Raw genomic sequence first — 268,043 nt, 5'->3', positions numbered from 1 at the left:
CTGATTGGTTTTATTACACTTCATTCAAGATGTCAAGCTTCTATTTTTTTTTTATATGATGAATGACGAGTTTGCTTTTATTGCATATATTTAACTTTTTATTTTTTATGTTTTAGAGTTTGGTTTTATACAATCATAATTTATAAGGTTTTTTTTTTATAGGACTTCACAATTGTACGATTTCATTATTCATTTGATTAATGTCAGAATCACATTGATTTTCGAATTACATTAAAAATCTCATGTTTTTATTTATTTATATTTTATTTGTGTATATACACGATTTGGTCAACATCGTTCAAAGGTTTAAATTTCGTGATGTATTTTCAATAATCCGGATTACATTTTTTCGATTAGTTTGATTGAATATCTCAACTATAACTCTTTATTAAATTTATATTCTATATCGACAAACCTAACATTAGACTTTATGTCATGATTATGACATTTGCTTGTATATGGAAATTAGGAAACATGTTATGAAAAAAATGCATTATTTTTCAATGGTATATGTTTATCACCGACATATCCATTATAAAAATCTTTAGATTATAAATATAAATATTCTTTCCAAGAAAAAAATATATATATAAGAAAAAAACAAATAGAATTTTTGTGAGATAAAATAGTAGAGGATAGAATGAAGGTTGGGCACAACAAGACACAAAGACACGTGTCATTTTCAGTTACGTAGATTTTCATGCATGAGGAGAAATGAATCGAATGTCATGTGTCTATTTGTTCACATCTGATACGCAATCCCAACCATTCATTCTAAAAATGGACCGTTTTTCTTTTTCTTTTTCTTTTTCAACTTCCTAATTTAATGTTCACGTGTGGAGGAGGGTGAGGTCTTCACCAGAAATTGACTTATTATTTAAAAATAATTATTTTAATTACAAAGAGTAGGTTTGGATGTAACAAGTATGACTTTAATGTTTTTTTAATTAATATTTCTGTTATACTTTAATTAAATTCAAGTACATGTGGGTTGAGTTGAGTAAGAAACCCTATTTATGATTAAAATTATATATTTACATTTATTAATTTCTTAATTTTGGTCTTTTTTTTGTTTTTAAAAGTTTTTTATAGAGAACAATGATCAAATAATGTTAAAATTTTTAAAAATAGTTTTTTATTTATTTTTAAAACGAAAAAATATTTTTAAATCACTCGATGAAATAAATTCTAAATTTCTAAAAACAGATTTTCATTTTTATAGAAATTTAAAATATGATATAAACTAAAATTTAAGGGTGGGTTTGATAATTATTTTTTATAATAATTGATGAAGTGATGACTTCGATATATATATATATATATATATATATAAAATGAAAATAATTTAACATAACTAAATTAAAATTTTTTGTGGTGATTGGCTCACTTTTCAATAGTTATAGATTCGGAAATGGGGCTGGACCTTATCATTTTCTAACATTAAGTGACTGGAAATTAATTATGAATCAATTTTCAATTAATGGGCAGCAGGGCATGAGGGGGGGCATTAAGGTACTTTTGACAAATAAGCAGACGATTTTTTGCCGACTTATTAAACAGCGATGAGAAAATATACGGAGTAGATTATTATCAGATGGACAAGAACTGAACAGAGAGAATGCTTTGCAGCTGTTGGATTGACAGTTTTCCCACATATCTGTGGCAGATTTCATCTGTTTTTCAACTCGCATCACAAGAATCTCTGATCTGACGGCTGCAAATGCAGTCCACCCACTCCTTATCAAGAGACTGGCCACTTCTTATCACTTCTCTCCGACAACATCATGGGTGGTGCATGTTTTTATTGCACCAAAAGCCCTGCAAATATGGGATCATGCAAATCCTATCATCACACTTTCTCTCTCTAAAACCTCCAGTATTTTTCTCTCTCTAAATTCTTAAATCTAACCCATCTTCATTTTAAAAAGAAATTTCTTAAAAAATAAAATTTTATTTATAAAACCAAATATAAAAAATATTTTTGACATAAAATTATGTAAAATTGCTTTGGATATTATTAAGTGTGTAGAAGCTAGAAAAGAAAAAGAAAAAGAAGGCCAAGAAAATTTCAATTATTGAAACACTTTTTTAATAACCCTCCAAAAGGGCTTAATTAATGAGGGATTAAGTCAAAATTTGTTGAAGCACTTTCTCTCAGGAGTGAGTTATGAGACTTTTCTCTGAAGATTCTTTTTTTCTTAAATGTAAAAGCAGGACAAGTTGAATTAAGGCATTAACAAGGGATTAAGTCAAAATTTGTGGAAACACTTTCTCACTCTATGACTTTCTTTCTCTCTCTACAAGGGGACTCTAATAAAGGGAGGTGTTTGGGGTTGTGTGCTGAAACATAGCCTAGGGGAGTCATAGAGCCTAGAGTCAGAGAGAGAAGAGAGAGAGAGAGAGTATCTTGCTTTAGAGAGCTTGGCACGCTTTGCTTCCTGAATATAACAACGACATTGTTGGGAGGGCTGTGGTTGCGTGTGTTGAACTCTCATTCCGTTCCTGTTTTGGGTGTTTGAGTGAGGGAATCTCTCTGCTACTGTTATCCCCCTTGGTCTTCTCTTTCTCTTTCCTTTTTCTTTTCTTTGCCTCTCATCTTTGTATTATTGTATATTCACTGCTTCGACCCTATAGAAGAAACGAAGAGAGCGTGCAAAAACACGGGAGAAAAGGCTGGATATCAATCTTTTTTCTTTCCCTTGAAGGCTGTTTTCTGTTTTCCATTTTGGATTTCCATCTCTAGGTGGGGTTTCTCTCGGGGGATGTTATATCTTATATGGTGTTCAAGTTTCAGTCTTGGGGTGTTTGCTTGATGGGTTGAGGCTTTTCTCTATCTGGGTGTTTGATTTTTGGGCCAAAGGAGGTGGTTTTCTGGTGATTTAAGCTTTGTTGAGGTCTTGAGGTATGTGACCTTTTTGGGTTTCGATTTCATTTGTTTTCTCTGTTGATATGTATTGTTTTTTGGGTTTGGTTTTGGTTGATATTGGGTTGTTTTCATTTTCCAGTTGAAGTTTCCCTATTTTCCTGCTCAGTTTCTGTGTGAAAGTAGAAAGAAAAAGCCAGAACTTCGCTACCTTTTCATCTGGGTTGCTTCCAATACCATGGAGGGGTGTTCAAGGAAAGATGAGGTATGTCCACAGCTGCTAGATTTGATCTCCAAAGACAGAGAATGGGTTCTGAAGAGTGGTGAAGGGAGAAGCCATGGCTCTCCAGAGGAGAAAAAGCTTGAGCTGAGGCTTGGTCCTCCAGGTGAGGACTGGACCATCAAAGATAACACCAATAACTGCAGAGAAAGGGACGAATCCCTTCGGTATCTCAGGTACTTATCTTCCATGGCCTCCATGGCCCACAACTGCAGCAGCAACAACAACAACAGTAATATCATCAACAATACCACCACTTCTTGTGGAAAGAGAGGTTTCCTAGAGACAGTTGAGAGGAACACAGGAGAGGAAGGTTGGATCATGAATAGCAATGGAAACCAAAACCAGAAACAAGCTGCTAATAATACCAATAATAATGGTGTGTTGCCCTCGCCCTGGTCTTCTTCAGGTTACCAGGTTAAGACCCAACAGCAGCAACAGCAGACAAAAGCTTCGTTTCTTCAGTTCCAATCAAGCCCTCCTGTTATTACAAAGGAATCCTCACAGCCCTGTTGCACTAAAGTAGTAGACTTGCAGAATACAGAAAAGAAGGCATTTTCACCAGCTTCTGCAAATACAGCTGTGCCCAACAGCTCTCAGAAAAGGTACCCCAGCTTTTCTCATTATTATTATTTTTTAAATTTTCTTGACAGAGGATATTCACCCACACAGTCACATTGTTTCATTTACATGTAGTGGTCCATGCATAATAGCTCCTTTCTGTGCCTCTACTATTAAAATTTAATTTCAATATCTTTCCTATTTTTATCTTCTGGCTCTTGTTTCTATTTTTTTTTTCTCTGTGGAAACCCCTTTTTTCTCTCTCTCTCTCTCCTGTTACTTCTTTTGCTTGCTGGGTTTTTGGATCATTTATGATTGATTTTTAACTTGTTTTGGCAATTAAAGCCTTAATCCATTATCATACCTCTTCTGTGTAAGCCCAGCTGTTATCATATCTATTTGTAATGAGACTGTATGCATTATCTCTATATTTACAGGGTTCTGGGTTGTGATTTTCTATCAGAATTTTCATGGCTGTGGAAAATTTTCTGACTGCAAGTTTTTTTTTTTATGATTGTCTTCTTTGTATGTACACTTATTTGCTTGTAGTGATTAGGATTTGATCTCTCTTTGTGAATTGGTGCTTTGATTCTCTACAGACCTCTAACTTCATCACCTTTTGTGTCTCATGTGTACCAAAAAAAACAAAAGATCTGCGCCTACTGCAGTTGTGGGGTGGCCTCCAATTCGATCATTTAGGAAGAATCTTGCAAGTAGTAGCTCTTCGAAACCGGCTAACGAGTCCCAAGATGTGGTCCCAAACAAGATTGCGAGTGAAAAACCGGTCGAAGTTGGCAAAAAGGGTCTTTTTGTGAAGATCAATATGGATGGAGTTCCAATTGGGAGGAAGGTGGACCTTACAGCATATGACAGCTATGAAAAACTTTCATCTGCTGTTGATGAGCTATTCAGGGGCCTTCTAGCAGGTTACTTCACATCATTCCGATTTTCAAAGCATCCGGTTTAATTATGTTTTGGAATGATAACATCTCATTATGTTTGTCTCATTGTTTTTTGTGTTTTAGCTCAAAGAGATTCCTCTGCCGGTGGAATCCAGACCAAGCAAGAGGAAGAGAAAACTATTACTGGTTTGCTCGATGGGAGTGGCGAATATACGCTTGTTTACGAGGATAACGAAGGAGACAGAGTCCTTGTTGGGGATGTCCCATGGCAGTAAGCATCTAACCACTGTGGATCTGATGCATTTCAATTATTCAAATCCCATTTAGTATGCAAATATGTACCTCTTTTGTTCTGTAGTTAGAGTTTGTCCTCCTCTCTGCAATAATTTGGATTTCTTTAATCACATGTTTGTCATTCGTCATTCCAAAGCAAGCTCAAGGCTCGACGCAATGGCATGTCGTTTTTTGGATGAAAGAATATAGACATGTTCCCTGCCCAGCTCTCAAACTCCATATATTAAATCCAAGCATTTACTTGCAACACTATTATTTTGAATACTTTGCAGTAGTTGGACATGAATTAGTTTATAATTCGGTTTGTGAACATGTGATGTGTCACATGCAGCATGTTCGTGAACACGGTGAAGAGGTTGCGCGTGTTGAAGAGCTCTGAACTTTCTGCTCTATGCCGTGAGTTTTTCGATCCTCATTCTCTTGTCCCACAAGTAAATTTGTCTACTACCCTGAGATCTATATTGAAATTTTTGTGTTTGTTGTTTTCAGTTGGTAGCAGCAAGCAAGAAAAGGCACCACTTGACTCTGCATTGAAATGAAGAAGGGGATTTTTCTATGAAGTATGAAGGGGATTTTGCTTAGTGTATTTTCTATGGTTAAGGGGAAAGAAGAAAGGAGATTTGTATGTTACAATTCCAAGTAGTAGTATTAGTTCTGAAAGTTTCTCTTTTTCAATCCCTCTTGGCTCTTGTAGAAAGAAAAGAAAAGCCAGGCAGATGATTGGCATGTGTTCTAATGAAAGCTATTACATAAGAAGCTTTTGCTGATAATTTTGACTCTGATGCTTTAGGCATTTTAATGCATTTTGGGATGATTTCTGTGAGATTTTTGGCCTAAATGGGGGTCCTATTCAAAGGCCAAAGTGGGCAGATTTTAGTCTTGAAATTCTGCACATTCAGCATTGCAATCTTGGAAAGCCATGTTCATCTGCAAAACTAGTCAAGAATCAAAAGCATGATGGGCTGTAAAGCTCATGCACTTTTATTCTTTGATTCCATTGAAGCCACTGCTTCTAAGTACACACACTGCTAATAGGGGGTCCTTTTTGGCTTTGAATGGAGAGAAAGTGAGAAAAAGTAAGCACACCCACTTTGTTCAAAAGGGGTCTCTATACAAATCCAATCCCCTCCCAAACGGACCCTTTGACAGTGATGCTGCTCCCATCTCATATCCCCTTTCTGGTCCCACTAACCGGTCTCCTCCCCCCATTGGCCCTTTGATCCTTTTCTCCTTTCCACCAAAGCAAAGTCACTACCCTTTTCTGATCAACCAGTGAGTCACCACCATCGAGCTTGCTTGGCTGCTGGACACTTGGGTGGGGGGGATTGGGGGTATCATGCTTAATGGGAATGGTTAAAAGTTGGATGGAACATAAAAGAGATTTGAGAATGAAGGGTCATTTTCATTGAGAGGTGCCACTTAAGGGCAATTGGTCTTTACCCAAAGGCCATTCTGTTTGAGCTATACCCAAAGTTTATGCTCTTTTTCACTGTCTCATATATATGATTTCATCTGGGTATTGAATAAAATTACAAAAAATAAAATTTAAATACAAATAAATTAAAAACCTATGTGGTGGGGTCCCCTTAATTTGAATGGTATTTAAAAATGACTTTTTGATGCCATAGGGAAAAAAAAATGAAGGGACAGGCCACAGAGATGATTTTGGACCAGAGTAACTTTGAATCTGTGAAGAGACCCAAGATTCATGTCCCACACAAGGCAAAGTAAAGAAATCAATAATAACAATAACGAAGCTGTCTCAAGATTCAAGTCTAAAATGACTGGGTTCCAAGTGGAAGAAGGATGGTAGTTCCCAACAAATTATTACATGGAGATTTGTGGGGCTTCTGGTATGAAAAAGGGCCGAAAGTTGACAGTAGAAATTCTGTATCCTAATCTTATCTTCATATTCTGTCAGCCAAACATAACCTAACATGTGTGAGGATTTATTTATAAATTAATATATTAATTTTTATTTTTATTTTTATTTTTTTAATAATTTTTCTCTATTTAGTTTAGACAAAATAAGTGAAAATATGACTTAGAAATTAAAAAAAGAAAAAAAAAGAAAAAAGGGTCTAAGATATCTAGGTCATGGGGTCAAACGGTTATTGTGGGCTGTTGACTTCGGCCCACAGCCTGATATTTGGGAAAGTCCTGGATTGGGGTTGAAATCATTAAGCTGGGATGACTCATGCTGAATTTCAATCCATGGGCTGACTTGATTCATTAACTCATAATTTGGATTTTCTAGAGTGGAAATAATTGTGGGCCATGGCGGCTGAAAGATGGACTTTTGGAGATGGGCTCTCCTTCGCCCACATCCATCTCTTTATAGTTTATTAACAACTCAATAGAATTCCTGAAGCTCCTACAATTATAAATGGTTTGACCCAACTACAGGGATGGTATCAGATTAACTAATTCTATCTTGTAACTTCATCATTATTTATTAGTAATGTCTTGTTGAGAAAGAGGATTTGAAATTGAAGTTGATGGAAAATGATGCAACGGAGAAAATTGAGGTGTGTGGGTGAAAACAATGGTCCTTCCGTGTTCCCCACGTCACGCACTGTCATTTATTTCATTAGTAAATTGTTTTGGAAGAAAATATTATACTTTATACAAAATTTAAATGCTAGCATGATATTTCGTCTCGATTGGAGGAGGAAGAAATTCCTAACATCGTGCATATCATGAATTTATTTTAATTATATAAACATGCTTTAAAGTTGTGAGAACTCGTTAAACTCAAAGTGGATGATATCTGCACGGGATGAAGTTGAGTGTCTATTTAACCTTATATTCTCATGGTAAATAATAAGGACGTTCTATTTATAAAAAAAAATAAATGTGGCATCCCACTTTAGTTGGAGATGATTTTTGCCACTATACATTTTGTAGACTCCTTTCAACCTCGTAAATTTGCATTAAAAATTTAAAACCGTGAAAACTTATAAGACTTAAATGGATATTACCCGAGACACACTATACATAAAAATAGTTTTGTACTTCTATTGTGTGATAATTTTGAACTCTTATTAGCCCTCTACCATAAATTTTTTACTAGATAAGATATATAATACATATTATGCAATATAATGCATGTTTTACCATACTCATATTTGACTTGCACAATGAATAAAAAAATATGGTACATTTTAATGTTATTAAAAGAAATAGAGAATCTTTGTCATATTAGGCATGATTAGAAAGTATTTTATAATTTATAATTTAGTAAGTAATTATTTATTTATTAATAATATTCAATGATTAAAACATTTAAAATTTATAAAAAAAATAACATTATACTTAACCTATAAAAATATTTTGTATAAATATTAAATATTAGACTAATAATATTTTATATTAACATTTTTTTAGGATGTTAATATAATAATATTAGATATTAGACTAATATTTTGTAAAATATAATTCTTTTTTTCATGATATCAAAATATAAAAATATTATGTTTTTTTTGGCGATTTTCTATTCCTTTTCTTCTTCATAAGAAAGTAAATATTTTTCTCACTATTTTTTTTTCATTTTATTTTTTCTGTGTAAACTATTACCAAAATTTTAAATTAAAAGCAATCAAATATTACTGATATTTGATTTACTAGCCTCCTCCAAAAGCCATGGGTTACTAAATGATGATGGTCAAATGCTATAAAAGTTTTGATCCACCTGCATAAATAATGTCTTTCTATTAAAACAAATAAATAAATAACGCTAAACCTTAATATCTAAACATTCAATCGGTGTATCATATCTTAAATAGAGAAAAACTTGCGAAATCTAAGAGACTGTAATATCTACCATTGATCAACAAGACATTTTGAGCATGATCTTTGATGATACAACAATATATGAGGTATGAACTTTGTCTTAAAAGAGAAGTTACTCCCCATTATAGTCTAGTAAAAGAAATCTAAAAAATATGTTAATGACTAAAAGGGAGAAAAAAGCTTTGATCTCTTCAAGAATATTCAAGAGACTTGAACAAATATTTGAGAATCTCACCATAAAACTTTTCAATTCATTCATGACTTACGTTGGAAAATGTCTCAAATTTCTAATTAATAAAGATTTTTTTGTAAAGAATAATGTATAAAATATTTCTTAAGTTGATATATTATTATAATATTAAATTTTTTTATTGAATAAAGAAAATTATTAAAAATGTTTCTATAAATATTCTAGATCATAAATGAAAAAAATCATGAGATGAAACATACAGGAGATACCAATGAAGCAAAATTAATGTTTGTGGTTCTGGGTGTGAATACAAGGAATGGAAAAACAGAGTGGGATGTTTTCAAAAAAATTTCTAATTAATAAAGATTTTTTTGTAAAGAATATTGTATAAAATATTTCTTAAGTTGATATATTATTGTAATATTAGATTTTTTTATTGAATAGAGAAAGTTATTAAAAATAATTCTATAAATATTTTAGATCATAAATGAAAAAATCATGAGATGAAACATACGAGAGATACTAATGGAGCAAAATCAATGATTTATGGTTCAAGGTGTGGATACAAAGAACGGAGAGATGGAGTGGGATGTTTTGAAAACTTAATAATTGTATCTTCAAAGTCGGATGTTTGGAAACTTAATAATTGTATCTTCTCAGTAATATTCTTTATAATACAATAGAAAAACTCTTTCTCATATGAGGATACGATAAAATCTCGTAAAAGTTATATGTTTTATCTTTTTATTCCTAATCTAATATTGTTTAGATTAAAGTTTTTGTTTACACAACAACTACGATAAAAGGTATGAACTTTTTTTTTTTTTTCTTTTTTATGATTACTAAACCACCATTTAATAATTTTTTGAGAACAGGAGCAATTACTTTCAACCCAAAAGTCAAAGGACTCCATTCAAGGGGCAGAGATGCAAGATGGACGGAATCAAGCACATAATAGAAGAGTGTTGTCACAGATCAAGAACAATTAAATATTAATAATAATAATTTTTTTTAATTTTTAAAAATAATATTCACTTTTCTTAATTTTCATTATTTCTATCGTGCATTCTGCTTTATTACCAAACTATCAAACTTTTCAAGATAAACATACTTCAAAGCATTTTCTTATTTGAATTTTCTGAGATTTCTCGAATAAATTTATGTCATCAAAGTATGAAGTTCTTCTTTAGCAACTTCAATTTCCAAGAAGAGAAAAAAAAAATGTCAATTTTTCTGAGGAAATCTTCTTCGCTCAAACTCTTCTCCATGATTCAATAAACCAAAATAAAAGTAGCCAAAATGGGGAAAGATTTTCCATGATTCGATAAACCAAAATTTGCATCCAATTCAAGAGACTATAATCAAAACCCTAAATAATATCATCAGCTAAATTCTAAATCACGAAATCGTACAACAAAACGCAGAAAATTAAACCGAAAAGCTTTTAGTATCGATGCGTACAATCAAATATCGAAACAAAAAACACAGATACATACTTTCAGGAAGCAAAGAAAACATAATTCAAATTTTTGTTCCATGTTAACTCCAAAAATACGTACAAATGCAGTGTTTTCTGTGTTATTTATTTGCCTGGCTTGACCTGTCTGCCGTATATATACAGCGCATACCAGAAGTGGAGAAATACAGCCCTTGGAAGCTGAGCGCGCCACCGTATGCTCCGCCTAGTCTTAGTGGTGACTCCGCCAGGCTTGGTGGCCACTCCGCCCATTATGGCGGAGTTTTAGGGAGAGAAGGTTATGGAAAGGCATTGGAATGTGATTTAGTTTCTCTCCCTAAATTTTGTGTTTCCCGCTCTCATTTGAGGAGACGAGCGTTTGGAAATTTGGGGCTTCTTTTGGATCTAATTACAGAAATGACATTCAATATAAGTACATGAATAAATATAGATATTTCACTCCATCACAATACAAAAGAAGAAAATATTTTCCACAATCAAATTATCAAATGATTTTTTAAAAAAATTACTTATAAAATTAATGTGATATATTAAGGGGTGAAAAGAGTTGATGATTATGATAAAAATTTAACATGAAGTTTCGACAATAGAATCATTCTAATCATATATCCTTAATTGATGCAACCTCAAATGCTTCAAATGTTGATAGAAAAAACAATAAACCTAGAAATCACTCACGTGAAAATGAAAACTTTATTATAAATTACCAAAAATAGTTGTAATAACGAACACCAATCTTAATAATGACTTTTGAAACAACTAATTACTAAAATTTAAAGGGAGTCGATGTAAAAATATACTTATTACATTCTCGTAGAAATCGTCATCTTTAAACCATTCTCACGACTTGAAAATGTTGGTTGAACCCATTATATATATACTGTCACGATTTTTATTTATTTTTCCTATTCGATACAAGATATTACCGTTAAAAACATAGAAATTGATGAAGTTATCATTCAAGCTAGAAATGTATTCATCAATATCTTGTTGGGGAAAAGGTGGGAAGTCCACCAAAAGGGCTGAAGAAGGAGGACACTACATGTAAATACGTGGTACTCAAAGGGGTATATACTTCAATTGACTCACATAGCATCACTAAGAATTTTAGTGTCGTTCTCCATCTGCAGTTGCAGCAAGTGGGATGACAAGGAAGGCCTTGCTCCCAAAAATTTCAACAAGGCATTCATTCCATAGAGAAAGCAACAATTTGGGCATCTCCACTTCTACATAATACACTAATGGGCACACCCTTTTCCTGGTCAAATAACCCATCAAATATAACAACCCTATATCCCTATGTATCTGTCTTTTTGTACTTAGAATATAATATATATGGTGCTTATATTGTGAAGAACAATATAGCAAGGCCCCATTTCTGCAGCCAACCACCGGATGATACAATAGATCTTGGAGCAGTATTTGCATTTGTTTTCAAATTGGTATCATTTCGAGGTTGCTTCAATTGGATATTTGTCGGATCCCCTTCCATAATTCTCCAATCTGTCTCTATCAAGTCGGTATGCGAATACAAATGCTTAACAGAAAGCACTACACTTCATACTCATCCTAATACGTGCATTCTGTTTATACATAGATCAACATTAGAGGATCGTTTAAAAATGGAAAGTATGGTGTTTTCATATGACAGTTTTTATAATTACAAATGCAAAATACTTATTTTCTATTTTTTAAAAATAATTTTTATATGTAATGCTTTATTTTGAATCATTATCCATATTTTTATAATTATTTTCTAAAACAATTATGAGAAAACAAATGAAAACAACTAAAATATGTTTTATATTTTTAAGAATAGAAAAATGTTTTTTGTTTTTTTTTTTATGTCAAACATATTTTTTTATTTTGAAGAATGGAAAACTGTCTTAAAAAACAGTTGTTAGATAGGATATTAGTTATATTAGAAGATGTTGATTGAATTTACATTGTAATGCACGTGTTCCCTATCATGTAGATATTATCATTTTTGAGCCAATGGGTCCTCATAAGTAAAAAAAATCATTTATACGGGTAAGAGGAGTTCACTACACATACCTAATTCGATGAACATGTTCCCCTATGTGACTGGGTATCACAATAACTCCTTGCCATTATGTCCCATAAGATTACAAGATCACTCAAACATAGACACCCCTCAGTGGGCAAGGGGGTCACAGAGACAAAAGTCCCACAATGAGATGTTGGACCGACTCTAATACCTTTTTGTAATGATCCACTAGGCCTTCACGGCTTTAAAAATACGTCAACAAAGTTTAAAAGAAACCCATTACATAGATAGTATCAAAAACTTATGACCCTTTTTTATGTGGGATATTACATGTACAGTAAATATGACATGACCGGCAAAACGTAACCATAGAAGAATTGTTCCCCCTACAGATGAGTTTCATGAATTCACAATCACCTGGCTTTGAAATAGTGCTTGCTAAAAATTGCATGAACTACAATACTGACCTTGTTCTTGTATGCTCAACACTTGCAAGCATTCTTTCTCCAGGTTAATGTCCCAGTGAAGGCAACATTGTGCTCTGATTGTGAATATGCTTTCGATCCAACTTTCAGAACCGAACTTTCCATCTGAAACTTACGACTTAATCCTAGCTGCGCATATCCATGAACCACAGCAAGCTAATTCCAAGTGAGAAAGCTACACAAAAATTGTATGATTGAAAGAACAAAATCTAGAGGACTAAGATAGAGAAAGGTGATCTGCAGACAGTCTGTATTGAAGAAAAATTTAAATTCCCCATCTTATTAATCAATGTCAGAATTGGTAGCCATAATCTGGCAGGAAGAACAAAATCAAGGGGAAAATGGCAGGCTAGAACAGAAGAGCATAGCAGCCCCCAGGTCCTGCTTTTATACATTTAATCCACTTCTGTTACATATTCTGTGGAACCATAGATTAAGGATTTGTTAGAAAAATCACCTGAAGTATAGAAATAAATGAGGGAAAATGTGAAGAAGGAAAAGGTTTGAGAAATGAAGAGAGATTGCAGGAAAAGGTGAAACTTTCTTCAGAAAAAAGCTTAATGTTGCCAACCATTTTCAGGACTCTTCTACCCCAATGTACTGGGAATGAGAGGCAGCAAGAAGGGCAGCTCCAATGCCTGAGCCATCATTGGCATGCTCAATGAAGAGGCTCTCCGAAACTTGCTCTCCAACCAATTCTCTCAGTGTGTTTTCCAAGCACTTACTGTATTCACTGTAGTGCTCAAACAATCCACCATCCATGGCGATGACAGTCTTCTGTTTCTCTCCAGGCCTGACTGTATCTCTGCCCATTTTCTTCAGAACTCCGAAGATAGCAGCAGCTGCAAGGCGAGCCCCACGTGTGGCTACAATGTTGCAGAGTTGAACAACAATTTTTCTCATCTTCAGGGGGGTGTCAGATATCTGCAAAAACAAAAATAAAGCAAATGAAAACATAGAATGTTGCTGCAACAGTTGAACAGAGAGTACTCACAAATTTCATGTTCAATCCCTGAAGCAGTTTTCAAGAAAAGGATAAAGAAAAAATTCTGTCCATTTGATCCTTTTTCTAGCATGAAAAAGTACTTGGGAATGGACAAATCAACCCCTACATGTTGCATTGTGCTGTTCAAGAACAAGAATATGGACAAATTCCGACTGTTTAATTCTTTATCCCATGCAAAAGGCGCTACTGCAAATCAAATTGAACATGCGACATTTGAAAGTGACATCTAAGATCCATTTCCTATCGCTGTTCACTGAATGCAGTTTGAGGGTGAGAAGGAAGTGAGAATGGCTAAATTTGAGTTCAGCCCCAAGATTATGGTGCAGAGCAGAAAAACCCAAGAATGAAGTTGCATAAATCTCATAAAAGATAATTCCCACAGTACCATGAAAACACGAAGCACTGGAGAAAGAAATATGAAAAGCAAATAAAAGTTATTATAGCAACTCCTTATGAGATTGTGAGGCAAGAAAAGGTCATACCCCTAAAATCTCCTTCATTTTGATCCCAACCACTTTGAGATTGACTGATGTGTCATGATGCATGGATGACATGTCAGGTGTCCTGCAGATTGCACAGTGTAGAATGTTACTACATATTTTGCCTATTCTATTCTTCATACTGAATATAAGCGCAAAAGAGAATCTAAGCAAACAAAATAAATTTCAGAAGCTCTGTTAATGTCTCTGTTAGCTTCATATTTGCAGTATTCTCATTTATATTAAGAGTCTTAAGTAATGCAAATCATGGCATTCTAATACCTTCCGCAAGGAGCTCTCCCTTTTCCAGTCATTTCAAAAATACAATTTCAGGCTCATTTCATCTTCATAATCTTTACATCGAGTTAATCCTATTCTTCTAAATTAACCCAAAGTTTTATTAAAATGGGATTGTGCACACAGACAAAGTCGAAGGAAAGTTTCAATAAAATCTGCTGAATGGAGGAGAGTATCAAAGTTCATTCACATCATGAAATTATGTATATGAAAACCCCTTGAAATAGGGGAGCTCATTAAAACACTTGAGGGACTCTCTTTATAGTTTTTGCCTTGGGTGATAGGTGTTCTATAACATCTGACATGACTGAAACATTTTTAAACAAATATAGGTAACTGGAAGTAAAGAGCAAATGCAGACAGTGCATATCAGTTTTTTTTTTTTTTTGGGACCCATAACAGACATCGCATGCAAATTGCAAGAAAGAAATGAAACACATTAGTTGCAGAAAAACACGAGGTACAAGGATATAGCCCATAAATTTGAGGAAATACCTCAATATGAATGGAATTTTAAGTTTTGGTGGAACAGTGGCACCAAAAAAGGCAGCTTCTTCAGCCATCCTGAGTAGGACTCTACGCAAAATTTCGCCCAAATACATGCCAGAAACTAGCTTCTCAAAAATCTGTGGAAAAGCATTAAAAATCTTAGAATATGTGTAGCATCATGACAAACACAGAAGCAAAGCAAAGACTTAGGAACTACAAAAATTTAAATATATACAATCACCTGTTCACCAGGGTTTAAACTATCAATATCCATTGCACGGTCATACTCTGTTAATGGTAGATGTGATGACCTAAAGTTGCCCCACTCCATGTTGATAACCTACAGCAAAATATCAGAGGTGCTTCAATTATACATCTCAATCATAAATTTCATTTCAAACCCTACTAACATTTTACTTACATATCACAATCATGAAGAAGAAAGAAAGATAGCATCTGACCATCAGAATCAAATAAGTAAACAATAGAAACTAAAGAATTGCTAACCATATCTCCTGATTTAGGTAGAAGACCCTGCCATTTTGGTATGGCTTGTGCACGTTCCACATATGCTGCATTAGATCCAGTGCCCAAAATCACAGCAACAACAACATCATCGTTGAAGTATCTACCTCCAGCTAGTGTTCCAATTGTATCATTGACCTAGAGTCAACACTGTACATCAAAAACTTCCAAATTGAAAGATAATAACTTGGAGAAGTATCCTACGACACAAAGATGTCTGAAATAAAGAATAACAAGTGCCAGAAAAAGATTAATGATCATTCGCATGAACCAACATAATAGAGGTCCTGCTAGTGTTCTTAATGGGAAGCAACCAACTTTAACTTACAAGAGCTGACACACGCATATCAACGCCTTTTCTTTCTATGGCCTTTGTTAATTCTGCCACCACGTCTCGGCCAATCTATTCACCCAGAAATTAAAAGAAGCTGAGTAAGAAAATAACATTCATGAAAACAATACTGTCTTCAGTTACGGCCAATCTATCCTTCAAAGTGGAACAATATCATCCTTTCAACTGTCAAATATACCAGGTTTCCATGTTTACTTCAAAACTTCTTGGTGCAGATACTAATTCAATAACTGCTAATTTAACAGAAAAGTAAACTTCTGATGAATGTTATTTGCCAATGATGCAATTTGGTTTATAGAATCTACAGACTAGATAGGGGTGAGGCAGCGACTATACAGAAAGTAGAGAGGAATTATTGTTGGACTTCAAGGATGATAAACCTAGAATAAATTTAAACATTATATGACCTTAGTCTAAGGTCACATGCTTCAAACAATGGTGAACATAGCAACAAACCAAATTATACAGTGTGCGGCTTCTACAATGATATGCATAAAAGTATAATTCTAACTAACAATTGTTGGCCCACCAAAGTGACCATCCAATTTATCTGAGAAATTGATCATCCATGACAAGAAAAGCAATTGGAGATACTGGATACGTTTTGCAAAACATAAAAGGGGAAAAGTAGATATGTGCTTGAGTTAGGAAAAACCAACCTTAAGTGATGTCTTGATCATAAATTGCATCAAAAATAATTTCCAGTAACCATTCCACTTCCATACTGATTCTTTGAACTAATATATCATAATAACAAGTTCTGCTACCATTTGCACTTTGACATAAAAAATTAGAAGTGAATATTTTACCATGTTAACATTGAGAGAATGGACTATGAAAGTCAAACAGTACCCGTTTCCTGGGTCATGGAAATAAGAGAGGCCACTCAACATTAAATGAATCACAAGGATTATTAACTAGGATCATGAAAATATGGTTGAGGAGAAATTACAGTTCACATATAGAAAAACTAATTTCATATGATGAAGACATGCATAAATTTCATGCCGAGTTCCAAAAAGAGTTACATCTATTTCTTTGATAAAAAACAAAAGAAGTTATGCATGTTGAATCACACAAAAAAAGTCGTTTTTCGTGTCCTCTCTACCTATTGGTGCCCTTTGTATACCCCCTTGTGTACTAGGGATACATCCTTGGTTTATTGGACACTTTTATAAATCTTTCTTTGCCTATAAAAAAGGGGCACAAGAAATCAGGATTTACCGTATCATCTATGGAGAACCCTTTGGTCCACTTAATAAGATTCCCAGAGTTGATTGATGTTTGCATCACAGGGAAGGAGAAGGTAAAACCTAGTTCCCTCTGCCTACCAGGTGGAAGATGAAAACCTGGGCCTTCTTTAGCAACAAATTTTGCAAGTTCAGTTGCAATATAGTCAAACAGTGCCTGAAACCACAATCATTTTTTGAGACTTTAAGATATATGTACCAAACTAGTGAGGATGGCAACACTCTGGACTAGGACAAATACTTACATCTGTACTCTTAACCATCAAATTTGGGGGAATCGACACCTCAACAAATTCCTGATTAACAATGCGCCCATCCTTTCCTCCCAATTGTACCCGCAACACACGGAAGTTTGTTCCACCAAGGTCCAATGCATAAAACAATCCTTTCTCATCCCTGAAATAGGAAGAATGAAACAATCACACATATCCAACTAAAATCTCATTTAGACCATCTATTTAACATATTGAGGAATGTCCACTAAACTAAAATTAGTTTCACACAATCTGACATAATTGTTATTCATTGTATCCATGTACAGAATTTATTCATTGCTCACGGCTTGACCTGGAAGTTGCAAGTTATGACATCAAGCTTCCAATACCATACATGATCTCAATATTAAAAGACATGAATATGATAAGGCCAAGTTCCATATGTCGGTTTGCAGCGTATACATGAATCCAATGGCTGCTTATTAATATATCCTAATGTCAGAAACAATCGATTCTGCCTATTCAATTTTGTTGGCTCACCCCATTTGGAATGTGAGTGACAATCTGTTGAACAGATAAAATAATTATACGGTGGACTGTAAATTTTCAACAATCAATAAATCAAAAATTGTCAAACTAATCAAAAACCGGGCATAAAGAACACCCACACTGTACCTGAAACAAAGCCATAATACTTACTAGATGGGCAATCAAATCATTATAAGAGTGAATCACATTGAATCATAACAAAAATGATCATATAAATCAAATCATTATACCAATTTGGAATATCATCAAATAATCACAAAACTGGCTCGCATTTGAATCAAATAAAGATAATAATCAAGGAGATAAACAGACCCCAATACTCATTGGGTAGATCATGAAAATCGCCATAGAACTAATCCCATCTGATCAAACAAAGAAGAGAATCATTCAGGTCAAAAAATCCACTCTACCGGTTATGTAGATCATCAAATTACCGTAAAAATGAGCCACATTGGATTCGAACAAACACAAGAACAAAAAGAAGAAGGGAAAAGCAACCCCATTTGGCAGATTGTCCACATGGCTGAATCACATCAGATCAAACAAATCATAAAATTCACCAAATCAACAAAATCATGATACCCATTACGAGATCGTCGAATTATCATAAAAAAGACCTACATTGGATCAAACAACCAAAAGAAAACAATTACCCAGTTGGGAGATTATCCACATAGCTGATCAGCATCTTGAGCTTGCTTCCACCTTCGGAAGCAAGGCCCGCGTGCATCTCCACAGTCATAGCATCGGCCACATGCTTCAGCTTCGAATACGAGGTTGCACAATCCTCCTCGAAGTCCTTCACAATCTCCATTGCCTTTACCCTGCCGTTCGCGCACCGCATGCGGCGGCGGACGATGTAAGCCGTGACGGCCACCACCGCGGCCGCCCCTATCACTGCTGCTCCCACCGCAACTTTTCCCATGACCTCAAATCTACAAAAGACGTCCAAAGAGAAAAAGAAAAAACAGAGAAAACAAAAACTCGAAACCCCTCTCTTGGGAAAATTTCCTAGGACGAGAAAATTACGTCGGATGATACGAAAGAAAAAAGTGAGCCCAACACTAGAAGGAAGGATGTTCCATGGAGGGAAATTTTCTCGGCCACTGTTTCTTTGGGTACTCGCTACATGCGGATGCCACGTGTATTTTCCCTTATTTACAATTCTGACCTTATTTTTCCTGTCCTAATTTTGAAGGGTCAAATTTGTGATGAATGAAAGTCAACTTTATTTGAGAGATAAGAAGTTTAGTTATTGAAGCAATATAATCATAAACTATGAAAGAATAATTAATGGATAAAGACTAATATAGACATTAGTCAAACCAAAGTGGAAATTTTGGGAGTTAAAAGAGAAGGGCAAAATAGAGAATGAGAGAGATGGGGATCCCAAAAAGTAAGCTTTGACTCTGATATTTTCCAACACTACGTGGTTGGTTGGCCTAAGAAATTGGAATCTTCTTCTTCTAAGAAACAGGACGATGCCCACATTGGAGGGCTTTTGTAAGACATCCAAAGGCACAAACAAATCCCAACTTTTTGAGGGGGAAGTGTGTTTCTTTGTTCTATTGATGGTTGTGTAATATGTATATGTTTTATGCATAGGTTCATTTGGTTTAAACTTGTTTCAAAGTTTGTGGTTAGGAATGACAATGGGGCAGGTTTGAAACGGGTTGCATCCATCCCAATCCGTCCCGTTTAACTTTTTTTTTAAATTACTTTTAAAATTTTTAATTATATTAAAATAAATATATTTTATAAATAATAAAATTATTATATTTTTTATAACTTATTTTATTAAATTTTATTATTATTATCTATATATTAAAAATAATAAAATAAAATTTTAAATTAAATTAATTTTAAAATTAAAATTAAAATTAATTTTATATATAATCGGAGTGGGGCGGGATGAGGCAATACCCAAACCCGCCCCGGGTTTAAAAAAAAAATCTCATACCCGTCCCAAACCCGTTTATTAAAATTAAATCACGTCTCATTAGGGGCGGGGCAGGTACCAGAAAAAACTTGCCCCATTGCCATCCTTATTTGTGGATTTTACTTATGAAATAGTTAATGGGGGTGAATAAGGTTTCGGTTATTTTTAAGATTAATTTCATTGAGGCTTGATGAAATTTAGTATAAATATATTTAGTCATTATAGATTTCGAATTTCATGAGTTGGTATTCCTATAAATGATTTTATTTTTTAAAAAAATAAATTTTAATTTTTAGAAATTTGTTAAGCACTTTTATTAAAAACAGTTTACTTAAATTGAAAAGATTTTTCTTTCAAAATTTTTAATTAATTTTTTTTTCTAAATTTCTTGAAAGATTTGAAAATGTTTTCCTTTTTAAAATTCATTTTCAAAATAATTTTATTATTTGAAAAAATTTTCCTTTCTAAATCCTTAATTTAAAATTCCTTTACAATGTAATATTCTGAATTTCCATAAATTCCTCAACCAAGATGGAATAAAAATGTTAAACAAGAAAAGATATTTGACAATTGAAAAAGAGAAATCAGACTATGGTTCTTAAAAACAAAAACTAAAATATTTTAAAAAAATTCATCATCTAGTTGTTTTGAATTAGTTGTACTCATTTTTTTCTTAGATAGTTTTAAAACATAATTATACACAAAGATAAAAATATCGGTAATTACGGATATATAGATACTTGGATTTTATAGATATATCGAATATATCGGCGGATATTTTGACACAAAATATCACTAAATCAAGAATTTATCAAAACTTATGAAAATATAAGAGAAAACTCTTAAAAATGAAATTAGAAGTTTAATAGACATTTTAAAGTTGTTTTGTTGAATAAACTAATATATGTATGATATGATTTGCGATATTAAATTTAATTATATAGTTTCTGCCGATAAGAAATGTGAATTTTGTAAGTGTAGATATACTAATTATGTGATTTAAATATATTACTATTAAGTTAATTTACTTACCTCCATTGAAAATATATTAATTAATTATAAAATGTACTAATTTAAATTCAATGTTATACAAATTTAAAAATGTACTAGGTTAATTTATTCTTAATATACTATTATTACACTTGAATATCAAAATAAAATAAAATTATAAATTAAAAACTAAATTGTTGCAGATGTACTAATTATGTTATTTAAATATATTTATGATTTTTATTTAAAAATATTGGTACATTTTGATACAAAATATTTTTATTTAAAAATATTGATAATTTTATTTATGATTTTATATTTGTTTTATATTTAATTAGTATACAAAATAAATTATAAGATAATTAAAATTAACTTATTTATAATAATTTAATTTTTCAAAATATTTTTCACTTATATCCAATATATCTCTAAAATTTTAGTGATTTTTTCCCATTTAAGGTCGATATTTTGCTTATATCACCAAGATATCCGCGATTACCGATATGTCGCTAATATTTACGTATATGGAAAATGATTGAAAGTAGACACTAATAAAAGTTATTTCTAAATATTAAATATAATTTAATAACATTTGAAGTTCTCAAATAAAATTTTATTTTACAAAATGTCCAAAAAAAAAGTTTTTTTTTTTTTAATTTCGAAAGTTTCTTGTTTGGTGGAATTTTTAAAAACAATTTTTAAAAATTTATAACATTGTTTGATTATTGTTCTTTGTTTGTAGTTTTATAAAACAAAGTGAAATAAAAAATAATTATTAGAGAATAAGAGAACGTTTGACAGTGATTTTAAAAAGTGTTTTTGATCTTTCTAATACTGGAAATAAAAAAATTTCCCATAGTAAGAAATACTATAAACACTTCTTAAAACACATTTTAAGTAAAAGTTGTTTTCACTCATTTTTAAAAATAATAAAGAAAGACACCCACTATATTATTTTTTTTTTACATAGAGTCATTATTTTTCGATATTTTTTTATTAGACAAATTGATTTCAAATTAAACAAAACTTAATATGTTAGATTTATTAATAAATGTATTAATTTTTAAAAATAATTTAAAACTTAAATAATAAACTCATTAAGACAAAAAATTTATGAATAAAAATTGATTTAAAACAATTATATTGTTTCTCTTTTATATAAAATTATTATTTCATTTTTTTTGCTAGGCAAGTGAACTTTAAATTAAATAAAACTTAATGTATTTGATTCATTAACAAGTCTACTAATTTTTAAAAATAATTTAAAACTCAAATAATAAACTTATTAATACCATAAAATTTATGGATAAAAATTTGGTTTATTATGACTATTATTTCTTTTGGTGTATAATGACTCTATTATTTTTTTTTAACACATAATTATGCTTTTATAAAATTTTCCACTAGAAAAATGAACTTCAAATCAAGTGACTTTTTATTGAATTTATTAATGAATTTAATAAATTTAAAAATAATTTAGAACTCAAAAATAAATCTAATCATTGAAAAAAAATAATAGAGGAAAATTGATATATCATGAGTAATTATCCCATACAAACAACTATATTTAAAAAAAAAAAATTATCACTAGGTAAATAAATTATAAATTAAATAAGATATAATTAATAATTAAAATTCTTTAATAAATTCTTTAATTTTTAAGAATAATTTGCATTAAAAAAACTAATTCAATTAATTTTAAACTAAATCAAAATATTTTAAAATATTATGTTCAAAATTGAGTACTAAATGCGAGCATATGTAATAAAAAACTTAGGCTCATTTATATATTAAAAAGTAAAACTTTATTCATTATTCATTTTAAATAAAATAGCATTGATAATTAGTATTATTCATTTTTAACAAAAATAAAAAAATAAATTTTTTATATTATTATAAATTAAATTTACAAACTTTTTATAAAATAAAAGTAAGACATTGTTTTAAACAATACAAATTCTTTTATCTAAACAAACTTTTTTGTTTTTAATATTGAAAAACTATTTTTTTAAATATCTTTTCAAACACTTTTATTTATAAAAAAAATTAAAAACTGTATTTTGAAACGGGCCCTTATTTTTTCCAAAACACTATGGAATGAGCCTTTAAAACTGATTGACATGGTTGATCCGACTCTCAGCAGTATTGTAAAGAAATGGCCCTAGGGAGAGGAAAAGCAGATACAGATTTCAGCATTCCGGCAATTTGGGTATTCGGAGAGCCCAACGGGTATAGGGTGCCCTATCCGTAGCACACCAAATACAAAACAGCATTCATCTCCAAGGCAAAGGAAGGTCCACCCCCTTCTGACAACTCTTCATTCCCAACCAGGAAGGTCGGTGAATACATGGTTGTGGTTGCGTCGCCCAATCAAAACTCAAAATATCAAGCTAGTGGCCAAAATAAAGTATAATACAATAAAATACTTGAGTACACAGAGAACGAAGAGGGTTGATATATATTAAGTAAAGGTGTTGATTACAAAGGCATCAATCGAGTGTACTGAAATGTGAGAGGGCAGGCACACCCCCAATAACCACACCTCCCTTCGCATTCTCCCCCTCTCTTTTAGAGTCTGTAACCTTAACATAAACATTATCCCAACCATTTTCACAAAGAAGGCACACTTGGACACTTTCCCACACACCCGCATAGAAAGCGAAAATAACTACAACCCTAGTTGCTGCCTGCTAAACATGATGAGCATCAACCACATTACCCCCTTTTCATGAGCCATGTGGGAGCTCAATCTCTTATGCAGCACAGCTTGATTCATAAACTAAAACTGTACAGGAAAGTAGCAAAGCTGCACCCTCTGCTCTTCAGATCAATATTGTTTGTTGTTTTTCTTTGTTTGGTTCCCAAAAACCGCAAATATAGCATTCGAGAGCCTGCCTGAAAAAAAAGAAAGAAATGAAAGCCAGCAATTAACATGTCACTTACCAGAACTGCTGGCTTTCTGTCTCTCTTCTGAGCCATCTCGGTGTTTCTCGGTTCCAGTTGAATTCTGGTCTTTCACGCTGTTGATGTTAGACTCAACCTGCTATAGAGAGAAACGAAACCACCAAAAAAGGAGCAGTATAAAGACAAAACATAGTACTAGAAAACAAGAGAATACTATTTAGAATTTCAAAAAACTTGCCTCAACACTGATTTTGGCACAGGTTCCGAGTCAACTCCACCTCTAGATTTCAACACAATCCCAAGGGCAGCATTTGGCTTCACAACACAAAGGCAAGAAAGGCCAAAATTAAAAGATTAGGCGTTTCATAAAAATTTAAGCAACATCAGAAGATCATGAAATTGGTTGATTTTGTATTTCATATCTCGGATAATGAATAGGTGTTCCAATTCTCTACTGTCCAACTTTCGAGAGTGCAGAGAAGAGGTGGAGGAAAATGATATAGTTGAAATCAGAACATCTGGAATCCATTTCCCTGCTCTTCTGCACCCATTATATTGACAAACTATGAGTTGGACTGAAGGGGAATGAGAAATCACCTTTTGGAATCGTGTAAAATATTAAAACAGAAATCGGAAAAGAAATCAAGGCAGAAAGCAAAAGCAAAACAAGAAAAAATAAAGGGACAATGAACTTAAATCCAAAACCTCTAACTCTTCATGTAATCCATCTTGAAATCCTTCCTTGGCATTCAGGCAACCATTCTCCAGAAGCAATTCAGAATCTGCCTCACATGAATCACCCTGTGAAATACCAAGGATATTGCTCCCTTCAACACTGCCAGTGTTCCCATCACTACTGCCTCCTACTGATTCAAATCCAACATCCCCAGAAGAACTGACCTCACTTGTAATGCTAGTGACAGCACTAGAATTAGAGACACTTCCAGCCTCGGCATTTCCTGTGCAAGGTATCGGCTTGTCTGATTTATCTGGCTCTATATTGCCCTTCTCATCAGCCTTCATCCACCTCATCCCTCTCCCAATGGCTCCCATCTCGATATTCTCTACATTAGTTGACACCAAATCTTCCAGTTTGCCCATACCCACCTGGCATTTTCTGTCCCCTTCAACAATCTCTTTTGCTTTTGCAGAACCTGACGCTGAACATTCCTGTGATGAACTGCTGAACCTGTGACTAATAATTTCAGGAGAAACCGAGTCCTGCCTCTGTGGACTAATGGTTAGCCGTTTTGCTGCTTTATCTTGCTCCACATCTACTTCCTCAGGATCTTTCTTCCTCTTCATATGTTTCTCACTGGATCCAGTCCTACATGCTTCATCACCCTGCTGCTGGTTAACAGGCCTTTGTGGGCGGGATCTTTTGTAACCTTCTGGGAATACATAAGATGGAATCTGCTTTCTACGAACATGTGAAACATAGATCTCCATTCCCGGTTTCCAAAACATGTACATATTAATAGAGTGTCTGAATTCATCAACTGTTCCCCGTATATCAAACTGCTGACCTTCCTGGATTATTTCCCCCTGTTTTCTTTGCAAACCCATAAAAAAGGCACAATGGGAACACTGTTTGGATGTATCAACGTACTCATGTGGATAAGGATGGCACTGTAACTTTCCAAAGGTGTCCCTCTCTATCTGTGCATTTGAATTGATAAGCACTTGTAAGAAAATTTTCTTATTAAAGATAAAAAATAGAAATAAAAAACCTAAAGTATAAATATAGTTTTAAATTGAAGTTGACCAAAGTCTTCTCTGCTCCATAAATAGGCCAAAAGCAAAGATATTACCATCAGAGTCAACTGCCTCAGCCTGGATTCCACCCAACCCTTCCAAGCACGCAAGTCATCAATGTCAACTGCAACTATGTCAACTTGCAGATAGTTCTTGTAGCTTTCAAAGAACAGGTAAGGCTCAAACAGAGCACCCCACTGAGCTTTACTCAGCTCTATCTCCTGAAGGGAGGAGACATGGAGTAGGTCATCAGTAGTGCATTGTACAGGGCTCAAAGAAATTAAACACTCCAATTTCTTACCTCACAGATCTTATTCCCATATTGAAATTGCTCCATCATAACCCGAAGTGTACTTATTGACACATTATAACTCGAGTTCATGCAAGGATAAGCAGGTGTTATGATTGGCATGTGATGAGTTCGATCTCGAGGATTTTTGCGGGGATCCCAGACAGAGAAACCAAGTTCATCTTCTTCTATTGCACATAGCATCACGGGGTTCGGCCAGCGCCACTGAGTGTAAACCCTGAAGAATCTGGAAACCAGCATACTAGGTACCGCATTAGGATAAAGCTGGCACACCCGAGCCACAAGAAGAGCCCAGTTCACACCACCAAGAAATCCAGTAACCTGAACATGTCATACAGAAGTTAAAGAGAATATTCACAATAATTCAATGAAATACCAATTCTGAGACAAAAATCACACTGATTAAAGAGCCCACTTACATTGGAATAAACACCACGCCTTTTAGCCCAAAATTTTAAACATCGCAGTGTTGCGCGAAAATGCTACAATTTGCAAGAGGGCTTAGATGATAAGTAGGGACCAAAAATGAATCATGTACTATAATTAGACACACGATAATGAAAAGACACATGAAATTACTTCAAAATGGCACATCAACTGTCAGAATGCATTTCAAGCAGTTACCTCAACATTTGGAACGAGCTTAAGAATTTGATCTGCAACTCTGCAGCCATTAAGACTTCGAACAGTCGGCTCATCAATATTGTATAGTACAGACAAATCAGAGATGTCCAAGTCCTGTTAATAAATTGAATAAAAATGATATTAAAATGTTGACCACATTGCAACACTAAAGAAACTATAAAATGGCAGTTGAGTAATCATGGCTTATTACTTAATACCAAAATGGTGACCTTTACAAGAGCTACATTCCTATAAGCAGATCTAGGACAACTGCCACAAAATCATATCGGTTTGTAGAAGAGCAGTCATGGCACATGCCACAGAACAATTTAATACGTTGACAACATAATACTAAATGCCAAATTAAAAAAAATATATATATATATTTGCCAGGAAGTGCAGAAGTCCTCTAATATCATACAATTAAGATTCCAGTGAACCATGAGAATGTCAGAAATGGGACACACATGCAGAAAGAAGACAATGTAATACATAGCAAAATATACTTGATCAAAATACTATTCATAACTGATAAAATTTATTAGTAACAAGCAGTATTTTACTTCAAAATTCCAAGGGAGTAGTAAAACCAAAATCTACAATATGGAAGGCATTGCAAACTTGAGAATTTTTTCCTTCTTTCGGGGAGTTGGGGTGTGTGTGTGTGTGTGTGAGAGAGAGAGAGAGAGAGAGAGTTCTGGCATGCTCAACCGTTTTGCGAATCATCAATAAACTTAAATGGGAAGAAGCTTACTGGGAAACAAACACCAACATAGCACAGAGCAGCAAAATTGTGTACACTTAATCAAGACACAGGGCAGAAAAATTATGTAACACATGCGTATAGGCAAGGATATCCTTCTCTACTAAGGCTTACTTCTGGCACAACCAAAAGAGAGATACTCGCATAAAGAAGATCAATTGATATTCCATCAAACTTAAATTTCATCACTGGAACGTGTGCATCTGGAACTGGCTGTAGTTCTGTAACTTCTTCCATGTCTGCCAGGATGTTATGCAATATAAAGAAGAAATCCTCCTGATAGGGAGGCCAGTATTAGACAAAGATAGATCAAATGTTCTGAAGTTCACAATACCAATTCACATAAATTAATTACATACCTCCCGACTCACATATGATGGCCCAATACATAAAGTGTCTATGTCAGTCCCAGGACCATGCACCTAAAAATAATAATAATAATAATAAGGTTCAAGTTAAACTTCCTAATACCGCATGAGGAGGACATCAAAGTACAAATAAGAGCATCAAAATAATGATAAACATCAAACAACATGAAATATGCATAAGAAAAGTAATGCTAGAAAGGAAATACTGTTCTGAAAAATTTGCTTGACTACTGGGGTACTATTTTATTATGGTCAATTCTAGATCAAAGAATATCCTAATCAGAGATTGTTCCTAATGGGTGGTCATCATGGACTTCTTGGAAAAAATTTTGAATATTTTATTTACTTGGTCACAACCTAGGAAAGCATATTAGAGCTGTAGATTCCAGATCACAACATTTGATTAACTTAAAATAGAAATACTTAGACAACATATGAAATGTTACAGCAGTCTCCGACCAAAGTTCTCCAGTGGCCTAGTCTTAACTGATCCATCACGAAAACTTGCACTCCTTAGTTTCAGAACCAACCCGACCATTCAAAATAATAGGTCAAAACATAATCTTCAGCCAGACTTCTGGCACTCTGAGAGAGAGGTGAACCTATGAGCAACTCTTCAAAAGCAAAGCATGTTAACCCCTTGTTTCCTCTTGAAGTAATCCAAAATGATGAGTAGACAGAAGCTTAAATGCAGTCCTTGAACACATTAAGTTCATACAAACAAAAGATAAGAAAGCATCAACCACAGAAGAATTATAAACATTATGATCTTTTCAATTGCATCAACAGAATCATCAACAGAATCATCGACAGAAACCAAACTTAACTCACCCCAAGCCGATAGGAACCAAAAGTAAATAACACAGCATTTGCATCCTCCACCATCTGGTCTGTGTACCCTCTCAAGCGTGTCAGCTGCTTCACCCAATCTTTTACAATCTAACACAAAGGATATGGCAACAAAAAAATTGGCTTAAAAAAGTAAACAATTGCCAGAATCAACAGGCAGTGACTAATGCACATCATAAATAACCTAAACTGCAAGCATTGGGAATGACAACTTCATTGTGAACGATAGACAACACAGAAGGCATTATATGTTCAAAGATCAAATAAAAAAATCAAGAAAATGAAAACAATGGAAACACTTAACATTCACTTTAAAGTCCTAATTTCAGGTGATTTCAAACTATAAATTGCAGTCATTTGGCTTATTACAGAATAGCAAATGCATATACAGAAGAAAATATGGGAATTTTTGTCATGAGACAAGTTATAGCTCACCCAAATTCATAGTTTTAAAACGTGTCAGATATACACTTAAGGCACAAATGTCTCCTAGAGTGCAAGGTGCGCCTTATCAAAATAAGACTTAGTTTATGCCGCATATGCATTTTTTTTTTGGTAGGTAACATGAGAGAGTATTATAAAAAGGGAAACACCAACAGAAAGGCGCATATGCAATTTTATAAAATATTGTAAATTTGAACATGCAAAAATTTGTCATGGGTAAATATATCACAAAAGATTATCCAGAATTCCAATTAAATCATAGTCCCGAATATTTAAAAGTAACAGCCAACAAGAAAATGCAACATTATAGAAGGTTGAATATATGGTCAGAAAATTTAAAAAAAGAAGAGTAGAGAAACAAAATAAGTTTTGATGTCTAACTATTAGGCAGCTGAGGAACTTAGACACCAAAGGAAAATATAAGTATTGTTTGGCTGTCAACATCATCTTCCCTTCCCTGGATCAATTTAAATGAAGGACCAAAATGACATCCTTTTGCCTTGAGACAAGGTGCACCTCATCAACAAATCACACATGTTGGCAGAGAAGGTAGCAAAGCTATGGAGTCGTTGCAACTTAGAACTAAGGTATGCATTTAACAACTATATCATAAATTCAATGACTACCCATGAATTTTATTAAGCTAAAATAATTTACACAATCATTACCCCAAGGATTTATACGTAAAATCTATTAGCAAACAACTAAATAGACCCATGAAGCTGTTTACTATTCTTTGTTCATTGTTTCTTGGCATTGTCAGATGACAAGATTAGTGGGAACTAGGAGATATTGAGAGATTATCATTGAATCCTTGCCTGTCAACTAAGTCTCACAAACAAGCACCCCAAAGGCAGCTCAACTGATTGGTGCCCTTTCATAGGAAAGGGAGACATCAGGTTCAAGTCCCAAGCTTATCTTAATAAGCAACCGCAAGGGGAGGGATAGTATATTTGTGCCTTTCCTCAATCATGTCAAGGGGAGTAGTGCATTTCTTTGTCATCATCATATGATAGAATCAAATCCTTCTCCATCTCATTCCATCTATTGCACATTCACAACAAATTCTCCATGAAATTTGAGGGTCTAAAGACTAGGGCTTTGACTCTGTGATTCTAACAAGAAGAGACGTTTCCCCCCTTTCCCACTCAAATTTAGCCTTATTCAAAAAGCATGTCAATTCACATCAATCAGCCCATCTATGAGAGAGGCAACTATTAGTTTCAGGTTAATGTGACTTCTTTCCAGGTTTAATGTGAATTCTTTTGGTTCCCCCATCACTCAAATTTGATTCTACTGTATTTTCTTTCATTTTCTTGAAAAGATGGTCACCACTGTGTTACCACTATGTCATTGATAAATAAAAAAATTTAAAAAAAAAAATTATAAACGTAAATATTTATTGATTAATAGCACCTAATAAAAGAGCATGCTGAAGTATACATGGTTTATACAAAGGCACCACATGGCCATACCAAGTAGAATGCTCACTTCATTTGTCATACAAACAATGAATTCTAACCTCATTAATTCATATGCCACAGTGTTTTTCTCTTTTAACATTATCAAAACTAGCTTCGACTAGGCATTGTGCAGATATTGGTGTGCCTCCTTCTAGGCACTTTCAATATATTTTCTCATTTGCCTATGTTTTTTTTTCTAAAAAAAAAACACACACACACACACACATCATCCAGACTAGCTTTAACAACATTTCCCAAACAATTAAGCTATTTGCCGCCGAATGGAAAAATATATATAGCATACACCACAACTCTCTGATACCAAATGTGCAATTACAATCCACAGAAACAGTTATTATTCAGTGGCGCGGACTACCTACGATGATATGATTATCTGATTCCAAAATTCCAACGGGAAAAGCTATATTACAAGTCACCAAACATATAGATTACCTGCCCAAGCCGATCAAGAACCTCTGCTCTCTTAATTGCTTCTTCCTTGCTCTCATAAAGCCCGGCATCCACCAAAAACTTACATACAGAGCAAAAAGAAACAAATTTCAAGACAAAATCTCACGAAAAACAAAGAAAAGGCCTATTATTCAAAGCAAAGCACTCAAACCTTCTCCAACTCCAAGCTCCTCTGAATATCCACCTCAGTCGGCCCCGCAACAGATATCGGCTTCGTCACGCCATACTGCTTCACCGATTGCCGAGGCGGCGAATCCCCCAACCCCTTTGAACTCACCATACCGACACAAAACAAAACCCCAAAAAACTAAAAAAAATAAAAATAAAAATGAAATAAAATCAAACCCTACACCTATATCCGAATCCAAACCCCAAAAAACACCAAAATCAACCCAATTTCCACCCCGAACCCTAGAATCCAAGAAACCAAGATCGGAGGCGCCGCCGTAAAAAACCGAACCCTTCACCGCAAGAATCAACGAAAATTGACGAACGAAACCCTAAATCGCCACGACCAAACATCGAAACGAAAAACCAAGAATATCAAACCGAATTGATAAAAATGGAAACCCTACAGCGTAGAGAGCACAGATCTGAGAGCAGACAGAGGCACCGCCCTCTCGATAGAGAAAGCAAAAGGTCTAGAAACAAAAGAGAGGAAAGAGAGAGACGAAACCCTAGAGGAAGGTGAGTTCAGAGGGATGAGAAAAAGAGAGAGAGAACGAGCGAGAGCGGTGGGAAAGCGCGGACGTCGATCTGAATTAGGGCAGAGTGGTGATTTTCTTTCTCATGTTTTTAGGATATTTTATTCGGTGGGCGTTTCGGGGATCCGAGTTTCGGTGATTTTTATTTTAATATCTGGTGGTGGCCTCCGGGTCAGAGAATATTGGTAACGTCACCCACAAGGAAACTCTGTCTTTCCTTTTTTCCCCATTGACGCGTGGAAAATAGGGTTTTATATATACCCTTTGAATTTTCTCTTTATTTTTATTTTGGAGTTGGAAATAAATTCACAATATTATTTCAATTTTGATAAATTTATAAATAAAATTTACATTTTTTAAAATAAATTCTACAAAAAAAAAAAATTTGACACGTTTTTCTTTTTTCTAGTATTTTCTTTTTTTTTTTTTCTTTTTTTTTTTTTTTGGGCAATTTTCTAGTATTTTCTTCACTTCTCTTTACTACTACATTTATTTATTATAATATTATGCTATCATATGGTAGACTAATTTGGTTTCTCCCAAGGTGGGTCATTGTATTTTTTTTATTTGTTTTTATATTCCTAAAACTTCTAATTGCCACCTAAGCAAAAACGGTGCCAGCCCCTTTGGATCTAGAAACTTCTTTTATAATCTTGGGAATTTGGGATAACCTTTTATGATAATACCACCTATATGATTAGGAGGGATCCGAATTAATACTTTCTAAAAATGTTAATATTAAGTTTAAGATAAATAAAAAAATTTGACATATCGATAGATTGAAGGGTTAAACGATAAATACCCGCTCAAACTAACTTCATTACGAGATAAGGATTAACTTTTATACCATTTTGTCTGTAATAATCTATTATATATTATCTGATACTAGATTTGAGAAATTTATTTTGTATAAAATGTGAATCTGAAAAAAATATATATTATAAATCGTGTAAATATTATTCGTTTTGATATCATATTTGTAAAATTTATTTTAGATAAAATATGGATTTAAAAAAAATATAAAAAAATATATGTTTTTATACTCATTTTTTTACTTAAAAATGTAATATTTTCTTTTAAAATACAAATATAAATAATGAAAATATTGAAAGGTATTTATGATAAAAATGGGTTACTTTTCAAATTTAAAAATTGGGGAGGTTAGTTTTATAAATTCAGGATGCTTTCATTATTTTTAATCAATTAATCCTAATATTAATTGGTCAAATTGAAATAAATTTTTCATATCATTTAATTTTATGGATTTTAGATATGACGTGCCAAGATTCATTCAAGATTGAATCTATCTTTGGAGGGTACCGACAGCTGTTTCACGTGCCGCCAACCAAGCCGGTTCGGGCCGGAGAACAAGACAACCAATTGAAATAAACCGGCCTGGGTGCTTTTTTTAAAGTCGGCAGAGTGTTGAGTGATCGACACGTGTCCAACGACCTATACTGACTTGCCAGCTATGTTTGTACTGTGTGGACGCGTGGCATTCTACCATTGGGAGTTACAACGTGGCCGCCCTGGCCGGTTACCAAAATCAACCGCTTCGAAGTCCAAAATGAAAATTCTCATTTAAATAATTTCATATTCATATTTAAAGTTTTGAAATAGAAGGTTATTAAAGGAAAATGTATTTAAAAATCTAGAATGAGACAGACGAAGCAAATAGTGAGATCAAAACTTTAATGTTAGGATTTAATATATTTTTTATTATTATTTTTAAAATGCAATAGAAATAAAATTAATATATATATATATATATATATATATATATATATATATATATAAAAGATCATTTTCTTATATATACAACTAAAAAATCAAATACAAATACAACTAAAAATTGTTATAAGTTTTGTATTTTTAAATTATTAATTTTTATATAAAGTAAAAAATAAATTAAAAATATTTTATTGTTTTTTCATTTTTTTTTTTTAATATTTTCTCTCTTTCTTCTTTTTTTTTTATGAAATTTTAAGCAAATAGACTGCTAGAGGTTAAAAAAAAAAATTAACTTAATGAATACAAATAACAATAATGAAGAACGATGGATAATTTAAATAGATTATCAAGTAAATAGAGAAAATGATAAAGATATACAAATTTTAATATTTAGAATGGTTTTATCAAATCCCAACATGTATTTACTCTCCTCGTACTTCAATCTTAAATTAAGGGCTCCACAAACCTACCAAGGTTTCAATCCCACCTTAAACTTCTTTATACTTAAATTATGGTTTTAAATGACACTCTATAATGCTCCTCGTGTAGTACTTTATAATTGAAAGAAAATTATTAGCAATTCTTAATTTGCAACTTTAAGCTCAATAAATAATGCATTTGATAACGAATTTTGGAAGTGTTTTTGGTCTTTTTAATATTTAAAAAATAAAAAATTTCAAATATTAGAAAAACCAAAAACAATTTCTAGAATCATTACCGAATGCATTCGAATATCTATGATTGAAGATGGTGCATTAAAAGATCGTAAAATGTTTTTGATCTTTCTAATATTTAAAAAATAAAAAAATTAAAATATTAGAAATACCAAAAACAATTTATAGAATCAATACCAAATGCATTCGAATATAATAATCAACTATGATTGAAGATAGTGTATTAAAAGATCTTAAAGTGTTTTTGGTCTTTCTAATACTTAAAAAATAAAAAATTTCAAATATTAGAAAGACCAAAAACAATTTATATAATCATTACCAAATGCATTCGAATATAATAATCAACAATGATTGAAGATGGTGCATTAAAATATCGTAAATTGGGTTGAAATGCACTCAAATAAAGTCTTAAAAACTTTATTATTATTATTATTATTAATTAACAATAAAATCACAAAACTTCTTTAGTAATGAAAACTCAAATGAAGTACTATACAAAATATGGAAATGGACACTTTCAATGGTTTAATCAATAGAAATTTTATTTTCTAGTTTTGTTTGCATTTTTTTTCTTGAATAAACTTTTTCTTTCTCATTTTTTAATAAAAAATTTTACCATCATTTTAAAATTTTATTTTTATTAGTATTTTATTTATCTTGGTGTTTATAGTTAATATTTATTGTTGATAATTTGATATTGATCTTATTTTAATTAGTATTCCTTTAAATATTAAAAATTTTAGGGCTTTATTGTGTCATAGTTTTGTAATTTCTATATTTTTATTTATTTTATTATTTGAAAATGATTTTGTTTAATTTCTCCTTTATGAACAATTAGACATAAATGACCATAGGATTTGAAACCTTAACCTTAGATATTGAAAATTTTTACACAATATACATTCCAAAACAAAAATTATTTTGATTGTATTTTTTTTAAAATAATATGTATAAAAATATAAAAGATTATAATTTTACAATTTAATAATATAAGTATGATCAAGGGTCCAACACTCATAATTCTAAATATTAAAATACACTAAATTTTTTTTACTACAATAAGGCCTTTTCTTGAAGTTTCGTCTCTATCTTGTGCTTTTCTTTTTTAATCCCTTTGAATCGAGAGCATCTTGAACTTGATTCAAAGACAACATGTGATGGCCATGCAACATGGTGTCCACTAAGTTGTCATGTGATTCCTATAGAGAATTCAACAAAATAATACTTCATTCTTCACTTTCACCCTTGCTTTGAATATTCTCAAGATCAAGATAATCTTGTTTTTGCTTTCTCATAGAAAGAAATTGTTGAATTATTCTCTCCTCTCAAAGCATCTTGAAGAAGTTATTGTGCCAATTGGCCTCTCGTCTTGTTGGAAAGTGTTATAAATTTCTATTTAGTATAAATTTATTTTTGTAAGTTGATATATTATTGTAATATTATATTTTATTATAAAATAAGAAAACTTATTAAAAATATCTTTATAAACATTCTAGGTCATGAAAAAAAAGGAAGATAAGTTTATAGAAACTATAAAAGTTTGATAAAGATATAAGAGAGAATGAGAAATACCCGATAAAGCGAGGAAACTTGTGGTAGGATATGGATATGAGTGTGGAAACATGAGATATTTCGGGAATCCAATAGTTGTATCTTATTATTTATTTTGTAATGTTAAAAATATTATCTCTCATCTATAGATATGTGCATAATTGGTCGAACCACATTAAAACTTCATTTATTGTTTATGTGATTACTTTATTTCTATGTTTTTAAAGTAATATTGTTTGCTTGAAAGCTTTCGTTCGCACGACAAATCGTTATCAAAGCTTTCGTTGGAATAACACATCTCAATCTTCCGTAATCTAACATTATTTTTTCTAATAAAACTTTTTAACGTCTGTCTGTTGATATTTAACACAAAAATTAACACACAATATTCCAGATCATTGAATTCAACCCATCTCCGAAAATAAAATAAAAATAAAATAGATTACATACCGTTTGAAGAACACGTAGCCATGTTAAATCGAGAGATTCCCTTCAATTTATAGATCTTAAATCCTTGATATCTTCTTCTCCTTATCAAACTTTAATACACAGAATTATTTTCTGTAATTGATGGAAGAGAGCATTCGCCGCACATGAAGGGGTTTTTGTACATATATCTTATTGATAGAAGAAGAGGGCCAAGAATACACGTTCAAAACCGTTTTGAACGTGTTATTCGAATAACTGTTTTTATTCCAAATAATAATAATATTATTATTATAATTTACCCACTCCATCAAAGGGTAAATATCTTTATAACAGTTTAAATATTTTGGGCATTCTTTTAATTGGCTAAACACTAGGTTAGTGGGCCACCCACTTAATTTTAACGTGGAAATAACATTCTCCCACTTGCCCCACTAAACCGATTATGAAAACTATAATATATTTAGTTTTATATATAAAATATATATTGGAAAATAAATTTGACACGTGATCACGATTTCAATAAACTTAGCCAATATGTCCAAAATCATATACCATAATACTGAATCAGTTCAGATCATAAATGCGAGTCATGGCGGTCACATAACCATAATGTCATGTTTCCTTCCATGCACCACACATCAATAACCCTTACTAACCCAGTCCTTAATGCCAAACAGCCCCTGTAATTTGTCTTGTCAGGACAATTCTTGTTTATCAAACAATAAAACGTGCACCCATAAAAGAATAAACAGAAACAATTTTGATGCGCAAGTTGTCAATTACATAACCACCATTCATTATCATACATATTATGGATTACTCAAAAGGCCCATCCTCATAACATGTTCCAAATATGCCTTTGGAGGTAATCCTTTAGTTAATGGATCAGCAACCATAAGTGTGGTCCTAATATTTTCAATTGACACTTGTTGTTGTTGTTTCTGGACTCTTTCTTTAACAACTAAATACTTTAAATCCATGTGTTTCGATCCACTAGAAAATTTGTCATTCTTAGAGAAGAAAACAGCTGCGGTGTTATCACAATATATTCTCAAAGGTTTAGCAATAGAGTCAACAACACAAACCCTGAGATAAAATTCTGTAACCATAAAACATGACTTGAAGCTTCAAAACAAGCAACAAACTCGGCCTCCATCGTAGATGAAGCAGTAATTGATTGTTTTTCACTCTTCCACGAGATTGTCCCATTTGCTAGCATAAAGACAAATCCTGAAGTTGACTTTAAGCTATCGAGACAACCACCATAATCAGAATTCGAGTAACCGACAACCTCTAATTGTTATGATCTTTTATATGTGAGCATATAATCCTTTGTCCCTTGTAAGTACCTCATCACCTTCTTTGCAGCTTTCCAGTGTTCGAATCCTGGATCACTTTGGTATCTTCCTAACATGCCTACAGCAAAGTTGATATCCAGTCTTGTACATGTTTGAGCGTACATCAAACTCCCTACAGCTGATGCATAAGGAATTTTCTTCATTTGCTCCATTTCCATGTTATTCCTTAGGCACTGCATTTTACTTAATTTGTCACCTTTCAATATAGGTGCAATACCCGATGAACATGACTGCATATTAAATCTCTCTAAAACTCGATCAATATATCCTTTATGAGATAAACCTAGCACTCCTCGAGATCGATCCCTAAAGATCTCGATGTCAATAACATAGTTTGCCTCACCCATATCAACCATATGAAAGTTTTTAAAGAGATGTTCCTTGGTTTCACGTAATAAACCAAGATCACTGCTAGCAAGCAAAATATCATCCACATGCAGTATCAGAAATATAAACTTGCTCCCACTAACTTTCAGATATATACACTGATCAACAATGTTCTCTTTAAATCCGAAAGATGTAATGATATTATTGAACTTAATATACCATTGTCTGGAAGCTTGTTTAAGACCGTAAATGGATTTCTTTAATTTGCAAACTAGGTGTTCATTTCTTTTCTTTGCGAACCCTTCAGGTTGTTCCATATAGATATCTTCATCCAAATTCCCATTTAAGAATGCAATTTTCACATCTATTTGATGTAACTCTAAATCAAAATGAGCTACAAGTGCTATGATGATTCTAAGTGAATCTTTCTTGGAAACTGGAGAGAAGGTATCTCTGTAATCGATACCTTCCTTTTGAGTGAAACCTTTGGCCACAAGTCTGGTCTTAAATTGTTCGATATTGCTTTTAGCGTCGCGCTTTGTCTTAAAGACCCATTTACAGCCGATGGGTTTACAACTATTAGGCAATTCGATGAGATCCCAGACACCGTTATGGGCCATAGATTTCAACTCTTCATTCATAGCTTCCATCCATTTACTAGAATCATCACTTTCCATGGCTTGTGAAAACGAAACCGGATCCTTCCTTATCCCAATATCAAAATTAGATTCCTGTAGATACACCACATAATCATCTGTAATGACAGGTCTCCTTTCTCTTTGAGATCTCCTCAAAGGTGCCGGTTGTGGTGGCTCTATAGCATTTTCAATGGCAATATTTTCTAGTGGTAATGAACCATCTCTATTATGTTGCTTATTTTCCTCAACTTGTTGAACAGGTTGAGGGACAATAATTTCTTGAGGTAAAAAAGGTGGTGGGATATCCACTCTTATCTCCTCAATATCTACCTTTCTTGGTTCATTACTCCCACTGATTTCACCATTCTCTAAGAATCTGGCATTACCGGTTTCAACTATTCTCACACTGTGGTTAAGACAGTAAAATTTGTACCCTTTCGATTTATCCGGATAGCCAATGAAATATCTAGATATCATTCTTGAATCAAGCTTTTTCTCATGTGGGTTATAGATTCTTGCCTCCGCTGGACAACCCTATATATGTATATGTCTCAAGCTAGGTTTCCTACCAGTCCATAACTCGAAAGGAGTTTTTGGAACTGCCTTACTAGGAACTCTGTTCAAGATATACATTACGGTTTTTAAGGCTTCACCCCACAATGAAATAGGTACAGAAGAGTAACTCATCATACTCCTAACCATTTCCATTAATGTGCGATTACGCCTTTCAGCAACACCATTCTACTGTGGCGTACCAGGCATTGTGTACTAAGCACGAATGCCACGCTTTTCAAGGAATTTGGAAAAAGGACCAGGATTTTGTCCTGATTTATCATATCTGCCATAATATTCACCACCTCGATCTGATCTCACAATTTTAATCTTTTTATCTAATTGTCTCTCGACCTCTATTATGAACATCTCGAAGATGTCAATGGCCTGAGACTTTTCATGCATTAGATAAATATAACCATAACGAGATAGATCATCTATAAAGGTGATAAAATATTTTACAGGAACAGAGAGTGGTCCACAATATCTGTATGAATTATCTTAAGAAGCTCATTACTTCTTGTGGCACCTTTCTTTGTATGTTTAGTTTGCTTTCCCTTTATGCAATCCACGCATACATGAAAATCATTGAAGTCAAGATTTTGTAAAATTCCTTCCTTCACTAATCTCTCAATTCTTTCCCTAGAGATGTGCCCTAGTCTTCTGTGCCACAAGATTGAAGAATTTTCATTAATTAAGCCACGTTTTGAACCAACATTTGAATGCAGGGTTATCAAAGCTTGTGCAAATTCATGATTCAAGGAAATTTTATATAAACCATCACATAAAATATCAGAACCAACTGTAACAGAATTTGACAACAAACTTAATTGTCTAGAACTGAATAAAACAGAATATCCAGTAGCATCTAATTTGGACAAGGAAACTAAATTCCTAGAGATAGAAGGTACATAAAAAGTGTTTAAAAGATCCATCCGATGACCCGTCTTTAATAGTAAGCGATAGGTACCAACAGCTACCACTTCAACCTTGAGACAGTTTCCCATATAGAGAAACTTTTCACTTTCCTTTGGTTTCCTGGTTGTAAGGAATCCCTGCATTAAATTAGTCACATGAGTTATGGCTCCAGAATCAATCCACCAAGTATTTGAAGGAACTTTAGCAAGATTGGATTCATAACATACAAAAGAAAAATTTATACCTCTCTTTTCGAACCAAACCTTGCGCTTGTTACAGTCCTTCTTCACATGCCCTTTCTTGCCACAAAAGTAGCAACTTACCAAGAATTTTCCATCATGACTTTGGCTACCTTCCCCAGGTCCGCTTTTCTTAGGTGGAAACTTCTTTCATTTTTTGAATTTTCCTTTCTTCTTCGTGACTCCATGAGTTACAGCAAGGGCAAGATTATGTCCTTCTTGTCTTAATCTCACTTCCTCTTGTATGCATTTACTGGTGAGCTCATTCAAGTTCCACTGATCACTGTTAGTATTATAGTGGATTTTGAATGGAGCAAATTGTGATGGAAGTGAGTTAAGGACAAACTGTACTAAGAAGGACTCATCCATACCCATACCTAGTGCCTTAAGCTTTGCAGCCTTTTCAGTCATGTTTAAAATATGTTGTTGAATACCTTTCTGACCATCATATTTCATGGTGGTCAATTCAGCCATCAATGTGCCTGCAAGGGACTTATCAGCGCGTTTGAAGCGCTCCTCAACAAATTTAAGAAATTCTGAGGCAAACTCGATTTGAGGGAGAGAGGTCTTGATATTATTGGCAATAGTCATTCTCATAAACATCAGATTGAGTCAATTTGATTTTGCCCAGGCTTTTGATTGTTCCACCTGCTCTGGAGTACTGTCATCCGTAGCTTCAAGAGGTTTATCATTTATTAAAGCCAGGTCAAGATCCAATACGCCCAGTGAGAATTGAACCCTTTCATACCATTCAGAAAAGTTCGACCCATCAAAAACAATCATTCCAAATGCAAGAGAGTGTAATGAGGTGGGAACGGTACAAAATAGAACAATGCTCACAATAAGGCCTCAAGTATAAAATAAATAGCAATGAACTATTGATATCATTAAAATTCTCCTTTGAGTAAATTTTAACATATCCAGTGTTCACTTGGAGGGAGCTTAAAATACTTTACTATTTTGTGTCATTTATATGTTACCTTTGGGTATCCATTTTACCTTTCTAAGCAACACAAAATAAAAACATTAATTAATAATTAGCAGAAATTGACTCTCCTTTGGGTTAGTCTCATTCTCCTAATTATAAAGAGAATTATTAAGAATTTTACAAGTCTCCCTTTATTCTTTTATGCAATTTAATAAATACAAGGCTCACTAATTTAGGTTACTTTGGCAACTATCTAAACTAGTTAACCTTACATTTATAAATTGTCTTTAGATAAAATATTCACAAGATGAAATTAATTCTTTTATTTGAATTAAAAAAAAAAAATCCAGTTATAACATCAAGGAAAGGCTTGTGTTGTTTGTATTGGTTCAGAATTCAGATCATTTGAAGATTCACAAAATCAAGAGAAAATTACCACCAAAGTTGGAATAGTCATCCATAGGATAAAAAATCAAGGAAATAGTATCTTTAATAATCATCTGATTCAATAATCAATCACAATAAAATCAAAGAAATCTGCATTCATTGAATATACTAAAGCTAATACTTGCATTCCTTAGATATAATAATAATTTCACAAAGGTTCAGATTCAACGACAACAATCAAACAAAAAATTCAAATCAAATAATAAATCAATTAAGATCTTTGTATTAGCGCCTGAAATGGCACTTTTGGAGAGCCTGAAAAGTGGCGCCTGAAGCCAGCTTGAAACGGTGCTGCAAACGGCAAGGAAACGGCGCCTGCAAATAGCGCCTGAGAAACGGCGCCTGCAACCAGCGCCTCTAATGGCGCCTGAGAAACGGCGCTTGAAGCTTGGAGATGGCGCCTGAAAACGGCGCCTTCAATGGCGCCTGGACTGCCGCCTAAAAGCTGGAGAAACGACGCCTTCAATGGCGCTTGGACTGGCACCTAAAAGCTGGAGATGGTGCCTGAAAATGGCGCATTCAATGGCGCTTGGACTGGCGCTGCTATTGCGTGCCTAGAAACGGCGCTGCTTTTGCGCGCCTAGAAACGGCGTTGCTTTTGCGCGCCTACTTCCGACCACCGGACTGATGCCAAACCAGCGCCCCTTACCGGCATCGCTCCAGTCGGCGTTGCAAGGAAGGCACTGTGTCTTCCTTCTACGCGTTGAGGCTGGTCTTTATTTTGTTTAATTTTTTTTTTATTCGTTTTGGTGAGGTGAATTAATCGAGGATAAATCTCAAAATTTAATTTTTTATAAAACAATGATTCTGAATATTTGAATTCAATCTTGCTTTGATACCAATTGTTGATATTTAACACGGAAATTAACACACAATATTCCAGATCATTGAATTCAACCCATCTCAGAAAATAAAATAAAATAAAAATAAAATAGATTACATATCGTTTGAAGAACATGCATCCATGTTAAATCGAGAGATTCCCTTCAATTTATAGATCTTAAATCCTTGATCTCTTCTTCTCCTTACCAAACTTTAATACACAAAATTATTTTCTGTAATTGATGGAAGAGAGCATTCGCCGCACATGAAGGGGTTTCTGTATATATATCTTATTGATGGGAGAAGAGGGTCAAGAATACACGTTCAAAACCGTTCTGAATGTGTTATTCAAATAACTGTTTTTATTCCAAATAATAATATTATTATTATTATAATTTACCCACGCCATCAAAGGGTAAATATCTTTATAACATTTTAAATATTTTGGGCATTCTTTTAATTGGCTAAACACTAGGTTAGTGGGCCACTCACTTAATTTTAACTTGGAAATAACACTCTCTTCGCAAATTCTAACCTAACTCTAATACCAATTCGTTATTTGAAGAATTTACCAAAGCCTACACAATTATAGAAGCAATTGATTAAGAAAGTATTAAAGTCGTAGCTAGAAAACAATCACTCCAAACATGGGTAGTTAGAGAATTAATACTACAGGGTGTAAACAAGAAATTAACAAAACAATTTTCCCTCACTTTCTCACAGCTCAAACAAGAATTATTCTCTCAAAGCTTACCCCATCTTTAGTTTTCCATGTATTCATATAAAGTCATTAGGTTTATAACCAACCAACAAATTGATCAACAACTTTAATTCCTTCATTGCCACTTCAAGTTTGTTCAACCACCATGTTATTGTCTTTGGCTCCAAAGGACATAAAATTTGAATTATTTCTCATTTTCCCAAAAATTAAATAAAAAATAAAAAATTACACAAATTTGAAATTTGGTCAGCATGTCTACTTACCGAACCGAGACAAAAAAAGTCCAAAAATCTTGACATCAGTAGATTCCGGTGGGAATATTAAGAATCACTCACGGAAGTGACCAGGCATTGACCTTATTGCAAACCAAAGAGGAAAAGCAATTTAAAAAAATAAAAATAAAAATAAAATACCAATTTTTGACTCAATATATAATTTTTGTTTGGGATTCATTAATTGAATGACATGATGTTCAATAAAGTAGGTGTCCAGATGAGGATACCCTCATCATGAACTCACTAGTCACTACTTAATCTTTATTAATGGAACTGTGTTGAACAAAGTTGTGTGACTTCATACCATTTCAAGAGGGAACAAGATCAAGTCTTTAGCGAGGGTCCCCCTTTACTGGCCTCTGGACAAGCCATGATGCTTGTTTTGTAACAGTGGTGTGGTTGTTTTATCCTTTATGTGCTATACTGCTGCATACTTCACATCTGTTATAAGAAGAAAGCTAGTATTGATGATTGATCATGGTGGGGGAAGCTAGCCAGCTTTACATTTCGTCTCCTCGCATTTAGAACTTAACACCCCAATCCCCAAATTTATTAAAATGCAACACTTTGCCCCCTAACTTATTAATAGTTCAATAAATAGTTTAAGTAAAAAAGCAATGTAAAATACAAAGAAAAATGACTGAAATGTAAAAACAAACATTTATTACCTAAATTCGAAGTCGTAATGGTTTGCAGCTGCATGCGAAAATCACGAACAATGAACATCTATTTAAAATAAAAAAATCAAATTTGTTATCTACTATGTTTTAAAGGCATTTGAGAAATCTCGTTTCAAAGTTAGTTTTATTCAATTTCATACTTAATATTTCAACCAAAGTATGAAAAGATTAATCTTTTTTATAATTTTATGAAAAGTTTGTAACTGATAATATATTGATATTTAATAAGTTTAAAAGATAAAATGTCGGGTTTTGAATGTGAGGGGACAAAGTGTAAAAGGCACCAAATATTGAGAATATAAAATGTATTTAACTTGAGAGTTTTAAAAATAATTCTAAATTTTGTTTCAGAAAAAAAATGATTTTAAAACTCAAACATAATTAATAGTATTTTTTTTTTACTTATTCTTCATGAAAACATTATACATTTATATAATATTAAAAATTTTAAAATATTTTTTATATTTTCATTTTTTACTTGAAATATTGAAAAACAACTTAAAACATTTAAATTTATTTTAAAAAATAACATATTTTCAAAAAATAAAATAAAATCTATCACACATGTTTTCCAAGTTCACAAATTATTTTATATTTTAAAAATCAATTACCAAACGAGCTTGGAATGTTTGAGGAGTCTGACCTTTGGAATGGGCACCCAAAGATGATACTGCCACAAAGGTGGGGAATTCAGCTTTCCACATTTGTAATCTTACAAGTGGGATTAGGATTGCTTAACCTTTTTCCAAAAGTATGATATGGGTAATGGGTTTGGGATTAGGGTTTTTCTACACCATCAAAACAAATGTTGTACGTGTAACTGAGACTTGTCTACTTCTATGTGAATGATAGAATTTAAACTGGGACCATTTTTTGTCTTAAGAATGGTGGGTTGCTGCTCAAGAATGTTATAAATCTTAGGTTGTTTGGTACACAAGAATAAGAAATAGAAATTTTCATTTATTTTATTCTTTATTTCCATAGTTGGATAAATTTTATGAAGGGATAAATGAAATAAAAAATATTTCGATGGAAATCAAATCTAAGTTATAAGTGGATTTTTAATTTATCACATAGAGGTATTATTTTGATTAATTCTATTAGACAATATAAAATAACAAGTAAATATTTAGTGGGCTTGAGAAAACTCGAACTAGTAACCAAAACAAATCTAAGATTGGACCAATTGAACCACATTTTAGGGTTAAAATTACCATTTTATCATTAGATTTCATTTATCAAACTCGATACCTTTGTCTTTTTTGTAAAGTTAGAGACTCGTTCATCGAATCATTCTAGAACAATAGATGAGTCTTTCAATCTTTTACTAGTAATTTCAAATTTTGAATTAGTCAAAATTTATCATTTTAAAATATAAAGGTATTATTATCCATTTATTCCTTTTTTATTTTTATTTCTATTATTATCAAATATCAAGAAAATAATCAATCATTCCAAACTTAAATTCATAAATTTATTTAAACACTAAAAATTGAATCACCTTTCATTTCCAATAAAAACAAAATATCATTCTCATTCCTTATTTTTACGTACAAACACCTCCCCTAAGTAAATATGTTGCCATGGCAAAGAGAGCAATCGTGAGAGAAGTAATCTTTGAAGAATCAAATGAAAAAATATGAAGATCTGACTAAAGATTTTTTTTTTTTTTGGGCATTAAGTAACGGTTCAATTTTATGATATTTCTAATGGGAAGATTTGAAATCAAAATTTAAAAATCAGGTAATAGAAAGGGAGTGCCATTTTTCACGGTGATGATAACTTTGGCATCCCCAAGAAGTAGGAAAGTTGAAAACCCAACAGTCATCCATCAGGCAAAGGCCATCGCCTTAATGAGTCTTGTCCTTATCTTCCAAAAAAAAAAGACACAACCGCTCACATCTGCTCAATAAATACACACATTTGCCCAAAATTTCTTTTTCCACCAATATGATTCAGAGATTTTGTGCAGAAATGATGCTCCACGAATCATCAAAAGGATCAGTGAAAATTTTCTGAGGGGTTTGCAGTAAGATACGGAAAAAAACCCAACTGAAGATCTCCCCTCTTACCCAAAAAAGAAGAAAGGAAGTTTCACCAGCCTTTTTGGCTTGTTATTTGGGACAAAAAGAAGCTAGAAAAATCCCCTTTTTAGTGGGTAGGCCTTTAATGGCTGCTCAGTAGAGAGAGAGAGTCTCAAGGTGGCTTTGGTTGTTTGGCTTTAAAGGGTTGAGAGAGGGTGTAGAGTAGCAGAAGATAGTAACAGATAAAGCTTCATTTCTGTGTTTGGAAGGAGAGAGAACGAGAGAGAAAATGGGGGGTTTTCAGAAGTGGGTTTGAGAGAAAAAAACCTTTTTTAAAAAAAGAAAGGAAAATGAAGGGCTTCACGGGATTATCAGCCGCTGATTTGCTGTATTAGAGGGATGGCCTGGGAGTGGGGTTGTTCATTTTGAGTACACGTTGCTCCAGAAAGTCAGAGGGAGAAAGGGAGAAAAAGAGAGATTTGTTGGGAGAGAGAGAAAAAAAGAAGCTTTTTTACTTTAGTTTTTAGATTGGGTTTTCAGTTTTCTATTGGCTGCTTTTGGTTTGTTTTGGGTGGTTTTTTCCCTTCTTTTTTGGTTCAAACTCATTGACAAAACATAGTTGGGACTAGAGAGAGAAAACCAGGGTTATAGGCTGTAGAGAGACACACATCTAGAGAGAGAAAGTAAGAGAGAAAGAGGGAGGGAGGGAGCAGGGGAAGTGCCTTTTGTAGGTTCATTCACTGAATTTGTCATTGGAGGAAGTGGGGGAATTCGGCGCTTTTTCGAATTTGAGAAGGTGGTTTTGTGCTTGTGCCCTGTTTTCTCTCTCCTTTTCTCACACAGATTTGTGATTACTAGTCCTTGTTTTTCATTCTGTTGGGGTCTGTAAATCTCAAATATTTTTAATCTCTGTATCTTTCTGTGACATCTTTTTGTCTTGTAATGCAGTTCTTCACGAGGTGCTGTCAGAAATTTCTTTTCAAAAGAGTATACCCAATCTTTATCCCTTTTTTTAAGGTTGTGATGCCCCTTTTGTTAATCTTTTCTTCCACAACCTGTTCTCATCACTTCTCTGCTTGCTACATGTAAAGATTCTGTAGATCTTTCAGAGCATTTTTTCTTCCCAATACTCCACACTTGTATCTTTGCATTCACATCTCTCAATCTCTCTCTCTCTCTCTCTCTCTCTCTCTCTCTCTCTGTAGTCTCTCATTCGACATTCCAGAGGGACATAGGTTTCTGGTCTCTCCCTCCCAATAAACCCCAACTTGGGTTTTGGATTCAGTACTTGGTATTCTCTCTCTAGTTCCCTACTCGTTGCCTTGTTTGTCTCTTAAGAATTTTTGGGTGTCTCATATCATTCTCTCTATTTTCCAACTCTAAATTGTGAGGAAAAAAGGGGGGGTTTTTGGATTCAGCACTGAGCATTGTCTTTTTCTTTCTAGGGGTTTTTGTTTTCACACCCAATTCTTTGTGGGAGAAAATGGGAAGAGCTACAAGGTGGTTGAGAGGCTTGTTGGGGATGAAGAAAGACAAGGAACAGGTGGAGAATTCCACCGCTGGTGACCGGAAGGAGAAGAAAAGGTGGAGTTTTGCCAAGCCAGGGAGGGATACTTCTGGTGTGGGTCAGAACCCAGTCAACTTTCCGGCCAACATTCCGGTTGATTCCGCTTGGTTGAGATCTTACATTTCTGAGACAGAGAAAGAGCAGAACAAGCACGCAATTGCTGTGGCTGCAGCCACCGCAGCCGCTGCGGATGCTGCTGTGGCCGCAGCACAGGCTGCAGTGGCTGTGGTGAGGCTCACAAGCCATGGCAGAGGAACCCTCTTTAGTGGAGGCAGAGACAGGTGGGCTGCAACCAAGATTCAGACTGTTTTTAGGGGATATTTGGTAAGTGGGTTTTCGTTTTTGATTCATTTCCTTGGATCTCTGAAGCGTCAAATTCATCTTACAAATTATTTATCAAAAAAAAAAAAAATTCATCTTACAAATTGGTTCTCACTTGGGGTGTTCTCATTTCCCCTGTTTCTGCTTTGTTTTTAGCTATCACAAACTGTTGCTCTGAATGCTTTTAGATATGTTATGTATCATTCTCATTCAGTTTGTAGTGTTCCAAACATTTGAAGTACATTTCATGCTTTTTTAACTATGATCTCATTCAGTATACTATATACTTTCTAATGTTAATCAAACAGTACTTATGCCTTCTGTCTCTTGATTTTGTCATTTAGAATGTTTCTCTTCATCTCTTATTCCTTTTGGTACTCTGTCCTGAATCAGAAATTTTGAAATTTGAAATTTTGTATTTTGAATTTTACATTGATTGGTTTCCCTGTTCTTTTGGGTTTGATTAATACTACTGTTTCTATTACCGTTTCTTCTGTGTTGGTATTTTGGTTCTTTATGTAAACCTCTTTTGGATTTTTCTACCAGAGGACTGCCATACTTTTGAGTGTCTTCTGCAGGTTTATGGCTCAATTTCTGTGAATATTTTCATTCTTAGTTAGTTTCATTGTTAAACCTCTTCCATTTTTTGTCCCAAGCTCAGGCCCGAAAGGCGCATAGAGCTTTGAGAGGATTGGTAAAGTTGCAGGCTCTTGTTAGGGGTTATTTTGTTCGAAAGCGGGCTGCCGCAACCCTTCATAGTATGCAAGCTCTTATAAGGGCTCAGGCTGCTGTTCGATCCCAAAGAACTCTCCGTGCCCGCAACAAAGAAAACAGATTTCCACCAGAAATGAGGCCTAGAAGATCCATTGTGAGAACTGGATTCACTGCTTTCTGTGGAATGTGATAGTCTCTGAGTTTATAATTTTGTTGTAATGGATTTGGTTTTTTTTTTTACAGGAAAGGTTTGAGGAAACCAGAAGTGAATTCCACAGTAAGAGGATGTCAACATCTTTTGAGACTTCAGTTAATGCATTTGATGAAAGCCCAAAGATCGTCGAAATCGATACATTCAAGCCCAAGTCAAGATCCCGCAGAATGATGAATACTTCAACCTCAGATTCTGGCGAAGACCCGCCATACCAAACACTCTCATCACCTCTTCCATGTCCAGTTCCAGCCCGACTCTCCATACCCGATTGCAGAAACTTTCAAGACTTCGAATGGTGCTTCACTGGCGACGAATGTAGGTTCTCCACTGCCCAAAGCACTCCTCGGCTTGCAAACACTAGCCGAGCAGTGGCCCCAGTTACACCAGCCAAGAGCGTATGCGGGGACAGCTTCTTCCGGCCTTACTCCAACTTCCCCAACTATATGGCCAACACTCAATCATTCAAGGCCAAACTGAGGTCTCACAGTGCCCCAAAGCAAAGACCTGAGCCTGGCCCCAAAAGGCGGTTTTCCCTCAATGAAATAATGGCATCAAGGACTAGTCTAAGCGGGGTTCGAATGCAGAGATCATGTTCCCAAGTTCAAGAAGCTTTGAATTTTTAAAAACCCAATACCGAACCGATCTAGTTGATTGATGACTTCGCTAAGCTTTGTTTCCAATAGGATAGAACACAGGGTGCCTTTGTAAATTCTTAAAGCATGGCTTTGATTGAATCTTTTGCATTTTGTCAATGAAATCAGATTGCCTTTTAATGTTTTTTTTTTCCAAGTTGATGAACTTTGGTGGGTGGTTTGTGTTTTGGTAAGTGTTTGAATCCCAAATTTGAATGATGGCAATGGAGGGAACACCACATTTAAAAAATAGTATCAATGGCCATGTTTCTCTTCGGCTGACAGTTAGCATTGAGCTTCAAAATTATGATGCCTTTGACTGAGGGCCTATGTCACTCACTGGAAAACCCACATTTCAAATTTGGTCAAATGCAGCCATACCTAACCTTCCTTCAACATTTTCTGCAACATATTGTATTGAAGAGGGTATCTCATGTCCCTTTCCTCCCAACCGAGAGATTGAATTAGTATGGTAGGATTTTCAATTTCCGGGTTTGAAAAACGAGATCAATCATAATATGTCATGTATATAATTTGATATCGTTGTTTTGTATCCATGTATTTGGATCTCGTATATTTGTACTCTTATTCTAATATTTTTCGGGTTTTTTCTATTAAGTTAAAATAAAGATTATAAATGTTTGGATTAAGAAAGAGGTCCAAACTATGAATTTACCCAATGAGAAGTACAAAAACAGAGCTAAAATATTGTGTAGAACAGATGGAGCAGTGGAGAGGTAAAGAGAATATTCCCCTGGAGTAGCAAAAACCAGAGTGGTGAAAACAATCATCCTCTTTGAAAAATGAAATTCCAGGCTGGAGCTTAAAATATAGACTGTTGGTCCAGCGAATCCCAAGTGAATATTTCACAAAACACCATACAATAAGGCAAGAAAATTGCAGTTGTGGCCAGTTGAAAAAGGAACTATCCCATCCCACTGCCTCTAAAATGAGAAACCCCATGCCATCTGGTTTCTATTTCCCTTGACACTCACTCTTATTTCTATTGAAAAAGGAAAAAAAAAAAACCCAATAATAGGATCATACCCATTTCTATTTACAAGGATTTTATTTTAATTTTTTCATTTTATAATTTTTTTTTATATTTATGTGGTTTTTCCTATTCAATAAAAAACACAAACACCATCGGGATACAAAAAATAGATACAATATTAACAAGAAAATTTGTTGCCAACCACTTATGTAAAAAAAAAAAAATTAAAAGAAGAATGATTTATTATGAAAATTATAAAATAAGTTAAATATAATTAAAATTAGTAAAAAATTATATAAAAATAATTTATTAATATTAAATTTATTTTTTTATTTTTTTATTTTCTATGCCTCATATATTCCCTCAAGTTTTTTTGGATGAAATCTCTTACACCAAACATCATCATATTTTATAACAAATGTACCATAGAGAACAAAAGACAATAAACACATTTCTGGCCATTAGTCCCCCTAAATTTCCAACCAACCAAACAATAAATGGCTGAAATTCCCCTAGAGAGGTCCACACAAATTTGAGAAAAAATATCCATAACCCAAAATGTGGTACGTTAGCCAAAAAGAAAATATGATTCCAAATCTCATGGGGACCGATTACAATCCATAGACTTGGAAATGAAAATGAGAGAGAGAGAGAGAGAGAAAGAGAGAGAGAGAGAGAGAGATTCCAAATCTCATGGAGACCTATTACAATAGACCTGAGAAAATGATATTATATAATATGATTCCAAATCTCAGAGAGGGAGAGAGAGAGAGAGAGACTATAGCCCTGGCACAATCATTTGTTTTGGCCCTTAAGTTGTAGGGGCACTTGGGTTACACGTGGGGGTGGGGTCCTAAAAATGGAGGGAAGGGTACTAGGGTACCCTATTTTTGATCTTAAATTTCATATCAGTAATGATTAGAGGGGGTTTGGTGTGGTTGATTTGATGGGAGGTTGAAGGCTGTGATCTCTCTTGAAATTTGTGGGCCTGCTTGCATCATCTTCTCTGTAAAACAACATAAAACTTAGGGACATTTTGGGAATTTGTGTTTTCTTTGACCGAATCATTATCCTTTTTCCCATACATCATCATCTGCACTTCGTGCACCGTGTCGATAAGGTCCTCACCAGTTCTCGCCTTCTCTGTGTTTTTTATTCCCGTTTTGCCCTCCTTTTCCCTCTTAATTACGGATTACCCTCAAATGATCCTTTTGGACCTCATTGGAATATTCCAATGAAGAATAGATAAATAATAAAATATTTTTTTGGAAAAAGATTTCAAATAAATATAAATTTATGTCAAATGGATTAATTACTTGGAGTTGAGGTTGCCACGTGGACTCTCTTCAAATTTTGGAATTTCAAATCACATCTTTAATGACAAATATGGCCTCAGTAATCAACAATAATTACAAGAATAACCTCCCCATAGTTTGAACACAGGAAGGAGACGTTGAAAAACAACTCAACAAGATTAAGGCGGCCTTCCCCCTAATTAACTTCCATGTCCCTTCGGATTCAAACGTTAAAGAGGAAAGCACCAATATTTTATGAAAAACAGTTTTGTTTTTGTTTTTGATTTTTTATTTTTAAAAAGCTCTTTTTCCAAGAACAAGGAAAGCGCGAGGCAGTTGCTTTCGTCATCCCCACCCATCTTTCCAAAAAACAATAAAGTAAAAACTAGATTTGAAAAACACTTTCTGGAAGCACTTATTTATTGTTAACCAATTCAAAAACCCAGGTTCGAGATGGGTTGCTTTGAAAACCTGGGAAATTTGAAAGTAACGGCTGGATGGACGATGAGTCAAAATTTGCATTAATCACAGTACGAATTTCAATTTCATTTGTGTGTTTGGATCATGAAATTGAGAGGAAAGAGAGTGGAAAGTCCCGGTTTGACCATATGGGAAAGTGGATTTTGACATTGAGAGGAGGGACATTATCGGAATTTGGTTGGAGGAGGGTTAAGGGGAAAAGTGGTGTGATTATGGGGGGATTAGAATATGATTTGTAGGTGTTGAGATGGGTTGTCACGTGCATGGCACTGTTGCAAGATGATTAAATATGATTTTTTTTAATTTTAATTTTAATTCAATTTATTTATTATTTGTCGTGGGTGTGATATGGTTGTTTGTTTTGGTCGAAGGTTTAGGGTTGGAATGGAATCCAATTGGGTGAATGTGGACCCAATACCTTTATGTAAAAATGTGAAAGGAAAAAGAGTCGCAAAGATCGGAAATGTCTCGAAAAGTAAGGTTTAAAATATTTAGATATATCATATCGATACAAAATTTGGAAAAATATATATTTTTTATATAATCTATATGTTTATTATATTTAATAAATATAAATATTAAAATATTATACATGTATTTTTATTTATTTGATATGATTGAACATATTTAAATTAAAATGAATTATAATTTTAATATTAAATATATTTTAAAATTAGATATATTATCATAATAATATTGTAAAATAATCTATAATGCAACTTAATAATAAATGTACACTTATAAAATTTATATTTTTTATTGATGTAGAAGATATTATATATATATATATATATATTAGTTTTCTAAAAAATAACTTAAAAACATATATATTTACTTTTTTAGAGTTTTTCTTAATATTTTCATAATTTTCATTAATCTTATATCATCGATATTTTGTGTTAAAATATTGGTTAATATATCTCTAATATGTTTATAAAATCGAAGTACTGATATATCTGTAATTACTGATATTTTTATCATTGGTGGAAAGAGGGTTAAAACTATTTTTTACTACTTTTTAAACAATATGATGAATTTATGGAGATTGTTGAAGGTTTCGGGAAAAATAATTATTATAAAAATAAGTATTACACGTTTTTCGCAGATTTGGATAGAATCCAATTATGGGTTAAATTTGTGTGCACTCATTTCCAATCTATATAAAATAAATTTGATTCTTAGGTAACTATTTGATAATTAGGTTGATTGAGTCAATAGTAGTGATAATATTTATAACTTTTTTGACTTATTTAAATTTTAATTTTGAATAATTAGAAGATGAGGCCATAGATATATCATGTTATAAATAAGACTTAACAGGACTTAATTAATAAATGACTTATATGATGTATTAATTGTTTGATAATTAAATTGTGTTTGGGTTGATGAGGAGTTGAATTGTTTGTTGTTTAAATTATATAAAGTTATAATTATGGCCTGTTAGCTCAGGCTTGAAACCGGCATGGGCCATAATTTTTTACTTTTTGGGCTGAGGCTGTGGATTTTTGGTCATAATACACTCTAAATTGGGCCCTTAATTACTCGATAAGTTGTAATAATAATATTTTTTGAACAGATATGGCCTATTAGCTCAGTTGGTTAGAGCGTCGTGCTAATAACGCGAAGGTCGCAGGTTCGAGACCTGCATGGGCCATAGCATTTTCATTTTTTACCTAGGTGTTTTCCAAACAGAGCTCGAGAAACCTCCAAGAACCAATTTTTTTTATGACAAAAGACATGGCCTATTAGCTCAGTTGGTTAGAGCGTCGTGCTAATAACGCGAAGGTCGCAGGTTCGAGACCTGCATGGGCCATTTTTTTCCCCTTTGTGGATTGCATTTTAGGCTGAGCCTGTGGGTTCAAATTTCATTGGACTCCAACCTGTTTGGTCATAACCTACTCTCCATTCGGCCCCATAATGCCTGCATAGGCCACATGGGACTGAGCCTGTATGGCCATGTAGTGGGCCAGTAGTGCATTTATACAAATTATCAAAGCAAACTAATCCACATGATAGTCCACTTGGTTAACCAGTTTGGGCTTTCTAATTTCTTGTTCAACCACTTTACCTCTTTCACTTTCTAGATCTTTAAACTCAACCCAAGGTGTGTACTTTGAGTCCATATTGTTTTCTTAGCCTATAAATAAGTTAATAAAAATAGGACTTTTATATTAAACTCAAAACAAAAAATAAATAAATTTTTTTCCCGAAGATAATTTGAGTATAAAAAAATAAAAATACTATAATATTTATAAGAGGATCCTACTTTTGTATCAAAATTTGATACATTTTTTCGATAACTATTGATCAAGTGGTATCGTAGGTAAGGTTTTACGATTTTGTACCCAAATCCCATTAATTTGTATATTTGTATCTTAATCTTATTTGTTAATTTGTACTATCATAAAATAATTTAGATTTTATTTCAAATATTCGATGGTTAGATATCAATGGATTCCTTTGAAAAAGGACTAATTTAAAAAAATTTTAATTTAATTTCTCTAAGTATGCCCACACCAAATTTCAGGAGTTACCTTATATTACGTGATAAAGCAATTGGTTTATGGGTTGTAAATATTTGTCAAAAAGTTTTGTACACGTGTTAGGTGTCCATTCGTGCATCAAACTATCCTATTGAATCGACTACAGGGGAACACTGCCCTCCCCTCACATGGGCCAAGGGCATGTGAATGGTGGATCGTTGGCGGTACTGGGCTCTTAGGTGCCGTTGTGAAATGGCAGCACAACGGTAAAAAAATCCTAGAAAATTTAAATTTCAAAACTCCAACGGTCATCTCCACTTCATCTCTTTCATCCCAAACAGTTACATTTTCTCTCCCCCCAAATCTGCAAGTAAGAGAGAGGAAATATTTCTTCTTCTGTGCCCCAAAGGATAACTGCCAATTGAAGAAAAGTCAAAAGACATGGACGGTTTTGATAGGGGTTTCTCATCATCAATGCATAGTAAACCTTCTTCAATTCTCAAAATCTCAGAATCCGGTAATCTCTATCCCTCTCTCTTGTTTTTATTCTGTGATTTTTAGCTGTTCTATTTTTGTTTGGTTGCTGGGAAAAAGGTAGGAAAATGAAAAGAAGTTGAAATGTTTAGTCATGTATCGTTCATTTAGATGTGATCTCAGAAAGTAAAAAATTTCCATTCAACTGTGCTTAATGAATTATTTGAAGCGTGATTTTGTTTAATTTTCCAAAGTTTTCCGAGTAACCAAACAGAGGGGTACTGTTTTCTTGAAATTTTCTTTGGTTTTAAAGATATTGTACTGAGAAAGTTGATTTTTTTTTCAAAAGATGCAGTTGGGCTTAATGAGAACAATCCAAACCGTAGTTTTCAGAACCCAAAGAAATCAACTACGAAGAACTTCATGTCACCAACGATTTCTGCAGCTTCCAAGGCTACTCTTCCAAGAAAGAAAATCTTGGCAGAGAGGAATGAAGCTTCCGGATCAATTTTATCAGATGCCCATTTCTCAAAAACCCCACAAGACGCTAAATCACCTGCTGATGTGGGTATCAATGGCTCCGATGGCCCTTTGTGTCGTACCACTCCGTTGTCATATCGGGCTTCTGAATCCGAAGGCGATGATCAGAATTCTGTGCCCGATTCGTCCTCGAGGCCTTATGACCCCTTAACGAATTACCTCTCCCCGAGGCCAAAGTTTCTCAGGTACAATCCCAACAGGCGAAGAGAAATTTTCCTTCTCAAGGAAAATGAAATTGAAGACGGAAATGATCGATTGAGTATCGGCAGAAGTGTTTCTTTTGAATCTCAGAATGCCGGTGATGAGGATGGTGCTCGTGATACTTCTTCTCAGGGAGGCTCTGTACAGCCAGAAGATGAGGAAATTGTTGAAGATGAGGAAGACATTGAGGAGGTAGAGGAGCAGAGAGGTTGGAGTTTGAAAGGGGTATTGAATACTCTGTTTGTATTTGTTCTTTTGGTCCTCTCCACATCATATATATCTTCAATGAACTCTCCCTCTCCCACACCTTCCCCTGCCATGGAAGCTATAGAGGGTATCAAAGATGGGTACTTGAAAATTCAGAGCCATATATTTGGAGCTGCCTCTGTGAAAGGTCTTGAAGATGGACTCTCACAAGCTATAGAGGGTGTTCAAAATGGGTATTTGAAGTTTCAGAGCCATATGTTTGGAGCTACCTCTGTGAAGAATTCTGAAAGCGGAAGTGAATTCATGGAGCAACAAGAAGATAGGAAAATGGGTTTGATTGAAGCAAATCAGGGAGCTGTTGATGGAGAGGTGGCTGGAGATGAAAATGGGGGAGTAGCAGAAGAAACTGATGAACTGGGTCAAGTGGTAGAGTTGCAGCAAGGGGAAGAAAATGAAGATCTTTGTGGCCAGGAAATGGGGAAAACACTGGACATTTCTGATCGGATGGCTGAAAATTTGGAGTTTCAAGAGAAAACTGCAGAGAAGTTGGAAGCTTTTCAAGATGATCCGATACAGACTCCTGAACCAGTTGTTCCAGGTATTGCAGAAAAAGATGTGATGAATACTGATTCCATTTTCAAAGAGGAACAAGTAGAAGATGATTCAGATGTGGGGGGAGCTGGTAATGAAGAAATGGTTGCAGATGAAATTGAGGGAGTAGAAGACCTTACTAACAAGGAAAATACAAACGTTGGGGTTGCCAATCTTGAACCAGAGGTGAATTTGAAGGAGGGGGTTACTGAACCTGTGGAAACTGATTCAATTCCCAAAGTTGTCATTTGGGCTTCTATATTTGCCATCATTGTGGCACCTTTGGTGTTGGGATTTCGTCTCAAGCGGGAAAAAACTCTGCAAAAGGATTCACCCATGACAGTGAATCAGTGTTCTGAGTCTCTGGTAGCAGAGAAAAGCTCAGTAGTAGTGGTACCACCCAATGAGGGTGAGGACCACATTGAGAAAGTTGAGTCCTATGCAGACCCTTCAGTGGAGGAAGCTTCCCAAGAGTTCTCTCAAAGCCGAGCGCCAACAGTGGAGCTACTTGGAGAATATGTGGTTGGGGAGGTCTGTAGTACTCCTAAGATATACAGCATGAAAAGTAGGATGATGATGGAAGGTGAAGAAAGCAACCATTATTCAGTTTCTCAAGAGAAAGGGGGGACTCATTCGATTCCTATTCGCACACAAGCGACTCTCTCAGCTCTTTCCACCATGGATTCCCCTTCATATGGTAGCTTCACTGCTGAGAAATCAATCAGGAAAAAAGAGGTGAGCAAAGGCTTCTATTGAACTCTTTAGTTTTGATCACAATTGATCACAAACCTTTATTATGTACTTAAAATCATGAATTTTTTATTGTTTTGTTGTAAACACAGGACGGCAGAGATGGAGAAGTGAAGAAGGTAGTGACAACCCCAGTGAGGCGATCGAGCCGAATCCGCACCCGTGCAATCATGTCTCCATGAGCCACATCTTATCATCTTCAAAATTATTAGCCTGCGCTGTGTACTGTACCATTTGGAAACAGCATCCTCTGTTGTTTCATTTTTCAACCCCCCCCTAGGAAAATTATGGGAGAGTGTAGGCTCCTTGACAATTCTTAGTTGTAGAACTAATCTAATGGGTTGTTGTATTGTAGGAACTGAATTTTTTTATTTCAATTGAAGCAAATTCTGATTAGGTTTGTGCCCCCACCACTATGACTTGTCTATGTTTCTTTTCATTTTTCTCTTTGAAAGTATCTTCCTTCCTTTTGATCAAATCGAAGATTGGTCTTCAACCTACCCTCAAAATGGAGACATTTTAGATGTTGCAAATATTGAAGTATGGTGTTGAGGGTATGAAGCGACTGATTCCTCTTTCAAGTATTAGATTTGAAATTATAACATGACAGAAAGGTCCGTGGTGGATTGATGGAAAAATAGTTGAAAGAATGATCTTTGATCTTTCCTACCATTGCGTGCAGGCCTATTTAGAACACAACCCTTCCCACTTTGTGATTGTTGTTGAGTAAGAGCACCCATAGCCCTAGGTTTTGCTCTTCATGAGAAGCCAGCTTCAAAGTGGGAACAGAAAACAGAAGGCAATAGGAAACTGATTACAGGATAATAGGCTTTTCTACAAATATGGAGCAATACTGCACTGATCCATCATAATAGGCTTTTTATAGCAACTTTTGCACCTCCAAATAATGGATGTTTATAAAACAATCAAACATCAGATGGAAATGATTAAAGTCTAAAACCCACAAAAATTTTCGAAGAACAATCTCTCCCTCTCTCTCTCTCTCTCATCCAAAATGAGGAGGTATTTCACAAAAGATCTTAGAACTAAAACATGGATCATGGTCTATCAACTCAAGAGTATAAAATGAAGCTACCTTCACAGAAATTGTTTTGAACCATAACTTACAATATTGACAAGTCAATCACAAATTCTTCTGCACAGGAATCATAGGAGGCCTACAACTATTCACAAAACTGCCTCGTCTACTTAGCAAAGATAGAGATGCAGCAGAACCCCTCTTCTTTGATATAATCGCCCTAGGAAGAGTATATGCCTTGTGGGTATCCAACCCACCTCCATAGCTTTTACATACCTTCATTTTTCTTCTGTAAGGACTCTCTTTCTTTGCTAGATCTTCTATGCTCCTCACACTTGACAGAGATGTAAAAGACTGCGACTTGCCTTCATAATACTTGGAAAGTCCTCTCCTGCATAAATAAGAAAACAATTTCCTTAGCCCACAAATCTAGATTCAGTTCTTGGACATGTGATAACATGCAAATAATCTATTCAATCCAAACAATGATCAGAAAATTAATAACCCCCCAAAAATGCCCATTTCCAAATAATTTTCCCAGTACCCATTCATTAATCAAGCTACTTACTTGATGGGCAGCTGTGCCATGAGCTCTGATAATTCATACAAGGGCCCACTGGAATGGGAAGGAGATACAGATGAATATGAAGTACTTGATGAAGAAGCATCATCTACCAAGTCTGAAGAAGATGCTGATGATCCATGGGAAGTGATTGAATCTTCAAGGGAGGAAGATGATGATCTAGGGTTGTAGTTACTATCATCATCTTCACCATCAGCTTCCATGATAACCCAATTATCATCTCTTTGCTTTGCACCCTTCTCATGATCATATATCATAATTGAACATGGACTCCCAAACACTTGGATGTGGTCACTTTTTTCCATGAGAGCTCAGAACCAACCTTAAGAAGAAAAAGGAAGAAGAAGATGAAGAATAAGAAGAAACTGCAGGTTATAGATTTTGGCAAAGAAACTCTCTTTTATATCTTATACCCAAAAGCTTGGGGGCACATGGAGGGAGCATACATATTCACATGTGATGATAAACTATGAAGGGTACGTGGTATTGGATTAGATGCTTTTACAAAAATGCATTCATGACAGCCCTAAACATGGAGTTTTTGTGATTTCTCCCTAAAATAATGACACGTGTCACATGGGTTTCGAGAACCTTCCCATGGGTTAGCAATGAAATATTGGTTAATTTAGAAATATTTATACTAAGATAAGATAATCCTCACATTCAAATGTGATCCAATGCAATTAATATACTAATCTTATAAATATAACTTTATTTTCACATTTTCATTTTCATATTTTCCTTTTATGAAAAATCCCTAACAAAAATAAAAGTAAAAAAATAGTTATCGACGTTTTTTTTTTATCTTCATATCATTTGACATATTTAATAAATGGAGATTATGTTTTAAAATATAGAGATTATATTATCCATTTTGACATAAATATTTTTGAAAGCAAAATAATGGAAAATATTTATTTTTTAGAAAACAAATATTATACTTGATGTTTTCATCATTCATGGATTTTATAAGTTGATTTTTTTAATTTATAAAATAATATAATATAATTTTGAGAGGCAATGGGAGTATGGAGAACCCATGTGGTGGGGTGTAGTTGTAGTAAAGAAAAGGGTCTTCCTCACTCAAATAGAGTTTTTTGTTTTCAATTTTAATTCAAAATAGAAAAAGAGTTCAATGCCTTATCTTGAGATTCCACATTATCTTCTCCTACATATGGTTTGAATTCCATGACTTTGACAATGTACAATGGAGCAAGTGGATAAGCTCTATGGCCTTGAAGCCATCCACTATGAGTCACCATCTCTTCCCACACACCAAACATTTTCATTATTTTAGTTGTGAGAATCCTTTGTCAAGATTTGTGTCAACCCAAAAAAGTTGTTCTAGATTGTAGATATCCAACAAATAGGATAAGTTTAGAGGCTTTGAATATTTGAGAAAATTTTTAGGACTTTTTTATTTTATTTTTTTAATATTTATTTTTAAAAGCTCTCACATCACCAACCTTATAAGAAGCATAGATTATTTTTGTCTCTATACTCACCAACCAGATAACAAAAACAATGAAGACATCAATAAAATATGGTAATTTTTCAAAGGGGTGGCTTCAATTCTATGGGCAGAATATAAAACACTTGTTTTGGGTTTCTTTGTGTCATTGTGGGAAGCATATAAAAATGGTGTGCAAATCAAATTTGGACCCATGTTCTACTTTGTAGATAGGATAACTCAAGGGTGTTATTTTTTATTTTATTTTTACACATTTTATAAGATGATATGGATGGAGGGATATGGGTATGAATTTGGTTGAAAAATTTGCCACGTGTCATGTCTCATTACATTCATTGGATTGATGGGTGTAGTGTGAGAAATGATAACTTATCTGAATTAATTTTCTCAAACCAAATGGTACATGGACCTCTTTGGTAGCAATAGTTAAAAAGGAAAAACATAAATAATAATTTTTTTTTTTTAATTCCCAATTTTGTTTTTACTTTTACACATTTTTTAATAGATTCATATACTAGAAAAAAAAAGTGTCTTCTTCGTTTATGTGGAGAGAAATGGTTCAATTCGAGACCTTCTATTAAACCAATCTGATATCAAGTTAAAGTATCAATTTTCTTAAAAAATTACAGAATTTAGATTTGACTTTTACTCTTTATCAAACTTACTTTATATTTTATTTTCCTACTTTTTGTTTTTTAAGAGTATTTTAAGTTTAAATATATTACCCTTTCCTAAATGATAAAATCACAAAATAATCCTTTCCATTTCATCCAAATAAAAAATGTGCATGTCTTTTTATTGGTTGTTTGTTCTTAAAATCAAATAAAACATTTATTTAAAAAGAAACATATTTTAATTATTTTTTAAAAAATATTATAAAAGCAAAAATAATTATAAATAAATCAGTAAAAATAATAAAAAAATTATTCCTAAAAATATTTAAAAACATTAAAAAGATATTTCAAATGCTCTAAAAACTTTATGCTCCAAACATGACCCAAAAAATGAGAAGGAAAAATATCAATCATTGTTTTACTTGCAATAAACTTAAAAAATATTATTTTATACCCACGACCAAAAATGGGTTGTGTTCCAAATGTGAAGAGGCCACCACATTCTCTGACAAGGAAGAAAAAAAGGGAGTGGATGTGTATCTGTTTTCTCAACTTGTATGAAATGAATTCCACGTTTAGTAATTTAATAATCTGTGTTTGAAAATGGGAATACACCCAAAGAACAAAGCAACATGATATATGCAGCAGAAGAAACTGGCGTGAGGAACACTTCTCATAAAAGCCCTAAAAGTTCAAACCAGTACAGGGATGGGGGAACATCATGAGCCAGCTTGTAGGTCCCAGAGATGGAGGTGTCCAGAAATGGGTGCAAAGAGATAAAGGAAGTTGACTTCTTATTATTGTGAGGATGCCTGCAGGGGGAAGGGGGATGAAGATAGAGGCTGGAGCCTGGAGGAGCCTTGGAGGGGTTGCTAACCCTCCACCACACAATCTTATGTATATATCTCTCATGGATTAGGTGATTGGGGTAGGCCTCACCTTCCAATCTTATCTATCATTCTACGTGCCCACTCAAAACCTTCAACATCCCTATCCCATTGAGCCCCATTAAACCCATCAAGCCATCACTGTTCTTTTCTACAAAAAGGGTTCTTTATAGGTCCCACAACTTTACTTTATTGGTAATTAAAAAAATTTGATACAATTCGTCGAACATCACTATTTTCGCAAGTTTAAATAAAATACAATTATTTATAATTGTGTATGAATTATCTATGACATACATCAGGTATCGTGATTTATGTTGTCCAACCCTCAATTAAGCATATTACCTTAGAAAAACATGTCAATCGGACAACATCACGTCTCATCATCCTGGGAGCTCATTCATACCTTCCGATCGACGTTACCTATTGAATGACATGCGACTTATTTAGTTTAAAATATTAATTAAATTAATTATAATTTTTTATTATTAAATGAGTTAAAAAGTTATAATATACTTATTTTGTTTAATAATTATATCATATTTAATTTGATATTTGGGTTGACTTATTTAGTAAAATTTTTAAACTTTAACACCACCCACCAATAAGAATTATCACTCCTAAATACTAAATTTTCCCATTCACTTTTTTAATGATAAAAATTACAAGTTGGATATGCGACTTAATAATATCCTAAGATTTTCCTCATTATAATGCCTTGTTGTTGATTAGGTCAAACTACCTTTATTAAGCATTAATTACGAGCCACGTCTTTGTGTTTGGGGTGCGCCGAACACTTGGGACCGACCCACATTCCTCATCCGCCACCTTTAATTGACCGACCATGCAATATTTACATGTATTTTGAATGGTATATGGCGTGAGACTTGTTAATTCTATACGAAACCCAGCTAGTATTGATGCTAATTCAACTTCTTTCCTTTCCCTAGTTTTCTCAGTCACCAAACAGAGGGCGGAATTGTTTAATTCAAATATTTGGGACGACTTGTTGGCCTACTTCCGTAACTTCCCTGTTGACCTTAGCTAGCCTGGAGGATGAGGATGACCTTCCTCTGTTCTAGAAGAACTCTTCATGCCGCCGACACTTGGGAAGAAGATAGAATTCATCACATTTGAGCAGTTAAGAACTAGCAGTGTGACGAGAGTATTTTAAGGAGAATTACTGTATTTTTTCAAATAATATTTTAAGTGATTATTCAAGTTTTTGAAAATATTTTCTAAATTTTATTAAATACCTTATTAGTTCGTTTCATAATATTTTAAAAGACATTTTTAGTTTTAAAATTATTTTTAAAAATATTAGGAATCTGTTTAGTCATTTTTTTAAATTTATTTTTTTATTTTTTAACTTTAAAACTGTTTTTAAAAACAAAGTTTCAAAATACCAGCAAATAGGTTCATGTTTTTTTTTTAAAAAAAAAAATTGATTAATACTTATTTTCTAAATATTATTCTCTATTTCATTCAATATTTGAAAATTTTAAAAATAATTCTTTTTTAAAATAAAAAAATATTTTTAAATCACCTTATCAAATAGATTTTAAATTTTTTTTAAAAACATTTTTAAAAACTTGAAAAATTATTTATGGGTAAAAAATTATTTGTAATTTTTCGAAAAAAGTATTCCCACTAAAAATACTTGGGAATCTAGAATCTACTTGTGCATGGCCATATGAGTTGCTTAAACTTCAAGCGGGATCAGCCCAGATCGAGTATGAACTCAGCAAAAATTCACTTCTCGCTTTTTCCCAAGCAGCACTTTGAATCTTGTGTCACATCTACTTTCTCCTTCTTTTGGAGTTTGTTGCCTGTAAGTTTCTGCAGAGGCAGAAGAAATAAGATTCTACCACCCTCACCATAAATGTCACATTCTTGGTCCCTAGCCTAAATTAACTTACAGGACCCCAGCAACTCACCACCCATTCCCATGTTTTGTTGTTTCACAAATCCCTGAAATCACCAAGTCATCTAGGCCATGTAAGATCATGTAAAATTAGGTTACCGATATATCCATTATTAGAACTAATATTCTCATTCTTATGTTTAATATATAAAAGTTATTTTTATATATTAAATAATATAATATAATTTTTTAGAGTTTAAATATTTTAATAATGAATAATAATAATAAATAAATAAATAAATAAATAATTATTTATGAAGTTTAAACATTTTAAACAATTTTCAAATAATATTAGACATGAAAAAGATTTCACATTTTTTTAATAATAAATATTTGAATGTAATATAATTTTTATTTTAAGCAAATATCAAAGATTAAAAAATAATATTTTTTATTTTATTTTTATTTATTTATTTTATTAATAACTCAATAAATCATTTCGGTATTAATATTTAAAGATATTATATCTCGATCAAAATAATATCTTAATATATCCATATGCTTAATATATCCTAGTGAAATATGATATCTTAAGTACATGGATGACAATTTGTGTTGTTGGGTCAAATTTTGCTAAATAAATTAATCGAAACATACTATAAATAATAATAGGATAATTGTATTTAAAAGGTATATGAATGTGATAATTTTTTTTTTTTCAGTTTACTTTTGATATTAAATAATTAAAAACATGCTATAATTATTTTTTTATAGGGTTTAAATATTTTAATAATGAATATTAATAATAAATAAATAAATAATTATTTATGAAGTTTAAAATTTTTAAATAATTTTTAAATAATATTAGACATGAAAAAGATTTCACATTTTTTAATAATAAATATTTGAGTGTAATATAATTTTTATTTTAAGTAAATATCAAACATTAAAAAATAATATTTTTTATTTTATTTTTATTTATTTATTTTATTAATTACCCAATAAATCATATCGGTATTAATATTTAAAGATATTATATCCCAATCAAAATAATATCTTAATATATCTATATGTTTAATATATCATAGTAAAATATGATATCTTAGGTTTATGGATGACAATTTGTGTTGGTGGGTCAAATTCTACTAAATAAATTAACCGAAACATGCTATAAATAATAATAGGATAATTGTATTTAAAAGGTATGTGAATGTGATAATTATTTTTTTTTTCAGTTTACTTTAGATATTAAATAATGGGACAATTGTGTTTTGGAATTAGTTGAGCCCAAAAATTAAGCTTTGGTCCATATTGACTATGAAAAAAAAAGAGAGTAGGAAAACATTAATATAAATTTTATTCCTTTTGTAAACCTCAATAAATTTTATTTTAATTTAGTGATTTGGAAAAAAATACACCCTTTTACAAAAAAAAAAAATATTATTATTATTATTATTATTTAAAAATCAAACATCTTGGAAAAAAAAATATATATTTAAATTATGTATGTAAAAAATAACTAAAAATATGTCAAAATTATTTTTTTTAAATGATATTTTTTAAAATATATATTTTTAAAAAAAATTAGTTTTCTAAAAATAATAAATTTTCAGAATAATTATTAAAAAAATTAAAAAAAAAGTTTGTCAAACATTATGATAGAAAATACTCAAAATAGTTTTGAAGGGTATATTGGTCTCTTCACATTTTATATTCTTTCCATCAATTATGCAACTTTCATAGACCAAATCTTAATTTTTGGGTCCAACTAGGTCCAAAACACAATTCTCCCTTAAATAATTAAAAACATTGTTTACATATGTATGAATGCCAATTATTATTATTATTATTAATTATTGAACAATTAATGAAAAATAAATTAAGATAATAGGGACAACTTGAAAAAGAAAATAAAAACGAAATAAAAACTATATGAATATCATATGGACTTTGAGAAATATTTTATTTATTATTTTTAAAATTTTTTTTGAAATCTTAATATACTAATCATCAAGTTGTAGACTTATCACATCCATCATCCAATTGCATAATAAACTTCTATGTTTTGGAGTTTTGGGTCAAAATGACCCTTATATATACCAAAAAAAAAAATCAGGTCTAACCGCTTTATAAAACTTATTCAAATTGGTATCTTTGGTGCCACAACCATGTCATAGAAATATATATTTTTTTTCAAAATTTTAGTTAGAGCCTTAATTGGCAAATGAGGCTTAAAAATGGCCCATATATATAAATAAATAAAAATTAGGTCTAACCACTTTATGAAACTTATGTTCAAATTGACCTTTTTGGTATCACGTAAAACCATGTCATATAAATATATATCTATTTTTTTCAAAATTTTAGTTAAAACCTCAATTGCCAACTGAGATTTCAGTTATTTATTTATTTATTTTACTTTAAAATTTAATTAAAAACTATTAAATTATAATTTATTACTGAAATTAAAAATATATATTTTAATAATAAATTATTTATATTCAAGCTTAAGATACTTCAACAAACATAAATTAATAAATAGAAGATATTATAAATGAATATTTTATTTATTAATAAACTAATAATATTAAAATAATAAATTTATATAATATATAAATAAGATATAAAATTGTATAATTTATTAATTTAAGATATCTAATTTGTTATTTTTTTAATATATTAATTTATTTGTATTATGTCAAATTTATCCATAGGTTTTCTCTTTGTGGAGGCATATCGGATTATATATGTTTTTTTTTTCCAATATATAAATGTTTAGTGGGTATTTTTTGTCACTTTGATGAAACTACTAAAAATTATATTTTATAGTAAACTTTTTCTAATTAATTACTTAATGGTATACTATTATTTTGATAAAGATAAATTTGTCATAATAAAGATAAATTAATATCTTAAAAAACAACAAATTAAATATCTTAAATTAATAACTTATAAAATTTTATATCTTATTTGTATGTCATATAATTTTATTATTTTAAGATTATTAATTTATTGATAAATAAAATATTCATTTATTGTATTATATTTATCAATTTATGTTTATTAAAGTAATACTAGTATATATTTTTAATAATAAGTTGTATTTTAATAGTTTTTAATTAAATTTAAAAGTAAAAAAAAAAAAAACATATTAATTGTCTCAGTTGACAACTACAACTTAAGAGTATACTATTATTTTGATAAAGATAAATTTGTCATAATACAAATAAATTAATATCTTAAAAAACAACAAATTAAATATCTTAAATTAATAAATTATATAATTTTATATCTTATTTATATGTTATATAAATTTATTCTTTTAAGATTATTAATTTATTAATAAATAAAATATTCATTTATAATAACTTCTATTCATCAATTTATATTTGTTGAAATAATACTAGATTGTTAATCTTAAATATAAATAATTTATTATTAAAGTAAATATTTTTAATTTCAATAATAAATTATAATTTAATAGTTTTTAATTAAATTTTAAAGTAAAAGAAAAAAATTAATGGAAACCTCAATTGACAATTGAAGTTTTAGTTAAAAAATGCACCCTTGATTGACAATTACAACTCTAGTTCAAAAATTGATCGAGGCAATTGCGACTTTAGTTCAAAAACTGAAGCCTCTACAACTTCGGTCGAGGCTTTAACTAAAATTTGCTCCTACGTGGCACCAAAAAAAGGTTAATTTGAACATAAGCTTCATACATCTAATATTTTTTTTATATATATATAAAATAGGCCAACTATGTATTTTATTACTTCATTCTAACCCTTGTAGGTTTGACAAAGTTAAAAATAATTTTGGCTTTGACCGTGTTGACTAGCGTGTGGGAGTGCTTTGACTACATGGACTGACAAAAAATATCGGGAAACCAACGAAATTTCAATATTGATATAGTATCGGTCTAGGTTGTTTTAAAAAATAATTATATAAATAAAAAATGATTAAAAATGAAATTCTATGTATAAAAAAACCACTTTTAAAAAATATTTAAAACTATGGAAAACTAATAAGTTAAGAATATTTCAAGTTTTTAAATAGATTTTTGTTTTGCAAGACCAAATAAAAATTTCAAAAAATTATTTCTTATAATCGTTTTCAAAAAGATTTCTTAAACAGAGTTCACATTTTTTATTTGTATTTTTAAAGAAAGATAAAGTTGTCATTCGAATTGAAAAGAAGTTTGAATATCACTAAGGGATTGATAAGAGTTCTCCTGGTTGAGGATGCAAAAGAGAGTGCAAAAATATAATTAAGAATAAGCAATCTTTTAGGCAGAGTTTACATATCAAATTTAAGAAACTCCATCCAGCCTTTAGATTTAATGACCCCAAATAAACTTGTAGTTCTATTAAAAAAAAAAAAAAACAGTTGATTTTTTGAAGAAGTTATTGTATATATTTGGTATTGTGCATTTGATCCCTAAGACAACATTTCGAATATTTCAATGCAGAAACTCAAGCAAAGAATGGTCAAAATTTAAAGATAAAGCACATTGAGGCAACAGAAATATATATAACTGATCACCATATGAAATGATATAACACATACATACAAAAGGTTCTTTCTTTTCAACAGTTATTTATGCTATTCTTGCTATGCATTCCCAGCACCAAATCACTCACCACCAAACGTTCTTCTAAAACTTGTCCTACAAAAACAATCATCCCATTTGCCTATCATGAGAATCTCGCCTCTTTGACAATTCTTTGTTGCATTAAAACATCTCTCATAACATAAAACAAATAGAAGTAAAAACAAAAAATGTACCTGGGAGAGGAAGACCAATGGATTTCTCACAAAACAGGGAGGAAATTAAAGGAATTGAAGGAAACCTAACAATTCCTACAAACCTCCATAACATATAACTCTACAACCATCTCCTCCTTTCAATCACCATCTTTTGAAATACGGCGTGAAAGTGCGCTTGAGGTTGTCATCCTCCCACTCCAACTGCTCCCACCAGCTTGTAAAGCCAATAATTTCTTTTAAATTGTTGTTGGTGGCACTACTGGAATTCAATGGCAATTTCCTTAGATTTGGACAATGACGTACAACGATCTTTTTGAGGGAATGAAATGGCAAGGCCCACCTGTAGATACTCTTTAGATTCGGAGATCATACAACTGTAACACCACAAGTCTTGAGAATATGCTGAGATTTTGTTGGTCAATTTCTGAGTCTCCACACTCATCACTCCCTATAATTTCTTTCATTTCACGACTACTGCGAACCAACAGGGACTCAAGGCTTGGAGCATAAATAAGCCAGGTCAGGTTCAAGAATCGACACTTAAAAATAGTCACATTAACAAGGTTGTGGAAGTTTGAGTTTGAGATATGACCTCGAGACAGTCCCATATTTATTTCAACACGTTCCAAATCATTACAATTTTCAAATTCAAGCTCAGTGAGTGTTTGCAAAGTCGAAAGTGGCAGCTCCACCTCCTTCAAACCTGGGCACTCCATGTGTAGATCTCGTATGCACTTCTGCAGCATCAAGGAGGTGAGATATTTGTTAACAGCAGGGACTGTAACTAAGCTGATTGTTATCCAACTCAGGTATTGCAAGCACTCCAGCTCCTGCAACACTCCAACTTGATCATATTCCCCAATAGACTGGAAAAGGTGGCTTTGGTGCATACTAAACATCTGCAAATTTGGAAGGCAAGATATCACATTTGATGGAATTACTTCAAGCCTGACTAAAAAGTCTAATAGCAAACACCTCAGTTTGGTCAAATTCTTTAGTTCTATAGGCATCCTTTTTATACCTGTGTATGATAGATTCAGATATTCCAAACTCTCTAATCTGCAAATCTCCAAAGGTAACTCCGCTAATCCTCCATTACCTGACAAATCCAAAACTCTTATGGCAGGCATGGATCGGAATAATCCAATTGGAAGTGAATGCATGCTACTATTTCTCAAAATCAAAGTTCGGAGATTGAGGAAACAGGGTGATAGAGAGAGTCCTTCATTGATATTAGAATCCCATAGTGAAATCCGTTGAGCTTCTTCCCATTTCACAATTTCATATGCTTCAATCAACTCAACATCTTCTACTACCAAACTTTTGTGCTTTTCTTTCCCAGATTCACATGATAACCAAAGAGCCATGTCACGGATCACATCATGCATCTTACAAGTGTCTTCCGATACATCACCTTCCAAGAGACATGCAAGTTTTAAGCTTCTAATAATCTCATCTCCTTGATTGTGTGCTTTATGTATATCAGCAAATTTGTCCAGAAACCCCTCCCCGATCCAAAGATCTATGAGTTCTTTATTCCTAATTTCATGGTCTTCAGGGAATATAGAACAATATAGGAAACATGATTTGATGGTATCATTGTCCAAGTGATCGTAACTGAATTTCAAAATTGGAAATACTTGATCTCCCATACCTGAAAACTCTGCTGGGTAACTCTTCAGATCTTGAATTGCTTGCTCCCATTGTCGAGGAGTTTTCCTGCTAGCCATTGATCGCCCAATGACGATGAGGGCAAGTGGCAGTCCTTTACATTCTTCAACAACAATCTTTGCAAGCCTTTTTATTTCCGGATGTGAATTCAAGATATTCTCACCAACCTTGTCACGGAACAGAGAAAATGCTTCACCCGGTGTCAAACACTCTACCCTCATCCTCTTCTGAACTTCCATTTCATCGCATACTCGTTCAGATCGCGTAGTGATTACTACTCTGGACTTCGTTTGATCACTCAAATGAGGGATCCCCACCTCCAAGAGATCGAGTCGCTCCCACATATCATCAAGCAATATCACAAAGTTTTTGGCTTTCAACAACTTGAAAATTTCTGCAGTCTTCTCCTCCTTGCTTCTACTCTTCCAGTTGTGCTCTGGGGTCGATAATTTCTTCAGAATCACTTCTTGAATTTTTTCTATGCTGATTGGTTTCGACACCACTACCCATATCACCACATCAAAATCGTTACTTCTACCAAAATACTCATTATTGATTTTCATCAAGAGGGTCGTTTTTCCAACACCCCCAATTCCATACAACCCAATACTTCTTACTTGCTCATCTTCCAGGCATCTCCGAACCTTCTCGAACATCAAGTCTAAGCCCACAGTCTTCCCCATCGGCCACTCATCCACCGGAGCACGAGGCAACCTATCAGTCACAACATCAAAATGCCGCCCTTTGTCCGTTAATTCAGTCACAGCATTAATCTTTTCAGTCACAGTCTTCCCCAGCCTGTATCTTGACCTACAATTCTTGGGACAGGTTCCGAGACATTTCTGTTGGATTTCTTGACGCCCATTTTGCAATATTTCTTCCACTTCTTCTTCCATGGCTTGTACAGCGCTGAGCCAACGACCCACTTCATTCTTACGCCTACGCTGTGGTACCTCCTCCTCCTCCTCACGCTCAACTTTATCCATCACATCCGTTCTTAAGTTGCTCAGTTCCTTCGTCAAGCGCTCCAGAGAGTTGAGATTTTTTTCAAGCTCACGAATATAAACTACACGCTTGGCGGTGCAATCCCACAAGCGGGTGGCGACGTCCAAGATTGGGCTCACACAATCCATTGCTTGAGGGGATGACAGAAAAAAGATGAGTTGAAAAACAAGTGAAGAACTGAAAAGAGAAGAGATGATGAGTTGACGAACAACAGTCGTTTTAACAGGACACCAAAAAGAGAAGAAGGAAAAAAAGGAAAAACAAAAGGTGAGGGCGACTTGAAAGACTTTTTTTTGTAACATTTGGTAATGGTGGCCGACAGCCTGTAATATCAGGGGTCCTACAGTTTGCTTTCATTGCTACTTGCAATTCTTATCCTCAGAAGTGTCGGCATGGCCTGTTGCAATCTCGTTCTGATCCAATTAACTATTCCAAGCTTGGTTTGAACCTAACCCGAGTTTGGATTGAAAAAATTTAACACAAACTCAATCGGAATAATGAGAATATCTACCCAAACCCGGGATTGGGTTGAGGATGGGTTGGGCGTTAAGGTTGGGTCGGACCAATGTGTTACACCCCTAATTATTTCTGTTTATAATCCCTCTACCCTTATATGCAATTTAAAAAACCATAAAGGAAAACTTTAAAGATGAACCACTCCTTTTCCCAAAGGAATGTGCAAAACAAATTTTTATTTATTTTATTTAATTTTTTTTTTGCAATATCAAATTCATAAACCTAAATAAATTATTATTAAGACTTGCTTGGATACATTTTTTTTTATTTTTTATTTAAAATAAAACTTAATCTAGAAACTTTTATATGAAAAATATAATCTTATTTTGCACCCTTTAAAATTGTTTTAAAAAATTCTAAAATTTAAAATAGTGAAATTTTTTTAATATCCCAACATTTTAAATCAATTTTTTAACTCCAATTAAAAGCCAAAAAACAGGGAATATATATCCAAAAAGGACACTAAATTTCGCTTCCCATCGCCAAAAAAGGTAGTAAAAGAAAAGAAACGATTGACAAATTTTCAAATTTAAATGTCAATTTAGGATCATGGAGTTTAACTAAAGGAGATTTTGGACCATCTTTGAAAGGCAATACACATTACTTGTGTTCATAGAATGTTATGATGGATCTCATAATACATGAAGGACCACCAAATGGTACATGTACCTGTTTAGTAGCAATAGTTAAAAAAGAAAAGCATAAATAAATATTTTTCTTTTAAATTTCCAATTTTATTATAACTGTTAAAATATTTTATTTAAGATTTAATTTCTAAAATTTTAGTACAAATTTATGATGACAATTTTTTACATCATTATTATTATGAATTAACAAACAAACAACCTAAACTTAATCCAAATTAATCTCTAAATATACCTAATTCAAATCTAATTCAATATCATTTTTCTAAATTTGAATTGATTAAGTTAAAATCGGATTGATTGGACTAAATTTGATTATTGATCGGATTGCATTATTCAAAATTCATTCATAATGTCTATTAATTTTTTTTATATATTTATTTCAAAATTTAAATAATAAATAAGATAAAATTTCAAGATAACGTGAAAAAAGTAAAAATAAACTCATATATATATATATATATATATATATATATATATATATTACAAAATGAAAAAATATATGATATAATTATAAATGATATTTTTAACTATTCTAAGCTTGGTTTAAACCTAACCCAAATTAAGTTTAGATTGAAAATTTTTAACACAAACTTAATTAGAATAATAGGAGAATATTTGCCCAAACCCATTCAAACATGGGATTGGGTTGAGAGGATGGGTTGGGATTTAAGGTTGGGTCGGGCCAATGTGTTACACCCCTAATTATTTCTATTTATAATCCCTCTACCCTATATGCAATTAAAAAAACCAAAAATGAAAACTTTAAAGATGAACAACTCCTTTTCCCAAAGGAAGATGCAAAACAAATTTTTATTTATTTTATTTAAATTTTTTTGCAATATCAAATTCATAAACCTAAATAAATTATTATTAAGACTTGATTGGATACATTTTAAATCATCTAATCAAACAGATTTTAGATTTTTGATAAAATTTTGAAAATATTTTTAAAATTCTGAAAAATTATTTATAGGATTAAAAAATTACTTATAATGTTTTTGAAAAAGTATTCCTACTAAAAGGTTTTTGAAAATATTTATTTTTTATTATTTAACTTTAAAACTGTTTTTAAAAACAAGTTTCAAAATACCAACAAACATGCTCATACTTTTCTTTTATTTTTTAAAATCGATAAAAATAATTTTTACTTATTTTCTAAAAATTATTGTCTATTTCATTCAATATTTAAAATTTTAAAAATATTTTTTTATTTTTATTTTTATTTTTAAAAATTATTTTTAAATTACCTGATCAAACAGATTTTAGATTTTTGATAAAATTTTGAAAAATTATTTATAGGATGTTTTTGAAAAAGTATTCCCACTAAAAATACTTGGGAATCTAGAATCTACTTGTGCATGGCCATATGAGTTGCTTAAACTTTAAGCGGGATCATCTTGTGTCACATCTACTTTCTCCTTCTTTTGGAGTTTGTTGCCTGTAAGTTTCTGCGAAGGCAGAAGAAATAAGATTCTACTACCCTCACCATAAATGTCACATTCTTGGTCCCTAGCCTAAAATAACTTACAGGACCCAGCAACTCACCACCCATTCCCATGTTTTATTGTTTCACAAATCCCTGAAATCACAAAATCATTTAGGCCATGTAATATCATGTTGAGATTTTATCCGTAAAATCAGGTTACCGATATATCTAGTAGAACTAATAGTCATTCTTATGTTTAATATATAAAAGTTATTTCTATATATTAAATAATATAATATAAATTTTTGTATAGAGTTTAAATATTTTAATAATGAATATTAATAATAAATAAATAATTAATTATTTATGAAGTTTTAAAATTTTAAACAATTTTCAAATAATATTAGACATGAAAAAGTTTTCATATTTTTTAATAATAAATATTAGAAAGTAATATAATTTTTATTTTAAGCAAATATCAAATATTAAAAAAATAATATTATTTATTTATTTATTTATTTATTTTATTAATAACTTAGTAAATCATATCGGTATTAATATTTAAAGATATTATATCCCAATCAAAATAATATCTTAATATATCCATATGCTTAACATATCCTAGTGAAATATGATATCTTAGGTACATGGATGACAATTTGTGTTGGTCCATCAAATTCTACTAAATAAACTAATCAAAACATGCTATAAATAATAATAGGATAATTGTATTTAAAAGGTATATGAATGTGATAATTATTATTATTTTTTTTTCAGTTTACTTGTGATATTAAATAATTAAAAACATTGTTTACATATGCATGAATACCAATTATTATTATTATTATTTTATTTTTTATATTTTGATATAATAATAATAATAATAATATAATTATTATTATATATTATTATTATTATTGAACAATTAATGAAAAATAGATTAAGATAATAGTGACAACTTGAAAAGAAAATAAAAACAAAATAAAAACTATATGAATATCATATGGACTTTGAGAAATATTTTATTTATTATTTTTAAAAATTTTCTTGAAATCTTAATATATTAATCACCAAGTTTTAGACTTATCACATCCATCATCGAATTGCATAATAAACTTCTATCTTTTGGAGTTTTGGGTCAAAATGACCCATACATAAAATAAAAAAATAAAAAAAATAAAAAAATAAAAAAATTAGGTCTAACCATTTTATGAAACTTATGTTCAAATTGACTTCTTTGGTGCCACGTAAAAGCCATGTCATAGAAATGTAATTTTTTTCAAAATTTTAGTTAAATTCTCAATTGGCAATTTGAGCTTCATTTTTTTAATTGAAATTACAATTGCCAACTAAGGCTTAGTTTTTTTAACCAAAGCCGTACTTTATTTTTTAACTGAAACCTCAATTGACAACCGAGACTTCATTTTTGAACTAAAGATTTAATTACCAATTGAGGTTTTAGTTATTTATTATTTATTTTACTTTAAAATTTAATTAAAGACTGTTAAATTATAATTTATTATTGAAATTAAAAATATATTTAATAATAAATTATTTATATTCAAGCTTTAGAATCTAGTATTACATCAACAAACATAAATTGATAAATAGAAGATATTATAAATGAATATTTTATTTATTAATAAATTAATAATTTAAAAATAAATTTATATAACATATAAATAAAATATAACATTGTATAATTTATTAATTTAATATATTTAATTTTTTAATATATTAATTTATTTGTATTATATAATTATTTTATTATTATTATTATTATATTATTATTATTGAACAATTAATGAAAAATAGATTAAGATAATAGTGACAACTTGAAAAAGAAAATAAAAACAAAATAAAAACTATATGAATATCATATGGACTTTGAGAAATATTTTATTTATTATTTTTAAAAATTTTCTTGAAATCTTAATATATTAATCACCAAGTTTAGACTTATCACATCCATCATCGAATTGCATAATAAACTTCTATCTTTTGGAGTTTTGGGTCAAAATGACCCATATATGAAAAAAAAATAATATAATAATAATAATAATAAAAAAAATAAAAAAAATTAGGTCTAACCATTTTATGAAACTTATGTTCAAATTGACTTCTTTGGTGCCACGTAAAAGCCATGTCATAGAAATATAATTTTTTTTTCAAAATTTTAGTTAAATTCTCAATTGGCAATTTGAGCTTCATTTTTTTTAATTGAAATTACAATTGCCAACTAAGGCTTTAGTTTTTTTAACCAAAGCCGCACTTTATTTTTTAACTGAAACCTCAATTGACAACCGAGACTTCATTTTTGAAGTAAAGATTTAATTGCCAATTGAGGTTTTAGTTATTTATTTATTTATTTTACTTTAAAATTTAATTAAAGACTGTTAAATTATAATTTATTATTGAAATTAAAAATATATGTTTTAATAATAAATTATTTATATTCAAGCTTTAGAACTAGTATTACATCAACAAACATAAATTGATAAATAGAATATATATAAATGAATATTTTATTTATTAATAAAATTAATAATTTTAAAATAATAAAATTATATAACATATAAATAAAATATAACATTGTATAATTTATTAATTTAATATATTTAATTTTTTAATATATAATTTATTTTTATATATATGAAATTTATCCATAGATTCTCTCATCGTAGTATATGAGATTATATACGTTTTTTTCCCAATATATAATATTTAGTGAGTATTTTTTGTGACTTTGATGAAAAAACTAAAAATTATATTTTGGTTGTAGACTTTTTCTAATTAATTACTTAATAGTATACTATTATTTCGATAAAAATAAATATGTCATAATACAAATAAATAATATTTTAAAAAATAACAATTAAATATCTTAAATTAATAAATTCTAAATTTATATCTTATTTGTATGTCATATAATTTTATTATTTTAAGATTATTAATTTATTGATAAATAAAATATTCATTTATTTATTATATTATCAATTTATGTTTATTGAAAAATACTAATATATATTTTAATTTCAATAATAATAAGTTGTAATTTAAATAATAAATTATATAATTTTTATATCTTATTTATATGTTATATAAATATATATTTTAAGATTATTAATTTATTAATAATATAAATAATTAATTTATAATATCTTTTATTCATCAATTGTTGAATAATACTAAATTGTTAACCTTAAATATAAATAATTTATTATAAAGTATACATTTAATTTCAATAATAAATTATAAATTTATAGTTTTAATTAAATTTAAAGTAAAAGAAAAAAATAACTAAAGTCTCAATTGACAATTGAAGCTTTAATTAAAAAATGAAGTCTTGATTGACAATTACAACTCTAGTTCAAAAACTGGTTGAGGCAACCACGACTTTAGTCCAAAAACTAAAGCCTCTACGACTTTAGTCGAGGCTTTAACTAAAATTTGCTCCTACGTGACACAAAAAAAAAAATGTTAATTTGAATATAAGTTTCATATATCTAATTGTAGACCCCATTTGGGCTCATCCTTTTTGTAGGTTATTTTACCAGATGTCACAATCCTGGAGAGTCACGTGTCAATTCCCAATTTATCCTTATGGAATCACATTAGTGCTTAGGAGAGACAATCAGAAAGTGACACCTGTAAAAGAAGATTCCAGAAGGAGCGTGTTGGTTATGAAAAGTTGCAGGCTGTTAAGAGAAATGTGGTGCTTTTGCTACCGTTGGGAGGAAAAGCAAGCTGTGAGAGGAGGTTTTTAACTTGGAGAGCAAGCTGTGAGAGGAGTGTGGTGATTTTGTTGCTGATTTTTCAGAGGAGGAGCGTATAGGGTTTGGTACTGAGAGAGAGATATTTTTGGAGGCTGTTTTGGCTTGAGGAGCAAGCTGCCAGAGTGAGGGTTTGGGTGGTGGCTCTACAGAGACATTTTTTTGAAAGAGAAAAACAGAGAAAGGAGAGATCTTTAGCTTGGAGAGCAAGCCAGAGAGGGAGGAAGGAGAGGGTAGCCATTTTTGACTGAGGTGAGAGATTGAGGGGTCCTTTAGCTTGAGGGACAAGTTTGAGTTCGGAGGGGAAACGAAGGAAAGGAGAGGATATTTTTCTGGGTTGATCAAAGGAGGAAGAAGGAGAAGCAAAGGAAGGTTGTGCTGTGGATCATTAGGTAAGATCACCGCGACCTCGATACGTTTTCGTTTCTTAATGTCCAACTTCATTCTTTGCTACTCTATCAATATCGTTTTGTGGTTTGCTGTGGACATCAAGGGCCACAGGGTTGTTTTGGTTGAATACGATTATCTGCCTATACTTGCTCTGTTCTGTTTTTCTCTTATACTCTTGATCTTTTCCTCTATAATGGCGGGATTCTTTTTTTGTGTTTGGGTTTGGGTTTGATGTTTAAAAATTGAATTGAAGACTTCCCATTTGTCCCACCAGTTTTGAGCTTATTCATCATTCATGAAACGTGGCTTTGCTTGAATATTCCTTGGATCTTATCATTTTTACTTTGTTTTTAAGCAAGTTCATCCTTCACACCTATCTGCTCCCATTTAACTAGTTGTGGAGTGTCTTGGTTCACATATCACCACCTGAGAGCTCCCACTTACAGAGTGTAAATTGTGTTTACAAAGTCCTTGCCTCAAACAATGCATTGAGGAATACCTTGAGCGGTTGGCTGTTCTCTGGGAGAGATAACCTATCTGGAGAGGGGTTTGGCATACAAGTCAATTTCCAAAGACAGATTGATCAAGTATCATGCGCGGACTGAGCCACATAGGGCAGTAATCATTCCACACCAGAATTCAATTATTGGGTAAGTTGTAGTGAATATTGGCTGTCACACGGGCATTCTTTCCACATCTCGTGCTCACATTGGTGCAGAAGGAGCACAGGCTGAGATGCAACTAAAATGGTGATTTAGAGTGAATGGTTACATACTGTCATGAGAGAGCATGTCGGAAAGTGTCATTGCTGCTCACGACTACTAGCTAAAATCTGGAGGTTTTATTCATTCTTTAAGTATAAAGTTGTACATGGCATGAGACGTGTATGCTGGCAGCCACAGGGACAACCTCGATTTTGGGCACAGTGTATATAGAATTGACGAATCTGCCACGCCGGCCTTGGCAAAAATGGCGTGTGTTAGAAGGGTCGTCTACAGGGGCAGTATCAGGTGAAAAAGTATCAACAAGGCCACATACCTCAAGTGCCAAACCGGATGTTATTTCTGCTATCCAGCTTGTTGCTTCTCAGAGGAGATGGGTTTCTAAAGCCAGGACCCCAGAAGATGATAGCCAAATTAACATTGAACTGTGGAGAGAGGAAGAAAGGGAGGAAGATGAAAAAGATCCTAAGATTGTTTACCATGGGCCCATCCATCTACAGTGAGGAAGCTTTTGCAACATGAAAATAGAAAGCATTTGGACGAAGAGGATGATTGGTTTGTTGCATCCTCTGCTGCAGCATCTGTATGAACAATTTATCTCTAACAATAGTTGGAACAATCCCCACATTTAGATGCACTGAATGTGTAGAGAAATGAAAGGTGTTTTATTTAGAGTTAGAGGAAATTGCATCTGAAATCAACGTTTTGTATCTCAAAGGTTATCAATCACTTTGTAACGGTCTGCAAGATATGAATGGGAGTGGCTCTTTTCATCACTCTCAAACTGCAGAAGGTATTCGAAATGGTAATTCCAGGCAAGGATAGCATCTCAAAGTTGAGGGAAGCTCTAAATTACTCATTGGATTTGTTAGCAGCTAAGTTTCCAAAACAGTTGTCAGAGATACAGCCTTGGAACCATAATGATGCAAGATCCCTCTCACAGAACATTGGCTCATTTGAAACTGGAAAAGAATACAGTAAAGATAAAGGGTGCTTAGAGAGAAAGAATGGAGGTAGCTTGTATAAGAGTGGCTCTATATTGGGGCTATCTCCGTCACATGTTTATGGAGGGTGCCCCTTCATTCAAGCTTGGTGGTTTAGCTTGGCTGTTCCTTGGGGTGGCCGATACATGCAGTTTTCTCTATGACGATGAGCTCACTAAGTGTCTTAAGGATTATCCAAATCAGTTTAGACATGACAAGGCTCTTGGCAAAGAACAAAAGAGCAGAAAACGGGAAGGTTATAGAGGAGGATAAAAGTTTGAGGAAGAAGATTAGTGAGGAGCTTGAGCTTGAGAGAGCCATTGCCTGGGAAGAAATTCTGCAATTTCCGATACTGTCGGAGGCATGGACGGAGTTCCCATCGAAAATGGTTTTCCGACGGTGAAGTTCATTAACCAAGGCTATTCCTATACTTATAATGACGTCATCTTCCATCAAGGTTATATTGACTTCATTGCCAATGCTGTCCAGCTGGGTACTAAACTCAATCACAACATCCATCTCTCAATGCTCTGTCGTGGCGTCGTCGATGGGCACCATCACCGAATCTGCCATGACCGTGGCCTTGGCCACTGTTGACGCCAAGAAAGAGGCCGCCACATTTGAAAAGCAGCGCCGCTGCCAAGAAGCAGCCTCTGCCGCCTCTGCTTCTGTTGCCGGGATTTCTATAGACGACATTCCCGACCCCCTCACTTCCAACTACGGCGATGTCCCTCTCCTTGATTTTCAGTCCAAAGAGATCACCGGTCTCAAATGGACAGACATTGGGGCTTTAATCGAGGATCTCAAGGACCAGAAGGTGTTGACCCAAAGGCGAGCCTAGACCATTCGAGCCGTCGGCAAGAATATTGCCTTCTTGGTCGTCAGACAGATGGGTTTCAAACTCTTCCATTTTCATCCTTAAAGCATTTTTTCTTAGGTTCCAAAAATCCATTTTCTTCGACATGCAATTTCATGATTTTTTAAATGTTTTAAAATAAGCATAAATTCAATTTTGTAGTTCCAAGTGATGGAATTTATGGAATTAATTCGTGCAAAAATAAATGGGCTTTGATGGGGGCCTAACATTATTGGATATTTTCTTGAAATCAATTTGATTGAATCATGATATATGATGATTTTGTACTCGATTTAGTGGCATGTGAGTTATGTTTTATGTCTATTATTGTGCACTAACCTCCTTTTTTGATAGCGCATGGTGGCTCGTTGTCCAGGTACACACTCACTCTCACCTTGGTCATTCTTTATTGAGTGTTTTGATTCTCACATGTGCATGATTGTTCTGAATATTCATTGATTTCCTTATCAATTGTCACGTCAACTTCATTTTATTAGTAGAGACCCGACTTTAGAAACTTAGAGGGGTGCTACGGTCTTTTTTGTACCTTCCCGATAGGTAACTTAACCCCCGAACCCGATCTGGTTTTTCACATACCACCTTTTCCAAAATAAGGAGTCACACTTAGGATTTTCTTTTTTATTTTGTTTACCCTTTTAAAAATAAAACAAAAATAAGTGGCGACTCCAAGTCATTTTCTAATAAATAAAATTATTTTTCGAATAAAAATCGAGCTCGCCATCGAATGAAAGCGCATGAGCCGAAATACGGGGTCCACACTAATATATATATATATATATAAATGGGTCATTTTGACCCAAAACTCTATCTTTTGAGCCCAACTATGCATTTTATTACTTCATACTAACCTTTTAAACGTAGGTTTGATAAAGTTAAAAATAATTTTGGCTTTGACCATGTTGACTAGTGCGTGGGAGTGCTTTGACCACATGGATTGGCATAAAATATCGGGAAACCAAGGAAATTTTGATAGTCATATCGTATCGGCCTAGGTTGATAAACAAAATATTGACAATATTTAGTTGATAGTTTTCGAAATTTCAAACCCTCGTTGGAACCTTGAAATTCAAATCATTGAAGATTAAAAGTTTGTTCTATTTTTTAGAACCAAAAAAAAGGAAAATATGTTTGATAGTTAGAAAACATAGTTTTTTACATATATATATAAATAAAAACTATGGAGATTTTTTATAACATTTTTTTAATTGTTTTCAGTTTTTATTTATTTATTTATGTTTTTCTAGAGTTGTTTTAAAAAATAATTATATAAATGAAAAATGATTAAACATAAAGTACTATGTATAAAAAAACACTTTTAAAAAATATTTAAAACTATAAAAAACAAATAAGTTAAGAATATTTCAAGTTTTTAAATAGATTTTTGTTTTGCAAGACCAAATAACAATTTCAAAAAATTATTTCCTATAATCGTTTTAAAAAAGATTTTCAAATAGAGTTCACGTTTTTTATTTGTATTTTTAAAGAAAGATAAAGTTGTCATTCAAATTCCATGAATTGAAAAGGAGTCTGAATATCACTAAGGGATTGATAAGAGTTCTCCTTGTTGAGGATGCAAAAGAGAGTGCAAATATAATTAAGAATAAGCGATTTTTAGGCAGAGTTTACATATCAAATTTAACAAACTCCATCCAGCCTTTAGATTTAATGACCCCAAATAAACTTGTAGTTCTATTAAAAAAGAAAAAAAAGTTGATTTTTTGAATAAGTTATTGTATATATTTGGTATTGTACATTTGATCCCTAAGACAACATTTGAAATATTTCAATGCAGAAACTCAAGCAAAGAATGGTCAAATTTTACAGATAAAGCACATTGAGGCATAAGAAATATATAAAACGGATCACCATATGAAATGATATAACACATACATACAAATGGTTCTTTCTTTTCAACAATTATTTATGCTACTCTTGCTATGCATTCCGAGCACCCAATCACTCACCACCAAACGTTCTTCAAAAACTTGTCCTACAAAAACAATCATTCATTTGCCTATCATGAGAATCTCACCTCTTTGACAATTCTTCGTTGCATTAAAACATCTCTCATAACATAAAACAAATGGAAGCAAAAACGAAAAATGTACCTAGGAGAGGAAGACCAATGGGTTTGTCAGAAAACAGAGAGGAAATTAAAGGAAATGAAGGAAACCCAACCATGACATAGAACTCTACAACCATCTCCTCCTTTCAATCACCATGTTTTGAAATACGGAGTGAAAGTGCGCTTGAGGTTGTCATCCTCCCACTTCAAGTTCTCCCACCAGCTTGATTCCCCCTCAATTATTTTTAGGGTGTTGTTGGCACTATTGGAATTCAATGGCAATTTCCTTAGATTTGGACAATGATACACATGGATCTTTTTTAGGGAATGAAATGGCAAGGCCCGCCTGTAGATACTCTTTAGATTTGGGAGATCATGCAACCATAACACCACAAGTCTTGAGAATATGTTGAGATTTTGTTGGTCAATTTTTGAGTCTTCACACTCATCATTCCCTATAATTTCTTCCATGTCACGACTAGTGCGAACCAACAGGAACTCAAGGCTTGGAGCATAAATAAGCCAGGTCAGGTCCAAGAATCGACACCCAGAAATATTCACACGAACAAGGTTGTGGAAGTTAGAGTTTGAGATATGACCTTGAGACAGTCCCATATTTATTTTAACACGTTCCAAATCATTACAATGATCAAATCCAAGCATAGTGAGTGTTTGCAAAGTCGAAAGTGGCAGCTCCACCACCTTAAACCTGGGCACGTCCTCATATTTAGATCTCGTATGCGCTTCTGCAGCATCAAGGAGGTGAGATATTTTTTAACAACTGGGGCTGTAAGTAAGCTGATACTTATCCAACTCAGGTATTGCAAGCACTCCAACTCCTGCAACACTCCAACTTCATCATATTCCACAATATCCAGGGAAACGCGGTACACCATTCTAAACATCTGCAAATTTGGAAGGCAAGATATCACATTTGATGGAATTACTTCAAGCCACTTTACACGGTCCAATATCAAACACCTCAATTTTGTCAAATTCTTTAGTTCTATAGGCATCCTTTTTATACTGGTCCATGTTAGATTCAGATATTCCAAACTCTCTAATTTGCAAATCTCCAAAGGTAACTCCACTAATTCTTCATTACGTGACAAATCCAAAACTCTTATGGCAGGCATGGATTGGAAGAATCCAATTGGAAGTGACTTCATGTTACTATTTATCAAAATCAAAGTTTGGAGATTGGGGAAACAAGGTGATAGAGAGAGTCCTTTATTGATATTAGAATCCCATAGTGAAATTCGTTGAGCTTCTTTCCATTTCACAATTTCATATGCTTCAGTCAACTGAACATGATCTAGTACAAAAATTTTGTGCCTCTTTTTCCCATAATCACATGATAACCATAGAGCCATGTCACGGATCACATCATGCATCTTACAAGTGTCTTCAGATACATCGCCTTCCAAGAGACATGCAAGTTTTAAGCTTCTAATAATCTCATCTCCTTGATTGTGTGCTTTGTGTATATCATCAAATTTGTTCAGAAACCCCTCCCCAATCCAAAGATCTATGAGGCCTTCATTCAGAATTTCATGGTCTTCAGGGAATATAGAACAATATAGGAAACATGATTTGATGGTATCATTGTCCAAGTGATCGTAACTGAATTTCAAAATTGGAAATACTTGATCTCCCATACCTGAAAACTCTGCTGGGTAACTCTTCAGCACTTGAATTGCTTGCTCCCATTCTCGAGGAGTTTTCCTGCTAGCCATTGATCGCCCAATGACGATGAGGGCAAGTGGCAGTCCTTTACATTCTTCAACAACAATCTTTGCAAGCCTTTTTATTTCCGGATGTGAATTCAAGATATTCTCACCAACCTTGTCACGGAACAGAGAAAATGCTTCATCCGGGGTCAAACATTTACCCTCATCCTCTTATGAACTTCCATTTCATCGCATACTCGTTCAGATCGCGTAGTGAGTATTACTTTGGACTTAGTTTGGTCACCCAAATGAGGGATCCCCACCTCGAAGAGATCGAGTCGCTCCCACATATCATCAAGCAATATCACAAAGTTTTTGGCTTTCAACAACTTGCATATTTCTGCAGCCTTCTCTTCCTTGCTACGATTCTTCCATTTGTGCTCTGGGGTCGGTAATTTATTCAGGATCACGTCTTGAATATTTCCTATGTTGATTGGTTTCGACACCACTATCCATATCACCACATCAAAATCGTTTCTTTTACCAAAATATCATTATTGATTTTCCGCAAGAGGTCGTTTTTCCAGCACCCCCAATTCCATACAACCCAATACTTCTTACTTGCTCATCTTCCAGGCATCTCCGAACCTTCTCGAACATCAAGTCTAAGCCCACAGTCTTCCCCATCGGCCTCTCATCCACAGGAGCACAAGGCAATCTATGAGCCACAAAATCAAAATGCCCTTTGCCCTTTAATTCAGTCACAGCATCGATCTTTCTACTCACAATCTTCCCCAGCCTGTAGCTTGACCTGCAATTCTTAGGACAGGTTCCGAGACATTTCTGTTGGATTTCTTGACGCCCATTTTCAATATTTCTTCCACTTCAGCTTCCATGACCTGCACAGCGCGGAGCCAACCATCCACTTCATGCGTACGCCTACTCTGTTGTAGTTCCTCCTCACGCTCAACACTTACCATCACATCCTTACTTAAGTTGCTCAGTTCCTCCGTTAAGCTCTTCAGAGAGTTGAGATTTTTTTCAAGCTCAGGAATACAAACTACACGCTTGGCGGTGCAATCCCACAAGCGGGTGGCTACGTCCAAGATTGGGCTCACACAATCCATTGCTTGAGGGGATAACAGAAAAAAAGATGAGTTGAAAAACAAGTGAAGAACTGAAAAGAGGAGATGATGAGTTGCCGTAGGGGATCTGACTAATAACAGTTGTTTTAACAGGACACCAAATGGATGAGAAGAAATAGAAGAAAAACAAAAGGTGAGGCGACTTGACAGACTTTTTTGGTAACATTTGGAATTGGTAATTGTAGCCAAGAGCCTGTAATGTCAGGGGTCCTACAGTTTGCTTTCATTGTTGAAGCCTCCTCCATGCAATTGTTATCCTCAGAAGTGTCGGCATGGCCTGTTGCAATCTCGTTGTGATCCATATTAATGGCTACTGCTCAGCTTATGTAGGTGGGTTTCCAGAGTAGCAATGGGATCGATATTGCTTTCAAATCAGTGACTTGTCTGAATGATATGTATCAAAATTCATATATATGTTAATTACTAATATACATTTTGGTACATTATCATCCAAGAGACCATTAAAGCTAAGGCTCATGATGATCTCAAGTCCTTGGTTATAACCAAACAGCCCTCCCAAATCCAATTAATGTTTCAAGAGATTTTCATTTTCAATCTATGATATAATTTGGAAATTGGGAAAATATTGAAAACAAGATTTCACAATGGGAAACAAACATATGATATGAAGCCATACTTGAAGATTTTGCGGCTGACTCTTCATCACTTTGTGTGACTTTCTCAAAGCAGTTCTTCTGCTATCCATTTTCATTCAAAAGGAATACAAATGAATATATTTATATTCATTTATTTTAAAAATTCAAAACATGCTTTATTTTATTTTAAATAAAAATTAAATCATTTTATGATTTATATAAAATAAAATATTTATTTGAGATTTTAGTTTTTAAAATTTTAGTACAAATTTATGATGATAATTTTTTGTTATGGCATTAATTTATTTAAATAATTAAAATATTAAAATTATATTAATAATTTATCTTGTTAAATTAATTTTAATTTATAAAATATAAAATTTATTATTTTTTATATTTTAAAATAAAAATATTTAAAATTAAATAAAATTAAAGTATAAATATAAAAAAAATTAAAAATATAATAATAATAAATATTTTAAAATAAATTAATAATGATATATTAATATTAAAATTATAATTTATTTAATTCAAATGTTTTAAAATAAAATAAATAATAATATATAAAATAATATATATAATATATATAAATTTTTTTTAATATTCATATTTTTATATTTAATTATCATACAAATGATTTAAAAAAAATCTTATTAAAAAAATTTATAATGATTGTTGTTTGGGATTAATAGATCAAATCGAAGTCGTTCTCTGAAGGTAGGTTTGGGAATGGAGTAAAGAAAATCAAGCAATGACAACAGAAAATGAAATAAAGAAAGGGGGAAAATGGAAGAGATGTGGGGAAGATGATTGTTGAGAATTTCAATGGTAGAGATGAAACCCAACTGCCCACCTTCCCCTCGATCATTATTGCAGGGAACTCTTTCGGCTAGATCGCGCATCAATTGTAGCACAACGCCGATACACACAATCCCTGCTTCTAACATTTCCTAACGTTCTACAAAAACCCTCACTGGCAGAAGAATTGTAATACCAGATCAGAGAGAGAGAAACAAAAACACTTTAGGAGAGTAGTAGGTTTGTTGTGGCACTCTCTGTGCGTATGTGTTTATATAGACACACACATATGAGGCCGCTGGACACGGGATTAGGGTTTTGCTAGGGTTTCAAGTTCCAAACATCAAATGAAATTGACCAAAATGCCCTTCACACAACCCCTTATTTGCGTCGTTAGCGCAATGACCTGGCTCAACTAGCAATTTTTTATCATTTTTTTTTCTTCACTATCCTTCCTTTTATACTCTTTTACATTATTTATTTATTATTTCTCTGGTCTTTTTACATCATTTATTTGTTAGGAATTAACAAACAATCAACCTAAATTTAATTCAAATTAATCTTAAAATGTACCAAATCCAAGTCCAATTCAATCTCATTTTTTTAAGTTGGAATTGATTAAGTTAAATTCGGGTTGATTATACTATATTCAAATAATGGCCGGATTGATTACATTGCATTGTTCAAAAATCTATTTATAATGTCTTTTAAAAAACATTTTTATATATATTTATTCCAAAATTTAAATAATATATAGGATAAAATTTTAAAATAACAAAAATAAAAATAAAAATAAACTCATATATATATTTCTTTAGAAAATGAAAAATCATATAATATAATTATAACTTGATATTTTTCTTAAAATATAAAAAAACTAAATATTATAAACATTATAAAACATTAACTATTCCAAGATTGGTTTAAACATAACCCAAGTTCGGATTAAAAAAATTTAGCACAAACTCAATCGAAATAATGAGAATATTTACCCAAACCCGGGATTGGGTTCAGGATGGGTTGGGCGTTAAGGTTGAGTTAGACCAATGTGTTACACCCCTAATTATTTCTATTTATAATCCCTCTACCCTTATATGCAATTAAAAAAACCAAAAAGGAAAACTTCAAAGATGAACCACTCCTTTTCCCAAAGGAAGGTCGAAAATAAATTTTTATTTGTTTTATTTAATTTTTTTTGGAATATCAAATTCATAACCCTAAATAAATTATTATTAAGACTTGCTTGGATACAATTTTTTTTTAAATAAAACTTAATATAGAAACTTTTATATGAAAAATATAATCTTATTTTGCACCCTTAAAAATTCTAAAATTTAAAATAGTGAAATTTTTTAATATCCCAACATTTTCAATCCAATTAAAAGCCAAAAAACAGGAAATATATATATATATATATATAATAAAATATATATATATATATATATATATCTCCAAAAAGGACACTAAATTTCGCTTCCCATGGCCAAAAAAGATTGTAAAAGAAAAGAAACGATTGGCAAATTTTCAAATTTAAATGTCAATTTAGGATCATGGAGTTTTAACTAAAGGAGATTTTGGACCATCTTTGAAAGGCAATACACAAAGCGAAGGGTAAACTTTAGAGAGGTGATCTCTCAAAATGGAACTACTGGGGATATTTTTCCTGCAGCTCTTTTGGTTGAGACCGAGGCATATGCATCAAACCCTATAGTTTTCTCGCATTTTAATTACAAAACAGAAACAGTTCACCAATACGATCCAATAGACAATGGAGATCACCAAAATCTGCCGTGAATCTTAGAGGAATTTGTAGGCACCCCAAACATTCGAGCTTCTTCAGTTATGAGGCTTTTTCCTGAGGAAGAATATCCTCCACCTCAGTGACAGAACACTAAGATGCTATCACATAAACAGGGAATATTATTGATTAAAGAAATCAACAATATAATTTATCATAAAGAGGGGGAAATCCCAAACCATTCAAAACTTCAAACTGCAAACTCAGTTGGAGCAAAGCAGTGGGAGGATGAATACACAATTTATGACAACATGGGCGGAATAGACGATAAGAAACTGACTCTAGGACACCAAAAAACAACTCTCTGTCTCACTCGGTTATTTTTCCTGCAACAACTCCAGCACCAGTGCATGGCCATAGAAGGAAGAAGATGCAAACCCAAAACCAAAAATAAAAACAAGGAAATCATGCATTCAAGAAGAGATCTAGAGGCCCTGATCAACAAGGTAATCACCCATCCTCTCGACAATCATGTTACACTGTCCTGGAGTCAAGGGTTCTTCATAGATGCCAAAAATCAGAGCTTGGCCAGTTTTCTTTATAGTGACACCTCCAGAGCCCTGCAAAAGTGAATAACAAAACAATAATAAACAAGTGGGAAACTGGGAGATGCTCATCAATTTTAGATTGCATCCACCATTTAATTCTACTTTCAAGCAAAAACAATATTGAAAAGTTCCACCGAATGGCCAAGACACAGAGAGAGTCATTTTGAAAAATTTTCAATAGTCAATTTTCCACTTGCCATTCCTGGGAAGATGGTTTCACAAAGTCCAGTCCAACCATCATCAAATTGGATGATCAATATAGTCCAGATGTAGCTTAAGATTTGATTCTGACTACCTTATGTAGGGGGCGCCCTGCCACTTTGGATGGATTCCTCTAATTTCATCATCAATATAAATGAAAAACAATCATGCTTGTTTAAATGTTTGCTTGTGTTCATAGAATGTTATGATGGATCTCATAATACATGAAGGACCACCTAAAGGGTGGGACACTGCTGATAAGATTTAGGAAAAGCAAAAGCAAAAGAAAAAGTGATCAGATTTCATGTGTCAAGATGAAATGGCAGGGCAAAGTGACCCAGAACTGTTAAATGTGGGCCGGATGTGAGATATACAAAATGTATTATTATTCCCTTGTGAGAGTGCCGGATATTATGGTCCATGATATGCGCTAATTGAGAAGAAAACCGATTCCAACAGTACCAACAAGAGTGTCCAAGGGATGGACACCTTGAATAATAGTTCTAAGAGTCAAAAGAATTAAAGAAACTCAGAAACTCAATAATTATGATGAGGGTCCACAATGGAGACCTGTATATGTCATAAAAAGTCATTGACCACTGAAGGAAAAGAAGGTTCAAAAGCAAATTTCATAATTCATTTGTATAGTTTCATATGTACATGGAAATGAATCAGAGTAACAATAGATGCATGAAAATAGACGTGAGGGAACACCATCAGGGCTTGAAACAGAATGGATAATGCCCAACATTGTTGGAATCAATGTAAAATGCAAAAGAAGCTGCACAAATTTCAATTGATAAATAGAAACCAAAAATAGAGAAAACCATTTGTACAGCAGAGGCTACCAAGCATACTACCAAAGGAGAATGAAATGCCTCGTGTGAATCACCTAGGCATTACATCTCAGAAGGGTGCTCTACGACTTATTACAGGCAGTCAAATATGCACTGAACAAGTATTTGACACCTATATTGTTCATAAAAATTTAAGAACGAACGTGGGCCCGTGCTGGAGAATCAGAGATAGTTACATGGAAAAAACAGTAAGTTAATTGCAAGGTTATAGAATCTTACAGGGATAAGAGCATAGTAACAAGTGCTAAATCTAGATTAGTCAAAAGAATAATCTCACCCCCATCAAAAAAAAAAAAAAAAAAAAAGGATTTGTCCAAAAATTAGACAAGAACAAAAACGAATTCGTCAATCATCAAGGAAGGGAAATAGATGAAATACCTTCTTTCCACGGATCACTGCTCCAGGCTCTCCTTGGATAACCATGTACTTTGTGCCACCAAGGTATAACCCAGTAGGAGCAAGAAATCCAGGCTCATTGAAATCATTCATAATACCAGTAATCTCCTCAGGCTTAAACTGAAAACAAACAGACAAAGCCATTTCATGGTTAACATATAAAATTTTCAAAGAGCAGACAAAAACTCATTGCCACAAACAACTGGAAAGAGCAGCAATAAAGCTTTGTATCAAAATTATATGGCACGTACCATTCAGCTCAACTATAGTCTATGGTCATATCAACATCCCACACTTATAAAGCTTCATACTAGAATTTTTATCCAGTGAGATGGATCATCACTTCTAGCTTCAATTTTACAGAATACATAAATCAAGAATATATAATATTCACTCAACGAAAAAAAGCCTTGGAACATAATATCCATAGAAAACACTTTTATCATCATTCATCCTTTCCATTTCAAACCAAATTGGCTACGATCTTCATCCCATAAATCCAAAGCTCTCTTACCGCGTCGGCTCCATTCTTGTGTTTTTCATCTTGAAGTTGAAAAAAATAAAAAAGTCATTTTTATGTCTGTTATGTTATGATACATTTCCACCACATTTTCCACATTTGCACAAAATTTTCCGCGCAACCAAACAAAACATGTCAATTCAATCAAAACAAGAAAAAAAAAATTCAACACCGTCCAAATCCGAATCCAAAAAATTCCAAGACAATGGATCGAGCACCATCCCGCTCTTAATCCAATCTTATAAGTCGTTTGATTTTCTTTTTCCTTATCATTGAAAATCCACGATATCAAATCAATCTCACACGCTGCGACAAATCGCATCACAATGAAATCAGATCTGATCAATATTAAATCAAACCTGAGGGAAAGTTTCGCTCTGAGCCCAGACGCTGCCATCGTGACCGATGATGGCCGCGGATGTAAGGTGGTTGCCGTCGATGTCGCACATCAGGTGATCATCAACGTAGGTTTGCCACGACATTTTGGTCTGCCGGTGTTAATTCTTCTTCTGGTTTTTTCTATTTTTCGTGTCTTGAAAGCGGATATAAATCGTTTGCAGAGGCTGTGGGGCACAAGAGGAGCTGGTGGGATTCTCCGTTTCTTGATCTTCTCTCAGCTGTCCATTTTAATTGATTGAATGAGTGCCGCTCACGTAAGGAGAGGGAGGAACTTGCGTGTGGTCGCTCCAACAGGGCCATGACACGTGGTGCGATCTGCATGGGTATCATAGTACATCTTTGCCTCCAGAAATGAGATTGGCGATGCTGAGCCATCTGATTGAATGACTCATATTATATATTAATTAAAAATTAAAATATGGCTCGGTCTCATTTCAAATGAGTTGAATAGTATGCAAACTAAGACGAATTTGAAAATGGTTTGTTTATTATTATATTTGTAATAAGTTTAGGAAAATTCTAAGGCTGCCAAATCAATACCTACCAAATTTACAATCTTGACCTTTGAAAGTGTATACTAAAATTTAGACAAGCTGGGAAGCGCCCACCCCCCCTACCTCCCCAGTAATCAAGAGTACCCCGCACCCCTTAGTTTATTTATTTATTTTTTATTTTTTTTATTTTTGTTTTTTATAACCGTGGAAGTCCGGGCCAGTTTACGCGCACCTCGAATAATCCCATGGGGCCCTAAAGTTAACGATCGGGTAAATCTCCAACGGCCCTAAGGTTATAAAAAAAAACAATCAAATTACACATGAGATGTATTGTGATTGGTCCTGTTTTTTAAGAGATATAAAATGCAAACAAGACAGCCAAATGCAAAAGACTAAATATACATCTGTCATATCTTTCTGTTAATTCAAAGCCATAAAGAAGCCAGCCCAAGGACACAAGTAAAAGCCAGAAACCTAATCAACTCAATCAAAAGGAGAAGAAATGCCTTCCTTTGTGCAAAACTGCCCACAGATTTCAGAGCAAAACCAAGTAAACATACTGGTATTCGGCAACTAATATGTAGCTTCATCTGCAATGTTTGCCCAAGTATTAGCATCTACCTTCAGTTTGAGAATCCCAGATGCAAATAACAAGTGCCAGTAAAGAGAAAGTGCATGTACCGTCATTGTCGTCTTCCATGTTGAAATCATCTTCATCATCATCAAAATCAATGTTCTGCAAGATTGTTCCAAGGGAATAAGATACAATTATTTGTTTTACAGATATGTTATATCTTCCATATTTCTGTGTAGGGAACTGGGGAATGGTTCTTTTTTTGTATTGTAAGAAACTCTAGACATAGCAACATTAATTTCCATTCTTCAAATTTGAGGGTGACCTTTGCCATATAGAAATGGAAAGAGAGCAACAATAATGATTATTTGCATTGTTTCTTAGGTGATCTTTTCTATGGAAAATTCCATTAAAAGAAAAAGAAATGAATAGCAACAAAAATAACAACCCGAGTTAGAAGGATTTTTTTGGAAGTTCAGATCCAAACATGCATTTGAACATATTCTAGCACCAGACAGATGTTCCATTGAACCATGAAAACAACAAATGCAAGCATTAATATGTAACACTTTGTGAAGTGTGAAAACATCAGAGATAAAGTTTTCTATGAGAACCTGATTATAATCACCATCATCACTGAATTCCTCTTCTGCAGCTTCTTCTCCTCCTTCATCATCTTCATCCTCATTTTCACCTTCTTTCTTTTCCTTTCCACCTTTCTCATCTTGGCCCTAGACATTTGAAGATCCATCACCAATATAGAAATCACAAGGAAATGACTGAGCCAAAGAGAACCAAACCTAGAAAAATGATAATCAACCAAGTACCAATAACAGTAAATTTGTAATTTAAAATATAGAGTTCACAGCCAACCGCCAAACAAAGAATTATTTACCTCAAGCTTCTTTTCAAGCTTTTCAAAGAGCTCTAACTTCTGCATGTCTGTTGCACAAACAAATTAATCAGTTTGATCTAATATCATTGAAATTAACCAGTTGATTCTATCAGAAGTAAAGATGTCATATAATTTCATCGTTAGGAGAGGAGTCTCAAAATCATACAATGATTTAGAAGAATTGATGCCCTCGCAAGTTCAAGTTAAAGAAAGTGAGGGTACACAGAACTGGGTCATTTATTTCCCTTGAAAGTAAGATGATGCAGAACTATTGCTTTATCTCATTAAATTACTATAACTAATCAAAATCAGAAAAAAAATCCTTGAAATTACCACAAGCAACAAGGTCAATCTAACTAGGAGGTGTATCTACTCACATTTATGCTAAGCATTCATTGGAATGAAGCATTGTTTTCCCATTCACTGATCAAAACCAAAACGTGTACAATGTTTAAGAAAATCCCCCCAAAGTCCATGAACCCATAGAATTGTATCTGATGAGTATGAGTAGAGCACCAAGTGATAAAACTGTGACATGATTAGATTACTCAGCTTTTGCATTGAGTTTTGTTACAAAGAATATATACATATATGCTTGGCACATATAGATGCATCCACGTGACAGGTAAGCGTATTCAGTTGCAAAGCATAAATAAACTTAGGTTGATTGTATAATGAATATCCCCTACATAATAAAGTTCAGATGTATTAGAAAAAGGGAAAGCTGAGGAGAGTTTACCATGATGCCGATATGAAAGAGATTAGTCTAAGAGAAGGGAATAACTGAAAAACTGTATCATAAAAGCCCCGGTCTCAAAGGAGTAAATTTACAATTTAAATTCTAATATTGAACAAAGGAGTTTAATTCTAGTTACTAGCCTGCATGCATAACTTAGATAACATAACATGTGAAATGTGACTAAGATACCATCTATTCCATTTATCAATCATGCACACTGGTGATAACACAAGAAACCCAACGTAAACAAATCAAATGAACCTAGTTTCAAAGAAACCATCAATTCTCCACTCTATGGGAGAAAATAAACACACATGGGGTGATGACACAGAGTTAAATGAAGAAAAGAAAATGTTTAGAATCAGAAAGTTAAAAACCTAAAATACAGAAGTAAGCAAAGAAATTGAAATCAAGATATTCTATTCTCATCAGACCTGACTCTGGATTCCACCGCACTTTTCTTTTATTATGTGTTGCCCCCTTCATACCTGGAAGCTCAATGTGTAAAGAACAGTCTTTAAACTCGGTATATAAATTCCTAATAAAAAAAAATCTTATAAGTTGTTCAGCTTGCAAACCTTGGAGCAGTTCTAAAGGAAAATTATCAGAAGTGAGCCTTAGAATCTGCTCTAGAGGATCCCGTTTTAATGTTGTCCTCAGCTTGACCCTATCAGAGAATCTTTCAATGTCTGTGCTTTGGCTTTCTGACATCAAAATGTAAAGTAGATAGGGTCACCATCTTGTACTCAAACAGAACTGGGAAACCAAACATCTTATAACAAAAAAAGCAGTAAGTCGGAGTGCATTAAAACAGAGTGGCATAAAAGAAAACAACAAAATATGTAAGATCTAAGTAAAAAATTGAACATGATAAATATCTATGTGGCATAATATTAAAAGTTTTTTGAACTCATGGATATATAAAAATACAAGGATGGATTTCTAGTTGAGAGCATAACATGAACATAAATTGGAAATAATAATAACAACAATAATAATAAACTTGGTACAAGTATAATGCTAGAATCCTTGAGGCTTGGCTAAAGCGGCAAGGGATTTGGGTGGGATCTGGGAGATTCTGGGTTTGAGTTCCAATAGAAATAAAGAAAAGAAAAGACTTACTATTCAGAAAAAGAAAAAGAAAAAAATAGTATAACGCCATGAGAAATCAATTACTTCAAGAGAACTTTAGAATCGTTCTCACTTCTGATCAGAAATCAATTACTAATTGTTCATGTACCTCTAGAGGAAACAAAACAACAAAGTGACAATGAAATACTAGCATTTGTCCTGTCAAAAAAAGGGGGGAAAAGAAGAAAAGAAATAGAAGGCAAATTACCAGCTGTCTCAAGTATTTAGGTAAAAGATGTGAACCATTTCCAACCAATCACAAGCCTTATCCCCAATTCAAGTGAGGAATTTGATCTATTTTCTATTAATGCCTTACAAAAGAAATAGAAACGGAAACCATAATTTAAACTATGAAATACTTACTCCTTGGGACTATATCTTCAAGATAATAAGGAGAGGATTTCCAATAATTTTGCAACCTTGCATTCCGAATGACTAGGTTCTTCTCCTCAGGCACGCTGCTGACATCAGGCAATTCAATATCCTGAAACATCACAGAGCATTCTTTCACATAGAAATTATAAAACAATATACTCTGCACCTCCATGCTGCATCACATGACATAATTGAAAAGTGATGTATTAAATCGGAGTTTGTTGTTAAAGACCATGGACTCTTATCTCTATTGATTGATTGCTAAACCATGTAGAAAAGAAATATGCTTAACTCCACCGTTCTTAACTTTATCATCCCTTTTGTTAAAAGGGTGTACAATTTTTTTTTTTCTATTTCCCTTTCCTTTTCCTTCTTTTACTTTCCTTTCTCTCCTTGCTAGGGCTGTAACTTGTACACTCCTTTTGTACATAATACATATTTTACTTATTAAAAGAACAAAATAATAATACAATTATACAACAACTATGGAGAGAAAGACAAAAAGTACGACAGAATAATCTTCCTCAAGCTAGGCATATGAGCCCAACCATCCAACAAATTATATGCATAACAGCATCCATGAACAACAATAAATAGGCATTCTCCGAACCTCATTATAGCTGCTTTGGATTGTTGTGCATGCCCTATTCTGAAACACACCCTATTAATCTCATTCTACCACATATATGGAGGATGATTAAGAGTACGTTTGACAGTGATTTTATAAAGCGTTTCTAACCTCTCTAATACTTGAAAGATAAAATTTTCCAAGTGTTAGAAATGCCAAAAATACTTACTAAAATCACTGCCAAAAGCATTCTAAGAGTCTATTCGACAGTGATTTTAAAAAGAGCTTTGAGACTAAAAAGTGATTTTGAAAAAAAATTAAGTGTTTGGCAAAATTTAAGAAACACTTTCAAAAATCTGAAAAATCACTTGTAGTATTTTTTTAGAGAAACATTTGATAGGTGATTCTCCTAATAACACTTTTAGAGAAAATACTTTCACTAAAAACACTTTAAAACACTACCAAATGCACTCTAAGTTGTATTTAAAACTTGGAAAAAAAAAAAGGAATGTTAAACTAGATCTTTAAAGTTAGTATGGGCAACAGTGATCAAGCACTAAGATCAAAGGACCCGAATGAATTATTCATCGATGAGGTCAGAGCTATTAATGCACAATTAGGTTTTGGGTAGAATGAGGGAAAGACAAAGGGTAATACTTCCTCTCTCAGTCATCTTGGAGCAAGTTCCTCTCCTTTTCTTCATTCTCTAATCTCCAGCACCGTTCAGGTTAAGTAGAACTCATGACAACGAATTTCTTACACATTTGGATTACTAACTCTGAGTTCAGATTTCAATGACATTTTCAATTTCACATTTCAAATCCTAAGAAGCCATTTATCGAACATAAAGCCTACAACTTCTACACCGGTAGAAAAAAACCTCAGCGTGGCTTGCTTATACATTCTCAACCGCAATTCAGTACAAATAAGCAGTTTGTTTAAAAATGAGTGAAATTACTCACCGGAAAAAGTACAAAGGGCTCTTGCTTAGCGATGCCAAAGCCTCCTACACCTCCACGTCCATATCCACCACGTCCTCGTCCGCGCCCTCTAAAAGCCATCTGTCAACGAAATTTCGAACAAAAAGTAATCAGCAAGAGGAAACTGTGATTCAAATCCAACCATTATGCTCGGTGTAGTGGCTGAGGAAGTCAGGGAAAAAAGGAGGAAATCTTTTCTGTTTTAACACTAAAAACGCATATAAAGATTAAAAGAGGTCTCCTTGTAAGATACACTAAAATCAAACCAACCAGTTTTAGAGTAGTCCTCCGTTTGGTTGCCGAGAAAGTGTAGACAAGAAAAAAAAAGGAAAAATAAAGAAAGACGTCTCAAGCAGGAATTCAGGGGTCGTGTTTCCTCTCTTCTCCGTCCACCTGCGTCAAAACGCAACGTTTAGGTTTCTCCGCTGCCAGCACTCTGCTTTGAACGCAGATGTTCGGATTCTCCGTTTTGGATAATAGTATATAAAACTGACTCTCGTCGAAACGCAGCGTTTTGACAAGTCTATTATTTTTTTTAGTATTTATTTAAATCAAAATTTTCTCTAATTTTGGGGAAGTTGCCCTTACTTGAAGGGTCCATTTGTCTTTAACAGACCCTAATGAGATTCTTTTACAGGCCACTTTGTAGAACCCATATTTGACATGATGTAGAGAAGAACAATGGAAAGAACTTCAAACTCTTCAAAAATCACAACCATGTTGTGGGTATTGGTAACCCAATTGGACATCATATATGAGAAAAGGAAGCTAAAGATTTGCAACATGAGGCTTGTGAAAATTTTCACCCAAAGTGAGTTTCGCAATGTTTTTATTTTTAAGTAGTTTTAATGATTCTATTAAATTTTTAAAAGCGTTTTTAAAATTTTATCAAATATTGAAATTTTCTTTTAAAATATTTTTATCTTAAAATGCTTTTTAAAAGCATTATCAAACGGAATCTTAAAGACTAATTTTTGGTCAACCAAATCCCATTTCGCTTCAATATTATTAAACCAAATAATACAAGATCATTATAAGTCAATTCTATATTGTAATGCTAAATGAACAAAGTTTTTTGGCTATAGATAATTAGCAAAATTTGATTTATTTCAATAAAGAATTTTAGAATCCATTGGGTAATGATTTTAAGAAGCTTTTTTTAACCTAAAAAGTATTTTGAGGAAAAAAAAAATCTTAAAGTGTATTTGAAAGTGTTTCTATTTGAAATGTTTTTAGTGAATTTTTTTTTTAGAAAAAGTGTTTTTAGAAGAATTATAATAAAGTGTTACCCATAAGACATTATAAGTGATTTTTTAAAATTTAAAAAGTGTTTAACAAATTTTACCAAATACCTAAAAAAATTTTAAAAACACTTTAAATTAAAAACTTTTTCTAAAATCATTATAAAATAAACTTTTAATTCAAAGTTTACATCAACTGATATAGTACATTGGATCAGACAACTTAAAAGTCTTATTCTCGATATTAGTTTCTAAGATATCACTCCATTGATCACCAATATTTTCAATTATTCTGTATCCACTATTCTCTAACTTTTTTCTTTCATTTGACTTGTACACAACTGTTGTAATGCTTTGTAGAGAAACTACAGACTACATCAATCTATATAGGCTCCAACACATATACTGTTGCTTCTGTGGTATGTAACAGTACTTCAGCTAAGTAAGAGGATCAGGAATAAATAAATCAAGAATCATTTTGGTAGCAATTCTAAAAAACACTTTTAACCTTTCTACCATTGTCAAGTACTATAAGAGCTGGAAACACATTCTAAAATTAATGCCAAACAAACTCTAAGACTATATCATATATTAAATCATTGATTAATCTCAAATGATAAGTTGTTAGGTAATGGATCAACAACATATGTCACTGACAACACATGTGAACATATATGAACATATATCAAGTTGAATTTATGCTAAGCATCGGCATCCTCTTCCACAAATTCATTCAAACAAGAACTAAAAGGTGACAGATCTTTCTTTTGATCAAAAAGTTTTCAACTCCAACTAACTAATATTGATCCAACATAATATAGAAAAGCACACTAGACAATATTTTCTATAATGATAAGGCCTTTTATGCCTTAAAATAGCTGTGGGTGCCTTGAAATTCCTGTGGGTGGACATGGCCATGGGGCTGAAAGGTTTGTGGTCTAGAGCATAGGATTCTCTTCAAAGAGAAACAGACAACCGACACAAGTTACATGGTTAAAACAAAAGATTAATTAGTTCATGGGTCTGGACCTTACTAATTGTCGCCTGGAATATGGGTATCCCATATCCTTCTGTATCTTCATTCCATACGCTATGGAAATTGAACTGTAGATAAACATGGATTGCTGGCCTTATCTATGTATATATTTATAGAAAATGTCAATGATATGCATTCATCGAACCCCAATTCCACAGATTTCAGTATCTCTTTTGGGGAAATCCATCATTTAAATGAATAAAGCCATTATGTTTAGTGGAATGATTAACCAGTTGTTTTCACTTTTCAAAGACATGTGTCATTGCATTCGTCAGTCATATAATTTCCATAAGAAAGAGTCGATCTTTCATTTTCTGGACATGATTTCAATGAGGAATGAATAGAAAACAAGCAACAATACATCATATATTATGATCCAGTACAAGAAAAAAATATTTTGTTCTAAGTATAATAGTCTATCCCAAGTGTTACTGTGAATCAAAGAAATAGCTACAATGAGAAAGAAAGGGACGAAAGGTCAAAAAGGCTTCCCATTTCTTGCAGCATGGGGAATTTTTTATGAATGCCTTATTGGACCATATGTTTGTCATGTTATTATCATGGTGGAATAGTCCTTAGCTGTCAGTTGTATTGGCTTTAACCTACAATATCCAATGGGTGCCCAATAAAGATTAGCTTATAGGCACAGAGATATTGATGTAATACCAAGTTCTCGATATTGGTATCTTTACTTTTTGACCACAGGGGTGTGGCTGTGATCACCTAATAGATATGTAGTCCATATGTAAATTCAATCCTCTGATCTATATGACCTTTTTCTTGGCTCATCCAATGAGGGTCTCATCAAGATTTGCTTATAACCACACAAATGTTAGTGGGTAGATGATAGTTTTGGTATTGATATCTTGCAGTACTGTTTCTTCTTAGCCTAGACCCCTCTGCTAAAGAAAATGGAAGAAAATGATCCATACAAATGGGTGGATGTTTAATGGATATCTACTCTTGAAGAGAGTGGTATGTGTTGGGAAGCGGCAATGCAACATTTTAAGCTCGATGATAGGTTACTCAAATGACGACTTTTAGAACAAACCCGCCATGTGTATTATCGAATGTATCAAAGGTTTGACCTATACTTATTAGACACTAAAACTCGATTCAATAATATGCAAGCCTCAATAGATATACAAGCGACGATATAACATAACTTACTCATTCCATTTTCATGAATTTTATCGGGTAATGTCCAAATTCTATCAATTGTTACAAAAATATTTAATTGCATAATGTCATTGACTTAGGCCTTTGAGCAAGTTGTGACGATATTCTAAAATTAATACACTGCAGCTATGATTTATACAAGCATGGTTTATGCGGTTAGAGGAATTATTAATACATTGCAGGCCTCGGTGGCTGCTTCATCTATAATGTCATAGCAAAAGAAAATGAGATTCAATCCTTGAATCACATATTTGAGAAATCGTAATATTTTTTTATAGGAAAATCAATCATTTTAAGGGGTCATTCTTGCTTATAAGTTTAATAGAATGGTTAAAAGGATTTGATTGATTTAAAAAAATACTAAGTAAAATAATTTTCTTATATATATAATTAAAATTTTATGATTTTTCAAATTATTTAAATTATACATAAAATAGTTAAAATAAATAAAATGAGTTTAAAATAACATATAAAAATAATTTATTAACTTTATATTTATGTTTTTTTTTCTAACTTCTACTTTTACCTTTTTATTTTTTTTTTTCTTACATTTTTTTATTAAAATTTTTAGAACCGAACATAGTCTTTGTAAATCTTATTTTTGTAAATCTTATTTATTTGTTATATATAGAAAATAACTTCCAGCAGAATCAATTTGCATTTGCTAATAATGATTTTAGATGGACATGAAAGAGACCTCTCAACATACATATACAACGCATAAAGTTATTATCACATGATCATTTCATGATTTAAAAAAAAAAAAAAAAGAATTTGATCTGAACATATAATAATTGCATAAGACAACCAAAAATTCTTATGCAATTCTCCTCACTTATGAGCTACATTGGCTTTTTCTACCCTATCCTTTGAGTATCCCATAAAGATTGGCTTGTAAATAGTTGGATAGTGATTCTTTGGCCACTTAGGTGTGGGTATCTTGCAACCTTATCGTATAAAAATGATCCATAAATACAAGACATGATCTCACAAGAGCAATGAATTAAGTTTTGATTATCTCATCTAAGGAATGGAGGTCATCTCATTTGAAAACCAATTAGTGTTTAATGAAGGAGAATAAGTCAAATCTTTTATGACATTTGACATCATACTTCTAAGAGCTATTATTTGGATAACCCATGAAAAAACCCAACATGATACTCTCTGTGACTCGAACCCTATAATTTTTTACTTTGATATCAATTATTAGATCAAGTTTTGACCATCTTATATAAAAATCAATTGGTATTTAATAAAACTTTCCCTTGTTTCTTTTAGTGACCGTAGAACCTTCTTCACATGCTATAAGAAAAGATAAACCCATCAACAGTTCCAACATCTTCATCATAAAAGAATCTAAAAAAATTCATACATTGCTTGAGAATCTCTACCATCTCCATCATCCAAGCTCACTAGCAAAGCATAGATGTCTCATGCTACCACCATCATGAGTGCATATGGTAGGAGCTATTGGGAGGTGTTTAAAATTATTAATTGGAACATTTTTATTTTTTTTTGTTAAAAAAAAATATTATATAAAACATTTCTTAAGTTTATTATAATTTTTTACAGAATAAGAAAAGTTAATAAAAATATCTCTAAAAAAAATTTAGATCACGAGAAAAAACTTTGAAAAAGAAAAAAGACTCTTATAAAATAAATGAAAATAATCACATATAATTAAAAAATATTTTTTAAAATAATCTATTTTCTATTTTTAAATCTTTTTAAAAACGTTTGATGTGATTTTCCACCTTTTCCTTTTCTAAAACACATGTTTGGCACAGTTTCTGTTCCTTTTTCCTTTCTTGGGTGGGGTGGGGTGGGGTGTGGCCATTATCTTGTGGATTGATTTATTTGATATAGTTGTTTTATATAACCATATTCATCATGCTTTAGTAGTTTATTTCATTTGCGGCAAATGCTTTCAGTGAGTCATATGAAAGAGACCACCAGTACAAATATGTTATTAGATAAATTTTTCTCTTGGGTTTTCCTGGCAACCAAACATAACATTTGGAAATGAAGGACCACAAACTGTTTATTTTGTGATTTAGATAATTGTCTACAGTCACATGTTGCGTGGATGAGTGCATCCACTCAAATCTTAATCATGTTACGAGAGTCTGTAAGGCATGAATTATGAGAAATATGAAAAAAGACACTCATATGAGATTATGTTAGATTGTGAAACTTAAATAAGTTTTGTTATGTTTTGTTCAAAGTGTCGATTTCAAGTTGTCCAATCATCTCACGGGTCGAATCATGTTAAAAATCTTGGTGTTTTTTTTTTTTTAATTTTTAATTTTTAATTTTTTGCTTATGTGTGCACGAATTTTGATTAACATATTAGAGGTTAAAAAGTAAGATCGTAAATCCAAGATTTTCCATCAAGCAAGCCCACCAACTACCATCATAATCACAAAAAATTTTGGCCTATTTGAAATTACATACCAACCAATAACGTTTTATCACTATTTTTGTTTCAACTTTAAGTATTAATGCAATCAATAAGAAATGAAGACTATGTTTGGTAACTCTTTTTAGAAATATATGTATATTTTTCTTATTGAGAACAAAATAATATGAAAACATGTTTGGATATCAATTATTCTAAAACATGTTTTTTAAAGAATTATTATGAAAATATGGTGTATTATGAAAATATATTTAATTATTTTCACTTGTTTTATGAGAATCATTTTCAAATATAGTTGTTCAAATATGGAAAATCATTGAAAATAAAGTAATATAAAAGAAAAATTATTCCTAATAAAACACACTAATAGGTTCACGTATATTAAACGGATTTTTATTCTAAAAAATATTAAACTGTTTTTAAAAACAATGATAGGATCTGATGCACCTCTAAAGATGATCATTGTAGAGAGACTCTAAAGTGTTATATACCTTCCTATTATTAAGAGTAGTAAATAAAGAAAAAACGATATGAGAATTGATTGATCATCCTAATTTTGGGATATGTTAAATAAAGTATTGAAAATATGAAATGTATTTGAAAATCATTGATTGAATACTTCTATTTTGTTTATTATAAAAAAATCTATTTGAAAACTTAAAATGTTTTCGATTTGTTTTCTATATTTTCAAATATTTCTTAAAAATAACTCATATTTATAATATTTTATTTTCAATTATTAATTCTTAATACTTGTACAATTATTTTCTAAAATAGTTTTACAAAATAACTTAGAACAATTAAAATATATATATATATTCAAAAAATATCTTGTTTTCAAAAACAACCACTTCAAAAATAATTTTTTATTTTTAAAAACAAAACCAGCCTCTTGATCACTTAGAACTTGGACTAATTATAACATTATAGGGTTAAATAGTGAGCTCTTTTCCCCTCAAGAAAAATGTGAGGTTACTCATGAATGGGTAAATATTTGTAACTAAATAAAACTTTTCAAAAAGGGTTTGATGTGATTCTCCACTTCTGTTTCTCCCTTTGAATCTCCTTTCTAGAAAAAGATATCCATCATTTCCTTCTGTCACAGTTTGCAGCAATTAACACATAGTTGCCACGGTTTCTGTTCCTTTTTCTTATCCGATGTTTCCTTTTTCCTTTCTTGGGTGGTGTTTGGCCATTGTTTTGTGGATTGATTTATTTGATAAGGTTGTTTTAACCACATTCATCATGCATTAGTATTTTATTTCATTTGCTGCAAATGCTTTCAGTGAGTCATATGAAAGAGACCACTAGTATAAATAACAATTTGATATATTTTTTTCTTGGGTTTTCCAGGCAACCAAACATAACATAATAATAAAATATATATATATATATATATATATATATTCCATATTTTAACTTGATATAAAAAATGGAAATCATCTCCAGCAGTCTTTCAAAACCCAAGTTGAAAAAATTTCCCAAACAGAAGAATTATTCCAACAACACAACATCAATTCCAATTCTTCATGTAAATCAAGCAAGGCCTAGGGTTGTAAATGAAGACCAAAATTTGAACACTCCATTAGCATTTTTTTTTCTTTTATTTCATAAAAAGAAGCAAAAAATATAGGCACATCTTGAAATAGATAAGGGGTAGCACTTACAGAATCTTCCGCTTTAACAACAATTTGCTGATTCACCCATGTTCTCAAATGCATCCTGCAGCTACTAAGGCAACGGATCTTAATCAGCATGAAATCCAACCAAAATACAGAGGCAACAATAAATCATATCCTCCAGCCTTCATCATGCAGCAAATAAGCAAAATTCCCCAGTATTTCCATTATGCAGCACAGCACAAGGTGTAGATGCCACATATTATCGATAAGTATCTGAATAATGCCAACCAGTTATAACTTATGTGAGGGTAGTTGCCCTACAAGAAGACAACCAAACTTCTTTAGGATGTAATACCTTTCTACGGATAATGAGCCCATTGGACATCAGCCCACAAAAAGGACTGAAAAAAATCAGTTCATATCATACAACATTTGTTTCTTGCCCTTTCAGAGATGGCCAGAGAAGTTAGGCATTTAAGCATAATTGCATATAGGTCTTCTACTCTTGCCCTTTCTAATTGTGATTTACCAAATTGATTCTGGAGTCTGGATCAATTGGTAGCAAACCCAACTGCGAAAAATTGGATACAACCTTTTGCCAGCAGTATAAAAGATTGCTGGCATCACCTTAAAGGGCTAACAACCCAACCTGTGATTGGATTCTTCCTGCGAACTCTTACTTTCCGGTGTGAACCACTTTGTAAACGTTCAAGAACTGCATAAGTGATAGAATCTGGAGTTAACCCCTGTTGTTTTAGTTTTGCATATAGATCCACTGCTTCAGCAGTTCTCCCAGACCTCTCGAGACAATCGAGTAAAATATTGTAAGTTACAATGTTAGGGGAACAACCTTCAGCAAGCATCTCATCAAACAACCTGCAAGCCATCTCAACTTTATCTGTCTTGCCAAAGCACTCAATGAGTGTGCTATATGTGACAACATCTGGACTCAATCCCTCCTCTCGCATCTCCTTGAACCTCATGTGAGCTTCATCAATATCACCATTTTTCCCAAGGCAATTAATCAAAGAATTAAAAGAGATAATATCAGGTTTACAACTGCTATTCTCAAGTTCTTCGAAAATTTTTACAGCCTCTTCAACTCTTCCAGCCCTTCCAAAGCTGGAGATCAGAATATTGTAGGAAAATATGTCTGGTGAGGGTCCATCCTGTTTCATCTTTTCATATAGATCATGAAGATCTGATATTTTTTTTAACTTGCCAAGAGCTGACAAAACTGTGTTATACATGACAGTATCAGTACTTATTCTCTTCTCATGGATCTTACTCAGCAAGTCCAAGGCTTCTGTTGTTTTACCTGCATCACATAGACTCTCCAACATGGACATGTAAGCATCCCGATCTCCCTCATCATGGAAGCTCCACATATTGCAAAACAGCCGGTGAGCCTCACTTGCATGACCCAATTTGCTCAAAGTCCTCACAAGATAGGCGTATATTGACTTATTCATGAATTTGTTGGATACTTCCACAACCTCATCTAGTCTTCCAAGTTGCCCTTCTGCAACTAAAACATTTAGTATCACACTGAATGTAAATCCATTGGGCCGACAATTGTTCTCCACCATTTTAGAGAAGAGGAAAATTGTCTTATCAACCATCCGGTTATTAGCAAGTGCCTGGATCATTGTGTTATAAGCAATTAAATTAGGAGCGTAGCCCTTTTCTGTCATTTCCTGAAAGAGTGTCAGCGATTCATCAGCTTTCCCAATCTTTCCAGTCATTCTGATCATGATAGTGTATGTATATTCATCAGGCTCACAATGTTTTCTTTTCATGTCTTTAAAAACCATGTAGACCTGGTCAACCTGTCAAAATGCTGCACATCAGATTATCAGGATCCAAGAAACTGATGTTAATAAAAAATAAAATAAAAAGTAACTAGCTCAAGCTGGCAATTCCATAAATCAATTTTAAAGTTCAAATGTATTTTACTTTTTAGACACAAATTCATCATTTGTTCATTGATGTTCTACGTTTTACTATCTTTTTGCGGCATGCTTATGCCTATAATGTGTTGCTCTGCTGTTAACAGTACCATAATTCTTTAAGACAACAGTTCATAGAGTGTGAATGACTCAATTAGAGCCTTCAGTTTTATCTCTTTAAAGAAGAACCTTTTAAAACTTTATGAATTTCTATAGGCGACTTCTCTAATTCTTACTTCTCCAGAAATAATCTTATCATTATCCAATGTCACTGTTAAACAATTCAGCAGTTCTGCAATTTGCAAACACACAAGCAACAAGTTCCAAGTTAGCTGTTAAGTTCCACAAGGAAGATGTTTTTTTTTATATAGGCAAACAAAAAAATATTAAAAAGTGCCAACAGAACCAGTGCATGAGTTCCGTGAGGGAGACATGTATAACTCCTAGCACAAATGTGACATTTTCTCAGCATCACAAAAATAATTAAGAGATACTGGTTCTCACCACATGTCAATACACTCTAATTTATATTTGATTTGAGTTCACCTTATTGTTTTATAAATATGTCCCATGTAATAATCTGACTTTCATTGAACTTATTTCCCTAGAGCATAATATCATTCATAAAAAATTTAGCCCAACAATTGTTATATACAAGAACTAATTCTTCAATTTGCAACAAAGTTAGGGCCTCCTTGGTTGCAAAAGATGGAACCCGTCCATAAATGTTTTCATTTCCAAAAAGGAAAGAATAAGTATGCTGGTTTTTTCAATCATTAAAGTGTTGCCATTTTCTAAAATGCCCAAAAAATATTTCAATGCTTTCTTAAAACAATCCATTCTCAAAATAGTTTCAAAACAATTCAGACAACATGTTTCCAGACATGATCTGTACATCATTTCCATTTTTTTCTATTTTCTGAAACAGAAAAATCTAAGTTCCAATACTAAACACACCCTTAGCTCTTGAAGGACTAAAACTAAACAAGGCCCCCCAAAAAAACCCACTCCCCACAAACTTTCCGGGCAAAGATAACAAGTAATCCCATGTGAACTATTTGAAAACTTCTCTTGGTTCATCACAAATTTCAGGAACATACTGCAATCTTACACCACCATTTCACAGACCAAAACAAAACGAAGTTTGGGATTGTTTGCTACTTTCAACAAGAAAACCGCTACCGGTAGTTCACCCAACTGCTAAAATCTATTCAAATTCCAAATTCCATTACTCCTGCATTACACATCTCTATTGACACACCCACTTCTACATTACACCCAATTTGACAAACGCCCAAGCTCCAAACTGGTTGGTCAAGTACTGAAAAGCACATCATACACATACCCATTCAAAACCTTAATAAAACTGAAAAAGAAATGAGAAGAGAAACGATTCAGACCTTGTTATCCTTGGCGAGGGCATCCAAAAGCATATTATAGGCGAAATATCCAATTTATAACCGCGGCGCCGCAATTCGACATAAACTTCAAAAGCCTTGTTCGAATTGTTCGATCTCAAGTGCGCCTGAAGAAGGCATTTATAGGTGTAACAATTCATTTGCAAGTCCCACTTTTTCACCAAATCAAAACACCTCTCAACATCAGCGCCTCCACCAAAAATACCAATCAAGATATTGATGGTGGAGATGCTGCCACGCACACCGCAGCGTTCCATGTCGTCAAGGATCGCACGGATGAGATCAAGGCGTTCGGAATCGCGGAGGGCTGAGGGTTTGGAGAGGATGACGAGGAGGCGATTGTAGGTGAAGGAATTGTGCTGGAATTTAGGGATATTGGAGGAGCAAAATCGAAAGAATTCGAGGGAGAGGTGGGGGTGGTTTAGGCATTTGAGGATTTCGGAGGCTTCAGAAGGGGTTATGGTTAGGTTTAGGGTTTGGAGGTATTCCGAAAGGTCGGGGAAAGGGTCGGAGGAAGAGTGGAGGAGTTTGGTGACTTTGCAGATGAGGTCGCGTCGAGGGAGGGGGTAGCCTCGGACGTCAGTGGGGAGGATGCCGGTGGCTTCGACTCGGACGGCAACGGAACGACGGTCCGAGGTTTCTCTCACGACCCTGCCGCTGTATTTGGTTCCGAAATGGCGAGTGTTGAGCAGCCGGAATTTGGGCGCTTCAAAGACGACATGACCTCTGTGTTTGGTTGCGAACAGGCGGGTGGAGAAGAGGCGGCCGCCGTGTGCAGTGGCGAGGCGGCGGTGGTGATGGTGCATGGTCAGGGAGGTTGTAGCCTGCGACCTGGGCGTGGGATGAGTGAGGGACGTTGAGCTTTTAAAAAACTAAAACGACGTCGTTTGGCAGAGACTCTCGGACTCATGCTTCACTTGTGGGCCTGACCCAGATGATATGCTAACGTTGATTTTTGCTCTCCCACGATTACCACTTCTCATTTATGAATCAAAATAGCGGAGACCTTTGAAATATAACATGAATTTTTGTTTTTTTTTTTCTAATAAATAAATATTTCTAATTTAATACATTAAAAAAAATAATTTCTCATGTTTCATTTCATTGTGAAAAAAAAAAAACAAATATAATTAAAATTACTTAAAAATTTAAGATCCGTATAGTTATCTTAAATTTGTTTTTCAAAATTGTTTTTAAATTAAAAAAAATAGTGTTCGAATATTTTATAAAAATAAGGATGTTTAGGAAGTTGTTTTGAAAATAATTTTTAAAAATGAAAAATAAAAACTTTTTTTGGATAAATTATTTTTAAAAATATTTCTTTTGTTTGGTACAAACATTATAAATTCAATTTATATAATATAAATTAAATTTAATTCAAGTTTTATTAAAGTTGAAGATAGTTTTTAAATTACAAATAAATTTAAAAAATAAATAGTTTTTAATAAAATATGAATAATATTATTATAATAAAATCATGTACTATAATTTTATTAAAAAAATAGTATTTTAGTATGGGTTAGAAATATAAGGATATTAACATCTTAATAATTTAAAATAATAATTTTTAATAATATTTTATTTAAAATGAATAATAAATAAAGTTTAACATGTAAATGAGTAAACTTTTTCATTTTATATATGCATTTGGTATTAAATTATGAAAATAATATTGTAAATGTTTTTATTTAACCTACAATTAATTAGATCAATTTTTTGAATTCAAATTTTTTTTGAAAATTAAAAAATTTATTAAAGAATTTAAATTATTAACTATATCTTAATTTATAATTTATTTATCCAAATTCAAAAAAAGTATAGTTCTATATTGGAGAAACAATAAAATCATAACTAATAATATATAAGTATTAATTTATTATTTTTTAATGATTAGATGTATTTTTTTGTTAAAACCATTAATAAATTCAATACGACTTGATTTTATAAATAGAGAATTTATAAAAATATAATTATGTATAAAAATAATAATAGTCATTATGAACTAATTTTTATCAGTAAATTTTTTGTATTAGTGAGTTTATTATTTGAGTTTCAAATTATTTTTTAAAAAAACACTAAACTTGTTATTGAATTCAACACATTAAAGACTTGTTTAATTTGAAGCTTATTTTTGTAATAAAAAAAATAATGATTGTAAATAGAAGAGAAACAATAAAATTATTTTAGAGCAATTTTTGTCCATAAATTTCAAGTACTAAATATATCATTATTTGAGTTTTAAGTTTTTTTAAAAAATTACCAAACTTGTTAATGAATTAAACACATTAAGCCTTATTTAATTTGAAATTCATTTTCCTAGTGAAAAAATTTAGCAAATAATGATTCTATGTAAAGGAAATAAAAATAAAAACAATGAAATTGTTCTAAACCAATTTTTGTCCATAACTTTATGATATTAATTCATTCACTATTTGAGTTTTAAATTTCTTTTAAAAATGATTAGATTTGTTAATAAATCCAACACTTAAGTTTAATTTGAAGTGCATTTGCCAAGTGAAAAGAAAATGAAAAATAATGATTTGAGAAATAATAAAGTCATCGACCAATTTTGTCTATAAATTTTTAGTCCTGAGTAGTTCACTATTTGAGTTTTAAGTTATTTTTAAAAATTACTAAACTCATTAATAAATCCAATATATTAAGTCTTATTTAATTTAAAATTTATTTATCTAATAAAAAAATTTAATAAATTTTACATACCAAGTAAAGTTTGATTTAAAATTTATTTGTTTAATGAAATTTGTTTTGTTTTTGAATCCGGTATTAAGAATTTTTCAATATAATTTTTTATTTTTAAATACAAAAAACTATTTTTAAATCACAATCAAACAAACTTTTATGCATTTTTAAATTATTTCAATTTTTTTTCTTCTATTTTTTCTCTCTATTTTCTTTTCCTCACACTTTTCCTCAAGTTTTCTGAAAGCCAAACATAACATTAAATTATTTATAAATAATTTAACCAGATGGAGGACACAATCCCAGTTCGTATGTTTTATTTCTGACTTTCATCGGGAAAAAAAAAAATTGTCAGCAAAATTTCCCATGACTGAATCACGGAAATGAATTCTTTATCCATAATTCCTGGAGTGACCTCCGGCACATGAGAACGAAAATTCCCAGAAAAAAACCATTGAAGGAGATCGTTAATGTGGAGAGGGCTCTATGCAGGCATATCTCCGATGATTAAGACCGGACAAACTTCAACGTTTCTCACTTTGCGTGGAACTTGCGGTTGACTGATTCATAGCTGGGAACATGGATAACTGCAACAAAAGAGGGGAGAGATTTCTCAAGATTCAATTCCGGTGAAATCATAGAAGGGTTCATTGGTGGAAAGAGGGAGATTACCGTCGCCATATGATGCCATTGTAAGAGGTGAAGAAATGATCCTCTGGGCAATGGTGGTGATATCCTTCAAAGTGATTTCCTCTACTGCCTTCAAGAAATGCTCCAAAGGCTTCCTGAGAAAATAACATGACACACTTCTGCTATAAACACAAGGGCTTTGATTCATCCCATGAGGGTGCTTTTTGGTTTAGAATCAAGTATTTCTTTCTGGTGTTTCTGTTTTCCACTACCATTAATTTACTTTGGTTTCAGATGGCATCCTGAAAGAATTACCTCTCTCCATATGTCAATATCTGTCTCCCTATATCTTCCGATGCAATCATCTACAACAAACAAGTGTAAGCCATACCAAAAGAAAACTCAGCAAAGACCAAACCCAAAGGGGGGGTGTGCAGGTTGGGGTGGTGGGGAAAGAGAGAGAGAGAAGCGTACTCTTGATTCCAGGTTCATCAGAACGGCAGATTTAGTTGCCTCTTTAGCACGAGTAAGCTGTACCTGGTCAACTGTCAGCGCAGAGAAAAGAAAAAACATATGATAGAATTAATACCTGCAGTTACTGCAGGGATACAATTAGCTCAAGAAAAAACCAAACCATATGAGAGAGATAAGCAATGAACCTTGTCCAGGTGAAGCAATTGAAAGTAGCTCTCCTGCAGCAATATCAACTGCTTTTGCCACAAAATCAGAGCCCTAATTCCATAAGGTGCGAAAGCTCAAGCTTAGAGGGTTGTGACAGTAGAAAAAATATATATGAATCTAATCAAAATTAAGTCCATCATACCTCCATCAAATATTAAAATTATTTCTAAAGAAGCACAAAAATTCCAGAACATAAGGAAGCAAATATGCAATTTCAGAAGATAAAGATGATTGATTAAATTATCCCATGAGATGGTGGAGGTAAGAAGTGATGATCTATCAGGACTAAATGCTTATGTGTGGTTCAACTCTGAAATGCATAGGAGAGAAACACGTAAACCATTAACAAGAACAAATGGTAGAAAGACTTGAGGACAATGCACCCGTTATGTACTTCCAGTGCACTTTGCTGAGGTGTTTTTTGTTCCTATATACATATATTGTGAGTTTATCAAAAAAACTTTACACAAGAAAAGTAATAAGAATCATATGCAATGAAGACATTAAAAAGGGGGGGAAATATAAACCTAAGCAGGATAAGAAAAGTAACAGGGGGGAAATATAAACCTAAGTGGGATAAGAAAATAAAAACCTAAATGGGGAAAAAAAATCAAATAGGTGAAGCACAGGTTCACTACGACTATGAGATACTACAGCTGCTCTATATGCCAACCACAAACAAATCACCATTCAACACACAACCTAAATGGACAGTAGAACAACAAAACGTAAGCCAAGTTGATCAAGGTAATTTAAGGCTTTAGGGGGTGCCTTACAGTGCTAGCATAAATGCCAAAAATTCCAGTATTGTTGAAGATATTGTTGAATGCAGAGAAAGATTGAAGCTGTTGATACTCATTCAAGACACGAAGATCTGTGTTCAAAATGGGTGAAACAAACGAGTTAAACTTAGCAGAAATTTAGAAATATATACTCAGTCAACATTAATGCAACAACACAGGAAATCCAAGCAGCTATAAAGTCCAACAATAATAAATAACCATAACCCAAATGATCAAGGTAAGCTACAAGAAAACCAGTAGCCATATGTAAAACTTACATAGTCGTGAGTGCATTCCTTTTCCAGGGCCCCCGCAGAGAATGAGCCACCTCCTCCCATAAGCATCTGCGGGACTATCACATTTCTTAATGCAAAAAAGGAAAACATGGTGGATGAATGAAAAGAGGGAATATGAATATATATATATATATATATATATATATAGAGAGAGAGAGAGAGAGAGAGAGAGAGAGAGAGATAGCAGAATCTCTTTAAGAAGAAAAGATCAAATGCAGCACCTGAAGAACAGTCAAAGTGATAGCTTCTTTCTCATTATGCCAACCACCAGGCACTTCAAATGCAAGAGCGAGATGGGTGATCTGTACTCAAAACGAATTAAACAGATGAGAAACAAAATCAACAGATCAATCAGACATGAAACCACTAGAAGTGAACAATTAGAGATACACACCCCTGAATCAGCCTGACAACGATAATCCCCTCCAACATAAACAGATTTTGGCTCTTCTGGACGGGGCACACTGGGAAGATCAGAAACAAGTGGCTCTGCAATGGACAAAAACTCTTCATGTTCAACTCCAGAAGCCGCAAGGACCATCCTAGGAGCAGTGTAATTCTCCTGAAATAAAGACAGAAAAAGGAATTCAGAGAACACACGCAAAAAGAGGAAACCAAAAGGAAAATGAAAACAAAGAAACATGAAATGAAAGACTGAGAGGATTGAGCAAAAAAAAATAATTCTGTATGCAGTATTTATAAGTTTTTCTTTGTCTTACCGCAACAAATTCCTCCAAAATGGTGCTATTCAATCTGTTTATAGCAGATTCAGGAGCCAATAGAGGATTTGCCAGGGCACCAGAATAACCAGCAGAGTGAATTGCCTCCAAAAGCAATCCTTGAGGATTGTTGGAAAGTTCTCCAAGCTCTGCTTTCACCTTTTGAAGCTGTACAAACATATAGTTTACCATATACATTTGGAATACTGACACAAAGTGGGAAGAAGAAACTGGAACCAAAAATATTATGAGCAATGGACCCAAAAAAACAGTCCATATCTGTAAAATATGTGAACCTCACAATGTGAAGCACAGGTTTCAATCAAGTGTCCAATAGGTCAAATGCCAATTGGCAACAGTGGGAAACTTTAACATGTCAGAAAAACAGTAAGATTTTTTTCCCCGTAATAGATAAGAAATAAAAGTAGAATGCAGATGAAAGAGAAACAGATCAAAAAATGGCCTAAGTGGAAAATAAATAAATAAATCAAGAAAAAATAACCATCAGGTTCCTTATAAAAGGATAAAAGTACATCTTTTACTTTAATGTAAAGATGGTAAATTTGAGAATTCAAGAGATTTACCTGTTCATTGACTTCCCAATCCAAGAACACAGGGTTCCTCACACAGTCAACAAGCAATTCGACCATTTCAGGGACATAAGTCTTTAGAGCATCAAAAGTGTACCCCATCTGTTCCCGAGAGGCCGAGGCTGTCACATTACCTCCAATTGCCTCCACTTCCTCACAACACGCAAATGACTTCGGTTGGTAGTGCTCTTAAACGCCATCCGTTCCAGCAAGTGGGTGGCCCCAAATGACAGTGGTGTCTCATAGATTGACCCACAATCAACATATAACCCTATAGAGGCTGCAGGATTCTGATTAACCAACCAACTATAACTGGATTAAAACAAGGGACAAAGAATAATAGTAGAGATAAGGATAATAATAGCACAAGTTAGAAATGCCAAATGACTTAATAAGAATGACAAAGTTTAGAAGGGTTGTGACATTGAAGACATACAGGATTAGGTGATGTCTCTGATGCTATTTTGACGCCATTAGAGAGAGTTGTTATCTTGGTCTTGCTTGGTTCAACATAATCAGGTAGTGGAGGTGGGAGGGAAACACCTGCAAGTGGAAGATTCAAAGGAGAAAGAGAAGAAGACTTTTCCCCTGTTAGCCAGCTGAACAAACTCGGAGAAGAAGATGATCTCGCAGTAACTGCACTTGAACTTGCAAATCTGGCTGCTCTCCAATTTCCTCCACGGCCCTATTCATGGAATTTCAGAATGGAAGGTATCAATTCTCTATTTTTCAGACTTAGCACAGAGAGTACAAACAATAAATAAATAAATTAATGTTCGACTAATGACTCCTGTTTATACCGCTACATAAAATGATATATGGAACAATCATGGATGCAAATGTAGTTAATAAAAATATTTTCAACAGACCACACATCATTGAAACAAAACATTCTGTTTCTCTGTGGAGTGGGGAGGGGCGGGGAAACAAAAACAATATTCGACTTCAAAATGGTGTATGAGGTACTCCCAAACATAAATTAATGCTCTGTTTGCATGCTGGGGAGCTGTTCCAAGAGGAATGAAAACACAGAAAGAGAACAATTAAATGAATCATAACTAATACAAGGAAACATTACCAGCATTACAAAGTAATCCAAATTATAAAATATGACAAAAAAAAACACACCCAAGTTGTTAGCATGAGCTCCCTATCAATTTCGTTTTCAAACAGGTTAGAATCCAGACCCACCCCGGAAAAGGAAAAATAAATCAATATATCAATCATCCAAGTAGGCATCGGAAAATTATCCAACAAAGCTACTACCAATAACACATCTAATTCACATTTTGGAGAAAATGATTGCCGATTCAAGGCTCTCTATTGGTTTGCAAACAAAACAAAAAAGAAATAGAAGACGCCATTTTTTAAAAATTTTGATTCCATTTTTAAAAATCGCGACCCTGAAACCTCCACAGAGTTGACCCTAACACAGCTCTTTGCCTCACCTCACCATTCTTCATTTCTCGGAATCCAAGAGAAAACAAAACATAAAGTCCACAAAACTTAACCATTTTCTTTCCCAACGCTCACGGTAATAAACAGAGATCAAAAGATCGACGATTAAATAGAAATGCATCAATCCGACCAGAAAATCAAGCACAGAAGTTCATACAAGATCAAATCAGTAAAAAAAATGAACAAATAACTCCGTCCCGTTTGATCTCTGAGAAAATGTAAGAAAATAAAATCACATCAACTGCATTGATCTTTTCATTTCTCATAACATCCAAAGTTTTTCATTTTGTTCTCTTTATTTTCTCAGCAAGCAAACAGAAACACGAGGTGATCAGGGTTTCTGATGAACAAAGTTGCCACTAACCTTGAGAGCCCTGAGTCGTGAAGCTGCGGTTCTGTACATGGTTGAGTCAGTCGCAGCGAAACCCTAGAAAGTTTTGGTATTGAAGAAGGTAAAATGTTCTGCCTCCTCTGTCTGGGATCTTCTCCAGTGAAAATGCCTTCATAAACTTCCGGCTTTCACTGTGATTTTGCCACGTCGGAATCTAAAAAAGTGGACCCCAAACTTTTCACTTGATTTACCACGTCAGATCTTTGAAGAGTGGACCCCAGTCACTCGATCGGAGAATCGGAGATGAGCGTCGGAGAACTAAAGAAAGGGGGAATTGGAAAATGTTTTAAAATAAAATATTTATAAAAAACAAAATCACAAAATATTTAAAAATAAATTTTACATATAATATTTTATTTTTAATTATTCTTCATATTTCTCTTATTATTATTATTTTCAAAAATAGAAAAATCGTCCCCCTATTTCTAGAATAATTAAAAAATAAGCCCTAAAAACTTCATTTTCAAATAATATTCCTAAAAAGTGATTATTTTTTCCCTTGAAGAATATTCCACCTTTATTTATTTTAAAATTTTAAATACATTTTCTAAGTATTAAAAAATGCCCTAACTTCACAAATATATATATATATATATATATATATATATATATATATATATAATTTATCTAAAAAATTAAATTGAATTAAAGGAAAAAATGCTCCTAATATTTTTTTTTTAATTTAAAAGTTACTCGAGCTTTCTATTTTACCTGAGGTTATGTTAGATTCCCTAGAAATACTAATAAAAGAAAAAAAAATATTAAAATAATAATTTTTTCATATTTGATTTCACATTATTTAATCTTTACATTAAAAATTTTAAATAAGTAAAATAATATATAAAATAATTTATTAATTTTAAATTTAATTTTTATTTTTTTATTTTTCTTTCTTTTTTTCTTTTTCTCTATTTTTTTTCTTGACTAGAATTTCTTGAGTACCAAACATAACCTAAATAAATAAAAAATGATAAAAAGAGGAATCAAAATAATTAATCATAGTAGGGGCAAGAGGCAATTAAATTAAAAGTAGAAAATTAACATTTTTACACCTTTGATCATACCAAAAATAAAATTATATAAATATGATAGAAAGGTAACCAAAAAAGGTCAAAATGATCTTCAGCTTTTCTTTTACGCCTCAGACAAAAACTGTGTTGATAACCTCTTTCATATTCCTGCAGCCCACAATCTCAATGTTCATATCCTCAAGAGTTGGTAGAGATTTTTCAGCTGCTTTTGGGACTATGCATTTTTTGTATCCCAGTTTCGCTACTGTGTTCACCCTTTTCTCCATTCTGGGTACCTGCAGAAGATGAAAATGATCAGCAACAGCCTCTTTCTTAAAGAATATATTACATTGAAGGCGAAAGATTTTCTGCATTAAGCAGCATTAAGAACTGGGAAGATGAGCAAAACACAGGATGATGCAGATAAAGCATACAATTCTCCATGTCGGTTTTGGAAGGAACGGTGTTGAATACCATTGAAGGCTGTAAACAAGCTGTGTTTGAAGGAGCTCTAATTGGCTCAATCATAATAAAGGTTTAGGTTCAATTTTGCTCAGCCTCCTTCAAGTTTTGGGGGAATCAGGCTTACTTGGCATGTAGTGAATTTGGTCGGTGAGACTGGCTAGGCAAAGGGCCGGCTCGGCCTCATTGTAGGTACATGCAAATACATGTGTAGATGATGCAAGTTATGCTTAAGAGAGGAGCTTCAGGAGACCAAATTCATAAGCTTTGCTTGTGAGGATTTCATGGACTGAGATGAAAGTCACCCTTTCAAAAGCATTATTTACTATCTGATTCTCTAAACAGTGCACAAGCTTCCAAAAGCCAGTAAGGGAATCGAGGCAAAGGTACTGCAAAACTAGTTCACTTCTTAAAATCAGTTCAGTAATGAGAGAAAATATGCATACCGTGCGAAGCTCACCACCAAGGCCGATTTCTCCAATGAATGCAATGCCATTGGGAATAGGAAACTCCAAGAAGCTGAAGAAAACAAAGTTCAGTTCATTGATTTATAACGACAAAGAATAGTGAATTCAACATTGGAGGGGATAAAAGAAGGAAGAGATGAAGAAAAGAAACTGGAGCAGATTATTAAGTTCAATAAGAAAATACAATTTTCTGTAACTAGCCCAGACAATTTTGTTACACCCCATGTAATATTTATCGAACTTCAAAACTATGGAAGGGAAAAGACATTGAGAACAAACATAACATTAGCCTATATTTAGCTTGTAGATAAATGTTATAACCAATTGATAACAGTAGATGATGTGAAATTAAATGATAGAGCACATGCCTGCTGCAAATTGCAGCTGCTACAGCAAGATCCCCAGCGTCTCTGCCAGTGTCACACCACTTACAACATTTAAAAAGATGCCCTGTGGTAAGAAACGGTACAAGGAAACCACTTTAAATTGAGGAGCGTAACCAATGATATGAGCACGCGATTAAAATAATCATAGTAACCATCTTGATAGTCAGTTGAATCAATGGTATAACATACATGAAAGGTCAGTAAGAGGTGGAGTTAAAAATATATTTATGGTCATTACTGATCATTCTTACTAAAGGCTAAATAATGAGGAAATGTTAATTTACATTGTCTTGGAGCTTTAGACCAGCTTGCTTCATGAGAACCTAACAGATAAAGAGATTAAAGGGTCAGTTCTTACATCATCTTTAAGGAATACAAAAGTATCAGCAGCTGCGAAACACAATGTCGCCTCGAAGATTTCAACAAAAAAGAAGATACATGATGGAAAAAACCAAAACAAAAACTGAAATAATTAAGTGAAGATGGGGTTAACCTCTATTTGGCTGCTAGGAAATCTGAGGAATAGACAAAAAAGATAATAATCTGAATATTAAGTTCAATATTGAAAAACGGCCTTTTCATTGAAACAAATTTCTGGAAAGCTACTCATTGCGCTGCTGCTTCATTTTCTCTGTTTTTTCCACCTCTGTGTTGGAGGGTGAACATTAGAACATAAGCCCCTTTTTTTAAAGAGAATAGTTCTCCAGAGACTTGTCCTGTCTAGAGAAAGAGAACTGGTGTTCCATTAATGAGTTTACTTCATGTAGTCTTTGATAGTTGCTTATTTTGGTTTGTTTGTGGTTTTTAGGCCATTTGAGTTCACACTAGAATAACCATTATGGACTCATATTATGAAACAATGGGCTTTTAGTTTGTCTCACTCGTGGACCTTTCAGCCATTACTTGGCACCCATTAGGCTATCTGCACACCTTCAAGCCATTCAGGAGGACAAGTTATGTCATTACAACTTGAATCACAGTGGTGGCTCTTTCGAGCCATTTGAGAGAGGCAAGGCCATTATGGCCATCACCACTAGGCTCCTTGCAATCATTCAAACTATATTTCCCACCTTGGGTAAAGAAATCTCCTATTCTACTGATAATCAAAGCTCCAAAATTGTGATTACACGTTTCTCAAGTGAAGCTTATAAAACTAGTGGTTATCTTGTGACAATGACATCACCTGACCTCATGATATGAACTCGAGCCAGCTTACGGAAAATTCAACATGCATATGAGAAATTGTAGATCTATGGAAAAGTGATAAGAACATTCCGCTTGTGAAGGTACCTTTGGAAATTCTAGAAAATAAACAGCAGCTTTTCTTCTGATTTTCAAATGCATGAGAAAAAAGATATATCGTATATTTATTCTAAATACAAAAATGTATCCATCCCTCTATATGGACAATGTCATTTCTATTATGCTACATATTTAATTTCACACTTAAATAAGTGTGCAAGTGAATGTTTGAAGCTTTGGATACTTCCACATGCACCCAAAATTTGCACCTGCTAGACACAAGTGCTTTCCTGGCCCACTTTATGCTTCTATATATCCAAAAGGCCGAGCTACATATGATCAGCTAACCTTATTTAGATTTATAATCTAAAAGAATGCTGGATTAATATTCTCATGTGCTAAATCAGTCACAAGGTTATCTTTAAGTTGTAGTTACGTGCATTAAGCAAAACCCATGCACTGACAAAGTGGAACAAAGACTATCAGGTTAATTAACAATGACGAATTGATTACTATAGTAAAAGTAGGAAACAAATATAGCAAAGAATGTAACAGCATGGTTATATTATTCCCTGATATCTACAGAAATTTGTTGAATTTAGACTGAAAAGAGAGAAGTAAAAGGACCACCTAGCATGAATGCAAAAGGTATTGTAAAATATTTAAACAAGTACTCACCGCAATAATCATGTCAGCTCTGCTCGCTGGAACCCCATTAACTTGCCTTGCAACTGTTGATCCAGATAGACATAATGCCTACATAGAGATTATGGAAGTCATTCAAACAAGATTTGTTGGAGAAAAACGGAATGATGAGAACCAATGCTTGACAATCCTTTTGATAGGCAAATAAGATTACACACACACATATATATATAAATATGAAAAGCTCTTCCCTTACAAACAGTTCAGAAGAAATATTGAAGCCCAAAAGGCCTCTAAATATGATTATGTTGTTCTCTCTGCACAAACAAATCCTGAAGAAAAGAAATGCATCAATTTGTCAAACTCAAAAGCTCTAAATCAATGAGAGCTTAACTAGCAATTTGATGCCTGTTAATGAGTTTTTTATATTAGTGGTGGAACTCAGGGTACTTTGAAAGCATCATGATGCACCAAATTTTTATGCCATATTTGCTAGAAAGGAAATTATATATCTAACTCTGGCATCACTAGTCTGCAGACAAGCAAAGAAAACCAGAACTTTCCAAAACAATTAAAAATAGATCATTAATCTGATTGCAAAGCGCAGGTTATCTTCAACATAATACTATTCCTATATGGATTAGAAAACAATTTCATTTGACTCATTCAGTTGGCAATGACCATTTGTATTATGGGAAAAAAAAAAGATAGAAGAACCACCTGAATTTCCAGGAGAAAAGATCGAGATCCATCCATAATTACAGCAACCGCAAGTCCAGCTAAAATCTCTGAATCTGAGTTCTGCTCACTTAAGAACAGCTCACTGGGGTTTGAAACAACTTGCAGTCCCAATTGTGTCATTTCAAACACTCCAAGCTGACAGAAAGAAGTAATCTATCATCAATAAAAACAATAGAGTACATATATTCCTGATTGTCATATTCATCATGGGTTAAGAAAAATAATAGAGTCCAATTATGTATATCCTACATTTTTGGTTTTGGATACACTTCCCATATAAAATCCAACAAAATACAAGGAGTTTCCCATGAATGACCCAAAAACAAAAAGGAAAGAAAGAAGGAAAAAGAAAAGGACCTGCTTGCTCCATTTTCTATGTTCTAAAACACATTTGGGTTAAAAAGGTAGCAGATAACATTGAAAGTGGAGAACCCAAAATATTCTTTGCTTATAATTTTTATTTGCCTTCTTGTTTAATAACTAACAGCAAAACTAGCACAAGTACTTGGCATGGGGCATATTTGAGCTAATTATAAGCTTTAAATAAGAAGAGAGATGAAAATTTTTCAGGGAAAGAATTACCATAAACTCCTTTTCAACAAAGAAATTCAAATTCCCATTCCCATAGGGTTTACTAGGTTGACAAGATAAACAAAATTAACAAAGATGGAAAATTGTTTCCCAGAATGCAGGAGACATTAGCAATACAAATTCTGAAATTAAAGGTTCAGTAATCACAAAACTTGGAAGAAAAAACAGTTACTTGGAAGAAATTTTTTTCTTTTTTTTTAGGCATAGGAATTTATACTAAAGGCCCTAACAAAAGATGGGGTGCAGTCCACATACACAAGAGGTATGCAAAGAGCCCATAAGAGCACACATGAACATGGCTGAATGCTAAAGATTAATAAAATATATGGCACTAATATAATTAATACCTCATCAGTGGACCAAACGATTCTTCACAGACCGAAGCAATCGATGAGATGAGTGCTTCTCCCCCTGTGGGGCAATATAAAATATGAGGTACATAGAAATAAGCCTAGAAATTTCTAATTAAACCAATCAAACTACCCACTAAATCAGGCATATAAAATGTGATATGGTAAATAAAGCGCATCAAGAAAATTAAATAAACTTCAAAAGATGGTCTAAGATTAAAAGAACGGAAACATCATCTTTCTTGTTTTTTTCCCCTCATTGTGGTTATTATGGTTCCAGTTATTATTATTGCTCTTGTCAATGTTTTCAGTAAGTCCCAAGTTCTTCCACGAGAGTGATTTCAGAATATTCAGTATTATGACAAAGATGATCAACTGCATGCAGAGCATAGACAGCAGGATCTCAGCTTTCAAATACAAACCAAATCCTAGATACATCCCAAGGCACAGGATCTCATGATCATGATATCTCCAACCAATGTATTAACTTGAAAGCATCTAGGATAAAAATCTACAGGGAGTAGACAAAAGCTTAGGGTCTGTTTGGCAATTGTTTTCAAAAGCTGTTTTTTCTTCTTCAAAAGAAAAAACAGGAAAACACATTTAGAGACCAGAAAATGGAAAATAATTTTCTATTCTTAAAACGGAAAATAGTTTTTTGTTCTTAAAACAGAAAACAGGTTGTTCACAGAAAACGTCTTTTAATTGTTTTCACTTGTTTTAAAAAAAAAATTACATAAATATGAATAATGATTAAAAATAAAATACCACATATAAAAGTTATTTTTCAAATATATTTATAAATATAGAATACAAGTTAAAAACACTTCAAGTTCCCAAACAAACATTTATTCTACAAAACATCAAAGAACTGCATTAAAAAACTATTCTTAAAAATAGTTTTCAAATCAGTTACCAAACAAGACTTTAAATGGTAACAAAGAAAGGTAGCCCTATAATTTAACCAAGTAGCAGATTTAGCAACTATCCAAGAAAAGATAATACAACAAAATACCAACTTCCATATATAAAACAACGTCAACAATGTGCTCCAAGACACGAGGCCCAGCTATGTCCCCAGATTTTGTCACATGTCCAATCTGAAATACACAAAAACAAGAGCAAGGGTAGCTACATTCAGACCAAGAGAGAGAGATAGAGAGAGGAGCAACAACAAAATAAAAAATAACAATATTCAGAAAATAATCAGAAGGATTTGTCTAGTAGCATTTAAGTCACTATTAATCAATATTGTTAAAAAGAAGAAAAAACAAAGAGAAGTTCTAAAAATTGGAGAAAAAGCAAAGGCTTTCCATTTATTGACATGAAGAAAAAAAAATGCTGAAAAATAAAACTATTTCATCCACTCTACCCTGAAATCAATTCTTTTCAACAGCAAGAGTAGAAACGTGCAATTACATGGCCCACACTTCCACATCCGATTTAGAAAAGGCATCTAAAGGTCAATCCTTTTGAATTCAAACCTCCTCTGTTCTAAGTATCATATCCAAATTTGTCTCCCTCCTACAAATGCATTGTTGGAAAATCTAAATTTCAGGCTTCCTCACAATAAACCTCAGCCTACAAATACAAGCTAAAACTTTCACCATGATTTTATACAAACTTCCCAAAAAACTTAAAGAGCACAGCTACATAATATTTACTGCCCCTCTATTTTCTAGGATCAATGAAACAAATTAAGCATTCAAACCCTTATCAAAACAACATCTCCCTCTAAACTCCAGCCATCTGGAGCAATGAAATGTTAACAACCAGAAAAGGGCTAGAAGGTAGTCTAGCAGGATAATGCATGCTCAACCATATTCCAATCTGAGTTATGAGTTCAAAACAGTTGAAAAAAGGAAATGGGATGTTGACCAGGCCCCAGGTATCATATACTAACCAAAAACACAGGGATGTTAGTCTTCTTAGCAAAACGCAGCAAGGCTGATGTGCATTCTTTCACCTGTCAAAAATCAAGGCAATGTTAGCACACGCTATAGTCCTGAAAGTACCATATAGTATCATCTCTACAGACATTTGATACTTTCTGATTTCACTGTGGAACTAGAGTTCAGGTCCTCAAACTAGAAAAGAGTATCTTTAAAAAGAAAAAGCAAAAGAGAATGGAAACAAAAAACGTGCCTTCTTACAAAGCAAACCTTTTGGATACATAACAACATAAAACAGGGAAGGCACAATAAAATGAATCCCACACAGAATTAAATAAAAAGCAAGAGGACCTAGAAACATTCATAAAGCAAATAAATGTCATTTTAAGAATAAGAAAGCTTTAGCACTCTATCATCGCAAAAGGAGCAAAACAAGCAGCCTATGTCAAGCATCCTGAGCTAATCTGATTTCCCACTTTAAATAAGTGGTAAAGAGTTTATAAAAACTTGACCTGAGAGAGACCTCCTGCACTTCCGATGACTCCTTTCAAATATACAGTTTGAATGGAATCAACAACTAGAGCCCTGGGGGAAAGAAGATGAACTTGTCCCAATATGTCCTAAAAGAAAGAAAAAACATCAATCATATTGGGCTCCATAAGCAATATCACAAATATAAACCAAAAAGAAAAAAGGAGAGAAAAATTAGCATATTTCCACAACCATGTACCTCAATATCAGTACTTGAATATAAGAAAAGCTCTTCTGTGTCAATCCTCATGCGGTCAGCTCTATTTCCAATCTGTTCGACACTCTGCCATGGAGAAGATGACAAGGTGATTTGATTGCATGTTAAGTTAAAGATTTATGGTTGTGTACATGACAAATTACTAAAAATGAAAAATAAAACTAATTTATATTTCAAAATATCTATAGCCATACTCCTCGTATAAAATGGAGTTGTCGCCAAAACCTCCAAATTGTTAATCAGGAAAAAAACACATTGAAGTAATTTCATAAAATAAAGGCATCATGAAAAACTCCAAACCCCTCAACATTCTTCATGTCCTAAAATCACTTAGTAAGTATTATTGAAAACATTCACAATTGAAATAATAAAGGAACAAAATCATAGAAAAGTTTCAAATGCCATTAAAGAATGAAAACTTTTCATTGTCATGTGCTGCTCAATGGCCCTTACTACAAAGCTTCATTAGGATCGTGAAAAGTTAAGGAGAGGATGAGGAAAAGAAAATAAGGAGGAAAAAGGAGACAAAAAATATGAAGGAAGATGAAAAAATAAATTCAAGTTCAGCAAATTTTTTCCCTCATATCTCCCCAAATTTGTTTCTTTATTGGAAGTATGAAGAATTTGAAAATATATGTCTTCGAATAATATTCATTATAATTTATTTTCCTGTGTAATTTTCATGGCAAACTAAACAAGAGAATTTGAGATTCCTTCCATTTTTTTTTTCTCCCTACTAGTTTCAGAGATTCAAATAGAGCATAAGAAACAAACAATGACATAAAATAAGATGACAAACAAAAATTAGATGGCAGGTCAACGAGGATATGAAGAAAGCATAGCTTTATGAACAAGTATCTGGCACAAGAAACGCTAACCTCTTCACCAGATACATACACAACTGGACTTGATCCACCAATATCATGCCCTTCAGCTATTATTGCAGCAATCTTCCAGTTCAAATTAAGATTTGGTAACAACAGAGAATTAATACAGAGGAGAGGATTACAATTGAATAAAAATATAAAAATCTATATTTTACCTGTAACAACAGTGTACTCTTGCCAGCACCAGGATCACCCCCAACCAAAACCAAAGAACCTACAAACCCAGAAAGATCCACATTTAAAATAAGTTTTGAACTATTCAGCATACTGGAATAGCAGAGTAGGATTTCTAATACTTGGGCAGAGGCATTATAGCCAAATATTTTTTTAAGCATAGGATGATTTATATACAGCATGCAGCATGGTTTTCACACATAAACAGCCCAAAAGTGTCCAAACTACATGAAAATCATTCAATAGTAAAATTTATATGAAAAATCAGACATATATCAACACATATAGTATAACTAGAAAAACAGGACCAACCTGGTACAAGACCACCACCAAGCACCCTAGCAACTTCATATCCAAAGGGCCCATGCCTGATGTCAAACAAACTAATATTAACTTTCTGCACAGCATCAGAGGAAACATGATGTGAAAAAATGACCAACAATTTGATTGTCAATGATGAAACACTTCAGTAAAACTGATTTCTTTGTGGAGACAACTTAGCTGCAATCATTTGGTGAGTGATAGGCAGTTCCCTCAGTTACTCTGTTGTTTATATGCCATTTTCATCCCTCAAATTTTGTTCCTAATTGATTTTTACTCAAGCCATAGATAGTTTCCAAACAAACAAGAATTCCCATAGATATTAAAAACAACTAAACCTAATCCTTCATCTGGTTTCTTTGCAAAAAGAGACTAAAAATCTTTGAATCTTACAGGTTCCATTACTTGAGAACACAGAAAATGAAATATATTCATTTAACGAAATCTAATACAGCCATCTGCATTAGCTGGGTCAGCTTTCCACATCAACAAAACCAAAATAAATAAAATCCTAACACTCAAAATCTTATTTTCTTCACTTTTCTTTTTATCCGTCTCCTCAGCAACTAAACTTAAGGCACCAAATTAAAAACCAAAAGAGGAAGAACTCACAAGGGAATCCTCCAATTCATCTGATTAATCCCCCGGTTCACATCCGTCAATCTCAAAGGTTGCACCTCAGTGGGCTGCTGGGGTAACCACGATCGAACCACATTATCCGACACCTCGAACCCGCTCACCCTCGAGCCACCATTGCCGCTTTCCCCTGCTGAAAACTGCTTCATTGTACCCACTTTATTGCACTCCCTACACGCCCCCCACCACTGCCCATCCGAATACCCACAGTCCGAACACACCCAGCAAACCTTACTCTTCCCCTTCTTCCTACCCCTCACAACACCGCCATCGCTCGAAGCTAGCCCATACCTACCACCGAATCTCCCCTTCTCCACACTCCCAAAACCCTTATTTACCGAAACCTCGCTCCTTTCAGCTCCACTTCTCGACCCAGATTCTTGTCGGTCACTGTACTGACTGCCTTCCGTATTGAACACGGTCCAAGTTCTACGTCTGCTTGAATTGGTTTCTGTATCAGGTGAACTTGAACCGATCCCGATACTCGGAGAATCGGCGTCAAGGCTCGTTGATTCTTCGCTGCGCCGGTGGTTGGTGCAACGGAAATGGCGGGAAAATTTAGGGTTTTGGAGAGATTGGAAGGAGATGAGAGGAGAGAGAGAAATGGGTATGTGTCTTTTTGGATTGAAAAGGTGTTTTTGGGTGTAGAATGTTCTGAGAGCTCGCATATCTGAGATTTGCATGAGACAGGAGAGAGGGGTTTTTCTAGGGCTTCAGTTGAAAGTATGAAAAAACCCGGGAAGGGAGGGACGAGGAACATTGTTTTTAAAATTAATGGTTATTTGATTAAAAGGTCCTCCCTTCTTTTTCCCTGTGGGAAAAAATATCTTTATTATTTTTTATAAAAATAACTCTTTTTAAAATTACTTAAAATAACAAAAGAATATTTATATTAAAAATAAATTACTTTTCAAGATAAAAATATAAAAAATAACTTATTTTAAACGTAAATATCCTTAATTATTTCAAATATTTATAATATATTTTTTTTAAAATTATTATTTTTATAAACATAGATAGGTGTTCAAAAAGAGGTATTCATTATATTTTGGTATCAATCACCTATGAGTTATTTGAAAACATAAACATGGGTCAAAATAATTATCAAATTTTAAAAATAACAATTTTTTTTTATTTTGTTGATAAATTGCCATAAAAATATTCAAAAAGAAAACAAAAATGTTAAGAAAAATAAGTTTTTCTTATTTGATTGTACTATGACACATATTAACGAAAATCAAATATGATTAAAATTAATTAAAAACTTATACATTTTCAAATTATTTAATTTTTATATTAAAGAGTTAAAACTAAAAAAATCATAATAAATATATAAAATAAATTTATTAACTTTAAATCTATTTTTTATTTTTCTTTACTTTTTCATTCCTTTTATTTTTTTCTCTATTTTCTTTTCCTACTATTTTTCAAAAAAAATTCCGAGAAGCAAATGTGGCCTAAATGATAAAAAAGAGGAATCAAAATAATTTATCATAGTATGGGCAAAAGGCGATTAAATTAAAAGTAGAAAATTAACATTTTTACACTTTTGATCGTACCAAAAATAAAATTATATGAATATGATAGAAAGGTAACCAAAAAAGGTCAAAATGATCTTCAGCTTTTCTTTTAAGCCTCAGACAAAAACTGTGCTGATAACCTCTTTCAGATTCCTGCAGCCCACAATCTCAATGTTCAAATCCTCAAGAGTTGGTAGAGATTTTTCAGCAGCTTTTGGGACTATGCATTTTTTGTATCCCAGTTTCGCTACTGTGTTCACCCTTTTCTCTATTCTGGGTACCTGCAGAAGATGAAAATGATCACCAACAGTCTCTTTCTAAAAAAAATATATCCGTCGAAGGCGAAAGATTTTCTGCATTAAGCAGCATTAAGATGATCAAAACACGAACAATGAATATGATGTGGATAAAGCATACAATTTCTCGTGTCAGTTTTTGTTGTAGTATGTGGCTCAGATTTAAGTGAAAGACATATGGAGAAAAAGGGGCAAATCCCGTCGCTCCACTCCATTCCACTCTGCTTTGCTCCGGCATTTGTCATTCAGACTTGTACTTCTTTTGTTGTGGGGTGAACAATAGGTTGGGGGTGCGGGGCAATGCCCCTGTGATACGGTTTAGGGGTATTTTTGGAATTTCATTCCTAAGGGTTAGTATAAATACCTTTTTATGTAACCCTAATTTTAACATAGTGAAAATCCAGTTCCTATGGACGTGGGCAATTAGCCGAACCACGTTAAATCTCCGTGTTCTTACTCGTTTTTCTATTTTTTGCCATTAATCATTGCACGGAGTCCAACAGTTTTGGAAGGAATAGGGTTGAATACCATTGAAGGCCGTAAACAAGCTGTGTTTGAAGGAGCTTTACCCAGCTCAATCATAATAAAGGTTTAGGCTCAGCTTTACTCAGCCTCCTTCGAGTTTTGGGGGAATCAGGCTTACTGAGCATGTAGTGAATTTGGTTGGTGAGACTGGCCAGGCAAAGGCCGAGCTTGGCTTTATTGAGCTGATGAGTCATTTCAGTCTAATATGTGATCAACACAGCCTCACAGAAAAGTACATAAATACATGCGTAGGTGATGCAAGTTATGCTTAAGAGCGAAGCTTCATGAGACCAAATTCCTAAGCTCAGTTTGTGAGTAATTTATGGACTGATGAAAATCACTCTTTTAAGAGCATTATTTACTATATGATTCTCTAAAACAGTGTACAAGCTTCCAAAAACCAGTGAGGGAATCAATTGAAAGGTACTATAAAACTAGCTCACTTCTTAAATCAGTTCAGGATCAAGGAAAAATATGCATACCGTGCGAAGCTCACCACCAAGGCCGATCTCTCCAATGAATGCAATGCCATTGGGAATAGGAAACTCGAAGAAGCTGAAGAAAACAAAGTTTGTTCATTGATTTATACAACAAAGAAAAGTAGTGAATTCATCACTGGAGGGGATTAAAGAAGGAAGAGATGAAAGAAAAGAAAAGCAGGGCAGGGGAATTTTGTTACACCCCCATGTAATATTTATCGAACTTCAAGACTACAGAAGGGAAAAGACATTGAGAACAAACATAACATTAACCTATATTTAGCATGTAGATAGAAGTTATAACCAGTTAATAACAGTAGATGATGTGAAATTAAATGATAGAGCGCATGCCTGCTGCAAATGGCAGCTGCTACAGCAAGATCCCCAGCAGTCTCTGCCAGTGTCACGCCACTTACAACATTTAAGAAGATGCCCTGTGATAAGAAAGGGGAAAAGGAAACCACTTTAAATTGAGGGGCACAACCAATGATATGAGCAGGGGATTAAAATAACTGTAGTAACCATCTTTGGTAGTTGGTTGAATCAATGGTATAACAGATATGAAAGGTCAGGAAGAAGCGATGTTAAAAATGCATTTAAGGCCCTTACTGATAATTCTTACTAAATTCGAAAGGCTAAATAATGGGGAAATATTAATTTACATTTTCTTGGAGCTTTAGACCAGCTTGCTTCATGAGAACCTAACAGATAAAGAGATCAAAGGGTCAGTTATTACATCATATTCAAGGAATACAAAAGCATCTTCAGCTGCAAATAAACACAATGTCACCTCAAAGATTTCAACCAAAAAGAAAAGAACAAAACAAAATCTGAAATAATTAATTGAAGATGGGGTTAACCTCTATTTGGCTGCCGGGAATTCTGAGGAAAAGACAAGAAGATAATATTCTGAATAATAAGTTCAATATTGAAAAAGGGCCTTTTCATTGAAACAAACTGCTGGAAAGCTACTAATGGTGTTGCTGCTTCATTTTCTCTGTTTCTTCCATCTCTGTGTTGGAGAGTGAGAACAGTGGTGGCTCTTTTTTAGCCACCTGAGGGAGGCAAGGCCATTATGGCCATCAAAACTAGGCTCCTTGCAATCGTTCAAACTCTATCTCCCACCTTGGATGAAGGAATCTCCTATTCTACTGATAATCACAGCTCCAAAATTGTGATTGCATGCTTCTCAAGTAGAAGCTTGTGAAACCTGTGGTTCTCTTGTGACGATGACATCACCTGACCTCATGATATGAACTCAAGCCAGCTTAAGGAAAATTCAACATGCATAGGAGGAATTGTAGATCTATGGAAAGAAGATGAGAGCATTCTGATTGTGAAGTAATAGTAGGAAACAAATATACCAAAGAATTTAACAGCATGGCTATATTATTCCCCGATATCTACAGAAATTTGTTGAATTTAAACTGAAAAGAGAAAAATAAAAGGAGCGCCTAGCATCAATGCAAAAGGTATAGTAAAATATTTAAACAATTACTCACCGGAATAATCATTTCAGCTCTCCTCACTGGAACTGGAACCCCTTTAACTTGCCTTGCAAATATTATTCCAGATAGACATAACGCCTACATAGAGAATTTATGACCGTAAATTCAGTAATATAATACAGACAAAAGTATTACTATCCTAAGGTTCTTCCCTTACAAACAGTTCAGAAGAAATACTGAAGCCCAAAAGGCCTCTAAATATGATTATGTTGTTCTCTCTGCACAAACAAATCCTGAAGAAAGGAAATGCATCAATTTGTCAAACTCAAAAGCTCTAAATCAATGAGAGCTTAACTAGCAATTTGATGCCTGTAAATGAATTTTTTATAATAGTGGTAGAACTCAGGGTACTTCGAAAGCATCATGATGCACCAAATTTTTATGCCATATTTGCTAGAAAGGAAATTATATATCTAACTCTGGCATCACTAGTCTGCAGACAAGCAAAGAAAACCATAACTTTCCAAAACAATTAAAAATAGATCATTAATCTGATTGCAAAGCGCAGGTTATCTTCAACATAATACCATTCCTATATGGATTAGAAAACAATTTCATTCGACTCATTCAGTTGGCAATGACCATTTGTATTATGGGAAAAAAAAAAATAGAAGAACCACCTGAATTTCCAGGAGAAAAGATCGAGATCCATCCATAATTACAGCAACTGCAAGTCCAGCTAAAATCTCCGAATCTGAGTTCCGCTCACTTAAGAACAGCTCGCTGGGGTTTGAAACAACTTGCAGTCCCAATTGTGTCATTTCAAACACTCCAAGCTGACAGAAAGAAGTAATCTATCATCAATAAAAACAATAGAGTATACATATTCCTGATTGTTATATTCATCATGGGTTAAGAAAAATAATAGTCCAATTACGTATATCCTACATTTTTGGTTTTGGATACACTTCCCATATCAAATCCAACAAAATACAAGGAGGGTTGTATAATTTTTCCCCATGAATGACCCAAAAACAAAAAGGAAAGAAAGAAGGAAAAAGAAAAGGACCTGCTTGCTCCATTTTCTATGTTCTAAAACACATTTGGGGTAAAAAGGTAGCAGATAACATTGAAAGTGGAGAACCCAAAATATTCTTTGCTTATAATTTTTATTTGCCTTCTTGTTTAATAACTAACAGAAAAACTAGCACAAGTACTTGGCATGGGGCATATTTGAGCTAATTATAAGCTTTAAATAAGAAGAGAGATGAAAATTTTTCAGGGGAAAGAATTACCATAAACTCCTTTTCAACAAAGAAATTCAAATTCCCATTCCCATAGGATTTACTAGGTTGACAAGATAAAAAAAAATTAACAAAGATGGAAAATTGTTTCCCAGAATGCAGGAGACATTAGCAATACAAATTCTGAAATTAAAGGTTCAGTAATCACAAAACTTGGAAGAAAAAACAGTTAACTTGGAAGAAATTCTTTTTCTTTTTTTTTTTAGGCATAGGAATTTATACTAAAGGCCCCTAACAAAAGATGGGGTGCAGTCCACATACACGAGGTATGCAAAGAGCCCATAAGAGCACACATGAACATGGCTGAATGCTAAAGATTAATAAAATATATGGCACTAATACAATTAATACCTCATCAGTGGACCCAAACCGATTCTTCACAGTCCGAAGCAATCGATGAGATGAGTGCTTCTCCCCCTGTGGGACAATATAAAATGTTATATGGTAAATAAAGCGCATCAAGAAAATTAAATAAACTTCAAAAGATGGTCTAAGATTAAAAGTATGGAAACATCATCTTTCTCCCTTTTTTCCCCTCATTGTGGTTATTATGTTTCCAGTTATTATTATTGCTCTTGTCAATGTTTTCAGTAAGTCCCAAGTTCTTCCACGAGAGTGATTTCAGAAATATTCAGTATTATGACAAAGATGATCAACTGAATGCAGAGCATATACAGCAGAAATCTTAGATGCATCCCAAGGCACAAGATCTCATGATATCTCCAATTGATATATTAACTTGATAGCATCTAGGATAACCAAGGAATGTAGCACTTTAATAAGATAAAAATTTACAAGGAGTAGACAAAAGCTTAGGGTCTGTTTGGTAATTGTTTTCAAAAACAGTTTTCTGTTCTTCAGAACAAAAATAGGGAAAACATGTTTGATAATAAAAAATAGAAAATAGTTTTTTGCTCTTAAAAACAGAAAACGGGATGATTTCAAAGAACATTGTTTAATTGTTTTCCATTGTTTTCACTTGTTTTTTGACGACTATTTAAAAATTAATTACACAAATATAAATAATGATTAAAAATAAAGCCCTGCATATAAAGTTATTTTTGAAAATCTATTAAAAAATATGGGAAACAAATTAAAAATACTTCAAGTTCCCAAACAAACATTTGTTCCACAAAACATCAGAGAACGGTTTTCAAAATTATTCTCAAAAATTATTTTCTATAACAATTTTTGAAAATAGTTACCAAACAAGACCTTAAATGGTAACAAAGAAAGGTAGCCTGTAATTTAACCAAGTACCATATTTAGCAACTATCCAGGAAAAGAAAATACAACAAAATACCAACTTCAATATATAAAACAACATCAACAATGTGCTCCAAGACACGAGGCCCGGCTATGTCTCCAGATTTTGTCACATGTCCAATCTGAAATACACAAAAACAAGAGTAAGGGTAGCTACATTCAGACCAAGAGAGAGAGAGAGAGAGAGAGAGGAGCAACAACAAAAGAAAAAATAACAATATTCAGAAAATAATCAGAAGGATTTGTCTAGTAGCATTTAAGTCACTATTAATCAATACTGCTAAAAAGAAGAAAAAACAAAGAGAAGTTCTAAAATTTGAAGAAAAGGCTAAGGCTTTCCATTTATTGACATGAAAAAAATGCCGAAAATATACACTGAAAGAACTATTTCATCCACTCTACCCTGAAATCAATTCTTTTCAACAGCTAGAGTAGAAACGTGCAATTTACATGGACCACACCTCCATATTCGATTTAGAAATAAGCACCCGAAGGTCAATCCTTTTGAATTCAAACCCCCTTTGTTCTTACTATCATATCCAAATTTTTCTCCCTCCTACAAACGTATTGTTGGAAGATCTACATTTTAGGCTTCCTCACAATAAACCTCAGCCTACAACCACAAGCTAAAACTTTCACCATGATCTTAAACAAACTTCCCAAAAAACTTAAAAAGCATAACTACATAATATTTACTGCCCCTCTATTTTCTAGGATTGATAAACAAATTAAGCATTCAAACCCTTCTCAAAACTACATATCCCTCTAAACTCCACCCATCTGAAGCAATGATATGATTACAACCAGAAAAGGGCTAGAAGGTAGTCTAGCAGGCCAGATTCCAATCTGAGTTATGAGTTCAAAACAGTTGAAAAAGGGGAAATAGGATGTTGACCAGACCCCAGGTATCATATACTAACCAAAAACACAGGGATGTTAGTCTTCTTAGCAAAACGCAGCAAGGCTGATGTGCATTCCTTCACCTGTCAAAAATCAAGGCAATGTTAGCACATGCTATAGTCCTGAAAGTACCATATAGTATCATCTCTATAGACATTTGATACTTTCTGATTTTGCTGTGGAAATAGAATTCAGGTCCTCAAACTAGAAAAGAGTATCTTTAAAAAGAAAAAGCAAAAGAGAATGGACAAAAAAATGAAGAATTTGAAAATATATGTCTTCAAATAATATTTATTATAATTTATTTCCTTTGTAATTTTCAAGGCAAACTAACCAAGAGAGTTTGAGATTCCTTCCATTCCCTTTTTTTCTCCCTACTAGTTTCAGAGATTCAAATAGAACATAAGAAATGAACAATGATGTAAAATAAAATGCCAAACAAAAATTAGAAAGCAGGTAAATGAGTAGCAAGATATGAAAATAGCATAGCTTTAAGAACAAGAATCTGGCTCAAGAAACACTAACCTCTTCACCAGATACATACACAACTGGACTTGATCGATCAATATCATGCCCTTCAGCTATTATTACAGCAATCTTCAATTTCAAATGTAAGATTTGATAACAACAGAGAATTAATATAGAGGAGAGGATTACAATTGAATAAAAATATAGAAATCTATATTTTACCTGTGTTAGAAATACTGAATGATTGTATTGTATTTCCTGAATAAAAGAATATACATCAGTGCCTTTATATAGGAGGTATATGTGTGCGGTACAAGTAACCTAACTGGGCCTAAAGCCCATAACATAATATACCCATAATATACATTAACGGCCCCCCTCAAACTCAAGGTGGATGTGAGACCAACTTGAGGTTGTCAATTAAATCACGAGTGCGTCTTGTAGGAAGTGACTTGGTGAAGATATCTGCAAGCTGATCTTTGGAGGAGACGGAGAAAAGCTTAAGAGCACCATGGACAAGATGATAACGGATAAAATGACAATCAATCTCGATGTGTTTAGTCCGTTCATGAAAGACATCATTGTGAGCAATATGAATGGCACTCTGGTTGTCACAATAAAGGGGAGTAGCAGAGGAGGTGGACACACCCAAATCCTTAAGAAGCCATCTTAGCCAAAGGAGCTCAGATGTGGTATCAGCAAGGGCACGATATTCTGCTTCAGTACTGGAGCGGGCCACAAAAGTTTGTTTCTTACTTCTCCATGAAATCAAAGAAGAACCAAGAAGGAAGCAGTAACCTGTAGTGGACCTGCGATCAGTAGGATCTCCTGCCCAATCAGCATCAGAGAATGCACGGAGTACAAGAGGAGATTGAGCTGAGTAGAAAAGGCCATGAAAAATGGTACCCTTTAGGTATCGAAGAATGCGCAGAACAGCAGCATAGTGAGTTGATCGTGGAGCAGACAAATACTGGCTCACCTGATGAACAGCATAGGAGATGTCTGGACAAGTAACTGTGAGATAAACTAAGCTGCCAACCAATCGTCTGTAAAGAGAAGGATTAGACAATGGTTTCCCCCCGGAGGGTGTCAGATGCGCATTAAGTTCAACTGGAGTGTCAACATTCTTACTGTCAGTGAGTCCGGCTTGAGACAGCAGATCAGAAGCATACTTGGCTTGAGTAATATAAAGACCATCTGTGGAATGAGTAATTTCAAGACCCAGGAAATAGCTGAGATGTCCAAGATCTTTCATCTCAAACTGCTGACTGAGAAAATCCTTGAGTTCTTGAATGCCACTAAGGTCATTACCAGTTATGATCATATCATCCACATATAGAAGAAGCAAAATAGTGTCTTTATCAGTACGACGAAGAAATAAGGCAGAATCATACGGACTAGCAGTGTAACCCAAGTGAAAAATAGTGGAGTTGAACTTGGCAAACCAAGCTCGTGGGGCTTGTTTAAGACCATAAAGTGCACGTCGAAGATGACAAACCTTGTTTGAATCAACAGAGAGACCAGGAGGAGGTTGCATATAGACTGCTTCACTCAGATCCCCATTAAGGAAGGCATTTTAACATCCATCTGAAAAAGGTCCCATTGACGAGCAGCAGCAACAGCTAAGAGAGCACGAACAGATGAGATACGAGCAACTGGAGCAAAAGTCTCTTCATAATCAATCCCATATTCCTGTGTAAAGCCTTTGGCAACAAGATGAGCCTTGTAGCGCTCAACGGATCCATCAGAGCGAGTCTTGATCTTATAGATCCACTTACAACCAACCACAGACTGTCCAGGAGGGAGAGGAACCAGGTCCCAAGTATGGTTTTTGGTTAATGCATCAAGTTCCTCTTTCATAGCAATTTGCCATAAAGGGTCAGTAGAGGCCTCACGATAGGTTTGAGGCTCGTGAAGTGTAGCAAGGGCAGTGTAACAATGATAGTCAAGTAGGTGTGGAGGAATGGATCTTACCTGGGTTGAGTGGCGAGGTGGAATGTCTTGTGGAGGATCTTCAGGCAGAGCAGGAGCAGGGAACCCAGTCTCAAAGTAGGGTAGCTCGTCATCAATCTGCAACCTGTCTAGGAGAAGCATAAAAAATATCTGGAGAGAAGTCCAAAGGAGGATCAAAAGTATTTGTAGAAGGAACAAGAGATTCATCTGGAAAGATTTCTAAAATAGAGGAGTTAGTCAAGGAAGAACGAAAGTGAGAGAGTTCAACAAACAATCGATGTTCCCAAAAGACAACATTATGAGAAACACGAAGACGATGAGAGACAGGATCATAACACCTATACCCCTTTTGAGTTTCACCATAACCAAGGAAACAACAGAGTCTAGAGCGAGGCTCAAGTTTGTTGTGCTCATGAGACTGAAGAAGAACAAAACAAGCAGAGCCAAATGAGCGAAGGTGATGATAGACAGGGGGTGACCCAAAGAGACGCTCATACGGAGTCTGATTATGGATGACAGCACTTGGAATACGGTTAATTGCATGAACAGCATGAAGAGCCGCTTCACCCCAAAATGGGGCAGGAATTTTGGCAGAAAGAAGCAGAGCACGAACAGTGTCAAGAATATGACGAAGTTTTCTTTCAGCTCGACCATTTTGCTGAGAGGTACCTGGACAAGTTAGATGATGTACAGTGCCATAGGAATGTAACAGAGCTTGAAACGCATGTTGAGTATATTCAAGAGCATTATCAGATCGAAAGGTTTTGATACGTTTGGAGAATTGTGTTTCAACCATTTTTGCAAAATTGCTATATATTGATAAAATTTCGGAACGAGATTTCATAGGGAAAATCCAACTATAACGAGAATAATCATCAATAAAAACAACAAAGTATCGAGATCCACCAATACTAGCAACAGGAGAAGGTCCCCAAACATCAGAATGAATTAACTAAAAAATACTCTTAGAAATGGATTCACTGTTATTAAAAGGCAAAGCTGGCTGTTTGCCTAACTGACAAGAAGTACAATAAAAAATGTCTTTAGACACAGAACCCAACAGACCCCTAGACACTAACTGTTGTACCCGAGAAGATGATGCATGACCAAGACGAGAATGCCAAAGTGCAAGAGAAGGTAAGGAAGAAACTGTAGTAGCTGCAGTAGCAATAGAAACAGGAGCAACAGGTGGAAGATGAAGATTGCTCACGGGAAACATACGCCCAACTCTAGGACCGGTCCCAAGCTCCTGCCCCGTCCTCGGATCCTGCACAATACACCCAGAATAGTAAAAAATAAGGCGATAACCTAGTTCAGCTAATTGTCCCACAGAGCACAAATTATAGGATAGGTCAGGAACATGGAAGACTCCAGGAACAGAAAGATTAGAGGTTGAAACAAAACCTAGACTATTCCCATGCATGGTGGAACCATCAGCTATATGAATATTTAGAGGATGTGGTGCAGGGTCAAGTTTGGAGAATAGGGATGAGTGAGGTGTCATGTGATTGCAGCAGGCAGAATCAAAAAGCCAAGTTTGAGACTTACCAGGTAGAACAGATAAGGTAGTGGAAAGAGATGCATTACCAGCCATACGAACAGCCTGAGCTATGATCTCCTGTAGTTCAGTGGAGGAGAGGTTGATAGTAGATCCAGAAGACTTGGACTCAACTGAGGTGGAAGCCATTGGCGGAGTAGGCTCAATATTAGCAACAGCAGCAGTAGATTTGTTACGACGGTAACAAGTCTCAATGGTGTGGCCAGGACGCTTGCAATAGTTGCAGAACTTTTTGTTGGTCTGCTTGCAACGATTGCTAGAGCCATAAGAATCACCTGATTGTTGGGGTTGCTCTATGAGTGGAGTAGATGGAGTAATAGCCAAAACATTGAGCTTATTTTGGGCTTGAAAGGTTGCAAGACGAGCTTCTTCTCTAACCAACTCATTTACAACAGTATCAAGAGAGGGAGCAAGACTGCGATTGAGTAGCTGACCACGAATGGGCTCAAAATCCTTGTGAAGTGACATCAAGAATTCATAGAGGCGAAACTCATCTCTAATGGAAGCATATTGCTGAGCATCTTTTGAGCATGTCCAAGTTGGATCAGAAAGGTCAATTTGGTCCCAAATAAAGCGAAGCTGATCATAATAGTCATTGATGGATTGCCCTGGTTCTTGCCTGAGTTGATGTAATTCAACCACTAACTGATATTTCAGGGATCCATGAGTAGTGGAGTACCTTTTGGCCAACATATCCCATGCAGATTTTGCATCATCAAAACTGCCCATCAGATTGGAAATAGAAGGAATGGAAGTGTTCCGAATCCATGTGAGGATCATGTGGTTATGACTATCCCATTCAATCATGCGATTAAGAAAAAAAGCATCTCCTTCACTTGCTCCCTTGACAGGAATAGTCATTGCACCAGTACAATAATGCCAGAGCATGCGACCCTTAAGAAAACTGCGCATAGCTTGAGACCAAGATAAGTAATTTTTATTTCCCTCCAATACAGTATTGATGGGACGAGAAAGAAAAATATCCTTTTTATCCATTTAGAGACACAATATGCAAAAACAGACTGCAAAAGTGAAATCTACGCGAAAAACTGGGTAAGGAGGACCTGGTCAACCTTGGAAAAGTCAACGGTCAACGCTGGTCAACGGTCAACAGTCAGTTGGTCAACGGATGACGTGGAGATGATGTCAGCTAGGGCTAGCGTGGCACTGACACGTCAGCAGTGGTGACGTAGCTAGGGCTGATGTGGCGCTAACGTGGCAGATGAGGTCTCCGATGGCAACGAGGTTTCCACGACTGTGTAGATCGGCGCTGGATGATCTTAGTGGTACCTTCAAAAATGAAATCGGAGCAATATTCGCAGCGATGATACGAAAAACAGTGATCTTGTGCGGTGTGAAACTCCTTAAGGACGGTGGCTGCAGGTCCGGAACCCAAGGACGACGCCTGGATGACGTTGGAGGTTCAACGGCAAAAGGCTGCGGCGGCAGTTGTGATGGCGGAAGCGTTAAAAAGAAAGGAAGTCACACCAATGAAGACAGACTACTAAGAAAGGGTCAGAGCAGTGGCTCTGATACCATGTTAGAAATACTGAATGATTGTATTGTATTTCCTGAATAAAAGAATATACATCAGTGCCTTTATATAGGAGGCATATGTGTGCGGTACAAGTAACCTAACTGGGCCTAAAGCCCATAACATAATATACCCATAATATACATTAACAACCTGTAACAACAACGTACTCTTGCCAGCACCAGGGTCACCCCCAACCAAAACCAAAGAACCTGCAAACCCAGAAAGATCCACATTTAAAATAAGTTTTTAACTATTCAGCATACTGGAATAGCAGAGTAGGATTTCTAATACTTGGGCAGAGGCATTAAAGACAGATAATTTTTTAAGCATAGGACGATTTATATATAGCATGCAGCATGGTTTTCACACAGAAACAGCCTAAAAGTAATCTCAAACTACATGAAAATCATTCAATAGTAAAACTTACATGAAAAATCAGACATATGTCAGCACATATAGTATAACTAGAAAAACAGAACCAACCTGGAACAAGACCACCACCAAGCACCCTAGCAACTTCAGATCCAAAGAACCCATGCCTAATATCAAACAAACTAATATTAACTTTCTGTAAAGCATCACAAGGAAATAAAATGAGCAAAAATGACCAATAATTTGATCTTCAATGATTAAACACTTCAGTAAAACTGATTTCTTCGTGGAGAAAACTTAGCTGCAATCAGTTGGTGAGTACTAAACAGTTAGTTTACTTAGTTTAAAGATCTTAGAGTTCCCTCAGTTACTCTGTTGTCTATATGCCATTTTCATCAGTCCAATTTGTTCCTCATTGATATTTACTCAAACCGTAGATAGTTGCCAAACAAACAAGAATTCCCGTAGATATTAAAAACAACTAAATCCTTCATCTGGCTGCTTTGAAAAAAGAGGCTAAAAACCTTTGAATCTTACATGCTCCATTACTTGAGAACATAGAAAATGAAATATATTTATTTATTGAAATCTAATACACGCATTTGCATTTGCTGGGTTAGCTTTCCACAAACAAAACCAAAATAAATAAAATCCTAGCACTCAAAATCTTATTTTCTTCTCTTTCTTTTTATCCATTTCCTCAGCAGCTAAATGTAAGGCACCAAATGAAAAACCGAAAGAGGAAGAACTCACAAGGGAATCCTCCAATTCAACTGATTAATCCCCCGGTTCACATCCGTCAATCTCTGAGGCTGCGTCTCAGTGGGTTGCTGGGGTAACCACGATCGAACCACATTCTCCGACACCTCAAACCCGCTCGCCCGCGAGCCACCAATGCCGCTTTCCCCTTCTGAAAACTGCTTCATTGTACCCACTTTATTGCACTCCCTACACGCCCCCCACCAGTGCCCATCCGAATGCCCACAGTCGGAACACACCCAGAATACCTTACTCTTCCCCTTCTTCCTACCCCTTACAACACCGCCATCGCTCGAAAGCTGGCACATACCTACCACCCAATCTCGCCTTCCCCACACTCCCGTAACCCCTTTTTTCCGAAACCTCGTTCCTTTCAGCTGCACTTTTCGACTCAGATTCTTGTATGTCACTGTACTGACTGCCTTCCGTATTGAACACAGTCCAAGTTCTAGGTCTGCTTGAATTGGTTTCTCCATCAGGTGAGCTTGAACTGCTCCCGATACCCGGAGAATCAGCGTCAAGGCTCGTTGATTCTTCGCTGCGCCGGTGGTTGGTGCAACGGAAATGGCGGGAAAATTTGGGGTTTTGGTGAGATTGGAAGGAGATGAGAGGAGAGGGAGATATGGGTATGTGTTTTTTTGGATTGAGGAGGTGTCTTCGGATGTAGAATGTTGTGAGAGCTCGCATGTTTGCATGAGACAAATAGAGGGTCTCAATTGAAGTATGAAAAAAAAACCCGGGAAGAGAGCACGAGGAACCTTGTCGTTTTTATCCTAGAAACGGAAACAAACGGCCGCACCTGAAGGGAACGGAGGAATTGAAACGACACCGTTTTGAAACATCATCTTCCTTTATTCTCCTTATTAAAATTAATTTCTCATTAAGGATGTTCATTGCGTTAAGTATTAATTGTTAGAACTAAAAAGAATTGAGTTTTCTTTTCTTAGAAGTTAAGTTTCCTTTTATTAAATATTTTGATTCATTTTCCCATAACAAATTAAATTAGATTCATTTTGATATTCATTGTTTCATTAATAGAAGGGACAATTGTGTTTTAGACCCAATTGAACCCGAAAATTAAGATTTGACCTATAAGAGTTACATAATTGATGAGAATGATATAAAATGTAAAAAGATCAATATACCCTTTAAAACTATTTTGAGTATTTTCTATCATAATGTTTGACAAATTTTTTACTTTTTAATTTTTTATAATAATTATTTTGAAAATTTATTATTTTTAGAAAACTAATTTTTTTTAAAATGTATTATTTAAAAAAATAAATTTGACATATTTTTAGTTATTTTTTACATACACAATTTTAAAAACATATATTTTTCAAGATGTTTGATTTTTAAATAATAATAATAATAATTTATTTTTATTTTTTTGGAAAATGGTGTATTTTTTTTCCAAATCACTAAATTAAATTAAAATTTATTGAGGTTTAAAAAATGAATAAAATTTAAATTAATGTTTTCTACTCTCTTTTTTTCATAGTCAATAAAAATCATTTTTAGAAAGATAAAATATTTATATCCTTCTTCTCAATTTTCACAGTTTTTCTAGGTCTTAAGCTTAAATGATGAACTTATATGAACCAAACCTTAATTTTTTTGTCCAACCAAGTCCAAAACACAATTGTCCCTTAATAGAATGAACGATAAAATCATTTTCATATCCATCACGAACGACTTCAAGAATGAAGGAATTTAAGACAATCAGTAAATGTTTGTTTTTTCAATTTTTTGCAGAAAAAATTTGCTTTCAAAATTTAGAGTGTTTTTTTTTTTTTTTCATAACTTAGAGTTCATTTGTTTTTTTTAACTTTTTACTAAAAACAATTTGTTTTTAGACTTTAAATTGTTAGTTTTTCTATTTTTTTATAACTTATTATAAATTTTTTGCTGAATAGAAAAAAACCAAAATATTTAGTTTATTCTAAATGGAAAAAATAATATGTTGATTTTTCTTTACTTTTTAATGTTTAATAAAAATAAAATATTAAAAAAACAAACAACCTAATATTTAATACTATTAAGTATTAAAGTTCTATTTATAATTAAGTAAAAATATAAATACCACCTTATTATAAAACTTTTTGTTGAATAGAAAATGTCAAAATATTTTATTTTTTTTAAATAGAAAAAATAATATGTGTGGTTTTTATTTATTTTTTAATATTTAATATAAATAAAATATTTTAAAAAACGAATGAATCTAATACTTAACACTATTAAGTATTAAAATTCTATTTATAATTAAGTAAAAAAAAAAAAAAAGACAAATACCATCTTACTTAAAGAACTTCAAACCGTATTAAAGTCAAAAGTATGAATCAAGTTATAGTTTTACTCTTTTTTGTATATCCATTTAAGTTCAATATTAAACATGAAAAGAAATTATTTTTCTAACGTTAATCTCACCACACACCTTCCAAATTGTTGTAGGTCCAAGTGAGATAATAACCATTTAATAAAAAATATCCCTAATTATATTAAAATGGTTTTAAAAATTATAAATTTAGGAGAAATTGGATTTTAACTCACTAATATGAAAAATAGAACCTCGGATTTTTTTAAATTATATTATTTTCATCTATTTTAAAATAATTTAATCATCTAATTATTCTCAAAGATGCCTATTTTACTTGTTATGTCATCGATATCAATTAACAATTAAATTCTATCATATAAATATTTTCCCTCATTTTAGACTTATTATTATTTGAAAATTTTTTTCCTCAAATAATAAACACATTTTTAAAAAAATTGAGACTTATTTTTTTTCTCCATAGACAAACACCGAATAGCAAAAGTGAGGTAGTTTGAAAAATGTGGACATTAGAAATAATGAAAAAAACCACAAATAATGAAAATAATAATATGACAAGGAATAAAAACATTTACGTGAAAGAGTCTGATTGTCAATTAATATTGATAATATGATAAGTAAAATCAGTATTTTATAGAATAATTAAATAACTTATTAAAAATGCATATATTTCAAATTATTTTTAAATAAATAAAGATAATATGGATTTAAAAAATTTTAGGTTTTTTTTTCCATTTATTTTCATATTAATAAATCAAAACCCACTTTTTCCATAATTTTACTTTATAATTATTCACGTTAAAATCATTTTTTTTATAAGACGAGTTTAGTACAAATTAATAATCTATACTTATATTAAAATCTCATTTTGAAAATGCAATTTCAATATGTAAAATCGTTTTTATGAAACAAAGATTTTAAAAATGTTATATTTTTTTTCAAACATTTTATAATTTTTTATTTATTTATTATTTTTTAATAATATCATGCAACAAAGATTCAAAGTGGTCCAATGGCAATAACTTGTGTTACATTCTTCTCTTTAATGCTTCTCATGACTCAAGCTCAACCCCTTGTTTTCTTACTTGGTTCCCAAGATTTTGCGTCTATGAATTTTCACGCGTACAATACTGGGAGCCAACCACCTGTGAACCCATCTTCATTTCTAATTCATCGACTGTATTAATTGTAAGGCAGGTCAATGGTTGAGTGGGCTGTTCAATATTGATTATGTTGCCCCCATTAAAAAGACCTTACCCACCATGCAAACCGTGTTTGGACTCTTTTAAAATATGATCTATGGCAACTAGAGACATCAATGGGATGGACTCGGGATGGACTCGGGTATGGTCGGGTCACCCTTATCCCAACCTTTTCTTATTAATTGAATATATCCTCACATTTAAGAACGATAAAAAAATTCATTAAATTAGATACATAATCAAAATCGTAGAAAGGGGATGATAATTTTTTATAAATGTGAAACAAGGGAGGGGAAAAATAGGGCAAGACCAGGGATGCCAGCAAGGTGAGTTCAACACGGTTATCCCATCCCAACCTCATCTTATTTATTCAAAATTATTCTCATTTCTATCCCATTAAAAAAATTAAATGGGATGGGTAGGGTGGATATGCAAATTTCTCATATATGTCCTTGTCTCCCCTGCCCTATTTAACCTTTTTAAAAAAATTATTTTTTTAATTTTAATTATATTAAAATAAATATTATATATATTTTTATAAAAAGTAATTTATTATTATTCTATTAAAATAGGAAAATAAAAATAATTTTATATATAATTGGGCAAGTCAAAATAAGACAAGGTAATACCCAAACCTACCTTGAACCCGTCCTACTTTAAAAAAAAAAAATATCAAATTTGTTCATTTAAATTTCAAATGTCTAATTAAAGGTCAGACAAAATAAATACAAAAAAAAAACTCACATCATTGTCACCCTTCAACAGGATGTGAATCTTATTCCCAACCCAAATTTATACCATGTCTAATTTAAGATCAGAACGAAACGAGAATGGAGAATAAATTTAAAAGTGAAGACTAGTCAATTCACATGGCTATTCACACTAGTTCAAAAAACCACATAAGATAAGATATAAAAACCCTTTTTTTTTTGTTATGTTTTATTGTATTTAAAAATATTTGATGGATCAACTTGCATTTTTATCATACATGCACTAAAAAAAGAAAAATTAAATTAAGTTCATTTTGACTTGTACAAATCTTACTGTATGGTTTATAAAAATATGCACACATTCAAGTAGTTGGGCCAAACCAATAATAAAAGGCTGTCGACACCTCAGCTACATGTCTCTTTATTTTATAGTTGGCATATGCATGTGAAAGTTGCTACCATCATACAATTAATTATTTATCGTCGAAACTTCCTTTATTTATCTTATTGTTTTCAGGCCACGTGCATGAATCACCACCCTACTCCCTACCAACTCATCATCAAATCTAAAAAAATGGGCTAACTTCATAAATTAGTTAGGTGAAGCCGTGAAGGGAGGTTCGGGAAAGCAATTTTGAAAATTTTCCAATAAAAGTTTGGTTTCCATCCAACTTTAAATCTGGATCGTTCAATGTAGAGCATACACTAAACCAAAGTTTTGGGGAAAAATGATTTATTTAAAATAAAATTTTCATAAAATAATTTTTAAACTAGTGCGTCTTATCCACATAGATATCTATGTCATATAATTATAATTGATAACTATGATTTTGAATTTTTTTTTAAATGGTTAAAATCATAATTGGTGAGTACGGCTTAAACCTGTAATCACTAAGAGTTTAAGTTTAAATTTAAAACAATAGTCATCATCTACAATTTTATGTTTTAAAATTTTTGACAAAAAAATAAATAAATTCCCAAGTCACATGGATATCCAAATGGCCAAGACGCATTAATTTATGAATTATTTTGGTAGAAGGTATAGCGTGGGAAGGTTTTTTTTGTTAAAAACTCAAATGCAAATACTGATAAATGAAATTATGGTATAAAAATACAAATAAATAGAATTAAAATATCGATGATAAAACTTAAAGTTTGAGACGTGTTTGTGACATCACTTGACTAATAATACCTTTTCAATAATTATAAAAAGAACATATTTTAATAAGGTAGGTAAATGCTAAAAGTTCTATAAATAATTTTTTTTAGAGATTCTACAAAATATAATAAAAAAGAATTTAAAATGTTACATTAAACATTCTTTTTTAGTTTCAATGTTTAATCTCAATTAGAAATGATAATGAAATAAGTTTTCTTAGACATCCACTCCACCCTGCCTATAATAAAAGGAGTTTGAAATTTAAATAAATGGGTTTGAGATTTCATTTAAAATCGAGGACGGTTTAGGACAAATTCAGGTATTATCTTATTTCACCTCAATTATATATAAAATTAATTTAATTAATTTTTATTTTCTTGTTTTTAATATATAGATAATAATAATAGTAATAATTGAAAATAAGTTATAAAAAATATATAATAATTTAATTATTTATAAAATATATTTATTTTAATGTAATTATAAAATTAAGAAATTTAAAAAAAATTAAATAAGTTTGGATTGGACGAGTATGAGAATTTCTCATATCTGCACGCCCCAACTCAACTTATTTAGTTTTTTAATGAGACAATGATGAAAATTATTTTAAATAAATAAAGTGGGGTAGCCATTTTTGTACAATTAATGTTCTCTACAAATAGAGACATACATAGAGTTGAACATAGTAAAATAACATCAGCTAATCAATCGTATCATTCGGATAAGGACGACCTGTTCAAACACACCCGATTATCATCCTTAATCTCAATTAAATATGAATAATATAATGAAAAAAATATTAAAATATAAAACAATATGAATAGAATCTAAAATTTGATTTGACAATCTTTGTTAATAACTTCAAGAAAGTTGGATGATATCAACCTGTTTTAAATAATTTGCTTATATATGAGGATGATGTCACCCTTAAATATTTTATGATAGGTGACGTGTCACTAATAATTTATTAACCCTAACCTAAAAGGGAAAAAAGGTAAAAATGAAAAATACAAGTAAATTAATTTTTCTTAATGTTAATGCAAAGAAAGAAAGGAATTGATGACAAGAAATACTATAGGTTAAAATTTATGATAAGATATGGGTTGTAATGATCTATTTCTTCTCTCACACAACCAACAGAATTTTTTTCCCACTTTGTCTGCCACATGAAAAAGAAATTCCATGAAAAGAAAATTCAGAACATTTTAGGAATAAATAAAAGAAAGTAAAGGGTGAGTGCATATCCCACTCATGATTTTAATAAGATGCCGTTTGATGAGTCAGATTCCAAAGTCAGATAATAACGGCATGTTTGGATCTGTATAATGTTGATATGGCCACTTCCTATAATTGGACTGGAAAATCTACTTTCCCTGGATTCATTTGCCCAATATTTCAATTTCCACCAAACAGAAGTTGGAAATTTGGAAACGGGTCATGCCCGGTAACCCGGATGACCCATACCCACCCAAACAGGGAAAAAGAAATGGAGGGAAAAGAGGTCATCCGTCCATTTGTTTCCAAACAAGCCCCAGAAATTACAAGTCTCCAAATTTCGAATCCATGGTTTGGTGTCTTTACTCATTATTACAGAATGTGACTTTCTCTCTTTCTCTGTCTCTTCTTTCTTGTGGTTGATCCCCATACTGCTCATTTTCTCATGTTCACTCACATAGTCACATCTCACAATCTGCTTTTTTCTCTCTAGAATTTTCGCTCTTTTTTGTTTTTTCTTACCTAATTTTCCCATGACATAAGACAAAATTGATGCCCAGGTTTGATTGTGGAGGGACTTTTTAATTTTATATAAGGGTTTTCTTGTGCAACTGTTTCAGGCCTGAGACAGCATAAGAAACGCAACGAAAACCCAGTTGTAGTTGCGTAAGATCGACACTCTTCTCCGCAAATCAAGCTCTCTCGCTCTCTCCGTTGTGGGTTTTGGTTTTCTGTTGCAGTTCTTTATTTTTATCAATCATTCAATCCATATGAGAAACGCTCTGTCCAGGGGTGAGTCCTGTTTTTTTCTCTACCTAAAATCAGCAGAAGCTGCAAAGGGTTTTGGGTTATTCTGGGTTTTATTGTTTCGTTGTAGCTTTATCTGGTTTGGGTCGTTTGAATTTTGTTGGCTTTGGGTATGTAGATGGAGGATGACGAAGAAGAAGACCCGGGATTTGTCTCACGAGATTTTGTACTTTCTCTGTGGGTTCCTGGATATAGCTAGAAATTGAGGTTTGTGATGGCAATCGTGGGAGAGAAGAAAGATGTAAGGCCTCTTCTGCTGCAACTTGGGGTGGCTTTAGCTCTCTCGTTTGCTGGATTTCTCTATTCTCGCTTCAAAACGAAGCGGATCGGACCCTCCCAGCCTCCACCGTCCCCTCAATCTTCAGGTTGGCAGTTTCGCCTTTATTGGTCTGTGTTTTGTTGATTTGTATCTGGGTTTTGTTTTTAATCCACGTTGTGATTGTATGAATTCAGATTGTGGGAGTGGAGTTGATTTGGGAGGAGATAGAGCTGGGCTCAGAGATGGTCTTCGTGCCTTACAGACAACACCCAGTTCCTGTAATATTGCTCCAATTGCAGCTGAAAAATATGTAAGATTATTCAGTTCCCAAATTTGAATTTGTGCTTGGTAGATGGGTGTAGTTTCATCAATTTCTTGGTTTTTGGATTGGTGGTGAACTGATCAAGGCATCCACCAGCTTGATCACGAAAAGGTTTTAGAAAAAAGAAAGTATGTTTCATTTGGTCTAATAGAAATCATTGGTCAAAGATGATGGCCTGGTATAATTCCAAGCTTTTCATTTATTTTCCCTAGGATTTTTTGAAGAAACAAGTAGGGAATTTCGGTATTTTATCACTCCATATATCCTAAATGCCCATCAGTGAACAATTGACTTAGAGACCGAATGACCACATATGTTTCTCTTTACCAAGAAAATGGATGAACCATTGAAATCAAAATTGACGAAATTGGCTGAATACAGTTCTGCTGGAATATAGTTCCTGGTGTATCAAATAATGTTCAGTTTCTGTTTGGCAGGGAGAAGCATGTCTTCAGAAGGATAAGGTCGATAATTTCTTGGTTGACCTCTCTTCAGGCAGTAAAAATAGTGGAGATAAAGATAGGGTCCTTTTGCCAGAATTTAAAGAGATTATGAAGGAATTTGACTTAGTTGCTATGAATAGTGGGATTTCTCTAAGCCAGGATGTAGAAACACTTGGGTCAGATGTAGAAAAACCTATAGCATTTAGAACTGCAGAGAAGGACGAGTACGAGCAAGAGATTAATCAACTGAGGAGCATGGTTAGAGAACTTCGAGAAAGGGAGAGGAATCTTGAGGTCCAGTTGCTCGAGTATTATGGGCTTCAAGAGCAAGAAACAACCGTCATGGAGCTCCAAAATCGATTAAATTTCAACAATACTGAATTTAAGCTTTTGAATCTTAAGATTGAGTCCTTGCAGGCTGATAAGCAACGACTAGAGGCACAACTGGCTGATTACCCTACACTTGTGGCTGAGCTAGAAGGTGCCAGAGCCAAAATAAAGCTGCTTGAGCAGAAACTTAGGTCTGAAGCTGAACGCAACCGAAAACAGATTTTTATACTTAAGCAAAGAGTTGAAAAGTTTCAAGACCAAGAACACAAGGCTGCTAACAGTGATCCAGATATTCAATTAAAGCTAAAGGATTTGGAGAATGAAGCAGAGGAGTTAAGGAACTCTAATATAAAATTGCAGCTGGAAAATTCTGAATTGGCAGAAAGGTTGGAATCCACTCAAATCCTTGCAAGTTCTGTTCTGGAACATCCAGAGGTAATTATTTCTTTCATGCTTAATCCTCTTCCTTCTTCATTTTCTCCTTATCCCAGCTATGTTTGTTTTATTCTGGTCTGGATAACTGTTGCTGCAGGTAGAAGAAGCAAAGAAATTGAGCCACTGCCTGAGACAAGAAAATGAAGATTTGTCAAAGAAAATTGAGCAACTCCAAGCAGATCGGTGTGCTGATGTAGAAGAGCTAGTCTATCTTCGGTGGCTAAATGCTTGCTTACGATATGAGCTGAGAAATTATGAGCTCCCGGATGGTAGAACTGTTGCCAAGGACCTAAGCAATACCCTGAGCCCCAAGTCTGAGGAGAAAGCCAAGAAGCTAATACTCGAATATGGATATACAGAAGGGATTGAGGAAAAGGTAATTGACATTATGGACTTCGATTCTGACCTGTGGTCATCCTCCCAAGGTGACTCCAGCGAGTTTGATGATTCTTCTGCCTTTAATTCATCGGCTACCATAACCAGCAGTTCAAAAAAGACAAAATTTCTCAGCAAGCTTCGGAGACTTGTAAGGGGTAAAGACCACCATCACCATGACCAAGTTTCAACAGCAGACAAAGCTGCATCACCAGAAATGTTGCCGACATGTTCTGATGATTCTCTGCACTGCAATTCTGCCTATCCAACAGGAGTTGATGCCAAAACTGCTGGGAATAGCAATCGATTTACAGCTCTGACTCCAAGTTCATTTAGACATTCTTTAGATATACAAAGATTAAAGAGTCTGAATGTAGAGGATTTCAAGGAATTGGAAAGAGCCCGGAGATACAGTGATACAGGGCACTTCAATGCATACAAGAGAATCATTTTGGGTGGGGAAGCTGTTAATGATTCGCCCGTAGATGCCAATCACAAATCTTCACTGGTGAAATATGCAGAAGCTTTGAGTCATTCTCATGGTGGAAAACCATCCCACAGGAAATCAAAATCAGTGCCAATAGGTTCGTATTGATATTTAGGATCTGTCGGTAGGTTTCGAAATGCATCAGAAGTCTTGAACTCCTTCAAGTCATTTACATGTGAAAGGATTTTCTGGTCAATGACCAATGTACCATACTTTATTGATAGAAACCAGTTAGAATGTGAATCATAGCTTCTTGATATCATTTTAGCTTGAACAATATGAATGAATATTTAGTTTTTATTTACATCTACCCTTCTCTTTTTGTAATGTTACTGTATTGGCTTAAGCCTAAGAGTGAGGAGGCGTGTGCTTCCATTGTAATAAGCTTTCTGTTTTATCTTCCTTAATGTCCTAACACAGACAAACCCCCCAGGCATGGCAGAAAAGAAGTGAAAATCTTTCCTTGTTTTTGCTTCATGTGTCAAATTTGCCTTTAATTTTTTTTTTTAATCTTTAAGGTTATGTTTGGTTTCAGAAAATCAGAGGGAAAGAAAGAAAAACGGAAAGAAAGAAAAAAGTAAAATAAAAAATAGATTAAAAAATAATAAATTATTTTTATATGTTTTTTTAAGTTTATTTAACTTTTTTTTTTATTAAATACTTTTAAAATGCATAAAATTTTAATTAATTTTAATGATATTTGATTTTTTTTTTATATTTTTTTATAGTAAAATCAAACATAAAAAAAATTCATTTTTTTAATATTTTTTTTAATACTTTCCAGGAACTAAATTTATCTTAAGTTTATAAAATCAAAGTTTCCAAATGCTTTTGCTCACAGATATTTAGAACCCTCTCTCACTTTCTTACCCATCATTTGGTTTTGATTTTTATACCTTGAATTCGAGATAATACAACTAAGAAAGTGGAGAGTTGAAATGTTATTAGGAAAAGGTTTGAAGTGGGGGAACAAAAAAACACTTTATGGCTATGTTTGGTTCATAGAAATTTTGAAAGAAAATGTGAATGAAAGAAAATAAAGAGGAAAAATAGAAGGAAATAAAAAATAAAGGAAAATAAAAAATAGATTTAAATTTAATATATTATTTTATAAGCTTACTTAAAATCATTTTATTTATTTCCCTATATAAAGATTGAATAATTTAAAAATATATAATTTTCTTTTGATAAATTTTAATTATATTTGATTTTTTTTGTATTTTTTATGGTGAAATCAATATGAAAAAACCATTCCCTTTGTACTTTTTCCCTTTCCTTAATACTTTGCTGGAACTAAATATAAAAAGGTTGTGTTTGAGTCTAGAAAATACCAAGAAAAATAATTTTCTTATAATTAGTTTTACCATAAAACACAGTAAAAAAAATCAAATATAGTTAACATTAGTTAAAAATAATATATTTTAAATTATTTAATTTTTATATATGAGAAAAATAAACAAGTGAAATAAGTTTGAAATAATAAATAAAAATAATTTATTTTATATATATATATATGTTTGTTAATTTTTTAAATATTTTTTATTAAATTTTTCGAGAAACAAACATAGTTAAGATTTTCATTTTATTTGATAGAAAAAATATGATAAAAATTCTTTTTAAAATTAATATTTTTGTACGTCAGAAAAAAAAAAAAAAATTGAGCCCCAATGTAAAAAAATAATTATTCTAACTTTATTGTTAGAGTTTGGTGATAAGAATTATATTTGGCTTAACTTGAAAAGCTAGGTGTGCGTCATATGTGGTGAACCTAAATTTATTAGATTTTTTTTGGAGGTCTATGGTGATAGCGGAAAGATCAAGTCGATATTTGCTTTAATTATTATTCTCTCGTATGTACATATATGTGTGATAATGTATAAATTTTAGAGTTATAATATTTATATTTATACAATTAATATATAAATTTTAGGGTTATAATATTTATATTTATACATTAATTGTTCGCATCTCTCCTCTTTGATATAATACATATTTTTCTTATTTATAAGTGATTTTCACTATAAATTTGTGTGTTCTTATTCTATTATTCTTATTGTCTATTTTTCCTAACATCTATTTTATTCTCATAAGTTTTTTTTTTTTTTTTTTTTTAATAATTTTCTAAAAAATATCCCTAATTTTAGAAATGGAAGAGGGGACATATTCTTAGAAATTCAAAAAATAAACTCAAAATACGACGTCGATTCATTGACTTCCTTCACGCCCATTCTCTGACGCATTTCACGATGCCAGGTGTCAAACAGAAGGGGGCGAATAAAAAGATTGATTTTACTGTACTATCCCCGTATGACAGTTATAACAAACTCTCTGTCTCTCTCTCTAAACTAACTATTTTCTCTCTCTAAATATAAATTGTACGGAACGTTAGTCGCTCACCTCACAATTGATCATTTTTTTTCACGCACTCTCTCAAGTTTTCTCTCTCTGAACTTTTGAAGCAAAGACAATGGCGGCAATGCTGGTGTCTCCGCCACCACCACCGCAGCTTCTACATCCGCCGCCTCCGTCGCCGGGACTTGAGCTGCACAAGGCGGCGCTTTACGTGGGGGATCTGGATCCGGACGTGTCGGAGGTTGAGCTGGTGGACGTCTTCTCCGGGATGGGTCCTCTGGTCTCCGTTCGCCTCTGCAGAGACTCACTCTCCGGAAAGTCCCTTTGCTATGCTTATGTCAACTTCTTCTATCCCTCCGATGGTAACCCCTCTCTCTCTCTCTCTCTCTCTCTCTGTGGCCCGAGCTTTCTCTATTTTGAGTTTCTTGGCTGTGGCTCATGCTATCTTGAGGATGAGCTTTCTCTTTGTTGTTTATGTTGATTTTGATGGTTTTCTTTCTTTGTTTGTAAAATGCGTTTTCGTTTGTGTTGTTGATGGCCACTTGGGTGATTTGGGACATGGCTGTTTTTTCTCTTTTGCTTTCTTGGGCTAATGGAGATCTGGATACTTCTTATCTTTCCTGTTCGTGAATTTGGGTCTTGTTTGTTTTGTTTTCTTTAGCTTTCTATCATGTGAATCCTTAGACTTGGGAGAAGATTATTATTATTATTTTTCATTTTCTTCTTTTTGATATGTTCCTCTGTTTTCCTGGTTTTGTTTCTCGTCAATGGTGACTAGGGTCTATTTTCTTTCTTGTTTGTTCTGTTTTCTTTGGCTTTCTATACTGTGAATCCGTAGACTAGGGGGCAGATCCTTTTGTGGGTCTGTTCGTCTGTTCTTTTGGTTCGATTTTGTAGATGCTGACTAGGGTTATGTTTCTTCTTGAATATGATTAAATTTATAGTTTAATTGCTTGTGGATAAAATAGAAAAGGAAAATGAAGGGAAGTTTAGTCGTTTGATTTTCAGTTGTGGTTTTCGGTCTACTAGATGGCAAATTATGAAAGATTCACATATGATCATTTAAATATTTTTTTCCTGCATTTTCTTATGAATCAAACAGGCATTGTCTTCTCTCTCTCTATTTTCCATTTCTTTTGTTCTTGGTTTTTGTGGTTTGACCTCTTCTTTTTTGGCTCTTTCTCAGTTCTTTCTTCTAAATGGTTGATTTACTAGCTGTTCCTCTGTTTTTTGATCAGCTTCTAAGGCTTTGGCATGTCTTAACCACACTAAACTGATGGGGAAACCCATGAGGATAATGTGGTCTCACAGAGACCCTCTTCCAAGAAAGACTGGTCTTGCCAATCTTTTTGTCAAGAACTTCGATCCTTCAATCAACAGCGCTTCTTTGCAGGACATTTTCTGCAAGTTTGGCAATATACTCTCTTGCAAGGTGGCGGAAGAAAATGGGAAGAGTAAATGTTTTGGGTTCGTTCAGTTTGATTCAGATGACTCGGCCACTGCTGCTCTTAATGCTCTAAATGATACAATGCTTGACGGAAAAAAATTGTAAGTCCTCATTTTTTTTTAGTGTCTTTGTTATTTTCTCATTCTTCTATTATGTCAACTGTACATTCATAATATGTTTCAGAATTTTGCATTCCCTGTGTTTTACTCTTGAATGTAAGGATAGGATTCTATCCATGGTTGATTTAAGAATTCCTGTAGCTAATTTTTCATCATTTTTTTTCTTTGGTTTTATCGCGGGTTAATTATTCTGAGTGCCCTCTTATATCTTTTGATGCTTGGATTTAATAGTTGCTTATGTATCAATTTCTGGTGTGCGAATACTACGAATTGTAATGTGGGAACATGGAATTTGATTTGCACTTCTACCCCATTTGGTAGTTTAGAGAAAATTTGGTAAAATAAAATAATTCAAAAGTTGAATATTCTGTTTTGATGTTGTTTGATTTCTGTAAATTAGTATTTAATTCATTTAAGCTAAAGAGCTTTGTAGGCACAGCTGAATGGAGGTTGTTGTTTTCCTTGATTTTGAATAGTGTGGAAATTTCATGCTTCACAATTTGTCAGAAAGCAAACGGGGGATCATTCTAGATCAGTAGTTTCTCAGTATCTTGGATTCTTCTATGTTATAGAAGTTATTTACTCCAAATTTCTTCTTTATATGAACTGGGTTTCTCTAATCTTCTATTTCCCTTTTGTACTCTTTAGATTGACATCTACTGTGATCTCTGGATGTATACTTGGGTTTCTTATGGCTTCTTTGCCTGTTAAATTTTATTGAGCCATCTTTTTAAATTGTGCGGTTACAATTGGTTTTATGTTCCTCCTTGGTCTACCTTCAGATATGTGTCCAAATTTGTCAAGAAATGTGAGAGGAAGGAGGCTTCTGAGGAAACAAAATTTACAAATGTGTATGTGAAAAATCTGGGTGAAGATTTGACAGAGGATATCATTCGAGACAAGTTCTCTGAATTTGGGAAAGTTGGCACTGTTGTTATCATGAAGGATGGCAATGGGAAATCCAGAGGGTTTGGTTTTGTGAACTTTGAGTCGCCAGACGAGGCTAAGAAGGCTGTGGAGGCCCTCAATGGTGCAATGCTAGGTTGACATCCAACTCGTTAATCCATATTTCTCGGTTTTTGTTTTTTTTTTTTTATTTTATCTTTTCTACCCTTAATTCATATGAACTTAGTTCCTCAAATGGAAATAATTATTTTGTGGATCAGGATCAAAGAAGTTGTTTGTTGGAAGGGCTCAGAAAAAAGCTGAAAGGCAGGAGCTTCTAAAACATGAAAAGGAGATGGTCAACTGCAATAGTGGGAAGGAGAAGGCGTCAAACTTGTATGTGAAGAATCTTGATGCATCTGTTGATGACGACAAATTGCAAGAACATTTCAACTCCTGTGGACAAATAACTTCTGCCAAAGTGATGAGACATGATAGTGGGCTCAGTAAAGGATTTGGTTTTGTATGCTTCTCAACTTCTGAAGAAGCACGGAAGGCTTTGACTACACTTAATGGTAAATAAAGTCTCCCTCTGTCTCCTGTTTCCTCTCCTGTATGCATGTCTGAAGGTATTTAATTCCATTTTGGTCTAATTTTGGTTCTGCTTTTCACAGGAACCCTACTTCATGGAAGGTCTTTGTACATTGCTATGGCACAGCGTAAAGAAGATCGTCAGAGGGTACTGCGAGATTACTACTCACAATACCTCTTGCAGTATTATGGTCCTCATTTCCTTTCCTCTGGATCCAGTTCACCTGATTACTCTTTTGTTCCCTTCCCTCACCCAAATCCTACCCCACAGATTAATTCATCTCAGCCAATCATATGTCAACAGTTTGGTAGGAACCTTGGTGTGATGCGCCCTTTTGCCCCACAGAATTACCAGCAAAATTTTTCCACATTTGTAAGGAAACCCTTTAGTTTTATTTTGTGACTAATTTCTCTAGATTGATATTTGATCCGCTTATGCAATTTAGATTACTTATGATCATGCAATTACAGATTCCAATGAAGCAAGCACAGCAGGGGAACACCAACAACTGGGGTTATCAACAGAATGTATGTTTTATTTTTCACTTTTAAGGAGAAATAATTTTGCCAAAAACATGTTTGCTCATGTTTATATGACACTGCATGGTTTCATTATTTTAAGCACAATTTTCTTCATTCCATTCCACAGTCTAGGACATTTGCAACCTCTAAAGTTCCTACTCAAGGTCTCAACTATGCGAGTCCTTCCAATCAGAAACTTCACTTCAAGAAAAAGGGGAACAATAAAAGTGGATCTGAAGAAGCTTCCTCCAAAGGATCAGTTTCAGAGAAACACTTTATTAGAGCACCGGCCCAATCCAACGTCTGGGGGAACTCCAAGGAGATAATCGGGCATCATCTCTACCCTCTTGTTCATAGTCTTCAGGTTTGTAATTACTGATACTGATTTCTTCTAAAACGGTTCTATGTGACTACACTAGCTAATGAATAAATAAACTCTCTCCCCCTGTCCCCCTCTAGCCTGAGCTTGCAGGAAAGATTACAGGAATGCTATTGGAAATGAACAACTCTGATATAATCAAGCTACTTGACTCGCCAGATTCCCTGGCAGTGCAAGTGAACAGGCAGTTCAAGCGCTGAAGGAAGCAAAAGCTTGGAGAAGTACAGAAAGCAGTGTTGCTTTGCCCGTTGAGTCTGCTAGCTGCTTGAGCTACTGAACTCTGGGATTACACATTTCTAACATGCCCCTACTACTTTCTTTCTTATCCAGTTTCAATCAACATTGCTGTATGCTTTTTGTTTTTTTTTTTTCTTTCTTTTTCTTCTTGGAAGCTTATGCTCTCTGTTAATCGTCTAACTAGGAGAAACGAACATCATATTTTTCAGTGCTATCATATCCTAAATAGAACATTCTAAATCCCTTTTTTTAATGGTGATGGTGCAATCTTCTTTCATTTAGTACCTTGCTTGCTGCTTGTCTGTTGACATACTTAAGAGGGTGTCTGAATATTCATCTTATGGAAGTCCTTACAGATTCATGGATAAAAACAATTGAGATGAAACGGTTAAGATATAGTTCTAATACTAAAAAGTTGGTACAATTCAATGCCATTGTAAATAGATGACAAGCACAATATCCTCGTCAAATGAGGGAAATGCCCTGGAGAAGCATTGATTCGGCAAGCATCTGATTAGTAGCCTGGGACAGATGGACATCGTCCCAAAACACATATTGACTGGCATTCCGGCAAGTTCCTGGAGACTTTGGGTCACAGAGTATGGGAACTGTCCCTGTTTTACGTGTCTGGCAGCAACCTTTCCTGGCTTCTGCAAAACCTACGAAAACATAACAATAGAGCATGACTATAACACATTGCTCATATCAAGTATCAGTTCATCATATATATATACATGTACAGGTTCATTACCATAGTCTGAAGGAGATGTAAAAACATCATGGAGGGGCTTAAAAATGTCGAAGACAACGATCTTGAGGGCAGGCAGTTTCTTCTGGAGACTTATGGCTGTTGTGTTGATCTTGTTATTGAATCCTTGGGCATTCTTGTTGATCCTGGCGATGCAACCATGCTTACGGTACCGGAACATAGTGATGGTCTCTGGAAAGCAACCCAATGGTGGGAGTGGAACTACCCCAATTTTCCTTGCTCCCAAGCCATACAAGTCCTGTTATCAAACACCAATTATTCACATGATGGAGGGGAGGGGCTTGAGAAAGTTGTAACAAAAGCAAGATCGATCAAGAGACCTTGATGAAGCTCGAGAAAATGGTGGCAAGGTATGTGGAATACTGATCAGGAGTGTAGAGTTTCTTGAGGGAAGGGTTGACATAGTAATTTTGAAGAAAATCTGCAGTACCAAAGCCAACTAGGTATAATGCACCCTTGAGGATGGCTGCTGCTCTCTTACTACCTGCCACTTTCGCTAGCTTTACTCTGTATTCCTTGTAATACTCCAACTGTTGCGACAATGGTATTGCATGCTGCAATAAATAAATAAATAAAATTAAAAACAAAAACAAAAAAGAAAAAAGAAAAACTGTTGATATGATTGTAAGCTTCCTTTTCTTTTCTTTTCTTTTCTTCAGTCTTCTTGGCAACCAAACTAGACTCATAAGATAATTAGTTTACGTTAATGATGGCTGTATTGTCATCATAACCAGCTGCAGCAGAGCCAAAGTTGGCCCCAACCAGAAGGTTCTTCCCTGTGGCCTGTGGGCTAAGATAAGCTGGCGGGTAGGTCTTAAACCCTAGAATGTCAGCTGCAAAACAAGTTACATGATGCATGTCACTACATATAAACTCAATACAAGTAATTCAACATGGCATCAAAGCTTTACTGGCCACTGGGGCTTGAACCCACCGGTGATATCAGTGGCTAGTTTCCCATTGCTGAACCTCCCAGTAGGCTGATGGCTGATGAAGTCCTTCCCATAAGGAAGGTAATTGGCCTTGAAAGCAGTGGGGAAGTAGTTATTATTCCCGCTGTCCACCGCTGAGTCCCCAAACAATATCATCGCCGGAACAATACTGGTGGTTCCTTGAGCATCAGCCATGGTGGCAAACTGCAATGCCAGTGCCAAAACCAATGCTGCTGCACCACCCCAGATAGCCATTTTCTGTTAATAGGTGCCGGGCTGTGCCTGGTCCTTAGGCTTTATAGGAAGAGCAATAGTTACCCAATTGAAGGTGGCGTCAGTCAATCAGAAGAGGAGGGTGGGTGGCCATTAGTGCTGTTGTCGGGTGGCTATTGGGCTCCTGAATTAAGTTGATTCACAAATACTCCGGACTATAGGTAAGCCGATGATTAACGATACTAACTACGAGAAAAATGGAATGGAAATACCAATTGATGCTTGGATCCTCAGGAGAGTGGTTGTGTGTGACAGGTAGGAAACTTAATGGAAGTTAATTTTGAATTCAATGTGGCCATGCATCTGGGGTCAGAGCTAAGCTATCAGGGGCTGTCAGCTAATGAAGCCTTGACATCACTACACTACCCTTACCATATAAAAAAATCTTGGTTGTTGGATAGGATTTTCGGCCGCATTTCATCTAAAAATTAATTAATGGTTATTAAGGGTAAATCAAATATTTTATAACATTTGATATCATGGCTCGAAACCTATTTTAAGAATTATTATTTAGATAATCCCTTGACGTAAGAGTGGTATTATTGCACACTAGTGATGATGCAAATATTAGGAAAATAAATCTACTCAATGGTCACAATTAATCACTTAAAAGTTTGTCCAAATTTTAGGCTAAAATTGGACATAAATACCTAAATTGAAACCCTTTAATTTTCCTAGGTCCTAGAAATTTTATTAGAGGTCATCATGCTTCTTGTTAAAGTGATGGAAAAAAGAATAAATACTAAAGTGTATAAGATATAAATAGATGAAACTTATATAAGCCACATGACTATTTTTGATAAAATTTTAAACTAATAAATACAAGTGTAATCATTCAAAACCTCGAAAACATAAATGAATTCAACCCTCTAAAAAATGATTATTAAAAATAATTTTTGGTTTTTAATTATTTTCAAAAATAAATTTAATTTATCTACATCCAAATGTGAAGAAATGATTTTTCTTTTAATTTATTCTTTGTCAAGATTTATTCGTCAAGATACCATAATTTATATATTTAAAAACCTCTAAAAAAAATTAAAATATCTTAAAATGTTTTAAAAAATAATGAATTTTCAGAATAAATTAAACAAGCTATTTCTTATTATAAATTAACAAATCACTTTTTAAATCAGAAAATAATTTTTATTCTCAAAAAAAAAAAAAAGAAGGTTTTCTGAGCATATAAAAGGTAAAGACACATTGCGGGTCACGGATAGGATTGTGCAACTTTCATTGAATACGGTCACTTATCGACCACTGTCCATGAGTCATTGCTCCACCTCCATTGATATGGTCCACGCCCTTAAATTTAGAGATAGGATACTGTCTGCTAACTACATATCAGTACCCCACTAGGAGAACATAGGAGGGAGGCACTATTCTAAATCATGGAGTGTCAAATATCTAGCAATTAATTTCATCAACTGAATTTTGATAATTAGAATATATCACAATAGATTTCAAATATTTTGTAGTTCATAAAAATTGGAGGTGTGGCATCCTACCTAACCCAGATCCATCACCTAAGATAATATCTTCAGGGCCTTCATAATCTGTGTGTAGAGATAGATTTTACAAGTCTGTAGTAACATGATGAGAAGTTCTAGTGCCAAGTAACCGATTTGAATTTTTATTCCAAGTGGAGGCATGATTGGCAACTGGTTCAGGTTTTGGTGCAACCTTGATCTGAGGACATCTTTTGCCGGACCCATTTGATTGCATTATTGGCACCTTTGGAGATATCGAGATTGCCATTTTGATTTTTGTGAAAGGTTTTTGCAGAGGCAATATAAGCCATGATGGGTTTGGACAGGGATGCAAAGATAGCTTGGTACATAAGTCTGATCTTGTTGAACCCAATGAGTATGAGTAGGATTGGGAACAACAACCCCATTTTGAACCATGGTGGGGCTTCTTGGCATGCATGGCTTCCAACAAGAAGGAATTGAATTGTGCAAGCCAAGACGGATAATTTGATGGAGTAAGCTTTAAGGGTGTGTTTGTTATTTGGGAATACGAATGGAAATAGGATGAGAATGGAGGTGAATTGTAACACTACGTATACAAGAGGAATCAAAATCCTTATTTGAGAGAGATTCGGTTTTCATAATAAAGATTTTTTTACTTCTATTCTCATTCTTAAAAACAATACAAAGACATTAACAAGTGAGAATGAAATTGATTTCCCATTCTCATCCTCTATTCCAACTTTTCAAACAAGGCCTAAGGATAATTGGGCAGTTGTATTAATGGAAACGAGAGGCATTTGAGATTGTCAACAACTTCAACCATGGCAAGATTGAGGGTAGATCACTCGTTGGAGCTTTCAAGCTCTGATACCTTAAAGTGGAAAAGTTTAATGGAAAGGTAGAAAACTTCAATTGTGTTATTGAATTTTTACAATATGTACATATATGAAAGAAAATAAAAAACAGAGACAAAAGACTATTGACAACCTATAGTGAATAAATAACATGTGATTATCTAATTGATACATTGATTAAACAAAAATAAATGTCAATTTTCCATCTTCAATGGGTATTTGAAATTGGATTTGATAAGAGTTAAGAATCATGAAAGATTGGGGCGGTAATTTGATGGGATAATATGAACTTTTCTTAATAGTTAGCACATCGGGACCATAGATAAATATCTATTAATGCTTTTTATATCCTTAGTATTAGATTGTGAAATTTGAATCAGTTTTGTTGTGTTATGCTCAGAATCTCGAAGGTCAAATTGTTTGGTTAGTTTGCGGGGGTCAAGCTTCTTGGTGAGCTTGCAGGGATTGAGTTGTCTAGTTAGCTTGCAGGGGTTGAAAGAGGTAGTGCCCATTGGAGATTTAAAAATTTTTATTTTTTTTATGTGATGATTGATAAGTTTGTCCATATCATATATTTAACCCTTTTATGTTTAGGGTTTTGTTTTTTCAGACAGTGCGACTGAAATTGAAAGGTGTTTTTAGAGAGCTTTATCATTGTAACTCTTCTTATTTGTTTTGATTGGTGAATTGTTGAATATTGGTGTACTTCGTGGATGTAGGGATGACATTGATTGTCAAACTATGTTAAAAATCTCGTATTTTTTAATTTTATTTTCTATTGGTGTGTGTACATGGTTTGATTAACATTTAGAAGGATGAATCCACATATTAATGGTTTATTGATTGATTCTTGATGATATAGAAGTAGTTATCCTGAAACTAACACAAAAGAGAAATATGTTACTTAGAATATTCTCCATTTCCTTCTTATTTTTCCTTTTCTTTACGACTGTGTGCTAACTTAATTGTCGAAAGAGTGTATAAAGTTTGGAGACATAAAATTCATTGGTGGAATGAGTTATTGCACTAGTAAGAGAGATTACAAAGTGGAAGTTTTAGAGGGAGGGCTTGTTGGAAAATTGTTGCTCCAACAAGTATATTAAAACATATCTTTCGCTAACCCTATATATATATAAGACTTCCCATGAATCAATTATATCATTTCACATTAAATTAATAAACTGCCAAGTTGATTTGGATTTGAATATGAGGTTTCACATTGCTTGAAGAGAGAAGTTTATATCCTTTACAAGAGCAAGTTATTTCATCTGTGTAAATATGCATGACTATCGATAAGCATCAAATAGATAACATTTTTATAGGTTGTAATAAATGGTATCAAACCAAATTTTATCTTCCTTACTCACTAACTACCCTTGGGTTATGGGTCATAATCAGGATGATATGCTTATTTGCATAGATCGTTCTTAAACTCCGAAAGTCCTCAAAGTAGAAAAAATAAAAAAAGACATTTTTAAAGTCATTGGGTAAGTTTACTAAAAGTAGAAATATCTACTTAGAGTGAGTCATATAGAGAATATGCAAGGGAACTCTATTATGAAAAATATGAAAAGGACTCCTCACAATTTGTCTTTATAGACAAAACAAGTTTGCATCTCTTGAGTTTTAAAAAGGAAGAGATTCAAACAAAATTGGCCAATTTTTTTACCCAATTAAATAGGTCAATTTAGTATGTGAACAAATCACAAATTCCATATATACCAACTTTGTTAAAAAGTTGAAGTCAAATGTATTAGGCTTTATTTGGATCAACTTTTGGGAGGTCAAAAGTTCACTAATTTTGTTTAAAGAGTTTAATATAAAAATCCGGAAGTGTTACTTCTTATAAAAACTTTATTTCATCTCATGTAGGAAGAAATTTTTATCAACATTCTCCCTTAGAAATGATGCCTTTGGCTTAACTTAATCTTCCAATTAAAGCAAAGGCCTTAACAAAAGCCCCTAACAAAAAAGGCACAATCAGACATACAATGGAGTAACAAACTGAAACAAGAGGCTTTCTGTCAAGATATTACTTAAAAAATTGAGAAATAAAACTGATGGAATATTTAACATTTCACTGCATTTCCAATCTTCCTTTGGGACTAGTTTTCAACAACAACCTTACATGGAGCCACTCCAATTATTAAGAGGGACAAAATTATATTTGTTGAGATCATACAAATATTATCCAATAAGCATAATGTAGGGAAGAAGTACAGTTGAATGCATTGTAGAGAGATGAAAAGCCACACACTATATTTATGTATGTGTATAAATTCTCATCCAATGAGTCCAATCCCTTGGAGAATCAGTGCATCAGCAAGAACCTGATTAGCAGCCTGAGATGGATGGACACTGTCCCAAAACACATACTGAGTGGCATTGGGCAAGTCCCTATGGATTTTGGGTTGCAGAGCAAGGATGTTGTCTCTATTGTCCCTGTTCCACAGCAACCTCTACTGGCTTCTGCAAAACCTGCGAAAACATAATGGTAAAGTATAATTGCAAATTGCCCATATCAGGTGATGACTCATTGTTGACTACTAAGTAGTTAGATGCTTATGTTCAATACCGTAGTCTGAAGGAGACTTGATGATATCATAGAGGGGCTTATAAATGTCAAACACAGCAATTTTGAGGCCTGAAAGTTGCTTCTGCAGACTTGAGACTGCTGAATTGATTTTCTTGTTGAAGCCTTGGGCGTCAGTGTTGAGCCTGGATACACAACCGCTCTGATGGAACCCGAATAAAGTTTTTGTTGCTGGCAGGCAGCCTAATGGTGGGAGTGAAGTCAGCCCAATTCTCCTTGCCCCCAAGCCATACAAGTCCTATTTTCAAAGACAGTAGTTAATCAACACCATCCTAATAGTACTAAAGCAAGTGTGAAGTATATATGAACCCCTACTGATTGATTTAGAACAGAAAAATACCTTGATGAAGCTCGAAAATATGCCAACGAGGATTGAGGCATACTGATCAGGAGTGTATACTTTGTTAAGGAAAGGATTGACATAGTAATTCTGAATAAAATCGCTGCTACCAGCTCCCACTACATATAGTGCATCCTTGATAATGGTGGCCGCTTTTTGACTACCTGCTACCTTTGCTAGCTTAGCTTGGTATTCCTTGTAGTACTCTAATTGTTGAGACAATGGAATTGCATGCTGCAACAAGATTTGAAGTAGAAAAATGCCGAGAAAGAGGAGACTATATGAGTGATTATCTTGCGATCACAATACTAACATGAAAACTGTGTGTTGAAAGTGTGTTGGAACAATGTTTGATGATTGGAAATTTTGTTTTCTTGGCAACCAAACTAGAGAATGGGGGAATTTTCTTACACTTAAGATGGCTGTTTTGTCATCATAACCAGAGCCAGCAGAGGCAAAGTTGGCTCCAATCAGAAGGTTCTTCCCTGATGCCTTGGGGCTAAGGTATGCTGGGGGGTAAGTCTTGAAGCCAAGAGTGTCAGCTGTAAATGGGATTACAATCATGATTAGTACATAAATTTGATAAGGTACCAAACTCAATGGCATTGGATCACTGCTTTAAGCTGATTACCAGTAATGTCTGTGGCTAGTTTTCCATTGCAGAACCTCCCTGTAGGCTGATGGTTGATGAAGTCCCTTCCATAAGGAGGGTAATTGGCCTTGAAAATGGTGGGGAGATAGTCATTATTCCCAACATCTACAGCAGAGTCTCCAAAAGTTATGATGGCTGGAACAAGAGTTGCGTCCTGAGCTACACCGATGGTGGCAAAGGTCAATGCCAATGCCAAGGCCAAAAACAATGCCCAGCAACAATGGATGCCCATTCTCAGATTACAGTGCTTGGGGCTGAGCCAGGACTCTAGTTCTTATAAGAAACGCTGAAAACGACATGATTGAAGATCGTGTCCATGGAGGATAAATGGAAGCAGAATAGCATTAATGCAGTCTCTGAAGTTGTTATATAGCATTCAAGGCTTGTATAATGAGTATCTGTAACCAACTTCTCCAATTAGCTCACATCCATAAATTTTTTCATTCTTAGAGATAACACACATTGCATAAAAACCACAATTATGAAGTCTTGTTCATCCAACTACTAAGGGAACATGGTGGTTGGGAGGACAATGCACACGCATTGGGAGTTGAAGCCACGAGAAAGTTGCATGTGATTGAGTAATGTTGGTAGTTGACATTTGCCGACCATTCAAGGCCAGCGGACAGAACCCCATGTAGAATGACCGAATTAACTTGACAGGTTCAAAGATATTTGGCTCAAGTAGTGTGATCTTTTGCATATGTACCTAAGTTTATCGGAAAATATCTCTAGTCTAGGCCAGTCTTTATCCATGAAAACCTAAATTAATACCCCTTTTTTTTTCACCCTGGAAGATCTGTTGTGTGGTTCAGCTGATCATGCATTGAGATCATTTTGAATGGTCATATGATTTTGGGCTCATATTTTCGGCCTTTTCTGTTAGATTTTTTTCCAGAGAAAATGTCATCAAGAGATGTAGTACAGGTTCACTTCTGGGCTGCAATGTACCTAGATTTTCTGGGTTCTGTTCAGATTATGCCCTGGTTTCTGAAAGTATATTTCCTGGAAACTCCATTCTAAAATTCTCCAGAAGCCAATGCAATGTTGTCTGGTAGATACCTTGAGATAAAGACTCCATTCTAAAATTCTCCAATGCAGTTAACATTTTGAAACTTACAGAACTCTCATAAATGTTCTTGGACATGGAATTATGGAAATGACATCATCACCTTGAATGAAAGGGCATAATTAATGTAGTAGTCTTAGATCCTCACCATTTCCACCTGCTCAACTAAACGATCACGCGTATTTCACAAATATAGATTTGATCTGTTTCTTTTTATTATACTAGAGATGGTGACACAAGAAATTAGGCTTGTGTTGCTATCTCAAAATAAATTGAAGGCGGGTTTGCGCCGCCAGAGAAGTTGAGAATTAGTTGGAATAGTATTCCATCTTACCATTTTTCACTAATACAATTCAAGGATGAGAGAACTGCCTAATACAACGGACCAACTTTATGCAAATTTGAACTGGAAGCTAATGGTGTTCCATAACTATCTAACATGGGGAGCCATTTCACCTTCAAGATCCACGGCATAGCTTTTAAGGGAGTTGCTTGATCCCATTTTGTAGCTATCTATCCTCTGAGTTCTCATGGGACCCACCATCTCCAAACAATCCTTTAAGTCTGCCAGTACATGGCTCATGTCTGGCCTTTGAATTGCAGTTGATGGTACACATGCTAAGGCTGTCTCTAGAGCTTTCCAGGCAGAATTGGTGTTGAAATCTCCTTGTAGCCTTGGATCAACAATGTTCTGAATATCCCCTCTTTTAAGCATAGGACTAATCCATTGGACTATGTGGATGTTCCCAGGGGTTATTATTGCAGGCAGGCCAGTAATCAGCTCCAACAAGACAATCCCAAAGCTATAAACATCGCTCCTTTTATTCAAATTTCCAGATGAGTAATACCTAAAAAGGGGTTATGAGAATAAAGAAGCAGTTGTGTAGAAATTCCAAGAAATCTATATATTAACACTTACTCAGGATCCAGATATGCTGGTGTGCCTGCAGGAATAGTTGATGCATGAGAGCCACTTTCAATTGCAAGGTCTCTGGACAGCCCAAAATCAGCTATCTTAGCTTGCAGTTTTTTGTTTAATAATATGTTGGAAGTCTTCACATCTCTGTGGATTATTGGTGGCTTGCAACCATTGTGCAGATACTCCAATCCTACAGTTCCAATAAGCCATCATTACCTTACTTTTAAGTAAGAAAATAAGTAAGAAAATGATCAGAAAAATGTATTTGAAGGAGAATAGTAATGCAGCAAATCTGCTTACTGACCTTGTGCTACATCAACTGCAATTTGAAGCCTCTCTTTCCAATGCAAAACATCTGTATCTCTCCCTGCATCGAAAATTTATATAGCATTTCTGTAGTTAGGTCAAGTCCCTGACTTCTAGTGATCAAGTCCTAAGAACATAAAGATGGTGATACCTGACAACCTCTGTCTCAGGTTTCCATTAGACATATATTCATAAATGAGGGCCGTGTTTGTACCATCATTGCAATACCCAGCAAGGCGAACCAAGTTTTTATGATGGACTCTCTTCAAGAGTTTTGCCTGCAATGCAAAATTGTTCAGTGGCATACTGGCATGTCCTATTATTATAGTCACATTTCCACATCAGATGGATAGATTTTATGGTGATAGAGAACCCTGGATGGAATGCTGGTGTCTAACCTCAGCTTGAAATTCCCTGGGGCCTTGCATTGATGATTGCGAGCGTAGCTTGACCGCGACTTGAGTGCCATCTACCAGAGTGCCTAGATGAACATTTCCAAATCCTCCTTGTCCAATGGTGGAACTGAAGTTGCGGGTAATAGTCACAAGCTCAGAGTAAGTGAACTCTGAGTTCCCTGACTTCAATGATCCTTCTCTGGTGACCATCTCCATAGCTAAGAAAATCATCACAATTGCAACAAGCAGAAATGTATCAACAAAAATGTATTTTTTATGTGATTTTCATGAATTAGAAGTGGGTCATCTCTTCACATCCTCTCTTTTTTTTCCCCTTGATCTGCACCTCATACGAAATCAATGAGTTTGAAGTCCTTTCAGACAGGTTCTATAACAAGGCCAGTAGTGGTCACACCTCTACAATAAAATGCAGAATCATACGAAATCTAAGGGAATGAAAGAAAGAAAATACCTCTGTCTTCTTTCCTTCTGAAGTTCCAAATGATACCAACAGCAATTAGAAGGAACAGGACCAGAACTGATATAACAGATGCGAGAGCTGGAACAATGAAGTTCTTGTTCTGCTTTCCTTTGCATGAGACTGACACACAAAGATTTGGATTTTCTCCAAGACTTGCATAAACAGAACATGTTAACATCAGCATAGCTGAACTGTTATAGGACTAATGATCTTTTCATCATATTGTCAGAATTAGCTTTCAAAATATAAGCGAGTTCAGGAGTAAAGACCAGATTCTTGGATATGAAAAACAAGCAAACCTCAAGTACAATGTGCCATTCTTATACTTCTCCATAAGCCCCTGAGGAACTGAACCTTTCAAGTTGTTCCCTGCTAAATTACTGCGAACACAGCATCAAATACTATATTACCTGCATATCTTACAAGAAACCATACTCTGCAATACCAAAAGGCCAATTGATCACTCACAGGAATGTTAGAGATGGCAGTTCAGTTAAGAACTCTGGCACTGATCCAGTCAAGTTATTGTGAGATAAATCCCTGAAACAATTTAAAATACACTTTTGGAATGAAGAACTCCATCAAATTATGTACTTAATCTTCATTAATGCTTACAGAGTTTGTAATGATTTGAGATTGGAAAATGAAGGATGTATCTTTCCTGTCAAATTGCTATATGAGAGGTTCCTGCTTGCCAGTTAGAATAGCATAATTAGTAGATATTTTGTCATTTTCACTAAGTCCCTATACAGAAATGTTTTTCCAATGCCAAACTCACAATGATATTAAAGTGGGGGAACCATTATCGCTGCATTTCAGGCCATCCCATTGGTAATCCATTGGAAGACATGGATCTCCTTGCCAGTTTCTCCTCACCATGTACACTGATTTAATCTTCTTGATAGCCTCAACTATAATTTCAACGAAGGAGAAACAACAATTGAACAGATTCTAGTAGGCACTTAAACCTGCTCAATTACTAAATCAGAACATACAACACATAAGATAAGAACATACCATCATCTTGGTCAGTTGTTGATTGTGAGAATTCCTTTATCACATAAACTTCCAAGGCATTGATAATGGGGGGAAGCGTGGATTCATCCGTCTTCACAAGTGAAAATAACAATCTACTTCCCCTTACAGAATTTGTTCTAAATATTCTGGTAGAGCTACAGCGTTTGGGAACCACAGGATCGTTCCATAAGGTGCCATTCAGCCAGATGGTAAATACTCTGGACTGGTTGCCCTGGAGTTGCAAAACCTCAGAAAAATGCATGAACAAATAAAATCTTTGAGAAGGATAATCCATATCCAAGAAGAAGCTCAAGGGTTCGCTTTCATTTTTAGGTGTTGCAGCAGTAGACATGACTATTCCCGGAAGTTTAAAGGGATTGTCACTGTAGGAATAGCTTTCAAATCCTGCGGTTATGGATTCCCAAAAAGCATTCTTGTAGGAGTTCCAAATGCGATCAAGAGCGTCATCTTTGTACCTAAAAAAGGTCCATTTTTATGAGAATTGTTCACAATATTATACATTTCAGCCAACAGGTCATGTTAGAGATCTACCAAATCATGTGACTCACCTGACTTGAAATTTTTCTTGCTCTGAACCGAAGTCCCATCTGTTAGAGAGTAGCAGAGAACCCAGTTCGGTTTTATTATAACTGGAATTATCAAGCGGTCTAAGCTCTAATGCAGATATGAAGGGTGTCCCAGAACCATTGTTAACTAGACACACATCTATGTAATCTGTTTTGGGGATATGTATGATTTCCTTCCTTAAAATTTTGTTTGAATTTTTGAACTTGATAGTGTCCCATTTATCAACACCCAGATAAAGTTTGAAGACCGGGACTTGATTCTTGGAGTCATAGTTCCCATACATGAAGAAAGCTCTAATCAAATACTTATTACCCTTGCCTTTTTCTGGTTCTAGGGTGTAACAATTCCTGGCTCCTTCTGGGAAGCTTCTAACATTCATGAGCTGCTTTGAAGGATTTTCAGACCTGGAAACATTATAATTGATTCCAGTGTCTGTGAATTCTGCATCAGAAGTGTAATGAATCTGGGTTCTATCATCTGTGTAAGATGAGCCTGGAGCTATCCCACAATCAATGCTTATGAACCCTACAGAAATTCAAACTCATTCAGAGAGCGGTATGAAAAATTTGGGACTCATTGCTCATAAGCCATGACGGTGGAAACTTGTACAGAAGAACGAAGGGTTACATAACTTACCTTGGGTGTCAGCAGCAAGTCTCCGTGGAGAAGGATGGTCGTGAGGGAAGGTTGAGGCAGCGTGATGGGGTTTTCCGGCAACCAATTCTGGGTTGTTGCCTGAGGACATGTTGGTAACCAGGACAAAGATGAGCCAAACCAGTGGTGGTCTACTGTCCATGCTGGTCTTTTCTGTGGAATGATGGTGTATGATGATTGATGATCAGAAGTTGGATAAGAAGTGAGAGGTGATCTTGGCCAAGTCTCAAGTGTATGAAAGCCAGAGAAACAAGAGGAAGCATGCATACTGTGGAACTTAACCAGTTTTGAACATGCCAAAGCCTTCTCCATAGAGCCTCTAGTTGGTTTTTGCTTTCTATTTTTTCTTTTTATTTATTTATTTAAAATTTTTATATTTTAATATTATAATTCTTTGTGATGAATTTTATTTACAACAAATTGAAAATAAATTTAACTTTTCATAATTATGAAAAGAAGAAATCAACCAACCCTTCTATTTTTATTTATTTTTACAAAATTTTAAAATTTTAATGACTAGTCAATATCACACTGACAATGAATTGAATGATTCACCAAACTAACAGCCGTGAGGGCCAGCATGGTGAGGAAAAAACTTTTTTGGTACTATTTTTTTCATACTAAAATATTCAAATTATATTTGTCCATTATTATTTTTGTTTTCTTTTCTCTAGTACTTGTTTTAACAGTATAGTAAGAAAAAAAAAATAGTATGTTTATGTTTAATGAAGGAATTGATCAGTTGTGTCGAATTGTTTGTTGTTGATTTTTTTACATGAAAAATGATTAAATAGTTAAATTATATTTATTTTTATTTTATCTATTAATTATTTTAATAATATAATAGAAAATTTCATTTTTCTAATGTAATACAAATATTAATATATCAGGAAATGACCCATTATATATATTTTGATCTATTAAAATGAAAGGAAAATATGATAATGTTAGCAAAAAAGAGAGGAAAAAAATTATATTTTTTGGTATTATTGGTAAATAAATATTTATATTTCTTTTATGTTATTTTCACTTTTTTAAAAATTTAACAAGGAAATATTTTATATAATATTCTTTAAAAAAAAAGAATGTATACTAATTTAGAAAATTTGAGACAAAAAAAACCTTTTAACTACATGTGGGAGATTTGTGTTACAAAGTTTTTACAATTTTAAGATAGGCTAGAAAATGAGTATTTATTGGATTGAGTTTTGACTATCTCATTTGAAAACCAATTGGTATTCATTAATGGTAAATCGAACCTTTTATAGCATTCAACATCACATCTCATAGATCTATTTTAAGAGTCATCATTTGGGTGATTTATCATCGACTTTCAGAACGACGTAGTTTTACCCCAACACATGCAATAACAAAACTTGTCAAATATGAAGTGGGAGTTAAAAGCTACCTCATTTGCCAAGATGGTTCTATATTGTATAAAAATTGAATGCCTACTTCCCTGGCCGTGAGCTCCTGCTGACCAGATTGGTTTCCATGGAAGGTCCCTGAAACCCATCCCGAGCTGTGCAAGGAAATACCGAGCAGCCAGATCAATGCTGGTCTACCATCCATGTTGTTTCACAGCTTGAAACACCAAGACGAATCTTGGTCACGAGAAAATGGAGAGAAAGGTGAATTGGTGTTGTTGATGGTGGAATTTGTGTCCTTCGTGTCGAGTCAAGGACCAATTATTCTACTAAATAGCTTGATCCAAACTTATCAAATAAAAATTAGGTTAGAAATGTAAATTAAATAATCTATTTAACTAATTTAATAATCAAATCATCTTATTTAATAATTATATCGAGTTAGATCTTGCATAAGTTCATATGATTAATTTCTTAATCTAACGTATTTGTGATTAAATTGACATATTAATTTAAAAGTAAATTTAAAATAAGTTAAATATGAATTCAATATTTTATAATTATAAGGATTTTCCGAGTTTTGAACTAAATACACTTAGTTTTCATAAGTTTGAAATTTTATAAAATGCTACTTTTATTTTAAATAATAAGAAAAATGAGTGAAAATAACAAATGAAAAAGGGAAGAGAAATATTTGAAGAAATTTTAAATTAATGATGATTAGGTGTATTTATCTCAAATCTTAAGGGAGGTGAATTAGGTTAAACGACACGATTATTAAATCGATCAATTTGTATTATACAAATTGATTCGAAAATGACTTATTTATTAAACAGATTATTCACGATAACAAGGATTTGATCTAAATAGAAATCTACTCAACTTAAACTCGTAAAAAATATATTGAACCTGAGTCATGTTGACAAATAGTATCAAGTTTTGCCTGCCCGGCATACAAAACTTCACCTATCTCTTTTTATTGTTATAAATTGATTAGTGATTTTAAAAAAAAATGATTAATCCGTGGCCTAAAATATTCTGGATGTATAAAATATAAGATTTTCACATCCAATATGGACATTGCAGACTCAAGAGAAACTCATGAATTTTCACATTATTGACTTGATCTTTCCTATCAACTGTTCCCAATCCCCAAGATAAGGAAATATCATAGCTATATACTAGCTTGAAACAAGGGCCGATTAAAGTTGGTACTATCCAATATAGAATTTTTGATGAACACAATTCGAAATAAAGGGGGTTGAACATATTCCCACATGCTAACATTAAGCAAATCTATCACACTAACTGAAAATAGTAGCGTCCAACAACTACCTAGCATGGGGAGCCGATTCAGTGCTAAGAACCACGGGAACATCTTCTAGATGGCTACCTACCATCTCAATTCTCCTGGAAGCCACCTCTGTCTCCAAACATTCCTTCAAGTCTACCACTACACGACTCATGTCTGGCCTTAGCATTCCTGTTGATGCTACACATGCTAAGGCTATCTCTACTGCTTTCCAGGCAGAATTGGTGTTGAAATCTCCTTGTAACCTTGGATCAACAATGCTTTCAATATCCCCTCTCTCAATCATAGGACTAACCCATACAACTATATAAATGCCCCCAGGGATTATTGCAGGCCGGCCGGTGATTAGCTCCAACAAAACAATCCCAAAGCTATAAACATCGCTCTTCTTATTCAAACCCGCTGACTGGTATCTGCATATTTTAGGAAGTAATTAATATTTCATGATCCATAAGGAAGCAATTATGTAAAAATTGTAAGGAATAATGTTGTTAATTAACACCTACTCAGGATCAAGGTATCCAGGGGTGCCTACTGGGTCAGTTGATAAGAAAGCACCGCTTTCAAGATCTCTGGACATCCCAAAATCAGCTATCTTCGCTTCCAGTGTTTCAGTTAATAGAATGTTGGAAGATTTCATGTCTCTGTGGACTATTGGTGGCTTACAGCCATTGTGTAGATACTCCAATCCTACACAATTAAGCAAGAAAAGAATCACAAATTAAAGAAATATTTGAATGCAAATTAATTATAATGTGGAAGATCCGCTTAATTGCCTACCATGTGCTGCATCTACTGCAATTTGAAGTCTCTCTTTCCAATTCAAAACATCTGCGGCTTCTCTCCCTGCAGCGAATGCATTAATATTAGAGTCCACAAGTAGCTTCCATTGACAGTAATATACCTGTGATCAAGAGTGGTCAATACATATATATATATATACCTGATAACTTCTGTTGCAGGTTTCCATTGGACATGTATTCATAAATGAGAACCATGTTTGTACCGTCATCACAGTACCCAATTAGACTAACCAAGTTTTTATGATGAACTCTCGTCAAGAGTTTCACCTGCAATATTTCAAATTTTTTAGTGTCTGACATCATATGGAGAAATTCTATTGTAGAAATTAACTTAGCATGGATGGAATATTGCTTTGTCTAACCTCAGCTTGTAATGCCTTAGCTTCTTGTATTGATGATTCGGAACGCACCTTGACGGCAACCTGAGTGCCATCTACCAAAGTGCCTAGAAAAACTTGTCCGAATCCTCCTCTACCGATGGTCTGACTAAAGTTATTGGTGATACTCACAACCTCAGAGTAAGTGAACTCGGAATTCCCTGACTTCTCTATATTTGTAGCAAAGGAAATCACAATTAAAATGGAGCAATAAAATGTCAAATCCTCACTAAAAGAGAAAAAAAATGAAAATGAAAGAAGAAAATACCTTTGGTTTCTCTCCTTTTGAACTTCCGGATGATCATTGCAAGGGCAGTTATGAGGATCAGGATCACAATTACATTCGGAATAGCTATGAGAACAGGAACAAGGAACCTGCTCTTCTTCTTCTCCTTTCCTTGGCACGAGGCTGACTGACAAAGACTTGGATTTTCGCCAAGACTTCCATAAAATAGAACATGGAGCGTCCACTAATTAATAAACTTTATAATCAAAATATATGGATATTGAAGTCAAGAACTCTATAAAAAAACATTAAGAACAAGTACTAGAAACGATAATTAAGCAAACCTCAGAGTTCCATCCTTCAACTTATCCATAACAGCCTGTGGAACCGAACCTGTTAGGTTGTTCCCCGTTAAGTTACTGCAAAGACAACATCAAATACTCAGATTACCTGCATATATATCCTAAAGAATTCAAATATCCCAAATCTAAAAGTTAATTACTTACAGGGTTGTTAAAGATGGCAAGTCTGCAAAAAATTCTGGTACTGGTCCGGTCAAGTTGTTGTATGATAAATCCCTGAAATTATAGTTTGAGTTGCATGCATTTTGAGCAAAGGCCTCCATCAGATTATAGAGAAGATATTCATAAGGCCACTAATACTTACAGATTTTGTAAAGATTTGAGACCCGAAAATGAAGTAAGTATATTCCCGGCCAAATTGCTGAATGAGAGATTCCTGCTTGTTAGGTAGAGTGGCATATATTAGTAAATCCTAAGTGTTCTGCTATATTGGTCAACCCAAAACCAATATAAAAATCGTGTTAAAAATATAAACCTAAATAATATCTAATTATTAAATAGGTAGTACCTATTGTGTAACCCATTTAATTTATTTAACAATCAAGTTCTCATATTTAATAATCGGGTTAAGTTAGGTCTTGTATAAGTATATATGATATGTCTCAATCAAATATTTTTTTTAGACCTATTTATTTAAAAACAAATTTAAAATAAGTTAAATATATATTAAATAATCTAAAATTATAATGAAGTTAATTAACAAGATTATTAAATGAGTCAATTTGGATTAAATTTGTGGTAAACATACAAGTTAAACCATAAATTATCTATTCATTAAACATGTTATGCAAATTGACACGAATTTCACCAAAACCCAATAATATTTCACCCAAATCTATGAAAAACATGGTGGGTTTGAGTAGTGATAAGGAGTTGTATCAAACTTTGCAACCCTTAATCACTTTCACCAGCAACCCCTAATCACTTTCACCAGTAAGTCCCTGCAAACATGAAGTAGTTCGAAATTCCAAACTCACAATGTGATTATAGCAGGGGAAATATCGAGGCTGCAAGTCAGGCCATCTATTTATCATTAGTATTATTAACTGTGTTAATCCAGATGAAATTACTGCATGTAGGTTGACCTAAGAAACTATCTATTTATCAAACTTCACTTAAACCCAATTAATATTTGATCAAAATCCATGAAAAGCGTAGTGGAGTACTTGAATTGTGTTGACAAATCATATCCAACTTTATTACTTCTAATAATTTTCACCACTAAGTCCCTGCAAATATAAAGTTGTTTGAAATGCCAAACTCACAATGAGATTATAGCAGGGGAAGTATTGTGGCTGCAAGTCAGGCCATCCCATTGGTATTCCATTGGGAGACATGGGTCTCCTTGCCAGTTCCTGCTCACTGCGTACTCTGATTTGATCCCCTTGATTGCATCAACTAGTATTTTCCAAGAAAAACAAAAAAGGAATTAAATAAAGCTGGATCATGTTCAGGCCTTGCTCAGTAACTAAATTAGAACATATAACGAAAATAAGAGAACCTACCATCGTTTTGTTGAGTTGATGCTTGTGAGAATTCTTTTATTATGTAAACCTCCATAGCATTGATAATTGGTGGAAGCGTGGATCTGTTTGTTCTTTTTAGTGAAAAGGACAATTTCTTTGTGGTACTTCCGCTCATGGAATAGTCGCTCTCTGCCGTGTAGGAAAAAAGGTATGTAGTAAGCACAGTCCCACCCCATGCCTCATCATCATTCACGAAGGTAGTAAATTCTCTGAACACGCCTTCCTCAACCTCGGCAAAGTGCATGTAAATGTATAACTTTTGAGAAGGATCATCATCTATGTCTAAAGAGATTCGCAAGGGTTCACTTTCATTTGCAGGTGTTGCAGCAGTCGCCATGACAATCCCTGGCAGTTTATAGTCAGAGACACTAAAGGAAGATCTTACAACTGATGAATTAATGGACTCCCAAGACGACTGTGTGAATGGTCTCCAAATCCGGTCGTAAACATCATCTTTGCTCCTATATGATCACAATTTATGTTTACATAACTTGTTAGTTCAATATACATAGAGAATTAAGCTGAAAAAGAAACTAGTAAAACGTGTCTGATTTGTAATTGTTTCTAAAAATAGTTTTCTGTTCTTTAGGAAAGAGAAAAAAAACATTTCTGATAACCAGAAAAGTTGTCTGTTTTGAGAAACAGAAATAAGGGTAACGTCTTTTAGTGCCCCACCTGATTAAGCTCCACTTCTCTTTTTGTGTACCAAAATCCCATCTGTCATGGAGTAGCAGGGATCCTGGTTCAGTTGGACTATAAATGGAATCATTAAGCTGTCGGAGCTCTAGCACCGATATGAATGGCGTCCCGGAACCTGCGTTTACTAGACACACATCTAAGTCATCTGTTGTCGGAATGTGTATGATTTCCTTTCTGATAATAACAGAGGCATTTGTTATATTCACCGTAGCCCATTCATCAACACCCAGATATAGTTTGAAGACTGGAGGTTGATTCTTGGAATCATAATTCCCATACATGAACCAAGCCCTGATCAAATACTTATGATTCTTGCCTTGTCCTGGTGCTAGGGCGTAACAATTCCTGTCTCCTTCTGGGAAGTTTCTAATGTCCTTGAGTTGTTGATCGGTATTCTCATCAACGTATTCATTGGAAACATTATAATTGATTCCAGTATCTATGAATTTTGCATCCGAAGTGTAATATATCTGAGTTTCATCATCTGTATAATCAGAGCCCGGAGCTATCCCACAATCGATGCTTATGAACCCTACAAAGTTTCAAACTTATTCAAAACAACCCTTGTAAATATGCTTTTCTGCACTACAAGTTGCTCTTGAATTTACGAAGGAAAACATGGTGTTGCAAGATGCTGCCAAATTGTATAAAAATTAGAGGTGACAAAATAGGTTTTTCATGGGTACGGGTTGAGCATAATCGTCTATAGGTCAAACTCGAGTTTACTTGATTGTTTAATACATTAGGTAATTTTTAAATCAACTTATTGTGGACCCCGCATTTCGGCTCATGCGTTTCCCACTCGATGGCGAGCTCGATTTTTATTTTGAAAAATTGATTTTATTGTTTAAGAAAAAAAAATTGACTTGGAGTCGCCACTTATTTTTGTTTTATTTTTAAAAGGGTAAACAAAATAAGAAATAAAAACCCTAAGTGTGACTCCTTATTTTGGAAAAGGCGGTCTACGAGAAATCGGATCGGGTTCGGGGGTCAGGTTACTTATCGGGAAGGTACGGTGCAGACCGTAGCACCCCTTTAAGTCTCTAAAGTCGGGTCTCTACTAATAAAATGAAGCAATCATGGCAATTGATGAGGGAATCAATGAATACTCGGAGTGATCATGCACATGTGAGAATCGGGACATGCATAGACAGCGATTAGAGGGAAAATGGGTACATACCTAGGCAACGATCCGCCATGCGCTATCAATAGAGGGGTTAGCGCACAATTTAGGAATAATTTCTAGCATGCATGTCAGAGAGCAGGATAAATCAATCATGTATCATAATCAAATCGATCTATTAGTCAATCAGTAGATCAGCCACATATATGGGGCCCCCACCAAAACCCGTTTATTTTACATGAATTAATCCCATAAATTTCATTGTTTGGAATTACGAAAAATTCGTTCATGCTTATTAAAAACAAGGAACAGAAGATTGTTTGAAGACCAGAATGGAATTAAGCTATTTGAGAGAAAATCGGATTTTTGAAATTCATTTGAAAAATTGGAGTTTCAGAGATCATTTAAAAATTGGATTTTTAGAAATTGAATATAAGAATGAGAATTTTAGAAATTAAATTTGAAAGGAATTGGAATTTCATAGAACTAAATTTGGGAATCGGAATTTTGAAGAATTATTTAAAGACGGAATTTTAATAAATAAATAAGTGAATAAATAAATGAATGGAACAATAATAATGATGAAATAATAAAGATTAGGTAAATAATTGCAAAAAAATAGGATTTTAGAGATTGGAGATTGAATTTAGAGATTTAAATTTTGGGAAATTATTTGGAGATGAGATTTTAAATGTATGAATAAGTGAATAAATAAATGAACGGGATAATAATAATAACGAAAATAACCATTAAACAACTGAATGTGAATAGTGAAATTTTTGAGATTGAAAATTAAATTTGGAAAACGGAATTTTGAAAAATTGAACTTTAATTATTGGAATTTGTAAAATAAATTAATGGAATGATAATAATAATAATGAGAATAATATTTAAACGAATGAACGTGAATAGTAGGATTTTTAAGATTGAAAATTAAATTTGGAAGTCGGATTTTTGAAGAATTGAACTTTAATGATCGAGATTTTTGAAAGAAATGAATAAATAAATATGAAATAATAATAATAACTAACAAAAATGATATTTAAACGAATGAAAGTGAATAATGGGATTTTTGCGATTGAAAATTAAATTTGGAAATCGGATTTTTTAAGAATTGAACTTTAATAATTTGACCTTTTTTGTTTTTTTTTTGTTTTTAAATAAATAAATAAGTAAATAAATATGGAATAATAATAATAATAACCGAGATAAGGTTAAACGAATAACGTGAATAGTGGAATTTTTGAGATTGAAAATTAAATTTGAAAATGGGAATTTTGAAAAATTACTTGAAAGTGGAAATTTGAGGATTAAGTTTAAGAAAAGGGCATTTTGAAGATTTATTTGAGAATGAAATTTTTGAAGATTTGATTTGAAAAGAAATGGAGTTGCGAAAATTTATTTGAAGGTGACATTTAAAAAAAAAAAGATGAAATTCGGAATTATGGAACTTTTGGGATATTAGAATTAAAAATTGAATTTTGGGAAAACTAAATTTATAGTTAGAGTTCTAGAAAATTATTTCGAGAATTAAATTTTGAAGAATTAAAATTAAAATATTGGAGCTTTGGAAAATTGAATGTTAGATCTGAAGTTTCGTAAAATAAATTTAAAAATCACATTTTACGAGATTATTTTGGAAAGGATACGTGTATATATATATTTTTAAATAAAATAATAAATAAATAAATAGACAAATAAAAAATAAATGAATAAAATAGATAAAATAAATGAATAAATGAATGAATTTGAAATGTTGGGATTTTAAAAGAATTATTTGATAACAGGACTTTCAAAAAAATGAAAATTTTAACATGTAAAATGGAATTAAGAAGATGGCACGTGGGAGAAAAGAGAAAAAGAATAATAACAAACCACCTTGAAGCCTGCTGGAACCATGTCACTAATGAAGAATAAAAAATAGTATAAAAAACTCATGTCTTTGACTTTTAATTCACCAATTATTCAAATAATTTCATGCCTGTCATGCAATACATTCCTCTTTCCTTTTTTTTTTATTATGCTCCTGCTGCCACTATGAAGGCTAGATAGATTCGGGACCTTAGAGGAGACCCACAACAACCTGGGCAGCCATGCGTGCATGGGTAACGTAGACGTGGGTGAGATGGCAAGAGGATTGGTAAGAAAGGAACATTAAAACAGTGAGAAAAAGGGTTTTCAGTGATTGATGAAACGGAAGATGTTTGGTATGAAGAGCAATAGGTGATGAACTTTGTGGGTATGCAAGGTGGTCTTGGCTAATGAGGACGAGCATGGTGTGGGTATGGTGATAATATAGAGAGAGAAACGGGTAAGAGATGGATAAGTGGGGTATTCGGGTAGTGGGTATGGGCACGTATGCACGAGGTTGGAAGGTTGGGTTGCCAACAGCGGGTTTCGAAGAAGGAAATGTGGGCATAGTGGTGAATACGGCTGTGGGTATGGTGGGGTATGAGCATGAAAGGTGAAAGTGTCATGTATGGAAAATGAGAAATGGGCATATGAAGAATAACCAGGTTAGCATGATCCTCCTGCGCATGGGTGGATAAATCTGGGATATTAACAAGAGTTTTGGAAGGAGCTTTGGGGCAGCCATGCATGCGCTGGAATAGGTATCAAGAGGGGGTTAAATGGGTAGGCACGCATGCATGAGGACAAATGGGTATTAATTTGTTTAACTTCTCCTTTCCATCGTTTGTTCAAGTCACCTTCCAAAATAATATAAATAAGGCTTGGAGTGGTTGAAATAGCCGAAATCTCTTCGGAGCAACTTTACTCTCTGATGACATTAAAACCTTGAGGATCTGTATCTTCGCAAGGGGTCACAGCCAGATTTCCTCTCTCACAATCCATGCATTTAACGCGGTCCAGGAACAAGGAGTAGCCACAACAAGCAAGCAATAATGGAAACAGAGCATGAAGAACAGCAGATGAAGATATCCTCAACTAAGGCTTCACTCATGAGCCACCAGTGAGCCCTCCGATTAGGTGAGAATAAACACAACAAATACAACTATTGGCATGATTGTGGAATATTTCACACTAGAAGCATGACATATTAAGATTAACAACCTCAAACATGAGTTTAGGATCATATCTCAACAAACAACAGGTGGCCTTCGTTATCCACCCCAAGCAAACGAATATCCAAACATCAACAAGAGATATGGAAGAGAGGTAACAGCTAAAAACATCAATAAGCCTGCAGTAATCATACCTGAGGAAGTTTTTCTCCAGCGAAAACGGACTCCAAGCTTCTTCCTCTAACTCCCAGAACCTCCCCTGGACCCTTTCCACAGTAGCCTCTTAAAAAAAAAAACCCCCGAACCCCCTTTCAATCTCTCTTCTGGCTTTTTAAACCTCCCCCCCTTCCTGTCTTCCTCAGCAAGCCACTGAAATATCTCCTCTGTCACCCCTGCAGCCCTAGCTCCTCTATTCCCTTAGACCGTCACCTCAAGTTCTTTGGGCTGCTCAAGAACAGCTCACCCATCATCCTCTTTGGCTGCTAGCCTTCTTTGGCTGCCCGAGAAACGACTCCTTCTCATCAGCCGCTTTCCTTCGCTTCCCATCCCCCATTTAGCTGCCCGAGAACGGCTCCTCTTCGAGGTGGCTAGGAGAGATAATCAAATAATAATAATAAAAACGATAATCAAATAATAATAATAAAAACGAACATCCTTTGAGGAGTCTACACTTATATAATACAAATATAATCTAAATTGACTTATTTAATAATTATATTTAATTATACTTAAAATTATTTAATCAATATTTGACTTATTTTAAATTTAATTTTAAACAAATAATGAGATATTAATAATAGACTTATGTAAAATTTAATTAAACCTAATTATTAAACATGAATACCCGTTATTAAATATGTTATATGATGTATTACATGTTTAATAATTATATAGTATTTGAGTTTATATTTTTAGTGATGTATATATTTTGTAGAATGACTAGAATTTGGCATATATAAAAATGAATGCTTACCTTCCTGGGCCGAGAGCTTCCGCCGACCAGTCTGGTTTTCATGGAAGGTCCCTAAAACCCATCCCGAGCTGTGCAAGGAAATAATCACCAAAAGAATGATCAGCCAGGCCAACGTTAGTCTACCATCCATGCTGTTTCAGAGCTTGAAACACTTAAGAGGAGGCGACAAAATCTGGATGAAACTGAAGAGTCTAAAGATTAAGGAAGGAAGAGGAGATATGGATAGTATGGAGCTGAAACAAGCTTTAAAGACAAAGCCTTGTATGCTAGGCCTCCAAGGTTGGACATGCTGACTTCCAACGGACGTGTTTGGTGGGAAAGGGTATTGACTTACAACGTATGTCTTGGCTTGCATATAGAGGAAATTAAGGTTTGCTTAATGTACACGAAACCTTTTTTTCAATACCTACCAAAGAACTTCATTCAAAAGTAAAACAATTTTCTAATTATTAATGACGATAGTAGTATGAAACAAGACAATGCAGACTTTACCAAATTAATTTGGAAGCCTATATGCGGTACTATTCTACCCATGACTTGACAAAATAAATTAATTATTTAATTTTTAATTTTTATCTAAAATTAAAATACAGTTATTATTTCATATTAATTTCTATTTATATTTGAGGCAAATTCAGACCTATATTCAAGTTTTAGATAAAAACCAAACACCCACTTATTCTTTGTAATTATGAAACTAAGAAAGCAACCAAGTCTTCAATTTTTGTTTTTTGTTTTTTTATTTTTTTTTTATTTTTTTACAAAATTTTGGAATTATATTGACTTGTCAATATCACAGTAAAACAAAATTGAATAATGTATCAAAACTAAATGTTGTGAGGGGCCAACAAGGCAGGTGGTTGAAATCTAGGGATTATTGCCATTGCAGAATTGGTCGAGGAAGATGCAGGAACATAGCAAGCAAATGTAGGATCCATACACAGGAAAATTGGTCGAGAAATTCGAACTCATTCAGGACTTATTGGTCATAAGCCATGATGTTGGAAACTTGCAGAGGAGAATGGAGGGTTACATAACTTACCTTGGGTGTCTGCAGCTAGTCTCCAAGGAGAGGGATGGTTGTGAGGGAAGGTTGAGGCAGTGTGATGGGGTTTTCCGGCAACCAATTCTGGGTTGTTGCCTGAGGAAATGGTGGTGACCAAGACAAAGATGAGACAAACCAGTGTTGGTTTACTGTCCATGCTGGTCTTTTTCTGTGGAATATTGGTTGATGATCAGGAGTTGGATAAGAAGTGAGAGGTCTTAGCCAAGTCTCAAGTGTATGAAAACCAGAGAAAGAAGAGGAAGCATGCATACTGTGGAGCTTATGATGTTTTTGGAGTATGGTGGAGAAGCCTCATACATAGAGCCTCTAGTTTTGTTTTTCTTTCCTTTTTTTTTTCTTTCTATTTTAAAATTTTAAAATTTAATTTAATTTTTTATAATGCTAGATGTTTTTCGGATGTTTTTTAAATGCAAAATAATTATAATTCTACAGCCCTTTTCTATATATATATATATATATATATATATTTAAATATGATGTCTGACAAGTGACAACTAGGGCTGCAATTTGGGCTAGTTGATCAAATTGATGGCTAATCCGAATCTAATCTAAATTAAAAAATAATCAACTCAAACTTAATCTAACGTGACCTCTAACATGAGATACTCAACCTAAGCCTAACTCAACCTCATTTTTCTAAATTCAAGTTGATTTTGAGTTGATCAAATTAAACTTGAGTTATTTGATTAGACTTAGATTAATTAAGTTAGACTTGGGCTGATTGAATTAAATTCGAGTTAATTAGGTTGATTAGATTGCACGATTTAAAATTCATCTATAATGATTTTTTTTTTAAAATTATATATTCATATCAAAATTTAAATAATAAATAAAACAAAATTTCAAGATAATAATAAAAGATAAAAATAAACTTATATATTTTTCTAAACAATAAAAAGTATATGATATAATTACAATCTAATATTTTTTCTTTAAAATAAAAATGAAAATGAATATTATTTTATAAGATATAAATATATTATAAATATTATAAAAACATTAAATCGAGGTTGGGTTGGTTAAACCTTGTCCCGATCCCAATTCAAATTAAGAAAACTTAGTCCAAATTCAATTTTAGTATTGAAAATATTTGCTTAAGCCTGCCCAAATATTAGGTTAGGTTTGGATTGGTTTGGGCCAACCCTCCAAGTTGTACACCTATAGGCAACTATGTTTTGGGGATTGGCCAGACGCATTTATACATGGGTTGTTCACCTATTTGTTGTTAGTTGACCTGTTCATATTTAATGGAAAACGTACCTTTTTTCTATAGTCCCTAGTTAACTCTTTATATTAATTTCTATTAGCAATAATAATTTTCTTCAAAATGAATCCTATGGTGGAAATAAGTATTGGCTTGTTTGGAATGTTTTTGAAAAATATTTTTAAAAAACAATTTTTAAGAATGATTTTTTAAAAATATTTCTCAATCATCTTCAAAAATAAAATTTATTTCAAAATTCAAATATAAAAAATAATTTTGTCAACTTATTCTCCATAAAGATATTATTTATGTATAGATAATATAGAAGTTTTTAATGTAGGTTTTATAATTTTAATGGTTGAAAATATTACAATTTGTGAAGGTGAACAAACTCATTCCAATAAATTTAACTTTCTATAATTATGAAAAGAAGAAATCAACCAACCCTTCCATTTTATTTATTTTTACAAAATTTTAAAATTTTAATGACTAGTCAATGTCACATTAATAATAAATTGAATGATTCACCAAACTACCAGAGGGCCAACAAGGTGTGTTGAAATCTAGTAATTATTGCCATGGGAAAATTGAGAGGAAGATGCAAGAACATAGCAAGTATCAGTGAACATAACAAGTTTTCTAACTTTTTATTTTTCAAAAATATTTTTTCATTTTCTATGTTTTTGATTTTTGGAAATAAGTTTGGTTAAAAAAGTAAAAATTGCTTTTAAAAAGTGGATATTCAAAAGCTTTGTTTGGTACTAATTTTCTTGTTTTACATGAACATAATCAAATTATATATTTTGATTATTCTTTTTTATTTTCTTTCCTCTAATAGTCCTTTCAATAACATAATAAGAAAAAAAAAAGTTATGTTGATGATTAATGAAGGGATTGAGGATTGTGTCTTACTGTTTGTTATTCATTATTTTACATGAAAAGTAATTAAATATCTAAATTATATTTATTTTTTATTTTTATTTTATTTTATCTATTAGTTATTTTAATAATGCAATAGAAAATTTTCATTTTTAGTATTGTTAAAAAAGAGAGGGAAAAAACTTATAATTTTGTAATATTATTAGTAAATAAATATTCATATTCCTTTTATATGATTTTATTTATTTTCACTTTTTTAAAAATATTTCCATCTTTTTTAGAAAATTTTAAAAATACACTTTTTCCATTTTTTGAACTCAATTTTCTTTGAAAATAAAAATAGAAAACAAAATAATCAAACATTACCTTAGTAATTGTTTGGAGATATTTCCTATTTTCATTTTTAAAAGCAAATAATAATAATAATTTCTATAGAAAATACAACAACTCTTGGTGACTTGAGAATGTAATGGTTTTAAAAATTAATTAAAAAAATTAATGTATTAAAATTTTTTTACTTATTCAAAATTCAAAATTTTCTAAATTAATTTTTAAATACATACATGGAGTTATTCTACATATTAATTTTTAATGAGAATTTCTATTTTTTTTTATACAAAAAATTTTATGTTTAAAGAAAGAAAAAACAGGAGTTGTAACAAAACCAATCTTACATTTTTAACTTATTATTTTTATAAAGATAATTTTGTCTTAATGAAAAAAATGAAAATTTTTAACTTTTAGTTTAACGTCCTTTTATATTGCAACTTTTAACTTTGTTATAATACTTAAATCTAGTTTCTCACACAAAATAAAACCAAATCGAGTTTTAAAAATTTTGGATAATTATTATTTAAAAAATTAAACTATTCCTATTATATAAAGAAATCAATTTACTATCAATTTGTAAAATTGTAATCAATAAAGAAAATCAAATACAACTTAAATAAGTTTTACTTTTATCTATTTTTCTCTTGTTTCTTAAGAAAATTTATATAAAAAATTTTCTCATGAATTTTACCATAAAAACAAAACCCAAATATGGAAATCACTTAATTTGAATAAAAATTTAATTTATATTAAATTTATGAAAATTTAAAATTGAAATCAAATTTCTACTCCATGCCCCCACTATTTTAATTGATTTCTTAACATGCCCAGGATAATACTAGCTTGAAACAAGGCTCTCCAAATGACCCTGGATAGAGGGTTGGTGAGGATGTGTGTAATTTGTGTTGAACAAGAAATATAACATGTAACAAAAATGCTCATCGCAACACTTTTTTTGTACAAAATGATAATTAAGTTTGATGTGCTTGGTTTGAGTATGGAACATATTATTTATAATCATATGAAGAGCACTAAGATTACCACAAAATAATTGAAATGCCATCTTGAACAGAATTCTAACATTTAATAATATGGATGAGAACTATGTAATTTCAGTAGTTGTTGAATCCTTCAATGCTAGAAGGTGCCATCCTAGGTTGCTTTGTAGAACCCTAAGAGATGTGGGCAAGATGAAAAGAGCTAAAGAGCCCCCTATCAGGATTGATTTTCAAATATTGAAGTTGAAAAGAAAGTAAGTGTTTAGTAAATCATTTAATAACTTAATGACTTAATTTAAGTCATTAAGTAAATTTAACATATTCGATAAAATAATTCAATATTATAATTTAAAGTAAAAAATAATTTTAAGTATTAAGTTAAAATAGTTAAAATTTTTTTACTTTATTTATCCATATTTAGTGAAAATATATTTTACAACCATGATTCTACATTTACAACGCATTGTTTATAATAAATAATTTTTGTACTTTGGAGATTATTGTCACAGGAAAAAGGAGAGAAAGGTGAATAAATGAAACTAAATTGGTAACTCTAAGCCACCCATATTTTAACTTGAAAAATAATTTATTTTTAACATAATGTATTTTTGGTAAAAAAATATGAAGAGTTAGATTAATCAAATAACTCTAAAATAAATAGAGGTGACAATCGGTATTGATTGTTGTATCGTGTCAAGACTTGAGCATTTTTTAAAAGAGGTCAATCCAAGAATGATACAAATAAAAGTCGAATTAAAAACATAAACCTAAATATTACCTAATTATTAAAAAAATAACATGTTGTTAACTTATTTATTCCATTTGATAATCAGGTTGAATTAGATCTTATATAAACTTATAAGTCAGATCTTATACAACTTTATATAATGAATCTCCTGACATGTTCATTGATTCAATTAACATATTTATTAAGTAAAGTTAAAATAAGTTAAATACGAGTTAAATGTTTTATAATTATAATTAAGTTAATTAATAAAATTATTAAATAAGTTAATTTAAATCAAATTTATGCTATACAGATCAACAAAAAATAACTTATTTATTAAATAGATTAGGCAAGTCTCTATGAATTTAAATACACTTGTACTTCATTCAAACCCATAAAAAACATGTTAGAATTTAGTCGAAAATTTTATCAAAGTTTATCATTTTTGTAAACAAATCTTTACGGTTACTTTTGTTGGTATACGTTAATTAGCATTTATTTTTTAAAAAAGATTAATTAGTGGCCTAAATTAGTTTGAAGGTATAAAATTTAAGATTTTCACATCCGACATAGAAATTCATGAGTTGACACATAATTGACTGTCCCATCAACTGTTCTCAACAGGTACTTTCTCCTTTCTCAATCCATACAAAATTATTAATCGTTGTATTAATTCAGAGATCAAATATAGAGGGGAAATTATTAAAAGTGACAGTGGAAGGGGATAAGACAAGGCAGACTTGACCAAGTCAATTTGGAAGGTTATATGTATACGAAGTTACGAACCGATGAACAAAAATTGTCTTGTTTCCTTTCTTTATTAATAGACCGGTGTAGACCCCCTGGTTAGCTGTGGACCCCAAGGAGAAAAGTATGGATATATTTTTTGTAGGAAAGTGGTTGAGATTGGAGAGTGGTTGAGATTGGAGGGGATTGAGAGGATGGAAAGCAGCGGGAAAAGGAGGATTGAGGTGGGGGTTGTTGGTGGCAGAAGGGTGGCAGAGAACAGAGGGCAGAAAAAGAAAAAGAAAAGAAAAGAGGAGCTACAAGAGAGGGGGTCCGAAGCTAGAGCGTGGGGGGGTTTTTGAAGAAGTGACAAGAGAGGGATTTTGTGGGAGGGGAGAAAGGGGGCGTCTCAAGCTGAGTTGAGGAGGAGTTTGAAGCTTCGGTCCAGGTAAGATTTCTGCATGTTTTATATACCTAATTTCAGTTTGCTTTATTCTATTTCTTGTTAATTTTGGTTCCTGCTTGGTGCTTATTATATGGATGGCGAGACATATGATGCGTTAGAGAGTGTGTGTATTGGATTGAGATCAATTAAAGGGGTGGAAAAAATGTCTAATTATATGATCAGTAGTGTGTTTGGTCCGGATGAGTATTTGGGGAACAAGTTCTTGTTGATGCAAGTAAAATACGAGATGAGGATTTATGCACATGGACTGTTTGATGAAATGCCAATAAAGAACATTTTATAGTTTTTTTTAACACCCCTACAAATGATTCTCCCATTTATATTATATTTGCTTCAAATCCCGGAAGCGACCCTCACTAGCGACGTTAAGCCGGAGCTCCTCGCCGGCGGCGACGAGGAGAATGACAGGCTGCAAGCTTGCATGGGGAGGTACCTACGGCTGCTATTGGTCTTGGAGGTTTGGGCCACCATGCTAGTGGATTTGGGCCTGAGATGAAGCCCCAAGCCCAAATCTGATGGTGGAAAGGCTTGGGTCCTTCTGCTAATGGATGTGGGCTTGGGATGAAGCCCAAATCCGAGCTTGATGATGGAAGGCCCTCATGATTTGTCCATCCACTTTAAGATCGGCCCATACTCATTTCAAGCTGGCCCATCTGATTGTTTCCACCTTATATAGTTCACTTTCTCTAAATCACTCATTTCTCAATAAACTCTCAAATTTCTAATTTCCAAGCCCAACTTACAAAAATTCAATCTTCAAATGACACTTCAAAATTCAGTTTTTTAACGTTTAATTTCAATTTTCGAATTCTCATATTCCCATTAATTTATTTGATCATTAGTATTTCATTTATTTATTTCAAAGCTCTATTCTAAATCAAATTCATTAAAATTTCTGATTACCGAATTAAATTCAAAAAATTCCAATATTCATATTAATCTATTTAATTATTATTATTTTATTTATTTATTCTAAAATTCCATTTTAAACAATTCATTAAAATTTCCACTTCCGATTTTAATCTCTAATTCCAAAAGTTCCAATATTCACATTAATCTATTTAATTATTTTATTTATTTATTCTAAAATTCCATTTTAAACTGTTCATTCAAAACTTTCGATTTTCGAATTAAATTTCTATTTCAAAAAATTCCAATATTCACATTAATCTATTTAATTATTTTATTTTATTTATTTATTCTAAAAATTCCATTTTAAACAGTTCATTTAAAACTTTCGATTTTCGAATTAAATTTCTATTTCTGAAAATTTCAATATTCTCATTAATCTATTTAATTATTATTATTTTAGTTATTTATTTTGAAATTCCATTTTAAACAATTCTTCAAAATTTCAATTTCTGAACTTAATTTCTGATTTCCAAAATTCTAATTTCTTTCAAATTTAATATATGAAATTCCAATTCTTAAATTTAATATTCAAGACTCCAATCTTCAAATAATTTTCGAGACTCTAACTTCCAAATAAATCTCAAAAATCCAGTTTTCTCTCGAATAGCTTTACTTCCACTTTGATTTTTAAATAATGTTCTATTTCTTTTGATTTTTACACAAGCATGAATGAACTTTTCATAACTCTGGAATAATAGAATCAGTGATATTAATTCATGCAAAATAAATCGGGCTTTGGTGGGGGCCCAACATATGTGATTTCCTTATGAATGAATGATTATTTGTTTGATTTAATTGCCATGCATGATTGATTTTATTCTGCTCTATGACATGCTCGAAACTATTCTTTAATTGTGCACTAACCTCACTTCTTGATAACGCATTGTGGCTCGTCACCCAGGTACGTATCTATTCCCATTCTGGTATTTCTATATGCATGTTTTGATTCTCACATGTGCATGATAGTTTTGGGTACTCACTGTTTTACTCGTCCATTGCCCTGATTGCTTCATTTTATTAGTAGAGACCCGACTTTAGGGACTTAAAGGGGTGCTACGGTCTGTACCGTACCTTCCCGATAAGTAACCTGACCCCCGAACCCGATCCGGTTTTTCGCAAACCACCTTTTCCAAAATAAGGGGTCACACTTAGGGTTTTTCTTTCTTATTTTGTTTACCCTTTTAAAAATAAAAACAAAAATAATTGGCGACTCCAAGTCATTTTCTTAATCAATATAAAATCAAAATTTCAAATAAAAATCGAGCTTGCCTTCGAGTGGGAAGCGCATTGAGCCCAAATGCGGGGTCCACAACCGGCTAACCCTTTTACACGTAAAGAAAAAAAATTAATTAATTAATTAAATTTTGTGTCAATATAAAAAATTAATAAAGAAAAATACTTTCACAATTTGTTTTATTTTTTTACAAAAAAAAATAATTAATTAAATTTTGTGTCAATATAAAAAATTAATACTTTTCACCATATATTTTATTTTATTTTATTTTTACCGATGAACTCATATTTTTAAAAGGATTAATTTTTTATCTTAAAATTTTTTATGTTAATTTTTTTATATTGAATTTATTTTTTTTTAAAAGACTATTTCCAATTTAATCTTTTTAAGGATATACATTTTTAAAAGATATTTTAAAAAATTATACTTTTTGTGCAAAAATCCCACCAGTAAGGTGTGGTTGAAATCTAGGAATCTTGCCATTGGAAAATCGAGAGGTAAATGAAGGACATAGCAAGTAAACGTGGGACATGGTAGCGGAACGTACTATTAATCGGCATCCTAAGTTGCTCTAAAAATAAAGTCATTTTAAAAACAATTTACTTTTTAACTTATATTTAAAAGAAAATTAATTAATTAATTAATTATTTTTTCTTTAATATTAATGAGAAAAAGATCACTTTTTTTTTTTTTCAATTTATAACTTTGTTATAATGCTTAAATCTAATTTTAATACAAAATAAACTCAAATTGATTTAAAAAATTTTGAATAATTATTTTTTTTAAAATTAAACTATTTCAATTTTATAGTAAAATCAATTTACCATAAATCAGTAAAATTATCATAAAAAAATTTAAATATGACTTATATATATATATATATATATATATATATATATATATATATATATATATATATATATATATTATCTATTTTTTTTGTTTCTCAAGGAATTTATATATATTAAAGTTTTTCGCAAATCTTAACTTATAAAGGAAACTAAAACATAGAAATCACTTAATTTGAATAAAAATTAATTTAAAATAATTTACAAAATTTCAAAACTCACAATTAAAAAATTTTCACATGCAATTACTATTTTTATTTCATAATTCATTCAATTTTAAATGAGATAATGAGAATTATTACTTATACGGTTGTTGTGTAGAACAAAAAACATAATGCAAAACAAAATTGCTTGTTGCAACTCTTTCTTGTAAAAAAGTTCGATGTGCTTGGTTCGACCACGGAATATAGGATTTATAGTCCTACAAAGAGAATTAAGATTGTCACACAATAAAAGTGCTCTCTTAAGTGAAATCCTACAAGGGTCTGTTTTTCAAATATTAAAGTTTGTGAGAAATTTGTTACAATTACCAAATATAGTATTTTTCATGAACACAATTCAAAATATAGAGTGCACCATAATCCATATTCCCACATGCTAACATTAAGCAAATTTATCACATTAAAATGGAGCTTCCAACAACTACCTAGCATGGGGAGCCGATTGAGTGCTAAGAACCCAGGGACTATCTTCCAGGAAATTGCCTGATCCGATGCTGTGGCTACCTACACTTTGAATTCTCCTGGAAGCCACCTCTATCCCCAAGCATTCCTTCAAGTCTGCCAATACATGACTCATATCTGGCCTTTGCATTCCTGTTGATGCTACACATGCTAAGGCTATCTCTACGGCTTTCCAGGCAGAATTGGTGTTGAAATCTCCTTGTAACCTTGGATCAACGATGCTTTGAATGTCCCCTCTTTCAATCATAGGACTAACCCATCCAACTATATGAATTCTCCCAGGGTTCTTTATTGCAGGCTGACCGGTGATTAGCTCCAACAAAACAATCCCAAAGCCGTAAACATCGCTCTTCTTATTCAAATTTCCCGTCGACTGGTATCTGCATAGGAAGTTATATTTCATGAATAAGGAAGAAATTATGTAAAAATTGTAAGGAATAATGTCGTTAATTAACACCTACTCAGGATCAAGATATCCAGGTGTGCCTACTGGGTCAGTTGATAAGAAAGCACCACTTTCAAGATCTCTGGACATCCCAAAATCAGCTATCTTGGCTTCCAGTGTTTCATTTAATAGAATGTTGGAAGATTTCATGTCTCTGTGGACTATTGGTGGCTTACAGCCGTTGTGTAGATACTCCAATCCTACACAATTAAGCAAGAAAAGAATCACAAATTAAAGAAATATTTGAATGCAAGTTAATTATAATGTGGAAGATCCGCTTAATTTCTGACCATGTGCTGCATCTACTGCAATTTGAAGTCTCCGCTTCCAATTCAAAACATCTGCAGCTTCTCTCCCTGCAGCAAATGCATAAACATTGAAGTCCACAAGTAGCTTTCAGTGACAGTTATATCAAGAGAGGTGGATATATACCTAATAACTTGTTTTGCAAGTTTCCATTGGACATGTATTCATAAATGAGAGCCATGTGTGTACCATCCTTGCAGTACCCAATTAGACGAACCAAGTTTTTATGATGAACTCTCGTCAAGAGTTTCGCCTGCAATATTTCAAAATCTTTTGGTGTCAGACAACAGATGGAGAACTTCTAGTACTGTAGAACCATGGATGGATTGATTCGTCTAACCTCGGCTCGTAATGCCTTGGGGCCTTGTATTGATGACTCAGAACGCACCTTGACGGCAACCTGAGTGCCATCTGCCAAAGTGCCTAGATAAACTTGTCCGAATCCTCCTCTACCGATGGTACGGCTAAAGTTATTGGTGATACTTGCAACATCAGAGAAAGTGAACTCAGAATTCCCCGACTTCAATGACCCCTCTTTGGGGCGTTCAGTGACCGTCTCTATGGTTGTAGCTAAGGAAATCACAATAAAAACGGAGCAATAAAATGTTAAATCCTCACTTCAAAAGAAAAATACGAAAATGAAAATGAAAGAAAGAAAATACCTTTGGTTTCTCTCCTATTGGTCAACTTCCGGATGATTGCAAAGGCAGCTATGAGGATCAGGATCACAATTGCAGACAGAACGGATATAAGAACAGGAACGAGGAACTTCTTCTTCTTCTTCTTCTTTCCTTGGCACGAGTCTGACAGACAAAGATTTGGATTTTCGCCAAGACTTGCATAAAATAGAACATGGTAAGTCAAGAATTCTATAAACAAACATTGAGAACAAGTACTAGAAAAGATCATTAATAAGCAAACCTCAGAGTTCCATCCTTGAACTTATCGTTAACAGCCTGTGGAACCGAACCTGTTAGGTTGTTCCCCTTTAAATTACTGCAAACACAACATCAAATACTAAGATTACCTGCAAATATATCCTAAAGAATTCAGATATCCCAAAACTAAAAGTTAATTACTTACAGGATTGTTAAAGATGGCAAGTCTGCCAAAAATTTTGGCACTGGTCCGGTCAAGTTGTTGTATGATAAATCCCTGAAAGAATTTGAATTTCATGCATTTTGAGCAAAGGCCTCCATGAGATTATAGAGAAGATATTCATGCTGCCACCATTTTTTTAGGCGACTAACAACTCATGGCCACTAATACTTACAGATTTTGTAATGATTTGAGACTCGAAAATGAAGGAAGTATATTCCCGGACAAATTGCTAGATGAGAGATTCCTGTTTGGCAAGTAGAGTGGCATATATATATTAGTAAATTCTTTGTGATTAATAATATTTAGGGGTGACAAATTATATTGTCCTTCATGTTGTGTCAAACCTAATTAGTCTACTACATAGTTTAACCCAAATCCAACATGATAAGGGTGTTAAAAACTTAAACCTAAATGCTACCTAATTATTAAACAAGTAATTTGCTTTATAACCCATTTAACTCATTTAATAATTAAGTCTTCATATTTAATAATCAGGTTGAGTTAAGTTTTGTATAAGTATATATATGATATATGTCTCAACCAAATATGCTTTTGGCTCAATTGACCTATTTATCTAAAAACAAATCTAAAATGAGTGAAATATAGGTTAAATAGCCTAAAGTTACAATGAAGTTAATTAGTAGGATTATTAAATGAGTTAATTCAAATTTGTATGCAGATTGACCTAAAAATCATCTATTTATTAAACCAATTATATAAGTTGATATGACGGAATTTCAGTCAAACCCAATTATACTTAATCGAAAACAATGAAAAATGTGTTGGGGTTGAGTTATGTTGACAAATTGTATTCAACCCAAGTCTAACATGACAATCATGCTAAAAACATAAACTCAAATGCTACCTAAATATTAAACAAGTAGTAGGTTATGTAACCCATTTAATAATCAAGTCTTTATATTTAATAATCAAAGTCGAATTAGGTCTTTGTATAAGTATATATGATATGTGTCTTCACTAAATATGCTTTTAGCTCAATTAATCCATCTATTTAAAAACAAATTTATAATGAATCATTTATGAGTTAAATAACCAAAATTTATAATAAGGTTAATCAATAGGATTATTAAATGAGTCAATTTTGATCAATTTCGTATTATATAAACTTAAAAACTACTTATTTATTAAACAAGTTATGTAAACCGACATGAATTTTACTTAAACTCAATTATACTTTACCCAAATTCATGAAAAACTTGGTGAGTTTGAGTCATGTTAATGAATCATATCAAACTTTTAACTCCTAATAACTTTCACCGGTACATCCCTGCAAACATGAAGTTATTCGAAATGGCAAACTCACAATGAGATTATAGTAGGGGAAGTATTATGGCTGCAAGTGAGGCCATCCCATTGGTATTCCATGGGGAGACATGGGTCTCCTTGCCAGTTCCTGCCCACTGCGTAATGTGATTTGATCCTCTTGATTGCATCAACTAGTATTTTCCAAGAAAAACAGGAAAGGAATTAAGTAAAGCTGGACCATTTTAACTAAGTTAGAATATATATCTAACAGAACGGAACAGAGCCTACCATCGTTTTGTTGAGTTGATGATTGTGGGAATTCTCTTATCATGTAAGCCTCCATAGCATTAATAATTGGCGGAAGCGTGGATCTGTTTGTCCTTTCTAGTGAAAAGGACAATTTCTTTGTGGTACTTCCACTTATGGAATATTTGCCAGACACGGTGTCCGAAAAAAGGAGTCTAGGAGCCACAGGCCCACTAAATGGTTCATCATTCACGGAGACAGTAAATTCTCTGATTTGGCCTTTGAGATCCTCAACCTCCGCAAAGTGCATGTACATGTACAACTTTTGAGAAGGATCATCATCTATGCTTAAAGAGATACCCCAGGATTCACTTTCATTTGCAGGTTTTGCAGCAGTCGCCATGACAATACCCGGTAGTTTATAGTCAGAGGTACTAAAGGAAGAACTTACAAGTGATGAACTAATGGACAACCAAGACCACCATGTGAATGGTTTCCAAATCCGATCGTAAACATCATCTTTTTCCCTAAATGATCACAATATACATTTACATTTGTTAGTTCCATATACGTAGAGAATTAAGGGAAAATTGGTTTGACAAAATTTAAAAAACAAAAAATGGTTTTTTGTTTTGAGAATAAAAAAATAGGGTGTTTTCAAAGAACATGTTTTAGTGCCTCACCTAATTAACTTCCACTCCTCTTGCTGTGTACCAAAATCCCACCTGTCATAGAGAATCAGTGACCCTGGTTCAGTTGGACTATAAATCGAATCATTAAGCCGTCTGAGCTCTAACACTGATATGAATGGTGTCCCCGAATCGACGTTTACCAGACACACATCTATGTAATCTGTAATTGGTATGTGTATGATTTCCTTCCTGTAAGTAGAAGTGACATTTCCTATATTCACTATGGTCCATTCGTCAACACCTAGATATAGTTTGAAGATTGGAAGTTGATTCTTGGAATCATAATTCCCATACAAGAACCGAGCCCTGATCAAATACTTATGATTCTTGCCTTGTCTTGGCCATAGGGTGTAACAGTTCCTGTCTCCTTCTGGGAAGCTTCTAACGTTCTTGAGATGTTGATCGTTATTTTGATAAACATATTCTTCGGAAACGTTATAATTGATTCCAGTATCTGTGAATCCTGCATCCGAAGTGTAATATATCTCGGTTTCACTATCTGTATAATAGGAGCCCGGAGCTATCCCACAATCGATGCTTATGAACCCTACAAAGTTTCAAACTCATTCAAACTAAATAGACTTTGTAATGAATATGCTTATCTACACTACAACTAGCTCCTTATTTTATGAAGAAAAATATGTTGTTGCAAGATGGTGCTAAATTGTTTAAAAATTCGGAGTGACAAAATTTGATACAATTTGTCAATATGATTTGAACCCAACATACTTTTTATGGGTATGAGATGAGTATAATCACGGTTAGACTAAACTTGTATTGATATGCATAATAAATTTAATAAATAAATAGTTTTTGGATGAATTTATATAACACGAATTTGATCTGACCAATTTACCACATGCTGATTAACCTAATTATAACTTTAAATTATTTAAATATCATTTTGAATAAATAAGTCAATTGAACTACGAACATGTTTTGATTGAGATAGTGATCATATATGCTTAAACAAAACCTAACTCAATCAAATTATTAAATATAAAAACTTGATTGTTAAATGAGTTACACAATGTGTTACATGTTTAATAATTATATAGTATTTGATTTTATATTTTTAATGACTTATATATTTACTAGAATGCCTAGAACTTGACATGATACGAATATGACCACTAACATGAACTGACACCTACGATAAAAATGAATACCTACCTTCCTTCGCCTCGAGCTTCCGCCGACTAGACTGGTTTTCATGGAAGGTCCCTGAAACCCATCTCGAGTTGTGCAAGGAAATAATAACCAGAAGAACGATCAGCCAGGTCAATGTTAGTCCACCATCCATGTTGTTTCAGAGCTTGAAGCATCAAAGAGGCAACAAAATCTGGATGAAACTGAAGTGGTGAAGATTAAGGAAAGAAGAAGAGATATGGATAACATGTAGCGGATAACGTAGAGCGGAAACGAGCTTTATAGGCAAAGCCTTGTATACTAAGCCTCCCAAGCTTGGAGGAAGTAGGAATGATGTTGACTTCCAACGTGTTTGTTGGGAAAGGGTATTGACTTGCAGCGTATGTCTTGGGTTGCTATGATCAGCTCCTAATTATTCTTGACAGCCTCATAATATATGTAATTGAAAATTAAAGAAAATGTTCCATGACTCCCTTAATGGATTTAATCAAAGTACCTCTTGATATAAATCTTAGTGGATAATGATTTCTCCTTCAAGATTATTCTCTGTAAGTCTTCGGATTCTATTTTCATAACCAATATAGACATTGAAAACTCGTTAGAAATTCATGAGTTCCAATATCATTGATTTGTTTTTCCCCATCAAGTGGAAAATAAGAGAAGGAAAGATATAGAGGAAATTAGGGTTTGGCTAAGATACTGGAGACTTGCTTTTCGATACCTGTTGAAAAACTTCATTCAATAATTTTCTAACTATGAATACAGATAATCGTAGGAAATAAAACAATGCAAACTTGACTAAATTAATTAGGAAATAAAACAATGCAAACTTGACTAAATTAATTTGGAAGGTTTCATGCCGTACCATTCATCCATTGTGACTTGACAAAAAAGAAAAATTAATTATTTAATTTTTATGTCAATACAAAAAATTTAAAATTTTAATTTTTGTCTAAAATTGAAGTATAGTTATTATTTCATATTAATTACTATTCATATTTGAAACAAATTCAAATCTATATATTCAAGTTTCAAATAAGAACCAATCACCCACTCAAGTGTTATGATTCTTTGTAATTATGAAAGGATGGAATCAACAAACTCTTCATTTTTTGTTTTTATTTTAATTTTTTACAAAATTTTCGAATTTCATTGGCTAGTGTACAAAATTTTTGAATTTTCGAATATCATACTAACAGTAAAATTGAATAATGTACAAAATTTGTCAATGGAAAATTGGACAAGGAAGATGCCGAAACATAACAACCCTTTTTTTTATATGTATTGAAAAAACATCATCAATATGATGATATCATATATATTTTCAAATTTCATTATTTGCATCTTAGTTTTATTTATTTATATATTTATATCTTATTTTTATTTGTTTGTATCATCGTTCAATGACTTAGATTTCACTATATATATTGAAAGATTCAAATTTCAATTTCGATAGGTATGACTACAATATCTTAGCATTTTTCATGTAGAAAAAATAATAATATTAAGCTAGCTTTGAGTTGTTGCAATGAATTAAAGTTATTGGAGCCAAAACCATTGATGTTGTTTTCCGATCCAAGTTGGTCCTTCCCATCATATTCAGTGGGCTAAATAAATGGAAATGCTAAGGGCTGTGGGGCCATGTTGTGTTGGAAGAAGACTAGCATCATATGAAAACTGAGTCAATTCATCATATTTTGGCTTAAAGAAAAAGAAGCAAAGGGACTTTGAAATGTAATTAATCATCATTTTTCTCTTAATTTCGTTTATATTCTCATGTACCAAACAGACCATACAAGTCAAAAATAAAAACTGTTTTTGAAAATAAATCAGGAGAATATGTTTTATAATAAAAAAAAATAGGAATAATTTTTTATTCTTAAAAACAATAAATTAAGATATTTTTAAAAAATATTTTCAAGTTATTTTTATTTATTTTCATTTTTTTATGGCAATGGTTTTAAAAAATAATTACATAAATGTAGAGAATTGTTAAGAATAAAGTATAAAACTTTTTCTTTTAAATATTTAAAAAATTATAAAATAGGTTAAAAACATTTCAAGTTTACCAATAAACTTTTATTTATAATATATACAAAAGAGCTAAGGGTCTAGACTTTTTTCCCCCTAAAATACTAATCATCTCACTTCTACGTGCCCACATCCTTTCATTACTTTATTTAATTAATTTGGATAATATTTTTCTTTTCTCAAAGATACTCATTTAAATAATGTTTCTCTTTAAAAAAATGTCATAATTTATTTAAAATAATTTTAACATGAAAGTTAAATATAATCACTGAAATTTCTAGATGAAAAATGTAGATAATTATTTTTTTCTATTTCTAAAATTATATTACATATAAAAGAGTGAAATGCTTTTCCACTTTTTTTTTTTTTCCTAAAATGTTCGTAGTATCTCACTTATATGCCGTGCGTCCTATTGATATTTTATTTTATTATTTTATTTAATTAATCTCTTTTTTAAAAGACAACCTGAAAATCAATTTAGATACTATTTTTCTTAAAGAAATTTCCTTAAAAGACAACCTCACCATTAAGTAGTATTTAAATTTATGTTTTTAATGAATTATATTTAGCAGAATGTTTAGGATTTGACAAGATAGGAACATGAACGAACCACTAACACAGGCTTACACCAACAAGAATGAATGCCTACCTTCCCTGACCGCGATCTTTTGCGATCTGACTTGTTCTCATGGAAGGTCCCTGAAACCCATCCCAAGCTGTGGAAGGAAATAATCACTAGAAAGAAAGATCAGCCAGGTCAATGTCAGTCTACCATCCATGTTTCAGATCTTGAAATACCCAGGGGCAAAAAAATCTCGACGAAAGTGAAGTATGTGAAGCTCAAGGAAATGAGAGGAGGTATGGATAAGATGGGCCTGAAACAAGCTTTAAAGACAAAGCCTTGTATACTAAGCCTCCAAAGCTTGGAGGAACTAGGGCTGATGTTGACTTCCAACGTGTTTGTTGGGAAAGGGTATTGACTTAAAGCGTATGTCTTGGGCTGCCATGATCAGCTCCTAATTATGCTTGACAGCCTCACAATATATATAATTGAAAATTAAAGGAAATGTTCCATGGCTCCCTTAATGGATTTAATCAAAGTACATCCTAATATAAATCTTAGCGGATATATAATGATTTTTCCTCCTTCAAAATTATTCTTTCTAAGATGTTTTTGTTTTTATTTTCATGCCCATTGACCAATAAATTTATAAATGACACCTATTGAATGCACAACAAAGAAAACAAAAGGTATAAATAAAAACCTATAAACAAAATTTTCATTAATTAAATTATAATTTGGAAGGTTGGGGTAGTAATTTTTAATTTATAAATAAAAAAACTCTAATTTGTATAAATCAACCGGTTCTTCAACCAATCTTTCAATTTTATTTTATTTTAATCTCATTTATTTGTGTTTTTATAATTTAATCTTATTTGTTTGTATGCTCATTCAATTACTTAGATTTCACTATATATATATATATATATATAATCCAAATTTTGATTTTGAATAGATATCACTTTGATATCTTAGCATTTTTCATGTAAAAAAAAAAGTAAGTTAGCTTTAAGAAGTTGCAATGGAAGCTCTTGGACCATTGATGTTTTTTTTCCTATCCAAGTTGGTCTTTCCCATCATATTCAGTAGGCCAAATGATTGGAAATGCTAAGGGCTGTGGGGCCATGTTGTGTTGTAAGAAGACTAGCATCATATGAAAACTGAGTCAATTCATTGTATTTTGGTTCAAAGAAAAAGAAGCAAAGGGACTTCAAAGTTTCACCGGAGGAAAAAGACTTTGAATTAATAGAGTCTATTGTAATTGCATTTTTGAACTTTGGGGATCATCAATGTAAAATGAAGACAAATCCAATATGAGGAAGATGGATCCATTGTATATCCAATTTATCAAACCACAACGATATTTTCTACATGGAATTGTAATTAATTTTTATTCTTATCTTAATTTCGTTTATATTCTAATGTACCAATTATTCTTGACAACAAAATATTGCATGGCTCCCCTAATGGATTTAATCAAAGTATCTCTTGATATAAATTTAGTGGATGATGATTTTTCCTCCTTCAAATTATTCTTTCTAAAGTGTTTTTGTTTTTACTTTCATGCCTATTGACCAATAATTTTATAAAATAATTTTATAAATGACACCTCTAAAATGCACGATAACAAAAAACAAAAAAAGACATAAATAAAAATCCATATATGTTTGATATTGATCAAATAATAATTTTTTTTTTCTAAGAAAAAACTTCAAAAATGCAAGTTTTTCAAAATTTCCATCAATTGAGTAACAATTTGGGAATTTTCTAATTTATAAATAAAAAACTCTAATTTATATAAATCAACCAATTCTTCAACTAAATTGTATTTTAATTTAAAGTGGAACGAGTGTATAATAATTTAAATATGCAACAAACAAACAACTTTAAATAATAATTTATATTTTATAAATTATTTTTATCCCAAAAAAAAAGAAATTAAGAGTGAGTTTGACAATAATTCTAAAAAACATTTTCAATTTTTATAATATTTAAAAAATAAAAATTTTCAAAATTTCAAAAAATTAGATACATGGACTCTATAGGTGAATAAACAAAACTATTTATAAATTTATTTGAGTTTTTGAAAAATATTAAATAGTGGCCTAAATTACAATGAATGTGTAAAATCTAAGATTTTCAACATTGGAAATTCATAAGTTTTCGCATAATTGATTTGATCTTTCCCATCAAGTGTACACAACAGGAAGTTTCACTGTCCTTAACGTATAGAAAATTATTGTACTTGGAGATTCTAGAAGGAAATGTAGGGGAGATTATTAATAGGTGATGGTTGTAGGAGACGAGAAAACGCAGACTTGACGAAGTCAATTTGGAAGGTTATGGTTCACAAACTTACAACTATCAGGAAGGAAATGTAGGGGAAATTATTAATAGGTGGTAGGTGCAGGAGACGAGAACGCAGACTTCACCAAGTCAATTTGTAAGGTTATGCAGTACTGTGCACCAGCTTACAGCTTTGATTATTAAGACCCCCCACCTTTTTTTTTCTTCAGAATTTCAAATTTTTTATTAAAATAATTATTTTTAAGTATTAAAAAGATTAAAAATATTTTCTTATGGGTGTAAGAAAACTACTTTAATATTTAAAAATTAATTTTAATAAGTTATAATGATATGTATTTTTATTATTATAAATAGAAAGAAATAATGCTTCAAAGCGTAATTAATAATTATAAAGAATTTATTATATTAGATAGAGAAAACTTGTGTGGAATGTTTATCTTAATTTCGTTTATATTCTCATATACCAAACACACCATACAAGTCAAAATAAAAAACTGTTTTTGAAAATAAACTAGGAAAATATGTTTTATAATAAAAAAATGTAAACAATTTTCAATTCTTAAAAACAATAAAATAAGATATTTTTTAAAACATTTTTAAGTTGTTTTTATTTATTTTCATTTTTTATGGCCATGGTTTTAAAAAATAATTACATAAATGTAGAGAATTATTAAGAATGAAGTATAAAACTTTTTTTTTTTTGAAAAAAAAATTTAGAATATAAAATAGGTTAACAAAATTTCAAGTTTCCCAATAAACTTCTATTTATAATATATACAAAAGAGCTAAGTGTTTGAACTTTTTTCCCACCTAAATTACTAATCATCTCACTTTTATGTGCTCACATCCTTCCATTACTTTATTTAATTAATTTGGATAATGTTTTTCTATTTTCAAAGATACTCATTTAGATAATGTTTCTCTTTAAAAAAAATATAACATAATTTATTTAAAATAATTTTAACATAAAAGTTAAATATTATTACTGAAATTTCTAGATGAAAAATATAGAAAATTATTTTTTTCTATTTCTAAAAATATATTACATATAAAAGAGTGAAATGTTTGCCGGCTTTTTTTTTTCTTCCTAAAATGTCCTTATTATCTCACTTATAGGCACTTATGTCCTATTAATATTTTACTTTCTTATTTTATTTTATTATTTTATTTTCTTATTTTATTTAATTAATCTCTTTTTTAAAAGACAACTTGCAAATCAATTTAGATACTATTTTTTCAAAAAAAAATTTCCTTAAAAAACAACCTGAAAATTAAGTAATATTTGAGTTTATATTTGTAATCAACTATATATTTAGCAGAATGCTTAAGATTTGACACGATTGGAGCATGACCCACTAATACAAGCTTACACCTCTAACAAAAATGAATGCCTACCTTCCCTGGCCGTGAGCTTTTGAGGATCTGACTAGTTCTCATGGAAGGTCCCTGAAACCCATCCCAAGCTGTGGAAGGAAATAATCACAAGAAAGAAAGATCAGCCAGGTCAATGTCAGTCTACCATCCATATTTCAGATCTTGAAACACCCAGGGTCAAAAAAAATCTCGACGAAAGTGAAGTATGTGAAGCTCAAGGAAATGAGAGGAGGTATGGATAAGATGGGCCTGAAACAAGCTTTAAAGACAAAGCCTTGTATACTAAGCCTCCAAAGCTTGGAGGAACTAGGGCTGATGTTGACTTCCAACGTGTTTGTTGGGAAAGGGTATTGACTTAAAGCGGATGTCTTGGGCTGCCATGATCAGCTCCTAATTATGCTTGACAGCCTCATAATATATATAATTGAAAATTAAAGGAAATGTTCCATGGCTCCCTCAATGGATTTAATCAAAGTACATCCTGATATAAATCATAGCGGATAATGATTTTTCCTCCTTCAAAATTATTCTTTCTAAGGTGTTTTTGTTTTTATTTTCATGCCCATTGACTAATAAATTTATAAATGACACCTATTGAATGCACAACAAAGATAACAAAAGGTATAAATAAAAACCTATAAACAAAATTTTCATTAATTAAATTATAATTTGGAAGGTTGGGGTAGTAATTTTTAATTTATAAATAAAAAAACTCTAATTTGTATAAATCAACCGGTTCTTCAACCAATCTTTCAATTTTATTTTATTTTAATCTCATTTATTTGTGTTTTTATAATTTAATCTTATTTGTTTGTATGCTCATTCAATTACTTAGATTTCACTATATATATATATATATATAATAATCCAAATTTTGATTTTGAATAGATATCACTTTGATATCTTAGCATTTTTCATGTAAAAAAAAAAAAAGTAAGCTAGCTTTAAGAAGTTGCAATGGAAGCTCTTGGACCATTGATGTTTTTTTTCCTATCCAACTTGGTCTTTCCCATCATATTCAGTGGGCCAAATAATTGGAAATGCTAAGGGCTGTGGGGCCATGTTGTGTTGTAAGAAGACTAGCATCATATGAAAACTAAGTCAATTCATTGTATTTTGGTTCAAAGAAAAAGAAGCAAAGGAACTCTAAAGTTTCACAGGAGGAAAAAGACTTTGAATTAATAGAGTCTATTGTTATTGCATTTTTGAACTTTGGGGATCATCAATGTAAAATGAAGACAAATCCAATATGAGGAAAATGGATCCATTGTATATCCAATTTATCAAACCAGAACGATATTTTCTACATGGAATTGTAATTAATTTTCATTCTTATCTTAATTTCATTTATATTCTCATGTACCAATTATTCTTGACAACAAAATATTGCATGGCTCCCTTAATGGATTTAATCAAAGTATCTCTTGATATGAATTTAGTGGATGATGATTTTTCCTCCTTCAAAATTATTCTTTCTAAGGTGTTTTTGTTTTTATTTTCATGTCTGTTGACCACCTCTAAAATGCGCAACAAAAAAAAAAAAAAACAAAAAGATATAAATAAAAACCCATATATGCTTGATTTGATCAAACAACAATTTTCTTTCTTTATTTCTTTTTTTTTTTCTAAGAAAAAACTTCAAAAATTGAAGTTTTTCAAAATTTCCATCAATTGATTTACAATTTGGGCATTTTCTAATTTATAAATAAAAAACTCTAATTTGTATAAATCAACCAATTCTTCAACTAAATTGTATTTTAATTCAAAGTGGAATCAATGTATAATAATTTAAATATGCAACAAACAAACAACTTTAAATAATAATTTATACTTCATAAATTATTTTTATCAAAAAAAAGAGAAATTAAGAGTGAGTCTGATAATAGTTCTAAAAAACATTTTCAATCTTCATAATATTTAAAAAATAAAAATTTTTAAATTTTTAAAAAATTAGATACTTTTCATAAAATTAATATTAAACGGACTCTAAAGGTGAATAAACAAAACTACTTATAAATTTATTTGAGTTTTTGAAAAATTTGAAATAGTGGCCTAAATTACAATGAATGTGTAAAATCTAAGATTTTCAACATTGGAAATTCGTTGGAAATTCATAAGTTTTCACGTAATTGATTTGATCTTTCCCATCAAGTGTACACAACAGGAAGTTTCACTGTTCTTAACGTAAAGAAAATTATTGTACTTGGAGATTCGAGAAGGAAATGTAGGGGAGATTATTAATAGGTTATGGTTGTAGGGACAAGAGAAAATGCAGACTTGACGAAGTCAATTTGGAAGGTTATGGCTCACAAACTTACAACTGTCAGGAAGGAAATGTAGGGGAAATTATTAATAGGTGGTAGGTGCAGGAGACACGAGAACGCAGACTTCACCAAGTCAATTTGTAAGGTTATGCAGCACTGTGCACCAACTTACAGCTTTGATTATTAAGACCCCCCACCTTTTTTTTTTTTTTTCAGAATTTAAAATTTTTTATTAAAAAGAATTATTTTTAAATATTAAAAAGATTAAAAATATTTTCTTATTGATGTAAGAAAACTACTTTAGTATTTAAAAATGAATTTTAATAAGTTATAATGATATGTATTTTTATTCTAGTAAATAGAAAGAAATAATGCTTCAAAATGTAATTAATAATTATAAAGAATTTATTATATTAGATAGAGAAAACTTGTGTGAAATGTTTTATTTCTAAATGTTCTGATAAGTTCTTGAGACTTGAGAGAAGTTAAGAAAAAAAAAATCATAGTAAAGTTTTAAGACTAACATTATCAAAGTTATTTATGGTATTATTATGAATCTATTTGTGGACTCACGTTTTTTATGTGTGTTTCTATTCGATGACGCGACTCACTTTTTATTTGTGAAAAATTGATTTTTTTTTTTAAGTTTTGGAGTTGTAATTTATTTTTGTTTTATTTTTAAAGGGAAAATAAAATAAGAAATAAAAACATTAAGTATGACTCCTAAAAAGGAAAAATATGTTTGTGAAAACCAAATTTAGGTTAGGGGGTTAGGTTACCTATTAAAAAGGTATGGTGATAAGTTATAATACCCCTTTAAGCCCAAAGATTAGGTTTCTACTAAATAAGTTACAGTAGACATGACCTTTGATTGGGAAATCAATGGATAGCAAGGAATGATCAAAGGTGTACTATGGCTAAATTACGCAATGGAAAGTGACCACACAAATAAGAGAAAATATATAGGATACGTATGTGAGCAGCGAATCAATAATGCGTTATCGTGGAAACAAAGTTAGTGGACAAGTGCAGAATAATTGCATGCATGTCATATATCAAGGTAAAAAATTAGTCAATATTCAATCAAATATAGCAATCAAAATCAACAATTGATTGGTGATGAAAAAAATGTTTATTCTCATGTAGGTTCTTTACTTTCTTATGTTGTGTCTTTTTATCTAATATAGTACATATCATATTTGCTAATACATGTTTATGTTTTCTTTACGCATAATATTGATTGTTTAATAAGTATATTTTAAGATGTTTGTTTCATTAATTGTACAATATGTAATAATTGATGTCATTACCATATCAATTTATGGAAACTTAATTGAAAGCTCTTGAAGAGCTCATATTATGTCACTAGTTGATTGATGTCATTACTACATATATGAATTTATGAAAACCTGATTGAAAGCTCCAGATAAGCTCATACTATGTCACTAGTTGATTGATGTCATTACTACATATATCAATTTATGAAAACCTAATTGAAAGCTCCAGACAAGCTCATACTATGTCACTAGTGGCATGCGAATCCATGACATTCTATTAAATCTAGAATAATTTGAGATGACCAACTTGGTCTCATAGGGTGAACAATGATGCATCAACTTCTTGAAATGTCAAATGGATATTCATTAAAGAACTAAAATTTTCTTAACTAGTGACTAATATATTTAAACCTTTGAAGGATATTATTACATGTTAAGCAAATTTCTAGTTTAACTCGCCATTAGGGGGAGGGAATTCAATTCCAGAAGAATGACGAGATATTAGATGGTATATACGCTCTTTGTTTCATCTTTATCCCCGTGCAAGGCAGTATGAACTAAAAGTTCAAAGGATTATTCATTTGTAAGGATTTGCAAATTAGTTACCTAATGCTTTCACAAATATAAAGAAATTAACAAAGTCACATGTACCGACTGTGAATACTCTGACACATATTGATGTCTTTAAGGACAATTGAAGAATTCCATAGCAAGTGAATCTAAAACATGCTTGAAGCGTGGTAGACCTATTAGCTCAAAGGATTCAGTTCCTAGAAAAAGAAAATGAATAACATATGAAAAGCTTGACACTCTTGAAGAGTTCACAAATATGAAAGGGTCAAATGATGAAACCCAACTTAATAAACAGTTAGCCCCTGAAAAGGCAAAAATTAATTAAATACCGGTATCTAGAACTAAAGAGATCTTAATGTGTCACATGGTAGAAACAAAGAATCGTAGTGACATTATTATAGACAATATATTTGCATTTTAAGTGGTTATGGACATCATGAGAAATGTTGAAGATCAAGAACCAAAAACTACGGATGAATGTCGAAAAATGAATGATTGACCAAAATGGAAAGAAGAAATCAAAATAAAGTTAAACTCATTAGCAAAATGAGATGTATTTGGACCTATAGTTCAAACACTTGGAAACATAAAGCCTGTTAAATATAAATGGGTCTTTATGAGAAAGCGAAATGAGAATGATAAAATCATAAGATATAAAGCACGACTTGTTGCTCAAGATTTTTCTCAAAGACCTGGTATAGATTATGAGGAAACTTATTCCCCTGTAATGGACGCAATCACATTTTGATACTCAATAAGTTTAACGGTCTCTGAAGGACTAGATATGTGTTTCATGGATGTTCTTACATCCTATTTATATAGGTCTATAAATATTGACATAGATATGAAAATCCTTGAAGGATTCAAATTGCCTGAAGCAACTAATTTAAAGCATCGTAACATGTACTCAATCAAATTACAAAGATCTCTATACAAATTAAAGCAATCCAGACGCATGTGGTATAATCTTTTGAGTGAGTATATGTTAAAAGAATGATATATGAATAATTCAATTTGCATGTGTTTTTATCAAGAAATCATAAACTAGGCTTATAATAATTACAACATATGTGGATGATTTGAACCTTATAGGGACTCCTGAAGAGCTCACAAAACATCCAATTATTTAAAGAAGAAATTTGAAATAAAAGATTTGGGAAAAACAAAATATTGTATTGGCTTGTAGATCGAGCATTATTCAAGTGACATATTAGTCCATCAATTGACATATATAGAGAAAGTATTAAAACAATTTTATATGGACAAATTGCATCCACTTAATTCCCCCATGGTTGTTCATTCACTTGAAGTGAATAAAGACACGTTTTGTCCTAAAGAAAAAAATGAAGAATTGTTTGGTCCAGAAGTACCATATCTCGGTGGAATTGGTGCACTAATATATCTTGAAAATTGTACTAGACTAGACATAACATTTTTTGTTAACTTGCTAACAAGATATAGTTTTGCCCCAACTAGAAGACATTAGAATGAGATTAAACATATATTGTGATACCTTTGTGGAGCAAGTGACATGGGTTTATGTTATTCAAAAGAATCAAAATCGCAATTGATTATGTAGATGTAGGATATCTTTAAGATCCCCATAAAGTACTATCCTAAACGAGATATGTTTTTTACTTATGGTGGTACAACAATATCTTGGAAATCAATCAAGCAAACAATGGTATCCACCTCTTCAAATCATTTAGAAATCCTTGCATTTCATGAAACAAGTCGTGAATGTGTATGACTAAGGTCAATGATTCAACATATTCAAGAAACATCCATCAGAGGTAGTGCAACCAAATTACATGAAGATAATGCTGTTTATATTGCACAAATTAAATGAGGATTCATAAAAGGTGATAGAACTAAGCATATCTTCCCTAAATTCATATATACCCACAAGCTCTAGGAGAAAAGTGAAATTGGTGTTCAACAGATTCGATCATGAAATAATCTAGTAGATCTATTCACAAAGGCGTTACTAATTGAAGAGTTGAAGAAATCATAATCATATCTACAAGAGAGAGAGAATGCCAATATGGATATGCTGCACTTTTTTTCCTTTCGTCTAGTTTTGTCCCATTAGGTTTTATTGACAAGGTTTTTAATAAGATAGTTACCATATCCTTATGATCATCCAAGGGAGAGTGTTATAAAATATGAGATTCTGTACCACTATGGTAACTTGTGAATGACCATTCATATATATGTGGACCCTGTATTTCTGCGCATGCGCTCCCACTTAATGACGAACTCGTTTTTTATTTGAAACAAGGATTTATTTATTTATTTATTTATTTTTAAAAAATGACTTGGAGTCGCCACTTATTTTTGTTTTATTTTAAAAGGGAAAACAAAATAAGAAAGAAAACCCTAAGTGTGATTCCTTATTTGGAAAAGATGGTCTGTGAAAAACCAAATCTGGGCTTGGGGGTCAGGTTACTTATTAGGAAGGTATGGTGAAGACCGTAGCACCCCTCTAAGCCCCTAAAATGGGTCTCTACTAAATAAGATGAAGAAAGTATAGCAATTGGTGAGGAAATTAATGGATACCAAAATGATCACACATTGGAAGCCAAAACATGCATAAAGAAATAGTCAAAGAGAGAGTGTGAGCGTCCCTCAGCAGCAAGCAATAATACCCTATCATGAAATGGGGTTAGTGCACAATAATAAGTACAAAATATATCACATGTGTCACTAAACAGAGTAAGAAACCATCACTGATGGATATTGCACTTCACTTAAATTTATTTTTTAAAAGAAAACATCAATGATGTTGGACTCCCACCGAAGGCCAATTTATTTTTGCATGAATTGATTCCATAAACTCCATCATTTGGAATTATAGAATTTGATTCATGCTTATTTTAAAACTTTTTTTTTCAAAAAAAAAATGATGAAGATATGAAATGATGTTTGCCAGAAAGAAAATAGCAGCAAATTTTATTGAAATATGAGATTTTTGGTGATCCTAAACACTAAAGAAGAATAAAAAGTTAAAAAGTTGAAATTATTTGAGAATTAGGAATTTGAAAATTATTTGAAAACTATTTGAAAACTGGAGTTTGGAAAATTATTTTTAACATTAAAATACCAAGAAACAAGAAGAAGACGAGTGGCCATTGGGATTGCATGCCAAAGGTGACCATGCAAAGTGGGAATGCTTAAGGATGGGCCCAAGGTAGAGAGGAGCTTGTGAGAGGTTAAATGGTAGACTGTTTGGAGATTATGGTATTTGAACCCTCATCATAATGTGTAGCAATACTTAGTCCATACTTTTGACCCCTGCCAATTGTTGCCTTCAAACTAGCTATGTTGACAATGGCTTACCAACTAGACAATTCTTCTCTTACACTCATCATAAGAGCCTATATATATAACTCATAGATGTATGTTCAAGGCTTTGAATCACTCCATTGATCATTAGGAATCTCCTCTTAAGGTCTCCCAATCTAAGCGGACTGTTACTTTCCCAGATAGCTTGAAAATGATCTAGCCGGTACGGTTCTGAGCTTCTACTGTGCCTGAAATACCACATTCAACTTTACTCAAAGTTTCCTTGTCACTGATGGAGTCATCTAGACCGCTATAAGCATGGACAATGGGGAGAAAAACGCTCGAAACATTCTCCAAATAATAGTGATTCTTCCCAAAGTCTTGGAAACAAGTTCCGTTTGGGTTCTCATTGCCATCATTGATGCCTAATAGCTTCATATGAGTGTGAGACCCTTGGAGTTGCCCTCTATCTTTGCCTTAGTCACCCATACCTATTGGTAGATGAGCCATGTCATGTTTCTTGCAACAACTCTTCTGGGTGTGGACTGCGGAAGCAATTCCGAACTTTTCAAAACCCATGAATCTTGAACAGATATGAAACTGCCGTTGTGGATGTTATATGGTGAGTACGAAGAGTGAACATGCATGCATAGTTTATGCTGGTACAGATCTGTAAATGAACTACATCATTTTACCAGCTCCAAACGAGATGCCTAGTGACTCATAATATTGCAAAGTGGCCCTGCAAGTTGAATCCATGTGTGTGTGATTCTGGGATTGAATAGTTGATGGGCAAATTGTGTGAGGATTACAAAACTTGAACTCTCATCGTAATGTGGGGGTTGCCAAGTATTGAAGATGCTATGATGAGGAACAAGTAGAAACATGACATGTGTGCATTGAAGTGGCCACGCATGTGGGCTGGCCGCCCATGGGAAATATCACAAAATCATCTATGCAATTAGCGGCCAAGGATCTTGGCCTAATAAATCTGGAATCGAAATTTGCCAAGCAATCTTACAATAGGATCAAGTCATTTTTTGGGGTCTTTGAGCTTCTCACAAAGGCCTTGAATGAAAGAGTCCCATGAGGGGGGTGAATTGGGTGTTTAATTTTTTTTTTCAAGCACAAAAATTCAAGTAAAAGAAGTACAAATATAAAGAGATAGAGTTAGAGAGAGCAAACACAACGTTTATAGTGGTTAGACACCTCTTACTTACGTTCACTCTCCTCAAGCTCCTACTTGAGTGAGAGTTCTACCATCCTTGAAGCTTCAACCAAGTTTCCATTACACTTAGATTCCGACTCTATTGGGCGCTTACACAATCCTTCAAGTCTCTACTCACTTGAAACTTTTAACACTCACGAAAACACTCAAAATATAGATGGAAATCTCTTAACTAAGCATAATAAAGGCTTAAATATAATTGAAATGCTAGGAGGAATGACAAGGGTGTACTAAAGAGTATGCAATTGAGGATTCAATGCAGCAAAGAGAGAATAAAAACTTTTGAGTGAAGAATAGGTAGTTAAACAATTAAATGCAGGTCTTTTGCTCATAAATAAAGTAGAGTTTTCAATTTATAAGTTTCTAGTTTCGGGAGCCAAAAATGCTAAAAAGTAGTCTCCATTGGTCAAGTTGGGTGTTGATTAGTTGACTAGCTATTAGGCAGTAAATGCATGACAGGTGATCATTGGGCCTGGATCGGACGTTGATCGGGAGGATTTTCCCATCGACTGGGAATGCATAGCTACTGGAAATGAGAGAAGATTTTTTACATTCCTCGACTAGTCCTCAACCGTGGTCAACCTATGTTTTGGCTTGAAAACCTTTTTAATTTATTTATTTATTCATTTCACTTCTGATACTTAAGCAAGGTGTAGACCCCCTTTTGAAGAGCCAAGGGGTATTTAGTTTTTTTTATATATACTAGAGGAGCTGGCAGCACCCGAGAAGTGTGGGGGGGACCCCTCTCCATGCGTGGGACCAGCTGCAAGAGACGCCATGCTGCTGATGAAGGAAGCGATGCTGCTGACTGCTGAAACAGGGAAGTAGGTGATGGCTTGCCCGGGAAGGTAGGAACCGACTGGAGAGAAAAGGAGAAAGAAAAGAGGTTTTGAGGAAAAAAGAAAAGCTGACGAGGGGATCCGAGGAGAGCAACTGGGAAAGAAAAATCTGAGGGAGAAGGAGGAGGACTTTTGGGGCAAAAGGGCATTGGAGAATTTCGGGCAGCAGTTGGGAGCAGGACGGAGCGGAAAAATGGAGGTTTTTTTCTTTTGGGGGGGAAAAGAAAATCGGGAAGAAGAGAAAGGACGGGTAGCAGGAGGGGGCAGTTGGGGGATTTGAGGGGAAAGTTGCAGAGAAACGCCATAAAGAGAGAAGGAAGGAAGGCATAGGGGGGACATTGCTTTATTTTTTCCTTTCGTTAGTTTGTGCTCTGTTTTGTTTCGCCACTCCCCTGCTCTTGGCATCTCGTCGCGTTGCATATCAATTTGCATCTCCCCACTTGAGAAAACCGGGCACCAGATGGACCTTTCTTCAACCTCTCGTCATCTCACTCTGTTTTCAACCTCTAGGTTCTTTCCTTTCTCCACTCCATTTTATTTCCTTCTCAAGTTTTCTCAATTTTGCTGGAGCTTTGCTTTTGTTATGGAGGATGGAAGTCTCGTGGTCTGTGAAAGATCACTTTTTTTTAAAAAAAAAATAAAAAAAACTCAGAATGGTCCAAGCACGCCACCAGTGCAGCATTTTGTGAGAGTAGAGATGTTGTGGGTTTTTTTTTTTTTTTTCTTTCAATTCTATATATATATGTCACTAGCAGCTGGTCAAAGTAGTACAATTATGGACACCATACATGGGCAGCCACCTTTGCACTCAATCCAAAGCATGCCCATTTTCTTTTTCTTTTTTTATCCTACACGTTTTCATGTTTTAATAATTTAGTTTCTTTCTTAAATAACTTGGAACTTCCTAATAGTCATACTCTCACTCCCAATCTGATATAATTTCCTAAAAATTTCCAATTTCAAAATCTAATTCTTTAAAAAATCTCATCCACCAAATATTTGTTTAAGTTGTAATTCTCAAGTTCATTTTTTCTAAATTCTACTTTTAAGTAATTCTTCAAAATTTCGATTTTCGAATTTAATTCCTATTTCAAAAATTCTACTATTCACGTCCATTTGGTTAATTATTATTTCCATTAATATTATTATCATTCCATTTATTTATTTTATTCATTCACTTTAAAATTTCATCTATTGACAATTCAGATTTTCCGACTTCCGCATTTAATTTTCAATTTCAAAAATTCAAATATTCACACTTATTCATTTAATCATCATTCTCATTATTATTATCATTCTATTTATTTATTTATTTTAAAATTCCATTTTTAAACATTTTTTCTCAAAATTTCAATTTTCGAACTTAAGTTCCAATTTCCAAAATTCTAATTTATTTCAAAATTTAATTCCCAAAATTCCAGTTTTCAAATTTAATTCCCAAAGTCCCAATTTTCAAATAAATTCCAAAAATCCAATTTTCACTTGAACAATTTTAATTCTACTCCGATTCTCAAACCTTATGTTTTTCTTGGTTTTACATAAGCAAGAATAATGAATTTTCATAATTCCAAAATAATGGAATTTGTGAGATTAATTCATGCAAGATCAATCGGGTTTTGGTGGGGGCCCAACATAAGTGATTTTATAAGCGACCTTGATTGATTGATTTAGTTGCCATGCATGATTGTTTCTATTCTGCCCTATGACATGCTTGAAATTATTTTTTAATTGTGCACTAACCTCGCTTCTTGATAGCGCATTGTGGCTCGTCACCCAGGTACGTATCTATTCCCATTCTGGTATTTCTATATGCATGTTTTGATTCTCATATGTACATGATAGTTCTGGGTACTCACTGTTTTACTCGTCCATTGCCCTGATTGCTTCATTTTATTAGTAGAGACCCGACTTTAGGGACTTAAAGGGGTGCTACGGTCTGTACCGTACCTTCCCGATAAGTAACCTGACCCCCGAACCCGATCCGGTTTTTCGCAGACCGCCTTTTCCAAAATAAGGAGTCACACTTAGGGTTTTTCTTTCTTATTTTGTTTATCCTTTTAAAAATAAAACAAAAATAAGTGGCGACTCCAAGTCATTTTTCCTAATCAATAAAATCAATATTTTTCAAATAAAAATCGAGCTCGCCGTCGAGTGGGAAACGCATTGAGCCGAAATGCGGGGTCCACTAAATGGCGACTCCGCTGGGGAGATTTAGAGGGTCAAGCTTGAACTTAAGATGAAGCAAATGTGGTGTTTGATAGGTCGATCAGTGGGTACCTTTCTCGTGATTACACATTTAGAGTTTTTGATATCATTGGAGACATGCATGGATATTATATTCATTTAGGCTTTGACATGCTGATTGATTATCTTGATTGGGGCTTCCGATGCCGTGATTTTTTTTGTGTTTCATCGCTATATTTGTTTGAGATATTGACATACTGGACTGTTGTTGATTGTTTATCTTACCTTGCTTAGCATAGTGACCTTGATTTTGCCATGTTTGTTCTGATCACCTCACATGTATAGACTTGCCATTGTATATCATTTGATTTGACATGATTGATTCTCTCGATTATATATTATCTTGATTATCATGGAGCATGCTATCATTGCCAGATATTCTTCTCGATTAGCTTGTGTGTAGATTTGGATGATATATACCTATTTTGCATGACTCCTCTGATTTTGATATGACTGCATGAGTTGTTTGTCTATGTGGGACACACACCTATCCCCTTATCTCCAAGTCCCTAGTCTCGGTCGACATTGTTTTCCTTGGTCTCGTATTTGATACGAGACTTGTTACCTTGTTTGCTCTTCGACCGAGCTAGTGATTAGGAATAGGGTCTAGCGATGGGTTATATCTATGTTTGGGAGCGTTCTGGAGGTGTTCGACATATTGATGCTGATTGGAGTCAAAACTTTGAAGACTTGTATAGCCCAGAGCTAGATTTCAGGATATTTGTGTGACCGGTGTGTTTCATCTTCTGTTTTAGCTTCCTAGGGTTTTCGGATGCACCCACACCGCTCACTGTGCACTTTAGTTGACTATTAAGTGTTGAGAGTGTGAGAGATTTCACCATAGGAAATCCCCTGGGATGTCGAGGTAGTGCATGTGTGGAAGTGATGACCACCTTGCATGGAAGCGTCCCGTCTCTTCGGAGGCGTGCAGAGGGTTGCGTACCACCGGAGGGTACGATCGCTTCTGCTAGGGATCTTTTAAAGTCTACCCTTTTCCTCTTAGAGCCACCTTGACCTTGTAGGTTGAGCTATAGATCCTTCGATCAGGACTCCCTCCCTACACGTGGGTGCATCTGAGGGCCTTTAGAGACTCTGTAGTCGTGGTTCGGATTTGACACTCCCTCTTTTTAGTCTCCAGTTGAGAGTGCTCGGAGATCGGTTTGAGTTTGAGTATCGGTTGGATCATCTTGGTCATGTCGCCTTAGTTTGTTCTTTTGACTCGATGAGTCTATCATGCTTTCTCCCTAGGGCTTTCGTCTTTCTTTCTTGGTTCGACACATCCATTCACTTTGTTGACACTCACTCGATGCTTTGAGATATGTTCATTGATCACCTTTTCACACTGTACACCTATCACGAGCCCGATACCTCATTCTTTGTTTGATCCTTGATTTAATTTTCGACTCGATGCTCATATGTTCATTACAGAAAGGTGAAAGACGAATTTTCATATTCACACTTTTTTCGAGAGAGTTGTCTTGATCACCTTATTATTTTTTTCTCTTATGGAGCTCGAGTTGAAGGTTGAGTCAATGATATGTGGTTATAGATGGAGTATTGATCTCGTGACAGTGTTATTTTTCACACCTCATTCATTTTCTGGATTACTGATAGAAATTCTTTAGTCACATTTGTAGCCATCTCACAGTGGACACCTTTATGACCTTAGAGTTTCTATCATATTTCCAGTTTTAGATTGCCATCATAGGACCGTATTTCATATGATGTGTTGTGCTTTCGATATGAGACGTCTTTTCACTTATATATCATGATCACTTTGACCTGACCTATCATGGAGGATATTGAGCTTATTGACCTAGGATCAGGAGATCGACCTAGGGAGTTCGAGACTATGACCCATTTCACCTTCCGTTCAGAGCAGTACCATATCCATATCCATACCCTGACTCTATGGACTTGGCGACCTACCCATTTTGAGTCTGACATGACACCACCCCTTGGTACCATTACACGACTTTACTACCCTTGTTCGCCTTATCATGCTACAGTACCATTGTCTTTCCTTTCCATCATTTCCTTGATCTGACTAGGTAGAGTTCGAGATGGTTGGACCCGAAGTGAGCTTTACACGATGATAGATGGATCATGATGAGGGAGTGGCTTGACTGTTTGACGATATTGTTGAGATAGAGGGGTTATCATGGAGCATCCAGATTTGAGTCATTGCACATGACTTCAGAGAGTCGGGATGATTAGACATGGTGATTTTATGAGATGATGGTGAGTAGCTTGTGGTGATGGAGTGAGGTGATTTTCAGAGTACATTGATGGTTGTCATAGAGCATCAATGGGAGTTTTCGCACGATTTCAGAGGAGTCGCCATGACTATGTTGGATGGATGCCAATCTTTAGTATTGGCCATGTGAGATCTCGAAAACACGATGTTCGAGGTTCTGGTCAAAGGATGGGTGGCCATCATTTCATGAGCCCATTTACCCTATCACCCTTACATATAGAGTTACCCGTTGCTAGCCCTTTGAGCCTCACACGAGCATCATAGCCTTTTCTTTCATCACCTCATTTACCTATTACACCGGGTTGGGGACCCTGTAGTGCTTGCATGCTATGTTTGGATACGTCATGAGTTCCAGACCTGACATACATATTCAAGCCTCATTCATCACTCTTTATTGTGATATTTTCCTTTTTGACATCATCTCATCACTTTTTCCGATATCACATATCACCTCTTGTGATATTCGTTCTCTGTCTTTTATTTCATCATTGCTTACTCCACATTATCCTCGTTTTCACCTTTGGTGGTTTTTCACACGTCACTGCATGGAGGATTGTCACATTCTTTCCCCCCGTTCACCCCATGAGCAGTGGTTCAGAAATGTTATTTTGAGAGGTTGTCTTGTTAGTGGGGATTCATGTTACATTCGTATGTGGAGAGAGTTTGATCATTTGAGTATGTATTTTCATGGGAGTTCATTCATTATTGATCAGAGTATGCTAAAAAAAAAAAAGAAAAAAAAAAGAAAAAAAAAAGAAAAAAAAAAGAAAAAGATAAAGATAAAATAAAAAATGATGATAGCGCATTATTCATCGTGTCATTCTTCATTGGGCATGTGTATGGACGTGCCAGGTTGCTTCATTGAGTTCATATGATAGAGAGAGTTCGTATGAGAGCTCCTTTCTGGGATTCATCTTGATGTATATTTTGGGTGAGAGTATGAGTCATCCATTCGATTTTTGTGAGAGATACGAGCGACCTTTCTTCAGTATCTCTGGATCCTTGCTCTATCCATCATTCCGTCTATTTCGGATGTGACTATTTTCCATGCTTTGATGCGAGTTGACCATCACTCACTTTTCTATCTCTTCGTCTTCTTCGATCTTTATTTTATTCCTCCGTTTCACCCCACCTCATCTGTTCTCACTCTTTTCTCATTTTGCTTGATGTTTGACTTGGGTTCAGCATCCACACTTCATACTTGTTCATTCGATGTGACCATTCATTTATATCGCTTTTCGTGTGGGGACCCCTAGGTCCGGGACTTATGACGTTTTCTACGCATTGCATCTCATGCACGAGGGGTATGGGGGATTATATCATTGGGATCTTTAAGCCTAGTTTCCTTTCATTTCTTTCACCCTATTACCTTAGCCTACATTACATCCCGTGTTTGAAGACCACCCTGAAGCCATTACTTTACATCGTGTTTGACAGCTCCCACGTGGGCAATACTTGAGCTTGGTCGGAGATTATTTCTCAGAGCATGATGGATGGGGAGTTGAGATGATGATTTACACTGGGGCATACCCCTATTATCAGTGATGGATTTTCAGAGGTGTCGTTATCTACACTAGGGCATACCCCGCTCATCGATGGCGTTTTCTTTCGGGATGATGCTTTGCACTGAGGCATAGTCAGTTTGCTTCTTCACTTGGGTTATGATGGATTAGGAGTTGCAGGATGACCTTACACTGGGGCATAGCCACTTCAGAGAGCACTTTTATTGGAGATACAGTCACTCTACTCGATACTCTGCATTGGGACACACTCTACTCATTGATGGTTGATTTTTGAGATGACGATTTATTTTGAGACATAGCCCTCTCATCAGTGATGGACTTTGATTTTTTTTCATTGGAGCATAGTCACTTCAAACGGTTTATACTGGGGCATAGCTAGTTCATTCGTACTCATAGAGCTCGGGGATTCTGATTCATATGGATTATGTTGAGAGGTTTCCATTTTTAGCACCAGGAGTAGAGATTGATTGATTTGTTGACTCAGATGCATTGCTTTACTCTGGAGCATAGCCGGGATGGAGAGCATTTCTCATTGGAGCATAGCCACTCTACTTGGATCCTCTACACTGGGGCATGTCCATCTTTTGGAGGGAGATCAGGTTGGTTCTTGACATTGGAGCATCTACTGGATGATATGGACCATTGGATTATTTCATGTTGTCCTCACTACACACTGGGGCATAGCCACCTTGTTGGAGGATTTGACATTGAGGCTTGACTTCCTGTTTGTGATTACTGTTTTTCGATGGATTATGAAGCTCTTGATACCTCAGGTTTAGTCTTCTCGGCATACTTGGACGATCTCGGATACATACCTTTCATCTCGTACTCGGTTATTTCACCCTGGATACTTTCATGCCTCCTATCATACCAGAGCCTGATCATCACCTTATTTTATCCTACACATCCCACCATGACACCTGACCTCACCCTTATCTCGATTAGGAGGAGACGTGGATCAGTCCTTGATCACTTTGGTTGTGTTTTCATACATCTTTCGGACTTTAGGTTCAACATCTTCCATGATGGCAAGGCCTGACAGATTGCTGATTTATTAGTGACGATGTTTTCACTTTGACAGTTGGCATGTTGAGCATTATTTTGCTTACTCTTTGCATTTTGAGCACTGATCACTACTGTTTTTATTCGTCAGTTGATTTTGTTTTTTTCAGCATGGTATCACGATACATGGTCCTGTTTGGCATTACCTATCTGAGGTTGGACATTTTCATTACATGATGGATGAGCATATTTCGGAGTACAGTAGTTTTGAGGCATTTTGCATCTCTGTCTGTCCATCATGACATACTGGGGCATACCCCCTCCCCTCAGAGCACCAGACCTTCCAGTAGGATTCATTCACATTATGATCCAACTATTAACCCCTGCGAGTTGCATACTGGGGCATACCCTCCTTCCCTGGGATCATCGAACCTTTCACAGACCTCATCATCTTTTCGATTTAGTTGTTGACCCCTATGAGTCACATACTGAGGCATATCCCCCTTCCCTAGGAGCACCAGACCTTTCAGTAGGATTCATTCACATTCTGATCCAACTATTAACCCCTGCGAGTTGCATACTGGGGCATACCCTCCTTCCCTGGGATCATCGAATCTTTCACAGACCTCATCATCTTTTCGATTTAGTTGTTGACCCCTGTGAGTCACATACTGAGGCATATCCCCCTTCCCTAGGATCATCAGACCTTCCACATGTTTCATTCACTTTTTTATCTAGTTTTTGACTCCCTTGAGTTGCATACTGGTGCATACCCCCTTCCTTGGGATCGTCGGACCTTTTAGGGGCTTCACTATCTTTTGACCTAGTTGTCGATCCTCATGAGTAGTCATACTGGGGCATATCCCCTCCTTCCGAATTTTCTTGCATCGTTATCCTGGATATCCTTTGGCTTTGGGCCACTTGATCAGATCACCATCATGTCAGTTTAGTTTTTAGGCCGCACCTATATCGATCAGCCATCTTCCTATCAGTTCAGTTTCTGGGACCGCACCTATATCGATCGGTCATCATCGTGTCAGTTTGAGTCGGGGCCGCACCTATATCGATCGGCCGTCTCCTTGTCATGTTAGTTTGTGTTTCTGGGACCGCACCTATATCGATCGGTCATTCGTCGTGTCAGTCTGAGTCAGGGTCGCACTTATATCGATCGACCATCTCCTTGTCATGACAGTTCAGTTTCTGGGACCGCACCTATATCGATCGGTCATTATCGTGTCAGTTTGAGTCGGAGCCGCACCTATATCGATCGGCCATCTCCTTGTCATGTCAGTTTGTGTTTCTGGGACCGCACCTATATCGATCGGTCATTATCGTGTCAGTTTGAGTCGGGGCCGCACCTATATCGATCGGCCATCTTCCTATCAGTTCAGTTCGAGTCGGGACCGCACCTATATTGATCGATCATTATCGTGTCAGTTTGAGTTGGGGCCGCACCTATATCAATCGGTCATCTCCTTGTCATGACAGTTCAGTTTCTGGGACCGCACCTATATCGATCGATCACTATCGTGTCAGTTTGAGTCGGGGCCGCACCTATATCGATCGGCCATCTTCCTATCAGTTCAGTTCGAGTCGGGACCGCACCTATATCAATCGGTCATTCGTCGTGTCAGTCTGAGTCGGGGTCGCACCTATATCGATCGGCCATCTCCTTGTCATGTCAGTTTGTGTTTTTGGGACAGCACCTATATCGATCGGTCATTTTCATTCATCGTGTCAGTTCGAGTTCTGTTTGAGTCGGGGCCGCACCCATATCAATCGGTCATTTTCCTATCAGTTTGTGTTTAGTTTGAGTCGGGACCGCACCCATATAGATCGGTCATTCATTCTTCCTATCAGGTCAGTTCGACGTCCAGGTCTTTATTTCAGTATGACATTTAGAGTCACTTTCCTCACCTGGCTACTCTGGAGCTTATTGCTTATTCATCAGGCTCTTCTAGATTTCCCCTTTCACTACACATTGCATAGTCCTTTGAGATCACGAGACATACTTCTGTCATGTTGTTAGGCATTCTACACCTATCATTCTCATGTAGGTCACATAGGGAGTCTCCTTTGGACACGTTCTTTCTCGTACTTCAAGGTGGTTCGACCGTTACTCATCTTTGACATCGATTTTCGAGTCACTTTTGGAGATATCTTAGAAGGAGCCTGGATCCTTAGTGTGGCTTTAGAGGCATTTTGAGACATCTCTCTCTTTTAGGATTAAAGACCTTGTTGTTCATTTTGCTAGCCTGAGTGAGTTTATATCTCACTAGTGTCCCTATGGGGGTCTCCTTGGTTCTTCGGTAGAGTTCACTTCATTGCACTCACTATTCACACTTACTTTTCACTCTAGTGTTCATATTCCTTACACTCGTGAACTATACCGAAGAGGGGCATATTTGTAGACCCCATTTTGAAGAGCCAAGGGGTATTTAGTTTTTTTTTATATATACTAGAGGAGCTGGCAGCACCCGAGAAGTGTGGGGGGGACCCCTCTCCATGCGTGGGACCAGCTGCAAGAGACGCTATGCTGCCGATGAAGGAAGCGATGCTGCTGACTGCTGAAACAGGGAAGTAGGTGATGGCTTGCCCGGGAAGGTAGGAACCGACTGGAGAGAAAAGGAGAAAGAAAAGAGGTTTTGAGGAAAAAAGAAAAGCTGACTGGGGGATCCGAGGAGAGCAGCTGGGAAAGAAAAATCTGAGGGAGAAGGAGGAGGACTTTTGGGGCAAAAGGGCATTGGAGAATTTCGGGCAGCAGCTGGGAGCAGGACGGAGCGGAAAAATGAAGGTTTTTTTCTTTTGGGGGGGAAAAGAAAATCGGGAAGAAGAGAAAGGACGGGTAGCAGGAGGGGGCAGTTGGGGGATTTGAGGGGAAAGTTGCAGAGAAACGCCATAAAAAGAGAAGGAAGGAAGGCACAGGGGGGGCATTGCTTTATTTTTTCCTTTCGTTAGTTTGTGCTCTGTTTTGTTTCGCCACTCCCCTGCTCTTGGCATCTCGTCGCGTTGCATATCAATTTGCATCTCCCTACTTGAGAAAACCGGGCACCAGATGGATCCTTCTTCAACCTCTCGTCATCTCACTCTGTTTTCAACCTCTAGGTTCTTTCCTTTCTCCACTCCATTTTATTTCCTTCTCAAGTTTTCTCAATTTTGCTGGAGCTTTGCTTTTGTTATGGAGGATGGAAGTCTCGTGGTCTGTGAAAGATCACTTTTTTTTAAAAAAAAAATAAAAAAAACTCAGAATGGTCCAAGCACGCCACCAGTGCAGCATTTTGTGAGAGTAGAGATGTTGTGGGTTTTTTTTTTTTTTTCTTTCAATTCTATATATATATGTCACTAGCAGCTGGTCAAAGTAGTACAATTATGGACACCATACATGGGCAGCCACCTTTGCACTCAATCCAAAGCATGCCCATTTTCTTTTTCTTTTTTTATCCTACACGTTTTCATGTTTTAATAATTTAGTTTCTTTCTTAAATAACTTGGAACTTCCTAATAGTCATACTCTCACTCCCAATCTGATATAATTTCCTAAAAATTTCCAATTTCAAAATCTAATTCTTTAAAAAATCTCATCCACCAAATATTTGTTTAAGTTGTAATTCTCAAGTTCATTTTTTCTAAATTCTACTTTTAAGTAATTCTTCAAAATTTCGATTTTCGAATTTAATTCCTATTTCAAAAATTCTACTATTCACGTCCATTTGGTTAATTATTATTTCCATTAATATTATTATCATTCCATTTATTTATTTTATTCATTCACTTTAAAATTTCATCTATTGACAATTCAAATTTTCCGACTTCCGCATTTAATTTTCAATTTCAAAAATTCAAATATTCACACTTATTCATTTAATCATCATTCTCATTATTATTATCATTCTATTTATTTATTTATTTTAAAATTCCATTTTTAAACATTTTTTCTCAAAATTTCAATTTTCGAACTTAAGTTCCAATTTCCAAAATTCTAATTTATTTCAAAATTTAATTCCCAAAATTCCAGTTTTCAAATTTAATTCCCAAAGTCCCAATTTTCAAATAAATTCCAAAAATCCAATTTTCACTTGAACAATTTTAATTCTACTCCGATTCTCAAACCTTATGTTTTTCTTGGTTTTACATAAGCAAGAATAATGAATTTTCATAATTCCAAAATAATGGAATTTGTGAGATTAATTCATGCAAGATCAATCGGGCTTTGGTGGGGGCCCAACATATGTGACTTTATGATTGATTGATTGATTTAGTTGCCATGCATGATTGTTTCTATTCTGCCCTATGACATGCTTGAAATTATTTTTTAATTGTGCACTAACCTCGCTTCTTGATAGCGCATTGTGGCTCGTCACCCAGGTACGTATCTATTCCCATTCTGGTATTTCTATATGCATGTTTTGATTCTCATATGTACATGATAGTTCTGGGTACTCACTGTTTTACTCGTCCATTGCCCTGATTGCTTCATTTTATTAGTAGAGACCCGACTTTAGGGACTTAAAGGGGTGCTACGGTCTGTACCGTACCTTCCCGATAAGTAACCTGACCCCCGAACCCGATCCGGTTTTTCGCAGACCGCCTTTTCCAAAATAAGGAGTCACACTTAGGGTTTTTCTTTCTTATTTTGTTTATCCTTTTAAAAATAAAACAAAAATAAGTGGCGACTCCAAGTCATTTTTCCTAATCAATAAAATCAATATTTTTCAAATAAAAATCGAGCTCGCCGTCGAGTGGGAAACGCATTGAGCCGAAATGCGGGGTCCACACAAGGTCTTTAAGAGTACTAATAAGTTAAATTTAAAACAATTTGCCTAAGGTTTGTATAAGAAAACTTGAATTTTAATGAAAATTTAACTTTAATGCATAAATCAAGTTTTAAAATATGCATGAAAGATATGAAAATCCTAAGTGCACCCATGCATTCATCTTACATATGTTTCATAAGATTGTAAAGTTTTATATATACCTCGATCTTGCATTCAATTGGTCATTTGATGATTTTCTTGGATATCCTTTTGAATTTCCAAACTAAAACCTAAAATTATAATTCAAAATGATTAGCAACTTAACTATAGTATGTCATCATCAAAACATGATTAAGAGAACTCTTGGGCTAATACATTTAATAGAAAATATGAAAAAAATGATAAATAAAATGATAATTCAATTTTTTATATTAAAAAGTCATTTTAATGGGAATAATAAAGAGATATGACACCTATCATTATTAATTATTATAAACTAATAATTAAAAATAATTTAAAGTTAATTTATATTAAAAAAATCATTCGGGGAACAACAAATACGAAGGGATATGATAGAAATAAAAAGGGATACAATATGATATACATCATTACTAAGTATTAAAAATTAATTAATTTACGATACTACGGATACTATCTATTAAAAATTAAAAATTAAAAATTTAAATAATTTAAAATAAAAATAAATTGTTGATATTCTACCCCTCAAGATTTATCATATTATTAAGTATTAAAATTTAATTTTACAATAGGAAAGATACTATCTATTAAAAATTGAAAATTAAAATTAATTTTCAAAAATTAAATTGATCTACATATCTACATTTATCATAATAATAAATTTCAATTTAAATAATTTAAATGAAACAGTGGTAAAATTAAATATTTAAATTATTTAAAAAAATACATAACCTATAAGATAGGTATAAAAACTAAGTTAATTACTTAATTATAAAAATATAAATAATTTAAATAAACATAAAAGATAATCTTATATTATTATAATATATTATCTATTAATATAATATATTGGATTTATGTGTTTACAAATATTATTTATTCATTGATATTGTATTTTTAATATGTTATTTTATATATTATTTTAATTAATTTTAATTTATTTATAAATTATTTAAAGCAAAAAATTTATTATCAAACTACTATTTTTTAATAATGAATGTATATAGACAACTCCTAAATTTAATTTAAATTATTTTTTTGGCAAAAAATAATTCACTTAGCAATTATCTTCATAACGTTATCCCTTTCCATTTGAGGGGTTTCACCAATATGATTTGTTAATCTATTTTTTCAAATATTTATTAATAATAAATAAAATGAGAATTCAATTTTTTTTATTAAAAAAGTCATTTCATTGTGAATGACAAAAAGATATGATACCAATCACTTTTACTTATTAAACATTAAATTATTAGTATTTTAGAATTTTGATTTTTATAATTACCATTATAAATTTCAATTTAGGGAATTTATTGCAATAGTGATTTGCCAAAAATTAAAAGATATGTATAAACAACAACTTCAAATGTGAGCTCTTATGCAACATAATGATAAAAATAATTATTATTAAAAAAAATTAGACATTAAACGATATTCTACGTATTTGTTAAAGTTATTCTAATAATTTTTGAGTTAAAATAATTTATTTAAAGTAATAATATGTAGAAAATTTCTGGATGAATATAAATAAATTTTGAGTTAAAAAAAAAAATATTTTAAGTAATAATAGGTAGGAAATTCTAGATGATTGTAAAAATAAATTTATATGTAGGTTTTAACTTTTATATATCCTAATTAATAAATTCAAAAGGATTTTTTTTTTGAAATACTAAATTATTAATATTTTTTGAATTTGATCTCTAAGAGTTATGATGACTAAAAAAACTAAAGGTTCACGTTACTATAAAAAGGTAAATACATATAGTATATGAATAAGAGATCAAAAATTGTGAAAGCAACATTACTCAAACATCACCCATGTGCATCACATGTGTTCTATGGCTAGTATGAATAAATGAACAAAAATTGTCTTGATTCTTTTCTTTTGACTAAGCTTTTTACATCAAAAGAAATAAAAATTAATTATTAATTAATTTTATGTAAATTATAAATTTTATTTTATTTTGTCTAAAATTGAAGAATAATGATCATTTTATATTACTTTTTATCTATATTTGAAACAAATTCAAATATCTCCAAATGTTATAAAAACCAAACAAAACATCCACTTAATCATTATCATTCCTTGTAATAATTTTTATCTAAAACAATTTGTGAAGGTAAGCAAACTTATTCAATGAAACTCTTGATGATTATGAAAAGAAGAAATCAACCAGCCCTTTTTTTTTTTTTTTCAAAGATTTTATAATTTATTGACTAGTCAATATCACAATAACAATAAATTAAATGACACAAAAGCACATTTTTCACCACTTGTTTTATTTAGTGAACTCATTTTTTTTTCAAAATATAAATTCATTTTTATATTAAGCTCATCATTTTAAAGGACATTGCACTAAATTTGTCTTTTGAAAGGATGAGTTAATTTTTTTATGTAAAAAGTTTTAATATCATGATAACACAATTTATGAGGGTTAGATTGACTCTCTAGGTTCATTCTTATGCATAAGGATATTTTGATAATTACGTAAAGTTGTATAAATGATAGTGAACAAAGTATCTGGATTGTGCTAATTGATTAAATAGATGATCTTTTGTGGTTAGTTAATCAATTATGACCCATTCTGGGCTGGATTAAGTGACTTAAATTTTGGTGGACTCAAGTTATTTAAGCTCACTTGGGGAACCCTATAAATACCCCTTAGAGGTTATGGTTTCCAACACCTTTTTTATGAGAGTCATCGAGTAGAAGATCTTGGGTGTATGAAACCTTCAGATATGTTCTTTACTACCAAGAATTGAGTTAGGAACATCCAAATTCAAGTATGAGTTTTTTTTCTTTAATTTTTATTTATTTATCTTAATATGATTTTTGTAGTCGTATGTTTTTGCTTTGATAGATTTAGAAAAACCTAGGATAAATACTTGCACCCTAGAAGATCTAGGGACACAGAATGAAGAAGTACAAATATTCCCTACAACAGTGAGGGTGAATAGAAATGGGTTTGGCAAGGGGAGTAGGAGAGAAATGTAGGGTAGCTTATATAGTAATATTATGGTAGTGACAAAGGCAATAATTTGGTAGTGGCCACCTGTGTTCCATGACAATAGGAAGATCTTATATGATAGCAACCATCTTTGTTCTACGTCAATAAGGGATTTTATAGCTACTTTCAATCAAGCTCGCAACCATATGCTTACTCATTTGTTGTGGTCCAATTAATCCTATAACCATAGGCCTCATGGGAAATTCCTTTTCCTATACCTCAAAACATTACATTCTATTCACTACGACTCAACTAGCTATGAGATTATATATACTATTTAGCTATGGATTTTACTAAGCTCTCCTAAAACTCTGTGACTATATCTTACTTCTCTTATAGTGCCACAAAGTATGATATAAATATAAGAATTATTGCCACTGGAAAATTGGAAGATGTAGGAGCATAACAAGTAGATAGGGGATATGCACATAAGAACATGCTATTAATCAACACCCCAAGTTGCTTTAAAATTAACTAAGAAATTTTACAAACAATTTACATTTTAAACTATCACATTTTTTTAAAGATAATTTGATCTTAGTAAAAAACACCACTTCTTTTCTTCATTTTTTTTTTCAATTTTTAACTTTTTTATAATACTTAAACTCTAATTTCTAGTACAAAATAAAACCAAATCAATTTTAAAAATTTAGGATAATTCTTGTTTAAAAAATTAAATTACTTTAATTTTATATTGAAATTAATTTATTATAAATTAGCTAAATTATCATAAAAATTTGAATATGACTTAAATATGTTTTGTTTTTATATATTTTTCTTTTCTTTCTCAATATATAAAATTTTATCATGATATTTAACTTAAAAACAAAACCAAAACATAGAAATAACTTAGCTTAAATAAAAAGTTAATTTATAAAATTTTAAAATTGAATGAAATTTCTACTACATGTGGTCACTATGCAATTATTGTTGACATGTTATTATGGGAACTCTTGCTCGTACATGAGCTAGATACTGACTTAATTGCCTTCTTCCTTTGTTTTAATTGATTCCTTAACATGTGAAATATCATAGTGTACTAGCTTGAACTAACGGTTGATTTTTAAACATGGCTATCTTTTGTTCCTAGAAAGTGTCAAGCCAAAAAAAAGATTAAGGAAAATGATTTTCTCATGCTTGTTTTATAAAAAACAAATACAAAAGAAAATAAAATATTATAACAATTTGTAAGGGTTTATATGCTTTTAAATTATTTAATCTTTATATAAAAAAGTTAAATAAGTAAAATAAGTTTGAAATAGGATATAAAAATAATTTATTGACTTCAAATCCTCACTTTTTCTTTCTTTTTACTCTTCCTATCTATTTTCTTTGTCTCTCATTTTCCATCAAACTTTCTAGACCGAATATAGCCTAAAGTCTAAGGAAAAGTTGGTACATTTATCCAATATAGAATTTTTCCATGGACACAATTCAAAATATAGAGGAGTGCACCATATTCCCCACATGTTAACATTAATCAAATCTATGGTGGTGTTTGTTTTTTTAGCTTTTTGCTGAAAGTAATTTGTTTTCAGAATTTAGGTTGTTTGTTTTTCTACTTTTTTTATAACTTATTATAAATTTTTTACTAAATAGAAAAAGCCAAAATATGTAACTTTGTCTAAATAGAAAAAATAATATATTGGTTTTTCTTTACTTTTTAATACTTAATAGAAATAAAATACTATAAAAACAAACAACCTAATATTTAACACTATTAAGCATTAATTTTCTATTTAGAATTAAATAAAAAAACAAACGCCACCTATCACATTAACCGAAACTACTAGCGTCAAACAACCACAACTACCTAGCATGGGGAGCCACTTCAATGCTAAGAACCAAGGGAACATTTTCTAGGAAATTGCCTGATCCGATGCTGTGGCCACCTACCCTCTGAATTCTCCTGGAAGCCACCTCCGTCTCCAAACATCCCTTCAAGTCTACCACTACATGACTCATGTCTGGCCTTTGCATTCCTGTTGATGCTACACATGCTAAGGCTATCTCTACTGCTTTCCAGGCAGAATTGGTGTTGAAATCTCCTTGTAACCTTGGATCAACAATGCTTCGAATATCCCCTCTTTCAATCATAGGACTAACCCATCCAGCTATATGAATGCCCCCAGGGATTATTGCACGCCGGCCGGTGATTAACTCCAATAAAACAATCCCAAAGCTATAAACATCGCTCTTCTCATTCAAATTTCCTGTGGACTGGCATCTGCATATATAGGAAGTAATTAATAGTTCATGATCAATAAGGAAGCAATTATGTAAAAATTGTAAGGAATAATGTCATTAATTAACACCTACTCAGGATCAAAATATCCAGGTGTGCCTACTGGGTCAGTTGATAAGCTTTGAAGATCTCTGGACATTCCAAAATCCGCTATCTTGGCTTGCAGTGATTCAGTTAATAGAATGTTGGAAGATTTCATGTCTCTGTGGACTATTGGTGGCTTACAGCCATTGTGTAGATACTCCAATCCTACACAATTAAGCAAGAAAAGAATCACAAATTACAGAAATATTTGAATGCACATTAATTATAATGTGGAAGATCTCCGCTTAATTACTGACCATGTGCTGCATCTACTGCAATTTGAAGTCTCTGTTTCCAGTTCAAAACATCTGCAGCTTCTCTCGCTACAGCAAATGCATAAACATTAAAGTCCACGAGTAGCTTCCAATTAAAGTTATATACCTGTGATCAAGAGTGGTCAATACATATATATATACCTGATAACTTCTGTTGCAGGTTTCCATTGGACATGTATTCATAAATGAGAACCATGTTTGTACTGTCATCGCAGTACCCAATTAGACGAACCAAGTTTTTATGATGAACTCTCGTCAAGAGTTTTGCCTGCAATATTTCAAATTTTTTAGTGTCTTGACATCAGATGGAGAACTTATAGTACTGTAGAGCCATGGATGGATTGCTTTGTCTAACCTCCGCTCGAAATGCCTTAGGGCCTTGATTTGAAGATGGAGAATGAACCTTGACGGCAACCTGAGTGTCATCTGCCAAAGTGCCTAGATAAACTTCTCCAAATCCTCCTCTACCAATGGGGCGATTAAAGTTATTGGTGATACCCACAACCTCAGAGTAAGTGAACTCACAATTCCCTGACTTCAATGGCCCTTCTTTGGGGCGTTCAGTGACCGTCTCTATGGTTGTAGCTAAGGAAATCACAACAAAAATGGAGTAATAAAATGTTAAATCCTCACTTAGAAAAAAATGAAAATGAAAGAAAGAAAATACCTTTGGTTTCTCTCCTCTTGGTCAACTTCCGGATGATTGCAAGGGCAGCTATGAGGACCAGGATCACAATCGCAGACAGAATGGATGTAAGAACAGGAACAAAGAACTTGTTCTTCTTCTTCTTCTTTTTCTGTCCTTGGCACGAGACGGTCGGACAAAGATTTGGATTTTCTCCGAGACTTGCATAACATAGAACATGGTACGTCCACTAATTAATTAATAAACTTTATAATCACAATATATGGATATTGAAGTCTAGAATTCTAAAAACAAACATTGAGAACAAGTACTAGAAAAGATCATTAATAAGCAAACCTCAGAGTTCCATCCTTGAACTTATCCGTAACAGCCTGTGGAACCGAACCTGTTAGGTTGTTCCCCGTTAAATTCCTGCAAAGACAAGATCAAATACTCAGATCACCTGCATATATATCCTAAAGTATTCGAATATCCCAAAACTAAAAGTTAATTACTTACAGAGTTTTTAAAGATGGCCAGTCGGCAAAAAATTCTGGTACTGGTCCAGTCAAGTTGTTGTATGATAAATCCCTGAAATAATTTGAGTTGCATGCATTTTGAGCAAAGATTATAGAGAAGATATTCATGCTGCCACCAATTTTTTAGGTGACTAATACTGCTCATGGCTGCTAATACTTACAGAGTTTGTAATGATTTGAGACTCAAAAATGAAGCAAGTATATTCCCGGACAAATTGCTAGATGAGAGGTTCCTGCTTGCAAGGTAGAGTGGCAAATATTAGTAAATCCTTTGTGTCATTTATTAGAAAAAGATTTATAATATTTATGGTGGGCAATTTATATTGATGGATCGTGTCATGTCAAAGCTTAAATATTCTATTGCATAGGTCAACCCAAATCTAACATGACAATCATGCTAAAAACATAAACTCAAATGCTACCTAAATATTAAACAAGTAGTAGGTTATGTAACCCATTTAATAGTCAAGTCTTTATATTTAATAATCAAAGTCGAATTAGGTCTTTGTATATGCATATATGATATGTGTCTCCACTAAATATGCTTTTAGCTCAATTAATCCATCTATTTAAAAACAAATTTATAATAAATCAATTATGAGTTAAATAACCAAAATTTATAATGAGGTTAATCAATAGGATTATTAAATGAGTCAATTTTGATCAATTTCGTATTATATAAACTTAAAAACTACTTATTTATTAAACAAGTTATGTAAACCGACATGAATTTTACTTAAACTCAATTATACTTGACCCAAATTCATGAAAAACTTGGTGAGTTTGAGTCATGTTAATGAATCATATCAAACTTTTAACTCCTAATAACTTTCACCGGTACATCCCTGCAAACATGAAGTTATTCGAAATGGCAAACTCACAATGAGATTATAGTAGGGGAAGTATTATGGCTGCAAGTGAGGCCATCCCATTGGTATTCCATGGGGAGACATGGGTCTCCTTGCCAGTTCCTGCCCACTGCGTAATCTGATTTGATCCTCTTGATTGCATCAACTAGTATTTTCCAAGAAAAACAGGAAAGGAATTAAGTAAAGCTGGACCATTTTAACTAAGTTAGAATATATATCTAACAGAACGGAACAGAGCCTACCATCGTTTTGTTGAGTTGATGATTGTGGGAATTCTCTTATCATGTAAGCCTCCATAGCATTAATAATTGGCGGAAGCGTGGATCTGTTTGTCCTTTCTAGTGAAAAGGACAATTTCTGTGTGGTACTTCCACTTATGGAATATTTGCTAGACACAGTGTCCGAAAAAAGGAGTCTAGGAGCCACAGGCCCACTAAATGGTTCATCATTCACGGAGACAGTAAATTCTCTGATTTGGCCTTTGAGATCCTCAACCTCCGCAAAGTGCATGTACATGTACAACTTTTGAGAAGGATCATCATCTATGCTTAAAGAGATACCCCAGGATTCACTTTCATTTGCAGGTTTTGCAGCAGTCGCCATGACAATACCCGGTAGTTTATAGTCAGAGGTACTAAAGGAAGAACTTACAAGTGATGAACTAATGGACAACCAAGACCGCCATGTGAATGGTTTCCAAATCCGATCGTAAACATCATCTTTTTCCCTAAATGATCACAATATACATTTACATTTGTTAGTTCCATATACGTAGAGAATTAAGGGAAAATTGGTTTGACAAAATTTTAAAAACAAAAAATGGTTTTTTGTTTTGAGAATAAAAAAATAGGGTGTTTTCAAAGAACATGTTTTAGTGCCTCACCTGATTAACTTCCACTCCTCTTGCTGTGTACCAAAATCCCACCTGTCATAGAGAATCAGTGACCCTGGTTCAATTGGACTATAAATCGAATCATTAAGCCGTCTGAGCTCTAACACTGATATGAATGGTGTCCCCGAACCGACGTTTACCAGACACACATCTATGTAATCTGTAATTGGTATGTGTATGATTTCCTTCCTGTAAGTAGAAGTGACATTTCTTATATTCACTATGGTCCATTCGTCAACACCTAGATATAGTTTGAAGATTGGAAGTTGATTCTTGGAATCATAATTCCCATACAAGAACCGAGCCCTGATCAAATACTTATGATTCTTGCCTTGTCTTGGCCATAGGGTGTAACAGTTCCTGTCTCCTTCTGGGAAGCTTCTAACGTTCTTGAGATGTTGATCGTTATTTGGATAAACATATTCTTCGGAAATGTTATAATTGATTCCAGTATCTGTGAATCCTACATCCGAAGTGTAATATATCTCGGTTTCACTATCTGTATAATAGGAGCCCGGAGCTATCCCACAATCGATGCTTATGAACCCTACAAAGTTTCAAACTCATTCAAACTAAATAGACTTTGTAATGAATATGCTTATCTACACTACAACTAGCTCCTTATTTTATGAAGAAAAATATGTTGTTGCAAGATGGTGCTAAATTGTATAAAAATTCGGAGTGACAAAATTTGATACAATTTGTCAATATGATTTGAACCCAACATACTTTTTATGGGTATGAGATGAGTATAATCACGGTTAGACTAAACTTGTATTGATATGCATAATAAATTTAATAAATAAATAGTTTTTGGATGAATTTATATAACACGAATTTGATCTGACCAATTTACCACATGCTGATTAACCTAATTATAACTTTAAATTATTTAAATATCATTTTGAATAAATAAGTCAATTGAACTACGAACATGTTTTGATTGAGATAGTGATCATATATGCTTAAACAAAACCTAACTCAATCAAATTATTAAATATAAAAACTTGATTGTTAAATGAGTTATACAATGTGTTACATGTTTAATAATTATATAGTATTTGATTTTATATTTTTAATGACTTATATATTTACTAGAATGCCTAGAACTTGACATGATACGAATATGACCACTAACATGAACTGACACCTACGATAAAAATGAATACCTACCTTCCTTCGCCGCGAGCTTCCGCCGACTAGACTGGTTTTCATGGAAGGTCCCTGAAACCCATCTCGAGTTGTGCAAGGAAATAATAACCAGAAGAACGATCAGCCAGGTCAATGTTAGTCCACCATCCATGTTGTTTCAGAGCTTGAAGCACCAAAGAGGCAACAAAATCTGGATGAAACTGAAGTGGTGAAGATTAAGGAAAGAAGAAGAGATATGGATAACATGTAGCGGATAACGTGGAGCGGAAACGAGCTTTATAGGCAAAGCCTTGTATACTAAGCCTCCCAAGCTTGGAGGAAGTAGGAATGATGTTGACTTCCAACGTGTTTGTTGGGAAAGGGTATTGACTTGCAGCGTACGTCTTGGGTTGCTGTGATCAGCTCCTAATTATTCTTGACAGCCTCATAATATATGTAATTGAAAATGAAAGAAAATGTTCCATGACTCCCTTAATGGATTTAATCAAAGTACCTCTTGATATAAATCTTAGTGGATAATGATTTCTCCTTCAAGATTATTCTCTCTTAAGTCTTCGGATTCTATTTTCATAACCAATATAGACATTGGAAATTCGTTAGAAATTCATGAGTTCCAATATCATTGATTTGTTTTTTCCCATCAAGTGGAAAATAAGAGAAGGAAAGATATAGAAGAAATTAGGGTTTGGCTAAGATACTGAAGACTTGCTTTTCGATACCTATTGAAAAACTTCATTCAATAATTTTCTAACTATGAATACAGATAATCGGAGGAAATAAAACAATGCAAACTTGACTAAATTAATTTGGAAGGTTTCATGCAGTACCATTCATCCATTGTGACTTGACAAAAAAGAAAAATTAATTATTTAATTTTTATGTCAATATAGAAAATTTAAAAGAAATTTAATTTTTGTCTAAAATTGAAGTATAGTTATTATTTCATATTAATTAATATTCATATTTGAAACAAATTCAAATCTATATATTCAAGTTTCAAATAAGAACCAATCACCCGTTTAAGTGTTATGATTCTTTGTAATTATGAAAGGATAAAATCAAACCAACTCTTCATTTTTTGTTTTTATTTTAATTTTTTTTACAAATTTCGAATTTTATTGACTTGTCAATATCATACTAACAACAAAATTAAATAGTGTATAAAACTAATAACTATGAGGGCCAGTAAGGCATGTGGTCGAAATCTAAGGGATTATTATCAATGGAAAATTGGTCAAGGAAGATGGCGGAACGTAACAACCCTTTCTTTTTTATATGTATATATTGAAAAGACATCACCAATTTAATGATATCATATATATTTTCAAATTTCATTTTTTGCATCTTAGTTTTATTTATTTATATATTTATACCTTAGTTTTATTTGTTTGTATCTTTATTTAATGACTTAAAATTCATTATATATATAGAACGATTCAAATTTTGATTTCGATAGGTATAACTACGATATTTTAACATTTTTCATGTAGAAAAAGAAAATACTAAGCTAGCTTTGAATTGTTGCAATGAAAGTTATTGGAGCCAAAACTAGTGATGTTGTTTTCGGATCCAAGTTGGTCTTTCCCATCATATTCATTGGGCTAAATAAATGGAAATGCTAAGAGCTGTGGGGCCATGTTGTGTTGGAAGAAGACTAGCATCATATGAAAACTGAGTCAATTCATCTTATTTTGGCTTAAAGAAAAAGAAGCAAAGGCACTTTGAAATGTAATTAATCTTCATTTTTCTCTTAATTTCGTTTATATTCTCATGTACCAAATAGATCATACAAGTCAAAATAATAAACTGTTTTTGAAAATAAATAAGGAAAATATGTTTTATAATAAAAAATAGGAACAATTTTCGATTCTTAAAAACAATAAATTAAGATATTTTTAAAAAATATTTTCAAGTTGTTTTTATTTATTTTCATTTTTTTATGGCAATAGTTTTAAAAAATAATTACATAAATGTAGAGAATTATTAAGAATAAAGTATAAAACTTTTTTTTTTAAATAAATATTTAAAAACATATAAAATATGTTAAAAACATTTCAAGTGCCCAACAAACTTTTATTTATAATATATACAAAAGAGTTAAGTGTCTAGACTTATTTCTCCCTCTAAATCATCTCACTTGTACGTGCCCACATCCTTTCATTACTCTATTTAATTAATTTGGATAATATTTTCCTTTTTTAAAAGATACTCTTTCTCTTTAAAAAAATATATCATAATTTATTTAAAATAATTTTAACATGAAAGTTAAATATTATTACTGAAATTTCTAGATGAAGAATATGGATAATTATTTTTTAGCTATTTTAAAAAATATATTACATATAAAAGAGTGAAATGCTTGTCGACTTTTTTTTTCTCCCTAAAACGTTCTTATTATCTCACGCGCTTATTTCCTATTAATATTTTATTTTCTTATTTTATTTAATATATCTCTTTTTTAAAAGACAACCTGAAAATCAATTTAGATACTATTTTTCTTAAAGAAATTTCCTTGAAAGACAATATGAAAATTAAGTAGTATTTGAGTTTATGTTTCTAATCAACTATATTTAGTAGAATGTTTAGGATTTGACAGGACTGGAACATGACCCACTAACGCAAACTTACACCACTAACAAAAATGAATGCCTACCTTCCCTGACCGTGAGCTTTTGCGGATCTGACTGGTTCTCATGGATGGTCCCTGAAACCCATCCCAAGCTGTGGAAGGAAATAATCACAAGAAAGAAAGATCAGCCAGGTCAATGTCAGTCTACCATCCATATTTCAGATCTTGAAACACCCAGGGGCAAAAAAAATCTCGACCAAAGAGAAGTATGTGAAGCTCAAGGAAATGAGAGGAGGTATGGATAAGATGGGCCTAAAACAAGCTTTAAAGACAAAGCTTTGTATACTAAGCCTCCCAAGCTTGGAGGGAACTAGGGCTGATGTTGACTTCCAACGTGTTTGTTGGGAAAGGGTAATGACTTAAAGCGTATGTCTTGGGCTGCTATGATCAGCTCCTAATTATGCTTGACAGCCTCATAATATATATAATTGAAAATTAAAGGAAATGTTCCATGGCTCCCTTAATGGATTTAATCAAAGTACATCCTGATATAAATCTTAGCGGATAATGATTTTTCCTCCTTCAAAATTATTCTTTCTAAGGTGTTTTTGTTTTTATTTTTATGCCCATTGACCAATAAATTTATAAATGCCACCTATTGAATGCACAACAAAGAAAACAAAAGGTATAAATAAAAATCTATAAACTAAATTTTCATTAATTAAATTACAATTTGGAAGGTTGGGGTAGTAATTTTTAATTTATAAATAAAAAAACTCTAATTTGTATAAATCAACCAGTTCTTCAACTAAATTTTCAATTTTATTTTATGTTAATCTCATTTATTTGTGTCTTTATAATTTAATCTTATTTGTTTGTATGCTCATTCAATTACTTAGATTCCACTATATATAATAATAATAATAATTCAAATTTTGATTTTGAATAGATATTGCTATGATATCTTAGCATTTTTCATGTAAAAAAAAAAAAGTAAGCTAGCTTTAAGAAGTTGCAATGGAAGCTCTTGAACCATTGATGTTTTTTTTCCTATCCAAGTTGGTCTTTCCCATCATATTCAGTGGGCCAAATAATTGGAAATGCTAAGGGCTGTGGGGCCATGTTGTGTTGTAAGAAGACTAGCATCATATGAAAACTGAGTCAATTCATTGTATTTTGGTTCAAAGAAAAAGAAGCAAAGGGACTTTAAAGTTTCACTGGAGGAAAAAGACTTTGAATTAATAGAGTCTATTGTAATTGCATTTTTGAACTTTGGGGATCATCCATGTAAAATGAAGACAAATCCAATATGAGGAAGATGGATCCATTCTATATCCCATTTATCAAACCACAACGATATTTTCTACATGGAATTGTAATTAATTTTCATTCTTATCTTAATTTCATTTATATTCTCATGTACCAATTATTCTTGAAAACAAAATATTGCATGGCTCCCTTAATGGATTTAATCAAAGTATCTCTTGATATGAATTTAGTGGATGATGATTTTTCCTCCTTCAAAATTATTCTTTCTAAGGTGTTTTTGTTTTTATTTTCATGTCTGTTGACCAATAATTTTATAAATGACACCTCTAAAATGCACAACAAAAAAAAAAAAACAAAAAGATATAAATAAAAACCCATATATGCTTGATTTGATCAAACAATAATTTCCTTTCTTTTTTTCTAAGAAAAAACTTCAAAAATTGAAGTTTTTCAAAATTTCCATCAATTGATTTACAATTTGGGCATTTTCTAATTTATAAATAAAAAACTCTAATTTGTATAAATCAACCAATTCTTCAACTAAATTGTATTTTAATTTAAAGTGGAATCAATGTATAATAATTTAAATATGCAACAAACAAACAACTTTAAATAATAATTTATACTTCATAAATTATTTTTATAAAAAAAAGAGAAATTAAAAGTGAGTCCGATAATAATTCTAAAAAACATTTTCAATTTTCATAATATTTGAAAAATAATAATTTTTTAATTTTTAAAAAATTAGATACTTTTCATAAAATTAATATTAAACGGACTCTAAAGGTGAATAAACAAAACTACTTATAAATTTATTTGAGTTTTTGAAAAATATTAAATAGTGGCCTAAATTACAATGAATGTGTAAAATCTAAGATTTTCAACATTGGAAATTCGTTGGAAATTCATAAGTTTTCACGTAATTGATTTGATCTTTCCCATCAAGTGTACACAACAGGAAGTTTCACTGTCCTTAACGTAAAGAAAATTATTGTACTTGGAGATTCGAGAAGGAAATGTAGGGGAGATTATTAATATGTGATGGTTGTAGGGACAAGAGAAAATGCAGACTTGATGAAGTCAATTTGGAAGGTTATGGCTCACAAACTTACAACTGCCAGGAAGGAAATGTAGGGGAAATTATTAATAGGTGGTAGGTGCAGGAGACACGAGAACGCAGACTTCACCATGTCAATTTGTAAGGTCATGCAGTACTGTGCACCAACTTACAGCTTTGATTATTAAGACCCCCCACCTTCTTCTTCTTCTTCTTTTTTTTTTTTTTTTTTTTTTTTTTTTTCAGAATTTAAAATTTTTTATTAAAAAGAATTATTTTTAAATGTTAAAAAGATTAAAAATATTTTCTTATTGATGTAAGAAAACTATTTTAGGATTTAAAAATGAATTTTAATAAGTTATAATGATATGTATTTTTATTCTAGTAAATAGAAAGAAATAATGCTTCAAAACGTAATTAATAATTATAAAGAATTTATTATATTAGATAGAGAAAACTTGTGTGAAATGTTTTATTTCTAAATGTTCTGATAAGTTCTTGAGACTTGAGAGAAGTTAAGAAAAAAAAAATCATAATAAAGTTTTAAGACTAACATTATCAAAGTTATTTATGGTATTATTATGAATCTATTTGTGGACTCACGTTTTTCATGTGCGTTTTTATTCGATGACGTGACTCACTTTTTATTTGTGAAAAATTGATTTTTTTTAAAAGTTTTGGAGTTGTAATTTATTTTTGTTTTATTTTTAAAGGGAAAATAAAATAAGAAATAAAAATATTAAGTATGACTCCTAAAAAGGAAAAACATGTTTGTGAAAACCAAATTTAGGTTCGGGGTTTAGGTTACCTATTAAAAAGGGATGGTGATAAGTTATAATACCCCTTTAAGCCCAAATATTAGGTTTCTACTAAATAAGTTACAGTAGACATGACCTTTGATTGGGAAATCAATGGATACCAAGGAATGATCAAATGTGTACTATGGCTAAAGTACGCAATGGAAAGTGACCACACAAATAAGAGAAAATATATAGGATATGTATGTGAGCAGCGAATCAATAATGCGTTATCGTGGAAACAAAGTTAGTGGACAAGTGCAGAATAATTGCATGCATGTCATAGATCAAGGTAAAAAATTAGTCAATATTCAATCAAATATAGCAATCAGAATCAACAATTGATTGGTGATGAAAAAATGTTTATTCTCATGTAGGTTGTTTACTTTCTTATGTTGTGTCTTTTTATCTAATATAGTACATATCATATTTGCTAATACATGTTTATGTTTTATTTACCCATAATATTGATTGCTTAATGAGTATATTTTAAGATGTTTGTTTCATTAATTGTACAATATGTAATAATTGATGTCATTACCATATCAATTTATGGAAACTTAATTGAAAGCTCTTGAAGAGCTCATATTATGCCACTAGTTGATTGATGTCATTACTACATATATGAATTTATGAAAACCTGATTGAAAGCTCTAGACAAGCTCATACTATGTCACTAGTTGATTGATGTCATTACTACATATATGAATTTATGAAAACCTAATTGAAAGCTCCAGACAAGTTCATACTATGTCACTAGTGGCATGCGAATCCATGACATTATATTAAATCTAGAATAATTTGAGATGACCAACTTGGTCTCATAGGGTGAACAATGATGCATCAACTTCTTGAAATGTCAAATGGATATTCATTAAAGAACTAAAATTTTCTTAACTAGTGACTAATATATTTAAACCTTTGAAGGATATTATTACATGTTAAGCAAATTTCTAGTTTAACTCGCCATTAGGGGGAGGGAATTCAATTCCAGAAGAATGATGAGATATTAGATGGTATATACACTCTTTGTTTCATCTTTATCCCCGTGCAAGGTAGTATGAACTAAAAGTTCAAAGGATTATTCATTTGTAAGGATTTGCAAATTAGTTACCTAATGCTTTCATAAATATAAAGAAAGTAACAAAGTCACATGTACTGACTGTGAATACTCTGACACATATTGATGTCCTTAAGGACAATTGAAGAATTCCATAGCAAGTGAATCTAAAACACGCTTGAAGCATGGTAGACCTATTAGCTCAAAGGATTCAGTTCCTAGAAAAAGAAAATGAATAACATATGAAAAGCTTGACACTCTTGAAGAGTTCACAAATATGAAAGGGTCAAATGATGAAACCCAACTTAATAAACAGTTAGCCCCTAAAGAGGCAAAAATTAATTAAATACCGGTATCTAGAACTAAAGAGATCTTAATGAGTCACATGGTAGAAACAAAGAATCGTAGTGACATTATTATAGACAATATATTTGCATTTTAAGTGGTTATGGACATCATGAGAAATGTTGAAGATCAAGAACCAAAAACTACGGATGAATGTCGAAAAATGAATGATTGGCCAAAATGGAAAGAAGAAATCAAAATAAAGTTAAACTCATTAGCAAAATGAGATGTATTTAGACCTATAGTTCAAACACTTGGAAACATAAAGCCTGTTAAATATAAATGGGTCTTTATGAGAAAGCGAAATGAGAATGATAAAATCATAAGATATAAAGCACGACTTGTTGCTCAAGATTTTTCTCAAAGACTTGGTATAGATTATGAGGAAACTTATTCCCCTGTAATGGACGCAATCACATTTTGATACTCAATAAGTTTAACGGTCTCTGAAGGTCTAGATATGTGTTTCATGGATGTTCTTACATCCTATTTATATAGGTCTATAAATACTAACATAGATATGAAAATCCCTGAAGGATTCAAATTGCCTGAAGCAACTAATCCAAAGCCTCGCAACACGTACTCAATCAAATTACAAAGATCTCTATACAAATTAAAGCAATCCAGACGCATGTGGTATAATCTTTTGAGTGAGTATATGTTAAAAGAATGATATATGAATAATCCAATTTGTATGTGTTTTTATCAAGAAATCAGAACTAGGCTTATAATAATTGTAGTATATGTGGATGATTTGAACCTTATAGGGACTCCTGAAGAGCTCACAAAACATCCAATTATTTAAGAAGAAATTTGAAATAAAAGATTTGGGAAAAACAAAATATTGTATTGGCTTGTAGATCGAGAATTATTCAAGTGACATATTAGTTCATCAATTGACATATATAGAGAAAGTATTAAAACGATTTTATATGGACAAATTGCATCCACTTAATTCCCCCATGGTTGTTCATTCACTTGAAGTGAATAAAGACACGTTTCATCCTAAAGAAAAAAATGAAGAATTGTTTGGTCCAGAAGTACCATATCTCGGTGGAATTGGTGCACTAATATATCTTGAAAATTGTACTAGACTAGACATAACATTTTTTGTTAACATGCTAACAAGATACAGTTTTGCCCCAACTAGAAGACATTAGAATGAGATTAAACATATATTGTGATACCTTTGTGGAGCAAATGACTTGGGTTTATGTTATTCAAAAGAATCAAAATCGCAATTGATTATGTAGATGTAAGATATCTTTAAGATCCCCATAAAGTACTATCCTAAACGAGATATGTTTTTACTTATGGTGGTACAACAATATCTTGGAAATCAATAAAGCAAACAATGGTATCCACATCTTCAAATCATTTAGAAATCCTTGCATTTCATGAAACAAGTCGTGAATGTGTATGACTAAGGTCAATGATTCAACATATTCAAGAAACATCCATCAAAGGTAGTGCAACCAAATTACATGAAGATAATGCTGTTTATATTGCACAAATTAAATGAGGATTCATAAAAGGTGATAGAACTAAGCATATCTTCCCTAAATTCATATATACCCATAAGCTCTAGGAGAAAAGTGAAATTGGTGTTCAGCAGATTCGATCATGAAATAATCTAGTAGATCTATTCACAAAGGCATTACTAATTGAAGAGTTGAAGAAATCATAATCATGTCTACAAGAGAGGGAGAAAGCTAATATGGATATGTTGCACTTTTTTTCCTTTTGTCTAGTTTTGTCTCACTAGGTTTTATTGACAAGGTTTTTAATAAGATAGTTACCATATCCTTATGATCATCCAAGGGAGAGTGTTATAAAATATGAGATTCTGTACCACTATGGTAACTTGTGAATGACCATTCATATATATGTGGACCCTGTATTTCTGCGCATGCGCTCCCACTCAATGACGAACTCGTTTTTTATTTGAAACAAAGATTTATTTATTTTTAGAAAATGACTTGGAGTCGCCACTTATTTTTTTTTTATTTTTAAAGGGAAAAAAAAATAAGAAAGAAAACCCTAAGTGTGATTCCTTGTTTGGAAAAGATGGTATGTGAAAAACCAAATCTGGGCTCGGGGATCAGGTTACTTATTAGGAAGGTATGGTAAAGACCGTAGCACCCCTTTAAGCCCCTAAAATGGGTCTCTACTAAATAAGATGAAGAAAGTATAGCAATTGGTGAGGAAATTAATGGATACCAAAATGATCACACATTGGAAGCCAAAACATGCATAAAGAAATAGTCAAAGAGAGAGTGCGAGCGTACCTCAGCAGCAAGCAATAATGCCCTATCATGAAATAGGGTTAGTGCACAATAATAAGTACAAAATATATCACATGTGTCACTAAATAGAGTAAGAAACCATCACTGATGGATATTGCACTTCACTTAAATTTATTTTTTAAAAGAAAACATCAATGATGTTGGACTCCCACCGAATGCCAATTTATTTTTGCATGAATTGATTCCATAAACTCCATCATTTGGAATTATAGAATTTGATTGAAAAAAATGATGAAGATATGAAATGATGTTTGCCGGAAAGAAAATAGCAGCAAATTTTATTGAAATATGGGATTTTTAGTGATCCTAAACACTAAAGAAGAATAAAAAGTTAAAAAGTTGAAATTATTTGAGAATTAGGAATTTGAAAATTATTTGAAAACTATTTGAAAACTAGAGTTTGGAAAATTATTTTTAACATTAAAATACCAAGAAACAAGAAGAGGACGAGTGACCATTGGGATTGCATGCCAAAGGTGACCATGCAAAGTGGGAATGCTTAAGGATGGGCCCAGGGTGGAGAGGAGTTTGTGACAGGTTAAATGGTAGACTGTTTGGAGATTGTGGTATCTGAACCCTCATCATAATGTGTAGCAATACTCAATCCATACTTTTGACCCCTGCCAATTGTTGCCTTCAAACTAGCTATGTTGACAATGGCTTACCAACTAGACAATTCTCCTCTTACACTCATCATAAGAGCCTATATATACAACTCATAGATGTATGTTCAAGGCTTTGAATCACTCCATTGATCATTAGGAATCTCCCCTTAAGGTCTCCCAATCTAAGAGGACTGTTACTTTCCCAGATAGCTTGAAAATGATCTAGTCGGTATGGCTCTGAGCTTCTACTGTGCATGAAATACCACATTCAACTTTACTCAAAGTTTCCTTGTCACTGATGGAGTCATCTAGACCGCTATAAGCATGGACAATGGAGAGAAAAACGCTCAAAACATTCTCCAAATAATAGTGATTCTTCCCAAAGTCTTGGAAACAAGTTCTGTTTGGGTTCTCATTGCCATCATTGATGCCTAATAGCTTCATATGAGTGTGAGACCCTTGGAGTTGCCTTCTATCTTTGCCTTAGTCACCCATACCTGTTGGTAGATGAGCCATGTCATGTTTCTTGCAACAACTCTTCTAGGTGTGGACTGCGGAAGCAATTCCGAACTTTTCAAAACCCATGAATCTTGAACAGATATGAAGCTGCCATTGTGGATGTTATATGGTGAGTACGAAGAGTGAACATGCATGCATAGTTTATGCTGGTACAAATCTGTAAATGAACTACATCATTTTACCAGCTCCAAACGAGATGCCTAGTGACTCCTAATATTGCAAAGTGGCCCTGCAAGTTGAATCCATGTGTGTGTGATTCTGGGATGGAATGGTTGATGGGAAAATTGTGTGAGGATTACAAAACTTGAACTCTCATCATAATGTGGGGGTTGCCAAGTATTGAAGATGCTATGATGAGGAACAAGTAGAAACATGACATGTGTGCATTGAAGTGGTCACGCATGTGGGATGGGCACCCATGGGAAAGATCACAAAATCATCTATGCAATTAGCAGCCAAGGATCTTGGTCCAATAAATCTGGAATTGAAATTTGCCAAGCAATCTTACAATAGGATCAAGTCATTTTTTGGGCCCTTTGAGCTTCTCACAAAGGCCTTGAATGAAAGAGTCCCATGAGGGGGGTGAATTGGGTGTTTAAATTTTTTTTTTCAAGCACAAAAAGTCAAGTAAAAGAAGTACAAATATAAAGAGATAGAGTTAGAGAGAGCAAACACAACGTTTATAGTGGTTAGACACCTCTTACCTACGTTCACTCTCCTCAAGCTCTTACTTGAGTGAGGGTTATACCATCCTTGAAGCTTCAACCAAGTTTCCATTACACTTAGATTCCGACTCTATTGGGCTCTTACACAATCCTTCAAGTCTCTATTCACTTGAAACTTTTAACACTCACGAAAACACTCAAAATATAGATGGAAATATCTTAACTAAGCATAATAAAGGCTCAAATATAATTGAAATGCTAGGAGGAATGACAAGGGTGTACTAAAGAGTATGCAATTGAGGATTCAATGCAGCAAAGAGAGAATAAAAACTTTTGAGTGAAGAATAGGTAGTTAAACAATTAAATGCAGGTCTTTTGCTCACAAATAAAGTAGAGCTTTCAATTTATAAGTTTCTAGTTTCGGGAGCCAAAAATGCTAAAAAGTAGTCTCCATTGGTCAAGTTGGGTGTTGATTAGTTGACTAGCTATTAGGCAGTAAATGCATGACAGGTGATCGTTGGGCCTGGATCGGACGTTGATCGGGAGGATTTTCCCATTGACTGGGAATGCATAGCTACTGGAAATGAGAGAAGATTTTTTACATTCCTCGAGTAGTCCTCAACCGTGGTCAACCTATATTTTGGCTTGAAAACCTTTTTTTTTTTTTTTTTATTCATTTCACTTTTAATACTTAAGCAAAGTCTTTAAGAGTACTAATAAGTTAAATTTAAAACAATTTGCCTAAGGTTTGTATAAGAAAACTTGAATTTTAATGAAAATTTAACTTTAATGCATAAATCAAGTTTTAAAATATGCATGAAAGATATGAAAATCCTAAGTGCACCCATTCATTCATCTTACATATGTTTCATAAGATTGTAAAGTTTTATATATACCTCGATCTTGCATTCAATTGGTCATTTGATGATTTTCTTGGATATCCTTTTGAATTTCCAAACTAAAACCTAATATTATAATTCAAAATGATTAGCAACTTAACTATAGTATGTTATCATCAAAACATGATTAAGAGAACTCTTGGGCTAATACATTTAATAGGAAATATGAAAAAAGTGATAAATAAAATGATAATTCAATTTTTTATATTAAAAAGTCATTTTAATGGGAATAATAAAGAGATATGACACCTATCATTATTAATTATTATAAACTAATAATTAAAAATAATTTAAAGTTAATTTATATTAAAAAAATCATTCGGGGAACAACAAATATGGAGGGATATGATAGAAATAGAAAGGGATACAATATGATATACATCATTACTAAGTATTAAAAATATGATATACATCATTACTAAGTATTAAAAATTAATTAATTTACGATACTACGGATACTATCTATTAAAAATTAAAAATTAAAATTTTAAATAATTTAAAATAAAAATAAATTGTTGATATTCTACCCCTCAAGATTTATCATATTATTAAGTATTAAAATTTAATTTTACAATAGGAAAGATACTATCTATTAAAAATTGAAAATTAAAATTAATTTTCAAAAATTAAATTGATCTACATATCTACATTTATCATAATAATAAATTTCAATTTAAATAATTTAAATGAAACAATGGTAAAATTAAATATTTAAATTATTAAAAAAAATACATAACCTATAAGATAGGTATAAAAACTAAGTTAATTACTTAATTATAAAAATATAAATAATTTAAATAAACGTAAAAGATAATATTATATTATTATAATATATTATCTATTAATATAATATATTGGATTTATGTGTTTACAAATATTATTTATTCATTGATATTGTATTTTTAATATGTTATTTTATATATTATTTTAATTAATTTTAATTTATTTATAAATTATTTAAAGCAAAAATTTATTATCAAACTACTATTTTTTAATAATGAATGTATATAGACAACTCCTAAATTTAATTTAAATTATTTTTTTGGCAAAAAAATAATTCACTTAGCCATTATCTTCATAACGTTATCCCTTTCCATTTGAGGGGTTTCACCAATATCATTTGTTAATCTATTTTTTCAAATAATTATTAATAATAAATAAAATGAGAATTCAATTTTTTTTTTTATTGAAAAAGTCATTTCATTGTGAATGACAAAAAGATATGATACCAATCACTTTTACTTATTAAACATTAAATTATTAGTATTTTAGAAATTTGATTTTTATAATTACCATTATAAATTTCAATTTAGGGAATTTATTGCAATAGTGATTTGCCAAAAATTAAAAGGTATGTATAAACAACAACTTCAAATGTGAGCTCTTATGCAACATAATGATAAAAATAATTATTATTAAAAAAAAAAAATTAGACATTAAACGATATTCTACATATTTGTTAAAGTTATTCTAATAATTTTTGAGTTAAAATAATTTATTTAAAGTAATAATATGTAGAAATTTTCTGGATGAATATAAATAAATTTTGAGTTAAAAAAAAATTATTTTAAGTAATAATAGGTAGGAAATTCTAGATGATTGTAAAAATAAATTTATATGTAGGTTTTAACTTTTATATATATCCTAATTAATAAATTCAAAAGGATTTTTTTTTTTGAAATACTAAATTATTAATATTTTTTGAATTTGATCTCTAAGAGTTATGATGACTAAAAAAACTAAAGGTTCAAGTTACTATAAAAAGGTAAATACATATAGTATATGAATAAGAGATCAAAAATTGTGAAAGCAACATTACTCAAACATCACCCATGTGCATCACATGTGTTCTATGGCTAGTATGAATAAATGAACAAAAATTGTCTTGATTCTTTTCTTTGGACTAAGCTTTTTACACCAAAAGAAACAAAAATTAATTATTAATTAATTTTATGTAAATTATAAATTTTATTTTATTTTGTCTAAAATTGAAGTATAATGATCATTTTATATTACTTTTTATCTATATTTGAAACAAATTCAAATATCTCCAAATGTTATAAAAACCAAACAAAACATCCACTTAATCATTATCATTCCTTGTAATAATTTTTATCTAAAACAATTTGTGAAGGTAAGCAAACTTATTCAATGAAACTCTTGATAATTATGAAAAGAAGAAATCAACCAGCCTTTTTTTTTTTTTCCAAAGATTTTATAATTTATTGACTAGTCAATATCACAATAACAATAAATTAAATGACACAAAAGCACATTTTTCACCACTTGTTTTATTTAGCGAACTCATTTTTTTTTTCAAAATATAAATTCATTTTTATATTAAGCTCATCATTTTAAAGAACATTGCACTAAATTTGTCTTTGAAAGGATGGGTTAATTTTTTTATGTCAAAAGTTTTAATATCATGATAACACAATTTATGAGGGTTAGATTGACTCTAGGTTCACTCTTATGCATAAGGATATTTTGATAATTACGCAAAGTTGTATAAATGATAGTGAACAAAGTATCTGGATTGTGCTAATTGATTAAATAGATGATATTTTGTGGTTAGTTAATCAATTATGACCCATTCTGGGCTGCATTAAGTGACCTAAATTTTGGTGGACTCAAGTTACTTAAGCTCACTTGGGGAACCCCCTATAAATACCCCTTAGAGGTTATGGTTTCCAACACCTTTTTTATGAGAGTCATCGAGTAGAAGATCTTGGGTGTATGAAACCTTCAGATATGTTCTTTACTATCAAGAATTGAGTTAGGAACATCCAAATTCAAGTATGAGTTTTTTTTTCTTTAATTTTTATTTATTTATCTTAATATGGTTTTTGTAGTTGTATGTTTTTGCTTTGATAGATTTAGAAAAACCTAGGATAAATACTTGCACCCTACAAGATCTAGGGACACAGAATGAAGAAGTACAAATATTCCCTACAACAGTGAGGGTGAATAGAAATGGGTTTGGCAAGGGGAGTAGGAGAGAAATGTAGGGTAGCTTATATAGTAATATTATGGTAGTGACAAAGGCAATAATTTGGTAGTGGCCACCTGTGTTCCATGACAATAGGAAGATCTTATATGATAGCAACCATCTTTGTTCTACGTCAATAAGGGATTTTATAGCTACTTTCAATCAAGCTCGCAACCATATGCTTACTCATTTGTTGTGGTCCAATTAATCCTCTAACCATAGGCCTCATGGGAAATTCCTTTTTCCTACACCTCAAAACATTACATTCTATTCACTATGACTCAACTAGCTATGAGATTATATATACTATTTAGCTATGGATTTTACTAAGCTCTCCTAAAACTTTGTGACTATATCTTACTTCTCTTATAGTGCCACAAAGTATGATATAAATATAAGAATTATTGCCACTGGAAAATTGGAAGATGTAGGAGCATAACAAGTAGATAGGGGACATGCGCATAAGAACATGCTATTAATCAACACCCCAAGTTGCTTTAAAATTAACTAAGAAATTTTACAAACAATTTACATTTTAAACTATCACATTTTTTTAAGGATAATTTGATCTTAATAGAAAACACCACTTCTTTTGTTCATTTTTTTTTCAATTTTTAACTTTGTTATAATACTTTAACTCTAATTTCTAGTACAAAATAAAACCAAATTGATTTTAAAAATTTAGGATAATTCTTGTTTAAAAAATTAAATTACTTTAATTTTATATTGAAATTATTTTATTATAAATTAGCTAAATTGTCATAAAAATTTGAATATGACTTAAATATGTTTTGTTTTTATATATTTTTCTTTTCTTTCTCAATATATAAAATTTTATCATGGTATTTAACTTAAAAACAAAACCAAAACATAGAAATAACTTAGCTTAAATAAAAATTTAATTTATAAAATTTTAAAATTGAATGAAATTTCTACTACATGTGGTCACTATGCAATTATTGTTGACATGTTATTATGGGAACTCTTGCTCGTACATGAGCTAGATACTAACTTAATTGCCTTCTTCCTTTGTTTTAATTGATTCCTTAACATGTGAAATATCAGTGTACTAGCTTGAACTAAGGGTTGATTTTTAAACATGGCTATCTTTTGTTCCTAGAAAGTGTCAAGCAAAAAAAAAATGTTAAGGAAAATGATTTTCTCATGCTTGTTTTATAAAAAACAAATACAAAAGAAAATAAAATATTATAACAATTTGTAAGAGTTTATATGCTTTTAAATTATTTAATCTTTATATAAAAGAGTTAAATAAGTAAAATAAGTTTGAAATAGGATATAAAAATAATTTATTGACTTCAAATCCTTCACTTTTTCTTTCTTTTTACTCTTCCTATCTATTTTCTGTCTCTCATTTTCCATCAAACTTTCTAGACCGAATATAGCCTAAAGTCTAAGAAAAAGTTGGTACATTTATCCAATATAGAATTTTTCCATGGACACAATTCAAAATATAGAGGAGTGCACCATATTCCCCACATGCTAACATTAATCAAATCTATGGTGGTGTTTGTTTTTTTTGGCTTTTTGCTGAAAGTAATTTGTTTTCAGAATTTAGGTTGTTTGTTTTTCTACTTTTTTATAACTTATTATAAATTTTTTACTAAATAGAAAAAGCCAAAATATGTAACTTTTTCTAAATAGAAAAAATAACATATTGGTTTTTCTTTACTTTTTAATACTTAATAGAAATGAAATACTATAAAAACAAACAACCTAATATTTAACACTATTAAACATTAAATTTCTATTTAGAATTAAGTAAAAAAACAAACGCCACCTATCACATTAATTGAAACTACTAGCGTCAAACAACCACAACTACCTAGCATGGGGAGCCACTTCAGTGCTAAGAACCAAGGGAACATTTTCTAGGAAATTGCCTGATCCGATGCTGTGGCCACCTACCCTCTGAATTCTCCTGGAAGCCACCTCCGTCTCCAAACATTCCTTCAAGTCTACCACTACATGACTCATGTCTGGCCTTTGCACTCCTGTTGATGCTACACATGCTAAGGCTATCTCTACTGCTTTCCAGGCAGAATTGGTGTTGAAATCTCCTTGTAACCTTGGATCAACAATGCTTCGAATATCCCCTCTTTCAATCATAGGACTAACCCATCCAGCTATATGAATGCCCCCAGGGATTATTGCACGCCGGCCGGTGATTAGCTCCAATAAAACAATCCCAAAGCTATAGACATCGCTCTTCTCATTCAAATTTCCCGTGGACTGGCATCTGCATATATAGGAAGTAATTAATAGTTCATGATCAATAAGGAAGCAATTATGTAAAAATTGTAAGGAATAATGTCATTAATTAACACCTACTCAGGATCAAAATATCCAGGTGTGCCTACTGGGTCAGTTGATAAGCTTTGAAGATCTCTGGACATCCCAAAATCAGCTATCTTGGCTTGCAGTGATTCAGTTAATAGAATGTTGGAAGATTTCATGTCTCTGTGGACTATTGGTGGCTTACAGCCATTGTGTAGATACTCCAATCCTACACAATTAAGCAAGAAAAGAATCACAATTACAGAAATATTTGAATGCACATTAATTATAATGTGGAAGATCTCCGCTTAATTACTGACCATGTGCTGCATCTACTGCAATTTGAAGTCTCTGTTTCCAGTTCAAAACATCTGCAGCTTCTCTCGCTACAGCAAATGCATAAACATTAAAGTCCACGAGTAGCTTCCAATTAAAGTTATATACCTGTGATCAAGAGTGGTCAATACATATATATATATACCTGATAACTTCTGTTGCAGGTTTCCATTGGACATGTATTCATAAATGAGAACCATGTTTGTACTGTCATCACAGTACCCAATCAGACGAACCAAGTTTTTATGATGAACTCTCGTCAAGAGTTTCGCCTGCAATATTTCAAATTTTTTAGTGTCTTGACATCAGATGGAGAACTTGTAGTACTGTAGAGCCATGGATGGATTGTTTTGTCTAACCTCCGCTCGAAATGCCTTAGGGCCTTGATTTGATGATGGAGAATGAACCTTGACGGCAACCTGAGTGTCATCTGCCAAAGTGCCTAGATAAACTTCTCCAAATCCTCCTCTGCCAATGGGGCGATTAAAGTTATTGGTGATACCCACAACCTCAGAGTAAGTGAACTCACAATTCCCTGACTTCAATGGCCCTTCTTTGGGGCGTTCAGTGACCGTCTCTATGGTTGTAGCTAAGGAAATCACAACAAAAATGGAGTAATAAAATGTTAAATCCTCACTTCGAAAAAAAATGAAAGTGAAAGAAAGAAAATACCTTTGGTTTCTCTCCTCTTGGTCAACTTCCGGATGATTGCAAGGGCAGCTATGAGGACCAGGATCACAATCGCAGACAGAATGGATGTAAGAACAGGAACAAAGAACTTGTTCTTCTTCTTCTTCTTTTTCTGTCCTTGGCACGAGACAGTCGGACAAAGATTTGGATTTTCTCCGAGACTTGCATAACATAGAACATGGTACGTCCACTAATTAATTAATAAACTTTATAATCACAATATATGGATATTGAAGTCTAGAATTCTAAAAACAAACATTGAGAACAAGTACTAGAAAAGATCATTAATAAGCAAACCTCAGAGTTCCATCCTTGAACTTATCCGTAACAGCCTGTGGAACCGAACCTGTTAGGTTGTTCCCGTTAAATTCCTGCAAAGACAAGATCAAATACTCAGATTACCTGCATATATATCCTAAAGTATTCGAATATCCCAAAACTAAAAGTTAATTACTTACAGAGTTTTTAAAGATGGCCAGTCGGCAAAAAATTCTGGTACTGGTCCAGTCAAGTTGTTGTATGATAAATCCCTGAAATAATTTGAGTTGCATGCATTTTGAGCAAAGATTATAGAGAAGATATTCATGCTGCCACCAATTTTTTAGGTGACTAATACTGCTCATGGCTGCTAATACTTACAGAGTTTGTAATGATTTGAGACTCAAAAATGAAGCAAGTATATTCCCGGACAAATTGCTTGATGAGAGGTTCCTGCTTGCAAGGTAGAGTGGCATATATTAGTAAATCCTTTGTGTCATTTGTTAGAAAAAGATTTATAATATTTATGGTTGGCAATTTATATTGATGGATCGTGTCATGTCAAAGCTTAAATATTCTATTACATAGGTCAACCCAAATCCAACGTGACAATCATGCTAAAAACATAAACTCAAATGCTACCTAAATATTAAACAAGTAGTAGGTTATGTAACCCATTTAATAATCAAGTCTTTATATTTAATAATCAAAGTCGAATTAGGTCTTTGTATAAGTATATATGATATGTGTCTCCACTAAATATGCTTTTAGCTCAATTAATCCATCTATTTAAAAACAAATTTATAATAAATCAATTATGAGTTAAATAACCAAAATTTATAATGAGGTTAATCAATAAGATTATTAAATGAGTCAATTTTGATCAAATTCGTATTATATAAACCTAAAAACTACTTATTTATTAAACAAGTTATATAAGCCGACATGAATTTTACCTAAACTCAATTATACTTGACCCAAATTCATGAAAAATATGGTGAGTTTGAGTCATGTTAATGAACCATATCAAACTTTGTAACTCCTAATAACTTTCACCAGTACATCCCTGCAAACATGAAGTTGTTCGAAATGGCAAACTCACAATGAGATAATAGTAGGGGAAGTATTATGGCTGCAAGTGAGGCCATCCCATTGGTATTCCATGGGGAGACATGGGTCTCCTTGCCAGTTCCTGCTCACTGCGTAATCTGATTTGATCCTCTTGATTGCATCAACTAGTATTTTCCAAGAAAAACAGAAAAGGAATTAAGTAAAGCTGGACCATTTTAACTAAATTAGAATATATATCTAACAGAACGGAACAGAGCCTACCATCGTTTTGTTGAGTTGATGATTGTGGGAATTCTTTTATCTTGTAAGCCTCCATAGCATTAATAATTGGCGGAAGCGTGGATCTGTTTGTCCTTTTTAGTGAAAAGAACAATTTCTTTGTGGTACTTCCACTCATGGAATATTTGCTAGACACGGTGTCCGAAAAAAGGTATCTGGGAGACACAGGCCCACTATATGGTTCATCATTCACGGAGACAGTAAATTCTCTGATTTGGCCTTTGAGATCCTCAACCTCCGCAAAGTGCATGTAAATGTACAACTTTTGAGAAGGGTCATCATCTATGTCTAAAGATAAAACCCAGGGTTCACTTTCATTTGCAGGTGTTACAGCAGTCGCCATCACACTCCCCGGTACTTTATAAACAGAGGTACTAAAGGAAGAACTTACAAGTGATGAATTAATGGACAACCAAGAGGACCATGTGAATGATCTCCAAATCCGGTCGTAAACATCGTCTTTGTCCCTAAATGATCATAATATATGTTTTCATAACTTGTTAGTTCCATATACTTAGAGAATTAAGGGAAAATTGGTTTGATAAAATCTAAAAAACAAAAAATGGTTTTTTGTTCCAAGAATAAAAAAAATAGGGTGTTTTCAAAGAACATGTTTTAGTGCGTCACCTGATTAACTTCCACTCCTTTTGTTGTGTACCAAAATCCCACCTATTAAAGAGAAGCAGTGACCCTGGTTCAGTTGGACTATAAATGGAATCATTAAGCTGCCTAAGCTCTAACACTGATATGAATGGTGTCCCCGAACCGGTGTTTACTAGACACACATCTATGTAATCTGTAATTGGTATGTGTATGATTTCCTTCCTGAAAGCAGTAGTGGCATCTCTTATATTCACCGTAGTCCATTCGTCAACACCCAGATATAGTTTGAAGATTGGAAATTGATTCTTGGAATCATAATTCCCATACAAGAACCGAGCCCTAATCAAATACTTATGATTCTTGCCTTGTCCTGGCCATAGGGTGTAACAGTTCCTGTTTCCTTCTGGGAAGCTTCTAACGTTCTTGAGATGTTGATCGTTATCTTGATAAACATATTCTTGGTAAATGTTATAATTGGTTCCAGTATCTATGAATCCTGCATCCGAAGTGTAATATATCTCGGTTTCACTATCTGTATAATAGGAGTCCGGAGCTATCCCACAATCGATGCTTATGAACCCTACAAAGTTTCAAACTCATTCAAATTAATAACAGACTTTGTAATGAATATGTTTACTTGCACTACAACTTGCTTATTATTTTATGAAGAAAAACATGGTGTTGCAAGATGGTATTAAATTGTATAAAAATTCAGGGTGACAAAGTCTGATATGATTTGTCAACATAGTTCAAACTCAACATAATTTTTATGGGTATGGGTTGAGTATAATCGCGGTTAGATTGAACTCGTGTTCACCTACATAATATGTTTAATAAATTGGTAGTTTTTGTATCAATTTATATAACATAAATTTGACCTAAATTGATCAATTTACTAATATTAACTTAATTATAACTTTAAACTATTTAACTAATATTTGACTTATTTTAAATTTATTTTTGAATAAATAAGTCAATCGAGCTACAAACATGTCTAATTAAGATGGTAATCATATGGTTTGATACAAGATCTAATTTAACCTAATTATTAAATAGAAGGACTTGATTACTAAATAGATTACATGACATGGTACATGTCTAATAATTATATAGCCTTTGAGTTCATATTTTTAAGGGACAATTGTATTTTGAACCCAGCTGAACCCAAAAATTAAAATTTGGTCCATAAAATTGTATAATTGATGAGAATGATATAAAATATGAAGAGACTAATATACCCTTCAAAACTATTTTGAGTATTTTCTACCATAATATTTGACAAATTTTTTTAATCTTAATTTTTTTTAATAATTATTTTAAAATTTATAATTTTTAGAAACTTTTTTTTAAAAAAATATTATTTAAAAATAATTATTTTGACATATTTTTAGTTATTTTTTACATACATAATTTAAAAAATTTATATTTTCTAAGATGTTTGATTTTTAAATAATAATAATAATAATAATAATAATTATTATTATTATTATTTTTATTTTTTTGGAAAACGGTGTATTTTTGACAAATTGCTAAATTAAATTAAATTAAATTTTAATGAGGTTTACAAAAAAAATAATATTTAAAATAATATTTTAATGATATATATTTAATAGAATGGCCAAAATTTGACATAACACAAATACAACCCACTAACATCAACTGACAGCTCTGATAAAAATGAATATCTACCTTTCTTCGCTGTGAGCTTTCGCCGATCTGCCTGGTTCTCATGGAAGGTCCCTGAAACCCGTCCCAAGCTGTGGAAGGAAATAATCACTAGAAGAAAGACCAGCCAGGTCAATGTCAGTCTACCATCCATGTTGTTTCAGATCTTGAAACACCCAGAGGCGAAAAAATCTCGATGAAAGTGAATTATGTGAAGCTTAAGGAAAGAAGAGCAGGTATGGATAAGATGGGCCTGAAACAAGCTTTAAAGACAAAGCCTGGTATACCCAGCCTCCCAAGCTTGGAGGAACTAGGACTGATGTTGACTTTTCCAACGCGTTTATTGGGAGCAGGTATTGACTTACAGCGTATGTCTTGGGTTGCTCCTAATTATGCTTGACAGCCTCATAATATATGTAATTGAAAATCAAAGAAAATGGATAATGATTTTTTCCTCCGAAATTATTCTCTCTAATGAGTTTTTGTTTTTATTCTCATGCCCGTCTACCAATAATTTTATAAATGACACTGTTATTGAATGCACTACAAAGAAAAAGAAAAAGGACATATAAAAATCTTTAAACAAAATTTTCATAGATTAAATTATAATTTGGACGGTTGAAGCCCAATAAAACTAATTCAAGTTTCATGATTCATAAAATAAATAAATAATTTTTATGTTAATAGAAAAAGTTAAAAAATTTAACTTTTATTTAAAATTGAAGTATAATTATTATTTTATATTAATTCCTATTCATATTTGAAAGGAATTCTAATCTATATATTTAAATTTTAATCTAGATAAAATATTATAATTCTTTGTAATAACTTTTATTTACAAGTATTTGTAAAGGTGAAGAATTAACTCATTCAAACAAATTTAACCCTTCATAATTATGAAACTAAGAAATCAACCAACCATTCAATTTTTCTTTTTTCTTGACAAAAATTTTAAAACTTTATCGACTAGTTAATATCATACACTAACAACAAATTTATAGCAAGTAAATGTGGGATGGTGTAGAAAAAAATAGTGAGATTAATGTTCATGTTTACCTAATGTGTTTGTGCCAGGTTTCCTCCCACGAGGTTTTTCATTAATAAAATGTTTTACTAATTACCAGATTTAAGCAAAAAAGGCTTAATCACTAAGCCGAATTTGGGTTGTATTCTCTCTTGTTGCAATGAAAGATATCAGAGCCAAAACCAATGGTGTTGTTTTATTGTCCATGTTGGTCTTTCTCATCATATTCGTTAGGCTAAATAAGTGGAAATGGTAAGAGCTGTGGGGGCATGTTGTGTGGAAGAAGACTAGCATCATGTGGAAATTTTTGTCAATTCATTGTATCTTGCCTCAAAGAAAAAGAAGAAAAAGAAGAAATGGGACTTTGAAGTTTGAATGGATCAAAGTCAAGTTAAAGAATTTGAATTAATATAGTGAATTGTAATTGCCTTTTTGAACTTTGGGGATCATTAAGGCAACATGAAGACAAATCCAATCTAAGGAAGATGGATCCATTGTATATCCAATTTATCAAACCATGGTGATATTTTCTACATGGATTATAATTTCTTCTCATTCATATCTTAATTTCGTTATTATTATCATGTAACAAACACACCCTAAGGTAAGTTTTAAAAATAAAATAAAAAACTATTTTTGAGAACAAAACATGAAACATGTTTGACAAAAAATAAAATAGAAATCAAATTTCAATTCTTAAAATAAAAAATAATATATATTTTTTATAATATGTTTGAATTGTTTTTAGTTATTTTAATTAATTTTTTTTACAAGGGCTATTTTAAAAAGTAATTACATAAATATGGAGAATGATTAAAAATAAAACATAAAACTTATTTTTTTTTAAATATTTAAGAAATAGAAAATAGGTTAAAAACATTTCAAATTTTCAAATAATTTTATGAAGGGTTAAATTTCACTATACTTTTTCAACATTTGTCTTTTTTTACACTTTGCCTCCCATCTCCTTGAAGAGTAATATTTTGTCTCCTATACTTGTTAATAAATTTTCTAAGTGAAGAAACAAAATTCAAATGTCAACAAAAATACCTAGAGCCTATTTAATAATTGTTTTTTGAAAATATTTTTATATTCTTCATAACAAAAAAAAAAAAGTTCAACAACTAAAAAATAAGGTATTTTTAAAGAATATCTTTTAATTGTTTTCTGAAAATTGTTTTAAAAAATAATTGTACAAGTATAATGGATTGGTTAAAAATAAAACATTATATATAAAAATAATTTTTAAAACATATTTAAAATTATAAAAAAATTTAAAAAATTTTAGATTTTCAAATAAACATTTGTTTTACAAAACATTAGAATTGTTTTAAAAAACAATTACCAAGCATAACCCTATTATTCAATTTTAAAGCTATCACACCTCACAATTGCATGCAAAATCATGAATTACCATGTGAATATTTATCTAAGATAAAAAAAAAAAATTGATGACTATTATATTTTGAAAGCATTTGAAAATATCACTAAAAAAATTATAAATTTAAAGTTAATTATACCTAAGCTTCGATCAGTGATCAAACTAAAATGTAAAAAATGGCAATCCCTTTCATAATTTTATGGATGGTTTGTAATTAAAATAAAATATTACTTTTTAATAAGTTTGGAGGTAAAGTATTGAGCTTTGAATATGAAGAAGTAGAGTGTAAAACAGATAGAAAAATTAAGAGGCCTTTATAATATAAAATACAAGTATTAGAAAAAGAAAACTTAACTTTAGGAGAGGAAAAGTGCAGCACACCAACCAAAAAAATAAATTAAAAATATAAATAAAAATCTATATGTACTTGACCTAACATCTCCCCGCAAAAATAAAAATCTATATATACTTGACCTAATATCTCTCCATCTAATCAACAAAATTCATCATGCATCCAGGAAATATTCTCATTCCATTCAACATTGAGACTTGATTAAACAATAAATTAAAAAAATTCCAACAACTTTGAATAGTAATTTGTACTTCACAAATTATTGTCACGGGACAAAACTACATTGGGTTTCGCTTCATGATTACAATTGATTAGGGTTTTTAAAAAATATTAAATAGTGGTCTAAATGACTCTGAGCATATATATATTAAATTTAAGATTTCCACAAGTCACATCCACTATGGGCATTGGAAACTCATTAGAAATTCACGAGGTTTTCAGAACATTGACTTAATCTTTCCCATCGAGTATACTCGACAAGAAGTTTCTCGCTCCCTAACGTGTAGAAAAATATTAATAGTGGTATTTATTTAAAGTTAAGAGAAGGAAATTTAGAGGAAATTAGGTTTGGGAAAGGTAAGACTTAATTTTTATTACCCATCCAAAAGCTTCATTCAATTAAAAAAAAATTAATTATTGACCAAGACAATTTGGAAGGTTATATACAGAACTATTCACCATTGTAAGTTGACAAATAAAAAATTAATTATTTAATTTTATATCAGTATAAAAATTAAAATTTTTATTTTATATATATATATATATATATATATCAAGTTTTTGATAAAACCCAAAATAACCACTCAAGTATTAAGATTCTTTGTAGTTATGAAACAAAGAAATCAACCAACCCTTCAACTTTTGTTTTTATTTATTTATTTATTTATTTTTCTTTTGCAACACTAACAACAAAATTCAATAATACAACAAAACTAACAGCTGTGAGTGGGGCCAGCAAGCCATGTGGTTGAAATATAGGGATTATTGCCATTGGAAAATTGGTTAAGATGAACATTGAAAGCAAAAGTAGGGTTTATATAGGGTATAATACAACACTTTCAAGTATCAAAAAGACATCACCTTACAAAATTCATAAATGCACCAAAACTAAGAGCTGTGAGCGGACCAGCAAGGCATGTGGTTGAAATATAGGGATTATCGCCATTGGAAAATTGGTTAAGACGGAGGAACATAGCAAGTAAATAGCAACTTTCAGAGTTTTCAGAGTCAAAGCAAAACCCTTTTCTTTTCAACCTGTAAAGCGAAAAACCTTTTAATAACATTTTTGAGTTATTTTTATTTATTTTCATTTGTTTTATGAGGATGGTTTTAAAAAATAATTACATAAATATCAAGAATTGTTAAAAATAAAGTTTAAAGCTTATTTTTTAAAAATATTTAAAAAAAATAGGTTAAGAATGTTTCAAGTTTCCCAATAGGCTATTTTAAAACAGTTCTTAAAAACTATTTTTTTAGAAATCGAAACACTTATGAAATAGAGTCTAGCTATTATCTCACCTCTGGACCCATTTCACGTTTAAAATCTAGACTATACAAGTCAATTGAATTGCCTGACTTTGTCACTTGTCCCTCCATCCTTCTAGTTTGATCATGGGCTTTCTCTTCTTCCAAATACTCCTTTAGTTCCATCACTACATGACTCATGGTCACCCTTTGGATGGAAATTGATGGTAGGCATGCCATTGCCATCTCCAAAACTCTCCAAACTGAACTTGTGTTGAAATTTCCTTATAGCCTAGGATCAACAATGCTTCCAATGTCCCCTCCCTCGACAAAGGACCTTACCCATTGAACTATATGAATGTTGCCTTTATCTTTAATGATTGCAAGTTTTCCGGTTATACTCCAATAGAACAATTCCAAAGCTATAAATATCACTTTTCTCGATCAACCTATTGAATATGTAGTACTTGCATAGAAGCACTTGGTGACAAAATCCAATATAGTGTCTTAATTTTTTTTTTCATGGACATCCACCAGTAGGGGTGTAAATTGGACAAGCTTAGACAATAATTTTCAATACTTTGATGGGGGTAGAGTTAGGTTTTTTCTACCTAAATTCAATTTGGGTTGGACTTGACTAAGGTAAGAACTACGCAAGCCCAACCCGAACTCAATTTAATGTTTTTATAATATTTGTAATGTCTATTACCTTATTAACAATATTCATTTTTTTTTAGATTTTAGAAAATATATCAAATTGTATTATATCTTATATTTTTCATTTTTAAAGAAAAATATATAAATTTATTTATACTTTTTTGTTATTATCTTAAAATTTTTTCCTATTTATTATTTAAATTTTCATATAAATGTATAGAATTCTATTTTATTTTTATTTTTTAAAAAAATAATATAGATGGATTTTGAATTATACAATATGACTAACTTGAATTTAATCTAACAAACCCAAGTTAAACCCAAACTAAAAGAAATGAGGTTGGGTTAGGATTAGGTTGAATAACTCGAGCTAGAAGTTGGGTTGGGTTAGGTTAAAGTTGATTGTTTCTTAATTCGGATTGGATTTGGGTTAGTGATCAACTCACCCAATCTACAACCCTATCCGCATGTCTACTCTTATTGACCAAAAATATAGAATGGCCCCTAAAATAGAAAATAGAGTTCTTAGTTCATAGGCCAATCTCCTATAAAGATATAGTCATATACCGATTAACTGTAAAGTAACATGGACTTACTCTCAATCAATGTAACCAACAGTGCCAACAACTGTAGTTGTGACATGAGTTTCACTCTCAATTGAGAAAAATCTTGAGAACCCAAAATCAACTATCTTAGCCTACAGTTTTTCATTCAATAAAATGTTGGCAATTTTCACATCTCTATGAATTATAGGTGGCTTACAACCACGGTGCATGTATTTTAGTCCTACACCCAAAAATTTGAAGAAATGTTAGTTTGATTCAAGAGATTTGAACTTTATTAGTATCAATTGCAATCAATTGGCCCACTCACCTTGTGCTGCATCCACTGCTATTTGAAGTCTCTTTATCCCAACTCAAAGGTTAATGCTTCTATTTGCTCTTTCAACATGAGAACCCAATCTTCATATCTTTGATTTTATTTTTAGCAAAATGGTTTTCTCAATGAGGTAAGATTCATACAAGAGAATGGGAATTTACTTGATACATAATTTTGTAAGTTTCCACCAGCCATGTACTCATAGATGAGCCCCAAGTTTGTACCTTCATGGTAGTAACCAACCAGAGAAGCTAAGTTTCTTAATTTGGTGAACTCTCATCAAAAGTTGAACCTACAACTCAAAAACCAAAAACAAAGTCAAATTAGAAACATTTTCACATGAAAGAAGGTTGATACATATATGGGATAAAAAAAAAAAAATCTTCCTCGATATATCTGATAGAGGATATCACAATCACTTTCATATAATTAAACACATGTTCTCATTATGTCATATAAGATTGTGGGGTCAAACAAACAAACACCTTGATTGGGGATCTACTCTTGTCTATTTTGCGTCTAAAGAGACCTAGCTTGTTGCTTTAAAATATGTCTATAAGGTTAAAAAGATTCCATACATGTATAGTGGTTGAAACTTTTTTCTCCTATCTGATGTGAGATATCACAAAAATCTTTAGACAATCAGATTACTATAAGATCAAAATAAAATGAATTTATGTATCGAGAAGCATGCTTTAGTATGAAACTCCTTCATTCCTTATTTTGATGATTGAGAGAGCATCTTGATAGCAACTCGTGTGCTATTAAGCATGCAACCACGATAAACTGTTCCAAATCCTCTTATCCCAATGACTGTTTGAAAGTTAATAGTAATACTCACAATCTTCAAGTATCTGAATAGTTGGTTCTCCATCTTTAGTGACCATGTTTCTTCAGGAGATATGACAAGTGATTTTGTAGCTAATATGCAAAATAAAAAATTAAGAGATCTTAGAAATAGGATGCAAGCATTCATAGGGCCAACTTCTTTTTGAAATACAAAAATGCATATTTTTTTCCCTTTTTTTAAGCTCTATAGAATAACCAATGCAAGGAAGACGATGACAAGTGATGAAACTACTGTTGTAACTATTGGAACAACAAAGTTCTTCTTCTCTTTACATTAAGTTGATGGGCAAATATCCGAGTTGTTGCTTACATTAGCATTAAATTAGTTGTTCTTAGGGAGAAAATGAAGTTGGAAAACCAAAATAGTGTTTAAGAAATAGAATTAGTATTGATGGGGTTTTGAATTGAAAGAGTGAACGTCAATGACAATGACCCTTTCTTTGATCTTGCAATGGGATATGGTGGAACTGAGCTTGAAAGCTTGTTTCATGTTACATTCCTACAAAGATGTTGAATTAGACTATATGCTTTTCATTCCAACAATTTTTTATTATACCATCAAAACTCTATTACTTACAAGGCAGTTAAGAATGATAGTTGTGACAAAAATTTAAGCAGTTATCCTATTAGGCTATTGTTTGACCAATCCCTAAAATGAAATGTAGAATACTTTCAACCTCACTTTTGTCATTAATAGGACTTCTCATTAAGTAGAGGGTTTTGTTATATGCATTCATTTTCCAAAGAGTATACTTCACAAATCATTTGGAACATAAGGCTTATGACGTATATATATTTACCACGTAAGCACTTTTGCCCATTGTTTTATTTATTTATTTTTTATTTTCAAATTATTGTTGCATGTATCATTTTATAAGAGTGGTATCAAAGCTTAGGTTTAGGACAGTAGGTGGTTATTTGAATAGTTAGTACATGTCTAGGAAAATCCTATTAAAAGAGCAATAAGAGCCTAAGGAAAACGGGTTTTAAGTGGGACCATTGTGACCCTTCCACTTTCTTGGTGACTTTCCTAATGTATTTATCACAAACACTTACCATTATTTTGGGTTATTGTTCACTATAAAAGTCAAACAAATGGCAATGAAATTTGAAATAGAAAAATTCAGTGGGAGTAATTTTGTGCTATGAAGAATGAAAATGAAAGCCATCTTAAGAAATATTTCTTAGAAGCAATTTGTGTCAGGCTAGAAAATGTTGAAGACAAAAAATGGGAGCAAATGGATGAGGATGTCGTTTCAAGCTTGCATTTAGCATTAGTAGATAATATACTATCAAACATCTCAGAATTACAATTGATAAAAGAAATTTGGGATACCTTGACAAAACTATATGAAGTCAAGTCATTGCACAAAAAAAATTTCTTGAAAACAAAAGTCTACACTTTTCGGATGTTAGAATCTACTTCAATGGTTGAACATATCAACACCCTAAAAACTCTATTCTCTTAATTATCAGTTACGGAGCATAACATAGAAGAGAAAGAATACAATGAACTTTTACTTTAAAGTCTACCTGATTCATGTGATCTATGGAACATAACATAGAAGAGAAAGAACATGCTAAACTTTTACTCCAAAGTCTACCTAATTCATATGATCATCTCATCATAAATGCGTCCAATGGTGCTTTAAGAATAATGTTAGTCTTTAATGATATTGTGACTACTTGTTGGGAACCTCAAATAACTCCATTTCCATGCCTTAGATCTCATAAGGTGCATGTATCTATCCCTAGGCATATCTAAATCTATTGTAGTGGAAACATATGGCTATAAAAACTATTATTAACTATATATCTAGAGATACAATATTCATACCTATGATCTGGATGTTCTCATATCAAAATCCATTTGATGAAAAAAAAACCTAAAAAGTCCAAATGTCTTGTACACTCAAGATCTTCTGCCTAATGACTTGAGCAATTTTTTTAACACTCCAAAGTGTGGGCAATGGAATGGAGCAAGTTTTGACTTTCTCTTTTTAGAGGTGGAAGATGACCAACTAAAAGTCATTAGGAAACCTTAACCCATAAGGATTTATTAGGTTACCAATTGGGCTTAAGTGAGTTGAGCCCATCAAGGCTTGGGTCACTTAATCTAGCCCAAAATAGATCCTAATTGATTAATTAACCACATAGGGTCATCTAATTAATTAATTAGTCTAATCCAAAGACTTTGTTCATTATCCCTTGTGCAACCTTGTCTAATTACCAAAATGTCCTTATGCATAAGAATGAACTTCGAGTCAATCCAACCCTAAAGAGCTTAGAGCGGGGACCACTAGGACCCATAGAAGTATTGACTTTCTTAGAATCCAATCTTAAAGTTGATTCACCATTCCACTAAAGAGAATCAACTGCACTCTAATACCCTATGTAAATAACAATGTGATAAAGTTCGGGTCTGTGACCTATTATCCACTATATGAAGACTCCCCATGAATTGGTGTTTGTAATCTAACAAAGTAATGTTATCACCTATCAAGATTACCTCTCAAATCCTTGAGTTACAAGTCCCACTTATTATGTGATCAACTGACATACCCTAATTCCAATGAGTATATGTCAAATTCTATTAAAGGAATTATTGTGACCACAAGTTTTATGATCACATGTCCTTTGAATCATCCAATAGAACACATTGTCTCAATCCCATGAGATATCTTGACGTCTCTATTGAGAATACCTGTTGCCACCAACCTCTATTAATAGTGACTCAATCCATATGGATATATGCCCACTTTAAGGTCTTACCCATAGGTTAAAGTCTCCTGTTGATTTTGACATAAACTCAATATCCTCTCAAGGTTGAGAGTCCATGCAGTATAGTAGTTTAATGAATTATGATTATTGATAGCCTTACATCATGAGTCACCATAGATACTGTCTAGTGTGCATTACATACATTGGTATACTCACCATGGGAAACCTATCTCAACAGCCAAGATAAGCCATCCTTCTAATTGAGAGGTAGTGCACTACAATCACTACTGGATTACCCAAATCCATGAACTGACTATGGATAATTTATCTACTTACAAGGAATCCATGACTTGTATCTTCTATACGACTCATAATGCACCCAAGTCATGTACAATGTAAAAGATGTAGATTGAATGCTCAAATCAATGTTAATATACCAAGAGGATAATAAGGGAACAATTAAGTCTAACTTTATTAGATCATGTCTCACTTTTAGGGGCTTAATCCTAATACTACTATACTTAAGGAAGAAAATGAGCATAAAAACAAAGAAGACAAAATATATTTTTAGCAAACCAAGACTTTAAGTATTTCTAGAGGAAGATCAATAAAACATGGTTCTAATGGG

General features: G+C 32.9%; 20 protein-coding genes, 3 non-coding genes and 2 pseudogenes across 36 annotated transcripts; 7 read left to right on the top strand and 18 right to left on the bottom strand.

Annotated features, from left to right (window-relative positions):
* Positions 1-2,345: 2,345 nt before the first annotated feature.
* On the top strand, positions 2,346-5,723 carry LOC117922247 (auxin-responsive protein IAA18-like). Its single transcript, XM_034840305.1, has 6 exons — positions 2,346-2,902; positions 3,006-3,748; positions 4,356-4,630; positions 4,730-4,877; positions 5,232-5,296; positions 5,390-5,723. Exons 2-6 carry the CDS (start codon positions 3,102-3,104, stop codon positions 5,437-5,439), a joined length of 1,185 nt encoding a protein of 394 aa, XP_034696196.1. The 5' UTR covers positions 2,346-2,902; positions 3,006-3,101; the 3' UTR covers positions 5,440-5,723.
* Positions 5,724-13,075: 7,352 nt separating this feature from the next.
* LOC117921685 (hexokinase-2-like) lies at positions 13,076-19,090 on the bottom strand. The gene is made up of 9 exons (XM_034839638.1): positions 18,668-19,090; positions 17,496-17,646; positions 17,225-17,407; positions 15,977-16,051; positions 15,631-15,786; positions 15,365-15,463; positions 15,130-15,260; positions 14,341-14,422; positions 13,076-13,776 (listed from the first exon to the last, which is right to left on the bottom strand). The coding sequence occupies exons 1-9, from the start codon at positions 18,937-18,939 to the stop codon at positions 13,429-13,431; spliced, it is 1,497 nt and encodes a 498-aa protein (XP_034695529.1). The 5' UTR covers positions 18,940-19,090; the 3' UTR covers positions 13,076-13,428.
* A 4,284-nt stretch (positions 19,091-23,374) lies between these two features.
* On the bottom strand, positions 23,375-31,675 carry LOC117921508 (nuclear poly(A) polymerase 4-like). 3 transcript variants are annotated; one of them, XM_034839394.1, is made up of 12 exons: positions 31,046-31,675; positions 30,877-30,954; positions 28,499-28,606; positions 27,659-27,721; positions 27,414-27,575; positions 26,537-26,650; positions 26,332-26,394; positions 25,904-26,233; positions 25,659-25,823; positions 24,553-25,506; positions 24,086-24,162; positions 23,375-23,986 (listed from the first exon to the last, which is right to left on the bottom strand). In XM_034839394.1, exons 1-12 carry the CDS (start codon positions 31,172-31,174, stop codon positions 23,959-23,961), a joined length of 2,271 nt encoding a protein of 756 aa, XP_034695285.1. In that variant the 5' UTR covers positions 31,175-31,675; the 3' UTR covers positions 23,375-23,958. The 3 variants fall into 3 exon arrangements, with proteins under 3 accessions (XP_034695285.1, XP_034695286.1, XP_034695287.1); XM_034839395.1 differs by having other exon boundaries at positions 23,375-23,983; XM_034839396.1 differs by lacking the exons at positions 28,499-28,606; positions 30,877-30,954; positions 31,046-31,675 and adding an exon at positions 28,176-28,338.
* Positions 31,676-45,826: 14,151 nt separating this feature from the next.
* LOC117922633 (protein IQ-DOMAIN 14-like) lies at positions 45,827-49,517 on the top strand. 7 transcript variants are annotated; one of them, XM_034840809.1, is made up of 5 exons: positions 45,827-46,708; positions 46,861-46,899; positions 47,358-47,803; positions 48,462-48,668; positions 48,758-49,517. In XM_034840809.1, exons 3-5 carry the CDS (start codon positions 47,396-47,398, stop codon positions 49,349-49,351), a joined length of 1,209 nt encoding a protein of 402 aa, XP_034696700.1. In that variant the 5' UTR covers positions 45,827-46,708; positions 46,861-46,899; positions 47,358-47,395; the 3' UTR covers positions 49,352-49,517. The 7 variants fall into 7 exon arrangements, with proteins under 7 accessions (XP_034696700.1, XP_034696698.1, XP_034696696.1 ...); XM_034840807.1 differs by having other exon boundaries at positions 46,861-46,929; XM_034840805.1 differs by lacking the exon at positions 46,861-46,899.
* A 4,192-nt stretch (positions 49,518-53,709) lies between these two features.
* On the top strand, positions 53,710-53,783 carry TRNAI-AAU. The gene has a single exon. It is a non-coding gene; the product is annotated as a tRNA-Ile (tRNA).
* Positions 53,784-53,868: 85 nt separating this feature from the next.
* TRNAI-AAU lies at positions 53,869-53,942 on the top strand. Its single transcript has one exon. It is a non-coding gene; the product is annotated as a tRNA-Ile (tRNA).
* Positions 53,943-54,929: 987 nt separating this feature from the next.
* On the top strand, positions 54,930-57,788 carry LOC117922228. Of its 2 annotated transcripts, none has more exons than XM_034840281.1 (3): positions 54,930-55,129; positions 55,442-57,360; positions 57,468-57,788. In XM_034840281.1, the coding sequence occupies exons 1-3, from the start codon at positions 55,054-55,056 to the stop codon at positions 57,555-57,557; spliced, it is 2,085 nt and encodes a 694-aa protein (XP_034696172.1). In that variant the 5' UTR covers positions 54,930-55,053; the 3' UTR covers positions 57,558-57,788. The 2 variants fall into 2 exon arrangements, with proteins under 2 accessions (XP_034696172.1, XP_034696171.1); XM_034840280.1 differs by having other exon boundaries at positions 55,436-57,360.
* Positions 57,789-58,001: 213 nt separating this feature from the next.
* On the bottom strand, positions 58,002-59,394 carry LOC117922230. Its single transcript, XM_034840282.1, has 2 exons — positions 58,983-59,394; positions 58,002-58,805 (listed from the first exon to the last, which is right to left on the bottom strand). Exons 1-2 carry the CDS (start codon positions 59,300-59,302, stop codon positions 58,520-58,522), a joined length of 606 nt encoding a protein of 201 aa, XP_034696173.1. The 5' UTR covers positions 59,303-59,394; the 3' UTR covers positions 58,002-58,519.
* An 8,935-nt stretch (positions 59,395-68,329) lies between these two features.
* Positions 68,330-85,582, bottom strand: LOC117922766 (probable disease resistance protein At5g63020). The gene is made up of 3 exons (XM_034840983.1): positions 85,526-85,582; positions 69,625-71,456; positions 68,330-69,502 (listed from the first exon to the last, which is right to left on the bottom strand). Exons 2-3 carry the CDS (start codon positions 71,405-71,407, stop codon positions 69,495-69,497), a joined length of 1,791 nt encoding a protein of 596 aa, XP_034696874.1. The 5' UTR covers positions 71,408-71,456; positions 85,526-85,582; the 3' UTR covers positions 68,330-69,494.
* A 1,300-nt stretch (positions 85,583-86,882) lies between these two features.
* Positions 86,883-87,030, bottom strand: LOC117922798. Its single transcript, XR_004652557.1, has one exon. It is a non-coding gene; the product is annotated as a small nucleolar RNA snoR135 (small nucleolar RNA).
* A 1,551-nt stretch (positions 87,031-88,581) lies between these two features.
* On the bottom strand, positions 88,582-91,748 carry LOC117922768 (profilin-1). Its single transcript, XM_034840984.1, has 3 exons — positions 91,567-91,748; positions 90,670-90,807; positions 88,582-89,245 (listed from the first exon to the last, which is right to left on the bottom strand). The coding sequence occupies exons 1-3, from the start codon at positions 91,687-91,689 to the stop codon at positions 89,111-89,113; spliced, it is 396 nt and encodes a 131-aa protein (XP_034696875.1). The 5' UTR covers positions 91,690-91,748; the 3' UTR covers positions 88,582-89,110.
* A 666-nt stretch (positions 91,749-92,414) lies between these two features.
* Positions 92,415-97,812, bottom strand: LOC117922765 (DNA-directed RNA polymerase III subunit RPC7-like). The gene is made up of 9 exons (XM_034840982.1): positions 97,633-97,812; positions 97,345-97,443; positions 95,803-95,923; positions 94,887-95,012; positions 94,743-94,796; positions 93,570-93,616; positions 93,289-93,405; positions 92,782-92,836; positions 92,415-92,690 (listed from the first exon to the last, which is right to left on the bottom strand). Exons 2-9 carry the CDS (start codon positions 97,441-97,443, stop codon positions 92,674-92,676), a joined length of 636 nt encoding a protein of 211 aa, XP_034696873.1. The 5' UTR covers positions 97,633-97,812; the 3' UTR covers positions 92,415-92,673.
* A 7,015-nt stretch (positions 97,813-104,827) lies between these two features.
* Positions 104,828-109,112, bottom strand: LOC117921526 (pentatricopeptide repeat-containing protein At1g51965, mitochondrial-like). The gene is given in 3 exon segments (XM_034839427.1): positions 104,828-106,688; positions 108,209-108,255; positions 108,258-109,112. Coding segments are annotated over 3 exon segments (2,028 nt in total). The 5' UTR covers positions 109,033-109,112; the 3' UTR covers positions 104,828-105,482.
* Positions 109,113-111,216: 2,104 nt separating this feature from the next.
* LOC117921432 (mitochondrial-processing peptidase subunit alpha-like) lies at positions 111,217-116,567 on the bottom strand. Its single transcript, XM_034839279.1, is given in 15 exon segments — positions 111,217-111,513; positions 111,599-111,711; positions 111,872-111,921; positions 112,031-112,101; positions 112,216-112,288; positions 113,014-113,111; positions 113,298-113,333; positions 113,336-113,363; positions 113,537-113,617; positions 113,710-113,877; positions 114,035-114,202; positions 114,619-114,779; positions 114,782-114,914; positions 115,067-115,309; positions 116,447-116,567. Coding segments are annotated over 15 exon segments (1,515 nt in total). The 5' UTR covers positions 116,486-116,567; the 3' UTR covers positions 111,217-111,460.
* A 967-nt stretch (positions 116,568-117,534) lies between these two features.
* Positions 117,535-127,758, bottom strand: LOC117921605 (annotated as a pseudogene).
* An 823-nt stretch (positions 127,759-128,581) lies between these two features.
* LOC117922412 (DNA repair protein RadA-like) lies at positions 128,582-142,105 on the bottom strand. The gene is made up of 13 exons (XM_034840549.1): positions 141,405-142,105; positions 140,763-140,818; positions 140,430-140,488; positions 135,289-135,360; positions 134,784-134,846; positions 133,905-133,985; positions 132,949-133,014; positions 131,974-132,129; positions 131,348-131,431; positions 130,508-130,546; positions 130,197-130,279; positions 129,849-129,921; positions 128,582-128,826 (listed from the first exon to the last, which is right to left on the bottom strand). The coding sequence occupies exons 1-13, from the start codon at positions 142,103-142,105 to the stop codon at positions 128,662-128,664; spliced, it is 1,698 nt and encodes a 565-aa protein (XP_034696440.1). The 3' UTR covers positions 128,582-128,661.
* A 6,344-nt stretch (positions 142,106-148,449) lies between these two features.
* LOC117922348 (protein CHUP1, chloroplastic-like) lies at positions 148,450-151,873 on the top strand. The gene is made up of 5 exons (XM_034840470.1): positions 148,450-148,823; positions 148,957-149,203; positions 149,292-149,407; positions 149,857-150,627; positions 150,725-151,873. The coding sequence occupies exons 2-5, from the start codon at positions 149,053-149,055 to the stop codon at positions 151,595-151,597; spliced, it is 1,911 nt and encodes a 636-aa protein (XP_034696361.1). The 5' UTR covers positions 148,450-148,823; positions 148,957-149,052; the 3' UTR covers positions 151,598-151,873.
* Positions 151,874-153,907: 2,034 nt separating this feature from the next.
* Positions 153,908-158,274, top strand: LOC117921597 (polyadenylate-binding protein 4-like). 2 transcript variants are annotated; one of them, XM_034839530.1, is made up of 9 exons: positions 153,908-154,203; positions 155,080-155,389; positions 156,190-156,449; positions 156,574-156,867; positions 156,967-157,031; positions 157,155-157,256; positions 157,355-157,411; positions 157,533-157,769; positions 157,865-158,274. In XM_034839530.1, exons 1-9 carry the CDS (start codon positions 153,957-153,959, stop codon positions 157,982-157,984), a joined length of 1,692 nt encoding a protein of 563 aa, XP_034695421.1. In that variant the 5' UTR covers positions 153,908-153,956; the 3' UTR covers positions 157,985-158,274. The 2 variants fall into 2 exon arrangements, with proteins under 2 accessions (XP_034695421.1, XP_034695420.1); XM_034839529.1 differs by having other exon boundaries at positions 156,967-157,256.
* A 112-nt stretch (positions 158,275-158,386) lies between these two features.
* On the bottom strand, positions 158,387-159,975 carry LOC117921598 (GDSL esterase/lipase APG-like). The gene is made up of 5 exons (XM_034839532.1): positions 159,725-159,975; positions 159,493-159,623; positions 159,111-159,344; positions 158,773-159,028; positions 158,387-158,680 (listed from the first exon to the last, which is right to left on the bottom strand). The coding sequence occupies exons 1-5, from the start codon at positions 159,915-159,917 to the stop codon at positions 158,487-158,489; spliced, it is 1,008 nt and encodes a 335-aa protein (XP_034695423.1). The 5' UTR covers positions 159,918-159,975; the 3' UTR covers positions 158,387-158,486.
* Positions 159,976-164,379: 4,404 nt separating this feature from the next.
* On the bottom strand, positions 164,380-166,202 carry LOC117921572 (GDSL esterase/lipase APG-like). Its single transcript, XM_034839488.1, is given in 6 exon segments — positions 164,380-164,710; positions 164,713-164,799; positions 164,897-165,152; positions 165,255-165,488; positions 165,666-165,796; positions 165,886-166,202. Coding segments are annotated over 6 exon segments (1,068 nt in total). The 5' UTR covers positions 166,139-166,202; the 3' UTR covers positions 164,380-164,603.
* Positions 166,203-167,206: 1,004 nt separating this feature from the next.
* Positions 167,207-171,631, bottom strand: LOC117922131 (probable LRR receptor-like serine/threonine-protein kinase At1g05700). Of its 2 annotated transcripts, XM_034840161.1 has the most exons (13): positions 171,318-171,631; positions 170,663-171,206; positions 170,094-170,569; positions 169,855-169,987; positions 169,692-169,763; positions 169,545-169,616; positions 169,376-169,456; positions 169,068-169,228; positions 168,599-168,813; positions 168,352-168,478; positions 168,199-168,261; positions 167,895-168,084; positions 167,207-167,823 (listed from the first exon to the last, which is right to left on the bottom strand). In XM_034840161.1, the coding sequence occupies exons 1-13, from the start codon at positions 171,475-171,477 to the stop codon at positions 167,406-167,408; spliced, it is 2,712 nt and encodes a 903-aa protein (XP_034696052.1). In that variant the 5' UTR covers positions 171,478-171,631; the 3' UTR covers positions 167,207-167,405. The 2 variants fall into 2 exon arrangements, with proteins under 2 accessions (XP_034696052.1, XP_034696053.1); XM_034840162.1 differs by lacking the exon at positions 169,692-169,763.
* A 2,273-nt stretch (positions 171,632-173,904) lies between these two features.
* Positions 173,905-183,397, bottom strand: LOC117922132 (putative leucine-rich repeat receptor-like serine/threonine-protein kinase At2g19230). Its single transcript, XM_034840163.1, has 13 exons — positions 183,127-183,397; positions 177,984-178,539; positions 177,288-177,769; positions 177,048-177,180; positions 176,087-176,158; positions 175,927-175,998; positions 175,765-175,839; positions 175,463-175,635; positions 175,180-175,364; positions 174,958-175,084; positions 174,795-174,860; positions 174,521-174,704; positions 173,905-174,427 (listed from the first exon to the last, which is right to left on the bottom strand). The coding sequence occupies exons 1-13, from the start codon at positions 183,254-183,256 to the stop codon at positions 174,034-174,036; spliced, it is 2,649 nt and encodes an 882-aa protein (XP_034696054.1). The 5' UTR covers positions 183,257-183,397; the 3' UTR covers positions 173,905-174,033.
* Positions 183,398-192,979: 9,582 nt separating this feature from the next.
* LOC117922129 (senescence-induced receptor-like serine/threonine-protein kinase) lies at positions 192,980-198,820 on the bottom strand. Of its 3 annotated transcripts, none has more exons than XM_034840157.1 (13): positions 198,429-198,820; positions 197,247-197,802; positions 196,606-197,090; positions 196,376-196,508; positions 195,224-195,295; positions 195,034-195,105; positions 194,872-194,946; positions 194,613-194,785; positions 194,291-194,520; positions 194,077-194,203; positions 193,935-194,000; positions 193,661-193,844; positions 192,980-193,579 (listed from the first exon to the last, which is right to left on the bottom strand). In XM_034840157.1, exons 1-13 carry the CDS (start codon positions 198,556-198,558, stop codon positions 193,159-193,161), a joined length of 2,724 nt encoding a protein of 907 aa, XP_034696048.1. In that variant the 5' UTR covers positions 198,559-198,820; the 3' UTR covers positions 192,980-193,158. The 3 variants fall into 3 exon arrangements, with proteins under 3 accessions (XP_034696048.1, XP_034696049.1, XP_034696050.1); XM_034840158.1 differs by having other exon boundaries at positions 197,247-197,718; positions 198,429-198,819; XM_034840159.1 differs by having other exon boundaries at positions 197,247-197,288; positions 198,429-198,452.
* Positions 198,821-230,850: 32,030 nt separating this feature from the next.
* On the bottom strand, positions 230,851-236,132 carry LOC117922130 (putative leucine-rich repeat receptor-like protein kinase At2g19210). Its single transcript, XM_034840160.1, has 13 exons — positions 235,833-236,132; positions 234,651-235,206; positions 234,010-234,494; positions 233,780-233,912; positions 233,060-233,131; positions 232,879-232,950; positions 232,717-232,791; positions 232,402-232,580; positions 232,090-232,319; positions 231,876-232,002; positions 231,717-231,782; positions 231,450-231,624; positions 230,851-231,357 (listed from the first exon to the last, which is right to left on the bottom strand). Exons 1-13 carry the CDS (start codon positions 235,960-235,962, stop codon positions 230,940-230,942), a joined length of 2,718 nt encoding a protein of 905 aa, XP_034696051.1. The 5' UTR covers positions 235,963-236,132; the 3' UTR covers positions 230,851-230,939.
* A 16,541-nt stretch (positions 236,133-252,673) lies between these two features.
* LOC117921447 lies at positions 252,674-258,309 on the bottom strand (annotated as a pseudogene).
* Positions 258,310-268,043: the final 9,734 nt, after the last annotated feature.

This window comes from Vitis riparia, chromosome 9 (assembly GCF_004353265.1).
Source record: "Vitis riparia cultivar Riparia Gloire de Montpellier isolate 1030 chromosome 9, EGFV_Vit.rip_1.0, whole genome shotgun sequence".
Taxonomy (NCBI): domain Eukaryota; kingdom Viridiplantae; phylum Streptophyta; class Magnoliopsida; order Vitales; family Vitaceae; genus Vitis; species Vitis riparia.
This window is presented reverse-complemented; position numbering and strand designations above follow the sequence as displayed.

Excerpts from the sequence above, each read along its gene's own strand:
- LOC117922230 (XM_034840282.1), bottom strand. The coding sequence starts at position 59,302 with ATGGAAAAAAGTGACCACATCCAAGTGTTTGGGAGTCCATGTTCAATT. Across the intron at positions 58,806-58,982 it reads ATGGCACAGCTGCCCATCAA|GAGAGGACTTTCCAAGTATT; the intron begins GTAAGTAGCTTG and ends TTATTTATGCAG.
- LOC117922228 (XM_034840280.1), top strand. The coding sequence starts at position 55,054 with ATGGACGGTTTTGATAGGGGTTTCTCATCATCAATGCATAGTAAACCT. Across the intron at positions 55,130-55,435 it reads TCTCAAAATCTCAGAATCCG|ATGCAGTTGGGCTTAATGAG; the intron begins GTAATCTCTATC and ends TTTTTTCAAAAG. Across the intron at positions 57,361-57,467 it reads AATCAATCAGGAAAAAAGAG|GACGGCAGAGATGGAGAAGT; the intron begins GTGAGCAAAGGC and ends TTGTAAACACAG.
- LOC117922766 (XM_034840983.1), bottom strand. The coding sequence starts at position 71,407 with ATGGATTGTGTGAGCCCAATCTTGGACGTCGCCACCCGCTTGTGGGAT.
- LOC117922247 (XM_034840305.1), top strand. The coding sequence starts at position 3,102 with ATGGAGGGGTGTTCAAGGAAAGATGAGGTATGTCCACAGCTGCTAGAT. Across the intron at positions 3,749-4,355 it reads CCCAACAGCTCTCAGAAAAG|ATCTGCGCCTACTGCAGTTG; the intron begins GTACCCCAGCTT and ends AAAAAACAAAAG. Across the intron at positions 4,631-4,729 it reads ATTCAGGGGCCTTCTAGCAG|CTCAAAGAGATTCCTCTGCC; the intron begins GTTACTTCACAT and ends TTTGTGTTTTAG.
- LOC117921597 (XM_034839529.1), top strand. The coding sequence starts at position 153,957 with ATGGCGGCAATGCTGGTGTCTCCGCCACCACCACCGCAGCTTCTACAT. Across the intron at positions 157,412-157,532 it reads ACTGGGGTTATCAACAGAAT|TCTAGGACATTTGCAACCTC; the intron begins GTATGTTTTATT and ends TCCATTCCACAG. Across the intron at positions 157,770-157,864 it reads CTCTTGTTCATAGTCTTCAG|CCTGAGCTTGCAGGAAAGAT; the intron begins GTTTGTAATTAC and ends GTCCCCCTCTAG.
- LOC117922633 (XM_034840805.1), top strand. The coding sequence starts at position 47,396 with ATGGGAAGAGCTACAAGGTGGTTGAGAGGCTTGTTGGGGATGAAGAAA. Across the intron at positions 47,804-48,461 it reads CTGTTTTTAGGGGATATTTG|GCCCGAAAGGCGCATAGAGC; the intron begins GTAAGTGGGTTT and ends TCCCAAGCTCAG. Across the intron at positions 48,669-48,757 it reads TGAGGCCTAGAAGATCCATT|GAAAGGTTTGAGGAAACCAG; the intron begins GTGAGAACTGGA and ends TTTTTTTTACAG.
- LOC117921685 (XM_034839638.1), bottom strand. The coding sequence starts at position 18,939 with ATGGGAAAAGTTGCGGTGGGAGCAGCAGTGATAGGGGCGGCCGCGGTG. Across the intron at positions 17,408-17,495 it reads TGATGGTTAAGAGTACAGAT|GCACTGTTTGACTATATTGC; the intron begins GTAAGTATTTGT and ends TTGTGGTTTCAG. Across the intron at positions 14,423-15,129 it reads AAAATTCCATTCATATTGAG|GACACCTGACATGTCATCCA; the intron begins GTATTTCCTCAA and ends TGCAATCTGCAG.
- LOC117922130 (XM_034840160.1), bottom strand. The coding sequence starts at position 235,962 with ATGGATGGTGGACTAACATTGACCTGGCTGATCGTTCTTCTGGTTATT. Across the intron at positions 232,951-233,059 it reads CTCAAATCATTACAAACTCT|GGATTTATCATACAACAACT; the intron begins GTAAGTATTAGC and ends AAATTATTTCAG. Across the intron at positions 231,783-231,875 it reads CCTGCAACAGAAGTTATCAG|CGAGAGAAGCTGCAGATGTT; the intron begins GTATATATATAT and ends CATTTGCTGTAG.
- LOC117922765 (XM_034840982.1), bottom strand. The coding sequence starts at position 97,443 with ATGGCTTTTAGAGGGCGCGGACGAGGACGTGGTGGATATGGACGTGGA. Across the intron at positions 95,013-95,802 it reads TGAAGATATAGTCCCAAGGA|AAAGCCAAAGCACAGACATT; the intron begins GTAAGTATTTCA and ends TTTTGATGTCAG. Across the intron at positions 94,797-94,886 it reads TCCTTTAGAACTGCTCCAAG|GTATGAAGGGGGCAACACAT; the intron begins GTTTGCAAGCTG and ends TTGAGCTTCCAG.
- LOC117922131 (XM_034840161.1), bottom strand. The coding sequence starts at position 171,477 with ATGGACAGTAGACCACCACTGGTTTGGCTCATCTTTGTCCTGGTTACC. Across the intron at positions 170,570-170,662 it reads CAAGAAAAATTTCAAGTCAG|GTACAAAGATGACGCTCTTG; the intron begins GTGAGTCACATG and ends GACCTTTTTTAG. Across the intron at positions 169,764-169,854 it reads TCCCCCACTTTAATATCATT|GAACCTCTCATATAGCAATT; the intron begins GTGAGTTTGGCA and ends ACTGGCAAGCAG.
- LOC117922412 (XM_034840549.1), bottom strand. The coding sequence starts at position 142,105 with ATGCAAACATGCGAGCTCTCACAACATTCTACATCCGAAGACACCTCC. Across the intron at positions 130,280-130,507 it reads GTCTAAAGCTCCAAGAAAAT|GGCATCTTCTTAAATGTTGT; the intron begins GTAAATTAATAT and ends TTCTTATCACAG. Across the intron at positions 128,827-129,848 it reads TTGGTGGTGAGCTTCGCACG|GTACCCAGAATAGAGAAAAG; the intron begins GTATGCATATTT and ends CATCTTCTGCAG.
- LOC117921508 (XM_034839394.1), bottom strand. The coding sequence starts at position 31,174 with ATGGTGAGTTCAAAGGGGTTGGGGGATTCGCCGCCTCGGCAATCGGTG. Across the intron at positions 26,651-27,413 it reads CTCTTTTGGTTGTGCCAGAA|GACTTGGACATCTCTGATTT; the intron begins GTAAGCCTTAGT and ends ATTTATTAACAG. Across the intron at positions 25,824-25,903 it reads ATGGGAATAAGATCTGTGAG|GAGATAGAGCTGAGTAAAGC; the intron begins GTAAGAAATTGG and ends TCCTCCCTTCAG.
- LOC117922129 (XM_034840157.1), bottom strand. The coding sequence starts at position 198,558 with ATGGATGGTGGACTAACATTGACCTGGCTGATCGTTCTTCTGGTTATT. Across the intron at positions 197,091-197,246 it reads GAGGAGTGGAAGTTAATTAG|GGAAAAAGATGATGTTTACG; the intron begins GTGAGGCACTAA and ends GTGATCATTTAG. Across the intron at positions 196,509-196,605 it reads ATCAACTCAACAAAACGATG|TTGATGCAATCAAGAGGATC; the intron begins GTAGGCTCTGTT and ends GGAAAATACTAG.
- LOC117922132 (XM_034840163.1), bottom strand. The coding sequence starts at position 183,256 with ATGGATGGTAGACTAACGTTGGCCTGGCTGATCATTCTTTTGGTGATT. Across the intron at positions 175,999-176,086 it reads CTCAAATCTTTACAAAATCT|GGATTTATCATACAACAACT; the intron begins GTAAGTATTAGT and ends CTATAATTTCAG. Across the intron at positions 175,085-175,179 it reads CTAAGGCATTACAAGCTGAG|GTGAAACTCTTGACGAGAGT; the intron begins GTTAGACAAAGC and ends GAAATATTGCAG.
- LOC117922348 (XM_034840470.1), top strand. The coding sequence starts at position 149,053 with ATGGCAATCGTGGGAGAGAAGAAAGATGTAAGGCCTCTTCTGCTGCAA. Across the intron at positions 149,204-149,291 it reads ACCGTCCCCTCAATCTTCAG|ATTGTGGGAGTGGAGTTGAT; the intron begins GTTGGCAGTTTC and ends GTATGAATTCAG. Across the intron at positions 150,628-150,724 it reads CTGTTCTGGAACATCCAGAG|GTAGAAGAAGCAAAGAAATT; the intron begins GTAATTATTTCT and ends CTGTTGCTGCAG.
- LOC117922768 (XM_034840984.1), bottom strand. The coding sequence starts at position 91,689 with ATGTCGTGGCAAACCTACGTTGATGATCACCTGATGTGCGACATCGAC. Across the intron at positions 90,808-91,566 it reads AGAGCGAAACTTTCCCTCAG|TTTAAGCCTGAGGAGATTAC; the intron begins GTTTGATTTAAT and ends GTTTGTTTTCAG. Across the intron at positions 89,246-90,669 it reads CAGTGATCCGTGGAAAGAAG|GGCTCTGGAGGTGTCACTAT; the intron begins GTATTTCATCTA and ends TCACTTTTGCAG.
- LOC117921598 (XM_034839532.1), bottom strand. The coding sequence starts at position 159,917 with ATGGCTGATGCTCAAGGAACCACCAGTATTGTTCCGGCGATGATATTG. Across the intron at positions 159,624-159,724 it reads ACTAGCCACTGATATCACCG|CTGACATTCTAGGGTTTAAG; the intron begins GTGGGTTCAAGC and ends CTTGTTTTGCAG. Across the intron at positions 158,681-158,772 it reads TACATCTCCTTCAGACTATG|GTTTTGCAGAAGCCAGGAAA; the intron begins GTAATGAACCTG and ends ATGTTTTCGTAG.